We start from the raw sequence: 256,166 nt of genomic DNA, 5'->3' as shown, positions 1-256,166 counted from the left end.
CGCTCATCAGAGATCTTGGGGGCGGAGAGCAGGAGCCCCCCCCTGAACGAACGATTTCAGGAACAGATTGTGCGAAAAGGAACAACCAGACGTGATACCGGTAGATGCTCGCTCTCAGGGCTAGGCGCGTGGTTCATTGGCAAGAGTTCGGATCCGAAGCACACACGGCCCAGGATGCAGGGAGAGCGACCGATGAGGCCTGAAACCACCATTGCGCCAGTTCAGTGCATAGAAGCCCCCTTCGATCTTGAATAAAGATGCCCACATACAAAAGGCCCAATAGGTTCGCAGAACGCTAAACTATGAACGACGAATCCATTTCAGATCAAGCTTGGTATGGAGGGTTGGGTGGACTGGTTCTGTGCTGGCGGAGGAGGCTGGGCCGCGCAGTAGACGACAGGTTCGACCGGGCAGAACAGGCCGTGGCAGGGCTTCAAGGCATGGGTGATGAGTGTCGAGTTCCTCGGTAGGTTCCATCCCAAAGGCCTGTGATACTGTTGGACCAAGTGGCCACCGGTAAACTTTTTAGCACGTGAATGATGACACTACCTACCAGTTTCTCCTCTCCGTTATTTCGACCAGGTCCCCTGCTGACCGTGTGTCCGTGACTGGCCGGTGCTGCTGGCATTTCATTTACGGCGTCAGGGGGTGGAGGAATGGTTGCCGCATGGAATACCGAGAATAATAAGCCTATTACTACCAAACGGCATCACGCCACCTATTCTATGCCACGAGTGAATATAGCGACATCCATCAACAACAATGCGTCTAGCGTTACTTGTAACCCTGGAGGCTCGAGAGATGGGTACAGTATACAATGTATACCCTGGTCTTGTCATTAGCTGTTTGTGTTTGTGCTCCGAAGCAAAGGGCCTACGCCTCGCCTGTTGTTGCAGTTGAAGATGAAAGAGCTGGTTGCTCATCGATAAGATATCCCAATCCGTCGTGCTTGGATTCGGTTCCCACACACTCGGGTGACAAAAAACAGGATACCTTTCTCCAACACCACTACAACACCACAACTACTATTAATTTAATAGCCTGTCATTTTCCCTTCCTCAGCTCTTTTTTCTTGTATTTAATACCTTTAGCCTCAAGAATTTGGTAAGCGCCTTGTAATTGTGCCTTTCTTCTTCTTCTTCTTCTTCTTTTTTTTTTTTTTTTTTTAGCGTATCAAGGGCTAGGTAGCCTGTTACGGTAGTGATAGTAGTTGTAGTAGTAGTGATAAAGGTAGGTAGTGGTAGGTAGTAAAAGGTATCCTGTTTTTTGTCACCCGGGTGCCACAGCCCCCGTTTGGCATTGTCGAGCGGTCCACCTGATCGGGTGGCGTAATCCCCTGACACCCAGTGCCTCCAAGCGTGTGGATGATAAGATGGGGTGTTTGATAATGAGCTTACACGGGGAAGCTCTTGTTGGTGTACACGGCAGAGCTGCGGGTTCCTAGGCTTTTTTTGCCACAAATGACTGGTTCCACATCGGAAGGCTCGCCAACAAAACATCGGACGGATGGCGTGCGGAGTAGAACCAGGTGGAGGCTGGCAAGCCCGTAAGTACCTGCAGACTGAAAAGGGAGAGGCGTACCTACACTAGCTTGGGCGAGTGCCAGTTGGTTTCGCGCCGACCGGACGGAAAGGCGACTGCGAGGCCTGAATCTTCTTGAAAGTCACAAAAACGGTTCGACTAGGTAGGTGACAAGACGGGATGGCTGGCCGCCGGGCTCAGGAACCTAACGCAAAGTGTCCAAGTCTCGCCGTAGATAATGCGCATCGATCCGTCGACGACTGTAGTGAAGTTACTATGCAAGGGAATAAATCTGGCCAATGCAGCAAGCGGACATGCATGGCAAAGCTGACGATTTGAGGAGATTGTTTGATGTAGGCCTATTGACCAGGATACGGTTGGCGCAATGTTACATTCTTACGACCTTGGTTATCCACCACCTTGTAGTTTAGTACGGAGTATACGAGAGTTGCACTTGCTTGGCCAGAGCCGTATGCAGTTGATGGGTACAGCCAGTTCCTCGGAATAATGAGGAGATGGGAGATGGAGAATAAGCCTTAACCACACATACTCTGGAGCTACATATAGTGCCTACATGATTAGTAAGTACCTAAGTACCTGCCTAGTTTACGTACACGTACATAGTATGAAAGAACTAGCACACATCAATGATCCAACGATGGGTCTTCAATATCCCTAGGTACCTAGCGAGTACGCGTACTTGTACGATGTACGTACTCAGACGGGGGCTTCCAGAACCAAATCCCAGTAGGGGTGGTGGTTCAGGTCCCATGCGAGCGGCATCCACTGGAAGGCTGATCCTGGCGAAATGGAGCGGTTGGAAGTTGGGCGAAAGTGAGGAGGGGAAAGGGGGAGTGGACAGGGAACCAAAGCTAGGCGGGGTAAGACACGAGTACCTATCCTGGACGGGCCCAACTTACACTACACGTACACTAGAGGATCAGGCCCGACTGAGGGACAAGGTACGGTGAGATGGTCAGGCTTTGGGGTGAGAGGAGAGCGGCACGGTGAGTGCTGGTTAGCGTGGTTTGTTACCATGAGTCGGCGAGGTAAGGTGCGTTATCACATCTGGGATGTAGAGCTGCCGAGTACCTAGGTACCTAGAGGAGGAAGGGTACAGTACGTACCTATATCACAATAACCATATATGGCCCTCTGCGCTATGTTGTCATTTGTATACCCAAGCCGAGGTAGGTAAGTGTTGTTAGTGTGTTCGTGCAATACCACAAGAAGACCTTACGGATATCCGTAAATCCGTAGGGAGTGGGCAAGTACCGTGGCTTTTGTGTGTGTGTGTGTGTGTGTGTGTGTGTGTGTGTGTGTGTGTGTGTGTGTGCAGGCTTGCAGGCAGACCAAACCTGCAGAGTGATGAGATTGGCAGGCTCAAATTCCCAGTCTAGCATTGGAGGCAAGTAACAGCGGCGGGGTTCTGTCAATCCTTGGCTCCTTAGTGCCAGTGTTAGTCCTTGTAGCTTGTGATATAGGAAGACAAGCACTATCTTAGTCGATTGGGGGGGGGGAAAGAAAACCAGACGGACTACCTAGGGCAGGTGCGAGCCGGCCTGTAATGATAAGGTAAGCGGGTAGTGGAGACTATTGGGCCCACATCTCACGCCTGCAGTCAATCCAAAACTCCTACCTACCTACCTACCTACCTGGGCAGTGGAAACACAACGTGGTAAACTAGGTAGGTAGAGTTCCTCATGCACCGCGCCAGAAGCAACTTCTCACACACGCCGCGACACAGCAACTGAGGTACCTTACCGCGGTACGGCAGATGCCGTCTCTCTGTACCAATGGATCGTCAGCTTTCACCCAGCCCCATGTCACTGTTGCGCATCCTATCCGACGGGCCCCATGCAAGCTTATGGCATGGCACGGCACACTGTTTGTTTAGCCTTCGATATGTTCGTACCTTTGACAACGTTGACACGGCGCTATCGCACGAACTTACGTACGTACAGTACGTGCGCTTATTCGTAGCCATCGCGCACCAGCTCGTGCAGCGACGCCAGGGATGCCATACGACATTCTGGGCACCGGGCCTTGCTCGAGCTCCAATAACCTCAGCGTCCACCTGTCAAGGGACATTCCGCCCAAGGCATGACGGCCGCCTCCCCCGCTTTTCCTCCGCCGGCCTGTCTTCGACCGGCTCTTTCTTCTCCTGGCTGGCACCTCGGCAGACGGGACAACGTCTGCCAAAGGCCATAGTCTTAGGCTAAGGGCGTCTGGGCGGCTAAACTGGACGAGCTAGCCCTTGGTCCCAAGATCTGGCTGTAATGGCATGCCTCCATCGCTGTAGAATACCCTGAGCATCTCTGTCGGAAGACGTTCCATGTCCTACAGTGGCATTAGGAGCCTAAAGGAAGAAGAAGAAGGAGAAGAAGGAGAAGAAGAAAAAGAGCGAGATACAAGGATCGGCACAGACACCTCAGAACGTCCGTCTCTGTTCTGGCCGACACTGTCGTAGTTTACGTAGCTCTCACGCACAGCCAAGGGAGCAGGCTTCCGAGCAGAGTCTCTACTAACATATCCGAACATGTCTAGTGTACAGAAAGGTAGCAAAGGGGCCTCGTGGCTCTCTCCACCTCCCACTCCCCCCGTCGTGGACGCTCATCGTGGACTCCTGGGAGAACCACATTTGTTGGTGAACCCGTCCACACCAGGTCAGGATAACATGGGGCGAAGCCTCAGGTATCGCCTCCGTATCCGTTCTGCCCTCCTGCTCTCAAACTCTGTCGCAGACCTCCAGCCGCAACCCACCCGTTGCCCTACGTAGGGGCGCGAGGACGGGTAAGGTACGGCAAGAGCTTAATTATGGGCACGGGTACACACACCTTGTCCTGCCTCGCGCCTTGCCAATGTTAATCCACCTTGCTAGTTTGCTTCCGACCCTACTTACTACACAGGAGCTCTTTGCAAGGTGGTTGTTATGGAGAATCGCCAGGCTCGCCTTCTCGGGCATGCATCTCACCTGGCCATTGTCGTCGGGGGTGCTTGCTGCGACAGGCAGGATGGTGACCCTTACGAAAGATACCTTGGCTTCCATGAGCCGAGCTCCTCCTGGCTTGAGGTACCCAGCATGAGGGCAATATGGTTATTGATACAGACGACTCTCGACTGAGTGTGAGAAACCTCGGCCAGAGGCAATCTATAATGGATACGCATCCATGATGCGCCATCAAGAACGGAAGTTGGAATTCGATATCAATATCGAATGAGCATGGCCACTTATTATAATGACATGGGACATCAGTGAATGTGTGACATCCCTACCCACCTCTCTCTCTTTAGTTCCTTGACCCAACTGGCGGTGCTGGCCCCTACCGCCATTTCAGCCTATAGTGACATGTATCTTCCCCCTGCTGTCTCTGTAGTAAAGAGGAACGGACAGGTCCAACTTCAGCTGCCGGGGGTGGGGGGTTACCTGTCATGTTCTTCGGCTTGCTATTTCAGACGAGGTACGGAGTACTTTGTACATACCCAAAGGTATTCGCGCAGTGTGGGCCCCAGCGCTGTATTCGTGACACTGCCCTGCCGTGGCATGACGACTAGGCGAGGCGAGGCGCCTTTGCTGCGTCCGTTGCAGTATCTCTCATCTGGCCCGGTACGAGTTACTGGAGCTGGAGCTGGACTGCTCCTCTTTTTCTCACCCTTCGCGGCCAACCTGACACGACGAGGAGGGAGACGAGGAGGATTTCCTCACAGCGGCATTGGTCGCCCGCGCATCTGTCAAACCCCAAACGCCACTGCTCTTTCGCCTCATGAATCCCTTTTTTTTTTATTCTTATTTTACTTTTACTTCCAGCAACAGTCAAGGCAGCTTGCATGCCTCGTGCGCCTACATTGGGCAGACGCACTCAGCTGGTCCACTAAGGCCGTGTCCCGGGAATTAGGTGGGTTCCGACGCCCTTACGGAGTTGTGTTCGCCCTTGCCGTGATGCATGTCGATGGCCTTGGTCATACGCCGAGGATCACTCCCTGGGCAGTCGAACTGCCCTACCGCGACGAAACGACGTCGACAGACTTGCGGCATGCAAATGCGAGAGAAGGAGGATGTGGCTCTGAATTGACCGTTCCGTCTTGCCCTGGCTGTGACATCGCTCGAACCTCGCCCACTCCCGCCCGCCTTCTCCGTCCGAACCAAGAAAAGAAACAGAATGTTCCGTCGTCCGTCTCTTCTTCTTCTTCTTCTTCTTCTTCTTCTTCTTCTTCTTCTTCTGCTCGGATTGCATTGTCTGTGTGTCTGCCAGTTTCCTCATTGTCATCGCTCTGATGAACGTAGTCTACCAGGGCTACACTACCTAACGTACCGGGGATGCAGGCTCTCACCGGATTGGTGTGGGGTATTACCCCCTTCTTTGCTTTGCATAGGGGAGCCATTTCTTTTCTCTTGTCCACGCCATTTCCCTCGTGCCGGATCCAATTTCAGAGCAAGTGTCGAGCCACGGGCCCGGTAAAGGAGAGTAGAATAGTACAGCAGCAGGTATCGTTCGTCGTCGCTGTCGTCGGTCGTAGAACGTTCGCAACCCCTGGCCCGATCCTTCATTCCTCTACCAGATTCGGCCTGCGACAGGGCCTTTTGGCCTCTAGACTAGCCATGCTGCCCTGCGCGCTGGCCTGGCTCTGGCTCTGGCTCCGACGTCTCGTGGATTAGCGTGAGGCAAGGCGAGGCAAAGGGGAGTTTTCACTCCCGGCCTAGGAGGCAAGGCGAGAGATCCTTACGATACTGCATCCAAGGCAAGACATGGAGAAGGGTGTTTGGCGCTGCTGTGTTTCGATGCTGTCCTTCCTTGTATCCCGTTCTGCAATGCCACGCTCTATTCCTTGCCCTTTTCCTCTCCCTCTCCCTCCCACTCCCCTCTCTCTACTATTAGCTCTCTTCACCAAGCCTCTCTCCTCTGCCAAGTCCTGAGCGACATTGCCTGGCCTGTGCTGGTATTGATGCTGCTTTTTTCAAGGCTGACAGACTACAGTACTTGGGTACCGTTCCTGGGGTTGCTCCTGCCGCTGTGTGCCTGCGCTGCCGCTCACGTCTTCGCCGCATTGCGCGACCTCCCACCCTCCACTCCAACCCTTCGCCCACACTCCAGCATCCACCTGGATATTCACACCCGCCCGCCCGCCCACCCCTCCGCTCTCTACACACACGCATAGAGGTGCGCTCACTGCCCTGCCCCTCTGTCTCTTGCGCTCACTCATTGTCCACTACGCTCTCCCAAGTTTCCGTCGCCAATACCCTACGACAATACTACCCTACAACCACGCTTCGACTACCTTCACACAACCCTGTCCTCAACCCTGTACACACATACACACACTTTCTCTCGTCCCCACTCCTCTTCTGTTTCTCCTCTCCTCCACAGCTCCTAGCATACCCTGCCCACCCGGCCCTCTCCTCTCTGTCGACTCCTGGTCGCACCCATCATCGAACATCCGTCTCCTATACCCTACCAGTGCAGTGATGACCCTGCCTGCGCCAATGTACCCAGCCCAGATCTTGTTCCTTACCCCGGTCGTCTCCTTGTCCAGGCATACCCACGTCAACCCTTCACGCCTCACGCCGGGACCTGTCGTCCATTCATAATAAGGCTTGACCTTCTCCCGCATACCCCCCTCACCATCACCCACCAATCCGGACAATTCCTAGCCCAGCTCGCGCTCCCATAGAATTTCGAGACACAACTCCCCTCTGGGTGCTTTCTTTTCCTTCAACCTCCCCTCTACAACTATTTTCAACAAGACACAACTGTTTAGCCGCCGACGATTTCCGGACTGAAAGGCTCACCTAGAGTGAGAGTGAGAGTGAGAAAGACCCGCCGAGTGCGCGGCCAGGCCGAGACGGTCGGCGCCAATCACGCATACCCAGCCTTCAAGCAGCGAGCTTGAATGTAACTGCTGCTTCTTTGTCTCCGCTCTTCGTCAGAGACTACGTCTTCAACCTCACCGCTACCAGACATACCGAACCACCCGCGATCCAGCCAGGCATGTCTAACGATCCGTCCGTGAGGCGCATCTTGCCTCAGAGCTCCCAGATGGGCAGTTTCTCTTTTGCGCCACAGCAGTTCCCTCAGAGGGAAACCCAGAAGAGTGCGCCATCTACCTCCGCCCTTTGCCATCTAGGCTTGTGTCCATGCAGTCTCGTCTAACCAGCGTCATATAGACTATGTTTTCGTGGATGAGCACAATCGTCATAAACGATTGAAGGGTACGCGCGCGCTCCCCCGCCGCTGAGCAGCGCGCAACTGGACATGAACTAACCATATTCCTTCAGTGATGAGAGCTTGTGAAGGATGCAGAAGAAGGAAGATCAAGTGCGATGCGGCCACGACAAACACTTGGCCTTGCTCAGCATGCATCAGGCTCAAGCTTCATTGTGTTCGTCCCAATGGCCAGTACGATGGCACCGACAGTTACGAGCCAGGCAGGGATGAATTCGCCACGACGCCCTCTCAACTGCAAGACAGCTTCCGCCATCAAGCCTCCATGCAGCAACAGTCGATGATGTCCGGCGGGCAGAAATCCAACCCGTCCATGTATGCTGCTCAGGACGCATATTCGGATACCAGCATCTTCCCGCCTGTTCACTACTCTGAGCAGCCGTCACACCAGCATAACTTGCACTATACCACGGTGTCCCCCTCGGTGTCTATGATGGAACAGCCCTACACCGGCCAGAATGTGTTTCCTACGCCGCCTCTTCAGCATAGCGCACATCCAGATTCTCCTCCCGATACATATTCCCAAGACGGCTCCTATCAGCAATCCGATCTGGCTGACCTTCTTGGCTCACTGAAAGTCAATGAGGCGGGGACAGGTATGTCGATCCTTTTGCTGCCCACCCTGACGTTGGTAACTAATGGGCTGCTGTAGCGCCATACCTGAGAAACAAAGCCTCTTTCCTCCATGACGAGGAGCCAGCCGTTGAAGACGCCGAAGATTTCAAGACTGCCTTACCGCCCATCACCTCGGGACCAGGTCTGAAGATTCGTATCCCCCCCGAATTAATGCCAGACGACGAGACTGTCATGCATTATTTCGACCTATTCTTTAGCCATGTGCATCCTTATGTACCCGTTCTTAGCAAGACCGTGTTCTATCACCAATGGAACACCAACCGGGAGTCCATATCACCTCTCATTCTCGAAGCCCTATTTGCCATGGGTGGGAGACTTGCTGACGATCCTGCTCAAGGGCAGCAATGGCTTGCCTTGGCGACGAGTACGGACCCACCGTTCACCCATTCGGACTGTTACTGACATGACGCAGAACACGCTGACTCTTTCATGGACGTACCGAGACTCAGCACCCTTCAGGCGTTGCTGCTCATTCTGAAAGCCAGGGAAGCAGCACCGAAGCGCGGCTACTATTACCGCTCATGGATGACAATCGTACAGTGCGTGCAAATGGGTAAGGATCTCGGCCTGGACGAGCATTACTCGGACCACCAGCTTGGACGGCCGTGTGGCTCTTCCCCAACAGAATGCCAGATGAAGAGTAGGATCTGGCAGGCAATTTTTGTCTGCGAAACCATGATTGGATCACCCCAAGGTCGGTGTTCTTGGTCCCTTGCTATATTGTCTTATCGGACGAGTTACTGAATATCTATTGCAGGACGAACCGATCTTGCTGTCGAGTTAGACTCCATCGACTTCAGTGTTCCGCGTCCCATCCCGGGCGGCGACGATTCCGAGCACCACATCACCCGTAACTTTACCTACTTTGCACGAGTCGTTCGCAATGTCAGCCGCATGAACACTGCTTACGGCCATCTGAAGAAGAAGAAGACGAAGGACTGGGGCGTTGATCCCGAGTTTGTGCAGCTCAACCCGGCCCTAAACGCTTGGTTGAACGACCTCCCCGCAGATCTATCGGTTACCTTTCCTCCGGACGGTTCGCCGCCGTGGCTTTCGTCGCCATACATCGGGAATATGCACTCCTACTACTACCTGACCTTGATTCTGCTTCATCGACCTCAGCTCAACTTCCTCGACCCTAACGGACAGGATGGTCAATGGAAACAGCATATGATGATCTGCTACTCGGCTGCCAAGGCACTCTGTCGGCTGCAGGAGGCAGTTCTGAACTCTTTTGGCCTCCCCGGCCTGCAATGCATGCTCCGTGGGTTCAGTTTCACCGTTTACTGCGGCCTTTGCTGCATTGTTCTGCATTTGGTGAGAGTCACTCCTGCGCTTCCCTATCAATCATTGTTTTAACGTGGTGGTGTTTCAGGTAGCTGTTGTTTCGCCAGATCCCGATCTGAACACTGACGCTCGCGAATTTTTCACACGGCACATGCGAGTCCTTGAGAGGGTTATGACGGCTTGGCCAATGGCGGATCTGCAGAAGCAAGTGGACGCAGTACGCGAAGCATTTTCTGCCGATACCAGAAAACCTTTCGTACTCAAGCCAAGTTTCCCTTACGGCAGCCCTCAGTCGTCCAACCATTCCAGTCCTCCTCGGGGCTACAGGCCTGGTATGGGTCGCACTATGTCTTTGGGTCAACAGCTGGACACTCAGAACCTTCAGCATTCTCAAGTCAGTTATACCAGCCACCCCATTACACCTCCTATTTCTGCCGGGCCTGTGGATACCAAGGGTGACTCGCCTGCTATACAGTCGCTTGTCATGATGGCCAACCAAGGTTCCCAAGCGCCGGGGTTGCAGCAATCGATGTCGCTTTCAGATGCGCCGGCCTGGAATCCCGCACGTATTTTTGAGTAAGTTTGCTGTACCCTGTTGTGGCGAGATGGTCCTCTAACAGAGTCTTCAAGGCAATGGAACACGTCTTTCGGTACGCCCCAGGTCCAACCACAGCCTTCGACGCTCCCTCCCCAGTCCAGTTCGCTTAGTGTTTCTCCGTCTTCAGGTGCACCCGAAGCCCCGTCTCTTCAAGACATTCAGGCTGTCAATGCCACTCTGCCAGTGGTCTCTCAACAAATGGCACAGCAGTATTCAGCTGCGCCAGTGCAGACATTTGTCTCGCCAGCCATGTGGCAAGAGTCCGTAGCTAGTGTCTACGAAGGCGGTCTCAAGCGGGCCTGGGACTACGATGGCAGTGGTCCTATGATGAAGCGGCGATGAGCCGCTCACGAAATTGATATTTGCAAAGTTACCTGACCTCGTCGACAAACACCGAATATCCTTTGCCACAACTTTGGTACAACAGGGCTGTCCTGCAATCGACACGGCACGGGTTCACGACATCGCAGAGTATCTCTGCCACAAAACAAGCAGCAAATCGATTCATACGTACATATCTTGGATTTTCGGTTCTCACGGTCCTTGGCCTCATACACGGTTTATTCTCGCGACGAATACATGTACACGATTACGATGAAAATGAGGGGAAGGGAAACATGGTTGAAGATCCAAGTTGGGCGCCGGCATCACTCATGACATTGAGAAGCATGGCCCCAACCGACAACGGGGACATCAAAGAGGCGTTTTTTTTTATACGGTTCGAGGATGGAAAAGAACAGACGAGGCGGAAGGGGGGGGGGGGGGGTGCTGTCCCTGTATCCGTACTCAGGGCTGTATTACTATATCTGGCATGTTTTCTTTTGATTGGACTGACAGCGCGCATCTCGGCACTGAAAGGAGCCTTATTTGCTTATTGTCCACCATGGAAATCCCAAAGTACATGTAAGAGAAAAGAAAGAGCGAGAGACAAAAGTTGTGTTCTTGGGATTGAACTAGTTAGTACGGACATGATACCACATTTGCGCGCATCCCAGCATTTCACATCATGACACAACGCCATGACTAGCCTCTGGCCAAGAAGGGAGGGAATCTATCGAGCTAGGCAATATCTGGTGTACTCCGGCTTGGCAGGGAAGAGGTGCCAAGGAACTCCCAGAAGCGGTCGCAAAGTCAAGCCAGCCACTAAGGTGACTGGCCGCTGTACCTAATGTTGGACATGCCCCCGGCTTCGTTTAACCGCACGTTCGAGCTGAAGAAACCATATACAGACAGGTGGTCTCAACTTGAATGCGGACTACCCATCTGTCCCGCTTGGGGGGATCACGATGGGGCTTACTTTCATTTTGGGCAACCCCGAGGGAAACGAGCTTACCAACGGGAAGTAGTTATTCCTAAAAAATAAAAATGAACAAAAACAAAAGAAAAAAACAAAGAAAGGGAAAAGTTCATCTGCTACCACTGACTATTCAAAATAAGTATACTTAGCGGCTGGGATCCTTGACCTGTCAATAGCCCGCGCCGAGAGAGACGCCGTAGGGAATTCGGCGATGTAACAGGTGTGGCGGAAAGCCGGAACCGGATGTCGGATGCTTCAAACGGGAGCTGTAACCTCACACTTGGATCAGAAGAAAAAAGGGCGGTGGATATGTGGGGTCGATCTGATTGGGAACCGTTGGTGGTTGGACCTAAGAATGCAACAGGTGTGCTGGAGCCGAAGCATCTATTCTGGCTTGCTGCTGACGCCTACCTGTTTCGATGCCGTTGTGGTTTGCCGACGTTTTGATTGTCCCCGGGGGGGCGGGTGGGGGGTGGGGAAGATTTACGTGCCGTAGCCCTGCATCCGCAAAGGTCTACTTTTCGGCTGACGGACAGGTCGAGAACTGTTGTTGTTCAACGGATCAGAGGGGCCGGACCAGGTAGTTTGGTCGGATCGGCGTTACGCGATGGTAGGTAGGCGTAAAGCGTACCGGTAGTAGCATGGACATCTCTGTCTCATGTTTCGGGGCCGGGGCCAGGTACATAAGGTACCTGGGCAGCCAGCCTTAAGGTGGTGCCTTGTTGGAGATGTTGGAGATGCATGTTGAACAACAACGTCCTCTTCCGAGAAAAGAGGGGGAAGGGGGAGAGGGGTGTGAACGCTGACGTCTCCTCCCCTTTTCATCAGCTCAGCAGCAATGATGAGATCCCGGCGTCTCTACTATGCAAGGGTTGAGATGACACGTTTTTTCCGTGTTGCTAACGGACAATGCATCTAGCTGCAATGCCATGCCGGGCTCCCCTAACGTGTCTCCGACAAAGGGAATTAGCGCGGCATGCAGGTGCTAACCCCCAAGTGCCTCACTCTTTTTTCTTATCCTCCCTCCCCTGTGTCCCACCCATCCCCTACCCCAAGGCCGACGACAGTCCCGAGATCCGGTCTCTTTTCATCCCAATTATTCTCCCCCCCCCCCCCCCCCCGTTCTTCTGATGAAACAACGGCCATCCCCGCCCCTCGTCCGGTGTACCTATTTCTTTTTGGGACATCGCCGTGGCTGAAGATTTGTCGTATGCGTTGTATGCGCTTGTATACGTAGAATTGATTTGTATTGAGACTCGACACCCACGCCTGCGAAACATGGCACGGCCTTCTTTCTGTGCCGCCCCTCTGTTCGGGTCTGGTGGTGTCTGGCCTTTGTCCCTCTGCCGCAGCGTCACAATTTCAATCAGTCATGGGCCTCACGCAGGGCAGGTGTCGTTTCCCTTTCTCCCTTCAATATTTTCCCGTCCTTAGCTCTTGTTTGTTGCGGCAGAGCTCTGGGCACGGTGGACAGATTAAAAAGGTTGGAAGGAGGTTACAAAAGATAGGCCTCTCTTGTATAAGAGGGCTAACACATGAAGATGGGGGACCCCAGTGAACTCTGAGGGACCGTTCGACGCCTGCGCACATCGAGGGCCATGTAATACAGCGTCGTTGCGGCGGCGGCGGCGGCGGCGTCCCGCGGGTGGGGGTAGGGGTGGGTGATCGAGAGGTTATCGGAGGGGACGTCATTTTCAGCGATGAGTGATGTGGCGGACGCAGGTACGTGGCGCACAGGGGTTTTCCAGGGAAGGAGCCGGTTTGTAAAACGAAATATACTTGAGGTAAGGCTTGTGTCAGCGAGCGAGCGAGCGAGCGGCATACAATCTTGCGTAGGCAACAGCACATCGATGGCGGCGGCAATCCGACGACATGATTCAGGCCGATTGTCGCCTCTCGGCTCCACGGTATCCTTATAATGGGCAAGCTGATATACAGTGACACACTAGGTCATGTGTTTTTGTTTTTAATTTAACAAGTGTAAAGTAAATTATAGTTAGGTTCCCTCCTGAGGGGGCGGTCTTCCGTGAAATCTTTGGGCCGTGGCAAAGTAAAAGTACAATGACTAGTACACTAGATTGTCTCTTTGGAAGGAGGTGTGGCGGCGGTCTCTGAAAACATACACGGAGCTGTTGTCTTCACGTCCCCCTCTTTTCTCTGGGCCGGACACTGTAGTTATGTCAAGTACACCCAATATACACAAATCCTACAATCCATCCCTTTTCTATATGAATCATACACATTGCCGCTCTGGCAGGGCACCCCGGCCGGGTCTCGAGCCAGGACAACTTACTTGCGCTTACCCAGCGACTCGCGGACAATGGTCCAGACCCAGCCATCCTTGGCGCCGTACCTAGCGCTCTTGCCGCCGCTCTTAGCGCCACCACCGGAGGCGACATCCTCGCGGATGCCGAACCGGCTCACCGGGCGGTAGTGGTGCCACTTGCGCTTCGCCATGAGAGCCGAGACGTCGCGGACGTGCGTGACGAGGCCGAGGCGCGTCGCAAGGCCCCCGCCAGCCGCCTGCGGCGAGACGGGGCGGAGGTCGGCGGCGGAGACGAGGGTCGTCCTGGGCCGGGTGGCGAGGCCCATGGTGCCGAGCTCAAGCTGGGCCGTGGGCGGAAGGGTGCGGACGTAACGCTCGAGGAGGGCGCGCGACTGCCGCGCGTACGGGGGCAGGCGGAGGTAAATGTAGGTCACGAAGGGGGCCGAGGTGTAGGCGACGAAGAGGAGGGGGATGATGCCGCAGGCGGCCACTGGGTGGTTGTTAGCGATGTCGGAGGAACATCTCGATTGATGGGCCTTGGGGTTCAGGCGGCAAAAACAGACGAGGGTGTTTTGGGTGTGGGTTGTGACAGACAAGAAAGAAAGAAAGAAAAAGGGGGCTGTGAGGAAGAAAGGTGAGGTAGGGGCTGAGGACGCGAATGAAATGTGCACGAGGGGCACACTTACGCCCTGCAGCTTCAGTGAGCGTCTTGTCCTCAGCGCGGATGTAGCTAGGCGCGGCGACGAGGCAAAAAAAGGCACACGAAAAGACGCTCGTGATCTTCCAGAAGGCCAGGAATGCTGTCCGGCCGGTGCCGGCGTGGTAGATGAGGAGTCTCTCGGGCAGCTCTGTCAATGCGTAGGTAGGTATACAATCAGCGTCTGTAACGGCAAGATGCGGAACTCCACCCTCGGCTTCGCTTCGGAGGGAGGGGTTGCTCGAACGAACGGTAAAAATCATGGGGCGATACACATACGGTCACTTCCGGGCCGGGCAGAGCCTCCGGCGCCGGTGGGTTTTGACGCAGTCCGAGGTCCGGGACTCGGGGCGGCAGAGGCGAAGGGCCGTCTCGGACTACATTGCTGTCGGAACTGAAGAGGTTTCTGAAGGAAAACGCCCGGCGTGCATGATCTTAGGGAAGGCAGGGATTGTGCTCTCGACAGAGAGGCGCGTGTAAGAAGCAGCCTGAGGAGGGGCATTGTGATGGATGCCCATGGGGACGAGGGCGAGAGTGAGAGTGAAGAGTGAGTGGTTGTGGACGGGTTGGGTAGGTAGGTAGGGAGAGTGAGAGTTTGGTGAGATGAAATGCCGTGGTGGGTGAGGTCACTGCGCTGCCCTGCTGGGCCCTGCCTATCTTTTTTTCGTCTACGCGACGCGGCACACCTAAATTGCCTACTGAGCTGCCATCCCCTCGCTAAAACATTTTTTGATAAACTGTTTCAACCGTCTTTCATCCCTGAACCAACACTTCGACGAGAAGTTGTCGCCATGAAGCACTCGAAACGACTTGTTTGAACTTCTTGAATTACGGACTGGTCTGGGTGCAATGTTAACTCAAGGCCACTTACATCATAGTCGGCTATTCTACACGCAGGGTTGAACGCTCCAACTAACCAACCACGCATCTCTCTTAGAGCCGATGTCCCTGAACTGCGGCTTGCCGAGTATCTCCTCTGAGTCAAACAATGTTCTTCTGTAGCCACTCCTTCCACTGGTCCGGCGTCCACCCGGAGCTGATCTCGTTGCTCGGGTATCCGTCAAACAGCACCGTTGGGCTGACGTGCACGCCCGTCAACCGCGCGAGCTTGATGAGCACCTTGAAGTCGGCCGTCACGCCGTTGCCGGCGTTTAGTGCGCCGACGCTCAGTGCGCTGTCGCTGCGAGGCTTATCCGACACGAGGAGCAGCTGCAGCACCTTGTCCCCGTCAATGCCCACAGACGCCGCGAGCTTGGCCAGCCTGCGGTAGGTGTCGTTGCGCAGCTCGTTGACGACGTTGGCGTCGAAGTAGTCCTCCTGCACCTTGAAGAGCGCGTCGCTGTACTCCCAGAACTTGTGCGGCGCGACCTTGATGACAGCGATGGCCGACTCGTGGACGAGTGTGCTCGAGGGGTGCCACGACTGGACCTGCTGGCGGAAGATGACCTGAACGTTGGACGCCCAGGCCGGGTTCGCGCGGATGGCGGGGATGACCTCGTGGTAGAAGGTCTTGAACTGCTTCGCCGAGAAGGGGCAGACGTAGTCGAGATAGAGCTCGATGGTGTGGGGTTGCGAGGGGACGCCGTCCGTGAGGGGCTTGGGGGGGGCGAAGGTCAGCTTGTGGGCTGCAAACTTGGGCGGCACGGCCATTGTGGGTGGTGAGGAGTGAAATCGGGATGGGCGGGTGGTGCTTCGTCGGCGGTGTGTTGCTGAAATGGTGGCTCTGTCGGTGAGTATTGGCTTGATGGAGGATGGGGATGTGACGATGGCTGGGCGTCGAAACTGAGGTTTAGTACGATGGGCCAACTACGCTATGTGCAGCAGCCCTGGGTGATGACGAAAAAGCCCCTCCTCTCCCATTGGAGCAGACGGGGCGGGGTAGCTCTAACTATCAACAGAGTTGTGCAATAATACTCCGTAGGTATCAACTTGATGGTAAGGTTTTGCGAAACAATGATGCAAGCGGTCACGAAACTTTGCTGACTGAGAACATGGAGAAGGCCGCTAACATCACGCAACTCTACCAATCTCATGCGCTATTTCTGAGCGAACTGCGTATCCCGTTGGACTAGCATGACAGTATGGTATGCAATCCTACAGCTCCCAGTTTCGACTTGGCACATCTGTCAACAAACCAAACCATACAGCATGCTCCGGGCCTGCCGGGGTCCTTGGTGGCTCCATGCTCCTCCATGTTCGCGGGCCCCACCAAGTGGCCCGGATACTTGACAAGTCCAAACCGCGAGTCGGCTTCACCCGATTCTGCACCCTCCTCATGCCGGAACAACTCAAGAGCCGACCCCTCGTCTTTCTTTGCTGCAATGTGCGCCGGTCTCATTCAACCTCTCGCATCAAACACCACCTCCCCTCCTAAGAAACGGTGTTTTTGGCCACGATGCCCCGCGCAAATTCGCCGAACGTTATGTGTTGCTCAATGTCGACCTCCTCGCCGAGGTTCGGCTGAGTGAAAACAGCCAACGTGTTGCGCGCAACCCGGCCGTCGCTCACTGACGCTCTGACGCCCCTCACGAAGTGCGGAACCGCCTTGAACCTGCCGCCCGTGATGCGCTCGAGGGCCTCCCCCGTCTGGAATGCAATGCAATCCCGCGGGATCTTGACTTGAACTGTCTCTCCCGTTCTCGAGTGGATGTATAGCCCAGCAGCCGGGTCGGGTGACGTTGCTAGCTCGGCGAGCGGTGGCAGGCTTGCAGACTTGTCGTTTGTGATTTCTGGTACCGCGGTTGACGTCTCGTTCTCGTCGATGAACATGGCCGACGTCAAACCAGTGAGACATCCGTGATCAACATGAACGCTGCACCTTTCCACCCCGCGCGCGTTAGCTGGATTTCCAGGAGGCCGCTTAGAGGGATTATGTTACCAGTCATCGTCGGCGGCACCGATTTTAGAGATCGCTTCCTGTGTCTGCGGGTAATAGTGTAACAAGCGCGCCTTCGTCGTGTTGGACGTGCTGACAACGTGCTCCAAATAACCCTTGGTATATGCCTGTATCTCGGATTCGGCGTATCTGTCGCAAGCCCGGGCAACGAGGACCGCAGTGTCGATGATGACGCGGCACAGGCTCTCGAGGCTAGGCTTAAACCCAGGAAGTACGTCTTGCGCAGGCCATACGTTAGGCGACAGGTACTCGGGGAAGTTATCAGTGTTGAACTCGGCGGTTGGCTTGGCACAGTCAAGCGTGGCATCAACGTAGAATGCACAGTTGGCATAGTATGACCCCTTGAACGTGTCAACTTGTCCGTTCTTGAGTGTCTCTTTCCCTAAAGACCAGCCTGTTAGGTATCTGGCCTTTTCATTCTCTAGCTTTTCTGTTCATATGTCAGTAAGAGATCCTGCAGCAGGGTGGAATTTCATCTCCATACTAAGTTCATGTTCGGGCAGATTGCCCAGGTAAGAAGCATATGACAGTGTCTGGTGTCTCAAGTGACTAAACTCGGAAGGTACATCTTTAACTATCAGGATACCTAAAGATTCCGGCCCAAAAGCTTCCTCGAGCGTCCCAAAGGGAATGTTGCCTGCAACATGGTCGTCACATGTAAGTTATTGCTCCGATTCATGGAGCCATGGAACTCTCTTACCCTGCTTGAGGTCGCCCAGTGACACAACGACTGGGTGCGCGATCCGAACCATCATGGCTGTCCTACTGCGTAGTTCAAGTCTGGATTGTTGGGAAAGAACGAAATGAGTGAACAAACAATTAAACCGTGGGCGCATCGACAAGATGTCCGAATACCAATACCACCTGCCAGACACGGTCCTCGAGGTGGGGGAGGGGCACTGTCTAACAATTACGTAATCACACCATCTCAGGCATTCTTTACTCCAGCACTGGAGCTTCCCATCGCCAGTTCACCTCTCGAAGCTGCCATACTCGGCACCGGAGCCCGCCGAAAATCGCACAATATCAACAACCTCCTTCCTCATCGAGACCCAACTTTTAACCGAGACGCAACACACAAGAGAGACTCAAGAATGGTCAAGCCCCTATCGTTCAAGGGCGACAAGAAGCCCAAGAAGAGAAAGCGCACGGAGGCTGAGGCCCAGGAGCGCAATGTACATAGCGGCGAGGTCGTCCGTGCCAACAGTGCCTTAGGCACGGAAGAGAATGCGGACGATGACGATAGCTGGGTGGCTGCCGATGCTGTGCCGGATGTCGTTGGGCCCATCATGTTCGTGCTGCCGACGGACCCCCCTACCGCACTGGCATGCGACGCCGTTGGCAAGGTGTTTACGCTGGGGATCGAGAATATCGTCGACGCGAACCCGGCGACGGCGGAGCCGCATGACGTGCGACAAGTGTGGGTTGCGAACAGGATAACGGGGACGGAACAATATAGGTTCAAGGGCCACCACGGGCAGTAAGTGTGAAGAAGTGGCCGGTCACCATTGAGGCCCGGGTTCTAACGTATAGCAGGTATCTGGGATGCGACAAGAACGGCATCTTGTCCGCGACATCGGCCGCGGTGTCGCCCCTCGAATCGTTCAACATCATTGCGACAGCAGACACCCCTGGCACCTTCCAGATCCAGACGCTGCGCGACACCTTCCTCACCGTCAAGCCACCGAAGCCTAACGTTACGACGTTTGACGTCCGCGGCGATGAGGAGTCCATCACATTCAACACCACGTGGCGTATCAGAATGCAGGCAAGGTTCAAGCCAAGGCTCAAAGCAAGCAAGGAGGAGAAGGCAAAGGAGAAGATCAGTCGCAAGGAACTTGAAGAGGCTGTGGGCCGTAGGCTCGAGGATGATGAAGTGAGAAAACTGAAGAGAGCGAGGAGGGAGGGTGATTATCACGAACAGTTGCTTATGCTGAAAGTAAAGGGGAAACACGACAAATACGGCTAAAAGTGTCGCGCGGCTTCGTCAGTTTGGTTAGGGGAAAGAAGGCAAATGATACCCAGGCGAAAAGAACCACAGATATCAAGAGACCAAAAAGGCATCATTCACTCAAATCCTCTCTTTTTCTTTTTCTTTTGGTTCTTCTTTTGTTTTCTTCCGTTTCATGCTCAATTGGGTCTCCACGCTTTGATGTTGCCGTCTTCTCCAGCAGTAAAAACGACCTGCTCGTCGTCGTAGAAGCAGAACGACCGGACAATCTCTTCGCCGTGGCCGCCAGGCAGTCCAACACTGTTCGCCCTGTCGAAATCCCAACCGCCCTCTGCTGTACGCGACAAGTGCACCAGCTCAAAGATTTGGCGTCTGAATGACAAGATTAGATACAAGTCGAAAGTGAAGTAGCAAAATCTAGCAGGGAGCAACTTACTCTTGCGAGCCAGCACCAACAATGGCGCCACTACCGTCAACCTTGGTCGTCACGTTGGCGATGTACTGACAACCGAGGATCTCCCTCGCGTCGCCAAAGTCGACAACTGCAGCGCCTGAACCGTGGTCTTCGGCGACGCTGTAGACGGCGAGCTTCTCGTCGTGGGTCAGCACATATACCTCGGTGTTACCAAGGAATGAGGAGTGGTGGACGGATCCCTGGTTTAGCGTCTGGATGACAACCTCGTCCTCGTCGGAGATGCGCGTGTCGTAGACGTTGACGAGGCCGTCGGTTGAGCCTGAGAGGAGAATGTGCGGCTCTGAGGGGTGGAAGCGGAGCTCAGTCACGTCGTCACTGTGGACTTCGTCGTATTGCAGCCTCTGCGTCGGACCGGCTCTGATATCCCTGTGGTTGCGTCAGGGACTCTTGCGTTTCTAAGTAGGGAGTCAGGTATGAGGCGATAGCGACGTACCAGAGTAGCACCGACGCCATGTGATTCTGGAACTCTGTGCCAATTGCTATTGTGTTTGTTCTCGAATCACAGTCCAGAGAAAGAATGGGTGATTGGCTGGCTGTATGGCGTGTTAGTGGTGTTCGTTTTACGGCTCACTTAAGTCTGATGCAAAGGACCTACCTGCAAAGTGGGCGACCTGAGGCTTCGATGACTCCCTCATATCCCATACCGAAACCTCTCCATTCTCACCTGCGGTGCACACAATCGAATTCTGCCAGTCAAACGTCTTCAGGCTTGTCAGGTTACCATGACTGGTAGGATACGACTTGATGGGGCCCTGGCCCAGCCTCGCAGGGTTGAAAAGACCCAGTTTTTGATCCGAGGAGATGGCAGCTAGGCCAGCATTGAGCCGTTGGACGTCAAGAACATAGACATCCTGCTGGCTTGAAAAATGATGGCCATCTACACAAGAGAGGTTGTACATCTTAACAGTGGGGGGTCTATGTCTGTTTGTGAGCATGGGCTCTGGAGAAAAAAATCATCGGTGCTTTCAACTCACAAGACGAGGCTCGCGCACAATTAGCTAGATACAAAATGAACTCTGACCAACTCGTTAGGTTGTGAATACCAGCAGGCTATGAATTTCTTAGATCCAGTCCAAAACAAAATTCAGAAAGAGGCAGAACGCAGACAAGCACAGGGTATAATCCAGAGTCAGAATCAAGAGCCCAGTGAAGGAAAGGACGACAGGAGCCCTTTAGATTATGCAATTATACAGTATAGTGCTCTGATATTCGCCATAGTGTGATATCGGCTAGTTTCAACTCAGTAACCAATCATGTCTCAGAGAGTGGACTACCCTGTCCATTCGGAGCTCCCAATTACCACCTACGTGGACCCTCGAGCCAGGACAGCTGTTCTGAAAGCATCGAGCAGCGCAACTGTTGCAACCACCAACCGTCGTTCGCTCACCCAAACGTGTCTTTGTAAAATAACATGTCGCGGACCTTGGCGGTAGACTTTGGTACATAATATCCGTCCAACATGAGGCGTTCTTTTCTCTGGCTCATCCGTAAGTTTCATGAACTTTATCCGGCATTCCTACAAAGCTGGAAAGCTGACATATCCACAAGTGCTGTTGCAGGCGGCTGTTGTCTTCTGTTCCGACGAGCAAAAGATCTTGCATGGCCACGAAAAGACTGATGGAGAGAGCAAAGAAGGACACGCGAAAATACAAACAGATGTTCTCCCTGAACACCACAAACCCCCTCCGAGGCAGCCCGGTATGTACGATTTCTAGATGGTGGGGCGAGGGCGAGTAGGATCGGAAGGGCTGACATCAAGAAGGAGCAGAACTGGTTGACCTCGCCTTCGAAAAGCTGGCCAAGCTTCCACCCCGAACCTACCCGAGACGTGAACGTCGTTACACTCTTGTCTGGACTGTTCTCAGATATGCTCTCAAGTTTGTACCTAGTCTTAAGGCTGCTCCAGTCCCCGGCAGCAACCTAGTACAGGATACCAAGGTCACCGGGCCACTGTTGGAAGCCGTGAAACTTCTGGAACAATCCGCGCTGCAAAACAACACTGATGCGCTCTATCTCTTGGCCGACATGAACTTCTACGGCAACTACACCTACCCGAGAGACCTCAAGGTCGCCTTCGATCACTACCAAACCCTTGCGACGCTCCATGGCAACCGCACGGCGCAGTACATGATCGGCATTTACTATGCGACTGGGATCGGGCATGTCGTTGCACCCGACCAGGCAAAGGCATTGCTTTACTACTCGTTCGCTGCGATACAGGGCGACACCCGCGCCGAGATGGCCGTTGCTTACCGACACCACAGCGGCATTGCGACACCGAAGAATTGTGAGGTGGCAACCAAGTACTACAAGAGGGTGGCAGACAAGGCAATCGAATGGTATCGATCGGGCCCCCCCGGTGGCATGGCATGGGTGGTGGAGTCGTACCGTATTGCTGACGAGCTTGGCGGAGTCTACGGCGAGGGTGCGAGTGCCTCAAGTGCAGGTATGAACGCCATCAAAGTTAGCCCCAACTCAGACGCCAATGCCGCCATCGACGACGTTATCGAGTATCTCGACCTCATGTCGCAAAAGGGCGATGCAAAGGCTTCCTACAATTTAGGACGGATCTATTATGAGGGGCAGCGAGGACTGGACCGGGATTTGGATCTTGCTCGCAAGTACTTCTTCACTGTGGCCAAGAGATACTGGAAAAAAGATGGCCGCATCATGGAAAACCATAAGCAGGGCATTGAGAAGACGGCGAGCAAAGCCGCCGGCTTCATCGGCCGCATGTACCTCAGGGGCGATGGTGTCGACCAGAGCTTCGACCAAGCTAAGAGATGGTTTGAGCGAGGTATCTCGCACGGAGACGCCCAGTCCCAGCATGGTCTTGGTCTTATGATGCTTCATGGGTACGGAATGCCCAAGAACATAGCCATGGCCACCGACCTCTTCAAGACAGCGGCGGAACAGGACTATGCGCCGTCCCAAATCGAGTTGGGCGTTCTCTACTTGGACCAAGGTGGGGCTGAAGATGTTCGAATTGCCAACAACTATTTCGAGCTCGCTGCCAGGTACGGTCAAATCGAGGCACACTACTACCTTGCTGAGATGGTTTACAATGGCGTAGGCCGCGACAAGACGTGCTCCATGGCACTAGGGTACTACAAGAACGTCGCTGAGAAGGCAGAGCCCCTCGTCTCTTCGTGGGCCGAAGCAAACCAGGCCTATTACTACGGCGACGAGGAGCTGGCATTTCTGGAGTATGTCATGGCGGCAGAACAGGGCTACGAGCGCGCGCAGAACAACGTCGCGTTCATTCTTGACCCCGTTCAGTCGAGACTTCCGTTGCCGGACTGGCTACCCATCCCCGAATGGCTCGGTCTCCGACGCACCCGTTCAAGCCTACTGGATAACCAGAGACTTGCTCTAACGTACTGGACTAGGTCATCCAGACAGTCGAATGTTGATTCTCAGGTCAAGATGGGTGACTACTACTTTTACGGCATCGGATCCGAGCCGGATGTGAACAAGGCCGTGCAATGCTACACTGGCGCTTCGGACTACTCGCAAAGCGCTCAGGCTCTCTGGAACCTGGGCTGGATGCACGAGAACGGCATCGGTCTGACCCAAGATTTTCATCTCGCCAAGAGATATTACGATCAAGCCCTTGAGGTCAACGAAGAGGCATACCTCCCCGTCACCCTCAGTCTTTTGAAACTACGTCTCAGAAGCGCCTGGAACACCTTTACCCACGGTCCAATTCATTCCATCCAGGACGACCCTAGTAAGTCCTACTGCATAAGTGCCATGATATCTGTGCCTGATACTAATGTTTAATCCAGAGCCCAAGAAGGACTGGTCCCTTGGCGAGTGGATCGCCAATTTTCTACAGGACGACCAGTCGTACTACGATGACGCGTACTATGAGGACATATTTGATGACACCATTGGCGGCACCGGCCCTGACGGCAACCCGCTCGAGGACGACGGCATCGTCGAAAGCCTTATTATAGTCTTCATCGCCTTGTCGCTCGTGCTTCTGCTTTACTACCGCCAGCAGAGACAACAACAGCACAGGCGTGAGGAAGAGGAGCGGCGCCGTCGCGAGGGCCAGCCTGCGGTCCCCGTGTTGCAGGGGCAGCAGCAAGACCGGGGTCTATTTCCGCAGCCCGGTAACCCGGAGTGGAACAACTGGGTCGCTGGTGGTATCGGACATTGAAAATGTGACTCCTGGATGTACGATTGCACGGATAAAGCGGAAGATTAAGAATCTACATAGCTGCACGAGGGAGAGGACGATAAAGCATAATAAGCGCTGGCGTTTGGGAACCGTACTAAGACTAGGACATGTATTTCTTGAGTGGCTCGTTACAACTCCACAGGTTTCTTGATTGCCTTTGCGGATTGCGTGACAGTCACAACCATTTGCACTGCTACCGGTGCGCGCTTGGCAGTTCTTTCCCTGCATAATCCCTAGATTTGAAGGGTTCCAACATCACCGAGACAAATGAGTTACAGTCAACCTGAACAAGGTCTGGGGGTCGTTTGCCTGGTTCCTTTTTGTCGCAGAAATGCCCCTAAGTCGAATTTGGGTCAAACAAACAACAGCTCTCATCAAACGGCGGCGCATCAAGCACGGACGTTTACATATGGATGAGCTAGCTCCATATTCATTAGTTTCAAATATCGTGCCGCATCGTGTGAAGGATAAAAATAAACTGTTGACATTGTGCATAATTGGCTTGCTATTCTAGTGGTATCATCTTCTGTGTAACCCGCAAAGAAAAGACAGCAAGAAAGGTATTAACGACTATTTGAAAATAGCCCAGATGCGATCAAAAATTCAGCCATTGGGTATGTCCTTAGTATTTCGGAAGAATTAGGGACCGAAAAAGAGGTGACGCTATTTCCTTTTCGTACTAGGTAGTGATGCTCGTCACTCCGATCATTCAGAAAAACACGGAAAACTGCAAATAAGAAAGCGCGGTTTGGGCGTGGGCTGTCAATCTAGCGGCGAACGGGAGAAGTTCGGGCACCCGTTAAAGGAGGGCCTTGGGAGTTCTCCATATTACCCGTCAATTCGGCGACGCGAGCCTTGATGCGGGCTACGCGAGATTCGATCGCTGCACGGCTTGTCAGACTCGTTCAATATTTGCTCAGAGGTTCGTTGGTACTTACTCTCCTCTCCACTCGTCTCGTCGTCGCCATCGGTGGTCTTGCTGTATCCGCCACGGCTCTGCTCCTCGCTCTGGCGCTGCGCCGCACGCTCCGCAGCATTCTTGCGGATCTGCGCCCATCGGTCTATCGCGGGCGGGGATCGAGGACCGTTGTCTGGTGAGGTCGGAGAGGCCTCCACGGTAGGTTGGGGGGACTTTGCATGTCTCGCAATGGGGGGTGGAATAGCATCCTCGGACTCGTCATCAGGGACACAGGCTGGCTGCTCTTGCAAAGGGCCCTGATCGAAGCGTGAGAATTCGTGATGAGCCTCGTTGGCATCCTCGGTATCGACGCGGGATATCGATTCATCAAAGGACGGCTCGTACTGCGGCTCGTGAGCTTGAGTTTCAACGGGAGCTGGCTGAGGAGTTTCCATTGGCGTGGTGTAAGCATCAGCAGGTGTTGGTGTGGGGAGGCTGGACTCGGAAGCAATGGGCTGGGGAACGGGAGAAGGAGCAGGCTTTGGCGGCTCGGGGGTTGCTGTCTCGCGCTGGAGCATACCGTTCACGTCCGCGGCGGCGTTCTCAGGCAATTTCGAGCTTCGGTTCTTGTTGCGGCCAAAGAGCTTACGAAGGCCACCTCCGCCAGTCTTCTCTTTATGAAGCTTCTTCGATTTTTTGTCCTTGGTGGTGTTATCCGGTTCTGGCGTAAACATGTTCTCCCGACCATAGTCGTGCGAGTCCTTGGCCGGAGGCAGTGGGGAACTGCGATCGTTTTCGAAACGGTTGGTCGGATGCAACCCATTCGGAGCTTCCGTTTCCTTCTCCGAGGGTCCTCGAGGGTCGTCGTCCTGTCGGCTGGGCGGCAGCGGAGATGGTGAGCGGAACACCGCCGAAGAGTTCATCGCTAATGGGGACGTCAACGGGGACGGCTGCGGCTGCAAAGAAGGAGATTTTTCCGGTACTTCGGGGCGTAGTTCGGCTTCGTTGGTGTGGCCGTTCGAGTCTTCGTTGTAGCCATTGCTCCCATTCCTCTGCATGGTTGAGACGCCAAGGCCACGACCAGTAGCATTGTTTGCCAAGTAAGCCTCCCGAATAGCGTCCTTGTCATACTTGTTTGCCCATTTCATCGCTGGTGATGCCTGGCGCATAATATCGGGCTGAAGAGTCAAGACACTTGTCGTCTTCTCTCTTGCCGACTCATCATTTCTGCCTCGGCGTGCTTGGAGCATCTGTTGCTGCTGCTCCTGCTGCTGGCGCGCCTGTAACTGCGCGGCAGCGGCCTGGATCCGGGCTTGCTGATCGGGACCAATACTCGACTTGCTGAGGTTGGAATCGGCGTTGGTGTTGCCCTTCTCAAGAGCATGCTTACCCGTTGACTTGCGACGGTTCACGCCCTTATTGCGTCTGGTCCAGCTGAAGAAACCCTTTTTCTCAGCAATATATGCGCCTTCCTGGGGTTCAGGGGCTGCTCCGGCCACCATCTCCTCCATGACCAACCATCGGCCACGCTTGATAGAGGTTTCGACAACGGCACATCGGCCGAAAGCTGACTTTCTTTCCGGAGTCTCTTCCGGGGCAAGACTGCTCATCCAAACCCACCAGAAGCTCTCATCCAGATCAAACCGAGCAATGCTCGCCAATTCTCCGGGCTCCAGACGCTCCGATTCCAGTCTCGGGTTGTGGGACTGGGAGCTTCGTTGGCGCGCAGCCGTCTCGATAGGTGGGAGTACCTGGTCGGGGGGTAACAACATATTAGGGGTGTTAGGGTTGTCATCCACGAACCCAGACGAGAGGAAGTCGGCCCAAGATGGCGTAGTCGGCCTACCCAGTCCCATGTTTCCGGACGCAGGTGTGGTTCTAAGGCCGTGGGGCCTGCGCGCAGCGGCTGCCGCTTCATCGTCATCGTCCTCGTCTTCGAGTGCACTGGTGAACCCAATGTCTTCAAATCGTGACCATGATGCGTCCCGCAAGCCTGTGGAGTGCTTTGCGCTGGACACTTGAGATTGGTTGGCCGACGAAATCGCTTTCAGCACTCGGCGACATTCCTCGGTCAGAGCCTTCACGGGGTCCTCGTACTCGGAAAATTCGCGCAAGGCTCGGTCCTCCTCGCGATACTGGAAGTGATTTGCTCGGCGCAGGAGTGCAAAGGGTGTTGGCGAGACAGTGTCGACGATCATGACTACTCTGTAGGTAGAAGATTGCATCAAAGACGGTTTCTGAGGCGGATACTCTGTTTCCTGCAGCAACTTCTGGAGAGACATCGGAAGCATGGAGATTGCGCCCTGAGTCTGCTTGTGGGGGGCTAACGATCGAAGGTATGCAAAGAAAAGATGGCTCGTGGCGTCGGCAGCACTGCGATAGGTTAGTGATGCCAGGTTGCATGTCCAATACTACTCACGTTGCCCAAGCTTTGTATCCGCCTTCAAAGCCGCTGCCGGTGTCCTTCTGCTCGAACGCCCACCATGCAGCCATCCGAGAGATTTTGCGCCCGCCCATACCGTTCATCTTCCCATGGGCGGCAATTGCAGATATCAGATCGAAAAAATCGAAAATGATACTCGACCGAGCGCCGTTATCAACGCTGAGAGGAATGAAAGTCTTGAAGGAGTCTCTCGCCATATTCGAATCTGGACTGGGTGTAAGTCATGACGGCAAGTTGAATGTGATAGTAAGCTCGCTCGTGTAACATACCTTGCTCGCCAACCTTGAAGAGTTCGTACGCATCCCAGCCTACAACACCGCCTGAAAGTCGACTCCAGCACCATTTGACCACGCCGGCGATTACCTGAGAATTGTGTGTTAGCATGCGCAAGTAGAATTGTCTTCGAGGAGATCACACCATTGGTGCTGTCATGCGCAGCTCCTGCGACAACAACTCGCCATGAAGAGGTTGGCCGCCATCGAAGAAATGTCGAATAAAGGTCCGGACAGCACTAGGGTCTGAGGTAGGCCGGAATGGCAACAGAAGAAAAGGGTGGTCAAGTGCTGCATGGAAGCAGGATGTCAGTCGCAACGAGGATGATAAGTCGCATTGAGAGGTGTAGCGTTAGGAGCCGCTGGTTATTATGCAAACATACCTCTTGCCTTCAACTCTTCGGTGCAACGTCTGATCAAGTCCTGTATCTCTTCAGGTTCAACTGTCTGCCTCGTGTAAGCGTCGTCCCATTTTGGCTTCGTAGAGAGCTGATCGGGAGCATCGAAGTTGGACCCCTTCTTGGACTTTTTGTGCGACCCGTCCTTGCTCTTCAGGCGAGAGAAGAGGCTAGGCATGATGTTGGTGGAGAATCGCCTTTGTCGAGGCGATCAATGGTCGGAGCGGGGAAAGGCGCGAGGTGTTCGAGGAGCCCAGGAGGATAAATGGGCAGCAGCAGTTGTGACTGACTACCTTGACAAGCGAAGGGCAGGTCGCAGTAGTATAATGGATCTGAGACAAGGAGAGCCTAACGTTCGCAGTCGGTTTGGAATTTGCGGGGGGTCGCGAAGAGGGACGCGATGGGCGAAGTGTGGTAGAACGAGAGGCTGCGCGTTTGTCGAGTCCAGTTCAATAATACGTGGTTGGAACGGCCCACCTCGCGAGGAATTTCAGTAGGAAATTGCGGTAGCGGGAAATCAGTAGCTGAGGGTATCGGAAAACAACGACTAGGGGGCTAACGAAACGAGGGAAAGTCTCCAGCAAGGGAAAGAATATGAAGAGGAGTCCGGGAGTCGGAGGGGGAGAAGAATGGAGAAAGGTGGTGATGGTGTTGCTTGTGCTTTGGGCATAACTTTGGTCTTGGGCAAGAACCGGAAAGAGAGGCTGCGTCTAGTCCGGAGGTGCTCCTTCTCTTTGCTTTCAGGGGCGAATGAACGACAGCTGGCTATTAATTGGAGAAGGAGGAAATGGTATTATTTGGGAGGGGGTCCCCTGGAGTGCTTGTCCATGTTTTTTTTTTTTTCCCCTTCTCCCCTGCCTTCTTTTTCTTCTTCTTCCTATGCCTGTGAAACGTATCCTCCACCCCCTGCTGGTCTTTTGGAGGTGGATACAGGTACCTTTTGTGTGACGATCACCGCGGCCGGGTACCTGGGGCAATGGTGATGTGACAACCCAATGGGGAATAGCGGCAATGCAATGCGTTAGGGGCTGGCTGTTGCTCTTCTTCTCGGTCCGTGGGACGCTGTGGAAGCTCGTGAATTGGTCGGAGGCTTTTGGCGGCGTCTGATGGGCCGTAAACTCGCTGGCCCGTTGTTTGAGTCTGGGCTTATCAGCCATGGACGGGATTACGGGTGATGCTAGTGGCGTGGCACTCGAGCAACAGGCAATCGGCACCTCAGCTAGGATCTTGGGAGAGTGGAAGAGGCTGAGGGGCACGACAGGCCCTGAAATAAAATTAAATCGCTGGAACGAGCACCCTTGTCCAGTACCACAGGCCACACTCTCTTACTTGAGGGTCAACGCTGACCAGTCTCGCTGGCTTGCGTTGGGCACAATGTGACGGAGGCCTGTCGACTATGTCGACTAAGTCCTGATTCAGATTTTGGTGTTGTCCGTTGGTTGGCTGAGGACCTATTAAGGGGCGGGCACGCTGCGGTGGGTGCCAATTCGTAGTTCACTTACTAGTGACTGAGATCTCAGGCAAGGATGCTAATATTATCGATTTGGGGGAGCGATGCGGCGTCCAGGCGACTCACAATTTCATGGTCTCATAAAGGCGCTGGTAATGAAGAAAGGAGGAAGGCACCAAGGCGAGATAGGAAGACCAGACGATAACGCACAGCTCCTCGGAATACCTAGACGTCGATGTATTCAAGCTGCTAGGTACCTTGGCAATGCAGGATGTGCAATGCCTGCTACTGCGAGTAAGAAAACCTCAGACGAAGAAGACGGTGCCATCGGTCTATCTTCGGTGTCGGCTTCGTCAAAGGGTTCAAAACATCAGACGGACCAGCTTGTACACTGCACACATCCATGCTGCCTGAGGTGGGAGAGGACCCCCCCTGGGCGTGGCACACATACAGTACCTATGTGGTCATAGATTACCCACCCACTCACTCTCTTGAGTTGTCGATCTCATATCAATGCCCGTCGAGAAATCTCAGCCTTTATTGCTCAAGCACATCCCACCCGGTCAAGTACACTATACCTAGCCGGTCATGCCTTGTCCGGCCCATGAATTACTCGAGACATGATGTATCTGTTGCTCTTGCTTGGTGTGGCCAGATGTGGAAGGGGGCGGCTGATACCAAGGTTGATAGGTAGGTCGGGAGGGGCGTTGATCCGATCTCGAGTGACAAATGGAGCCTATACGGATAATAGCAGTAGTATTTACAGTACAGGGAAGAAGGCGTGGTACACCTTGTTGGCCCGCTCCCCCCGCGTATCGTGTGCTTCGCTTTTCCGGAAGGCAATGGAGCCCCTTCCTGAGCAAAGAGGAATGAAGAGAGAGGACTACTACTACTACTACTACTACTACTACCAAACCAAAACCCACCCCAGCATTGGTTTTGTGACATCGCTCCTCCCCCCGTGCGTCGCTAGATACCTACCTACCTGGCGCTCCAATATGGCGGGGTGAACCCTGCTCCCGTCTCGTTTCGGACCTTCTTCGACCTTGCTTGCTTGCCTGCCTACCCGTCTCGCCTACCTCCAGTCCGCGAGACGCAATTTTAGAGAAAGAGTGAGAGAAAGAAGAGAACATCCCGTTTGCTCTCAGCTGTCCAGCCACTAATTACGTGCATGCACCACGGAAATGAATACACAGTAAGTAGTACCCTCCCCGTCTCTCACCTACCATCCTTGTTTGGGTGTCCGAGAAACGTCTCCGTGAGTCGTGCCACTCGGCACTTCTTCACCATAGGTAGAGACACCAATACGTATATTGAGCAGCACTAGCACCTTGCTTTCGGGTGCCATCGGTCGGGACCCAAATATACCCATCATTCGCCAATCGAATACCCATTGGCTAGCTCGATCTTGCCGTCATTGGGCTGAATCCAGGCCATGTATCCAATCCCCATCGCGCCCCTGTCACGACTCACCTCTTCAACGTTGGTATGTCACTGTAACCGAGCGCATGTGTCTCGCGCCATCCCTCGACTGAGGATCGACAAGGCATGACTATGAACACACGTATCCGGCAAGAGTCGTCTCGAACCTGTTGCTCGCTTGGCGACCTCTCCCTCCCGGCGCCCGTCCGCCCGCCCCACCTCAGTCCCAGCGGTCAATAGGACAGCACGGAACCACTCTGCATCATTCGATTGAACTCCAACCGACAAGAGACACAACAAGAGATTGGGATGAAGAAGAAACTCAAGAACAGAGCGCCGTCGGGAGTACTCGGGGGCCCAACGCCGGCCGCTAATAATCCTGCACCGGATTGGGACGCCAAAAGGAAAGTCGGCCGTCCAGTAGAGCCCATCGATCACAGCCATCTATGTGCTTCCTGGCCACCCGATCTGCGCCTCTCGAGACTCCCAGCACCTTAGGTACTCGCCGGCAATACCGATAATAGGCTGAGGATCAACCTGTGTGAAGTCGGTTTTGTTGCGCATGAGTTGGTCGGTACAAGCACATACTACGTATTCCTCGTTGCGACCCCGCCGAGCCGAGGACCCTGTTCGGACAAGTCATTGGCTGTGACCCGTGCGCTTGATCGACGTGCGCTGGCATCCACCTATTTGTAGGGATGGTGCTGTCAAAGCCTAGTGACGGGCAGCATTCTAATCGCTTGCATTGGCCATAACGTACATATCACTTTTTTTTTTTTTTTCCCTTCTTCCAAAATTTAGCAGTCATGTTAATGATGGCCCTCTCTGCGCGGCCAAATGTTTGCTTGCTTGCTTGGCGAGTACAATCGAGGGGGCTGGCAAGGCCATTCGACGGCATATCAGGCTGATGGTAACACTGCTCCCTTGATCCAATCATCGGCGGGGCGCGGCAACGCTCGAGCCTCCAGCTGCTACGTGAGTATTATATCCTGGCACATACGCATGAATTCACCATGGAATGGCCCAAGGACCTTGCTTGCCTATTTGGCTTTGCCCAACAGGCTCTGAGTGGTTGGAACTAGATGCGAAACTCTCCTCTCGGCCTTCTTTAGGAGGAGATTGGTTACACTACTAATTAAGCAATGTCAGAAACGTCCGCTCAGACTCCGCCCAGCAGTCAGCCCAATCATCGGACGATATCTCAGCGCCCCGGCACTAAAGGGAATGAGGGTGCCGACTGTTGTCAGTTGTGTAGCATCCGCTCAAACGGAATGTGTCAGTTGCTAAAATGAACCATTTCGCGCCTCCGATGACACCAGCAGCACTCACCAAAGCTATGGCAGCCGCTGGCAATGCGCTATCTACCAACATCAAGCTCCGGGCATGGCGCTGAGCTCAGCCCAGCCTTGCTCGGATCTGCCAAGACCCTTGGATTCCAACAGATGACATGAGCTGTGGCACTAGATGGGACACCAAGGTCCTTGTGTAGCACCATGCGGTACACTTCGAGTAGCAGCAGAGCTACCTCTGATTTTGTTACAGCGCACTGTACCGAACAGCCTTGCTATGCCCATGCCGGCCGAGTTTATGGAAGCCTTACCGTCACTTTGTTGTTATAACCCTGGAGCGCTGTGTTACGGCTTACCCGGCCGTCATGATCCGCATCGGCGCTGCAGCCGGAGTCGGAAAGCACAATAAAGTGGATCTGCACGGGGGCTCGAACTAATGAAGTAACACACGGACAGCCTGGGTTCAGTACGGTAGATGGACGCACATTGCCTCTCATGATGGTTTGTTGACTCGATTCAGCATGACGCAGGTCAACTCCGTACAACCTGGCCGCGTAACACCACGTCCAACTAATTATGCCGGCCACGTTCCTTGATTTCCTGCGTTCGACGGCGATGCTGACAGACGCAGCCACCTACAGCTTAGATCCTGCGGCTCTCTTTACGACATGGCAGAGTTGACTTGTTGACGAATATATGAGAGGTTTGTTACGACGAGATCTACCCGCATACGTGAATTGTGGAAAACGCAACGAGCAGCGGCGGGACTTTGAAAGTTGTCGAAGCGGGACGAACGATCTCACTCAGCATTGGGGTCCTGGGACGTCCTGACAGGCGATGTACCCGAACGAAGGAACGTGGAGAGCGACATGACGAAGGATGCGTATGCGTATTTTCCGTCAGTAACACTCGTGTGACGTGTTCGAACAGTGTTTGAAACCAAGCCGACGAGTTCAAAATGAGAGCATCGATGATGGTGCATGTCGCAACAGTGTTTACCGTCGCCTTGTTGTCACGGTGGTAGGGTCATCCACGGCATATGTGGAGCAGCGTGCTCGGGATCCAGCTTCTCCTCATCATCGGAGGTTCAACGTGACCAAATAGAGTCTCTGGACGAAAGATAACATGACCAGAGAAATACGCTGAAGGCCCGAAAGACATAGCATCTGCTCACAGAAAGTGTGCCCTTGCTTCGGACTACAGTGGCCGAGAATCGCATCTGGAATCGCCGTTCAAGGAACAGCATCCGGCCTCTGGGTTCGACCTGACCCCCGAACGCCCTCTCCTGCAGTGTAATGTAGAAGAGGGGTTATTAGGTTAAGCGTATCATTGTCACCTCCGTGTACTCGGGCAGGTAGAAACTGATACCGGAATAATGCGGTTTGCCGTAGTGTTCAGAAGCACCCAAGGTATTACGCCTACCGATTATCATGCACTACGGCTGGCAGCCAAATATTGCATGAACCACTGGACCACAAGCATCACTACTACTTCTGAGGCTGAGAGAGCAGAACGAGGCTGGAGTAAGACAGAAAAGGACCAAGAGCCGTGGCTGGGGGGTGGGAACGTGACAGACGCCGGTCGCTGGGGACGTAAGCTTCGATGAGGACCCCAAGGGACTTTGTACGACTGAGAGCGATGAAGGCAAGTATGTGAAGAGAGTAGGAAGGCCGACAAGAGGGGAAATGACAGGGGAAGGAGAGAAGATGACTTCAGACGGAGAGAGAGACAGAGAGAGAGGAGACGGAGCAGTGATTTCTCTCGACTGGCATACAAGTAATCACAATATGACTTGTCTGGACGGGGTCGGGTACCTTTTGATGGCTCCCATCGGTGGACATCAGCCTAGCCGGTTAAAGATGAATGGTCTTGTTACGTACCATTTATCAACATGCGAGATCAACCAATGTAGTCAATTGCATAGTCAACCCAGCATGCGTACAAGCATGTTCTCGCATATACCAGCATCAGGCTGCATCATCTAGTGTTTACAGGTCATCACATCATCCAAGCCAATTCTAGCAGGTGATCAGAATCAAGTGGCGGTCTTCCCATGTCATTCCAAGCAAATATACCAGACCAAACTCCGGGCCGGTTTCCTTCCCTCTCATGTATTCATTAAGCCTTGTCGTCTTTGGGCGAATCTCCTTCGGCAGAGCCCTTGGGCGAGGTCTTGGACTCCTTCTCCTCCGTCTCAGCCTTTTCGACCTCGCCGTCCTTGTCAATCTCGACCTTCTTGGTCGCGCTCAGGTCCCAGTCGATCTCAGCGCCAGCGCCATACCGGGTTACCAGCCACTCGTTAGCCTTTTTGAAGTGACCGCAGTCGAAGAAGCCCCTGGATGCGCTGAGCGGGCTGGGGTGCACACTCTTGAGGACCAAGTGCTTCTTGGTGTCCACCTTGAATACGCGCTTGCCGGCGGGGGTGCCCCAGGCCATGAAGACAACGCCGCGGGTTCTTTGAGAGGCGACGAGGTCGATGACCTTTTGGGTAAAGCGTTCCCAGCCGCGGTTCGCATGCGAGTTGGCCTCGTGGGCGCGCACCGTCAGGCACGTGTTGAGGAGGAGGACGCCGCGGTCTGCCCAGGGGGTCAGGAGGCCGCCCTTATTGGGAGGCGGGGAGAAGGTGGGGTAGTCTTTCTTAAGGGCGATATACATGTTCTTCAGCGAGGGCGGCGCCGGAGTCGGGGGGCGAACGGAGAAGGCGAGGCCGTGGGCCTGGTTGTGATTGTGGTAGGGGTCTTGGCCGAGGATGACGACCTTGACGGTGTTGAACGGGCAATGGCGGGACCTGCGCTCTTGGTTAGGGCTGGTTGTGCCAAAGCCATGGGCCACTGAAGGATCAGGAAATATACCAAGAGTACACGTCCTCCTTTGGAGGAAACCACTTCTTCCCAGCATCTGATTCCCGGTTCAGGAAGCGCTTGAGATCAAGGAACTCCTTGCTGGTGACCTCGTCCTTGAGAAGTGCCAGCCAGCTCTCGTGCAGAGTGTCTATCTCGAGCTGCAGCAACTCCTTCTGCTCGGCCGTTAGGCCGGCAATCCATTTGGCCTTATCAAATTTGGCGGCGGGCGACGTCTCCAGAGCGCCCGCACCACTCGCCTTGGCCGCCGGCTTCGGGGCCCCGAAAAATGACATGATACTGCCATCTTGCTTGGGCTTCTTGTTGTCCGCGGCAGACAGCGTACCGGCCTTGCGTTTGAGCGTCGACATTTTTACGTGTGTAGAGGAGTAGGGGCACGAGGTCTGCCCGGAGAGGGATCAGAGGGAGTTGATGACGTAGAATAACAGCCTTCGACCTAGCCGAAGGCGGACGGAGTGGGCTGCGAAATTGGCGAGGCGTAAACGCAAAGGCTCGATTATATCATGGACTTGGGGAAGAATCGGTACAATAGGTCATCAATGGAAACTATCAGTCTAGTTCAATGAGAAGCAAAACGGAACAAAAGTGAAGAGGAGAGAGGGAGAGATGTGATGTGGATATGGGTGTGAATGTGGGGGAAAGGAAGTTGGATTCCTCGAAGCATGTAATCGAGATTTCTCAGCCTTGGTTTAAAGGGTGAAATGCCGGCCTGCGGACCGTCGCGTGGTGACGCGCTACCGGCGAAAGAAAAAAGTAATTAACGCGTCCTGGCGGGTTTAAGTGGTTGGTAGCCTGTAGGGGACGGAAAGCGGTCTAGGAGCTGCAGCCCTGCAGCGGCCCCGGCGACTTGGTGAGAAGTGGATTGCCCCCTGAGATCCCGCCATTTGTCCCCCACTGTTAGGACGAAACGAGATGGTGACTTCAAACCCTCTAGGCGCGCTTCCTCGTTCATACATAATTGGTCACTGCGTCTTGTCAGCGCACATCTTCCGGGTCGTCTTGCATCTTGGTTCGTCTCCAGAGTTCAGAAATCGAAATGTCAAGGAAGTCACTGTGGGGGGTGGGGGGGTGGTATCATTACACTTTAACTACATAGGTATACACTTTTTTGGTTTCGCCATGTCTAACCCAAACCACTACATTGTGCCTTTTGACGTGCTAACTCCAGGCCCTGGTCTCTTCCCACTCGTTAATAACAGCCCGCTCAACGCCCAGTAATGCTTGGAATAAAAAAAGACTCGCGATGCTTCGGTATTAGTCTCTATCTCCTCTGGCCTTCTCGTTCACGCTCCTGAACGTCCGCTTCCCGACCTCGTAGCTGCTGATCATGATGGCGCAGGCTGGAGCAACTTTCAGAGTCCGGGGGATCCATCCTTTCCACAGGCCCCCGATTCCTTCGGTCGTAAATATGTGCCAAAGCAAGCGCACCATAGAGCCTTGCTCAGCTGCAGCCGCCTTGGTAGCGTTAGCTCCGGCCGCCTGACGCGGTGAGTCACGGTAGACCTGCGTCCTGGTTTTGCCCACGTCGAACGGCATCGTCACTATCGATGCGAAACCGCCGGATACGGCACCGGCAATGAAGCTGTCCGTCAATGTTTCCGCGTGATTCTCTCGACTCTGAGATCGGCGCCGCACCTGTTGCCGCGAGCCTCTAGTTTCTAGAGTCCGACCGCGGCGGGTCTCTCGCATATCTGTCAGCTTGCCGCGGATCGTCTCGTATCCCCACCAGTACAGGCCCGAGAAGGGCACATCCCTCCATAAAGTCAAGGTCAGCCCCCTCCACAACGAAGTGTAGCCACTGCTGTTGACCATCTCCTGTATGCCTCGGAATGTGTTCGCAAGATGACCGGTTGTTGAATTGCCGGTCGATGCTTGCATCCTCGTGCGGAACAGTTCGATCGGACTAACGGCGGCTGCGGCCAGGACCCGAGCTCCAGCGCCAGCAACCAGTGGGGCAGTATCTTCGTTGAGCTTCTGGGCGATGGGACTCTTGCTGTTGTATCGCAGCCAGTCGTAGCCAGTGAAGTAGATGATGTTTCCAGGGATTGTCATCAGCAAAGTCGGGGAAAGACCTCTCCATAAGCTAGTGAACCCCTCATTCCGCGCAATCTTCCTCAGCCCGTCCATGGTCGAGCTGATTGTCTTGCGTTCAACCTCTGCGACGGCGCAATCGGTGGCCGCGCCGGCCGCGACGCCCTCTGCAGCTCTCGGCATTGCGATGCATAGTTCAGAGCTATTGTTCATGAAGAACACTTCTCGACAGCACGCGGTAACTCCGAGGTTCGGCGTGTTGAAAGTTTTCAGATTGTTGGTCGTCATAGCAAGTCGCGAGAAATCTACCGTAGGCGGCGTGACGTTCTGGGATTGCCATCGGATTCGGACAACATCGAGCGGTGTCACTGGGCGAGCGTGTTAGCAATGGCAGACGGGCCGAGGCGCAGAAGACGGTCTCACCTAAAAGCGATGTTAAAAGACTGCCCGACATGGCCGAGATCATTTTCTGCGACGCCGTAATATCATCGTCGCTTCCTCCGCCGCCATCATTCCGGGGCGGGGCTATGCGCGCCATCGGAAAAGAGTCATCGGGATCGAATATGTCGTGGTCCTGGCCAACGGTGGCCTGGTGAATTGCGTTCATTGCGGACCAGCTTGCATGGTCGGAGAGGTCGGAGCTAGGAAAAGATGTTGCAGTCATCTGCTGTTTAGTGCAACGAGGGAAGTTGCGGATGACGGTTGGTAGGTGAGGGGAAAAGCAAGCTTTCACGTGCCTTTTGTTCCTGCTCGGAAGAGGGAGGCGAGAGAGAGAGAGAGAGTGTGTGTGTGTGTGTGTGTATGCGTGTGTGAAGTTGACCTTACCCAGTTCGCCAAAGTCGGCTCGTCATGACTGCGAAATCGGGTGCGCGCTCCGACATCTGGTCCTCCCCCAAAATTTTGCCGGAGATAATGAAATGACTGGGTGGCGCGCGCCAGGGCGCCTCGCTGGCCGAGCCGAGCTCAGAACCGTTTGGGTGATGTCACGGACCGAGCGCCCGTCCCAATTGGTTGGTCCTGGTGTGGCCCCCCCAAATGTCACCGATAAACGCCGGTGGGGACCTTGCCGAGTGACTACACCTCGGCGTGCTCTGCTTACAACGCAAGGTCGATGATGAGTGGTCGGTTTCGACTACATCTCATCTCGCAGATTCACTTTTACAAGCGAGCATCAAGAACTCCGAAATCACCACTCGAAACTAGCACTCTGGTAAATCTCGAGGTTCTCTCTCACCCATGTCGCTCTCACGGCATTGACGGCCCTCTACAGCTCAGTATTCCCTGAGCATCGTGTCCGTCTCGCAACTATGGCAGACCAGCCGCCGCCGCTCGATTCCGAGCTGGAGTCGTTTCGGCAACAATGGCGCTCGGAACTCAAGACGAAAAAGACAGTCCTAGAACCCCAGACTTCACAAACCAAAAAGAAGGCCCCGTCATTCTCCAAATCATCCGTCCTGGTGGAGAGCTCAAGGGCCGTGGTGCCCAAGAAACCCCAAGTAGAAGAAGATGAGGAATATGCCCGCTCCCTGGTATTTGATGAGCCGGTACCTTCACACTCACCTTCCGCGTCTGCTCTGGAGGAACACGCACCCAGTCAGGCTGAGGAGCTAGTATCGGCCTTGGATCACTTTGAGGCAGCTGTGGAGAAGGAGGCGATCGGAAGCTTGGGCGATAGTCTGAAGCTGTACCGCAAAGCTTTCAGGGTCAGTATTCCTCTTTTCCATCTTCGATGGGACATGAAGCTAACCCCGGATTGAAGATGGACAGCCGGGTGGATTTGGCATACAGAAAGAAGCACTTTCCTCCAGCCGCCACAAAACCGGCTCTGCCGTCGGCGTCAAGCGCACCAATTGTAGCGGGGAAGCTGCCAGAGACGCAGCAGCAGACGATGAGCGAGCTTATCGCCAGCTTTTCCGGGCTTTCCGTGGCCGCAGCGCCTCCGCCGGTGGAGGGAGATCCGGCGCCTCCCTGCCCAATCGCAGGAATGCCCCAAGAGATTCTGGTCCACATCTTCAAAAGCGTGGCCGTCCTCGACGTCGGGGACTTTGTGCGCCTTTCTTTGGTGTGCAAACGGTTTGCCTACATTGTCGCCACCGAACAGCAGATCTGGCGGCGCATCTGTCTTGGCCCGGAGTTTGGTTTCGCTGGAATGCATTACCACTGGCAAAGGGGCGTCTTCTGGGAGCCTCTGGAGCAAGAGGAAGACACGGGAGACCTGGAGTACGTCAGCATGGATGAGCTTGCACAGCGCCGTAGGGAAGAGAGTGAGGCCACGACGTTGGCGCTGCTGCCGGAGATCTATTCGTCTTCATGGCAGAGCATGTTCAGGCACCGGCCGAGGATCCGGTTCAACGGCTGCTACATCAGCACCGTCAACTACATCCGCCCCGGCCAGGCAGACGCGAACCAGATCACCTGGAACACCCCTGTGCATATCGTCACGTACTACCGGTACCTACGCTTCTTCCGCGACGGCACCGTCATCAGCCTTCTCACCACCGACGAGCCCGCCAGCGTCGTGCACTACATGACCCGCGATCTGCTCAAGCAGCACCGCGGCGGCGGCGCGGCCCACCTGCCGTCCCTCGTCATGCAGTACGGCCTCCGCGGGCGGTGGCGGATGTCCTCTGCGCTGGACCACCCGGACGTGCCCCTTGGTGAGACCGAGAACGATCTATTTATCGAGACGGAGGGGGTCGGGGCAAAGTACACGTACAGGATGCATTTAGAGGTGCGGAGCGCCGGGAGCAAGGGCGCACGGAACACCAAGCTCATGTGGAAGAGTTTCTATAGCTACAACAAGGTGACGGACGACCTGGGCGAGTTCGGGCTGAAGAACAGCAAGTCCTTCTTTTTCAGCAGAGTTAAGAGTTACGGCATTGGGGAGTGAGTCCTCGCTCGCGCAGTAGACGAATGAAGCTCCAAGTTAAAGCTGGGCTGTTCATTTTCCGCAACTTGTGGAAATACCATTCCTGCTACAACGTATATCCGCAGCATCTTACAAATTATCCTCTTCGCAACACCCTCCCACCCTCACGATGGTCTCGCACTGTGTTCCGGATCTTGGCCTACCCATCGCTCCCCAGCGCCACCGGCAACGGCACCTTCAGCTCGGTCGTAATTCCGCTCCCATCGCCTGACGAGCTCCACGGTTCGCACGACCGCCTTCATCGAGTCCTCCGTCTCCGTCCTCTAGATCGCCTCAGCTCTGGCCTTCGCCCCGGCGTGGCCCGTACACCCGGACACGTGGGGCCGGATCGACGCCATCTTGTGGAACGCCTGGGTGCGGAACTAGCCCGCCTCCATGATGAGAACCTTGAGACCGGGGGTGAGGGCCTCGACATGTATCGATGGGTCTTGACGGCGTTCTTGGGGTTGCCTGTTCGAGCGAGTCGCTGCTTCGCCGGGATTTGGCGAGGGCGCTCTGGGGCTCGGGAGGCTCGCCTTCCAGCGCGAACTTGCTCATGCAGGACGGCTCTCTCCCTGAACAGGCCCTACGCGTTGTTCATCTCGATTCGAACCTCGGTCTCAGGCGCCGCGACGTCGAGCTACATGATACAAACCCGGGTGTCCCGCAAGCGCACCATTCTTACATCAGCACGCCCGGTTCGTGGCGATGACGTTGTCTTCCTTAACTGTCAGCTTCCTCGTCAGCCCTTTGGAATCTTTGATCCTACCGTATGTCACCCACATGAGCCAGTCAGCGTCTGCAAATTCATCGATCGAGCTTCATATCATAGACTTACACGTCGCGCCGACGACTGCTGGGCGGGAGGGACATCGGACTGAACTTACCATACTGCGGGAGATCTGGATAAACGTAGGTTTTGGGTTTCAGTCTAGTTATTAGTTCAGGAGGGGATTTGTTGTACACATTGTCTGCAAGATCGCCTTGCTTCCTTTTTGCATGTTGGGGAAAGCTGGCAAGTGTTACTCGCTTAAAATGATGTGTACCCGTGAATCTTCCTTGGGAGGATGAACGGGACGACGCAGAGCGCACGAAGTAGCTGGTCTTTCATGTAAACCCGGCTAGACGTTTTTTTTTGCTGTTGCCTTTGATTCTTATTGATCATACATTACGGCCCATGAGTGGACGTGGAAGGTAAATGTGACTTGTGAAATGTGTCAGACAGAATGCTAAATCGCTACATTGATGGCAAAACGCCCCGACACCTCGCAGAATGCTGGTGTTGTTGTTCCCTTGCTTTCCCGCTTTGCGGGTCCCTTATCCCAAGTGATGTGAATAGATAGATATAAAAAGTACACCATGTGTTTACGATGTCTTGACAAAGCAAGAAAATATCATGTTAAGCAAATAGCGATGATGGATGCGCCTAAATGCAATGATGAATGCTCAGAAGTGGCCCGGGGCATCAATGCTAGACCTCTCTGTAGAAGAAGAGTGCTGTGAAGATCACAACATGGCACTCACAGGTTGGTGTGGCGTCGTGAAACTGTTCAGATGTGACAGCAGGAATATGACTGACAGGGCGGTTAAGATCAGACCTGCCCGTCTCACCGTGGCGTCACCCTCTTTCCGTCCAGGAACTTGGGGCTTCTGCTGTCGTAGTAAATATTGGGAACCTCCTGCTGTCGTCGCGCCTCATATATCAGACGCTCTTCTTCGTCGAGAGAGAAGGCTTTCTTCAACCAGCCAAAGGCGCTGCGCTTCTTTTTGAGTCGTTTCTCTCCACTGGCCGTCATTTTCGAGTCGTATGTCATTGTGGTGACTGTGCTCAGCATACTTGCGCCCCCAAGACGAGACGGCGCATTTCTCTGGTGTGCGGAATGGTACCCAGGGTGACTTTCGTATGGCGACCTAGGCTGCGCACCCGCAGTGAGTGGCCTCTGTTGTAGCGGAGAGTGAGGACTTGCTTGTACAGGGCGGTAGTATTGATGCTCGGACCGCGGAGAAGGTAGCACAGGTGGCAATACCGGGGGAGAAAGCTCATTGGTCGTGGGATAACGCGGCCGTTGTTCAACATCCGATCCATAAGCCGAATCCGGGGCCTGGTACTCTTGAGAAGATTCTTGCCTAGTATGGGGAAGATCTCTCGCTGGCGGCGGAATCAGGATGGACTCGGGTGGAGTCGTCTTCAACGAGACACGTTGCCGAAGCGAGGTCCTCTTTGACAGCATGAGCGCTTCTGGCTGGGGCTGGTTTTTGTCTGATTCTGCCGTGGTAGGTGACGGGATAGGCTCCGGGGGTTGCGGGGTATACGTTCGTGGCTGGAGGATGTAAAGCGAGGCATCATCCAGGGTCACCTCCACCTCTACATCACTCATAGGCTCCGACACAGGTCCATCGGGCGCTTCCAATGTCAACCTTGGTGTGGTCGGGTGTGCACTCCCACTGGTGCTGCGCATAGTATTGCTTGTGCGCGTGCTACCATGTGAGTGCGTGGTTCCGTGGGAATGCGATGACTTTTGTGAGTTTGAAGTGCTCTGGGAGCGTGTGGTATGAAATGAGTGCGTCGTCTTGTTCGAGTATGACGTTTGATGTGATTCAAATGACTGCTGGCTTGGAGAAGCGGCCGGTGATGGTCTCTGCAGCGGCATATCAAAGTCAAAAGACGTGGCGCATGAGCTGACGCTGTATGCGCGTAGGGTTGACCGCCTCACAGCCCTGGAGGAAGGGGGCGAGGACGGCGGAGAGTTGAGCGCGGCTTCTTCAGTTCGAGCACCTTGTAAAGGTAAGGTGAAGGGGGGAATACTGGCCTGCAATCTTGTCAGCATCGCGCAAGCGATGACACGCGAGGCTTTGACTCACCCAGGTTCTCCGACTTACTTCGCCGGCCTTATTACTCATTTCTGCCACCATTATCCCAAGCTTGGTGACCAGAGAGTTCAGCTCCTTGCCACGAGTCTGCAACTCCACGAACGCGTTGTACCAGCCCTCGGTGTTGCCCTTCATGGCAGTGTAAATGTCAACAACGTCTGAGCGATCTTGACGCCAAGTGCCCGCATTTTGGTGACCCAGGTAAATGGCGAACTCCTTGGTTGCGGCCAAGCCCTGCTGCACATCGTTGTCGTACTGTTGGAGCTGGACGTTGGTGCGGGCCACGATGTGCTCAATCTTCTCGTTTCCTTGAACGATCTCGAGTCGAAATTTACGATCTTCCAGCATTTTTTCAAAGGCGTTTATGTTCTCCATGGGCAGACGGAGATATTCGATCCTCTCCTTGAGATCCTTGGTCGCCTGATCAAAGTCTTCCATGACCACTTCAAGAAACTCGTCCACCTCGTCGATATGTCCCTGCAAGATGCTAACAACCTGAGCCGCGCTATTGGCCATGCCATTCAGCAGCAAGTACACACCGAAGGATATCTGAGCCATAAGTTTTTGTAGCTCATGCTCTCGCTGGCCAGGCCGATATCGCCAACGCATATCGGGCAGATCGTCATCGCGCTCCTGACTGATGAGCTCCTCGCGACGGCCCTTTGCGTCGGCAAATTTGAGCTTTGGCTTGTCGGATGGGTTACCATCAGCGACCTCGAGAAACGACTCGGCAAAGGCTGCTTGCATTGACGGAATGGGATGGCGAGGGACTTTGGGACCGCCCGGTGTTGGGGATTCGGGGTTGGTTCGGCGTATGCTGCGTTCTGGGATCCGGGGCCCGGTTGCCGTGGTGGGCGTCCGCTGAGCATCCTCATCGCTCTCATAGATGGGTGAAGGATGGCTGTCTGACGGAGGTAAGAGAACAACGGGGAGACCTAGGCTCAAGTCGAGGCTATTGCTGGCCCCGAAGGACATGCGCGGAAAGCCGGTCGATGTAGCCATGGCGTACAGGAACTGCGTAGCGGGAGCTATCGACGAGCGGCAGAAAGCATTGGTGTGCGACGACTGTCACAGCCGCTCGACGAAGCGGGCGTATCGGAGGATAATCGGTATCGTAGGATGTGGCAGGGCGAGGAGCCAAGCTGGTGGCGCGCAATGTAGGACGCTGTGCGACGCGGGCGCTTAGGGAGAACCGGTTGTCGGTCGGAGACGAGGAATAGAGGTCGAGGTTGGGCAAAGAGGCAGCCGCGCGAGAGTTAGAAAAGAAGGCTGATGTTCAGCAGTCGCACATAGACATGACAGGCAGGATAGCCCCTGGTTGGTGAGGGGGCTGAGAAGGAGAGGAGCGAGTAAGAATAGATCCGGGGTCGAGTCGTCGTAGTGGTAGAAGAAGGGTGGGTGAGAGCGAACAAGGAGGTAAGGCTAGAGCAGGCAAGGTATAGAGTATAGTGCGAGGTGGGATGTATTAGTATTACGGCCTAGGTTGGTTGAGACTAGGAAGCGAAAAGATGAAGAATTGCAAGGGTCAAGCGATGGACGAGGGGGGGGGGGGGAGCGGAGGCTTAGTTTTGGGTGACACTTGCGGGGAGGGCAGAAGAGAGCATTCCAGACGAGGCTCGACCGGCCCCAACGGCAAAGACGCGTCGACGACAGCAATGAGAGAAGGGGGGGGGGGGGGGGGGGGGGAGAAAAAAGAAGAAAAAAAGGGAGGGAAAAAAGGGCGAGGTGAGCGAGAGAGATGTACAGTGAGGTCGGAGTTCTTGGGGATGTTTGGAAAATGAAAAGGGCTTCCAGTTGAGGTTGAAGAAAAAGCGCAAAGGAAATAATAGAGCAAAGAAAGAAGCTGCTCTCTGGCTGGAATATGGATAGAGAGGAGGGATGCCCTGGACAGCAACGCCAAACCCTAGGTTGAATGAGAGAGTGGGTGAATGGCTCGAATGCTGGGGAGTAAGGTACACTAAGGCAAGACCGACCAGGGCAGGTAGTGGTGGTGGTGGGAAAGGAAAAAGGAAAAGAGCAATGTACATATCTTTTGACGCTACTGTACGGATACCGAGGAGTGTATCCGTCATGGGGAGACTGCCTAAAGTGGTGGTGCAAGGTACGGAGCGAGGCCAGTTCAGGTACGGATACATGAGCTCAGGTATCCCTACCCGAGATGGACACGATCTCAGGAGGGCAGATCAGATACCACATACCTAAGCTACTACGGATACTTATGTATGGACACTAGCTAGGTATACAGTAGGTGCACTCTAAACCTGTGAGACAAGGTACCGTAGTTACCACAATTCCCGGTACCCGTCTGTAAGGTTATCTATCCATCTAGAGCCCTCCATTCTGGCTTGGCGTCAACCTGTCGCTTATGGCCATCACCAGGGCTTCGACATGCGACGAGAGAGAGAGAGAAAGAGAAAGAGAAAGAGGACATCAAGTGCTGCTGTGTACCTATGAATATCGACCTACCGGTAGTGCTGTTGGTTGGCACTGGCACGTACATTTCCTGATGTTTGTGCGTGGGAGATACCTGCCTACCTCAGGTACTTGCTGTCACATGTATCTGTACTTGACTGTTTCAACCACCGCTGTAACGGCGGGGGGCCAGCTAAGAAAGAGACGAACGGGGGGACGATCGCTTCGCCGTGCTCCCTTTCCCCTCCTCCCGGGAACACGTCCTTGCGTGTCCCATCCGCGCGCGGCCTTTGTTGGTTGTCTTTGTCATATTGTTTCTTTGTGCAACTTCCCATTACTGTCCCTTGGGTTTATTTCCCTTCTTTTCGCTTCTCCTCTGGTCGCCCATAGCTCGCTCATCTGGACAACCAGCCCAGCGCACACGGGATTCGCCATCTTGGGTAGCCATTCCAATCAGCTAATCTCCCTCTCCTGGCAATCGCATCACTCGTCTACCTACACTACCTCCTTCTAAGGCAGTAGTGTACTAGTAGGCGCCTCCATTTAACCCCCCGGCGAGCCGAGGAGGGTGGAACCTAGCAACGCCCGCCCACCGCCTCCTTGGAGAGAGACTAGAGACTTCAACATGCACCACCACCATCGAGTATTCCCCTTCACCCCATGTCGCCAGTCCCCTTTTCGCACTTAGTCTTCTTTTGGCTCCAACCCAAACAAACCCCTGAACAGAACGAGTCCCATACCACCACTTGGCCGCAGGGTCCCTCGGCCCAGAACCCCAGACCAACTTTGATGAGTCTCACCTCGCTCATTCTCAGTTGCCCATGCAGTGGCTTTGGACTTCGGCATCCATGACATACGGTGGCAGGACTTCCTGAACCTGGAACTACATGTCACGTCGCAGCAGCGTTGCATTTTGCATTCTGACGGGGTTTGGTATACCCCCGCTTAGGCGCAGACTCAGGTTCAGGGATCGCGGATGCTGTCACGATGCGCGCAGCGCAACGAAGCACGCCAAAAACCACCAACTTCCGCGGTGTGATCGCCTTATTGTGGCCGACCTACTCCGTATACCGGCCCCGTTCGTCGTCTGCCCCCCATCCCGGATGTTGGGCTGCCAAGCTTACAACGATAAGGATAAGGCGATGGTACTCCGTACAGACAGAGTAAAGTACAACGACATGCTTCCGGCTCTACTAGGCACTGACTCCTGTCACCAAATACTAAACACTATACGGCGGTGTCTGCAGATGCTGTGGCTGCCACTCTCCCGTCCAGTGAAGGAAAAAGGAAGAGGGAAAAGGAAGTAAACCAAATGAATGCTCGTCCACTTCTCGTTCTATCCCTTGCCTTACATCTGCTGCCGGTCTAGGCACTCGCATGTCTGGGACACCATCGCCGCGCTGCTGCCATTGTTGCCGCCTGCGCCGATGAGATTCCTGTGGAAGGCATGTCTAGCTTTCTACAGACGTGGAGGGAAAGGTATCCGTCTAGTGTATCTGTACCAAGGTACCTAGGTAGGTAGGTATTGCACCGACACAAACACATACACACACACTAGCACAGTTTACCTAGGTACGCACATTGTATTTGGCAGGCCGGCAACCAGCGCGAACCCGTAACACATGGCCATCGAGTTGCGATTCATGCGTGCCATGTTCACTGTGAGAAACTGACCTGCCGCCATTGACCCAGTTGTCACGCGCTGCATTTCGTAAGCCACCAAGCACTGCAACATTTGCACCTGGAGACGCAGCCCACAGCACCCGTCCAAAAAAAGAAGAAAAAAATGAAAAGAAAAAAAAAAGACTATTTGCTTGGTGCAGGGACGAGGCCCAATGGGGATTGAACCCCTGCGGATGGCAGCCAGTCTGGGACTCGGTCTCGTTGCGCCCCTCCTCATTCGTCCTCCTTTCGTAAGCTGATGTGCATGCATGCTTTGGGGGCAGAGGTTATTGTCGTCGTCGTCACCCGTCCTCTACCCCATTCCAGTAAGCATCATCCGGCCAATTAATACTTCGACCCCATGTGACCGGATCAAAAGGCAACAGGGGCACTTGATCGGGCCTTAAGGTGCGAGAGCCCGCCCCTCTCTCCCTGTCTCTTGATCTACCTTCTATGTAGATATCACATATAGTACCTAGGTACTCTGTACGCAAATCGACTTTAACGCCGTCGTGCTCCGCTCGACCTGCCATTGGGTGTCCATGTGGAATGGCATGTGACTCCTCTCTGCAACCTTGCTCTTGAAGAGGCGCCTTTTCTTTTTCTTCTTTTGACGGTTGAAAAAGATAAGATAAAATAAAAATAGGGTCTGAGGAACCTGGCGTCGTATTTGCGCGAGGAATCAGACAAGCTGATATTGTCCCCCCCCTGTCAACCCGAGAGTACCGTGCACACTGGTCTATGCAGAGTCCAGCAGACAGTGGATTCAGGTGATAACACAACTATCTTAGAGGCAAAAGGGATGGTCTTGGCCCATCCCGACCCGGAGCGCAGCGTAGGAAGTAGGGTGGGTTAGACCATTCCAACCCTCCCCGGCGGAGCCGTTTTGGAATTAAAAAAATCTAAGAAAACTGGACTTGAACTGGATTTGAACCTACAGCCTTTAGGATATAAGGTTTATTGCTGTTATCGCTGGTATCGTGCACGGTACTCTCGGGTTGACAGGGGGGGGGACACTACCGTATCCTCTCATCAAACACGAAGTCCGCACAGGCCACAGGCTGCTGGAAAGGGGTAAGCGGGCTGGCAGAAACAGGGATCTAGATGTGGCAAATGCAGGAATTCATTTACGTCAGCAGCAGGTAGGTGGCAAGGGTTAGGGTTATATGGGTGGGTGTGTGTGTAGGTAGGTTGACCGCCTGTTATAATGGGACTAGCGTATGGCCTGTGCGGACTTCGTGTTTGATGAGAGGATACGGTATCAGCTTGTCTGTAGACTCTATTTGCGCTGGCTGCCTTTTGCCCAGCCCAGTCCAGTCCAGCCTACCTACGGTGTAGGTAGCTCCACAGGCAAGCAAAACACGCAGATAGAAGCAAACCACTGTCCAGCGAGGTTCACATTTGACCTCTGTGCGGTGAGGGCCATTAGTACAACCAAGAAAGCGTTGTAATTGGCTCTGCTTCTTATCACCAGATTGCCCCTCCGAATCGTCCTACATCATCCGCCCAGGACTGCACTGCACGCGTCGCCGAGCGGCAACTACATTGGCAATTCCTCAACTGCTACATTATCCAAGGTGCATCTTTTATTACAACGGCATCTACACTACTGCACACATATGTATGCCCCGCCAGTGGGAGTGGCAGCTGCCGACGTGCCTAGTCTCCAACCTCACGGCCTCTGGTGAAGCGGCGAGGCTACGCCTCCTGACTCTCAAACCGCCGACCAATTCGCTTCGCGACGCTCACCGTCTCTTTGTCGCTGCTTGACACGAGATCGCATCGACGGCTCGCTTCTCCCGCCTCATTTGCAATTGTGGACACAGGCTCACTGTCCCGATCGATCGGTCTCATCTCCCGTTCAGAGCCCGCTTGCTCCCTTTGGCCGATCCCCTGGGGGGACCTTATGTATTGATGAAATGGCACATTTGGCGTCCACACCGACCAGTTTGGGCTCACGGCCCCCCGTCCCCCCCAAGCTTCATCGGCCGCCGTTTAGGATTGGTCACGACATCCCTGACGTGTGGCTGTACCGGGGGGGAAAAAGATGAGAAGAGACGAGGAATCAGAGACAGAGACGAGATGAACGGACGAGCCCCGTTGAGTTCGTTCGAAAACCCCTAGCGCTAAACATAAACCTCGTCTGTGCTGGCAGCCGTTCCAACTACGAAAGATGAAAATTTTACCTAGGTAGCGCTCCAGAACTCCATCCAACAAAGAGAAGCTTCACTCTCCGAGGAGCTGGGGCTGTCAATCTCAGCCTTGATAAGTTGTTGTCCTCCCCCCCGTCCAGGCCTATCACAAGCGAAGAGCGGTGGCTGCTGTGCGGCCCATTGTGGCTCATAGAAACCAATGAATGGCCCAAACCGAGTCAGGTCAAGGCTTCTTCTTAATTGATGACTGATGCTGCCTGCTTCTGGCAATAGCCAATATTAGGTCGACGGAATATTGGTCCATTCGATGATTACCAGCCCACATCTCAAAAAAGACGAGTAAGTACTACGTATACACTAGTTTAATACGACATAGGAAGATGGGCGATGGGGGCCCTTTTCCAAGACGACGAGCATGACGACGCGAGATGGACCACATTCTGCAGGGCCTGGGTGGGACTTGCACGATGCTGCTTCCGTGTTGCCGTGGCCAAGGTGTTACTCACTTGTCAATAATATGGCTACACTGTGGCTCCTCCGGTCTCCATCCAGGATTGATTGCTTCTTTGCTGGGTTCCCCCACCAAGGGTCGGCGAGTGGTGACCACATTGGTGTCGCAAGCGCGGAAATGACGGGCACCCACGATTGAGCCGTTTTTACACAACAAGCGCGGGCTGCAAGGCAATTGAATTGGTTCCCTTGTGGAAGGCACTCTTGGCCCTGGACAAGTTCTTGATCGACGGCCGGATCATCTGGTGGATTCATCTACAATCTGCTTATATCCAGTTGCGAAGAAACCCTCTCTGCCTCGCCTGCTCCTGCATGAATGAGCTTCACCCCGCAACACGCGCGTCTCTAGGTACCGAGGGAATGGCAAAGGCGTGACGAGTTGCATGAGAGGCCAGAGGGATTTCAAGCCATTCCAAGCCACAATGGCTTGGATATGCCTCAGCCTTGGTATCTCACACTTCTTTCCAGCGTAGGTAGCTGGCGAACGGGTGGCTAGCTGCATACCCACTCCCCTCCTTGACCAAGTTGGCGCTGGCTGTTGGTACTGGATGAGAGACGCGACTAATCTTTCAAGCCAAAATTAGCCACACCTAGCGTTCATCATGGCTCATCCTCCTCCATCCTACAGGCGCCAGCCATGCATGCAGCGCGGTAGCACAGTCAAGAGCCCATGTGTATCCGTACACATCCAGAATGGCGAGTAGACGCGATCCTGCAAAGATGAGGAGGAGTACCTGTAGACAAGTTCGTGACCCTCGGCGTCCCTCACCTTGCCCCTCCCCCCTTTTCTTCTTTTTCTTCTTTTGTTCTTTCCATTCATTTTTATTTTTTAGTCAGTATCGTCCTGCCCCGTACCTCCCCGCCCCGCATCATCTCCGGCTAACTGCAGCAACGGTCAAGACTCTCTTTAAGGAACACGTCCCTGGACCCAGAAAAACAAGAGGCCACTTCACTTTCTCCAGAGGCCGCTGAATCCCTCACCGTGTCGTCGCAATCCGTGCCCACCCAATCAATCATCTCGGATTACTTACTTACGCATTGAGCGTTACAGCATTTACCGTTGACCCCAGCTCCGTCTCTGCTGGACCCCCCACGTGTGCAGCTTCAAGGCCATATATGCATTCACAAGCCACATTCGGCAGGTGGTAACACATATCGCAGCGACCACAGCCCAGCACCATCATTCTCAGGATCGGAACCAGGCCACCCCAGCAGCGACGTGATTGCGCTTGTCGGGCCAGCCGCGCTCACCCCTGCAACCCAACGACCCATGCCGTAAGCCAAGCCACCGCCCCTTTCAAATCCCTCCCTCTCAGGTTCGTTGTTCGTTCTCGAAATTGCCCGCAGTTCTGGCTCAACTCCAAAATTCCATCATCACAAAGAACAAGAAAATTCAAGGTACCAAAGGCTTTTTTGTCGCGGGACCCCACGAGGCAGACCACGATGCTCGCTGCCTTCCGTCTCGGGACGGGCCTATGGGATCCATCTCATCGTTTCGAAACCTCCTGGCTCTTGTCTCCCTATCAGCTGGGCGCTTGTCGCGCGCTCATTGTAAGTCTTTGCTCCCTTCCAGATTTGTCCAACTCGGGCACTATTCCAGCATGTGTCGAAGTGTCGCCACTTAGTTGTCTCGGTTGTTCGTTCCCCATGGTTGCACCAATCGCGCGTTTGCGCAATTTCATCCACCCGCGCATCTCGGTGAATCATGATCTAACAATACCGCCTGCAACAGAGTCTCTACATCTTTGTCGTCCGCTTCTTCGTCATCGGTTGGACGTGTTCTCGCCCCGAGTATGGCGGCTGCAAGGCCGTCGGCCAGAGCTTCTCCTACTTCACCGTCCTGACCTACTGGGGCCTGGGGTTCTACTTCCTCATCTCGGCCATCCACACTCTCACCTACGCCCGCTCTGGCAGCCCGCTGCTCGAACGCTTCCCGCGTCCTCTGCAGGCACTGCACGCCTTCTACTACACCACTGTCACCACCTACCCGTTTATCGTCACCGTCGTGTACTGGGCCATCATCTACCAGGCGCCGTGGTACGCCGACGAGTTCAGCGCCTGGAGTAACATCTCCCAGCACGGCCTCAACTCGGCCTTCGCCCTGTTCGAGATCGTAATCCCGCGCACCGCCGCCGCCCAGCTTGAGTGGCCGCACCTGCTCTGGCTCGTCATTGTCCTGGCGCTCTACCTCGCCCTCGCCTACGTGACGTACTACACCCAGGGCTTCTACACGTACAGCTTTCTCGACATCCAGAATCATGGCAGCGGCACTGTGGTCGTCTACATCGTGGGCATCGCCATCGCCGGCATCGTCTTATACCTCCTCGTTAAAGGCCTCATCTGGCTGAGGATGTGGGTGACGGAGAAGAAGCTGGGCATGGACGGTAAGTTTGCCAAGCAGCACTTTATCAGCCACGATACCGAGCTGGGTACCATCAACTCCAAGAACTGAGGTGAATGGGAAATTGGGATGCTTTTTGAACAAGGAGAATCTAAACCACCAACCTGCACGATGCATATATATATATATATATATATATATTGTGAAAGCGTATGACGACTGCGGAGGGTTGCTGGTTGACGGTGAAGGACTAGGAGCGGGCACCGCGCCCTTAATTATACCCCCAGGGACTTGTTGTGTCCCATGCGATGATCCTCTCACGACTGAAAAGGCGACCCAGAGGAGAGAGGTACATCAAGTAGTGGCAGCACAGTACATCACCTGTCTAAGACGGTTGCACAAGTAGTGCAAATATATATATATATATACATATATATGTATATATTTATGTATTTAAACAAACGATTCGCTATAATGCTCCCTTTTGGACTTCCACGTTGAGAAAGTCTAACACTTCAACGAGATGCCTCTTCGCATCTCGGACTCTCTGATCTCGAACATGATCTGCACGCCCATGTACAGTGACGCACAGGCAACCATGAAGAACGTTACGCCTGGACAGCGGGTTAGGTGTACGCGCGAAGCTTGTTGGGGGGAGGGGGGAACACTTACCTGACCAGTCATGCAAGATGCCGTAGAGGATGCTTTGCAAGCCGTCCAGCCCCACGGCGAACCCGACGAGGTTGGCGATCATCATCATGAGCACGTTGGCGACGGCCCCAAGGCCGCAGAGCCGCCGGTATGTGTCTGGCCGGCCCTCCCACTTCCTCGCCGGAAACAGGAGCTGCGCAAGGACCTCGGGAAGGAGGAAGAGTACGATGAGCCAGCCCCAGATGAGCAGGCGCAGGCGGATATCGTGCCAGAGGGCGACAAAAGTGAAGACGAGCAGGTACGTGGCGATGGAACGGACGGTGGTAGCCCAGGAGCGGAAATTGGCGCCGCCAAGAGGGATGTAAATGTAGCGGATGAGCCATCGGTTGTAGGAGCGGTGCCAGGCCTTCCAGAAGGACTTTGGGGACCAGTTGTTGGAGACGCAGCGGAGCATGTTCTCAGGGGGGTCGACGCCGTCGAGGAGGGCCCAGAGGCGGAAGAGGCGCCAAGGAAGGAGGAGCTTGAGCCAGATGATGTGGAGGTTGAAGTAGGAAAGGAGGGAGAGCTGGGCGGGCGTATAGGTGGACCAATTCGGGCCCGCGTGGGAGATGGCGCAGACGTACTCGTAGTGGAGGATGACCTCCATGGCGAAGAGAACGATGAGGAAGCGGACGGCGTAGCGGATCGTGCGACGAGTCTCGATGGTGGCGGGCGGGTAGCGGAGTTGTGAGATGAAGTCATTGTAGGTCATGATGGGCCCAACGAGGTAGAGAGGCGCGTAGATTGCGTAGGCAAGGTAGTTGCGGAAGGAGTAGTCTTGGGGCGCGGCCGAGGTGGCAAGGCGGTCGCGCTCGGAGAGATTGGCGGGGTCGAGTTGCTTCTTCTTGGGGACGTCAGCGCTGGCGAAGAGGGATAAACAAGTGGGAGTTAATATGTTAGCCTCACCTCTAGATGACTCTCACTCCGCTGGTCGAGACTGAAGTAGTAGTCGAGGTTGAAGCTGATGAGCCGTAGGACGGTGATGTTGAAGAGGATCTCCCAGCGGCCCATCAGCCCGCCGTGGTGGTCCATCCAGCTTCCCCAGCGCACGAGGAACGGGTCCTCGTCGAGGAGGCTCTTCCCCGAAGGCGGCGGGGTGATGTGGCGCGCAATGGCGGCGAACTTGTACCCCTGGCACAGCTCATTGGCAAAGAGCATGCAGATGTTGAAGACCCAGGTCGCGGCGGGGATGTGGCGGCGCGGCAGCCTTTTGGCGATCTGGTAGTTGATGTAGAGGATGGCGAGGACCTTGAGGGCGGAGAAGCCGTGCAGGGCGACGAGGAAGACTAGGGCGAAACGACAGTCGAAGGAGGCGCGCTGCTCGAGGCGGGCAGCGCCCTGCTCGGCGACGGACTTTTTATGTAGGTCGGCGGGGACAGGAAAGACTGCGTTCCAGAGCTTGCGCAGGAGAGGGTGGAAGGTCAAGAGGATGGCCATGAATGGAAGGTTCTTACGGAAGGTGTGGTATTGTGGGTCGGATATATCCTAGAAGATCCCACGTGTGAGTTCGGGTATGGCATCGTTAGGGGTGCGGGAGGGGGTTCCCGTCACGAGGTACGGCTTACGATCTTGCGACCCGGGATCCAACCTTCGGAGAGGAAGCGCTCGTACTTGTGATAGCGGGGGTCAGAGGCTGTAAAAGAGCAATTGGGCGTCAGCAAAGACTCCTCGGGACTTGATCTGGAAAGGGAGTCTCAACGTACGTCTTGAGACCTCGTAGGCGATCCAGAACATGTACGGCACGATGCCACCGATGAAGATCACGTAGAACCAGTACTCGGGGGTGTTCCATTTCGACGGCTGCGCGTGGACCCGGACCTTAGCCGGCGACTCCTTGCTCGGCACGGGGTCGGCGCGAGCCTCGACGACGGTCTTGTAGGGAACGGAGGAGGCGTTGGTGAAACGCGTGTCGAGGTTGTCGAGGTCATAGACGCTCCTCAGGAACCTGAGGAGGGCGGCCATGGCTGCGGCGCGAGCTCTTCGGGGGAGGAGAGGGAGCTGCTGGTGCGCGCGGAAAGGGGGGCTGTAAGGAGGAAAGAAGCTAACGATTGGGTGCTCTTAGATCATTGTCGACGAAGTGTTTGGAAATAAAGAAGCCCAAACAAAGCTAGTCGTGAGGAACGTAGTCGGTGGATAGATGGATGGGAAAAGGGGACCGCCGTTGTGGGAGATTGGAAAACGAGGTTGCAGTGTGGTCTCGTGTTCACCCAGATGGACTTTGCATTTCTGTCCCCAAGTGTCCCGACGGGGGGGCGTTATTTTTGTAGCGCAAAACTCCCTGCTAAGCCTAAGCTTTGGGCAAGGGTCGGCGGGGCCCACATTGTTAACAGCTCAATTGCTAGTTTAGCTGCACTGCCCGCAAGGCCGGGGCATCGGGGCATTCTTTTCTCCTTTGGCCAACGGAGTCAGCACCCAGTCGGCCGGGAGGATCGACGGAACCCCCCCCCCCCCCCCCCCCCCGACGGAGGGTCAGGGTCCATGCCTCGGTACCAACTGCTACAGAAATGCTCTGGCCAATTGCAGATAACAAAAGCACGTTTAGTGAATGCAAGGTACCGTTGCTCCGTTCAACCCAGACAGTGTCTTTTTGGTGTTTTCTTTTTCTTTTCCCCATTTGAAGGAGGTACAAATTGGATATCTTGAGAGAGGTAAAGTACCTAGTATGCATGTCTTCTCATCATTAGTAGAATAGATAATCCCTATACCCCCTATCTATTTACATTTCGCATTCGGCTCCGAGGTGAGGCCGATAGCTGCCACTACCAACGTCAAACAGAGACATTGATAGCACGAGACTTTCCCCTCGATGTTACTTACTATCCTTTCAATATCTTGCTTGTGGCGTCTAAACACAATTCTGGCACGCTCGGGTGTTCATGAAGACGAAGACGGGCATCTCGTCCCTATGTCCGGGGTCCTGTTTTCTTCGGCTTGGCAAGAATTCCGTCGTTGGAGTGGCCTGTCGCCACGCGATGAGGGGATTTGAACGGGACCATCCACCTCTGCGTACTCTGGCTCTCGAGAAGTAGCATTGCCAACGTCTGTGTCGCGCAACACGTCGGTAATGGTCTTCACAGACGCTTCTAACCGATCGAATGGCGCCTCCAGACTCAGTTTGATGGAACACTGACATACTGGCCCAGCACAGGTGCTCTCCAGACTAAGAACTTTTACAAAGCGCTGACGGTTGCCTACTATATGTTTGCTCGAGCCACCTCGATCCTTGATGGAATTGAAAGTTGCTACATCCTGCGTCTCGTAAATCAAATGGGAAAATATGGTGTTGGAACAACGAGCAGCTCAGGCAAGATCTTACCTTTTTGTCCCCGTGCGGCTGAATATATTCGGCCCTATTGCTCATTCACTAGGGCAAGGCACGATGGCAAGAGAAATGTAACTAAAGAGGAGCCAATGAAAGGCACGCTGACGTCCATTCCAGACACTCGGGGGCTCGCCGATGCGAAGCAAGAAGGTTCCGGTACTTATCATGAATTCGTGAAATTTGTACATGCCTACTACACAGAAGATACACCTCATTCATCTACCCGTCAATCGGACATCTATACTCCCTTGCGTGCGCCTCCACTCGGCTCTTTCCCTCAACGTCCGGTCGGACCTGGTAGGCATCCAAACAGCTCTGATGGTAAATATGTCTGCAGGCCAGCACGACTAAGGGCCCCAGCGGTTGCTCTAGCGGCTTCGCCTTCCCGTCATCCGCATCACTCGTGACTTCGTCCGTACCGTCTTCGGCTGGACGCTCTGATGTCACAGGTGCCGCTTTACCTTTGCCCTTTGAGTCCCCCGCGGTCTGGGACGTATCGCTCGAGCTTCCAGCCTTGCCCATGTCCCCTGCGGCCATTTGCGATTTTCTCTCCGCCCTCATCTCTTCATCCCGCGCTTGCTTCTCCTCCCAAGCCTCGAAAACATTGCCCGAAACACCCGGGCCCCAGATGCGGCGACTGCAAGCTTCGCATGTCGAGCCTCTAGGTCGCCAACCACGTTGTCGCAGTTCCACTGCCTGCTTGACGTTGACGAACAAACTTCGCTCGAGCAATCGGTTGGATAGCCGAAGTATTGATTCCTCATAGGCATATGCCGAGAAGATTGAAGCTAGGACAGAACGCAGGTCTGCTAAATTTGGCGAAGAGGCCGCGGCTCGGGTGAGGAAGGATCGCAGGATACGCAAGAAAGACAAATTGCTTCCGGCATTGGTAAGCAGTCGGCCGCTCGCCTGAGCTCCGGTAGGGCTCGAGGTCGTTGTTAGAAGCGCAGTAAAGGTGTGCTGTACCAGAGACCGCAAAAGTGCCAAGAGCTTTTCCTTGTCCAGACTGCCCGGTGCGTCGTGGGTCTCGTCTGTCCCATTGTCATTCTCGGTACTATCCAAGGTCTCAATAGTCGCAGAAAGTTGTCGAGTAGTCTGCACGGCTGCATCGATCAGGCTGAGCCAGAGTTCTTCGTCTGGTGATAGCGTTTGCGTGGTGGACTTTGATTTTCTTTGAACACCATTCATTTTCCTCGATGACTTGGTTTGGCCTTGGCAAAGCCAGATACCCACATGGACGTACTTTTGAAGTGCCCGTAGAGTCTCCTCCGCTCCTGACTGCATTCCATCGGTATCTTCCTTTTGAGCACCCGTTAGGATGCCTTGCAGGGCTGACTCAAGAGTACCAATGTGCTTCACAAGTCTGTCCATAGCATCCTTGACCTGGCCCTCGCGAGCCATCAATACAACTGCAGCATCGATGACACCAGTCTCTTCCATGGCCGGAAGCAGGACATCGAGCCTGAGATTGACAGACTGAACCAACCCGATGTAGTCGGAAACATGAGACGGATCGTATTTGCACATGAGCTGTACGTAGCGTTCGATGAGGACCCGATCTGGGTTCGTCGGAGACTCGCCGTCTTGATTTTCGGGCTCGAGCAATGTTCTGAGGTAAAAGAACTGTAGCCCCGGAGCGTCTTCGACAGAGTCGAGAACATGCTGATGGATGTCAACCGACTGAGCTGACAGAGCTTTCGCGGCTTGGAGAGGACCCGTTTCGAGCAGGGCCCTGGCGTTGTTCTTGATTGCGTCTAGGACTTCTTGAACCTGGCGACGGTCCAGACCACTCTGTGGCCGTAGACAATCCCCGATGCATTCAAAGACGGCGTCCCGGTCAGCGGGGTCTTCGAAATAAGTCTGGACAAGCTTGCCATACTGTCTGTCAACCTTGTATTGCCTCTTTAGAGTCCGGTAGAACCCGGCCTTCTTGAACATGGGGATTAACGCGTTGACGTCGGGAGGCTGGTATATCGACAGGAGGTATTCGGCGCTGAGCTGTGCGTCTTCGGATAGATCTGCTCCAGGATAGTTGCATAATCCCGTTAGGACCTTTGTAAGAATTGACCCGGGGAACAATAAGTATTGAGGAAACTTGGGAAGGTTGCGGGCGATGAACATATCGAGATAGATAATGTCCTCTGCGGCGAAGTCTGAGGGGTTCATGATCTCCAGGAGGATAGAGACTATATATTGGCGATCAACAGTGCGACCAAAGATTTGCTCTTCGGGAACATCGCCCCTGATGCCGCCGTTGACTTGCTTCTCAGGCGAGTCGTTGAGGAACGAATCTTCAAAGGCCTCGTTGACGGCGCTCAAGAAGCTCGGGGCGTCGAACTTCAAAATCAGTCTCAGATACGGGAAGGACGGTTCGGTATGCTGGTCTGGTCGTGTAAGGAACCGCCGATCGCTGCCCTTTGGCCAGATGACGCTATTTCCTGAAAACAGAAACCAGTATATCTCAGCTTTAGCTTTCGAGGCAATTGCATCATCCATAACTTCACCAGTGGGGTATACTCTGCCAGTCAACGTGTAGGAGAGGTAAGGGAACATCTTCAAGGCGTTCACGCCATATATCTCGTCGTCCACATTCCCGGAAGACATGTAGTCACCATTGCCCATGAGAGGTACCAGCAAGGTTAGCAGGTCGATCAGTGGCGTAATATAGTCGTCCAGCGCTTGGTTCCAGACGTAAATCAGCGCATCGTAAAGGCCATACTGCTTGCACAATAAGGTAATCTGGTCCAAGTCCAAAGTCATAGTGTCCATATGAACAATCATCTCCTCGAGACGGCTCTCCCATCCCTTGTTGACATAGTGTGTTACCGTGGCTTTGATAATGGCTGGGGGTACGACGGTGATTTGTTTCTCGAGGATGTAAGGCTCCATAGTTTCGAAGAAGATACCCTCCACACCGGCGTCTTCATACCACTCGTACATCTCTTCAAAGAGAAAGTCGATATCGCCAACGCTATGAGAAGCAGTAAAGCAGGCCTCAGCCAGCTCCCGCAGATGGCTGTCGTCAGCAGAAGATCTGTCTTTCTGCCGCTGCGTGAAAGCGTACTTGAGGGATGCTCTCATGATTTCCATAAGCTTGTCGCGCACCATCGAATGCCGCAATCCGGTGTCTTCAGGTAAACCAATGGTAAGCTTATCGGCATCACCCGTGTAGTACGATGTACCGAGCTGTATGGCTCCGATGTAATCACCATTCTCCATGAGAGCAATGATTCGATCAGCCCAATTTGACAATGACCCGATAGAGACATCGTTGAACCCGAGAAGGAATATTTTGCCTTTATAGGTCTTGAAGCTCATATAAAACGCATCAGCCACGACGCCATGCATGGATGTATCGTCCTCATCCAACTGCTCCACCAGATTATGCAGCTGTTTCGAGAAGAGATCGGCGTGGTAGATGAACTTGTTGATCAGATCGAAACTCTCCGTCATGCGCATGGTTTGATCCTCCAGCACGACCAAGCGTTGTGTGATGGTCAGCACGGCGAGGACCGAACGACTGAGCCACTGGACCGCAACGATGGCCTCTTCGCACTTCCATCTACTCCGTGCCTTGAACTTCAGCGTCGGAGGTTTGTCCTTGTTCTCGGCCGGTATCTCGTCAACGTCGAGAACAGTCAAAACGTCGGACCAACAGTAAACCAGTTTGGCTTTGGAGATGTCGCTTCCTGTGGCTGAATCTGAGACCTTAAGCTTGACCGCGGGGAACCATGCTAAACAGCCGGTCATCGCGCTGTGGTGAGCAACATCCTTCGGTCTGGCCGACTTATGCTGGGTCTGGGCTATGGGTGTCGTAGATACGATGACCAAAAGGTAAGGGGTGAGCATCGCCGTAAGCCCCATGGTGTCAGTTGCGCGTTCAGTGTTGCCCAGAGGCAAAGAGCCGAATGCCAGAACTGTACTGGGTTTAAGAGTCTTGTTTGTAGGAGGTGCAGCATTCGGATACCTTCCAAGGATCCTGGTTGTTTTCACGGTGCGGCCAAGGGATCCCGTTCCTCGCGTAGCCAGGTGTGAGAACGCCATACCGCGGTCGTCCGAAGAGACGAGCGCCGTGTGTCTTGTCCCGAGAAATCCGAGATGAGTAACAGCAACGTTGGGAAGGTGGCCGTCCATGGTCCGATTCAGGACTTGCGCTTGATCCAGATGCGGTATGTGCAAGAACGGTCTTGATGCGCGGTTCGTCTCCCAGGTGAAGATGCTTCCGTTTGCATGACCACCAGCGATCGTGGTGTGATCTGCCGAAATCGCTATCGCCGTAATGGCGCCGCATTCAACCGCTTTGGTACCGGGCCCGATAATAGTTTTCAAGACCTGGCTATAATCAAACATTAATATTATGCCCTTGCTAGTCCCAAGGACAATTGAAGCAGAGACAGCAATGCAGGTGGGTGTTCCAAAGTTGCGCTTGCCAGCCTCTGAGAAGGCCTGGCCGTTGAGCTTTCTTAATCTCGTCCATCGTACGACTTCCCACGGCGGGGTGGGTGTATCGGTGTCATCACGGTCCAACAGACCCGAGCTGAGGGATGCAGAACGGCTGTGGCCGGTGAGAAAGGCAGGGGAAGAGGATCGTGGGCTGTGGATAAAGCCGGAGGAGATGCGAGACTGGAAGCGGCGGTCGAAGGGTCGGAATGAGGGGCTTGGGCTGCTAAGGCCTGGTCGGGAGGCCACGGATGGGAGGACACTACTGCTCGGAGAAGAGATTACGGAGCCCTGGGTCCTAGGTTAGCTAATGTCTCTTTATATGTTGAGGGCTTTACTTGCCTGGATAGACGGGGAATCATCAGGAATTGACATCAGGGAATCGATCGGACTCCCCGCCCGCTTCGGGGCTGCATCCACCGAGCCCTCCTCAGAAACATCGTCAGCTTGTTCGCGCAAAATGTCGCGATATCGGTTGGGAACGGCGCCCTTCTCAATTGCTGGTGGCGTGCTGCTGGATATCTGGGTCTCTTCATCCAAGAGGCCGGCAATGCCGTCTTCCTCCTTCTCAGCCTTTACAGTCTCTTCGTCACCGAAAGCTGGTTTGCCCACGGAGGACCTGTCGTCTTGATCTGCCATGGTGTCTCCGGGTCCATCGTCTCTCTTTGTCGATGGTGGGGTCATCAATGGCGGTTCCTAAGGCACATGGCTTGCGGTCGCAGTCGGGTTGGACGGAGTGTTCGTTTTGGGTTCAGAAGCTTTAATGGATGCTTTTGGCAGGGAGAGTGTGTAGGAATAGATTTCTTTAGTACGAAGCACAAGTTGGAAACAGGGAACTTTGTGCGGATGCGAAGGTCTCTTGGTGATACGCGCTTCTAGAGCTCCTATCAGATGAGTGTGAGCTGCAACATTAACAGGTATTCAGTTGCAATCTACAAGAGCGTACGCATTACGCAGCTTAACACACAGCCCACACCAACTGGGCGCACCTTGCAGTTCCAGGTTCCAGGTTCCAACAAGCCAAAGCTCAGGCACGGACCGGTGTTTTTCCGACGAGCCTGTCTGATTGTCACATACATGCAAGCACTAATTACTCGACCGGGCCTCTAAAACTTACATCACAGGCTTGCGCTCCAGTGTCTTGTATCCGCAGCTACACCCCACACATATACATGCGCATCGCGCCAACCCCAGGTCGTACAATCACAATCCTTGTGATCCCTAATAAACGCACTGTCACTTTGACAATTCAAACCCGAAAGCCTTCATCATGTCTTCAATTGGTCCTCAACTGCCACCGCATCTCGTAAAGAGAAAGCGCACCCCAGATGACGAAGGCGAAGACTCACCACCGACAAAACAATCGCGCAACACCGACGAGATTGACCTAGAAAATGACTCCGATGACGACAGCTTTGGTCCGAGTGCCCATGGAAGAGCAGCAGAAGCCACAGCAGCCTCGAAGCCCTCCCCGTCATCAAAACCTTCCATCGGCCCAACTCTCCCCCCCTCCAACCCAACAAATATCAACGAAATTCCTCTCGACGACTCCGATTCTGAAGGTGATTATAGCCCCTCTGCTCCCTGCGTTACATCAACAGCAGAAGCTCCGAAACACAAGCCCTCAATAGGACCAACTCCACCACCCAAACAAATGATAGGCCCAGCGATGCCACCTCCAGACCACCACCGTGGCGCCGATGAGAACGGCAACAGCTCCTCGGATTCCGATGACGACTACGGCCCTGCCCTCCCGTCTTCCACAACATCCGTCCAACGAGCCCAGGCTGCAGCGGACGCAGTAGCGGCGGCCCAAGCCTCTGCAAGTTCCGTGGCGCCTCAACGCGACGATTGGATGCTCGCACCCCCCACGCAGTCAGGCTACCACGAACGCGATCCGACAAAGCTCAAGAACCGTAAGTTCGCAAGCGGCAAGTCTTCCGCCGCCGCGGGCGGCGCGGGCGGCATCAGCAGCATATGGACCGAGACGCCGGAGCAGAAACGCAAGCGTCTCGAGGACGCTGTGCTCGGCCGCGGAGATGCGACCGCCGCGGCAGGCCCTCAGCAGCCGCGCCGTACAAAGGAAGAGGAGGAGCGTGATAGGCGCATCAGCGAAAACATCGCAACAGCACGTGGTCGCAGCATGTACGAAGAACATCAGCAAAGCAAGAAAGGAGGTGTGAAGCAGGGTAAGGACGAAGAGGAGGAAGACGACCCAAGCAAGAGGGCCTTTGATCGGGAGAAGGACATGTCCCTGGGAGGCAAGATCGGAACAGCACAGAGGAGGGAGCTGCTCAATCGAGCCAAAGACTTTGGTGGTCGTTTTCAGAAGGGTTCGTACCTTTGATACCCATCTACATGATGACGAAAAATTCATGTCTGCGTTAGTATCCACCGCAGGCGTGGCCAATATCCTAGTATTTTCTCGTAATAGGCCGGTGTTCGCCGTGGACGTCGTGGAAAGCACGTCATAGCCCTGAGATGCACAGTGATTTGTGTTTTTTTGTCAATTGTCATTATTCCGTGACGAGTGATGCCTATATCGCCGCAACTCCGCCGCAACTCCGCCGCTCCCCTTGTAATTCGAGAGAAACCAAACCAAGCCACCACCTAGTGCAGTCACGCAACTTCTTCTCTGCCGTATCGCAACAGAATCTCCTACCGTCCTCTTTTATTCCATATGGCCTCATCCTCCCGACGGGTGTATGTATGTGGGGGTATGAGAAGTGGCATCGTGTAGCATATATAATGCAGTAAAAATCGCAGGCCTTTGCTTAAGATCTGCATATCCGTCTCTGGGGTATGGATGATGTACACAGGCGACACAGCAGTAAAAAAGAAAATTTAAGATCGAAATCACCTTTGCGGATGGTATTTATCAACGCGGTCACCGTGTCTCAGTAGTAGTAACGGCAGGTGCTGTTTGCGTACCGGCCTCAAGCTGAGATGGCGTGACATGAGCGCCAGTAGCTGTTGGGCTACCGGGCTGCTGGTTGTCACCACGTCGAAGAGGGTTGCGGAATGCAGGCAATCTGATGTTGGCTAGGAGCCCGCGAGACTCTTGGTTCTCCGCAACAGGCGATGAGGCTTGCTGGGCAGGCTGGGGAGAGGATGCGGGCGTATTCTGCTGACGGGTACGGCGGCGACGGTCGGAACGGCCGCTGGCCGCCCGATTGCCTCTGCGGCGTCCAAAAACAATGTTATTGCCGGTCAAATTGTACCAGGCAGTTGGAGGAGCATTGGGCATGTTGGCGCGAGATGCCGAACGGCCCATCTCGCCGGTGGCGCTCGGGTCACCTTCGCCAGGGGTTGGGCGAGGCTTTGGGGTGTAGTAGTCCGCCTTGCAGAGAGGACAACAGGCTCTGCGGCTGGTAAGCCATGGATCGACGCAGACGGCATGGAAGGCGTGACCACAAGTAAGTCCGCGGATATCATCGTCATCCTCCAAGGTGTCAATGCAGATAGCGCAAGTATCGCCACTGGTTGCCATCAGTTCAGGGGGGACAGCGGCGTTGATATGCTCATCGTCTTCCTCGTCATCATCATCGCTATGGACACGCTGAAGATGAGTCGCAGAAGTAGGGGTGGTTTGTGGAGCATCAGCATGGCCAGCTGTGGTTGAAGTATTGTCGTCCTTCTTCGTAGCATCTTCGGAAGTCTTTTCGGAGGCAACGGGCTTGTTGCCGGTCCCAGTGGTAGGGCGATCATCTGTAGACTCGCGTTCCTTAGAAGGCAGCTCGGGAACGATACCGTCGGCAGATCGAACGCTATTTGCACGGCTCGGCGGAGCAGACACGCCCCCAGCAGTAGGCAGACCTTCTCTCGCACGTTCGCCAACCCATGTCTTGTACTTGGTCATGGGGAACTTGTCGTTGACCTCGTCCATTGTCATCAACTTCTTCTCACGGCGACGTCGATGCGGGCGAGGCATATTCTCGAGGTTTATGGGCTCTCCATCTTCGTTAAGACGCATGGCACGATTGCGTGCATTGTAGCGGAAGCAGTATTTGACTCCAACGATGATCCTGACGCAGATGTTAGATGCTTGATAATACACAGGCAGGATTGGGCAAATTGCTGACCATAGGTTGGTGAAGACGACTCCGAAACCCAGGGCAACGAAAAAGAGCAACGGGGAACTCGAGTTACTGCCGCCACCGCCTCCGCCTCCTCCGCCTCCATTCCCTCCTCCATTACCTGAGTTGCCGGTCGGGCTTGGGTTGTCGGTGGCCGTCTCGGTCGGAGATAGGTCGCCGAGAGTCGATGTAGGTGCCGCAGTTGGAAGGGATGAGGCTGACTCCGAAACTTGACGCACCACAAAGCGGGAAACCTCAACCAGAACCTGATCAATAACGGCCATTTTGACGGCAGGCTCGCGATGGTCCAGAAAATCCAGTCTGAGTCCGAGCGATCGGAGACAGGCAAGGGAGGGAAAAAGCCGAACACCAACGGTGGGTGATGCCGAAGAATTGACTCACGGTCGAGAGAAAGTCGAGGTCATGGAGAAATGAGTTGAGTGTCGTAGTGAAGGAAAGTCTGCCACGAGTTGAAACCAGGAAGCCGAAAACAGCGGTTCTGGACGGAAATGGTTGACCTGAACCCCCGGTCGCATGCGGTATGGAATGGAAACAGGGTCGCTAGTAAAAAATGAAAGATCCCTCTCCAAGGAGATTTTGGTTGATTCTGGATTTGTCGTGAACCCGGTTCAACTCTTAGCCTGAATGGCGTCGTCAGTAGAAGGGGTTGAAACAGGAAACCACGACACGATGTCGTGATGGGGGTTGGTGGAAGGGTTGACGAAAGCAGGCAAGAGATTGCGGAGTGAGCGAAAGTGCAGGTGGAGTGGGATAAGTATGATGGATCAGGACGTGGAACTCTGATGGACAGCAACACAGCCCAGTCAATAGAAAAGTGGGTACGAAACATGGCGGGCGGGTAAGTGCGAAGGACACTGAGCAGGAAGGGCAGGAAGGGCAGGAAGGGCAGGAAGGGCAGGAAGGGCAGGAAGGGCAGGAAGGGCCTAGTCATCGGCCCCAGCCCCCGGACACCCAAACCAGCAAAGTGCAGAATGGAAGGAACAGCCAGTAACCAGAGAAGCAGAGCCAGCGACAGCAGGCGCAGCCACTAGGTGCAAAGTACTGCAGACTACCTCTACCTACTCAGACTAAGCACCTAGATAGGTAGGCAGGTACCTAGATACTGAGTAGTGTACGTACATACACATACCGGTACACTTTACGTGCAACCACCAGACGCAGCACCACATCGCAAGCTGGGAAGGAAAGACGGGGAAGGACGATGGAACGGAGCGATAGGCTGCAAGATGCAGTGGGATTGGACAGGATCAACAAGTCAAGGTTGGATGCAAGGAGGTGGAGGGATGGAGGAGTGGGGACTTGTGCCCGGGGTACGGGTGAAGATGATGAGGGTGGGTGAGGATGAGGGTGAGAGGGTATCAGAGGCGCTGGCTGAACTCGCACTGTGCCACTGCGATGCCTCTGGCAATTAACATTGAGGATTTCCTGTCTGCACAGATACGGAGGGTAGGATGACGTGCCGGTGCTAGCGCCTCACTCAAGCCAAAAAAAGTACGCCGAGAAAGGGGCAGGGTGGCAGGGTGACATGGAGACGCGACACAAAGGCGTGTGCACTCCCGCTTTCTTCCATCCGTGAGCTGGGAAATGTGAGGCCAGACAGGCGCCTTAATACCTACCTAGTACTTAGGTACTGTACTAGCACACCTTCTGTTCCATACCAAATACAGTGCTTGGGCATCCGAGTGTCCAAGGCATCACATACATGTTAGAGCGTAGCATCTGTCCAATGCCTAGGTGTAGGTGACCAACATGGACACCTCTTGGAGTCTGAGTGAGCAGTCAAGGGGCATGGACCCAAGCCCTTTCTGTCACCTTACTTGGCTTGCCAGTCCCAGACTTGTCTTTTTTGAGCAAAATGGCAGCGGACTAGGGGGCAATGTGAGTGGCGAGACTGAACACTCAGTCAAGTCACTGTCTCCTTTGGGACTAGTGGCACATCTCGTTTTAAGTGTTCACAGTAGTGAGGTTGCTTGGTTGCTTTCACTGGGCTAGGGGGGGATGCAATGGTGGTGGTGCGAGATCTTAGTTTGGAAACCAAGAGCCAAAATAAAGAAAGGAAGAAAGGCGGGAGAAGAAAGAAGAAAGCGGGAAGAAATGAAACAGCCAGTACACAGATTATGGAAAGACTTGAAATTTTATCAAAACATCGTTTGATACATCCTGTTGTTTTCGAGGTGCGCAAACAAGAAATACATACAGTGTGTATGTAGCAAGTATTTAGCGCATGTATATGTATATCCGTACATGTCTACAGGTATGTGTAGCACGGGTCAGTCCCAAGCGCTTGCATGGCTAGGCCAGAGATTGACTGCAATGTGGTCTGTGGCCTCCCCACGGTGCGTTCCATCTCAGCTTTCTCTCGATGACATCCACACTCGGTAGTGTCTACAGTCTACATTTACGTGCCCCTTGTTGGACAATCTAGATTTCTGATATATCTCGGCCAGCATATCCATTCTTTGTCGTCATCGTCGTCGTCGTCGTCATTCGTCGGGAGACGAATACACTGTATCATCAACCACAAACCCTATCCTGGAGAAAATCGTCTCAGGTCAAGGGGCACAACTGATGCTGATCTGATACCCATGCTACCTACAGAAGTATCTTAGTATACGGAGTACTGCTACAATGACAAGCTGACAAGTGCCACCTGGAGGGACGGTACGAATACCCGCGTGGCCTCCATCCAAGGAAGGTCAGCGCCCGCACAACCCGTGTCAGCAACCCTGGGGCCAATACTGGTCGGACCTGCCGCATGCTTCGCGGGGTCCTTCCCTTGCCAATATGGTGAATGGCTAAGGCTTCGTATCCCCGTTTCCACTCCCTTGGGCCAGAACTGAATTATCGACAGTATCTTACAGCATGGGTGGCCCTACATTCGCCCATCTGCAACAACATTTCAAAATCGAATCTTCTTTGTTTATCCTTTTGTTCTCTCCTTCCCGACCATCGGCCGCCACCGCCGCTGCCAGCCGTTAGCCACCCCCGGTACCACAATCCGATGCGTTGGTGATCACCCAAGGGAAGCATAAAAAGGGTAGGTTTGCGGTGCTAGGCAGAAGACGGCATGGCCGCGGCACCACACACTTGCAGGAGTCCAGCAAAGGAAGAAGCAAGCACCGAGCCGCGGCCTGACACCTGAAGCAAGTCCGGCGTGGGTGGGGCAAACCGGCTTGGTTGCGTCGCGTTTCTCGCCGACTGCTTGCCCGAGTTCAACTCCTCACTCAGTCTCGACCCTAAATATTCTGAAAGCCATACGATAAGACAAGTTCGACCACCTTTGTGCGACCGACATTCTGTTCTTGGATAGCAACGGGCTCAGGGCCATGAACAACAGTGGTCGCTTGCTCAACAAGCACTGCTTCCAGCAACCCGAATTTCCACGCATCCATGGCATTCTACAGGGGTTGTAAATCACGAAGCTGTCGAATTACCCGCCCCTTGCTTATTCTTGTGGTGGCACAACGGCATTTTGTTTTGACTCTTCAATTGTGGTTACCATGAGCAGACTGCCAATTTTGACTGAGGGTTGGTTTCCTCACTATACATTATGTAGTAAGACATTGGCTTGACTTCATGGCACCAGTTCATCATGAGCACATCGAACAAGCCTTGAGTTGTGGATCTTTGAGAGGCCCGAAGCAACGGATTGCGCCTTGCAGGCTAGAGAACCCGGGCACGCCATCAACATCTTACCTCTATCACTAGTTGATATCGCACCAATGAAATCACGCCAGGCTGTTCTGGCTGAGAATATATATATATATATATATATATATATAAGGAGAAGCAAAGAGCAACCTTCTCGGCGCTTTTAAATCGGCATGCTCCTCACTCAACCCATCAGCAACTAAACGGCGGCCTGTGTTCCCGCTTTAACGAAAACGAAGCGTAGCATCCACGTACCCGCTCCATACGAAAGAAGGAATGTGTTGCTTGGTTGACTTGAACGAGATATCTCGGTCCCTGTTACGCCTCATTTTGACATGTCTCAAAGTCTCAGACATGGTCAATAATAGGTCCAGCAACTCAGCGGTGTGCTGGACTTCGACGGGGCGGTCAGTCTGAAGTTGAAATCGCCACAAATCACACGTTTCTCGTGACGATGAACAGCGTGTAGGCAGTAGCTGCAGCCACTCAAAGTTCGGATGTGTCTCCGAAACGCTAGGGCCGATGGGCAGTTGATTTCACCTCATCTTTGTGATGTTTCAGCGTCACAGACAAAGACGACGCTTTTTGCCACAATGACTTACTCGGCAGCGCTGATCCAAGCGTTTTGCAACACCAATCATCTTTGTCTGCTCGAATTGACTCCTTGGCCAACGTTAGCGTTCTGGAAAAAGGGCGCAATCCGCGGCTCTCTTGGAACTGTTACCTAGTGCCGTGCCATGCCACACAGCCCAAGCGTTGCCTCGCTGTCGGCGTGCCCCATCACCCCAGGTCCAGACTTCAGACACGAAAAGCGTAATGCCACTGCGTAAAGCGACATAACACGGCACATGCATGTCTCGAATGATGCCAGGCTACGATTACTTTGCAAGTTACTGGCGAGTAGCTGCTTCTCGTAGACACTTCAGTGTCGAGTCCTGTCTCAAAAAACCATCGAGCCCCTGGAAACGCTCAGACGTCCTCGCAAAGCTTAGCCTTCTTGGGCATCACGGCTGTGCCTGGGGTGCCATCTACCCACGTAACAATTTAGCAACCACCAGCGCGTCTACATATCACCGCGCACATCGTCAACAGCGATTGGCTGGCTGACATGGTTCATATAATTATTTCCTCGTCCAATGGAGTGAACGTTGAAGATGCTCTAAAAGTATGGTGTTATCGAAATGTACGAAGCCTATGTCCTTTGTGACTGACGGGACTTGTGGAGATGAGCCGCTTGATCCGGGGCTAACAGAGCGACAGTGTGAGAGGATAGTCTTTTGACGGTGCGTACAGGGATTCCATAGCCGATGCCCAGGGATGCTGACGCTGACCTACTAAGTAAGGACCACTTATCCCCACCGTTGATGACGGCGACAAGAACGACTTGGCACCCGGTTGCTTGGTCATCACGCTACTCGATACCTCTGAAGCATGGTCGACAATAACGGACTCTATACTACATATACGCCTCTATGAAATCCTTTACCTTGTCTTTATCGTGAACCAGCCGGACGGAACGGCCCTCTAGAACAAAATCGACATAGCAGTCAGTCTCTCTCAAGGGAAGAAAATCCCCCGGAGGCTGGGGTAATTCCGAGGTTCCCTGGATACAACCAGGCTCGTACCATCATCGTCTATACCGCGCCAAACGTTGTCAACCCGTAGACCCCGAAGCCTCTAGACGGAGCATTCGATGTCCCTCGCCATTATCCAGACACTAGGCATGTTTGTTGGATTGATACAGCGTGCAGCAATCATACCATGACTATCCATACGGAAGTCGCGGAAGCGGGCAACGAGGACGGCGACTTCCCAGGGCCCCACTGTTATGCCGTCAACCACCTGACCAGTTCGCCATCCCGACCTCCTTAGGGAGGGTTTCCCAATAACGAAGTGCACGAGCTGTCTTGCAACCGCACCGTGATGTCAGACCACGAGTCTGGCAGATGCCAAATAATTATCTTTCTCACATCAGAATGGCAATGTCATCATGGCTTGTTTTGCTTGTCTTTGCCCGGGTTAAGAGTGGCGCAGGGCTGTGCCGACGAAGCGAAGACTACCGATTCCAAATTCGCTAGTCACACACATCGTACAGTACATCGTCAACCGCAAGCCTTGGCTGCTAGCCATTGCCGAACACCGGCATTCGGATGATCTGGGGTCGATTTGCCTCCTACCGCTAGTGTGGACTCCTCTATGACGCCGCGAAGATCAACTTGGAGGGCGGCCAGTGTTCTGTCACACCCTGTCAGCACCGGTCATGTGTCGGCTGGGCTGGGCCGGGCTGGGCGGGGGAACCAACCGCGTCCGAAACAAAAAGGCAGGCCCCAAAATGTCGTCCTTGGAGCCAGTTTTGCGGATCGTGGCCCAAGACAACGTTGACGCGTTCCACCAAGCCAGTGCCCATTGGGCTGCTAGCAAGAGTGGCTGAGATCATTGTATGGAACCCGACATGGCTCTCCAATTTGCAAACCTTGCCTTGCGCCGTCGATCCTTGACGCTGTGCCATCTAGGGGACGTCCGACCTAGGCCTTATTCAGCTACCCCTTATAAGTCGAGCTGCTACGATAACGGCAGCGCGATGCAACGGCAGCAAGGTAACAAGAAACGCCAGCGAAGGTCCGAGTGCTCAAAGCCGGTCTTTCAGACGCTGGGTCCTGCGTCGCCCGTAGGGGCTATCAATGCTGCCATGAGGCTTCGGTTTTCTTTGGTTTTTTTTTTTTTTTGTTCTTTTAGCAGGGGGTTCATTCTGTTCTTACGACGGACACAAGAGCGGAGAGGGACGAAATCCTTCAACGAGCGCAAATCAGAAGGCCCGCAAAAATTAAGCCCCCACAGGCTAAGGTTGCGACAAGCGAGCAACCCCGACTACCGTGACGCGGCCTGCATTCGGACCTTGGGCATCTCCTCACTTCGGCCCCAGGCCCGGCAGCTTGCAGCAGAACCCGCGGGGTTCTCTGCATCTTTTCCGTTCGAGGGGAAGATGCACTCGCTAGAGTGCCAGGGCGACAGGTATTTGAAAAACTTCCACAAATACATGCAAAACAAGGAGAGGGGGCTCCCTGGGATTAGAGACGAACTCAACGCCGTTTTGGCTAACCTTTTCTTCCGCTCGCCGCCCGCGTCGTCAAAGGCTTACGCAAACGTGTATGGGGCTGGTCTATTGTTTTAACCGCGACGACCAAGCTTTTTCTGCCAAACTGGAGAGGCTTAACATGACATTTTCGCCATCCGTCCCTATCTGTTCTTGGGCGCCCTTACTGCAATGGCCTTACTCATGACATGCCCGAGTCGAGTGCCGTGCTTGGTCCGGGCTCAGGACGCCGAGTTTTTGTGTGGCCAGCACTCCATATTCGACGACCCCGCCCCCGGCTCGGATAAACGACGAACGGAAGACGGGCCTTCCGAAATTCTATCCGTTCCGAGGTTTGCCCACAGTGCCGCCTGCCTACCCGGCTATACTTTTCGCAGCATGGCCAAGGAGTCCCATGCTGCCTGGGGAGGCAAGGAGTCTGCCGCATCGTGGACCCCGGCCGGTCCATCTCCAAGTGAACAAAAAACCCAGTGTCTCCCCCAAGGGGCGTGGCAAAGGATGGCGAAACCTACTGTCGAGAGAGCAAGCTTGCGGGTCGCGCTGTGTGTGATCCTCAGCGAGGCGGTTGAGAGCGTACTGTATTCCATAGCGGCTCACGTAAAGTTTGCAGATGACGCGGGACAAGACCTGGACGCTGGGTCTTATGGGCCGGTGCGGGCTGTAGTGCGAAGGACCCGTAACATCGGGCGAGTGTGGGTAGCCGTATGCTGGCGTTGGACCACACCTGTCTCCTCTTGATATATCACTGAATCAGACACGTGAAGGCAACGGCAAGCTTGCGGTTTTTAGTATCTGGTCCTCCGGTCTGGTGTCTTGGTCTCTATGGACTGATGCCGACATATGACCGCTGCTAAATACCAGACGAGAGCTCGTCCGGCTTGATTGTTCTTTCGGAGACGCTACTACCTATTCGCTCCATTTCTTGGTGGTGTGCTTGGATGAGCTTCGGCAACTACACTAGAACATTTGCCTACACATTCGGACGTTCGTATTGACGTTGCGTGAGGCTAGTTCAATGTATCGCCTGCAATTTCTCTCAAAATAAGTCAATCTCTTCTCGAGTGGACAACTATTCCAATAGCCATGATCTGATTCTGGAGACGCTATTCAAAGTTCACATTGGTCACACGTCAAGATCATGCCGGGTTCTAGCGTCGTTCAGACGCGAACGTCTCTGGCAATCGACCATACCCTGGGTACGAAACTGGACGGCGTCATGGCGGGGCTTGCTCCAACGACTCTCGGGGATTGCCGTTCCTCTACTTGTTTTTGGTCAAAACGCCGTCAAACGACTATAGCCATGAGGTTCGGATCAGGCTCTGTGGTTGACTCGACATTATCTGAGCTGCTGCCTCACATTGACTGTCTGTCTTGCACATGTCGTGGCAACAACCGGACGGCCTGCCGGGTACGACACGCGTGAATGCATCTCGCTGACGTTCCTGCTCACCCCACCTCCGGACCAGCTGCAGAGGAGAATGAGCTAAGTGTTCAGAGTCTCCACACATTCTACACATTCTGTCGTGTTCCGACAATTCGGCTTAAGCGTCGACCGCTGAATCAATCCACATCCATATGCTTTTTTTTTTTTTTTTGCTTGCCCCCGCGTTACAGCGAATCCCCAGCCTGTTTTCAGTGTCTTCTCCAACCGCAACTTCCTAGCGTCCTGAACCACCACCTTATTCCCATTCGCTTCCCGAGAACAGCATAGCCCCCCGGCGCCTACGGAAATATACCACTTCCCTAACCCCGTTCACACGCGACCTACACGAATTACCACCGCACACGCAGGCATGCCTCCCACGAAGCTTCCGGAGTCGGGCAACCCGCTGTAAGTCTGACCACAGCCATCCTGCACTGTTCCGCTGGCCCGCGTGGCACGGAGTAGAGTTTCTGGACGCAGCCCTTGGTCTACATCGAGCTTCGCCCCCTCCCCTCCCCCCCTTTTCGGGAGCGGCTCTCTCTGACCTCACCGAACCGTCCTGCCCTCTCATCGGCACCAAAGGGCATGGGTTTGACGGACCGCCGGCAGTAGCTGAGGTCACGCGTTCACACCACCCACCCTCCTGTCTACAAGCCGGTGGGTGTGAAATACGGCATATCCATGATCCCGAGCTGTGACCTCCCCAACCCATGAACATTTGAGCTTCCAGGGCTAATACCATCGTGTCAACAGGGTCTTTTTTGATATCACCCTTGGCGGTAAGTGCATACCTTTCCTTGGCAGGGCACCGCCTCTATTCATCCACCTGTTTTTCTCGGGTGCTGCGGGACATCATCGAGAAGGGCGTCCCAGAAAGAGAGGGTCACTCGTCTCGCCCTCGGATGAGCCAAGAGAGAAAGTCTTGGAACCTCTGAAGTCAGTGGCAGGCGCTGCCCATGTGCGCACATGCTGAGAGCGCCCCTTTTCGTACCATGGTTCCAGTCGGCCAGCTCGTCATGGAGCACGCGAGCTGAGGCAATGGTCAAAGATGCTGTCCCATGGGCATCGTCATTAATGGCGGTGGGATTTTGTGGCTCTGCAATTCGATTTTGCGGCTCTGGTTTCTTCGGCTTCTTGGCTCGTCATTCCGCCCTCCGTCCTTGAGCTCTCAATCCTTCCGCTCGCCAAACATCCAGGCCCACCCGTGCCGCTCGCGTATAGTTTCTGACGCCTTACCGAAATCATAGGTGAGCCCCTGGGCCGCGTCACCTTCGAGCTCTTCAAGGATGTCGTGCCCAAGACGGCCGAGAACTTTCGCCAGTTCTGCACCGGCGAGTCCAAGGACGCCCGCGGCCGCCCGCAGGGCTACAAGGGCTCCAAGTTCCACCGTATTGTAAGTTCCGCTACCCGGCGCACATGGCCCCCCATCCCTTAGTTGCGCTGTCCATCGTGTGAAGGGCCGTGACGGGGAACAGAGGAGGGGCGTTACAAGGCTGACCGCGATGCTCCGCAGATCCAAGGCTTCATGTGCCAGGGAGGCGACTTCCTCAACGGCGATGGCACCGGCTCCGTCTGCATCTACGGATCCTCCAAGTTCGAGGACGAGAACTTTAACTTGAAGCACGACCAGCCTGGCCTACTCTCCATGGCCGTACGTTCACCTCTTTAGTCCACCCCCTTTCTACCAGGCGTGTCACCGGCTAGGTAACGATGCTTTACTGACAAGGCCCTCTATTTGCGCTTGTAGAACGCCGGTCCGAACACCAACGGCTCGCAGTTCTTCATCACCACCGTCCCGACGCCCTTTCTGGACAACAAGCATGTCGTCTTTGGCAAGGTCGTCGATGGCATGGATATCGTCAAGATGATGGAGTCCACCAAGACTGGGTACCGCGGCAAGGACCAGCCGAACCAGGACGTTGTCATCGCGCAGTGCGGCGAGATGTAAGGGGCAGCCCGCCTGCTTGCCTGCGGATGTACGGTGTGTGAGGGGCCGGTGAGAACGAGCCGAGGCCGGGATACGGCAGGCTCAATAATGCGCGCGGCTACCCCGAACGTCTCTTCGGGGTCTTGCGCCACGGAAGGGGGGTTGAGTTCACGCTGGACGACCAGAGATGAATCTTCGAGACGATGGTGATACTGCCCGTCCCGTTGAGAATCTCGTGGCAGCGCTATAGGCGTAGTCATGCGGAGTGTCGAGGTTAGTCTAGCTTCACCAGCGACGGCGGACAATCAGAGGCGCATCGTTCCTTGAGAAAAATCGGCTGGACTTCTTCGCGGTGAAATGTAAACCACGATGCGTTTGCGGGATGTCCCTACGTTTTCAAGTAACGAATTCTCAAGCTGCCATCTCATCGTCTTATCTTTTTGTTTTGTTTTACTTTTTTACATCCCCTTCCCCAATATCGAACCCTCTTGCAACAGCGCGTCATCAAAGGAAATCCCCTCATCATACTCGATGCGGAAAAGCATTGAGCCCAACCTACAATCTCCCGGTTGATTGGAGGGTCACATACGCGAACCGTTCATCTACTTGGCACGTCGGGATCAATCTGATCGGAAGTATTTCCAAAGAGCAAGAGGGCCATTCTTCCACCACAAGACGACGGTGTTTTAGGCCTGTTGTAGCCTCCGTCAGTGAAATGCTTGCAGTGGATGGCCTGCCCAAGCGGTTACAATTAAACAATAACAATAGAAAAAATCAACAACTCCTTTTCCTGACATTGTGATGAACCCCAGGTATGCCATTTCTTTGGGCGACTTCACATTGCCTGCTCAAACGATTTGTACAGCGTTGGGTGGTCACTTGCTTCCGGCAAAGTCAACCTGCCTTGCGGCTAGCTCATAAAGCCTCATAAGATATAACTTTGGCGCAGTGGTGTGTGAACTCCGAGATTCACATCTAGCTTGGTCATCGTGTTGACCGAGACATTCAAAGGACTCTTCATATGTAAACGGGACCAAAGCTGAGTGAGTCAATCAGGAAGCACACAAATGAAAGAGCCACGCAAAAACGTCACACAAGGAATCATATCAGGTCATACTGGCTAGCCACACACATTTTATCACATGAAACACATCCTTCACGACAAGATTGCAAAATAAGTGAGTGAACTGGCTTCCATATCACTATCAACCCCTAAGTGATTGTTATAGCCTCAGCGTTCTATGACCATTTAACGCGTTGCCTCATCATCCTTTCCCTGCTTTCCAATCATTCATCTCGTATGCCTAAAGTGCAAAGTCAATCTGCACAACCCATAGGGAGACACAAGGCTGAATAGCTGAGATAAGTAGAGTGGTGTGAGGGACATGGGGGATATGCTTCCCGAACCATGTCTATGAAGGCATCTCCTGTACACATTCCATTGTGGGAGATCTGAAAACTCGATGATGAACCTTTCCGAAACCAAATGAAAAGGAGAAAAAAAAACCTCAAATGAGGCAATTTCAGAAGAAGAAAAAAGTTGGTATCATCCTTATCCTCCAACGCCGCCGGAAATGCCATTCCGTTTATATGCCGAGTTGTCAAGAGAAGAAGGGGGAATCCTGCCCAGTGTCCACAAGGGCCAATGCTTGTAATCCCAAATCAAGCCGTAATACTCCTGTTCATGAACCATTGTCCAATTCCGTAGCTGTGAATACCGGAAAGTTGAGGAGAACGTAATGCCTGTAACCGTGTGTACCAAGTGGCCAAAAGACCGAAGAAGCCCAAACTCCAAAAGAGTGGTAGAGAATGATGGGTATTGCTGAAGTGAAAGAATGAAAATGTTTCGTGAATCATCATGTGAACGGTTGAGTGTCGGAGTTGTTGAGACAAGCCGCGTCCCTGACAGTGCTTGCGTGATCCAACCCCGAAAGCTCAGTCGCTCTGGCCAAACTTCCAAGAGTCTCTACCACGAACGTGACGACCCTTAAGGAAAGGGGTGACATCAGCTTGAGCAGCACCCTCACTGCCAGCATGTTTCTTGGCAGGAGCGGGGGTTGACTGCGCATAAGCAGTGACAGTGACCATCGAGTAGAGAGTGACAGGCGGGGCCGTGACAGTGACAGTGACGACACTAACTTTGCTAGTGCCACCGGTGACTCCAGTCGGGGCAGCGGGAGCTGCAGTGGTAGTTGGAGCACTGCTCTGAGTACCATTGCTAGGGTTCGAGCTGATCGGGGCACCCTGGCCGTCGACGCGGACCTGGAACTGGTTGGCCAGCTGGTCCTTGACCGCGTTGTTGTTGTAGTCAGGCTTCTGAAGGAGATGGAACCCAGCAAGCTTGCCTTTGGCCTTGCTGGACTTGGAAGTGGACTTGGAGGCTGACTTTACGCCACCGACTAGCTTCTCACCCTTGACCTTGACGGAGGAGCAGCTAGTGTAGAGCTCGGCGACGGTGACATCCTTAGAGGTGGCGGCGCGCTTATCCTTGGTGAAGCTGGCGGGGAAGTCGGCGAACTGGCCATTCTTGGAGGCAGCGTGGGCAGACGGGGTGAGGGTAGGCCAAGACCAAACCCAGTAGAGGGTGTAGTCGGAGTTCTGGGCCAAGTCCTCTGGCAGCTGAACAGCCGACTGGCACCAGACATCGCGACCCATGGGCTGAGCGGCCTCATGGGGGAACTTGCTTTGGCGCTCCTGTGAGATGGACTTGCCGTTGATTTGATAGCACTGGCCGTCGTCGAAGTTGCGAGTGGCCAAGAGGCGGCCGCGGCCGTCGCCACCCTTGCCATCAGCGGTCCACTGACGATGAACGTCGAAGAGAGTGTCATCAGCCTTGGGCTGAGTGGTGCCATAGATGAAGACAGTGCCACGGTTCAGAGGCTTGTTCTCCGGGGTGTTGGGGAGAGTGACGTGGCCGTTCTCCTGGTAGCGAAGGGAGACAAAGTCGCCAGGAGCAGCGGTGAGGGCGGGGAAGCCTTCAACCTGTTTGCCAACGGGCTGCTTGCACATGGCGAAGCCATCACCCGGGATACGGTTGGTAAACGTAGCGTCGTTGAAGGCAGAGCTCATGCGACCAGTCCATCCAGCCGGGAAGCCAGCAGGACCAACGAGGGTACCGTTGGCGGCAACTCGGTTGAGCTGCTCGACCCAGGTGTGAGACTCAGCAACGTGAGGAGCACCCAAGATGGTCGCGACGGCGACAGCCAAGAGGTTGCGGCGAACCATGGTGATTTTGGTGAAAGTTATGGGAAGAGTGTGGGAATTTGTGTGAAGGATGATGCTTTTGAGAGTGAAGATGTTGATACTCGCAGAGTAAAAGGATATGTAAAGAGCTTGATGGACTCGCGATGTGGTTGCAAAGCAAACGTCGTGAGAGTGTGGTGGTGGGTACGGAGAGAAGAAAGAAAAGAGGAAATCTCAAAAAGTGAGAAAGAGTTTTCTGCTAGATGAAAAAAAAAAGACGTTAGGGACTGCGCTGGTGAACCAGAAGGAGGGAAGGAAGGAAGGAAGGAAGGTAAACAAACCAGGTGGGCAGCTAGCTGCTGAGCAGGAAGGAACGTGTCGATTTTTGTTTTTGATCTAAGTCTTCCAGAAGAATCGAAGAGGCAATGACGTAGTTATTGAGTTGTGAATAGAGGAGGCTGGCTGAGAAAAGGTCGTCTACCTTAAGTAGATGGGCGTTTGATGAGGCGGGCGAATATTCGTCAACTGGGCAGGTGTGTTGCAAGACCAAATTGTTTGTTTGCACACACACGCACACACACATGCACACACAGAATTGTGTTTTTTTAAAGGGTGATTAATACGACCGGCGCAGTCAGATACCAGCTGAGTCAAGAATAAAAAGATTAAGAGATGAGTGAGCCCTTGTGCTGCTACATAAGGCGGGTTGATCTTGTCCAGACTGTAACGTGATGCCTAAGGGTGAGGGTAAGGTTGAAAGGCGAAAGAGGCAAGAGCGAGCGGTCGATGGATGTCGTTCAGAAGAGGGGACAAGGAACAAATAAAGGAGGATGCCTGCCTGCCTCAATTGCGCACAATGGAAGTCAGGAGACTAGGTAGGCGGTCGAGTTGAATAGGCCTCTGAGGCAAAAGAGAAACAATGAAATTGTTTCTTCCTCTTGTCGAATTAGCGAGGCCGAAGGGAGAGAGACGTTTGGTCGATGAGGGAGATGGGGTGAGTTCAGGAACACAAAACCATTTTGGGAAGCGGGGCCGCGTTGGGTTTAATATCACGACAGTCTATCCAGGAACCAGGACCGTATGGCTCGCATCTGCCGCCTTGCCCTGGATATCCCTACAGATCTAGACTCAGACCGTCTCTGCTTCTATTTGCTCACAGCCTAACCCGTTGACCAGTGTCGGGATCGACCGACGCGAATGGACCCCCGGACTGACAAGTTAAGACCCATGCGACACATCTTGGTGTTGCGATCCAAAACGACAGCGGTGGGAAGTGAGGTGCGCTCTCGGACAGGGGAATGCTGGGAAACTGGCCAAAGAGCATACAATACCGCCCGAGTGCCGGTGGGCCGGCCATGGGGTCGGACGGGGCATACTATGGGACGAAGAAGAGGGTACGTTTCTGATGGGAGGTCTCGGGCGCCAGTCAAGCACGATGCACGAAAGGCCCCGTGGTTGATGTTTGACAAGGAACGGCAGCGGTTGAAGTGGACGTCTTGGCAAGGTCGAGGTGGTGGCGCCTTGAAGGTCGGGCAGACGTCGTGAGCACTGGACGGGAGATGGCCTAGGCTACGGGATATCGAATCGTCCTAACGTCGCATCCGGCGCGCAGGTGGGGTACGCAACGGGGGCCAGATGTACCAATTGGTCCGACCCTCGTGGGATTGCACCGATCTTGGTACACCAGGTGCTGCTCTGTCCTGGCGCGTGTGGCTCGGTGTGGGCAACGAATGCCGAAACCCGTATCCGTACTCTGCACAACCTCTCTCTGCTGGCTAAAACGGGTGAGTGGGAGACTTTAGCCCCCATGCTTCAAAGCAAAATACCGGTAGGTATCTTGAACAAGGGGGACCCACGCCCCTCTCCAAGAGTACCTAGACAGGCCTCGATGCACCTCATCCAGTCAACCATGTCCATGCGGCCCCTGCTCGAAATACGCGAGCTCCAGACGCAAGGGTCTTGCACCACTTTGACTGGCAGCGAGCGCGCTCTGCACGTTGACGGCGCCTGCCAAAATTGGCACCTCTCACCCCATCCAAGACTGCCTGCCTTCCATTTCTGCTCGTTCCACCACCGATGCGCCAACGCCACTCCCTTCGACTACCTTCGTCGTCACCTTGCTTCGTACACGTACCTCGCCTCATCTATTCGTACGAAACGTGGCTGTCAGGCCGGCCCGGCCTCGTTTACTTACCGTTTTGCTTTGCCGCGCCGCCTAGAAACAAGGGTCTGCCAGTCTACTCGATTGGCCACCGTTGGCGCAGACAACCGCCTGGCGGGGCCTGCGTAATTGGGCTGCACCAGGGATAACGATGCTGTCCGGGTGACTACCATGCTGACCAGTGCTCCATCGCAGACCTCTCTCATTCCAAATCGGAAACCCGAATGCTTCGCCGACGCACCTCCCCCAGCCAAGAACCCCCATGTGTCTTGCCGCGGACGGAGTCACGGATAGACTAGGTGTTGATTTACCTAAATTGGAACACCGACCTACATAGTACATTGTACTTCAAATCCTGCACCAGGGATCTTCATGAGCTACGGTGACGGCCACCGGCATGAAGATCTTGATCAACACCGGCGAACCCAAACGGACCACTGTCTACTCCGACAGGCAAGTCAAATGTCCGCAGCCCACCAAGGATATCCGCCTGCCTACGGTAAAAGCTTGTCATTGTACATAGTACATAGTATGTCTGGACGGCGTCTAGAAGAGTGGAATGCAACCCAACGCGAAACACAGGCCCACGCCACCTACCTTGCACCATGCATGTCACCTACGCCTCTGAGCGCAATGCACTGAATATGTCAGTTACCAGGCAATATCCCAGCAAGTCTACAATGGCATTCTGCCCGCTGGTCAGAACACACAAATCCTATTTGTCTCATCGTCTGTGCGCCTCCCAGTCGTCCTCGCTTTTCTTTTCCCCTTCCCCTGCTCCGCTGTGAAAGTCAGTCGCGGCACGACATCTCTGGGAGGGGCTCCATACCAAATCACGGCTGAGGCTCAAGCCAGATGGCGCTTGCTCTACCGCCGCAAGGATTGCGACATTTAATTGACCGCCAGTGCAACTTCGACTCTGCGATTGGCTGGGTCGCGGATCAAGCACGCGGCTGTTCGGTCCTTTCATCCATCTTTGCCACCACTCCCGCCATCACTTATGTGTACGCACCTCGGTCAACGCTGTTCAGACATGCATCGTTTCATCTGCAGCTGCCGTTCACATTGTTCAGACCACCCTCGCAACCTTCGTCCGTCCTAACCTAGGATAAGAGGAAACCCTGCGAACATCATCCGCTTGCCCACTGATCGCCCTTACCTGAGCACTCACACTGCATAGCGGAGAAGAAGGGGAAAAAAAACCATTCACGTGCTCTCCTGTGGTCTCGTTGCCTCATGCTGTTCCGCGTCTCGTTATTTTATTCTGAATGAAACATGCAACTCAACGTCGCAGTTGCCGGCAATACCAGCACCGTTATGTCCGGGCGCTATGGCGATAATGGAAGAAGAGTCCACCACATTCGCCTATATAGGCCGGACAGCCGCCGCGATACCCACAACAATGCGAAGCGAAGAAACACAGAACCACTTTTTGGGCAATCGTGGTGGTGTGTATACAACGTATCACAAAACACTGGTCTTGGCATACAGGGGGTCATCTGATGTTTAAACTTCCATCACCTCAAACGCTGATGAGAAAAAAAAGTTGCTCTCACCCGGGGAACCCCCGAGCGTGGGGACATGAAAAGGCATTCCATCCATTCGCCTTCTGCCGCCTCTATTCTGAGCGTTTCATCTCATCCCTCAACCAAGCCCTCTGGACCATCCCAACCCATCCCGCAGGCGCGGATGATGACGGGAGAAACATCCCGTCTTGTCGGACCAATGTAGCCGTGATGTGGAAACCGAGGCAAGATTTGTCTTCTGTTTTCTTTAGCCTAAGCTCCACAAGCACACCCTATACTAACTCCACAAAACAGAATTATGGTATCAAAGGGTGTCGTTTCTTTCCAGTAGTATATCAAATCACGGTTTTCCCCCACCTCCATACAATATACCCCCTCCCTCCCCTCCAACTTTTTCTTATAAAAGGGGTTTTTTTAGTGTTTTTTTTTTAAAGCGTTTCACTCATGAATCGGCCGTCAGTCATCCCACCCACCCACCCACCTTTACCTTACTCGCATGCCCGCCGCATACAAGTATCATACAAAGCTCTGGAATAATGAGAGACACGTTTCTAGAGGCAGGTCATACTGTCTTCCATCTTGTAGCCACTTTGTGAACGTTTCATTCCCAGCTTCGGTGTCCGTGACCGCTTTCATCCATCACAGCTGCTGGTGCTCGGTGATGCACCAGCTTCTGGATTGCTGTAGCAGGATAGTTCTCCCGGTTCTCCATGTCGAGACTGTTGGAGCGCGCCCTCTTCCTCCCGGATATGGGCTTGAGCGGGGTGATTTGGTCCAGCGAGGGTAGCCCGCGCTGCTGGTCAATAGGCGACCATCCGGACCTACCGTCCGTGCCGGCAACGGCAGCAACTGCCGAGACGGCTTGGGCCCATGGCTGATGGTTCCACGTCTGATGATGGTCCTTACTCTCTGTCCAGAGGTTGGCGTTTGCTGCGGCGCTGCGCTGGTTCTCGTTCTGCCATTGCTGCGTTTTTGTGTCCGAAGCCTCGTTCCAGCCGTTCCAGTGATTGAGACTGTGGAAAGACGACGTCGCGGTGTCCCAATCGGAGATCCCTTCGACCTCACCTTCGTCGTACACACCGACGCCGACGCCGTTTGACACTTGAATGCCTCCCGTCGCCGACAGGAAAGGGTCAGCGGAAGCGGAACCCATATCGGTGACCAGAGTGCTCTGGCTATCCATGGAGCTGGTGCAGGCTGCGGCGAGGAAGTCAAGTTGATGATGATGGTGATGCGACCCGCTTGCCAGCTCATGGCTGCCATCGTAGCTGCTCGCATACGACGAGTGGATTGATGCCGTTGGAGGAGGCGTCGCCAGCCCGTGTGAGAAGTTGTCCATCAATCCAAGTGTCCCAGTGGATGCTAGGCTAGGCAGCTGACCAGACATGGAGACGGGGTCCCAGGCCGAGGTCAGGTTATCGTTCATGACGGCGGCGAGTTGATGAGAGTATGGAGGTGTTGGGGCCATAAGTATATCACGGCCAGGGGCAGCCGCGGGGTTGATGCATACGTTCTGCTGATGGGCAGAAGAAACCGGATCCAGAGCCGTGAGGAACCGCCAGGTCGTGCCGGGCGGGTTGAAAACCCGCTTAGACCGACCACCGCGTCGGGACGCAGTGCTCTGATCCTCGTCTTCCTCGTCAGCAGGCTTTCTGCCCTTTGGAGGCACCGGCTTCTCGAAGATGGGGTTCCACTTGTCGTCGAACGCGTGGATTGTGCGGAACTTCCATAGGATGATGCCACGGCGCGTCCACGCGCGGCGATCCGAGCTGTCAGGCGGACTAGACCACAGCTCCTGGAACATGCCGACCTGCTGGATCAACTCGGCTGTGGTTCTCTCGGCTTCGAGCGCGGCGTCTTCGGCAGCCTTGGCCCTATCCTCGTCATCCTCGATCTTGGCTTTGTTCTCCGCGGGCTCAAGATAGCCTGCGCATGTACTGAGGATGCTGGCCCACTCGGCCGCCGGGAAAGGAACGCGGACGTCCTGCCTAGGACGGCTGCGGCAGTCACACTCAAACTTGTTCTCTTGGCATCCGGGTCGGTGGGTGTACTGAACTCCCACCTCGCTCCTCTGCTCGACGATCAGGGGGTCGGTGTCGGCACGGCGGAGCTCTTCTGGGCGTGCCAGCTTCGTGACGCACTTCCAGCGATGGTTCTGCAGTGCTGGCAAAGATATGCTCAGCTCGACGAAGCCGTTGAGCTCCGAACCGGCGGGAAAGTTGCTACGAGGATGGATTTCTAGTGTAACAGTCATCTCCAGGATGTCGAGCCATTTGTTATCGCGGATGGCAAACTCAAGCGACTCGTATAGAGGCGGGAACTTGGCCTCCCATTCTTGTGCCAGTTCGGTGACGGCGGCGGATTCTTTCTGGGACAGTTCCTTGTTATACTCATGCAACAGGATGCTACCATTAAGGCCTCTGGAAGCTCCATCCTCCTTGTGAATGTTCTTCTCCAAGTGGGGATAGTAGCTCTTGTCAAGAGGTTTGCCGTGGTGGTCGTAAATCTCGCCGTCCTCGTCCATTCTCACGTTGTTGGAGGCAACGAAGATCCAGGCTGTCTTGGGTCTCATGACCACCAGGGAGTCCATGGCCAGAATCTGCGCAAAGTATTTATAATTGGGACGGACATCCGGAAGACGACCTTCAGCAAGGGCGATCAGAACTGGGTTGTCCTTGAACGAGGCAACCTCCATGTTGTCCTTGAGACGGGCCTCGCTTTTGTCGGGGTCCTTTACAAAGAAGAAGTGGTCTGGGATGATGTTAGCTATCGATGTCTGTATATAACTCATGTCTGACTTACAGCACCGGTGCTTTTCAAACATTTTCTTGACGACTTGAATGTGACTTGATACCTGCTTCCTCTTCCGCTCCTCTGCTTTCTGTCCAGGTTGCAGGCTGCAGCAGTACGCGATCCAAAGGTACTCGCTGATGAGCATGTTACGTCCAAATTGCTTGCCCTGCATGCTGTACTTTTTCCTCCCCATGTGAGGGATAATGAGCAGGGCTAGACATCGCATCAGCAAGGGTGGTACCGTGTTACTCAAGGTGGAAAATCTTACAATCGAGAAAGGCATCTTCCAATACCCGAGGCCAGATCTGTTTCTCGTTTGGGTCCTTCTGATCTTGCTTGTCACGGTAGGGTCGGAACTCGGGAGCATAGTAGATAGGGTTGATATCAGGCCGTGCCCGTCTGGCCATGTGGAGGGCATCTGGCCTTCGCATGCTACCGCTGGTCCTGTAATCAGCACCGGCCTGAGACGGCACAATGGGTGGTGTAGGTATGCCAGTCAAGCTAGGAGAGAATAAGCCAAGGGGGCTATTGCGGCATGATGATACGAGGCTGCCCAGATGAGAGCCGGCCGGCTGGGCGTTACCATTCGACTCCTTCAGGGGCTGTCTCCCCGTCGGCGTGCATCGTCTGCTGTCGTAGCTGTAGACGGGCGAGGGCGAGTAGCGTTGAGACGGGAGCATTGGACGCGGGTGCTCCATTTGTGCGTTTCTTGGGTATACAGTGTTGATCTTGTGTTGCTGGGGATTCCTCTGAAGGGTGATGGTATGGGATTTGGTTGATGCGTAGAACTTTTTCCGTTCTTGTTCTTCTTTCTTTTCCAACGGTAGACAGTTCGACTGGATTGTAAACGGATTCCTTGACAAGCACGGAAACCTTGATTGAAAGAATGGAAGGAAAGTTAGGAGGCAAAAAGGATAAGTGAAAGGAATGACTGTTCAGGAATTCCGTGACGGGGCAGGCAAGGGTTTTGTTGCTAAGTGAGGCGACTGCAAATGCTCGATCTACCGCGTGATATGCTCCGGGGTTATGAGTTCCTCGTGGCAAATTTCCTCTCGAGAAGGACTGGAATGGGGGGTAATGATGGTAAAGTTAGCGTTGGGATGGTATTTTCTGATTAGGAAAAGGACAAAGATGAAAGGAGCGTGTATCTGATTTCCACAGCTTTGGAAACTGCTTTGAAAGTGCCTCTCTATTTTGATCTACTGGTGCTGCTGGGCAAAAGGATAAAAAGTAAAGATGGTGGGAGAGGAAGAGAAGAACTTGGAGAGCTTGAAAGGAATGAGACTGGCATGGGACGTACGTCAATATAAGTTCCTGAAGTCAGGTACACCCGCTCCAAGGTCTGGTAGAGAGGAGGCGAGGGAACGAACGACATCGATGGGCAGGCTTATCCACAAAGCCCGTAGCTTTCCGAGCGAGAGGAAGAGAGCGATGGGGTGACCTGACAGAGTGGGTGCATGGTGAGCTTGTGAGAGGCTATCCGTTTGGTTCGGCACCCCGGGTTCCAGACGGATGGCAACACATACGCCCCCTTCCTAGCCCTCTACTTCATCATACGTCTCGTCCATTCCCCGGGTACGAATGTCAACATCTCCCAGCCCTGTCCTCCTTGGAACAGTTAGACACAGAGCATGTGCTTCCGTAGGGTTCCGTCCGAGGCTCTGGACTGCGAGACGCCTGCGAACCATACCCCTCTGAGCGGGGTGGATGGCAGGTGTCACTTTGCGCCAAAGCTGTTGGAGTGGAAAATAGGGTCCTGGGTGAGCAAAGGGATGGCGGGGCCGATGGCAAGAGACATTCAGAAAGAGGTAACTCTAGGACTAGAAAGGCACGTAAAGAATTATAGACACAGAAAGCTCTGGCAAGCTAAGTCGGATGGGGGATCCGAGAGTGGCTAGCCAGGGTGCCAAGGGAAAGACCAGCAAGCAAGAGAGAGAGGGTAAAAAGTGGTGAGAAGCTTTGAAGTAGGGACGGTGCTGGGTGGGCGTGCTTCTGGGCCGGTAGGGAGGAGGGTCGTCATAATGGCAGATCTAGCGATGGTGCAAGGCTCAAATCTGACTGAAATGACTTGGCAGCTTAGAAGGAATGCACCCTCGAGGCAGGCGTTGGCCAATACCGAAGGCCCAAGATGGGCTGGATGGGCTTTCCCCTTCGCCCTACAACTACTAAGTAGTCTAACTATACACGAACGTCTGTTAGTCTGACAAGGGACATCCCCACATGGCGAATATCGTTGGAACTATACAAGCTGGAGGGGTGAACGAATCGAGGGCGCCGAAATGCAAGGGGTTGGTCCAAGGAACGTTTGCTGCCAATTCGGGTAAGCTGCGATTTCTGGGTCCAGCAAGTACCACCAAACCCACCACGCCTCATTCAGAAATGTCCAACTGCTATCATATCCACTGGAAGACAGACGAGGCTGGGACGAGAATGAAAATGGACAAACTTCAACTGTTGATGGGGCTTTGAAGGTTTCTCAACACGGTGCTGGCTTAAGACCTCTCTTTACCACAAAGTTTCCAGATGAAAAGTACCGAGCGGGGAAGAGAGAAGAGATGGAAAGCAGACACATAATAGAAGAAAGGGAATAGTACACAAGGACCTTGGCATGCTGCCCAAATTAGAAAGAGACAGAGTACCGAGGAAAAAATATGTGCATTCCTGCTTTGCGGGTCAAGGAGGCGACGAGGGACACATAGTTAGGTAGACAGAGTTCGTCCAGCTAGACCGGGCAGGCAGAAAGAGAAGGGCAGATGACAGGCAGAAGCTCTCCAGCCTCTATACTTTCCCGTCTCTTCGCCCTCGGTGTCTATTATGACCCGGCCAATGTTGAAGCGCGGTTGCGAGGCTGTTGCCATACGATGACTCGGTGCATTGGGCAGAGCTAAATAGCACAGGCTGTAGTGAGCTGCACTCGCCCTCCGCAACCCCACCGACCGTTTAACACAAAAACCTCCTGGCTTCCGTCCTCGCCGCCGCGGGTAATGTGTGCCACGGAGGAAAGGCGCCCTCAATAGCGGGACGGTTTATTTTTTAGACGAGGGGCGCTGGAAGGGGGGGGGGGGATTGATCGGAAGGGTGACAAGGGGTGGACAGTGATCCGAATCGCGGGGCAAGGGATGAGCGAGACAGACTTACATACAGAATTACAGCTGGATGGATAGCCACTAGAACCAGAAGCTAAAGAAAGTGACATCCCCTACAGAGGGCAAAGAGGAGAGTGAAAGGGGGAACAGGCAGGGCACATGCTTGTCGACTGGTATCAATGTCATGTCACTTGCAGGAAATACTCGAGAATGACGTGGCGGTGGTGTAGTTGTCTGTAGGAAAGCTCGGTATAGCATCACAGTGTGATTCCAGAGACACATATTGGATTTGCTTCTATTTTCTCCTTTTGAGTTGTTGATGTTTCTCAACCCCTCCTTTCACATATCCATTTCGTCGACGTTGTCGCCTCCGATGTTGACTCTCTTCCTGTTCTGGCCCATGAGCTGCGAGATGGCGACCTTGTTGACTTGCCCACCGATCTTTCGCTGCATCTTGGCAATCTCCTCCTCTGCATCGACGGCCTCGGCTTCTGCGTAGTCGAGGACCAGCCTGCGGCCCAGCAAGTGGGTGTCTCGCAACGCGTTGAGCGCGTTTTCGGCCTCTCGGGGCGTGACAAACTCGGCAAAAGCAAAACCCCTTGTCGAATTGCCGAATTTCTTGGGCAGGCGCACCGCCCTGAGCTGGCCGTAAGTACCGAAGAGGGTGCGTATGTCCTTCTTGGTTGCTTCGAAGGGCAAGTTTTTGATGATGATTTTGGTCCGTTGCCCAGCTGCCTTGCGGGCCTTGTCCTCCCGCCGGCGTTCCTCTGCAGCATCCTGACCCTTGTGCGAACCCTTGACGGCAAGAGTATGACCCTCGAGGACGAATCCATCCATAGTCTTGAGCGCCGCCTGTGCTTGCTCCTTGGTCTTGAAGATAACGAAGCCGAATCCCATACTCAGCACTTGCCCCGGCTTCTTGGGGTCCATCTTGGTCTTCACTCTCGCGGACACAAAGCCGTCCAACGGTTTGAACGTCTCTGCCAGCTTCTCCGTGGTTGTGGAGAAGTTGAGGTTCCTGACAAACAACGACGTAGTTTCAACGTCAGCCTCACCCTGCTCATCCCGCCCCAAGAGTTCCGTAACACTGAGTTTTTGGACACCGGTGGGTCGATCCTCCTTGCCCTGCGTCATGTCTATCGAGGCGTCATTCTTGAAAAGATCCTTGGGACCCTTCTCGAGAAACAGCACAGTGTCTTTGATGCGCCTGTATGCGAGCTTGGCGAACGCCGCCTTTGCATGCGCTGGCTGCGCAAACTCCACAATGGCAATGGTACCGCTAGGCGGCATCAACACCCTCAGGACGGTGCCGTGCTCCTCAAACATGGTTCTCAGCTCTTCCATTGTGGTTCCGAACGGGAAATTCTTGACTAGGATGGTTGTGTCGCCCCGCTTTTGCGACTTGAAGGCATCGAGATCTACGCCGTTCGACACAAAGTATGCTTTAGTCTCCTGGATGATCGACGTCTCGGCGATGGCCTGCTTAACACCGGCATCTGCCGACGTGTGATCCAAAAGCTCCGATTTGGACACACCCAGACGACTTGCCACCGAGGCGTTGACTGCGTCCTGGCTCATGTACAAAGAATTCCAGTTGAACGTGCTAGAGGCAGCCTGCGCCTTCTTGCGGATCAGGTTCTGCTTTTTCAAGGGCAACTTTGAGATTGCAAACTCGTCCAGCCCGGCATCACGCTTGCCCTCAGCAGGCAAGACGTGCAAAAGTCGCCCTTGAAAAGTCTGACCATCCGTTGACTGGAATGCGGCAACAGCTGACTCGCCACTCATGAACTGTACCATGGCAAAGCCCTTGCTTGCGCCTGCAGCAGTGACTGGTAAATGTACCTAACAGGAGATTAGCAATCTGAGTCCAGTCCTTTGGTTCATGTGTGCAGCTGAGAACGCAAATCATTTTTTCAGAAAGTCGAAGCATCTACTAAAATACCGATCCAAGGTTCGCATCAACCATCATTTGATGTAAGCTGTCCCTATCTGGATTCATCACATGATTGAATGGCAATTGAGTGGTACAGAACAGGATGAAAAGCTTGTTACTTACCTCTTGAAGTTCTCCGTACTGTCCAAAGTGCGTCTGCAGGTCCTCCTCGTTAGTACTAAAGGGCAGGTTCCTAACAAACAGTCTAGCGTTTCGCTTGATGGTGGCGAGGGTGTCGTTATCCTCGACCTTGCCAGAAAGGGCCGAGTCATCCTCAGCAGCAGCCCCACTCTTGGCATCGCCGCTCGTGGGCAGCTCAGCAGCCTTTGCGAGCTGCTTTTGCTGTTCCGCGGGTGCACATCCGAGTGGCTCTCTCTCAGTTTGTTGGGCTGGAGGTTGGAGTACCTCGTCGTCATCCACTAGATCCAATAACCGGTTCGTCCTTGAACGAAGCCAATCATCGTCTGTCGTGACCAGAGGGACGGAAGCCTGTTTTTGAGGCGCGTCGTCCGTAGACTCAGGAACAGGAGCAGCGTCAGGCATCACCTCATCCTTCTCTGGCGTAGGCATCGAACGTTGCTCTCCCTTTGGCACCTCCCTCATCTGCCGTTTCTCAGGCCGAGCAGGGATAACCTCATACTCATCGTCACTCTCGCCATCTTGGAGCAACTTCTTCTGCTCCTTGGCTGCGACAGGGTCCAAGACATCTGGCATATCATTTGCAGCGTTCTTACTAGGGCCCATGACTTGCAAGAATTCGCGTAGCTTGGGGTCAGACTCATCCAAATCCTCGCGTTTCCGCTTCTTCTTTACATCCTTGTCTTCGTCGCCGGGTGGCGGAAAGGCAGCCGAGTGTGACAGAGTGGCCAAAGGCACATTACCGGTGGCCCCTTTGGAGTGTTGGAGGGCGGGATCTGCAATCTGGAAGAGGGGAATAAGCATATGGGGTTCAAGTTGTTTAAAAGAGTCTAAACATACTGGCCTAGCGAGTTCCACATTGATCCTCGACATGCGGATATAGGATCTGTTGAAGTACTTAACCGCCTTGGCAGCAACCTCTGGTGTCTTGTATCCAACGTAACCAATTCTTCTCTGGGGGATGACCTTGACATCCGTAACTTCACGACCTCCCGCTGAAAAGTGTTGCCGGAAATCGGCCTCCGTGATCTTGGGTGGAAGTCCTCTGACAAAAATACGAGAGGTCTCCATTGTAGTAGTAGAGGCGGCAGTGGTAGCAGCCATTGCGAAAGGGGGTATCTCTGAACAAAACACAAAAAAGTTTGCAATAGTAAGAATGGAAGATTATGAGCTTGGGTGCTCGAAGTGGTTGTGGCGGCTATAAATGCAGGGCCATAGTGTCGTGTGGAAGAGACAGAGAGGAGGGATCTTGAAGGATTTGTTGCCATTCAAGAAAGAAACTGCACTTTACATTGAATTTTTTTTCCCTTCTTCCCCCTTCCGCCCCATCGTTATCGCTATCAACATGTGACCAGCCCCGCCTTTCATGTCAACGTTGTTTGTTAGTGTAGCATGCCACCTCGGAAGGAGCTATGGCCCGTGCGGTCTGGCAACCCAACTACGACTCAACTGGAATGGAACCTTTTCCTGTCGCGAGCACTTGTCAGGCTTTCTCAAAACACGCGACACACATCCCGAAGAACCTCGTCAAGTAAGCCGTTTATTTTGTTTGGAGCCTTCTAAGGTAAGTATGCGCATTCTAGTCCTGGCCCTCTTGAACTCAGCTAATCGGCTCAGCATAGCCTCTCTCCACATAAGTGAGTTTACCTTGGCGATCGAAGGCTTAGCAGCAGACGAGACGGAGGAAATGGGGCTTGCCCGAGTTCTGCTGTACAAACGAAACTGACACCTGTCCCGGTGCTGATAAGATCGCGCAAACAGCAGGCATATCTGCAACATCACATATCATCGCAATGGCCGACGCCAAGAGCACCTCGCCTGCCCCCAGGGAGAAGTTGGAAGGTCTGTTATGACAGCAGAGCAATCTGCTATCCTGATATACAACAAGTGCTAACGCAATTGTGGATGTAGCCCAAGTCAAGAGCGCCGACATGGTGAGGATCGCCCATAATTGAGTACTGTGATCCCTGGATGCTTACCGACAGTCTTCAGACCGACGACATGCAGCAGGAGTCAATTGAAGTCGGTATGTAACGTCATCGTTTGGGAAGCCCCTCCGCTAGACCCCGCCATATACTGACGACCCTTCTACAGCCCAGGAGGCCATGGCAAAGTTCACCATCGAGAAGGTGCGCAATTTCGGCATGTTCTGCGTCTATTGAGAACGTCTTATACTGACACTGGCTGTGACCAGGATATTGCCCAGCATATCAAGCGGACCGTTAGTCCAGCCTGGCCTTGTCCACCTTTTCGATTACGATCAACTGCTGACTTATCGCGGACATAGTTTGATGAACGTAAGGGCCCTACATGGCACTGCATTGTCGGTCGCAACTTTGGCAGCTTTGTAACCCATGGTACGTTTGTCGAGAGTTTACATTTTGGTCCACCTGGACGGGTACCCTTATCCTTAGTCGAAGCTGGAAGCTGACCTCGTCGATACAGAAACTAAGCACTTCATCTACTTCTATCTCGGTCACTGCGCGATCCTCCTCTTCAAGACCCAATAGGCAGCGAATGCCCAGAGTGGCGAAGAAAAAGCCGATAGAACAGCTACCAACCGACGACCACTGTCTAACTACTTGCGACCCTTCTGCCCAAAACGGAATGTCACAAATATGGTATACAGAGCAGAAGCATACGGGGAGTTGGGGGAACCACCATCGAATGGCCTGGTATGGAATATTGGGGGACATGAACTTGTGCACAAAAGGCGCGTGGGATTTCTTACCGTTGAGGGACGGAGAGGTGGACGAAAATGCTGGCTGCAAAAGAGAAGTCGAAACGAACGCTTCGTTCAGTCCTTAGACCTACTCTGCACCTTTGTTGGGCGGCGTTTTGGCCCTATTAGTGATCAACTCGATCCAGTTCTTATTGCACAGCTTGGCTCCTGTTAGAAGAGTGTCTAAGTTGCCCCTGGCCAACCCTTTCTCTACGATCCACCGTCAAATCAACCCAGCTCCGAGCAGGAGAGCACGCATCGCAGTGGGAACACCAGAAGAGCTACCTTTGACTTGGAGGATTCTGTCGATAATGCCGTACGCACAACAGAGTGGCCTGTACTGGAATAGGCTTTGCTTTCCACCATGGTACGGTAGGTACGGCAGCTTCCTTAATAGGACTACGCTCAAGTCGAATCGCTCACAGAATGGTCCACAGAAAAGCCCAGCCATAAAGTCTGTGTATGTTTGGATGAACAGACAACAACTGCATGTCCCTTTACACGAGCTCGACCACGAGAGGCATTCGGAGTCGGTGCCTATTCCACCGTGTTCCCAACATCACATGCCAATCATGCCGAGAAACGACATCCTCGATCGCCCTCAGCTCCCGAAAAGAAGAAGTTCGCACGCAGCCAGCATCCTGTCCATGGTGAGGGAACCGCAGTCGACATGCCGTTTCAGACGGGTTCCTCTAACGGCACTGGCCAAGCTCATACCTTCCACCTCAGATCAGCCGCCAGTCGCCCCCAGGACCGAAGGCCATGCTAGATAGGGACGACGGCAGCAAATAAGAAATTACGCATCACGATTTTTTGGTGTTTGTATTGCTATCTTCGCATATGCAGGCTCTGGGGTGTTTCGGACGGGTCGCATCAAGAAACGTCTGTCGGTAAGGACGAAGATAACTTGTTATTGCTATTGCTATCGTCCAACCTCACTGTCCAGCGCAGGCGAAACGGGGCCCATGCCACTTGGTCTCAAGTTTTCTCGGACCCCTTGTTTAATAGCAGATATAGGGATTGGCGGTCTCCATTTCACTTTAAGTGATCCAGCACGCTGGGTAACGGCAAAAGGGGATCCCCCCGTCCGACCGGCGGATAAATCATCTATATATGGCGGCGGCGGTGGCAGCACAACGGCAGCAGCTCTCTTCTGAAGCACAGCGCAGCGCAGTAGAAGGAGGATCGACCGTTCCCGTGCCCACTCCCATCCCCATCCGCTTGGTTTCAACCACGAACAGGCCTCTAGAGCAAACCCCAAGAGAGGTCGACCCTGACAGTCCCTAGAGGACGCACACGGAGTTTTGAAAGCCAGCAAAGAAAAGAGAAGGGGGGGGGGAAGCAAAAAAGGCAACAAAAAAAAACAGGGGGGATACATCCGGCAGCACCGGTCGTTGTGCCGCCTGGAAAGCCGAGCTGTCGTGCACGAGGCAGTGTCCTTCTAAACCACCTGCCGCATCTCCGTCTCGTTCCGCGATCTCCACATTACCCGAATTGGGCAGTTTGGGGTAACACTGGAAGTGGCTTTGAAGGCTGCCAGGCACATACATAGGTAGCATGATTACCGGTAAGAAAGCAGCCCAGCCGTTCAGGTTCCTGTCAGGTACCTCCCTTGCCATCAGGGTACGTACCCAAGGATAAGCCCTTCCCACCTGGCGCCAGAAGCGGGCTGACGGTCCCCTGGGCGCGCGCGCGCGCGCGAGAGAGAACCAAAAAGGGCGAAGAGGAAGACGTGCGCTAAAGCCCAAAGTGGTATCCCACGCACTACGCAGGTTTCTTGCTGAAAGGCGAAGAGGAGGAGAGGGGGTGCCAGCTCAGCCCGCCCGCTCTGCTTGGCGGCCGATGGCTGGCTGCTCCCGGATCGACACGAGTGTGGGATGGGCAGCAGATTCAACGGGGATCGTTGAAGGGCGGTGGAGAGCGGCGGGTAATTGCCCTGAGCTGATCTGCGAGGAAGAGTTGACGAGCTTGCTTTCCTCGCATGTGCGTCACGAAAATCAAATCATTTTTCTGTTGACCGTCTGCAGCTCAAGCTCAGTCCGGCGATGCAACGAGGCCGAAAGGAACGCACGACTCAGCTCCTCCCACCCGGGAAAAGTTCCCGGCGGGAGATTCTACACTAGTACGGAGGATGAGTCCCAGCACTCCCCCCAAGCTAGACATATGGTTGGGGGGAGACTCCTCTACGACCTACCACAAGTTTCGTTTGACGGCTACACTATGCCATTCCGCAATCCCATCGCAAAGCGTGGAGACTTGTATGGGCAAGGATGATTTGAGGTCGGAGGTCATGGTGGATGCGACTTGGTTCGGCCGTCGTCGTCGTTGCTTCCCCTCTCCAGAAGCCTCAACGAACTTGAGCGTCTGTGGTAGAATCGAGGTACATATACATCCATGCACGCACCAAGTATGACGGAGCATCGCTGCTGGAGGCGGGGCGGGGTAAGCCCAATGGTGGCGCCGGGGTTCCAACTCAATTCATCAACTCGGATGTTCTTGCTGCAGATGAGCTGCGCAGATTGATCCGAATCATACATCTTTACGGCTGTTTTCGAGTCACATGGTTGGCGGGAACGGAGCATCACCGACACCAGCGGCCGGACACCATTCCAGGGTCCTGGTGTAGGGGATGGATGACCTGGACGATCAGGGCCCGGATCGAGTGTCGGGACGGAGGGTTATGCTAATGAAAGGATACAACCTGGATGGGCTCCCGTTCCCCTCCTGGATGACCTATGTTCCACCATATACTTGCTCGGGCAGCGACATTCGAGGCTTCTTGTCTGTGAGTTGGAGAGGGTGATTCCTCGCATCTTCGACCCGGGTTGACTGCTTCGGAGCAGAAGCAGCCCGGTTCGTTTTATAAGTCGGCTTATCCGCCCATCTTCCCACGAAAGAGCCCGAGACTGGCCGGTCTTGCCCGAACCCCCCCGGTGTATCTGGACTAGGTAGTTTGAAGGTTCCTCTTATGCATTAGTCTCCCTCCCAGCCCGCACCCATCGGCATCGGTTCCTCGCTGTGTATAGCCTCTCAGTGTAGGTCAGCACTCATCTGATGGTGTAACCTATTTGGCGAAAAAGGTGTGACCCAGATGTCTCACGCTTCCTTGCTCTGGTTGGCTTGGCCCCAAATTATGTAGTCGAATAACCGAGTCGAGTTGACGGGAAGCATCCGATGGCCTAGAGCAGTACCATCCTTCCCAGCCTGGGCCAATTGCACAAAAAAAGGTCCTGATTGTTCGTGTGTAGTGGCAGTCGGCACTTGGAGGCTGGGGTCATTTGAGGAGGTACTAGTAATGAGTTGAGGAATGAGGCACCTGCCAAGTGTATTATGCATCTCTCGCCCCCATTTCTACACAGTGCGTGTGTGGTACAATTATTCCACATGATGTACTCCCACCAAGCGGATGGCAAAGGACAGGGATGCTAAACAGGTAGGTGGAGCAAGTCGGATGCAAGCTGTACGTACGGAGTACCATAGTTACCATAGTACAAAAACTACCTGCCCCAACATCTGCTTCGTAGCAATGTCTCTTACATCTCTTATTCAACCACCTTGGGAGTTAACATAGGCACCTCTAATGTGTGTTGCAAGTGTGTACGTTTCTGTCAATCGCTTTCCGGGCCAATCTGCTTTCTTGGGAGTTTCCAATGGCACGCTGTTAGGCAACCTTTGGTAATTCGAGTCCTCTGAGGAATCGATGGCGATCTGATTACACTTGCTTCGAGAAAGCCTAGCGGCGACCGGGCAGTAAGTTGCACCGGATGGCAGAGGTGTTAAGCAAGGTTCACGTTACAATTTCTCAAGGCACATACGAATGCCAAAAATGAAGGCTGCCGGCTTCTGTTGCTTTTCGCCAGGTCAGTTCAACATCGGACAACTCGGAAAACCGATGGCATCTGTACGCGCTGCGATTGATCTGCTATTGAGCGGCTTAGGGGAGCTGAGGCGACCAGTATCGTGCGATTCCGTGAAAGATATTGTACATAGTTGCCCTTTCCAGTCGTACACTAGCTTAAGTAAGTAGTGTCTGATCCTCAGCTCGTCGCGAGGAGAACACATTGACCTTTCGCAGGTCAAGTAGAGATCATATTACCAGGCTAATAGGCGCTTGCCCGAATTATTCTTGTGTTGCCGCTGGTAGCGGGTTTCTATTCTTGCTCAGCAAGGGGGACCGCGGGGTGGGGTGTACATGGGCGAGAATGTCGCCGAGGAGCCTGGTACTGGCCGGCGGGCTAGACGTGTTTCTGGTTTCCCATCGCAGGATATGTATGACTGGGTGTTCAAGTTGATTGTGTTCCCTACAATGAGGCTGGCGGCATCAACGGAGCGTTGGCGCCATATGAATGAAGATGTCTAGCAGTAAACACTCCTGGTGCCATGTTCGCCCTGGACGCTCGTCATGCCATTAAGCTTACCCGTGATTGTTGCTAACGTGTGTGAAGGCGGTTCTTGTCAAGATTTGTTAGTGAGCCAGCGCAAGACAGATGATCCATGTTTTTCAGCACAGAGAATACCATCGATGGAGAGACCAACCCAAAAGTCATGCCCCAAAATCCGGCCGCACAGTCAGGAACGAGGGGCTCAGTGATTGATTGGCTGACTGGGAAGTCAGGGGAGGGCGGGAACGCCGGGCCAGGCTGGTTTGGTGCGATAGGCTTAGGTGAGACGCAAGGGATCGTCGATTTGTTCGTCGTTCTGTCTTACACCTTCCAGTGCAGAAGACAGGCGGATGGCACTAACGCAAAGTCCAGTTGAAGCCATGCGGTACGTGCTGGCGATTGCCCAGAGCGCTGGGTGCTTGCGGCTCGCAATACGGTGGTATTGGTGTGTGCGAGAGCTGCCGAGTGCCTGTGTAAGTCGAGAGGTACATAATTGATTACCTGGCGGTTGCCGAGGACTGTGCTCATGGGTAGGTAGCACTTAGGTAGGATTACTTTCTATTTGTTGATGGCGCCAAGACACTGCATGAGGTACCTGGCATGAAGTGAGTTACCAGTCAAGTGCCTACCCACCCGTCAAGTTCGTCACGCAAGAGCGTCGTGGCAGGTGCTCTGGCCTTGCGTTCTTCCCCGTTCAATGAAGCAGCAGCAATTGAGAGCCTGCATCACCCGCTTCCGCCTTGTTGGTCTCGGCCGAGTCCAAATGGGAAGTCCACTCTGTTGCCCCTTCTTCTTCTTCTTTTTCTTCAAGGTAGAGACAGGAGGCAAGGTAGGCGCCAACTACCTTGCTGCCTATGTCGCTAGGGAAAACGGCAAAGAAAGAAAGGGCGTGTTTCAGGCAAGGTTGAGACACCAAGGTGCACCGACCGAGACGTGACAACCACAAAAGCACAGTCTGTATGGCAGGCAAGCAAGCAAGCAGCCAGCTGCCATCTGCCTTTTCTCCTAAGTTAGACTGCGAACCAAATGGAAACTACAGCTAGCCTGCATGTGTGCTACATACCTACCTACCTACCTACGGTACCTGGGTAGGTAGGTAAGTGGACGACCAACCCGTGACCGAGGATGGGCTCGTTGCGACTAGTTGTAAACATCACGTTGCCTCAATTACGCCTTGCCTTGCACCGGAGCTGACAGCAAGCAACACGACCAATGACGGTAGACGGAGGGCGATCCCGGAAGTGACTGCACGACGATCAAGGTATTCGTCATCAAGTCAGGGCGCCGTGGGCTCTGAGTCTTGTGTGACGTTCGGCGGGTGGAGCTTGCGATACTCAACACTCTTGGTACTGGGTATGCCGTGTCAAACCCTCCAGAACGATGAATCAACAAGTCGGTATGGGCAAAACCAGCCGATCCATGAATTCGAAGCATGATCCGGTATCCCGCACCCCCATTCATCCCACAAACCATCAAAGTCTCTTTTTAGGCTTCGGGGAACGCTATCACAGAGAGGGAATGGGCCCGAAAATGGGCCCAATTTCCTCTGTTAACCCCCAAGAAAGAAACCGAGTGGGTCACCGAGAGTTGGCAGCGTCCAGTTTCCGTTGGCCAGTCATTTATTGCAAGGAGCTGTGTCACTGTGTGAAGCAACAGGGGGGGGCGAACGACTCGCCATGGAAAACGTCAAGACAATTACAGGCGGGTCGTTCTGCGGGTAGCCCGAGTATTTGCGTGGCAGGGAGTGGTTCATGCCGGAGAGATTTCTAGGTTTTGTTATTGTTCGATCTCTGCGAGAGGTTGTCTGTGATCATTTAGCGTCGCCGTCGATTGGAGTGGTGCTTTCTTTTTCGTCATTCCGGGGAATCAGACCAGCTGCTCTCAAGACTTTGGAGGCGTCATCGAGAAAAGAGCTGACTGGACCACGCGCTTGCCTGACCATGAGCGTGGGCTTCCCTACCTCCACAGGTACATCGTAGTAGCCAGATGTGCAGGGATACTCAAGGTACAACAACGTCAGGCGTCACAACAGCTGCCCTTCAGGTACTTGTTCCGGACTGGCTGGTGCACAACTACGAGTACCTGCCTATGTAGGTAGGTGCGAAGTATCTGCTCCGTACCTACTCGTAGTTAGATACCTAGGTAGGCGCGAATACCTACCTCACTGGGTCGGTACCTTGGCTAAGCAAAGTACGTACCGCCGTCTCGGGGCTAGCCAGGTATCGGGCATGTATCTCTGGCGCAGACTATAGCCTGTCCTGGGTCTGAAGGATACCCAGGCTCTACGACAGTTTGAGGGTGGGTGCACTGAGCTTGTAGTGGCTAGTGGCCACCCTGCCGGGCTTCGACAAGAAGGCAAAAGTCGCCTGTGTTTGTGATTGATAATTAATTGCTGACCCGGTATCCGGGGAAGAATCTAACGTTGCCGTAGAGGAGGTGAGCAGGCATCATGTTGCCGCTTGGTGTCTTGCGAATGCTTTCCACTCGAGGGAAGTCGAAACGAACAAAGAGGATCGACGAGTCAGAACGGGGAACGCAACCCAGACGTGGGTATTCGGGAGGCTTCTGTGCATCTTTCTTTGCTTCGCTGGCATTGCAAGGCGAGGCGGGCTGACGACTGTACCGCCGGTGGCTGCTGTTACACCACTCATATTGGCGCCGGCTGACCTCACCTTGCCTGATGCTCCTTGGCTTGCCCTTTTGCGACCAGAACGTGGCCAGTGACCGTAACAACGTTGTGCGCAGCAACTGGTGCGTGCCTGACGAGGGAACCCTCCTAACATTCCAACACCGCCGCCATGCCACCGCCCACGCCGTGCCCGCGTTCGGCTGAACTGGCACGCCAGCAATACATGTACGTACTGCAACTGTCGTGTCGCTGGTCGCCGCAGTCATCGATATATGACTGGTTTCGTTACGGCCCAGGAAAGGGAACATGAAGTCTGGTGAATTAGACGGTTGGCCTGTTGCTATGAGCTTCGAGTTGGCCCCGGCCAAGCCTCCTAGGAAGATCGAAATGCAAGGTGTTGTGCCTATTGTCGATGTGCAGCCAGCGGTTGAACGAGGGAGGGGAACGACCACGCGGAAGCAGTCTACCTATGTCGTCAAGGTCGCCTCGTCCTTCGAACGGAGTCACGGACGGGCGGATGGTGGTACCTGACCTTCTCATGCTGCAGCTGGTGCGGATCTCAGGCGGGTCCATATGGAGACGGTCTCGCTTGTGCTGTCACTTGATTCACCGGCCAGGTGCCCCAGCGTCAGCAGGTGAATGGATTGCTTCCCGCCTCGGGGCGACGACTCCGTGTTTGTGGTACCGGTCACTGGCATAACTCGAATGATTCCCAAAGATGAGCGAGAGGCCTGTAGACGACACGTTTGATAGGCTGCGCCCCTGTTTCGCAGAGTCAGCTTGGCTGGCTGAAGGGAGGCCAGGAAAGAAGCAATACGATCTGGCATAAAGACGTTGGCGTCGAAAAAGAAATGAATCAAATCATAATCAAAAACCAGCAAAGAGAAAAGACGGCAAACCCAAAGGTGGGTGCATGGGGGAAACACCCGAGGGTTGAAACGAGACAAACATGAAGCGAATGTTGCTGCCTTTCATTCTGGGTGTTGCAGCTCCGCCCGCCTGCCGCCTTTCACTTACCCGCCAACCGCCAACCGTTCTGCAACAAAGATTGCTCTTGCAGCGCTCTTTACGGTCAGTCCAGCGGCGCCCAAGTGGACGGGTGACGATGTGCCGGGGGCGCGGGAGAATCGAACTTTTGGTTGCAGCCACGAGGTCATGTACCGCTGCAGTATCGGGCACATCTTGGAGAGAGAAAGTGGGTCTGTCTGGGCTTGGGCATCGCCGAAATAATAGTATACAAGCACGCCGACGGCAAGGTACCAGGACGAGACACAACCCCATCTCCCACCTGAGTACCTACGGATACCTATTGCGCTGCACGAAGTACTGTAGCACCGAAGTGGATCGGATTCGTCCCTACGATTACAAGTGTGATGCTGCCGACCGAGGGAGGAATGCAGCCAACGGGCGGGTTGGATCAAGCATGTGCGCCATCCCAATTATCTCTAGCAATGGAGTGCCGAAATTACTTGTACAAGACTTAGTGGCCTCCTCCGTCGCATTCTTCCTCTAATCATGTATTGCACGTTCGCGGGTGCAAGCATATCCGTGTCCCAGCTAAACGGATGGAAATGCCTTGCAGACAGATGCAGCAGCGGAAGGACCATGGTCGGACCGACGATTGAAGGTAGTGAACATGTAACCATGTTACAGTTGAGACGGAGGGGCGAGGGCCACGTTCGGGTGGCAGATCCGCTAGCTGCGGTCGACCTGGGACTAGGACCTACCTAGGCAGACAGAGTTGGACAACGCGGTTTTGTCCTCGAGGGTGCCCCCCCCCCCTCTCCTCCCCATCCAGTTCCCATTAAGGTTCGCGGCCGTGTGTCAAGTTTGGACGGATAGCCCGTCAGTCAAACAATTGGAAGCAATGAAGCAGCCAGGCTTTCTCTCCACCCCATGGTACCTAGACGGCGAGTGCAGAGCGCCTTAGTAATTACTCGATGGGATTGTTGCCCTTTGCCCATCCAATAGGGGTGGAATATTGCATGATGTTTCTATCCCCACACGGTAGAAACATGAATCAAAGATGCTGATCCAGAAGGATATGGGCAGCTCATGGAAACGGCGAGACAAAGCCTAATAGAGTCTGAGGGTTTGTCACATGCTGCCCGCTCCCGGATCCCGTTGAGCGAGCAACTGGTCAGCAAGTGCGATTTGTCTCCCTCTTCTCTGGCGGTTTATCATGACAAAAAGAAAGCGATGAAGTCTCAGGAGACGAGTCACAAGGGCCCAACGAGTGGGAACAGGAACCTTTGTGGGACTCAAGAAGGAGGAAAGGATATATAAAAACAAAAAAACGGGTGGATGCGAATACTACCTACCTTTACCCTGCTTGGGACGGCGAGGTATTGCTTTCGCTTTGTTTTCGGCTGCGGTGCAGCCAAATCGGCGTGTTCGTCTCACTAGTAAGTGGGTATTTGCTGCTTGGGGCGTGTCTAATAGTTTATTCTTCATTTATTACGCTTTCTTCATGGGCTTTTTGCTGTCAAGCGTCATGCTGTCAATTGGACCTGCACCGCGTAACCGGCAGACGAGGATTATGGATTGATGCTATGGAACGAAGTGAGGGACCGGCGATTGCCTGTCATCGGATGCAATCCCCGGTTGCCCCCTCCCTCTCTCCCCCGGCCGAGTTGTTGTTGCTGTCGTACCCTTTGCCAATGGCACGATAGCCATTCCCGTGGGTTGGTTCTGGCCCATTTATTGCCCACGCTATCGAGAACCCCGGGTGGTGCCTCTTTGGCGGTGTTGTGTTGTCTCGCTGCCACCGTTCAATGTCTTTGCCCTTGTTCATGTGGCGCCGCGGCTGCGCGACGGGGCTGGCTCTGGCCGATGAATCAGAACAGCCCCTCTCTACTCAGCAGCCAGAAGAGCCCCAGGAACATCTTGTCCAGCCAGCCAGTCCGTCGGTCCGTCCGTCTCACCCTCTGTCTCTGAGGGACGAGGGGACCGGCCGGTTTTCCTCTCTGGGCTGGCCAGTGCTGAACGCGGTCGTTCCTCGAGCGGCACGCAGACAGAGGGGAGGCCAGAACCCGTCCAGAATCGAGGGTCTTCCTCACTCTCAGTCCTTGCTCTTCTTTCGACTCCCTTGGGACTTGGGGTCCCTCTGTTCTTCCTCTTGAGGCAGGCCGACTAGGACTAGGTGCTTTAGTTAGACGTTCCCTTCTCGTGGATCCCGACACCACACCGACCACCCCTGTCGTACCCACCAGAAAGGTCAGAGGTATCAGAGGTACCAGCACGCCGACCAGCGTCCCCTCCCTCGCCCCCGACGGATTCTTCATCCCAGCCAGTAATGGCCGCCGGTTGCCCAAGAGATCGAACTCAGGGCGGGTCCCCTGCTTCCTCTTTTGCTCAGTCACTCAGTGTGCCTACTCTCTCCCCTCCCTCATGGGTACTGGGAAACTCAGTTGATGAACTCAGCAAAGTATATGACATGTACCCGTTATTGGCCAGCCGTGACACCCTGTCTCGCATGGGGGCTGGGTACACGGCCTCTACCTACATCTCAGCAGGCCCTTGGCCACTGTCGCAAGAAACTCAGCGTGCTCCAGCGGTCTTTAAGGGGCCCTCCCAGCGGGCAACCAGCCGGCCCCACTACCCTCTCGAAGTATCCAGAAAGGTACTAGCACTAATTCGAGCTGGTGGGTGGTGCCCTGCTACGTCTGGAGGCGGCCCTGCTGCGGTCCAGCCGCCTGCTCTGGGGGGGCTCACTCAGTCCTCTCTCGCTCGCTCTCTGCGTTCCACGGCCCACCCTCTTCGGCCGGGGACATGGGCTGACTGGCCGTGCTTCCATCTCCGCTACTCTTCCTCCTGTTCCTGAACTCGACTTCTTTCCCTCACCTTCACCTCCTCCTCACCCTCTCTGCCTCCAAGGCAACTTTCTCACTTGTCCTTGTTATCGTGGTGAACCTCTTATTTGGCACAACCCTTGGGACGAGAAGGAGGCAGAAAAAAAAAAAGAAAGAAAGGGGCAGCTCGCAACCTCAATCACACCGTCGCCCCCTTCCCATTCACTGCCTGCGAGGCCGGAAAAAGCCCCCCATTCGACTCGCCATTACAATGTGACGTCCTGCCTACCTGCGCCCCATAATCCGCCTGCAAGAACAATACACGCAACTTGGAAGTCTGCAACAACTCAACCACCCAGCCCGATAACCTTTTCCTTCGTTTCTCGACTGTTTAATCCGACCTCATACTAGCCTCTCGTCTTCTTGCTGCTAAATCTTTCAAGCCGAGCTTGAGCATGCAAAGTGCGACCAGCCTCCGACACAGCCGATTCCCGTGATCCGAGAGGGAAAGAGAGATACACGATGCCTTCGCTCAAAGTCCCCGAAACCGGCCTCATTCTTGAGAGCTCGGCTGCCTCGGGCAATCCTGTACCGCCCCAGGCCTTTACCATCAATCTATCCGACCATGTCCTGGAGGACATGATCAGGTGTGTGCAAAGTGGCGAGGACCTCCAACTGTCCTTGGGGAGTAGCCCGGTAAGCAGTTCTCAGCACCTTTTCCTGCCGACATTCCGAACCCCTTGATACAATCCCATTGTCTATGTTGAGGGGAAGAGCTGCTGGTACCTAAAGTTGCTTTTGCATGCATGACGAACAACGCACCGCTACCGGTCGGACGCAGGCTGCAACCTCGAGACACTCCCAAACGAAACCCGTCAACCGACGCGAGTCCTGTTTGTGCCAGCGTGCTAACGGTTTTGCCTTCCAAGACATTGCTCTACGGATCTAGCTCCCATATCCTTTCTCCGGTCCCCGAACCATACTCCCACGACCTCTTCCTCACGAAACCTTTCGAGTCGACTAAACGAGCCACGCGATTACCACAAACCTCCTCATTATGGAAGAAGCTGCCCAGCTCCGAGGCCCCCAAGAAGGCCGAACAAGCCAAGGCAAAGGGCGCCCCTTCGACCTCGTCGTCTGGCATGGACTCGGATATAGAGAATCTGCAAAATTCCATCGCCGCGGCGACGGCGTCGAAGAAGCAGTATGTGGACGGTGACTGGGCAAAGCTAGTCATGGCACAACTAACAAGGGCAATAGGTCGCGGGTCATGAATAGGTTACCACCATCAAACAACAAGAAGGCCACAGGGAAGACGGCTAAGTCGTTGCTGTCGAGCATGACATCCTACGCCAACGGCGGCGGCAAGTCTTCTCCTTCGGGCTCACCGGCTCTGGTAGCCGTCAGCTCACCGTCGACAAACCCAGTCTTTTCGTCCTCGCAACAGGTTGTCGAGAAGTCCAAGGAGCAGAGGTCGATGATCGTCCATGAGCTGGCGGTACAGGACCGGCCATACGACTACCTAGAAGGCCTCTGGGAGGGTAAAGAGGAAGACTTCAAGCCCGCCCTGGAGAAGGTTGCCCAATTCGAGCCGGACACGCAAATGTGGGCGTTGAGAAAGCACTACTGGAGAGAGTTGGATGTGTGGAAGTACGACTATGATACCCAAGATACCCGGCAAAAGGCGATCGATAACGCGATCCGACAGTTTGACAAGATGCGGTTGGCAACCACGGAGCCCGATTGGCAGAAGCTCCTGCCGAGGGAAGAGCGAGGAAAGGGCAAGATCCTCAGCAAGTTGCAGGCGAACATTGCCAAAGCTTCTTCCGCAGCACCCCCACCCAAGATCAAGGTCAGCGACGCAACCAGCGACAACGGAGACGAAGACGTCCTCAAGATGAAGGGTGGCGAAACAATGTTACGGTCATCGTCGAATCCGCTACCAGCGAAACCGAAGAAGGCCGCTGACTCCCAGGCCAAGCGCCTCTTGTCGACGAACAAGAAAACTTCGACGCCCAGGGCCGCACCAATCAAAAGTAAAGAGAAGGCGCCTGCCGCGGGCAAGAACGGCCGTGTTCTCTCTGCAGAATTCGTCACCAATTCAGACTCGGACTCCGAGTCCTCGGAGGACAAGCCGATGGCAAGCATCGTGGCCTCCAAGCCTAGGCCGGTACCTGCCGCCGCACCTGCCCTCAAGAAGAAGCCCGAGGCGCCTGCGCCAAAGCCAAAGATAGCAGTGCCAAAGCCAAAACCCAGAGCGGTGGAGAAGCCAGCGGACCGATCGGTTGAGAGATCGATCGAGCGGCCCAAGGAGAAATCACCTCAGCCTCCTCGGGAGGCTGTCAAGGCGATCAAGTCGCAGCCGCCTAAGCGACAGCGAGAAGACGAGGCAGACGACAGCAGCTCCAGCTCTGGTGTCCCCCTGGCCAAGCGAGCGAAGCCCAAGGCGCCGATCAAGGCACCCGTTAGCCTGAAGCAGCGCCCCGCAGATGTCTCGCACAACTCGTCCCGCAATTCATCTGGCGTCTCTTACAAGAGCAAAAACACTTCGCCAGCCAAGTCTTCGCCGTTGGCTTCGTCACCGCCAACGAACGCATCAGACCTGGACCACTCGGCGCCACCCAAGAAGCGCAAGTTGGTGGAATCTTCCGACTCCAACGAGAGCGCCCGGACCAAGCCAGTTCCCAAGCGTCAACGCGGACTCAGCCCTGAACTGGTCAGCAAAGCCGCGCGTTTCAAGGCGTTCTACCAAAAGTATGAGACTCTGCACTGGGAGATTGCCGACATGCGCGACCCGCCCCAGCAGAAGATGAACGACCTCCTTGAGATGCGCGAGCGACTGAAGAGCATGAAGACAGAGATCTACAGGGAATGTCCACCTGCAATCGCGGTCGCTTAGAATGTGATCAAGGATGGACATCTCAGACTGCTCGATAAGGCCAATGGATCGGCGATCAAAACGGCTAAGGGCAAGGCGAATTAAAAAAAAAAAAAAGATTTGACGATTTGAAAGGGGCGGTTTTCTTTCACAAGCGAATAATTATCGGGGATATCTCGCCGTAATCCTGGATAGGACGGCCGCACGAAAGCATCAGCAACAGCGAAATGATTTTCTCTCTTTGTTTATTTTCCTCGTACTGGGATCGCATTTGCATCAACAGGGCTCGGACGGTCATCAGCGACCAGCATATAGGATTGCATGGACTCTGGGGACCACAACTGGAACACCGTGGATACGGGTCAGGATTTTGTTCCTCTGGATATAGTGTTCCCCCTTTTCCTTTCTTTTCTTTTACCTCTTCAATTTTTTTTGATACCAGGCAGTAGCCGACCACAGACGCATGCAGAGAATGCAAATGAAAACCATATCAAAGACTGCGAGCTGCTTTTAGGCCCCTGCCTTGTTTTATGCAATGGGCGTCCTCGGGATTCTGCCGTAGGAGTAAGCAAGGCATCTTGTTCATGCAAAGTAGTAACTTCATATCCCTCTCGCTCCAGGTGTTGCATCTTGCAGATGAGAGTCCCTGGTTTATTCCTTTGGAAAACAATAGAAAAACAAAGAGTAAAAGTCGACCGTGCGCCTCCTGAAACCCGTTGCATAGGTATTGCAGTTATGCAGCCGGCTTGTTCAGGCTACATTGATTGTATGACATGGAGGGAGATGGAAGGGGGAGGGGGGGGGTTGAATCTGAAGCCATTCCGTAATTTCCCTCAGGTATCTTCCTCCTGTTTTGTTTACTTTTCAAGGAGGTGCCCACTTTGCCGTCGCAGCGTCCCCTTTTTACCTTTTTACTCCCACCCATTCGCTGCTCCGCACGAGATTGGGGCTCAGATTGTCAACGCTCTTTTTGTTTTTTGTTTTTATGGAGCGGTTTCCACCAGCGCTACCCCCCGCAGTGTTATTAATAATGCATCGTAATATCGGGCGGGCCAGGGGGAGGAGCTGGGAGCTGTGTTGGTCAGCGCAGGATTGGCCAGTGACTGGCCCCAGTCTTTTCCCACCTACATTGAGAGGGGGGAGTGGGGGGGATGTACAATAAGCATCCAAACAACGATATAGACTTGGTAATCGGCTTCGGCTGCCCGATGTCTTTTTTTTCTGTTTTGTTTTTTTTGTCATAAACTAGTATACTGTTTGTAAGATTTTGACTTTGGAAGCACGCATATAGTAGAAAGTATGCCGGCGTGGTGTTGAGGCTCGGGAAAGGGAGGTCGGTCCTTGAGGCCGCGCCGAGGCAGCCACGATGAACAACATGGGTCTATTTGCCGTATTTTCCTCTGCCTTCCCTCTAACCCCCTCGCGCAATCCGCCTGCTCGGCGAAAGTCGTTGACCAGGAGCAACAGTGGAATGACTTTTTCGGGCAACCTGTCACGTAAGTTTGCATGCTGCGTGGATGGGCTGAGGCGAGTTGTGAGTCTGCTTCCGCGTTTGCGTTTGCGCTGCCAGCCATAAACTTATCTCAAACTTTTGTCAAGCATCTCTGCCACCCGTCGCCGAAAGAGTGGGCGGAAAGTAACTTTAACCCCCCCTAAAGTTTGCTGTTGAATTTCAAGGTACAAAGGCAACCCGATTGCTGCCGTTTCCAGAAATATCATAAAACAAGCCCAAAATAGAAGGGCGCGAGGGGCGAACCCTTCGTCCGCTCTCCTGCCTTCCCCCTGGGTTGAAAGCCACTAATCGGGACGGAGAGATGGGGAAGGAGGGGGGCAACGACGCCAAGACCCACTCGGTTCCCGGCCCGCCACCGTTGATTAGCCTTTTCCGGGGGTCGGGTCGTTGTGGTGTGGAGGTGGTGGTGAGGGTGGCGGCGGCCTCGGTATCGGTGGCCGGGGAGCTAGGCCGGATGCTACCTTGCACTGATCAGACCAACACGGGTGGGATACATCAAAATTTAAAACTGCCATGTCGAAAGACAATCACTCAATACCCTCTTTGAGACAACCGCATGGCTTTGTGAGCCTAGGGAAACTGGGTACCTTCTCGCCTTACTTTGCGGCGATGGCTATAGTAAGACTGAGAAAGCCAGCTTGAGCCGCAGAAGCTAGCATTGACTGAGGAAGGCGGCATTTGGAGCATGCTCCCACATGCTCCGGCTTCGATCACGCAATGCCGGCTGCCGGTTCTCAACCTCAAAAGATAACTAAGAGCAAGCAATATGCGCAAATGTTTTCAGGGTGAAAGCATCTCTGTTTGTCTGATGGTACACTGAAGAAAGCGGGTTTGTCTTCTTGATATCCCAACGGAAGTCGGATTCTGGTCTTCCTTGTTAGCAGCCTTCCCGGAAAGCGGGGAGTTGGTAACGGTCAGATCAGGGGAAACAAGGCAGTCAACAACACCAGAATGACCAGTTTATGCGTATGTGCCGAGGCTACAAATGACACCCAAGTGAATACTTAGCATCTCCCACTTGCAAGGGATCCTCATCATCAACCACACTGGCGTAGGACACATTCGAGACAACGAGCGCGCATCGTCCTCACCCAAAAACAACGCTGACAAGACCGGAAAAGATGCCGTACTACGAATACAACCACGCACACTACAACCGACCACCTCAACCGTACAACCCGCGGCTTTCGTCGCTTTCGCCTTACCGCATCGAGGATCTCTACGCGGCGTTACCCGGCGACATCGTTTGGTCCACCGTGTGCCCGCTTCGCACTGACCGCGACATCCCGCCGTCCATGGACCCCGGTTCGAGCGACCGCGAAGTCCCGCCACCGACAGAAAACCGCAAGCGTCGCGAGAAGAAGGGCGTCAGCCAGACACAAAACGAGAGGAGAGGCGGCGGTGAGGGAAGCCGCGACGTGGCCGACCGTGGCAAGCAGATCGACAAGACCCTCGCAATCACACGCCCGTCTCCTCTCAGCGCCAACCCCGAGGTTTCAATCCGGCTTCGAGAGCGGCGACTCATCGAGGTCAGACTCTTGCTGAGCCAGCTCCATGCGCAACTTGAGACGGCGTACAATGTCTACAAGACAATCGACGACAAATTCAGAACACAGTGCTACGCCGTCAAAAGCTTCGCCAGCGCAGACACGCTGGATAAAATTTGGAGTGACATGATACAGTCAGGGATGAAGCAAGAGGAGGCACAGGCTGAGAGATCGGCCGACTTTGACTCCGTCATGGCACAGATCGGCCTCTGCTTGCGACACCTCCAATCAGCCGAGAAGGACAGGCTTCCCTCGGTCCATGGCCTTCACGAGAGGAACGCCATCATCGAGCGTCAATTCAAGAACGTCACCAAGGCTGTCGAGGAAATTGTAGAGCTTGGTGAGAGAGCCCACATGGATCATCTGGCGTGTGGGGATTTGATCTGGCACTTGAACAGGGCCTGGACAGCTGCAAATCCCGAATCGGTGATGTGGAAAAGCCTTTTGGGCAAACTGCCCGCAGCGGAGAAGACGTATGTTGCTCCCGATGACAACAGCAACTAGAAAAATGCCGTAGCGACCAGACAGAGCACAGTGGTCGACAGAGTCATCGTACGAGGTGATCATATGGGGCAGTCGGGGATATGGTTGTGAGAGGACAGATTGGCAGTGCACTGGATACGCTGATGGCCGACGACGCGGGAATTGTGTTGTTGCAGGCGAAGCACCGGGTGAAACGGCTGTCTAAGTGAAAAGGTATTGTAATTATTCGTTAGTAGTATCCTTGATCCACAAGAGCAATCGCGCAAGAGACATTGCTTACATGATGGAAAAAGGTGGTGAAGCACCGTCCTCAACAGAATGATCGGAATTGAATTGTCAAGCCCCTGACCAGCCGAGGCCAGCCAGGGTCCAGACGCTGCGTATCGCACTCAAGTGCTCTGCACAATCTTTTCGCAACGGCTCTCCCATAGGGACACCGAGTCCTATAATCTCATCTTCTCCTGCATCCCCCGGAAGGAATTCAGGATATGCATGAGGTCGGCCCGGGCCCTGCTTTTCTGATGCCAATTGCAGACGTGAAGTCACGTCAGGCCCTCGCGGGCAGACCCGTCAATCCCGCACAAGGCAGGCGACATTGGGTGAGTGGTGTGAAGAAGTTACTCCGAATTTCTCATATGCCAGTGATGAGAGATTCTTGCTTGCGCGCGAATCTCTCCGTTTGCAGCATAGAAACGCAGCGTTGAAGAGGACGGTGCTTGAAGAAGAAAAAAAGAAGGTGGGAGTCAGAACCTGCGTGGAAATTGGAGCTTTATATACGATTTTTCTGTGACGTGGGGTCGCAGGGGCCGATGGCAGCCTTGCAAATGAGGCTAGCCAATGAGGGAGCTGGGCTCGTCGGTACCTCGGGAGGGGGGAAAGACCCTCCAAAGCAGACACCCCACCTGCCCGATCCGGACGGTTTGTAGAATTTTGGTAGCTTGGCGATAAGGGCCCCTTATCCGAATGGCCGCTGTCGTCGCGGCGTGTTTTGGCGATGGGGTCCTTATGCAAGTCCTGACCGCCGCTGAAAATTTCCCGGCCGTTTTAAAACAGCACGTTTCCCTTTCTGGCTTGCGAACAGCGCGCGCCTCTTTGTTCGGCGTTGCTTTCTTTTCCCTTCTTTTCGTCATTTTTCGGGGAAATCCACGAATACAAAACAAAAATAGACAACTGCACATAGACATTTATTAGTCACCAACAATGTTACTCGAGCCAAAAGACTTCCCGCAGATGTGGCAGAAACCGTCAAGTGATGACATACTCGACACACTGAAGCAACTGGAACTCAGCCCCCCGATCTGGAGTCACAACCGCAGAAGATCAGACATTATCCATGAGCAGGAGGCAACGGCCTATTTCCGACGCGAAGTATCACTGTACCTATCGTCCATCATCAAGAGCGGTCTCTCCTGGATCAAAAATGACGATGAGAAGGAGGAGATCTGGTCGGAAGCCAGCCGCAGAATGGCCGAGCGTTGTGGAAGAACAGGTATGTGAGAAATAGAACTACCGCTCCTCAGACTCGGGCGCCCGGCCTCTTACGCAGAGTGTAGCCATGGGCGAAATTACTCGGCGATGGCCCTTCCGGGAAGATGCTCTCACACCGACGTTCGAACTCATCATCCGTGAGCCACCCCTGACCGGTGACTCGCTCGGCCTCAAGACATGGGCCTCCTCGTACGTCTTGGCCCAAAGCCTGCCGTCTATCGGCTCGACTGCCCTCTTCCGTCTCTTCGACGAGTCACTTGGCCAGCCACGGCCGTCCGTATTGGAGTTGGGCTCCGGCACGGGCCTGCTCGGACTCGCGGCGGCGGCGCTCTGGAAGGCCCACGTTGTCTTAAGTGACTTGCCAGATATTATGTCGAATTTACGGCACAATATTGAAACCAACCGGGCTACCGTGGAGAAGCTCGGGGGGTCACTGGACGCGGGAGCCCTCACCTGGGGTGGCTCGGGTGCAGACGAAGTTGACTCAGACTTATTTGACAAGAAGAACCAGTTCAAGGTTTGCGTGACTGGACCGCATAACCGTTCACAACTTGCTTACATCTTCTACAGGTCGTCCTCGCCGCTGATTCTCTCTACGATGACTGTCACCCAGGCCTCTTAGCCGGTGCTTTTTCCGAACAGCTGTCGACTGAAGACGACGCGCGTGCAATTGTAATGGTCCCTTTGCGAGACGAAACGACGAAACAGCTATTGAAATCATTCAGAGATGCCATGGGAAGCCAAGAGATGCCTCTGACCTGCGTCGAGGAGGGAACTCTCGATGGTCAAGACGATTGGGGCGGGCCTGAAGAGGTCATCAATGTGACATGCTGGTGGGGCATATTTGCGCGCAAGCACGAAGCATAGCAACTAGCAAGCATACCTATGTAGGTTGCGGATGCTTGTTCGTAAAATGAGAAACTCGGGATGCCTTTAGACAGTAGATGGAAGGAAAGACAGCATGGCTGGCAAACACGCCTATCTATAATCCTAGATTAGAGCATGGCTCACCGCCGTAGTAAACGGGCAGATGGCCGAATTGGTAGATAACCTCCTCATCTTTCGTCTGTACTCCCGTGTCTTGAGCCTTCCTTTATGGAGAGGCAGCAGCTGTTTCCTTCCATCGCATGGATATGTACCGACCTTCCTGAATCGCATCCGCTGCAACTGCCTACTGTCAAAACTACGCTGTGAATTACTTCCCCTCACATCTCATTTTTCTCTGCCTTCATATAACTTCGATATCTGCTGGCAAGCCAATCACTTCCTTTCTTCCCACTTCTATACCAATCACTGCCACGAACCTTGCCTCAGCAACCACAGACTCCTCAAATCCAACAACTTGACCAACTCAGCCCATTTCAAGCAATCACAACAAAGCATTCACAAAAATGGTTGGCCAAATATCTTACACCGAGGAGCAGATATTCTTCGTCCTGGAGCAGGTTCTCGCCGACAAGAAACGCGATATCATTCTTTACGAGTACCAGAAGAAATTCGGCAAATCTCTTTCTGCGTCGCAGCTTCGATACATTAAGACTAAATATGGCCGTGACCCTGAGTTCGGGTAAGTGCGATCTTCTCTTATTAAAATTTATTCCCGTTCATTGTTTTCTTTCACTCTGTCGTGTTATGGAGCAAAGGAGAACTTGTAAATGAATAATAACCATTCGGCAGTACGGCGCTTATCAACCGCAAGCTCCCTGAGAACAGCGGAAACAGGAAAATGGCCAAGTCATCGCCAAAGGGACTAGTTGGTTCTCAGCCTCCATCTGCTTTATCATATCAGCTGGAATCGCAAAGTCAAACTATTCAGCATGTCCAACCCGGAAAAGAGCCCCCCCATTCATCTCTCCCCCACATGCCTCAGCTAAACTGGGAGCATCCAAGGTCTCCGCCAGGGGAGCATCAAAAGTTGCAATATCCGATAGATAATACGAGCAAGCCTTCCGAAAACCTCAACATATCACTGATACGGCCATCATGGGGGGGACGTACTCAGCTGCGGTTGCAGTCGCAGCTGCAGCGTGAGAAGTTCCCGCAATACCAGTCACATGTCAGCGGCCCAGAGCCGACTGGAACGTACTGGTTTGACCAGTATGCCCCGACGGTATACAAGACCCCTTACGGCTACCAGCCTGTTCTGCACTTCTACAACAAACTTCTGTATCCCTCTACAACCCAGAAGAGACAGCTCGAGGAGCCTGGTGAAATGCTTCCAAGTTCTGCAGCAAGACAGATGCTTCCCATTGATGGATTCAATGATACATCGTTCTCCCCTGATACTGCTCCTGAGTCCATGGAGGAACCTAAGGCGAAACGGGCAAGACTGGAGTTGACAAATAACAATTTCGCTCAGGTCACTACGGCTAAACCGGCCCAAATGTCGATGGACAACCTCAAACATCAGGGCATGGAACAGGGTACCACAAACTTCTGCGATATTGTCCCTTCTGAAGAACCTGCCGCTCACGTTGACTCAGACAAGGCTGACGAGGCCTTCTACACCGATGATAACAAGAACGAGCATTTCCCATGCAGCCAGTTTATCGAAGGTGTTGGCCACAAGACCCAGCCCGAGGACATCTTGCCGCTGCCTTTATCTTTTCAGATGCCCCAGACTTGGGACAAAAACGCTGGCATGAACAGCACCTCGGCCCAAGGACCAACTTCCGTTCCAACTTCCTTGTCTACAGCAACACAGTCAACAATGGTGTCCGCAGACACAAGTCTCATGTTTTCAGATGCAGCATGGAGCCAGATCTTCAACAAGGTGGAATCCGGCCCCCAAAGCAATTGCCAAGCCAGCAGCTCATTTCACTCTCCGCTGCTCTTGGAGGCACACAACCTTATTCTGGACCAGGCCGTTCAACATTCTTTGGAGGCATTCGTTGGAGATGCTATCGTCGAGACGGATACCAGTGGTTATGTATGTGACGGCGAGAATCTGGGGCAGTCTGGCTCCGAAGTAATGGCGGTCCCGGAACAGTCCGGGTTCGGTGATGGTCTCGGTTTCCTTGACGGCCTCGACGACTTTGACAACGACATTGACTGGAGTGTTGATCCCCTTCTTGGAAACGATCTAACTCCTGGTGTTTACCTAGCACAAGAGGTTGATGACCAGACTCAATCGGGCCACTCTGAGTAAGGCCACAGTTTGCATTTTCTTCCTCAACTTCACACACTCTTACTCCATAGGGCTACTTTGTGCCAATCAAGCTAGATCAGTAAAGACAACAAACCAGAGCATTCGCCAAAGTACACCCAGAACACACAGTTCACAAATTTGAAATTTCAAAATACTCATACAAAGGAAGAAGGCCGGCCAGCGGGGATGGAAACTTGCACATGGAAAGATAGTTGATTGGCTGTCCTTGCGACGCGGGCTATAATATATAATTTCCCTTTCCAGATAGGGCCACAAAACCTCCATTGGGACACGTGTCAAGAATGAGTGAGTCCTCCAAGCCATCCCTCCCCACCCTCCATGTAGAGAACATGAAAGAAACGATAAGGTGATTTTCTAACCTTCCAAATTCCAAGCTCTCAGCGCCCCCAAAGTCCGTCCACGGTGGGTATCTAGTACGATGAAAATGAAGAGACAGGCACTTGCCCCTAGTGTTGCCATGTGTTTGCGTGATGCGTGTGGTGTGCGTTTAAGCCATGCAGAAATCCTCTCCAAGCCAGATTTCGTCAAGAAAAAGGTAGAAGCATGGAACTTTTTTTAAGAAAATAAAAAAGAACAATGCCTGTCCTTTCCTCCTTCTTTATAGATCATAATCAAAATGATGACTCCATTTTCATTTGACAATATCTGGGAGTCGATAGAAGCAGGGGAAAGGAAATAAGGTGGATTGGCGATGCTCAAATGGCGATCGTGGTCGACTTCCTCGACTCACCTTCCTCCGGTGGGAAGCCGAACACCAGCTTATAGAGGTCGCGCAAGAAGCCATACTGGGTAGCCCTCTGGCTCATATAGTGGACGCTCTTGGCCATATCGTGCGCCGAGATGCGTTTCCCACGGGCTGGAAGCAGCGATGATCCCCGGAACGACGAGTCAGCCTGGACGAGGTTCTTGTAGTGCTGCAGGAGGGTCGAGTGTGCCGGCAGAGACCCGAATGACCCCGTGGGCATGTGTTTGACGAAGGCCTGCAGGGCTGCTTTCTCAGCCTTGCTGTCGAGGGCCGGGTCTCGGGCAAAACCGACGTTCATGGCCGCTTTGATGATCAAGGCCTTGATGCGGCCGCTATTGCTGTCTTCTCCAGCCGTTGTGGTCGTCGCCGTACTCGAGGTCTTGTTGCTACTCTGCGAATAGCTTGAAAGCTGTGAAGCGGAGCTCGACCATCGACCACGTCCGCTGTCCGACGTTGTGCCTAGAACGAGAATGTTTGGGGCCCGAGGCGAGGAGCTCTCGGGCGAAATGGGCGTGTCTTCGAACTCTGTAACGGGAGTTTCCGGGACCGGTGGAGGTTTTCGGGGTCGTTCTTCCGACAGACCCTTGTGGCTTTCTCTCTTAGAATAGGAAGAGCGGTTTGAGGCTCTACTCTCGCCACGAGAGGGTTGATCGTACTGTTGTTGGTGACCAAAGAAGCTGGTCTGGCTCGGTCGTGGGGTGTTTCGGTCTGGTCGAACCTGAGTCCACCCATCTCTGAATAAATCACAAAGTTCCCAGCAGGCCTGAACAGCCGAGCCCAGAAGCTCCTCATCGGGCGCTCTGCCATCGCGCTTGTTCTGCCTTAGGCTAAATAGCATTTCCGCGAGAGACCAACATGCCTTCAATAAAGAGTCGGTTTCATCGGCCAGCTCGCTTCGCTGCTTCATCAGCCGATGACAAAGAGTGATGTAGAAATCCAAAGTTCGCTCGCGGAAGGGCTCTGGTAGATTCTGAACATCCTGAGCGCTGTATAGACTGGTATGTGGTCAGCCCCGGGCTCCTATGATTATATTTCAGGGCCAAACGTACTGGTTGTTGAGTTCGAAACTAACCCGCAAGACAGAGTCGGCAACTTCATCTTTCTTTTGCCGGACATCGAAGAGTGACTGGCAGAAGTCGCGACATAGGTCGAGGTTCTCTCGCACGTGGTGATCGTAAATGTCCTCGTCTCTGTTGTCGTACAAACGCTGGCACAGCTTCCAGCATGCCATCCATGCCTTTTCGTGTGCGTCAGGTGTCCCCGAGCTGTTGAACATTCTTGTACGATGAATTGAGCTCAGGTTGGCCAGAGTGTTGCAAAGAGTCCAACATTCCTGGAGGGCGGTTCGTAAAGCTCTAATCTCTGAATCTTCTCGGAGCAGAGCGGGGGTGGTGAAGGGGTCGTCGTCGTCGTCGTCGTAGTTTTCGGCATCAGTCTCTACCTCTCTACCTTCGTCGATTTCTGTTTTGCGTTAGTCTGTTCAGTAAAACAGAGATCACTGAACGCACTTTCAAGGCTACTTGTGCTGCTAGACCTGAGCCGGGAAGACTCATTGAGCATGTCTTGCAGGTCTTGGGCGCGGGGTGTTGCGCTGTCTAGGCTATATCTAACAGGTCTGATGTCGGTTGAGAGGGGAGGAGGAGTAGGCAGCCCAGGTGACCTAGACTGTTCCATTTCAGTGAGCAACTTGCGCTAAGCGACGACACCGATAGGCGTACCTTGATTGCATTCTCGGTCACGGATGGAAGGCTCATTGTATCGGTTTTGGGTGACGACCGTTCGCTGGTCTGTTCTGGCTTCACCGTCGGCTCCGTTGAAGCCTGCTTTATAATCAATCACTGCCTACAGTCATCTCGGTCTCTGGGTACTTACCCAACTGTGGAAGCTTTCTGGCGCATGTATGACCGAGACAGCCTCGTCGCTATTACTCTGCCGCACATGGTCGGGAATATTGGTAGAGAGCATCGTGAGCTGTACCGCGTTAGCTACGCTGACCGCGTTTCGCAAGCTGAAAAGCGGTTGTACCTGGGGATGTGGCGTTGGGTTGGTATGCATAATACGAGCTTGTTGAACTTCGTCCGCTTCCTCGTCGTCGATCTCCGTGGTTTCCGTACCAGTCGACGTCACAGGCGAAGGACCGACAATATCGCTTGGACTCATGAGGTTTAAGTTGGTTGACGGGACCCTTTGAATGGAAGATGGTCGGAGGGAGTTGCGGTTGGAGTGGTCTGAAGCGTTCGATGACCTGCAATGGTTCGTAAGTTCAGGGACAATTGTACATAATCTGCATGGTGGCTTACATGTTGGCAAAATGAGACTGGAACGGTCCGTTGTCGGGAGACGAGATCGAAATGTCGTTGTGATGGGAATAGCTAGATATTTGGCTTCCGAGAGACGACCGAAGGGGGCCCTCGAGTGCCATGATCAGCCCAAGAGACTGCTCGCGAATACTAGCAACGACGGCTTGACTACAACACAAGAAGCTCCCAAGGCTGTCCAGCAGACTCGCAGTTGGTGCCTGTCAGTTTGGAGAATACCTCGGGAACCGTACGCAGCGCGCTTGTTTGCCGACTCAGCCGACTCCCAGGCCACACTGGTTGGGTTGGGGGGCCTTGATCCTGGTGGCCGTCGAGGCGAAGTAACGAAGCTGTGCTGGAAGGTCTCGTCAATAGCGGCCTGAAGATCACCAAACTTCCAGACAAGCAGCAGCCGGCTTGAAGGTGAACGATCTCAAGAGCGAGAGGGTGGGGAGGGCAGTTTAAGAGGAGCTGTGCCTCGTCAATGCTACCTCAATGCTGCGTAGAGCGACGAATGGTGCGGGAACCGGGGGGGGTCCAGGCCGACCCGGGTTACTCGTGCTCGTGCCTCGCTCAGGCGAAGTATCAACAGGGCCAGGCTTGGATGCGCTGCGTCGCGGCGGGTCTGCGCTTGCTGGCCAAGTAGCAGGGGTGCAAAAACAGCGGTTCGGGTGAGTGAAGGGTCGATTTATGGGGTAGATACGTTGGCTCGACCTGCGGGCAACGCGAGCGGTACCGCCTAGGTGGGAGAGGCAGGAAGAGAAAAAGAGTGAAAGTGGGTGAGCGATACGGCGCAAAGACGGCAGAGAACGAAATCAGGCTGAGCAACGCGTGTCGGCGATTATGCTGCAATGTAGCCGTAGGAGGGGCGGTTGAGAAGAGCTGCGGCTAAGATTCGACGAAACAGGTGACTAGCACGGCTCCACCGCTGGCTTCGTCGTCTGTTCGGTCTCGAGGGGGAGAAATAATATCTGACAGAAGGACGGAGAACAGGCAGATGGTGCTAGTACGTGGGCGTTAACATCCACGTACAGGCAGGCACAGGCGGCACAGCGTGGACAGGTTGGTTGTACAGGCAAACAAAAAGAAGTCTGACCCTTTGGTTAACGAACAGAATGCGTCGTACTTGCAGAGTAGGAGGCAGAAGCCGTCGTCATATGCTCTTCGAGTCGGTCAACGAGCAAGACAAAGTCTGACTGGATTTGAGTCGTGACGGGGAGACAAGCCAGAGCTGCCAAAAAGTTTTGGGTGTTGTTTGAATGGCTGATGGAATATGGCCCCGCCCTATGAACAGGCACCTCACATGGTAGGGTATCAGAAGGCGGCCAACAGAGAAGATCGTTGTGGAGTTCGCTGGCCGTTCTGCTAGGGAAGTAAGAGATCCGACAGGACGAACGGGGAAACGCTAGCAGAAGGAGTGGTTGAAATCGACAAGGCCGAGGCGTTGAGACTACCTGGAGGACGAGAAGTAGACAGTGGTGGGGGAGAGGTAGAGAGGGAGCTCCACGAGGCAGGATCCGATCCGTCATCTGGTTCGACTTTGACTGCGCGCTCTTCCTCTCTCGGTCGGACGCAACCACCAGCTTGCCCTTGGCCCTCACTCCGCGAACCTCACCCGGCTTAGGCAAGCAAGCACCGGCAAGCATGTCGAGTGCGCCGATGGGCCAGTAAGAGCTGCAGCTGCGCGTCTTCCTTCTCCCATGGTCTTCGCAGCGCACCTTCTGACGGGTTGGACCAGTCAGAGGTGAGCACAAGGTGGTGTCGGTGGACGAAGAGAGCGTCGTCAAGCTGTGAGCTGCATAAAGCAGACAGGCGTCGGCGCTTAGCAGAGGTGGATCCCACTTCATTCAGCGAACCACAAGCATCCCTGCACAGGGCAAGTAGCCAGGGGGGCCCGCTTTCCATGGAGGGGTCGACCTTAAGTTCGGAGGAGGGGAGGGTCGCAAGATGCAAGGAAAGCCCGGCCAGAAAAATGGCACAGGGCAGGGAGGGGGAGCGGATGGCAGGACTTTGTTTCTCTGGTACCTTCGATCGAGTGGAGGAATGAGGTAGCGTAGGGCAGGACGTGCCTTGGCTTTCTCGAGAAGATCACTAGTAGTAGGTAGGCAGGTGGCCGCCCGGTTCAAGCTTTCATTGCTGAACGCCTGCGGCATTGACCCTAGGTGACAGACAACCAACCAGCTCGGTTGTGATAAACTGTCGAATGGGAGGAAATCGAGAGGCCGAATGAATGTGACGGTCTGCGACGCAGTTCCGGTATGCAATCCGACTCCCGCTTCAGCCGAGTTCTCAACTTGCACTAGAATAGGTCTCTATCTGCCTCACCTCACCAGTATATCGAAGGAAATGCGGCCTGCAGGGGCCAAGTGTGTCTAGGCTGAGCCGGTGTGCCGGGCTCAGTGGCATCAACCGCCGTCTGCATCCTCGGATTATCTGAATGGGGACTTCGGTCTTCCTTTGGGTTGCGTGCCGTGTGGCTGCTCGCGCACCAAGGAGGGATGGGCGGATATCTCTCGCAACCCTCTTCCAACCGCGTCCCAGCTCGTCTGCCCTGCAACAAAGTATGCCCAGAACATTCAAGGCGTGTTCAGGGCCAATCCGAGGATGCCGTGTCATTCAAGACGAAGGAACGTATTCACGCTACCTAAAGCAGCTTCTGTCTGGACTTTGTTGTGTATGCCCATGTGTGCGTACTTGGGGGCCGCAACGCGCAGGTATGGTTGTGAACGGCGCTGCCCGTCTGTCGTCGTGGCCATGTCTCCCGCCAGTCCCGGCCGGGGAATGTTGACCGCCTTGGTCAGACTGTGGATGAATTGGCTTGGCTTGGCTTTGCCTGGTACAAAGCGGGGATGGGCTGTTGGAAGCAGAAGTGAAAGAGAAACAGACGCACCACACCACACGACCGTTCACCTTCTACCGCGCCGACTGCGGTAAGGTCTAAGTGACTTGTGCCCTCATTTGCCGGCTCCAGCGTGACAGAACCGAGCGTGGCCTCGACCTCGACACTTGACATGGGTTCGGAGATGGTGGCCCGAGTCGGTTGTCAAATAAACAAAAGCCATGCTCTCTTTCCCCTTGTCAATGAGCCGCCGTGCGGTTGATGTTGCAGGCTCCATGAAATTCTGCCTAGTCAGGCCGAGAAGCGCCAGGCCAAGCGGTACCCGTCCTTTGGGTAAGACATCTTAGGCAGGCAGGGTGAGGAGGCTGGTAACGTGCTCGTCTGCCATTCCCCAAGTTATTGCCGTGCATGCAGTCAAAATGGAGGCCGATTTTTTGGTATTTTACTCCGGAAAAGAAAGAGGCTGGCGTGTAAAATAGGTACAAAACAATGAGAAAGGAGGAACGGAAGCGTGCTTACACGTGGGGAGTTGGCCCGCCTGTCGAGGACACCTTACAACACGCGCCTAGATGTCCCATTGATCTCTCGTTTCCCACTTCAATTCAACGTGGTAAATTATTTCTATAATTCAAGCAGGCGGCTGCTAGCACTGCGAAGGGAAAACACCACTCAAACATGTCCTCAGGCGAGGCCGGATGTTGGTATCCGTTTAACCTGAAGCGGCCCTATTCCTCCATTCATCAACCATCACTGAGACGCTACCCTTAGGTCTAACAGGCCACTCGTGCTCGTGAACGGCATCAATTCCTACTGGCACAGTGGGTACGTACCCTTCACCGTTGGTTGTGCTCAAGCCGCTGTTGGTTCAACTCAAAGTCAAGACGACAGCTTCGCCCCTCAGGTATGTTTGCACATCCAACCATCATCGCTGCCATCTCACAACCCTACCTCCGGAATTATCCCGGTCACAGCAGCTTATACCAGAGGATATCAGCGTTCCAACATATCATCTACCTTCTTGGATTTAAGCCACGGAGATATAGGCTAGTTGGAACACCCGTCTAATCTTAGAAAAACACAAGAGAAACAAAAAAGGAAACACCCATCTACCCCATAGCATCGATATCCCGTAGCCGTTTCCCTCATCTGGGAACAACTCGCTCCGTGAGCTAGTCTGCACATGCCTCATGAGTTGTCTGCTTGAACTGCCCACCAGCGCTGGTGGTTGTAGGTTCACTGGCATCCTCGTCCATCTCGTGAAGAATCATGTCCCAGCCATAATTTTAGCGCGGTTATGAGCCTGGATCTTATGTAGGTGTCCTCCACTCATCACAGCGCTAATAGAACTTCTGGGAACAAGCCACCTCTATCATGGGGTGTCAGCTCTAGGGAACCAAGACCCAGGAATCCGTGCCCGGACATTAGTTGCTGATCGCCGATGGGGGGCCGGTCTGTTCTTCCACCACCCCTCCACCTTGAGAAGTATCAGATACGATATCGAAACTCCAGACATTATCCCCGCTTTCTTATGACGCCAAAGGAATGTGACCACAGACAAGCAGCAGCAGACCTTCGTTTGCCGTCGACCAGGGTTCTCCGACCCGTCCGTCAATATACGACATTGCGATTATGTATTAAACACTGCCTCCGCTTGTCGAAAGGCATCCCTGCAGCCACGACTGCATCACGCATGCAGGCTAAGGCGCATAGGCGCCAACAAGCGTTTCCATGAAATACACGATTCGGGGTTCCGGATCAGGTATCGCCTGCCCTCGTGCAACCGATATGGAGCCGTGATTTTCTGCATATCGAACGCTGACCACCATTCACTAGTGCACTTGCGCGCCAATTTAGGTCCTATCGCGGAAAGCCCGTTTAAACTGATGCGTTTGAATCAACACGGCGGCTTTGATGCATAGGGACTGTGGAACTTGATCCACCAAAGTTTACCTGTCTTCGAGTGGCTTGTTTACAGCTTTGCGTCGATCCAACAGACGTATCCCCGGACTCCGAACGCCATACAGCACACCAGGGTGCGTTGGGGGGACCCCTGCGTCCATTCGGCAAATCATCAATGCCCACGGAATGAAGCCCGGCGGATATCTTCCTATTCCAGACATCATGTTGGTGCACCTCGCGGCAAGAGCACCGCTGCACCATTCCCAGACCCTCGGGTGCGGAAGCTGTCCGTTGGACTACGACGTGCATATCAATTTGCACCGCTCATTCAACAACTCACATGTGCTACAACCTGTGAGAACCTGAATCAGTATAGATATGGGTCACTGTAATGTAGCAAAGTATACCGTACATGCTGGCCGACGAAAATGTTGGGCAGCAATGGTTCGAGCCATATTAGGCTTTCAAGAAAAGCCGAGCTGCCCTCTGTCGCTCAGTCGCCAAAGTTCGCCGCAATCGCGCAAAGTCATCGTCTCTTGGCCTTCAGAGTGAACATGGGCGATGCTGAGTGGATGAGGTTCTTCGGCCCGAGGGATATATTGTATGTGTCACTCGGCATTCCTCTGCCACCTGTTACATGACTGGCTCAACAAGACGTATTAGCAGTCAGCGATGCAAGCTGGGCCGGCTAGCAGGAAGCTGCGTTGTGTGGACCGGTTATCTCTTTGCCTTGATCGTCATATCAGATCTTGCCCTGCATTCCGGAATACAGGCGGTCCGACTAACACACTATAGCCACCGCTTTGAAATGTACCGCTGCTGCATATTCCAATATTTGTCTCTTGGATTGTCTCATATGCTCACATCACTATCGTAGTATCGTAAAGCAAACAATTAGTAAGAAAGCCGTAGCTGCCTAGCGAACAATACTAGCAAGACGGCCTGGAGCTTTTTTGTCACAGTCTTGGCAATACATGCATTCTAATAAGTCGCGGCGACCGGCTTTGGCAACAACCGTCCTTCAATGCCCTTGGTCGACCTCCCAGAAATCTCTATCATGCCGGAATCTGCCAGGCCAATGACTAGAATGGCCGTCGCCCCGTTGCGATACTCTGCAACGCCTCAACTGCAGCCGTCGCAGTCGAGCGCGGGATCAAAGAACGCGAGAAATCTGTGGTAGCGATCTCAAGGGCGCGGGGTAATGTCGTTGGTCTTCCATGGCATGAGTAACCGACCGTCTTTTCTTGACACTGGGCACTCTGCCCTGGTGCTGTTCCCTAACGCCTTGCAATGCTCTTAATTCCAGAACTCCATTCGTATCATCCTCTCATGGGTGAGTTTACGGGTTCAGGGACATCTTCTTCTCGTTGCGACCATCGGGAGTGTATCTATAGTTGTAAGCCTTTCAATGCGCCAAATAACGAGGATTCGACAGCATGCGTACTTCAGGAGCTTCTCGATAAGGTCGACGTGGGTCATGACCATGCGACGACAGCAATAACGCTTGAGGCCCAACTGATCCATCGCGTCGCTATCGCAATACACGTTAGTATGCTAGGGCCAAGGATGGTAAAATGAGCGTAGGCGACTTACCCATCAGTAATGCCGTCGTCGATGAGCTTCAAGTAGCGCTCCCACAGGTCGCCCGTGACCTAGAGAAAAAGTTAGTGGCCAGGTTGGGCAAAGACAAGCGCTCTGCAGGCTGACCTTTCCACACGAGAAACAGCGAACGGGAATAATCATTTTGACGGATTCTCTCGACGTGAAGACTTTTTGCAGACCGAGAAAGCTCGGGGTAGGTTTGTGATGTTGACCGCGCCTTTATTGTTGCTACCGTCGTCGCTTGCAAATCGTCGCCGCCGTCAAAGAACCTTTGGACCCTTCTGCTATTCGGGGGCGGGAAGGTGCGATGCGAAAAGAAAATTCGTCGGCCCGTGAATGTTCCGTCCCTTATCTTATCACCGCGGATTGTGGGGGAGCTCCGCCAATTGCATGGCCCAGCAATGGAGCGGGACCAAAATTTCTCTGGGCTATCGAACTTTTTTTTCCAGGAAAAGGCGAAGGGTCCTATGTGTGCGAACAGAGCAGGAATTCCAAGCCAGACTGCCGAACGAACATCTAAGGCCGCAAACTTTCCCTTCCCTGCCTTTCCGCCCGGAAACATACGAAGAGATCGGATTCGTTTACTCGCCAGGTTCAACACAAAAATACAATGGCCGGTCCGTCGACCCCGATAAGTCGGGAGGATGCGAAGAAGAGGAAAAGAGAACTGAACGAGAGGGACGGGCAAGCGAAACGCTTGCGCCAGAGGGGGAAACAGAGCCCCGGGAAACCCCTTAAAAACGGGCAGACAGACGCAGGCGACCTTCGCGACAATGCTTTAAACGTACTGTCGCAGCTCCAGAAGAACCTTACGGACGACCAAATCGAAAGCGAGCTTGTCAAGCTTGGAAACACCGAGGCCCAAGAAGCAGGATGGCAGGTTTCTATGCCGATGGGAGGCCGTATGGCTGATATTGACCCCATATTCGTGGAGAACGAGAAGTAGGTGCACCCGATGATGGTATCATCGCCCGCTTGTCTAACATTAGACCAGGTACCTGATCCTCACTTACAACACATCCTTGCAAATCTACTCTGTGGCCGAGTCCCTCCTGATCCGAAGAATTGCCTTGCCAGTGGTCCAAAACACATACTCCGAGAAGGCTTCAGCTCCCACGATTGTGGCCACGCGGCAATCCCAAGTCAAGCCTGATTTTCTCTGGGTGGCGTGCTCCGATGGCCGTGTCTGGCGCGTCAATTGGAAGAAGGGAACCACGGTCTATGATGAGTTCCGGACGCAGTCACAAACGGCGCTTGACATGTCCGTGGTGGCGATCGAGGGAGCCAAAAATAAGACCGAGGTCATCTACGTCTCTGAGGGGAAAAAGCAATCGAGAAGCGAAATCGTGGCGTACTTTGGTCCCGACTTCACGAAGCCCACCTCCGAGATCCTCTTCACGTCGAAGCAGGTTGATCAAGGGATCCATCTACTCCGCTCGAGTGCTGACGGCAAGACCATTATCGGAGCTACGAGAGAGGGTCTGGTTGTGGGGACCGTGGCCCCCGAGGTCTCCAAGACTGACGTGGGCCTTGAGTGCGAGTTCTTCACCTTCGATACGGCTGATATTGTCTGCTCCCTCGATATCCGAGTCACGAACGACAGGGACGGTTTGGTCCTTGACCTCATTGCAGGCGGCGCCCGGGGTGCCATATATTTCTACAACGACATCCTCAGAAAACTGCAGAATATCAACGCGCCGAAGTCAAAGAAGGACAGTCTGCAGGGCCGCAAATACCACTGGCACAGGAGGGCTGTGCATAGCTTGAAGTGGTCGAGGGACGGTGAGTATTACCCGGTCGAGTTGGCATGACGATCGGAAACTAATCTATTTCTTAGGCCACTACATGATTTCTGGTGGTTCAGAAAACGTTCTTGTGCTCTGGCAGATGGACACCGGAAAGATGGATCATCTCCCCCATCTGTCGGGAAGCATCGAGAACATCGTTGTGTCGCCCACAGGTGCATCGTATGCCCTTCACTTAGATGACAATTCTGCCATGGTTCTCTCTACCTCGGAGATGAAGCCATCAACGTACATCTCCGGTATCCAATCGGCTGCGCGGTTTACATCAACGCCCAAAGACTTGCTCGTCAAGCGTGTTTGGTCAGTGTCTGACGAAGTGCGGCATCCTGTCCCTGCTGCTCTGAACCCTGCAAAGCCATCGAGGCTTTACGTTTGCACTGGTACGGGTCAGCAGGCGATGTTGGCAGGTGAACTCCAGTCGGCCCCCCTGCTGCAGTCGTTCGATATAGAGTCATTCCGCAGCATCTCGAAGCAGGCTCTAGCAAGAACTCAGCCAACAGATGTCAATATCACATCAAAGGGAAATCCTATCTCAGAACCCCGCATCACCCACGTCGCGTTTTCCCAAGACGGCCACTGGCTGGCCACAGTCGACGACTGGCAACCGCCCAAGCGTGACCTCGAGAAGGTCGCTCCAGAAGCGCGTGAGCAGTTTGTGAGAGAAAGGCGCGAGATTTATCTCAAGTTCTGGTCTGCTACGGCCGGCGAGGAGAACTTTGCTCTATCTTCCAGGATTAACAGCCCACACGTCACCAGCCGGCCGGAGACTGTTCTTGCGCTTGCGGCAGATCACGCAACAAACAGGTTTGCTACTCTCGGAGACGACGGCATGGCGCGGATATGGCAGTCGAGGACAAGACAGCAGGATGGACTCACCTCTAAGGACAGTACTGGTGAGGCCCTGCATTCATGGTCGTGCTCTTTGGCTGTAGGTCTCGGTAGCAATGTGGGTGCCGATGCGCTTGCCCTTGCGGGAGAGACGACGAGCGAGCGCAGCGGCAGTCTGTGTTTTTCTGAGGACGGCTCGACACTTTTCGTCGCATTTGGCAGCTCGAACGATGGCGCCGTCTATGTCATTGACACCAAGTCTGGCGAAATCAGGTTAACCCTGGAGAACCTATGGAAGGGGCACATTCGCCGCTTGCAGGTCCTCTCTCCTTACATTATCACCCTTTCTGACGACCTGAGAGTGTACGATGTAGTGGCTGACGAGCTGCAATACGGCATTCAGCTGCCAAGCGGTCGCAACGCCGCAGCAGTGAAGGAGTTTAGCCATTTGGCAATCGACCGCAAGTCGAGAACTTTTGCCGTCGTTGTGCCCGGCGGTCAAGCATCCCAGCTTGCCGTGTTCAAGCCTGAGGAGCCTGAGTTGCTCTGCGTGAGGCGCATTCCCCACCGCATCACCAGTCTCGTTTCCACTGGAAGCTCGTCCGGATTCGTGGCTGTCGATGATGCCGCGCAGCTCTGGACCATCGCCGAGGCTACGGACCCCGCATCCGTGGTGCTATCGAGGCCATTGGAGGACATGCAGCTAGATGGCGAGCCTGTCTCGTCGGACGCGATTCTTGACGAGACTATCGAGGACGAGGATATGGCCAGCGACAATGAGCAAGAAGAGCACGTTGCCAACGGGGACGAGATGGATCTGGACGATGACGATGCCCAGCCGGCCGTCATCAATAGGCAGAAGCTGGCAGAGTTGTTTGACGCAGCACCGGCGTTCGCCATGCCCTCTGTCGAGGACATGTTCTACAAGGTTACGGGGTTGTTGGCGACAAAGCCTTTGGGGTCATGAAACGGCTACAACACACAAAAGTTGTCAATCTATGTGCATTATACCCGATAATAGAAGAAGAATGTAAAAGCATTTTGAATTGCATCACGTTTTGTAGGACTGATGGGGATCCTGATCCGGCGTGCGTCAGAAAGGGGGGTTCCCCGCGGCGCCGAAGTGCGGGGCAGACTGATCGCCGAGCCCCGCCGCCCAAGCACGTCATTCCCGAGGCCTGTCACTTCATTGGGAGCTCAAGTATCGGCTTACTTAACAGCGGTGTGTTTATATCACGAACCTGTTGCTACTATTCTAGATCATATCACAGAACGGCCTGCGCGAGACATTAGTGAAGAATAGGAAGAATTCCTACGCTCCTCGAGTTGTCTTATTCCCCAGCGTGGCCGTCGAGTTTCTGTAGCCACTAGTGAGACAATTACTGTGAGACACCATGTCTTTCACATCGATTCCGATTCTTGACTTCGCCTTGGCGCAGGACCCCAAGACAAAACCCCAGTTCCTCGACGACCTCCGCCAAGCACTCATGGAAGTCGGCTTCTTGTATCTCAAGAATGTCGGCATCCCCGATGATCTGTTCCAGAGAGTCATCATGCAAGGCAAGGCCTTCTTTGACATCCCGACTGAGGAAAAGTACCGTAAGCTCCTTATTCGGGGATGAACCCGAGTTGAATTGAACAGATAGGACTAAATACTATTCGCAGACTGAAGATTGAGATGAAGAACGCCAAGTCTTTCTTGGGATACTCTCAACTCTCGGCCGAGATCACGGCAGGCAAGATAGACCACCGGGAACAGATCGATCTCTCTACGGAGCATCCAATACCGGGGCCCAACGATCCGCTCTGTATGATACTGTTCCTTAAATGTGATTCAATGTGAGCTTTTAATAACCAATTATTTAAAAACATTACAGATTACAACCTTCTGGCTCCGAATCAGTGGCCCTCGGAAGCCGTTATCCCCGGCTTCCGTGCCACCTTTACTGAGTACATGGACCGCATGGGCGAGGTTTCCATCGCCTTCACCTCCCTAATCGCTGAGGCCATCAAGCTCCCGCCTTCCGCCTTCTCCAAATACTTTGACACCAACCAGCAACACAAGCTCAAGGTCATAAAGTACCCAGATCTGCACGAGCTCGGCATCACCGACCCGGCCGCCCAGGGCCAGGGCGTTGGCCCGCACAAGGACAGCATGCTGAGCAGCTACCTACTGCAGGCAAGCCACCACCGCGGGCTACAGGTGCAGAACGTGCGCGGCGAATGGATCGACGCGCCGCCGGTCGAGGGGACGCTGGTAGTAGCCATCGGACAGGGCTTGGAGGCGCTCACGCAGGGCGTGTGTGTGTCGACGACGCACCGCGTGCTGAGCCCGCCCGCCGGTCAGGGGGCGCGGTTTTCGATCCCATTCTTCCAGGGGGTGAAGGGGGATGCTCAGTTTGAGGACCTGGAGACCGTGGGCGTCGGGCAGGTGCCGGAGGAAATCAAGGAGCAGAGGAGGGCGGTGCTGGAGAAGAACGGCGGAGCGAGGCTGGACGACGTCGAGTTTACATTCCGGAAGGGCGGGGTCGCGAAGACGCTTGGCGAGGCGACGTTAAGGAATCGGGTCAAGAGTCACCCAGATGTCGGGGAGCGGTGGTATCCGGACATTTTGGCTGCAATCAGGGAGGAACAGGCGAGGGCCACCGCAGCGGCAACAGAAGGGAGCGAGAAAAGGGTTCCTGCGGCGTCTTCGGCTGCGGTGCCAGCTCATTGAGAGGCGGGTGTCTACCCCTTGTGTAGCTAGACAGCACAGCTTCACCTGAAGACTTTCGAAGGCGAGCTAGCATCCAGCCGCCAAGTCCTCCGCGTTCCTGGAAACGGAGACTATAGCGCACAAAGCGGCCTAGTTGACGTGTGGAGGCCATGGTACGAACGATCGATATGAAGTGGCTCAAGGCAAGGGCTCTGCAATCGATCAACAAGTGTCACGTACAAACTCATAAGGAATGTGTACTTGTAGGCTCGTTCTGTATTCCAGTATAAAAGAGAGCAATATTCCAATGTTACGCCTTTCGCTGAATGCCCCGACTCGACTAGACCGACTACGCCTCCCCCCGGGTCCGCGTGCCGCTGATTTTTACCACAACTCCTCGCCACACCGTTCACAAAAACTCCACCGTATCTCAAAGGGTAAATTTTCTCCCCATTATGCGGCAGCGAAAGCGGGAAAGCAGTCGGGGAGTCCCTTGCTGTGCTTGTTCTCGGCATGCTCGGTCAGACTAGACGAGGATTGTATCGTCAGTATTGGACTGGATGGTCTCAAAAGGGGCGATACAACTTACGCGGGAGCCTTGGTGGTCTTGAGGAAGGTGGCCTTGCAGATCTGGCACTGGATGTCCTTGGCCGCGGCGTTCTGTGTACGGAGTGATTAGCGACGGCCGTTCAGAATGCGATGCAGTCTGAACGAGAAGTCAATGACTTACCACCTTGAGCTGGGAGCCCTTGGGCTTCGCGTCCTTGGCGTTGCGATCACGCTTCTGCTGAGCCTTTGCGCCCTGTAATCCGAGTTGTCAGCATTGGCCGGCCCCTCAATTTGGTTTCCACCAGACCCTGATCGGCAGTGGGGTGAAGCAAGTGCAGAGTGTGTTTGACATACGTTGCCCATCTTGAATGTCTTATTGAGTAGGAACGAAGTGCGTATGTGGTGCGTGAAAACGGTTGTTGAAGAGGTTGTTGATATGCGCAAGAGTCGGAAGTGTTCGTGAGATTTAGGAAAGAGGGAAAATAGAAACGGTCTAAAGCGGGCGCAGACTGACAACTTTTTTCCCCTCCCCTCGGATGACCCCGTAGGCGCTCCTGCATGGATCTGCATTCCAGACTGTCTTGGGCACGGGCCCCCCGGGCTTCTAGTGGCTGCCTCCACTGAGGGGCTGGGATGTTTCTTTACCAACACCGACGTGACAACCGAAACCTAAGCCCGGAGGCCGGATTTTACTGGTTTCCGGGCTCAGTTCGCTCCAAGAGCCCGCCGTTTCATCCTGTCCTATCCTTTCCTTTCACGTGTCTGGCGTTCGTCCGGCCTCGTTCCGCTTCGCGGACCCATATCTCGCAATAGAGGGTGCAGCTTCCACACGTTTAGGGATTCGATGCTTGGCTCTTTGCATGTAGCTTTCTGCACGTCAATCAACCCAAGCTACCTATTGTCTGTTGGGGGTCATGCCCACGTGGAATGTAACGTTCCGTCGCTCGAGTCACTCTGTTTTCTAGATCCAGTCCTTGTTGATTCGAGTCTCAGAGACGCGTCTGAGCTAGAACGCGTTGCAGCATCATCATCGAGGCGCACGCTTGCCTGTACAAGAGCTAGTTCGTCTTCCAAACGCTCTTCAGCCAACGTTAGCCACCACAAGTGCCTGTCAAAGCTTCCTTCCATTGTAATTCTCAACTTGCAAGGAAGCAATTTCAAGCACACAACCAGTCGCCGCCCAGAGCATTTGTCCTTCAACGACACGCAGCAGCATGGCTAGTGCTAGGTCCGCCTCTCCAGACAACATGTCCTACGAAGAGTTTCAACAGCTGCTTGCCAATTATGATTCTCTTATCGATTCCATCTCAACCTCCAAAGGTGGTAAGTAGGCCCTTGGTCGCGGCCTCCCCGCGTCTCCAAGAGGCCCCTCGGCAAAGTACCTGACAATCCCCGTGTAGCCAAGGCGGGCCAGAAGACCCTGCAAGAACTCGATCAGTTTCGTTTCGTCGACGCCCCGGCCCTCTTTTCGCAGGATGAACCGAAACGAGCCATGAATCATGACGATGTTGAATGTCTCGTCGACTGGAAGCTGTGAGTGCATACACTTCCCTCTATACCGTCGTCCCCATTGTTATGACACGCGGGGCTTCGGTCCAGGCTACCGTTGCAGCATTGCGTTGAAAGTGCTTGATTTCAAGGCCACATACTGTTCATTCCTTTCGTGACTGGAACGACATCAATTGCTTAAACTTTATTGTTACAGTCGTCACGGGAAATTTCGCCCGACGCTCATGAAACTCGTGTCATCGAACGACTCCTCCGCTGTCCAGGACACCGTTAAGAAAGCCATCGACAACTACCGAGACATGGCTGACCTTTCAGCTGCGCTGAATGTCTTAACCACAATGAAGGGCATTGGCCCTGCCACAGCCTCGCTTATCCTCGCAGTTCACTATCCTGAAAAAGTCCTTTTCTTCTCAGACGAGGCATATTACTGGCTGTGCAATAAGGGTCAAAAGGCTTCACTCAAGTACAACATGAAAGAGTATGAGCATCTCAACTCTCAGGCTGGGAAGCTTCTGAAAAGACTCGGTGTCGGGGCAATGGAGGTCGAGAAAGTGGCCTATGTGCTCCTCAAACAAGAGGGCTCTATTCCGAAGCCTACTCCGGACTTGGCCTCAACTTCCGTTAAGACTACGTCGAAGCCCAATCAGTCAGCGTCAGTAAAGAAGAGGAAGAGTGTCGAAGACTCTATGGAAGATAAGGTTCCAGTCAGACGATCGAAGCGCGGCAAGGCGGCACCATGAGCTTATTCGGTCAGATGTTCGGACGGTAGAAATTAGGCCCGTCCAAAACACGGTGGGTGGGCCATACCGACCGGGACAAGATAGTCCAATCCAGATCGACGGGCCTGTCGGAATGAACCCGGTTTGAATGCATCTACAACCCCAAGGATTGATGGTATCATCGCGTACCAAATCCATGGCTACAACGGACTCGGGCCTCGAAGGTTTTTTGTTATTTTCTTATTTTATTTTTTATGATTACTCACTTCCGCTTCCCGAAATTTCCCCCACTGGTCTTGGAGCGAAGACAGGATCAGACGAGGGCCCGTTGCGGCACAGCGGCCCGTCTGTGGCGTCGTCAGCGAGAAGTAGTGACCTCCACCACTGAGCCGCGGCGACCCGACCTTTTCCCGGGCCATTTGGACCCCGGGACCCAGTCGGCGGCGGGCCCCGATGCCATCACTTCGGGAACATTTGCACGAAGAACACGCGACACCAAGGGTACTGCGAGTACGACGTTGTACTCTGAAATCATCTTCTGCGCATCATGGACGACGATGTGTTTGGAGATCAATATGACAAGGGCGGGGATGATCCCTTGCTTCCGCCACCCCCATCAATGCCCGACGACCTGTTCTCTCAGCTTCTCTCACCTTTTGACACCCCCAGTCTGCTTTGGTCTCAGTCCTTCCCAATTGCTCTGGACAACCATCCAAGAGGCTTTATGCGTGCCGACGAAATCTTTACAGAGAACGGTGGGCCAATCCCACTCCCGCCGAGGTTCGCTCAGATCAAACGGAGTCTCGTCGCTGGCAAGGAGTATGCAATACTGCAGTCGTGGGAGCGCCTGCTGGTCGCCCTCCGCGCCGAGATCGCCGTCATCGGCGTCATCAAGTCTGACATCATTCCCACCATTGACTTCTCCGAGCTGCAGGACCACTCCCGGGTCTCCGAATTCGCCGCCAAGCTCCGGCGTCGAGGTGGTGCCGTCATCCGCAATGTCGTATCGGCTGCTGAAGCCCATGCTTGGCGGGAGGAGACGGAGACTTACCTCTCCGAGAATCCGCATACCAAGGGCTGGCCGACACGCGACCCTCACCTCTTTGGCATATACTGGTCTCCGGCACAAATCAAGGGTCGTGCCCATCCCAATGTCCTTGCCGCCCAGCGGTTCTTGATGGGCCTGTGGCGGTCCCGGGATCCAAACGCCCCCGTGGTGGTTGATAACCCCGTCGCATACGCTGACCGTCTAAGGATACGTACCCCGGGAGACGAGGCATGGCATCTAAACGCCCACGTCGATGGCGGCAGCGTGGAACGTTGGGAAAGCGACGGCTATGGGAACGCTGGAACGTATCAGCGGATCTGGGACGGACGCTGGGAGGACTATGACCCTTGGGACAGCAGCACCCGACTCAAGGTCACCTCGGACCTTTACAACGGAGCAGGCTCATGCAGCATGTTCCGCATGTTTCAGGGCTGGCTGTCCATGTCCGACATCGATCCAGCCGACGGCACCCTTCTGCTCTGCCCCATGCTCCAGCTCGCCACGGCCTATTTCCTGCTACGCCCCTTCTTCTCACCTCATAATTCCTCGCCGACCGCTCCAAACTTTCTTGCAAGTGAAAACTGGACATTGGACTTTGCTCAGACAAGTATCATCCAGGGCGCCGTTCCGTCGTACACGCAAGAACTTAACTCAGTGCTTCACCCGCACTTGCAGCTCGACAAGTCTCTTGTGCGTATTCCAACTGTTCGACCAGGTGACTATGTTGTCTGGCACCCGGACATGGTGTACGGCGTCGACAGAGTGCCTCTATCGGCGGCCGCCGCGACGATCATGTATATCCCGGCCTGCCCCCTGACGCAGACTAACGCGCTTTACCTTGCCCGCCAACGGAAGGCGTTCCTCCTCGGCCAGCCGAGCCCGGACTTTGGGGGCGGTAAAGGGGAGACGACGCATATGGGTCGGCCAGGCGTGCAGGAGGTCAGCGATGCCGGCGGGGAGGACGGACTCAGGGCCATGGGCTTGTTGCCGTGGGGGGATAAGGAGGGGAGGAATCCGACCGAGAGGGCGCTTGTAGGACTGGCGAATGCGATCTTGTTCCCTGAGAATTATGACATGGTCTGATGGGGACGAAAGGTGCAAGGATGCAAGGCGTTTAGGTTGGTACTTGTGTGTGTGTGCTTTTGGGGACGCCCAGTGTTCTCTGGGTCTGGTTGGACTGGGGAAAAGAAGAAGAAAAAAAACAGGGTATGGCAAAATCGACAAAAGGTCTTGGCTGGGCTAGTACTTTACTTACAGTTACTTATGCCGTGCTTGGGACGTTTCTCTTATATTCCGATAGCCATCCCGAACGAAGGGTGAGGTCTGTCGTGTAGTTTTGGTCTCTAGTTGTACTCCTGTCATGGCGTCGGATAGCATAGCATGGATGTATCAGCTCAAGTTAGCAACCACTCCCAAGGTATTGCACAAGGAGGAATGGCCACTGGTTTACTGAAAACTTTTCCTGGCAACGACTTACATTCGCATGGTTTCCAATGAACTTCAGCGGGAACGTCTGAATCGAAGGTATTGGGTGGAAAACAGGAGCTCATATTGATAATCGATTAACTCCACTAGTATAATCCGAGCCGTTTTCCGTCCTACGTATTGGGTGGGGTCTACTTCAGCATCAACTGTTACTGCCACGTTCGTTTGTTCAATCAGTTAAACAATACCATGGACAAGAGTGGTTTATGTGTGTTATCGCCAGACCACCTGAGAACCCCTCTGGTATTCCGTCCTCACGAGCCGTACGCGGGTTGAAAAGGTATCTCCAAAAACGACCTCTTTATAAAGACCGAGGCGGTAAACTTGGGAAAATCATAGATCTCCGACTAGAGGCGGAGGGGTTGGTCCGACAATGGAAAAGTCATTATATTAGCAGAGAAAAAGTTTGTTGAAACCACATCAGGAATCCCTCAGACCATCTTCAAAGCGTGATATTGAGCAAGAGAAGCAACAAAGAGGAAGCCAAAATGAGTGGTTGATAGTCCTGATGACAACGCAGCCACTGCCATTTAAAAGGGTTGTTATAGCCTTAAACACCGGAAGGCCCTAGCGGTCAAACGAGGAATTCAATGTTGAGGGAGAAGAAGTCTTCCAGAGATATGCGAGAAAGGACCGAGTTCTCTCTCTTCCTGTTTCAGTCATTGACACTGAGAGCCTTTCTTCATCAAAACGAAGTGTTCTTCTGCATTCTGCAGCTGGGAGCGAATTGCGAGGTTGGTGTTCTGACCCTTTTAAGTAAAAAATACCCACCGAACTTCCTTCATATTTCTACTGCCAATCTTGCTCAACTTACCGCCGTTATTATTTGTTGGACACGGTGAATATATATGTCCAAATGTAGTTCTCCGGCAATCCGTCTATGCAGGAAACTTCGTTATTGTATACCCCCCTGGGTCGAGATGTGGAAAGCCACTCAGAGATCATGAAGTTGAAACCATCGAATCGACGCTCGATACACTTCTCAAGCCACCCGCCAACTTACATCCACAACACGATGTGGAAGAGATGAAGCCCCGCCCCATGAGCCATGGCGATATTGCTCGAGTAGGGCTCCGATTCCAATGTGGAACACCTTCATTCTTAGGACTGTTGTGCTTCAATCTATCACCGAGAGGGCGTTGAGAATTGTCATTCGGATGCTGGTCCATAGAGGCGCAGACCTTCTGGCACGTAGTGGTAAGGGGCGAAGCATCATCGGCGGTAGTTTGAAGGTGCCAAGGTGCCCACAGCATGACAGTGAACAATTAGCACGCTGCAGCTAAAATCACACGTTGAGGCGAGGTCGGAGTGAGCATGAGGGACCGTGACAGTGGCGGAACATGGCGATGTCCCGGAACCGTTCAAGGCGATTGATTAATGAATGTTGAACGATGTTGAACAGTTTATTTATTATATTATTTTAGTGTCGGTATAGACGGAAAGAACAAGTGGCTTGGCTAAATCGGCAGTGTCAAATTGCCTGCTTCAGCCATGATGACATATTGTTGATATATATCCATATCTCCTTATTTATTATATTCATCCATCTATATGTGATCTGGCCCTAGGTGTGTGTCTGTTTTGCTTACACGTTTTCTATTATTTGCCTACTACTACTAGGTAAGAATCAGAGACAATATCATTATTCCTCCTATTACTTGCTTATTCTGATAGTTTATTGCCATATAACACGAATCACACCTTCCTTAAGTTAGATATGAATTAAGGACAAAAATAATGCAAAATTTCCGAAACCGAGAATCGAACTCGGGGCTATGCCTAACCTCTCAATTAGTGAGAGGGCATCATGTTGGCCACTACACCATATCGGATGCTGATATGCAACTTGAACGATAAGTGGCCCAAGAACCAACACCTGGATCATCGGATGCTCCACCAGTTCTAGCGCAGACGAATCCGTCCACAACCGGGCACCCCCCCGAACATCAGGGGTGACATCCGACTGAACCCCTTCCGGACGTGACCCATACGGAGCGAGTCATGGCACCGGCTTCGCTCCGATGCATCCGTGCTAGTCCCTAATTCCCCGGTGAGTGGGCCTTTCTGCCGTTGGTTGATCACTGTAATGGTCTTGCCTGCCGCTACGGATGGACCTGACACCGGCCGGTCTCGCAGGTAGGCAAGGCACTCGAGTCGCTGGATGGACAACAATTATCCACTGCCTTGGCACCACTACAGCGCTTCAATTGGGTCCTCGGAGATGCAAGTGTAGTACCACTTGTGCGTGTGGGTATGGATGACGTAGAATGGATCTTACATGTTGTGTGGTTCATCGGGAATTGGAGATAGAGGGTGGGCTTGTGAATAGGGTTGAGTGGTGGAGGACTCCAGATGTAGATGGTACATCCGGCATCCAACGCCGGTTGGTACACAGTACTTTGGTCTTCGCCATTGCCTGTTTCGGCTCCTTGCTTCTTCAGGCCCTTGTCTGATCATGACCTGAACTTGGGAAAGCTGCCCCCCAATCTTTGCGATACCGATATCCAGCCGAGGCACGTATCCAGATGCACTCGCTGATGCAACGTACGAGGTCGCAAGGACGGCGAGATCGTTTGGAAAGCTCTGATAATCATCTACCCAGTCCAGTTCTCCGTCATAGTTCGTCGGACTCGCCAGGATTAATTGGCAAGAGTATGACGCAAAACAATCATTATGTTTGGAACACAATGTCAATCAAACTGATGGGCAATATATCCGGTGATGGCCCGTCCACGTGTATGGCCAGGCCCTGTCCATCGACAACTGCAACACTCCCCTGGTTTTGGCAGGAAATTGCCAGAACTGAATCATGGCCCTCCCCCTGGAATATGGTTTGTCTTAGTGGCAAGGGGTCTTGTGAAATGCCTGGTACATCTCGGAACGCGTACCCTTAAACAGTCACCGTTTCTGAAAAAGAGTTGACACTCATAACGGTGGTCAAAAGCTGGACGAACCAAAAGAGTATGTGAATCGCATGATGCCAACTTCCTTGATTGTCCCTGAACTAGTACCGGTAGCGCATACCTTTGCGTCATACCATCTTTACAGGTTAGATTTCCCCTTCTTATCTTACTTTTGCGTTATTTGGGTTAGTCAGTGAAACCCAAACTGCGGCAGGAGTCGCATCATTCAAATCAGGAAGGGCTGTAAATACTGCTTGTGGGGTTTGTGTAACCCATCAAGTTGAAATGCAATTGTTGACGATATGTAAAGGACCCCGCCGGCAGAAACGAAGGAGCTTGTTGCGGAGCCCCGCCTTGCGCACACATATCTAAACTTGTGGCACTTGACGGCCAATGGTGAATCCCCAGCGTAGCAGCAGTAGTTCTCGCGCGCGAAGCGTGTGGGAAAAGGTATTACTTCCCGATACTTACCAAAGCCCCCAGAGCAAAGAAAGATGCGTGGGAAAGCCGATGTGATGACATATGGGCGGGGTTAAGGCGGGGTTAAGGCGGGGATCACATCGGACAAAAGTAGGTCAGTTAGCCTCGGGGATTGCGATTCATTCGAACTGCAACGAAGAGAGAAGGTCATTCATTCACTGACATAGACGCAGTGATGTAGCTGTCGTATCTGTCGAAGCCCAAGCCCCGACTCATGGCTTTGCTATTCACGCGGCTGAGCATCGTCTCGTCAACAAGCAACGGGACGAGAGACGCTATAGAGAACCCCAGAAAGGCTATAGGCACGAGAATCAGGTACCGCCAGCTCGTCACTAGACGGAGAACGGTCAAGAACCCAAGTGACCAGATCAAGTGGCGCTGAGCTCTTGTCTTTGACCTTCGCCAACGTCTCCAGGTGTCGAGAATCCATTGGAACCTACCGTCGGAGCCCCATCGATGCTTCTTCCTCCGTGTATGGAGTATAGTCATCGCCTTTTCGCAGCCAGACACCGGCGGCTCCCTGCTCAAGAGCATAGGTCAATTTCTCGTACAAGGTATACGCAGACGTCTGTCTATTCAACGTCTCGGCGGAAGAGATTGTCGTCATGCTATCAGATACCAGTCTGGGTCAGGACCATGGGCTGCATGCAAATGTGCGATATGATGCCCTCGGGCGAGTCGCTTGAGCGTGGCTCGAGGGTTGGTGACGTTTTGGGGATGTCTCTCGGCCGCATCCCTATGTCGAATGATGTCTTGGTGCACCAGCCTATGTTTTTTTGGGTGAATTTCCGCGTTGTGGGGAGGTTGTGAGGTCAGAGTTCAAGCTGGCGACAGACAGCCATTCCGGACGAGGAGGATCTGAATGGGCGTGAGGATAGGATTGCATCTGCCCTTGAGTTGGTAGTGTGCCCGGCCAAGATACGACGTGAGACGCGCCACGCTCCCTCAGTGTACCTGGAGACGGCGTGTTTTCAAGGTCTCCTTCAGTCAAAGTCGTTGGGATCTGCTCTTCTGCTCTGAACACAACAACATTGAATCCACCTACAAAAGCACCGAGTATAGCACGAGATTGTACGACTCGGTATGACCTCACACGAGTGACATGATTGATGTCGGATACCAACAGTCTGGAATCAGATACGTGAGGCTGAGCAAAAAACATCGGGTTGCCGCCGTACGCAACCAACCAATCACACCGTTCGTCGCTCAACAGCGGGGTGTCAATGCAGGTGCTGGCGGTGGTCCGTGCTGAGCATCGGCGATACCGTAACGAGACTCGTGATACGTGGGCTGGAATTAGGGTGCCAAATGACGCGGTGGTAGTCTAGCCAATGGCGCGCAAGGGGCCGGCACCATGCTCAAGTAACCCGAACGCACCTTACCCTGCCCGGGGACCTGGGCTGGCTTCGCTGGTCTTCCTGTTCCGGTTGGCATGCCTTGCCTTGCCTCGCTTTGCTTGACCCTGAAGCGGAGCCAGTAATAACCACCGCCTTCCAAGCCCCGACAACACTGCCGGACAGAGCTGTGACCTGTGCTCTCCCTCCAAGGTGGACGGGCTCTCATTTTGCGGCTGGGCTTAGGCTCCGATTCTCCAGCATTCTGCAACCACCTACCTATCCGGACAGACGACCACCACAAACACCAACCGCCGCCAAACGCCGGGTCGTCCTAACTACAACCAACCTCGTCTTGTACCCAACTCCTCTCACGACTCACGCCCGACGCCCGCCCCGCCCCAAACACGGATCTCAAGACAACCTTGCCCGGGCAATTGGCCTGCCAATCCCCCCCTCTGCCCTCGCTATCCAACTTCCTCTCCCTCGCAACGGCGGCCGCAATCGCCTCTCTAAAACCAACCCCCGGGCATTCATCCACGTCCTCGCGAGAGGGGGGCAATGACCATCACCCCGCCGAACCATGGCTGATTCGGCCAGGTCCTCGGACAAGATCCCCCGGCCCCCCCTCAAGTCCAAGGCCGTCCGCTCTAACAAGATATCCGGTCCCTTGCCCGGCGATCCGCCGCGCCCCTCACCACCTCCGCCTGTCGCCGGCCTGCCCGACGATCTCGAAGACTTCAGCGACCGTGACATCGACCACCGTCGTGTCCCCTCCGCCCCCGGCGGCACCCTCCCCCGTTCTCACACATCCGGCCATCTCCCATCCAAGAGTCAGGACCGTTGCCGCAAACCCTCCGAGCTGTCCATTCGCCAACGCTCCCAATCGGCCTCGCAAACACAAGCAGCACAGGTACACCCACCTTCCCGTACTGCTCTCACGACTTCCAGCACTCCCAAGCCACCGCCGCCTTCCTTCCGACCCAACAACACTGCCAGCGATGCCACAACCCTGAATAGCAACGATGGTTCTGAGTCCACCGGCGGCCACGGTTCCGACCGTGATGGCCGCCTCCCGATTGCCATGCGCTCCACGTCCGCAATAGCCGGCAAGCACTCACTCCCTTTCTCATCGTCCTCGATACGACAGCCCTCCGTTACGACCTCTTCATCCCGACCTGCCCCAAAGGGCCAGTATACCCCCTTCCCGCCTCTTCAGGACCCCAAGACAGCGCCAGATGTACCCCCGGCTCCTTCATCAGGCATGTACTGGTCCCGCGCGCCCGTCTCGGGTGCTCCTCACACGTCGCTCCGTGCTCATACGACAACGCTGGTTGGCTCCAATATATTTGTGTTCGGAGGGTGCGACTCGCGTGCTTGTTTCAACGAGCTCTATGTCTTTGACGCCGATTCCTTTCACTGGTCTGTACCCCATGTCACGGGCGAGATCCCTGTTCCGCTGCGCGCAATGACATGCACCGCCGTGGGCAAGAAACTCGTGATATTTGGTGGCGGCGATGGGCCTGCCTACTACAATGACATATACGTTCTCGACACGACCAACTTCCGCTGGCACCGACCCAAGATCACAGGCGAACGTTCCCCCTCGAAACGCCGGGCCCATACGGCCTGCCTGTATAAGAACGGAATCTACATCTTTGGAGGTGGCGATGGTGTGCGTGCTCTGAATGATGTCTGGAGGCTTGACGTCAGCGACATGAACAAGATGTCGTGGAAGCTCGTCTCCGGACCAGAGCGGATCCCGCCTCCCGGGGTCCGGGAAACCCGCCCGAAACCCCGCGGATATCACACCGCCAATATGGTAGGCAGCAAGCTCATTATCTTTGGCGGCTCCGATGGCGGCGAGTGCTTCAACGACGTGTGGGTCTACGACGTCGACGCCCACATCTGGAAGGCAGTCTCCATCCCGCAAACCTTCCGCCGCCTGTCCCACACAGCCACCCTCGTGGGCTCTTATCTATTCGTCATTGGCGGCCACGATGGCAATGAATACTCTAATGATGTGCTTCTGCTGAACCTCGTCACCATGACCTGGGATCGCCGGCGTGTCTACGGCCTGCCGCCTAGTGGCCGGGGTTATCACGGCACCGTGTTGTATGACAGCCGTCTATTTGTCATCGGTGGCTTCGACGGCAGCGAGGTGTTTAGCGATGTTTGGATGTTGGAGTTGGCCGTGCATGCATATTATTCCCAAATTAGCCACTTCACCATCGAGGTTTGAGGCCTGTCACTCCGTTATTGTTGCGTTTCTTGTTATCTTGTGTTACCTCTTCCCCCCCTTCTTTTTCCTTTCTTTGTTATTGTGAAAGTGTTCTCAAAATTCGCTCAACTTGTATCGTTAGACCTCAACAAACCCCTCACCATCTTCTCAGCTACAGTACTTATGCTTGATGACGGAACGGCTTCATAAAACCCCGGTGGGCGACAGGCAGGCGGGCAGGCAGGCATGTATTTTCCCTGTTAAATAAAGTCACAATTTGAAACCGCCAGCTGTCACTGTTGATCATGTGTGACGTGACGGACTCGTAACCTCCCAAGATCTCGCGGAGCCAGCGTAGGATTGTCGTGTCTACTGAGCCGGATCGGCTGCCTCGACTGACTCGCGTATCGATACTGTCCCCCGCGTGCTTGGATAGATTGAGATTGTGTGTACGTCACTAGTCAAGGGTGTGAGGGGGTTAGCGCCTCGGTGATCGTCTTGGGGTCGATTACGTGCAGTTGGAGACTTGGAGATTGGAGACTTGGAGCAAACTGCGAGCCTTCCCTCGGAAGGCCACGGAGAGAGAGATAGAAGGGGGGAGGGTTGGTGTGCGCGTCCGTGGAGGACTGTGTGGGGGGGGGGGGAGTGACATATTCCGACTCTTGTGAGCCAAGCATATGGCGTGTGCGTGTCACACACTCTCTAATTTGTAAATGGGAACAACGGCAGATGCGGGCCGTACATAGGAACGAGTCAATTCTGCAGTGACAAGGACAGCTACTGGGAAATGGTAGTTGTCGTCTGTGTGTGTGTGTGTGTGTGTGTGTGTGTGTGTGTGTGTGTGTGTGTGTGTGTGTGTGACCCAAACAAGCCGAGTTGCCGAAGCAGAATCGTTTCCTCGCACTGAAATAGACAGGGGACATATCTCTCTTGCCAGACACTACCTGTGTGAGCAGGATGCTTTGTGATTAATGGAGAATTTGTATTCAATGGATCGTCCAGACGTTCATAATCGCCTGATAAATTAGGCCATGGTATGCTCATCAGTCCGTCTAAGAAAGCAATTTTCGCTCGCTTGCCTCGGCATTCATATCATTGAACAGTTGTGGCTGGGTGGTCTTGACGCCCACCCTCTCTCACCCCAAGCCAAATAAATAAATAACGCCAGTAATGCATCCAGCCAGCCAACCGCAAGCCGTTCTCCTCTAACTCTCAGGAGAAGAAATGCGCTTTTTTGAGAAGCCTCTAATTAGTTGTAGGACATAAGAGATGACGTAGAGAGGTAAATAGCCTGGAAAATGTTACAGAAAATCACCCCCCCCCCCCCTTTGGGAAGTAAGGTGGGTGAAGGCGCTCGAGGGTGGCAAGGTATAGGTAGGTAGGGTAGGTGAACACGTTTACTTGTGTTCGGCAGCCTTGCGAGCGGCGATGCGGCGCTCCTCGGCAGCAACCATGTCTGTGGATATCGAGTCAGTTACAGCTTTCCAGATAAGGAGCAGGCCGGATGCATTCCGGAGGCGGGGTAGCTTACCCTTCCACAGGTCCTGGCCCTCGTAGTCCTCCTTGTGAATCTTCTTCTGGATGAGGTGCTTGTGCTCCGGGTCCTCGGGATCGATGATCATAACCGTCTCCCAGCGGCCGGCGCCCTGCTTAGCGTCCTTCATCTCCAAGGCGGCGGTGACGACTAGCATGGCGACGGCGAGGGCCTGGGCGTAGACACGAGCCTGGACGAGCTTCTGAGGGCCGGTGAGGTACTTGTCGCGGCCGACGATGGAGAGGGCGACACCCATGGAGGCGAGCCAGGAGCCGAAGACGATGGAGTAGCGGTTCTCGCGGCCCCACTCCTTGAGTTTCTGCATTGTTGGCTCGTTGGCCTTAGCCTCGGCGACGGCGCGCGCGGTCGCGTCTTTGTAGCCGTACATCGGGTCCTTCTCCTTGCCGAAGCGGATCGATTCGCGGTCGGCATGGACGATGGCGCCAAAGGTCGCGGAGGAGGTGACGAGGAAGGAGCGGAAGGGCAGGGTGAGCTGGCGGAACGCCGGGTAGCGCTTGGATGCGAAGAGGACGCCTCCGAGGCCGACACCGAAGCCGACAGTGCCGCCGATGAGGCCGGCCTTGACGACGACGCTGTAGTGCTCGGCCTCCTCTTCTTTGCTGAGGACCTTCATGGTTGGGATTTGTGGCGTGGAATTCAGGCGTATGGTATCAGAGGGTATGCAGAGTAGTGGCCCCGCCTTTTTGGGAGAAGTAAAAAGGATGAGAAAAAGAACAGATGTGACACGAAGCTGCAACAGAGTCGGGTTAGGTGCGCAGCCTTGTAGTTTTGGTGTCGTTGGGAGCGGCCGTGAGGTAAATGATGTCGTACGATGTGCTCAGTGACGAGTGACGAGTGACGAGTGACGAGTGACGAATGGATGACGGTTGGGGGGGTCCTTAGCTAAATGTATAAGATAGCTTGCCGTTGGTGCTCGTGTGTGCAGCGATCAGAGAGGCCTAGTGGTCTGGTGCTAGATAGCTATCTCGGGAATCTGAATTGCTAATTGAATGGCACGTTCGGGCTGGAACCGACTGCTAATGGGCCTTATATCCGGATTAAAATGGATGGAATGGGGGTCGCCGAAGGTGATGACTGAGAACGGCGATTGAAAACCTGGAGGAATTCGGCATGGGCGAAAAAGTCAGTCGTATCGGGGACCCAGAATCATGCCATGAGGTCGTCGTCGCTAATGTACGGCATGATGTAATCGACACACGCTGCCCGGTCTTGGCCGGCCGCGCTCAGCGCCTTACGGCCACAGCTCAGCGGTCTTCCAGCGGTCTTTCAGCGGCCTTTGAGCGGCTTTCACAAGACTCAGGCTTATGGCGGAAATTTCTCGGCGTTTGACTGAGAAGCTGGAAATTCGCTGAGTCAGCCGTGCAAAGACCCGGGCTAGGTCGGCTCCGACTGGTTCAGCATGTCGCCTCCAGCTAAAGAGCTACCTACCAATGTCGTTCGCTGGTCTGACCACTTTGGCTCAGTTCCTATTTTCGCCGTTTGCCCTCAGCCCCAGTCGGGGAGGTGAGTCGTAGTCTCTTCAAACACCGAAAACCCGTGCTCCCCGAAGCCTTCAAACAGCCCTGAGAATACGGACCGGATAAGTAATCATTCACATGGGGACAGACCTCCTAGATTGCCGACTTATGCACAGAGTGCTTAATGACCGAAGCATTCCCGCGCCTACGGCAGTCTCCCCAAGTTGGTGAATGGCCAACAGGTCTGAGCAGCCAAGGGGAAGCTTCGTTGTTGGCGAGCGAACGGCTCCTCTTCACCGGCGGTGGCCGCAAGCCGCATTTCGCAGCGCCCTTCGTTATCCGCGCATCGTCACAACACAACCATCTAGAGGTCTATTCGTTGCGTGTGGCCAGGAACGACGGAAGTGGCCTGATGCTCTAGTCTGGGCCGTCTCTGGTCTTCTGGCACCACTCTCTTGTCCTGCGATCCTCTGCACTCCGATTTGCGCGCCAGAGGATCACCGTGAAGTGTGCTGTCTGCTGTTAAAGATGTTGCAACAAGTTCGAGATATTGACTTGCTATTTGTTGCTGCGCCTGGCGTGAGCGAACCTCGTTCCCTTGCGGGCGGCCGCGTGAATAGTCACATGGGATTCGGATTCGACATTGTCTGGCGGGGACTGCGGCAACTGCAGAAAATTTCCGGCATCGTCTTGGCATGGGTCAATGTTGCCTGCACCAGCCGTGTGCGGCATATTGCAACGAAGGGGCCAGATCTACCCCGCTGTTTCGGCATCATCTCCGTGAAGAAAACGATGAGAACGACGCTTGGGGATGTCTGTGATTGGGCTGTGCTTTGTAAGGCCGATTTGATGTAGACGTGGAACATTCCAACTTGGCGATGGTTAAATAAACACCCGAAGGCGGCGGCGAAGAACGGAAGTCATCTCCTTACTGCGTCCTGCCCTTCCCCCCGAGGAACACGAAGTCACCTAACCCCAAACCCTTCAACGTGTCTACTACCATAGACCATCTTTTTGAATTTCGAGTCCCTTTGCGTTTCAGAACTTCTAGATGCTCAGGGTCCAAGTCATGCAGTCCACCGACCATCACAATCCACAGAGCCTCCACCCGATCCAGGGTCCTCACTATTATGCGCTGCATACAGATATGCATTTGTGGCCTGGGATCCTCACCGCTGGTTGGATGATGGGGGGCCTGCGTAGTACCGAGGCTGCGTGCATAATGCCATTCGATATCGTGGACAAGGCCCAGGTTCTTTATGAAGAAGATTAATGAAGGGGGCGACTCCGTTGCACCTTGTTCTTCAGCCCGAACGGTCTTCTGGAAGCCTTCCACAATCCTTGCTAGGACCAACCTGGGTCCTCTAATAGTACGCGCACCCGTCCTGCCATGTTTCGCCTCAGCCCGCCTCCAGAGGACCGAGTTCCGTCAACCGCCGCCTGCTAGTGTTCGCACCTGCAGACAACCAGAGTCTCCATTAGTAGACCTCCCGAGGCTGTTTCCTCTTGGAATAGGTACACCTTCCTTCGTAGGCCTTGTTGTTTCGTGCGCCTCCCTAGAGGCCGTCAGAACTCAAGACTGACCCCTCAACAAGCAGCCCTCTTGATATGCACGTTCATTCGTCCGAACAGCTGGCCCTCGGTCCCACACTAGGGCTCTCTATGTATGTATGATTCATGCCTTATGCACCATCAAGTGGTGGTGCGCAGACTTGTCGGGGGCAATGCCCCACGTTATTGGGTCGACATCAGGAAAGCCCAGTGCACTCCGAGGCGCGATCCTGGGTCAACCCAGTCCGAAGCTCTCCCATGGGCAGGCGCCGAGTCATTTGCATGGACCCGGCCCGATATTGACGACACAGTATCACGTTGTATTACGTACCAACCTAGTCACTCTGGGTTTGGTGCCAATAGGTCGTCTTGACGAATCCCGAATTGGGCAAGTGCATGTTCCGCCGTGCGCATTCGCCGACGACAGCTGAGGATGTCCGATGAAGATCGTTGAGTCCAAAGGCAATCCCAACCTATGTGTACACATAATCGACCCGTGACTCCTATGAAGTAATTGCCATAAAGACTTGGCGTCTAATTAGTGGGCTGTGGGGTTTCGTACTTGCAATAAACGGAGAGCTTTTCCATCGTGACAGACCGTTCACTCGTATCCGGGCTATGGTTCCTATGGGCGATGGGCAACCTGGCGCCTAGCGAAGATACAGCTAGAGGGTGGGGGTTCAAGGCCCACGAGGCTCAATAGCAGTGACGTACGGCGCCGGGCTTCAATGCAACAATGTCTTACCCAGAGAGGAGAAACGGATGCCACGTCGTGTGCGGATATCCACAGGTGGGCTCGTGACAGTGATGGATAGTTTACCATCCAGTATCGAGATTGCGGCATCTCAGGCGGAAACCCGCTGAGGTTTCTGGCCGTACTTACAATCTTTGAACGGCGGGCAAACGCCGATACTGTCGTCGCCGTCATTGTCGCCGTCTCCGCGATCTCGGCCGAGCGGTGAAACACAAGAAGGGGATGGGATATGACATGGCAGGGCGAGATAAGCGATAAAGCACGGCCTGGAAGCGTAGTGAATGGGTTGGAGAGCGAAGTGCAAATCCAAGATGGAACAAATTTCCGATTTCAAGAGCCGGTTCTAGCAGAGGCCATTCCTATCCCCATCGGCTTACGCACGCCAATAGGGCGGAAGTAATTTGAACGGAGCCATTGGGGAAGTTGTGTGAAGGGCATTGGCCAACTGCACATTATGAACCAGCATCGTGTGATTGGAACGTTCTGTTTCCGCGGTTGAAGAACAACGCAGTGCTGCGCATCACTTCTAATCTGTGTATGGCCTCAAGATCCTGTAAATCGTCAAGTCTGCAGATGAAGTGAGGATGCCTCGGTCATATCCAAACAACGAGCTTACGTTCTATGGGATGGGCCGGGGAGTCCGCGTATCCAGAGAAAACTACCGCGTGCACTCTGTACTGTAGATCATATCAAACTACCTATGTAAGACTCTCTACCGTGGTAGGTACGAATAAGGTGCCCGTGAGATGTGTTACACACCGCCTTTCTTTTCGAGCGCGACGTGGTATTGTGCGGTTCATCACTGGCTCGTCGTATACTAGCTAGAAATATTGCCGAAATTGGGATTCCGTCTTTCGGCGCTAATTAAGAAATGATCGTAGGCGGCGTATCCATGTGGCTACGGCTTCTGCGTGTCCAGGCCAAACGCTAGGATCGCGTCCCTGAACAGCAAAGTGTCAAGCGCCTGGCGCAGCACACCCATGCGACGCGGAGCGGGAGCGAACGCTGGGTAACGTAGCGGGGTTGCACGGCGAGCGTTAGGCTTGTTTTAGCTGTCGCCTCTGGCAAGGATACCCGAGTGAGGCATGGAGCTGGCGTCCCGGTGCTGGGCTTGGCTACGTCTTTGGGGGTGCTGTTGTTGAAACTGTCATTCGCCGGGTCCAGGATGGGCCGGCATCGGTACTGGGGGTATTCGCTGCATCATGCTCCTGGGTAGCGGTAGAATGCCAGTTTGATTTGGTCGGCGGCCTGTGAGTTAAACCTATTTCAGAATACATTATGTCAGCGCCAGCAAAAACAGTATTCCGGCTTAACTGACCAATGAGAAGGTCAGGATTCAGAAAGTTACATAAAGTTAAAAACTCTTTAGATTTAAGTAATTCAAAGTCAAGGCAAAATAGAGGCAACAGCTACAATTAATTTAAAAATCTGTTATATCACGTGACCTATTTAATTAAAGGGTAAAACCCTTATTGCGATAGTAAAGTCGTATGCGTTGCTGTTGCTCTTTAAAGGTTGGATATGAGGGCTTAATCTTGGGCATCGTGGGCGTCTGTTGGCGATGGTGGATTTGCGGCAAAAAGGGCGTTTTTTGCATGGGTTATGGACGTGGGCAGTGGCGGTGGTGGCAGTGCCTTCCTAAATAGGCTTAACTCACCGGCCGCCGACCAAATCGCACTGGCATTCTACCGCTGCCCCATGCTCCTAGCGTTCCGCTGCCTCCACCATGAGTGAGCTAAGGTTGAGGGTAAATCGAGACAAATGCCAGCCAAGACCCCGAAGCCAAACATTAGGACCATACCCATACCGCCTTGCCGCTGGCAGAGGGAATGAAGAGGCCCTGGTTCTGCCACAATATTTTTTTTGGTCCAGGTGTTTCACTAGACTCTCAGGAGAACCCGCCCGGCACGCTTTTCATCCCCTCAGCTGTCATCATCTGCGACCAGGCCAGCCGGTCTGACCCGGAAATTTTCTCCCCTGGGCGGTGATGAGAGATCGGAGCTGACCTGACTTCATCGAGAAAGCGGTGGCTGGCGCCTCTCCGAACCGCCTTTGTGTATTTTCTGTCTCGAGACATGTCGTAGGCTCAGCCGCTTCAAGGTACCCAGGTTATCCATGTTCCATTTGGCGTGTCATGCCAATATCTGGAATGTGTCTTCGTTGCTCTCGACGGCGGTTAAACGACGACGAAGATGGGCTGGCTGCCGACGTATGCTAGGGACTTAGATATGGTGTATGGGGTGGCCAAACAGGCTTGCTCCCAATGACACTAGTGGACGTGGATGTTTGGCTATGAGTCAAGCATGGAAGCTTGCAAGTGCTTGTGCAGCAGGCTTGCCCAGTCGCCTCGTGCGTGGTACAGCCATCCGTCGGTACCGTAGGATCCACTGCTGCGGAAAAACCCTGGGTTGTTCGTAGTTCGCTGACGTTGATTGTCTCTCCGATGTTATTAAGCTTGGATTAGGTGCAGCTTACCGCAGAGGATGACATTATGCGTCTTCGCTCATCGCTCACCTATACGATGCGTGAGCAAGTCCGGAGAGGATTGGCGAAACGTGCTCCAAGACGCGCCTATTGCTCAGGGCCTCGTCGATGATCGGATGGGTGGTCGATATGATCGGGTTGCGCGTGATGACGTCTCGTTCGGCAACGCATGTCGGCGATCAGTCGCAAGACAGTCGAGCCAGTCCACCAACAACCAGCCTCCCAGATAATGAGGCCAGTCCGCATACGAATGGTCAGCCATCAGCCTGCCTTTCAGTACGCAGGGCCCAGTGCACCGGGTTGCTCGAAGTGGGCGGGCTTGCGTTTCCTTGTTTGGCAACCTGGATCGTGCCTGTTACGAATAAGCCGTCTTGGAGATGATAAATGATGAAATAATCCCACGGTTCCAAGTGCGTAGCCGTCGCTAGGTATTAGGTAGGCTACGACCTGGTGTGAGGTGTGATTGGGCATGGTATGTATGGTCGACGGAGTTAGGACCCATTTATCGCAGCAGCCATGCCCATGCCGCGAATCCAGAAAGGTCTCCAACACACTGGGTCGACCACGTAAAGGTTTGGGTCCCACTCCGTCCCCTGTGCTTTGAGACGGCGGTTTCTTACACGGGAGGTCGAGACTCCTTCTTCGCTGTGTCCTGCACATGCTCTGGAGAATTGAGATTGGTAATTGTGGGTGGTGAGAGTACCTGAAAGTAGACAGTGGATACAATGGTGTTTCGATCATGGGGCGTGTAAGTCTTTGCGCAAAGACGGGCTGCTCTAACAGACTGGCGACGTTGACGGATCTTCGCCTGGACCATCGTGTCATGAAAGACAGCCAAGAAACCGTTTTCCTTTTCGGGGCCGGTCCGGGATAGGTAGTATAGTGTAGTGCCAGTACTTGTTGGCGGGTGCTGGTGGGTGCTGGTGGTGGCCGTGTTGTAAGCAGATTCAGGAACAATTCGACGATATAGAATGAGCACGGTGCTGCTACCTGCGGTCCGATGCTCGTCGTTGATGCCAGGGGAGAATCATCTCAAGACCAATGAGGCATAGCGCGAAGTGCATTCACTGTCGGACATCATCGAAGAAGGACGGTTGGCCGGTAGAAAGAACCGTCGGCTAGCCAAAGGGGAGGGGATCGAGGAAGTAGAGCAAGCCAAACAGCATGGATGTTGGTACCGTTAAGATGTTAGGACGGATATCCATTTGCCAATACGCAACGTACCGCATTCGGCCTGGGTTGATTGATGCAAATGGGACGTCGATGTGCTCACGTGCAGGTAGGCCCTCGTCTTGATTAGGTAGGTTGTTGCTTTTTTCTTTTTTGGTCTCCCTGGTTTTGCCTCATCTAGGTATTGTCAGTCTATCTGCCCCCGGGCGCCAGCTTGCCGACACACACTGAAGTCATTGCTTTTTTTAATTTTTACTTACCTATCCTTCTCTCTCTCGTCTGCCGCACCGTGCGACGTCCCTTCCTGCTTGCCTGGAGAGTAACAAGAGGAGGTCCCCTTGGCCCGCTCTGGCCGGGTATGGCCTTGCTTTGCCTTGCCTTGCTTTGGGATCTTCATTCGCCGCCATCGTCTGTGCCCCGCGACGCACTTGCCTGCCCGGTCTCGACTCCAGTGTCTTGTCTCCCTCCTTGGTTCCTTCCGTTGCCGCCTCCATCGTTAATGTGGAGCAGGAGCCCGTTCCACGCTACGTACCTCGCCGTTCTTTCTGCTCTGCACTACCCACAAAGTTACTGGCTAGGCATCACCCTGACTGCCTTACATGCACACCTCTGTAGCCTGTAGGCATGTACGATGTAGGTACCTGTCGTAGTGTAGGTATCCGTACCTTCGTCCTGCCTCCGGGACCAAGCAACCAATCAGCCAAGTCCATGGGTAAACGGCTTTTTTCCCAGTCTCTCTTCTCTTTTTGCCCCAGGCTGAGTTGGACTCAACAGCGTACCTGCTACATCAGACAAGATCAGACGCCTCTTCACCTTAGCCGTCCTCCACCTTGTGTCGTCGAGGAGTCACACTTGCAGTTAAGGTGTGCGTCTGTGTGGTGCCATTCGCCCGTCTTCCTCCAGCCCCTGCCCTCTCTCTCTTCAAGTTCCTTTCTGCCTTGTCTTTGGGACGAGGAGAGAAAGAGGGGGCACTGAATGCTGCTGGGCCACTGTTACCTACAGCAAACTCGTGCTCCAATCTGGAGACATCAAAAGCCAACCATGTTGAATCGACGTACCTGACACTCTCTCTAAGGCCGAAGGGGAGACTCCAACGGTACGGACGATACGGACCGTTAGTTCCCATTGCCATTCCCACGGTTCATGTTGCTGCTACGCATGCCTAGCTACCTACCCTACCTACCTAGGTAAGTAGACAAGAGGTAATGGCAACGAATGCTTAGGTAGGTAGGTAGCAATCGCAGTCGATCGTAGACCAAAGCAACCAGTGACCTCGATTCATCATACCCCAGTCGTCAAGACACCCCAAACCCAAACCCCTAAACATCGGCCGAGCTTTCTTCGAGAGGCCGTCTCTGTGTGCTCTGGTTCTTGTTCTGCCTTATCCTATGGATACCCTCCCACCACCTTGACTCCGACACCAGGGCAACCCGGATTTGTTCCTGAGTCGAGTCGACGCATGCATGCACATCTCCATCCAGATCTACCGTCCATCTTCTCATTCATAACCCCTTCCCCCCTCCCAGCCGGCTCCTCGACGTCTGCTCTGACCTCGACCTTTGACAGAAACCGCTGTTACAGATCACATTTGCATACCACTCACGCCCATCGCTTCCAATCCTCAGCTGCTTCGACAAACAGGCTTGTCGTGTCGAGTTGTCAGGCTTACCTTACCGCATTCACAGCTGTGCTTGCACTAGAGCCAGCGCTGAGTATACGGCACCCACTGGAACAACCTTGCCCAGACTATAAGACGACTGCGTATAATCATAATAAATAACATCGGCACCACCCAATCAACCGCCCATCGTTATATAGCTCCTCTCGAATCATTTCGACTGACCAGGCGTCTGTCCTCTGCCTTTCGATAACCTGGAATCAGATCGCCACAAACCCTTTCGGCTTCACCACCCGAGGGCCTTCAGCGGCCCTAGATAGAGTTTCGGTCGCAGAGTCAGAGGATAGGCATCATCAAACCGTCATCAACAGTGCTACCTACACCAATTCTCGGCCAGCGCTGGATCGGGCTTGCTTCTTAAAGGCCAACTACTTGCGTACTCCGGCAAAAACGATCAAGTCGGCTTCGTTTGCCCCCCCCTGATTGGACTCGTCTCTGGCCTTCGACGCGACTCTACAAGTCATTACCAATACCACGCGCCGTCGCCGGAAACACCATCCTCGGTCGGCCCCCAACCCACCTTTATTCGCCTCCCTGGTCGACCACGGTGAACCGGCTACTCAATCAGGTACAGGGCGGCTTGGCCTCAGGGTACCTCGACCACCACCATCCTTCACTTTCAGCTGCCATCATCCATCCATATATTTCCACAGCGAGTCGCTTCTGCCGAAAGTCCCCCCCCCCCCCCCCCCCCCCTCTCATCTCCCGAGCTTTTCTCCAGTGAGAAAACACATCCACACAACAGCGTGTAAAAGGAGAGATCAGATCAATACAACAAGACAGAAAAAACAAAAGGCAACCGCACAAACAAATCTTACAGAATCCCACCCCTCGTTTTTTTTTTTACCCTTTGCTTTCTCTCTCCGACCTGGCCCTCTTGACATCTTGCTAGTTGAGACGCGGACTCGATCTCCTTTTTCGGGGCTCATCCGACGGCTGCAGCAAGTGGCCCGATTTAATAAGTACCCACAGAAAGGGTCGAGAAACGTTCTGGGAGCCACGGCCCCCCTACCTAACCCAATACAACGGCTACTTCCAGCCGTCATGAGGAGCGCTTTTCGCTGGTTCAACCCAACAAGTACCGAGGACCCAAGGGACCCGTCGCCCCGGTCCACCGCCGCCGCCGCCCACAACAGCGAGGACAGGCGCACGCCCAGCAGAAGTGACTACGCCAGCGCCGATAATATTAGTTATCGTGCGTCGACCTCCTCCTTCACCACCACCACCGCCGCCGCCGCCGCTCCTACATCTTCTACTCTTGACAACGCTGCCTTTGCGACTCCTTCACCCGGCTCCTCCAATTCTGTCTCTCTCACCCCCAACTCTCCCTCCCCTCAGCCACTCACGCCCACCGATCCTTTGGACGTGCGTGATTCCCGCGCAGGCCTCTGGACCTCCAAGCCAATCACCATTGCCACACCCACAAGCACGAGGGACCCTTCATCCACCTCCCCTCCAGTGCCCCCCGCCAAATCTAGCTTCGACAGAAATCCGTTCGCCTTGCCCGACGACGTTTTCGACTTTCTTCCTCCCCCTCCGACAAAGAGTATTGATATGACCACTGGCCCAGCCATGGATTCGGCCATGGGTCGGAGTCGTCAGGACTCCTTTGTCAGCGCTGGTCCCAAGCCAATTTCTATGGCGAATCCTAACCGCGATCATGTCAACCGCCAACGACGAGAGTCCCTGGCAGGCAGCCTGATGGGCGGCGCAAGCTGGGGAGGAATGTCTTTCGGCAGTTTTATTCGCGATGAGTATGTCCCCCATACCCGGCGTCAGTTCATCGTCTGCGTCTCCCGCATTCCTCGGTGGCGACCTGCCACATGTTGCCCAACTCACTAAAACGCTGCCCTTGCGCGCAAGAAATCGTACTGACCGCTCTCACTAGCATTGCCATGGCCGGCACATCACCGTTTGCCCACCAAGCCTCGCCATCTTTCCATTCTGGTTCCTACTTGCCTAAACTCGAGGCTAGCTTCATGAAGGACTTTACCTGCTGCGGTCTCAACCTGCCCAACCTCCACGATCTTCTGCAGCACTATGAAGAATCGCATACTCAGCCCAGCCCAAACACAGCGCGCAACGCACCCTTCTCCTCTCAATTCGCCGCGATACCTACCCAGCCATCTTCCAGAGCCAGCAGCGCAAGGCCCCAGACTCAGCAACAAAACACAACTTCCATGTCGCAGCTCGGCCAGCAAAGTCGCCCAGGCTCTAATCTTGGCGGGGGCATAGGAGGTCTTGGGATGCAGCTTGGTCAGCAGAACATGTCTGGTCAACAGCACGCACAGATGTCGCATCTTGACGAAATGGATGCAGTTGGTGACATGGAGATGGACGACGCTTTGGGAACAATGGAGATGGACGATAGCCAGAGAACCATGTCTCAGACTCGACAAATGTTTGGTCAACAGCAAAGACCCCAGTTGCACGTCAACGCCTCGGGTCTCACTCAAGGTCTTCGGACATCTCAGCCGCCTACTCCTGCAGCCGCAAGCTTTGGTCTGCAGCACAACCCCACGGTATCCTCTGTCAATACGCCCACGCTTACTACTCAACAAACAACGCCACAGCAGCAGAGGCCGAACAACGGGTTTCTCCAAAACTCACAGATGCCTTCTATGGACGACATGGACGAAGACCTGCCGGGAATGCCTATGGGTGGCAACATGGAACTCAACGGTTCCAACTTTGGGGACGTAAGCTTCGGCAACTCCAACGGCAACTCCGAATTCTGCATCAATGACCCCGGCAAGCATCTTTTCAGCCCTGGCGGTGCTTTAACCAACCAGCAACGAGCTATCCAAGCGCACCTCATTGGAATGGGATTCGACCCTAGCCAGCCTAATAGCGCCGCCAACAAGGCTCTCATCCAGAAGTTTGGGGCAATGATGATTCCAGAGGAGCATAAGCCTTTCAAGTGTCCTGTCATTGGCTGTGAAAAGGCGTACAAGAACCAGAACGGTCTCAAGTAAGTTTCTCTTGACTCGGTCGATTTAATGTAGTTTGTGGCTGAACATGACTCGAAACAGGTACCACAAGACGCACGGTCACCAGACACAACAGTTGCACGAAAACGGCGATGGAACTTTCTCAATCGTCAACCCTGAAACCAGCACACCGTATCCCGGCACGCTGGGAATGGAGAAAGAGAAGCCGTTCTCATGCGACGTGTGTGGCAAGCGCTACAAGAACCTTAACGGTCTCAAATACGTGAGTTCAATTCCTACCTCAAAACTATCGAGCTGTCAAGTCTAACCCGAAGAACAGCACAAAGGACACTCGGCACCTTGTAACCCCGACTTCAAGTTCCTGGCTGCGGGGCTCAATAACCTCGCCAGCCTGCCGGGCCTCATGGAGAACTCGATGTCCAATCTACCCGGTATCGGCGAAGACCAGATGATGTAACGGAGCATTTCGACCTTGGGGATTCTCTCGCACTCACCGGTCCCGACACTCGGTTGGTACATTCGAAAGATTATCGTGGTCACCCAAATCTCTCCTGCAACCTGGCCCCGGTCGTGGAGTCGCGACTATATATTCTGGCCACAGGTGGCTTGCGGCATACGGCGTGGCGTTTCGTTGCTTTCATGGACAGCTCCTTGGTCGACCGAGCCTGCTCTTCTCCGTTTTTATACCCTCATAGACTTACCAGTATCGCTTTGCGACGCTTGGCACGCGGCACATCCCCTTTTAGATTAATACGCGCCTCTGCGGTAGCGAACGAGCGTAGATGGCTACGAGGCCATGATAGGAGGTCAGCGTTGTTTGGTTTTCTTTCTGATTGAGTTTCGTCGATAATTCGACTGCCTCGCGTTGGGGCGTCTTTTTCCTTGCCATCGGGAACGGCAGGCGACGAATGTGTTGCAGGCACGTTTACAGTATGTGTATGCACAGGATGCTATCACGGAGATACATGAAAAGGCCAAAAGAAGGGCCATGGGGACATGATTGATGGATGGATCTGGTCAGGAAGGTGGCTTTCTATGAGTTTGGACAAGGAAGGAAGAAAGAAAGAAAAAGAAAAAAGAAAAACACAGACAAGGATGGCTATTTTGTATCGCGGCCATCAAGTAGTTCCTTGCCTTGTTGTTTTCGTTGTCTTTTTGGAGATGATTGTCTCCCATCAAGGTTTTGGGGTTGCGCGTTGATGACGCATGATTCGTCTCCAGGCGTCGAAGTCGGACATCGGATGGGAAAAGTTCGAGTTTTTGTTTTCATTGCGCTTTAAAATCTCCCATACTATAGAATGAACGTGTGAATCGAATCGAAGACACTTCCGAGGTGAAGAAGAGAAAGAGAAAAAAAAAAGCAAATCTCTTCTCTGCTACTAAACTTTAGGGATATCGCTGTCTACAATAAAGACTACAATACAAGGCCACAACTCCATCATCCAAGTAAAAACAAAAACCGCACCTGTAGTAAAACAAGCAACACCAGACCATGCATTAAGCCATCTCGTCGTTGTTCGCCATCGTAAAAGTGAGGGTGGATAGACCGTGCCAGCACGTCTAGCAGCTTAGTTGGTCTTGAGTACCTTACCACCAGTTCGTCCCCTGCTGCATGTCCCCCTTTTGAAGCAAGCAAAGTGTTTTGCGGGACCAAGCGCAATTTGCAACATTTACCATTTGGCATCTATTTGCCATAAGACCTCAGCTCATCTCCATGCCATCTTCGTCATCGGCCTCGCTGTCAAGCAACTGTGTGTGGTTGCTGCCGATACTCTCTTTCCGACTTACGATGGAACAGCCGTCACCAAAACGTGAGCCTGCCAGCCCGCCAACATACTCCAGTTCGTCGCCACCCACAACGCGGCCTTCCATATCAATTTCTTGAGACAGCTCAACCAGCGCTGATCGTGGCAGTCGCAGGAACCCCTGTGTGCGGACGATGCGACCCCAGTGCGTGAGGCAGAACTGCGCTGCACGTTTGCGGAGCCATTCCTCATTTGCAAGCCCAGCACAGTGCCAGATGATACAGGCATGATCGACATCTAGCTCCTTGGAAAGTCGATTCACGCAGAGCAGCCGGAGATGGGGAATGCCGTAAATGTTTGACATAACCAGTAGGCCTGCCACGTCCGACAAGTCCGTAGTGGCGCCACTCTCATTGACTGATGTTCCATGGATGCTGTCTGTGTATAGGTAATACAGGAACGCCTTAACCACTGTATATGGTTCAGGGATGTGCATCTTCTTGGTATGGAACTCTGCCATCTGGGAGTTGTAAAGTCGGGCAAAATGCGGCCAGCGAGCTTGAAGGATAAGTTTATGAACGTGAATCGGTTGAGACGTAGGGGCGTCAGGTGCTAACCAGTTCTGGTCAGCAGAGGCCTCAGCAGCTCGGCTCATCATATCATCGTCTTCGTAATCGCCCTCAAGGGCTGTGATGACAAAGTCAGTACCACTGCCACTCTCAGGAGGCTGATCGAATAATTTAGCCAAATCAGCACCAAGGCCCTTGGAAGGCTGGTCAACCACTCGCGTCGTTGGCCTCGACTCTATGCGTGGCTCAGAGGAGAGGTTGTTCCCGAGGAAGCCAAATCGGCGCAGATCAATCTCCATGATATCACTGTGAGAAGTCTTGTCAGAAAGACATGTACGACCAGGTCCTGCTGAAACAACTCACCTGAGGTATTCCTCAAACCCGTTAGGGCCCAAATCCGATGCAGCCGGGTCGGTTGGACAGCCCAGAAGCCAAGCCTTCGTGCCATCCTCGTTCATTGTGCAGTAGTGCCAACGATAGCCCGACTTGAATATATCACGGCCCTCAGCGAGCTTTTGCCATCGAAGAGTCGCCAGATCCAAGGCTGATAAAGAGCACTCCTTGGAAGTAATCGTTGCCGCTGGGGTGACGAAGTCAAGGAGGGTACCCGAAGAGTACACATGAAAATGGATACCAGACCCTTGTGAGGGTATGTTGGGCCCGGACACGAACTTGAGGGACGAAATGGTTCCGGGAGCCATGGGAGCCAAAGCCTTGAGTTGAAATGATGGCGGGTTTACCTGCTGTGTCCGGGAGTTGGCGGCATACCCAGACGTACCAACGACTGGCGGCGGATGTGCCAGTGAGTAGGGCTGTCGCGGCGAGCCAACAGCTCGACTAATACCCGCCTGACGATCGTAAATACCAACTTGAGGTGTGGATTCGAAAGCTGGACTCCCTTTGAGGTCAAGCCACCAGAGATCACCGATCTTGTCCATATCCTCGGAAAGCCCGCCGAAGACCCATACTCTGTCACCCCATATATAGGCCGAGTGGTCAAATCGACCTACGAAACGCCAGGATCGTGACCAGGTAAAGGTCTTCAGGTCGAGGTAGCAAATGTCGTCGAGAACATGAGTATCGTGACCGGTGATGCCGCCAACAATGAAAAGCTTGTCTTCGTGCAGAACTGCCGCGTGTCGTGCCCGACCTTTCGGCACAGGACCTGTAACTTGGGGCTGTGTCCAATGCGCTGTCTTCAGGTTGAATATAATCAAATCGGATAGGTAGGTTCGATGCTCATTTTCGCCGCCAAAGACGAGTAACTTGTCGCCTTGATAAAGGGTAGCCGTGTGGCCTAGACTCCGTGTTAGATATGACGAAAGCCACTGCGCGTCATCCCACAGAGAGCTTACCCATGCGTACGCCGGGAATATCGCCGTAGTTATCCACTAGACTCCACTGATGGCTGACCAAGTCCAGTTTGAGAACGTGGTTGTACACTTCATCGGTGTACTGATCAAAACCTCCGAAGGCATAGATGTGGTTGTTGCCGCAGTACGTGACCGAGGCGTTGACCAAACATGCCGGTCGCTGCCCCAAGGTCCTTGTCACCCTGGGACGATACCCATCTAAGGTACCCCTGTTCTTAATAGGCGAGTTGGGCATGATGTAGGTATTGTTGCTCGACGTGGCCGATCCTGGTGTTTGGTCCATCGGCGACGGAGTCGGCTGCGACAGCGCAGTCGAGGCTTGATTCGGCGTCGTCAAGGCTTGTGAGGCGGGTCCGCCGAAAAGAGACTGAGACAGCGCTCCGGGTGTTGCTGGTGACGGTTGGGGCTGGGCCATGATGGGCAACGTTGCTAACAAGTCATCTCAATCGCCGAAGTCGCTGAAAAGATGATGTCTCTGTGTTGTAGGCTGCCTGAGCAGGAGTGTAGTGTGAGCAGCAACGAAGGGGCGCGAAACGAGAGGGTGATAAAGGATAGGATTGCTCCGCAGGATGCAGTTTCGATAGCGTACGGCGATGGTTGCCGTCGCACGCTGGAATAGTGGAGGTCCTAATGTTCCTGCATTGACAATCCGAGGCTCCGTCTCCTGTCGTGGCAACTGCAGACGGTGTGAAGAGGGGCTCCTCTGTTGATTGGCTTGCCTGGCTAGCGGCAGAGCCTGAGCAGACGACCACGTGATTGGCAGCAATGCCAGCGCCCCTTGCCAGAGTACACCCGGCTCCTTGTCGAATTCGCAGAGCTGGTCCAAGCGTCGTTGCCCGGCCGCAACGTAGGTGGGGCGCAAAGTAAATAAAAGATGTGAGAGTTCCCGACCAGCTTGAAGCTCTCCTCTCTCCATATCCAACCTCAATCACTTCCACTATTCACCCTCACACCCATCTCAGACTCCCTTCTTCTACGCCCTCAAGCTGGGTCAAACCTCTCAAACAGCCTTCCCGCAAGAACAACCAGAGTCTATTAGATCTCATTGCTGTCCTCAGCCATTTGGTCGCCTCCGACTTGCAGCCTTTCTTGTTAAGGCACTACTTCGACTTTCGAGCAACACACAACGACAGAATACTAACAACAACCACAATATCCAGGAACCTTTAGCTAGAGTCTCTTGGAGCTCGTTCGATTTTCGGAGCTCTCAATACCTCTTCCTTCGGCGCATCTGTTGCATCCGTCGGAGATTAACCACTCGCTTTATCACGATACCACATACATACGCTATTCAAAATGGCCACTGCATCAGTATCAACACCCATCAAGTCCCACAAGGGTCTCTTCTCTTCCCGTACCGCCGGCGGACGGATGCCTCTGACCCCTTCCCCCCGTCAGCATTCGACCACCTCTGTATCAGTGAACCTGAACTCCTCTCCCTTCACCCCTGAAAAGCAGTCGGGCAACGATGCCTACCGTGCATCTGGCAAGTCGACCTATAGTGGCAACCTGACCGCACACCTGGCAAGATCCACCACAACCAAGTCATCCCACCGCGACTCGCCCAAGTCCAACATTGCCCGAGGTGTCTCGACTCCCCGCAGAGCTCTTGAGCTTGGTGTCTCCGACTTCACACTGACCAGCTCTGGGGTCTCCAAGACTCCTTCTAGCGCCAAGTCTAAGAAGAGCTCCTTGAGACAAAAGACAGCCAAGACTACCGTCAACTATAGCGGTGACCGGTTCATCCCCAACCGTAGCGCTAGCTCCGCCATCTCCAACGCAGGTAGCAGCAAACTTGATCGTCCCGACAAGCGGTCCAAGGCTAGTTCTAGCGAGTCTTCAAACGTTCTTTCGTCTGCTACCGACGACGCTATCGCTGCCCTTGAGGGCCTCAACATTGAAGACGAGGAGCCCGCTACCTATTCCCGTCCTTCTCCCAACACGGTCGCCTACCAAGATTCTCTTGCGAGTGCCTGCGGCGTTAGTCTCAACACCCGAATCCTTCAGTTCAAGCCTGCACCTCCTGAGTCTTCCAAGCCTATCGACCTTCGTCAACAGTACAACCGTCCCTTAAAGCCTGCCAGCGCTACCTCTGCCCAGTTCCGCCGTCGCGTTGCTACCGCGCCGGAGCGTGTTCTCGACGCTCCTGGTTTGATTGACGACTATTACCTCAACCTTCTCGACTGGAGCTCTGGCAACCAGGTCGCCATCGGTCTTGAGCGCAACGTCTACGTGTGGTCCGCCGACGAGGGAAGCGTCAGCTGCCTTCTCGAGACCAGTCCTGACACGTATGTCAGCAGTGTTAAATGGTCTGGTGACGGCGCGTACGTCGGTGTCGGGCTTGGCACCGGTGAAGTCCAGATCTGGGATGTTGCTGAGGCTCAAAAGGTTCGCAGCATGTTTGGCCACGACACCCGCGTTGGTGTCATGGGTTGGAACAAGCACCTCCTATCGACCGGTGCACGCAGCGGACTTGTCTTCAATCACGATGTCCGCGTCGCGGAGCACAAGGTGGCAGAGCTGGTCTCGCACACCTCTGAGGTTTGTGGCCTCGAATGGCGATCTGATGGCGCTCAGCTTGCTACTGGAGGCAACGACAACCTCGTCTCCATCTGGGATGCCCGGTCCCTTTCTGTCCCCAAGTTCACCAAGACCAACCACAAGGCCGCTGTCAAGGCCCTTGCCTGGTGCCCATGGAACATGAACCTCCTGGCTACGGGTGGTGGCTCGTATGACCGCCACATCCACTTCTGGAACTCTACTTCGGGTGCTCGCGTCAACAGTATCGATACCGGCTCGCAGGTCACTAGCCTCCGCTGGAGCCCTCACTACCGCGAGATTGTCAGCTCTAGCGGGTTTCCCGACAACTCGCTCAGCATCTGGAGCTACCCGACCTTGGTTCGCAACGTTGAGATTCCTGCGCATGAAAGCAGAGTCTTGCACAGCTGCCTCAGCCCCGATGGACAGATGCTTGCTACCGCAGGTAAGTCAGAAACATGTAGTTCACTGTACTCCGACTATGACATTTGCTAATTCCGCCCACCAGCCGCTGATGAGAGTTTGAAGTTCTGGAAGGTCTTCGAGAAGAAGGCGGGAACTAGCGCCGGTCTCGGCAGCAGCACCTCGTCGGCCAAGGCGGACATGGTCAAGCAGATGACGATTCGGTAAATGTCTTACCGACCAAGCCTGGCGAATGTCGGTCCAACGACGTCATCAAATGTAGGTATATCTCCTCTGGCATTTGTCGGTCATGGGTTCCTGGCGGTTGGGGTCATCTTCAGCGAGGAGTTTGGGTTTTGTTGCATCCGACTCTGCGTGGCATGAAAGGGCTTCTCCACGACGGGAAATGAAATTGCTTGGTCATGAGTAACGGCAGACGATACGATACCATTCATTACTGGCCCAGTAGGGGACAGATTGATTTGTACTGCTTTTGAAGAAATGCACCTTGATTACGTGCTTCTTGATCAGAGGGGGTAAGCAGTAGTTAAGTGACAGATTGCCACCCTCAAATAAATAAAACTGGTTTTGAACACTTTGAAGGCTTATGCCGACATGTGTCACAGAGTCGAGACATCTGCCCCGTACAATTGCGGTCCTCCCTCACCCCGCATTTCGGACATACACTACCGTATCCTCTGAGCAAATTGGCCAACCGCTAATTCTCGGGCTAACGGTAAAGGGGAAAGTGGCCGCTCATAGCGCTAAACCTATCATAGAAAGCGGTCAGCATACCCACCTATCCACCCACCTGCCCACTTGCCCATTATTTACTGTTCTTACGCCTTAACTTCCTGCTGACGTAAATGACTAACCCCTGCTTTTGCCTTTCTAGATCCCTGTTTCTGCCAGCACGCTAGCCCTTATCTGGTGGCCGCGATACTCTTTGCCGTTAGCCTGAGAATTAGCGGTTGGCCAATTTGCCCAGAGGATACGGTAGTGTACAACCCACTCGTCTTCTTATCTTATCATATGAATGGGGCCTAGATGATCATTAAATACCGATACGTACCCACTTGCCTCAGTACCTATCTGAGTTTAGCCTTCCCGCAGCAGGTAGGCAGCTTACTAATGGGCAAACGAACGCCTGCTTCGATCCTCAAATCGAAATCCACAACAAAGACAACCTTGTCCCATACACACCAACGGTCGCAAAATCAGGGTACCAGCGAGCCCCTTTCACCAACTGGAGTCGACGAGAACTACGAAGTAGACTTCCAGAGTTCAATCTAAGCCTTGCAGTCGTCGATTTTTAAGCGCGCACGCCATTCTGGGCAGCAAGTAGTGGTGGATTAGGCAGGCGAACGTCAAACGGGCAATCCTCTCTGACTCGGCAAGCAACCTACAGCGTGACGACGGAAAACTCGCCACAGTCGATCGATTATCCCGCGGAAGGAACGTTGCGTGGAGCGGAAAGTGCGTCCAGGTGCTTCATCCATTGGGTTTCTCGCCCCCAGAAGCCTAGCTTTTGCTGAACTCCCCGACAAATACGCACGCGATAACTGTCAACCAATCTTCACCATGTCGAACAACGCGGTCGGTGCGGTCTATGAACAGATCATCGCCGAGGTCATAAACTCCTCGCGCGTTGATTTCGAAGAGGGCGGAGTTGATGAGAGCGTTCTCGATGAACTTAAGAAAGGCTGGCAGGAAAAGCTGTCCCAGCTCGAGGTGGCGAGTTTCCCTTGGGATCCCCCGAAGGATGCACCTGCTCCTACTGCACCACCGCCAACGACTGCTGCGCCCCCACCAGCCGCTCCATACTCTCAGGCTCAGCTGAGTCCTCAGATTCCAGGACCCGGCCTTCCTCTGCCTGGTGCCCCTCCTGCAAACCAAGTTAGAAATGTGCCAGTCAAGGAGGAGCCGTACATCAAACCAGAGCCCGGCATGCAGAATGTGCCTATGCCTTCGGCTCAGCAGGAGGGTGCCGGCATTGCTGCTTACCGCGCAGCTCAACATATCCAGGGCCAATTCGGCGAGAAAGGAGCCGGCTCTATCAATGCCATTCAAGCCTCGGCGACCAACAGACCTGCCGGCCAGCCGGCTCTTCCTCAGATGCCTGGCCAGCCTGCCCAACAGCAGCAGCAGTACCGGCCTGGCGTGCCTCAACAAGGCCAGCAGCTGCAGCAGCAACGCCCCCCTAGTAACGGTCAACCCGGCGTGAATCCTTCGCAAACCGATGGGGCTAGTGACGACATCGACTTTGAAGGTGTACTACTTCACCGCGATGCTAATGGCAACGAACGCGAGCTCGGGCGCATCGACATTGACCGCATGATACACGCACAGATTGCAGCGAACGCCAAGAGCATGGAGGGTGGTGGATTGATGCTACCACTCAAGGAAGCCACGAGACACAAGTCTGCTGCCGCCGCCACGCGCTCCAAGGGTAAGGAGCATGGTATAGCTTCATACGATGGCTACGACGATGATGAAGTTGATGAAGACGCGATCAACTCGGATCTTGACGACCCCGACGAAGACAAGGACGAAGATGAAGTTGACGATGAGGGTTTGGGCCACATCATGCTCTGTATGTATGACAAGGTCCAGCGCGTCAAGAACAAGTGGAAGTGCGTCTTGAAGGATGGCGTTCTTACCGTCAACGGCAAGGAGTATGTCTTTCATAAGGCCACTGGGGAGTACGAGTGGTAAAGCACTCTTTACAGCCCACTTAACCAACTCGGGCTTTGAAGGCATGAGAAACTACTGGGCTTCCCACTCATTGAGCATGCGACGTCGAGTTCAGGGGTTTTCTTTCAGGAGATTGCAACTTTCTAGGCCACTGGTTTTCGCCTACTCGGTACCTCATCAATATCGTTTCAGAACGGCTCTGTCTACCCTCACCCCTCGACACAGTGTTTTTGTTTGGCCGCGAGAAACCAACTTGGATCACGCGACTAGGTTTCTTTTTCTTTTTTTGGGGGGGGCCTTCTCGACCAGCACCCGAGTGTATATCCGTATCGCTCGCAGCAATTTGGTGTTTGCCTTGACAAACAAAGGAGACTTGCATTCAAAAAAAAAAGATCCAAGAGGCGAGCTGGGCTGGCGCTAATCAGAAGCAAGAGCTTGGAGAGAGAGAAGGAGAGAGTACGTCAGAAAGCATTACCTGCTGAGAAGGGGACGAAAGAAAGAGGTTCATTGAAGCCATGCTGTTCGTCGACATAAGTGAAGGGCGCAGGTGACAATTTCACGGCAGGCGGATCAGAACAAGGTTTCCTTTGAGAGCATCAGGAAGGTCATGGATGGAATGCCGACCTCCTTTATCATTTCACGACACTTAACAAACCCCCCAAAAGTGTACAACAGTAAAACATGCGGTTTCCTTACCCTTAGAATAAAACCTGCTGCCGTAACACCCCCTCTACCTGCTCTCCATCCTTGCGTTGACGTGAACTGGTCGCGAGATGGCCGATAGTATTCCAAGAAAGCAAGTTCCCGTTGCGGGAATGGCTTCCTTTCAATGAGGTAAGATTTACTCCCTCTGCCCTGGGGTTCTTAGCATATGGTAGCGCCCTCCCTCAACCCAGTTGGAACCGTCACCCATTGTCCAAAGGGCCATGTCGCCTACGAGATCATGCCACAAAGCTGCTCGTGACTCGATGTCTCGGTCTCACTGTTTCAAACTCTAACATGCCTCTTGGGTTGCCTTGCCTATCCTACGATCGGCCGGCTGTCGTCTACTGGACAAGCGTCCGTCCTTCCCCCTTCCTGCGGAGACCGCACAGATGCCCAACCCAGACAGAGTCTTGAAAGGGGATGGATCATGGGAAAGACGTGCAAGAGAAACCTTACTGGAGCCGTTTCCTCTCAACGTCCCCCCTTCCCCTCGGGCCCGGTCAAAGAAGATTCCAAAACAAACAAAAAGCAGACCAACATAAAATGATGCGTTTTTGTCTTTCGATTTGACTCCCTGTGCCGGCATTTATCCCATGTGTACGGGGGACCGGCGGTCAGACACACAAACGGGCCGGCGACAGATCAAAAGACAAAAAGGGTCAAAACAGGTAAAGCTGAGATGGCTGGCCCGTCAAAACACACCAACATGTAGGCTTCATGGCTGCCACATCCCTTTTGCTCTGTAGCCACGGCCATTTCGTTCAAAGCGGCATCCCTCGGCCTTCCCCATGTGACGTTCGGCACTGTCTTCCAGAAGGCACCCGGGGAGACTGTGTCGGGGGATACACTTCCCGCCCTCCGTTACCACGGCTTCAATAGAAGACGAGCCTAAGCAGCTCGTGCTAGTAGTGTATCATCCTACCCGGGCTTAAATGACAAGGCCAGATCGGCATTCCGCGAAGGGGCGTCTCAGCGTCTGCATTCTCGTCAACTGTGAACCAAGATGCCACTGGGACATCCACGTACAAGACCTAGGTCCAGCGGCTGGGTCGCCCATGAGCCTTTGCAGACAATACATCCCATTCCGGGTCTGATCCCGTGTCTCCTAATGCTCTGTCAAAAATGTCGACTAGCCGTTGGCGTGCGTGGAGAATGGTCTATCACGCCCACACTCGCGCGGCCTGTCAACCATAGACCGCCGGTCCATTCCCCAATTCTGCCCGCAGTGAGATCGCCTCTCGCCTCGTCTGGCATCTTGATTGACTGGCGAAGGGCACTCCATGACTTAGAACTGCTGTATCGTTGAGCCACGCCCATTCGGCTGGACGCAGAGCTCGACGCAGACATCCACCCCCACCCCCCTAATGGGCGATCGAGTTGTGGTTTGACCATTTTTGCCCAAGAGAGAGGCACAGGTGTCTTGACCGGGAACTGAGGTGCCGGGGGAGGGGTGCCAACGAGCTCCTCGGTCATGAGTACCGAGTAATCACCGGAGGGAGGGGCCATCCGTACGACGGCGAGCTCCTCTCCAGACTTGTCCACGGGGCCGAGAGGGCCCAGAACACGCTGGTGAGAAGGGAACCCATCGACAGGAACGAATCAAGGGCGTCGTCCACTTTGGACAACCCCCAGCCCTGCCCACCGTCGCGTGCTCACAACGCTTGCTGGCCGCCAGTCTCCCATGGCTAACCCCACAGCGGGTATTCGTGCAGAAACGCCGGCGACGTAAGGCTTCTACAGGGCTGCCATCCCGCCAGCAGGGCTCCGTTTAATTTGCATGCTCGCTTGGGTCGAGGAGAGCGGTCTGTTCCATCGTCTAGAAATGCCCATAAGAGAGACTTGGTTTGTGGGTTCTGATCGTCATCTTTCTCGTTGCGGGCCCACCGGTGGCTGTCCTGCGACCCCAGCCTCCCTGGGCCCAAACGGGTAAACGAATTAAAAACTAAAATTAAAAAGTGTGCGATAGGCATCGATCGAATGGCACGCTGGAATCGACCCTGGTGAACAAGGAATGGCGCTGGCTGTTTTGATCTCATACAAAGCACCTTGGTATGTCTCGTTAACGGGGAAGGGTCTCGATGCATGCGTGGCAGCCCGCGACAGTTGGACGATGTTCCTACTGGTCGTGAATGGGGCGAGACGCTCGGAAGCTGTGTGACGAGTCGGTCATTTCAGTTGTTTCTCAACTTTCCAAGGCAGGGGACCTGGTGTTCAATGACGGCGCTTAGCATAATGTTGAATCTGTTACCTGTTGCCTAAACATGCAATCTCTCTGAGCGGCGCAACAAGAGCGAGACGCCCATCAAGCGGCACCACCGCCCATTATTGGCTAGTCTTCGAGCAATAGCCAGGGAATAACCCGACCCCCATGATCCCGAAGGTAAGGGGAGATCTGCGTATTATGTATTATGCATACCCTTGAGCTTGATGCAAGGTCTGGTCCGATCCATTTGCAATTTGCCCTTACTTTCGATAATTCCGGCCGCGCCAAGAGGACTGGCTGAAGCAGGGTGGACGGCATTCACGCGACGTTTGAATCGCATCACGGTTGGATGATGATTTCAAAATGCTGTAACCCGCGTCGTGCTATGCCCGAACTGAGCATGCACGTCGTCGGGAACACATAGGGTCTGCTTCCAGGCAGCTTACTCTGCAGCCGTCACGATCCACGGCCGTCTGGACCTTGGTACGAGAGTTTTTGAGAACATCCGGCCAGCATATGAAAACCGATGGGATTTTTAACGCACACTTCAATCGCCCATCTGGCTCTGGCATTTGGGAGAACAACTGGGTCTTTCTTTCTGGTCGCGAGTCAATACCAAAGTTTTATTTGGAAGTACTCTGATTACCAACTACCGTTGGATGTGACCTGCATGCCATCCAAGCCGAGAGGGTAGCAGCCACTTGAACAAACCAGATTTCGAGGTGTGGGATCTCCGTCTGTCAATGAGGAGCAGGTAGTGCTGACCCGAGAACTCGGAACCGCTATTGCAGGATTCCGTCCAGAATTCTCCTCTTGTTGGTTAGCTTCATTCGGAGATTTTGCTGTTGTGTGTACTCCTCATGTCGGACGTGGATTGCTTAAAAGGGAGGAGTCTAATTGGTGTAATCATCTATACGCGCTCGAGGATTTGCACCTTATCTCCAGTTCGTGGTCTGGTTGTATGTGGCCTGGCCCTGCTGCATCTTCCATGATTGTATAACACTTTGTTTTCTTCTTCTTTTCTAATCGTCTACGTAATGATTGATCATCAAGCCGCATTAATAAGTTGTTCAGAGCCATTGCGTCGCTGATATGTGGTGGGCTATGCACTGTATATTGTGTCAACGAGGCAAGGGTAGTTATGCCAGCGCCTACAGCGCTGTAGGCAACTTCTATGCCGTAAGCATTGTGATCGACGAGCAGGACCCAACGGCGGCATATAAACGGCAACTCGATTGCAGCAGCCCGCCGTAGCCGCAGTGATGACACGAATCGAATGAGAGTACAGTACATGTAGGCGCTGATACAACGTCGCTGGAGCTGTCCACGACGTCCCGGTAAGCGCCAACAAGGTGGCCAAGGTGGGCGCCATCTTGATAAAAAAAAGACAAAAAAACGAACCGGAAACCCCGGACGGGATTGGTGAGGAAGTCCACTTTTGCTTCCAGAACGCTTCCCGCGGGCCAAGGATATGTCCTATTGGACCGGGACAACCCCCGGCTCAAACAAAGCGCTGCTAGAACCTCGAGATGACCCATTGCACAGCCCAGTGGATTTAAGGGCTGTTCAGAACCTCGAAACGAGGCTCAAGGCTGCATCATGTCGGCGTATTTGACGCCTTCTGTGAATCGATCTGCCCCTTCCGAAGGGAGTGAGTGGTACACCCGGGCTATTCTATTTGGCCTGCTCGGTGGAGCCCATCAAGGCCCCCCGAGTTTGTGCTCCAAACTAGCGCCTGTCGTGCAAGACACCATAGTACTATAGTACTATATAGTAAGTACCCTAGTACAGTAGGAAGTTCATCATTCATCAGAGCGACGGACAAGCGACCACCCAAAGGTACGAATGGACGGAAATTTGCCAACGAGCAACCCCTTGCCCTTGACGGGGACGGAACGCCCTGGGCCGTCGAGAACCTGTGCGTCAACATCGATGCCTGCGTGGCTAGCAGACGATGAACAGGCGATAGTCACTCAGCAGTAGCGTGGACAGGTTCCCAAGGAGGTTTCGCGTTCCAGACATGTTGGCAAAAGTAGACCCAGGCGATAGCAACTCCAATCAATCGTAGATGCTGTAGTAGGCTATCTATCTCTCTTGGTTGTAAGTGACAATGCAAAACTCTCACATCACCAGCGTCAGGCTGTCTGTCATGTCTCTCCTCTCCGCCACGAGCACTCTGCAGGTTGCCCGAGGTTGAACAATCGGCCGCTAGCGCTTGGGTGGCGCACACATTCCTCTCCAGACGATCCGGGCTGGCGTTGGCCATTGCAAAAGTCCCTCCTCGCACCGGTCATGTTCGATTAAGGTTTGGCGCCGTCGGTGGCGTCCGATGTCTCGAAAAGATCACTAGCCTGGAGTCGAGACCTGCAGGTTGCCAATCAGCAGCTGCTCTGCCCAGGTGTCGGTTCCTGCCTTGCTGCGTCCCCGAGTCTTGCAAGAGGGTTTGAGAGAGTGCATGAGGATTCGTCAACCTGGCAAATTGGGACACGGCAAGACAGGAGACTACTGACTGGAATCCTTGGTGCGTATTGTCCGCGGAGGCTGGGGTTCGTTCGGATTCAGAGACTGCGTGCACAAGAGGGCCCACATGGCTCTGCTCATCTCTGCCTACCTTACGGAGGTGCGTGTCAAAAGTTCATGCCCAATATGCCAAGACCACCCCATGTCAATTAACAAGGGTAATTACAGGGGTAGCCACCTAAATAAATTTGCTACTAATATTTTAATGATGCCTGTCTAGAACTTCTGATCAATATCTGCTAGCATAATGCCCCTCCTTATATTTATTGCTACTATTAAGAGTAATAATAGCCTTAATATAGGCTAGTAGCCTCTTTATCTAGGCCTAGATTTACTCTTAAGGTAATGCCTACTAGCACTATTACTATACTTTTTTAGCTGCTGCTTAGTTAACTAGGGCACTTTTCCTTATTATAAATTACTTTATCTAAGGCTAGTAAAGCTTAATAGGGTTAAAGTTAAGGCTATTACTACACTAGTAGAGCTTTTTAATATTATAAGTTAAATATATCTAGTAGATAAAGTAGTAATTATAAGAAGGTGCTTTATCCTCTTAAACAAGAGTGCTAAGTAGGCACTTATTATAAATAAATAAGAAAAGCTTTAGTAAAAGAATTTCCTTTTAGTAATAATACTAGTTAATTTTTTTTTTACTCTTGTAGACTAACTTACTAGTATAAGTATTTTAGTAAAAAGTTAGTTTATAGCTAGGGAGCTACTAAAGCTAAAGCTAGCTAATCCTTTTCTTTAACTCCTATTTAAGACACTTAACTAGCTCTAGCTTAGTATTTAACTTTATAATCTCTTTATTAGTAGCCTTTTATATTACTACTAACTTAAGTAATTAGTAGTAAAAAAGGCCTTTTTTATTATATATAAAGTAGCCCTAGAATATAAACTTAGAGTATTTTTTCTATTAAGTATAGATATATAACTTTATATAGGCTTTATATACTTATTACTATAGATAATAGCTACTATAGTAATAGCCTAAGACTACTAAGGTCTTATTAAACTAAATAACCTTCTTCTAATCCTTAAGTAACTAGTAGTAATAAGCTAGACACTAAGAAAGCCTCTTTTGCTTTATCTAAGCTATTAAGCTAGGCTTCCTTGTTAGTTTAGTTTTTCTAAAGCTAGCTTACTAAAGAATATAGTAGACTATTATTACTAAAAGATCTATGTCTAGCTTACTTTAGAGCTTACTAGTAATATTAGTATATATCTTTTCTTTACTATATTAATTATAGTAAACCTTCTAGATAATAAGCTTAGCTACTATAAGTGTAGCTTTCTTTAGCTAGCTAGCTTAAGGGGCATTATTAATATATTTAGGTTATAAAAAGAAGATAGAAGTAGTTAGATTAAAGCCTTGCTTTTTTACTTAGTTAAGAATATTATTAACTATATACTTAGATAACCCTAGGGCTTAAGTAACTTTATTAGCTAATTTACCTCTAATATAGCTCTAGAGGGTAAGAATAATTGCCTATAAAGAAGGGTTAACGTGTACTATAAGTTATAATAGTTAAAGGGGCAAAAAGGTAGTGTTATTGTTGTTGTTATTATTATAGGCTACTTTGCTTTAGCCCCTGTAAAGAAGAAATTACAGTGGATTAATCCTGCCTTTCTGATTGGCTAGATATATATTAAGTGGGTCCACTAGCTGGATTTGGTCCTAGCATATTGGGCATGAACTTTTGACACGCACCTCCGTACACTAGGCAGCTACCTAGTGTAGGTAGGTTGCGACTCAGGTGACTAGGTACCGTAGTCGGGTGGTGGCTGGGGACGGGGTGGGTAGCGTAGCGGCCAAATGCAGTACCAGAGTGTCGGGTCCTTAGTGTCAGGGGTCAAGGGTTGAGCACCGCTGCCAGCTCATCTAACCCCGATGTCAACCTCAGACAACATTACGGACCCTGGGACGTTTTTGTATGCAGCGCCGAACGGAAGCGGGAAAGCCGTGGAACTTATGGCCAGCAACGGCCAATTATCCGGTCGAAACCCCATCCATCGTATCGGTCATCGATGCCATATTGGAAGGAACTTTGGATATAACTTTCATCACAGAGGTTTCGTTCGATGAGGGCTCCGTCTTCCAATGCTTGCAAGGGGACTTGATCTGGCCCCTTGACGCCCTTTTGAGGCTGGCTGGCAGCCTGCAGGACAAAGGATTTGGTTGGACTGAAAAGAGACAAGGGCAAAAAGACGACCATGGCCACGCTAGGTATAGCCGCTTAGTCGTCAACCGTCTCGTGGAATTAATACCGCTCGCGCCGATCGGTCCCAGCAGGCTGGGACCAACCATGGCTTCCGACGATGCGTACGTACCCCTCGCAACAGTGAGTGGGCCACCGAGATTTTCTCAAGGGCAGCCTGGCATTGAATTAGTGGACTGGAGCCCATCGCTTCGGACTCCATGATAAGCATGACCCAAACTCATTCCAATTCCTTGTCTGTATAAGTACTGAGATCTGTGTTTCAGGGGGTAGAGGGGAGGGGGTACACATGTGCTGGACCTCAAATGCCGCCGGAGCCTGCTGACGAGGCACCCCCCATGCTGCAGAAGTGAGCTGGCTGCATGACGCGGTGCGACCAGACTCTTGGGAACGGACCTTGCAATCACCGGGCTCGGGATATCCCCCCCTCATCCAGGCAGCCAGCCACGGGGATCCGAGAGCTGGCTGCGAGCTGTGGTAGAATAATGTGTGTGCCACGTGAGTATCAAATGCCCGCGAAGGAGCAGCGTGCTGGCCCCGGCCCCAACGAGGATCTCGTGGATCCAGTTTCCATGTACTCTGTACTCCGTAGGCACGGGACCGGGCCTCCAGGTACGAATTGTGATGCATGTATCCATCCGTATACTTGAGAAATCGCTTCTAGGACACGGGTGGCTTGCGTTATTTCGGATCTTGGCGGTCCTGTGTCTCGATGAAAATAGGATTGCAAGCTGGCCGCCCTACGCGGGACCAGTCCAGTATTGGACTTGGACGAGCTCAGAGCTATTGCGCTCGAAGCGCTGGCAGCCATTGAGTCCGGTTCGCCCGTAACTGCGGTGTACCTATCATCAACGAGTTTCGAGGCACCAGAGCCGGGAATGTCGGTTGCGTGTTTTGAGAGCTCTACGAGTATTGTCGAGAATGCGGAACTTTGCAGTAGTCCAAAAGATGTCTGGAGCATGTCAAAAGCCGAGCCGGCTTTTTGGAGCAGGAAGGCAGCCAACCGGTTTCCTGTCCTGGTGCGCGGTCATGGCGGCTAAACTCGTCGTAGGATTCGTGAAAATTCCAAGAAACCCGAGTTGCCAGTCGCGGCGGGGAGGGAGGGGGTGGGGAATCCGAGAAGCTGGGTGTTCCGACGTCACCCCTGCAGAAAAGAAAAGTACACTACTCCCACAACAGGGCGGTGGGAGTTGATGTGAACTGAACTTGGTGGGCTTGCGTACTGCGCAAAGAGTAGGTACCTCATCCAACGATTCGCCGTCGTTGCGTCGCAGACGCTTCACCCTAACGGGCCAGCTGCGATTCGGTGCTGTGGCCGACGAGCGTTAGGCAGTGAGCCTGGTGGAGGCGGATTAAACATGGCTGTTTGGCACGCCTTTGCACCTCTGTGGGATGGTTACCAGACGAGAAAGGAACTGTGACGACTCCTCATTTACGATGTACGGTGACGGTGAACAAGGAGCTAGGGTGTGTATCAAGGTAGGTTGGGAGCGCTGCGGCGGGGGAGGAGGGGCGGTGTGCGTCAGGTTTTGCTCTGGCCCATGTGTGATTGCATACTTATCTGGGTAGGGAAGGTACCTACCATCTTGATATGTTTTCTGCGCTAATACATCCGGCAACATGGGCCGTCTCATGATCGTCGTCTCGCCCGGCAACTTGCTTTTGCTAGCGGAGAAGTCGCTGTCGCTGTTTGTGAGAAATAGAGTAGAGTACCGGTACACGGGTCCAAAAGGATTGGTTATTCAAGTGCGCGTGTTGGATCTGACGGAACCGAGGAGTCGGTGAGCTCAGTTGGTATCGGTGGATGGACTCGATGGGTTGTTGTTTGTTTCCTTGGCTGTCAACGTTGCATCCAATAGGTAGAGTAGGACCACTAGTCGACGGGGGGAGGGATACCGGAGGCGACTCCGGGCTGACGGTCTGAAAGGTCCCTATGGATTGCTTCATCTGTCTTTATGTCTCGACATCGTCCGAGAACCAGCACGCGCTGATGTGACGCAGAGACATTGGACAGACGAAGGTGCATCTATTCAAGGGGCGGAACTTGAGCCAGAGGTGAGGCGGGCGGGTTCCGAACAGTGAAATGCCCGAGATTGATTGATGGGCATCACTTGTTCGTGTTCCTGTCTGGCAGTCTTGTGTGTTTGGCGAGCGGGGGAGTTCTCCTAGCGCAAAGTGTAAAAAAGGAAGAATAAAAAAAAACCAGTTGCGTCTGCCGATGGATGTCGGCCGAAGGTGTCCGATATGACGAGAAACCGCATGAAATGTCCGCATGACGGCAGGAGCATCCTTCGACGGGTTCCAGGGGTGCAGTTGCCGTTGTTCCTTGTGGCCGTGTTTCTTTTTGACAGTACACGTATTTGTACGTGGCAGGCAGGGATGACATCGGACGGTACCGGGAGTAGAGAAGCACCGAGGGCCGGTCCTGAGACGCCGCCGTACCCTACGTACCTCTAAAGGAGATAGATACTAGAGGGTGAAATGAGATGCCTTAGCCCAAGTGGCATGACAAATGACAAGCTGGCGGAACTGATTTTTGAAGGCGTGCGGGTTCGCCGACGTATCCTACTTTACTTTGGTGCCTAGTTTAGCAGCACAAATACAAATTGGGTGCCCTTCGCTGGTCTGCTTGGCTTGCAATGGGTCGTTGGTGCTTACTTGATCCCCACTCGACCCATGCCGCGACGGTCAACTTCTCAAAGGGTGAGTCCATCTTGTTTCACCGAATCAGGGTTGAGCGGAGAGGCGCGCACGATTGGAATGGGGCCGCGGGAGGGGATACAAGGGGCTAAGGTAGTCGAAGAGGAACATCTGAGTCTCTTTGGTCAAGATGGCTTGCAGGGGACGGGGCCGATGCCGGGACCGGGGTCGGGGTGAGGCGGGAACAGGGCCGTACTGCTCTCCAGAGTCAGGTCTTCTACGTAGTAACGTAGTAGTTGTTTGATTAAAACCACACCTTGGATCTCTAGCAAGGGATAGCCAACAGACCGTGACGGGCACTATGTACCTTGCTTTGTAGTATATTGTAGAAAGTTTACTGGGGAGCGTCCGGATGCAACTGATGCCGGTACGGCTCAGACGCCTCTTGTCGATATAGCTTACTAACCCACCACGGCCTTGTCTGGTGGTGACTGTTTGTCAACGAGTGCTCATTACCGCTTTCCAGCCGCTCTGCAACTGCCGCAGTCCGATAACACATGGGTGGCTCAGAGAATCAAGGCTATTACACGTACACCCACAATGAGATGGCCCAACTTTGGGCGTCCGTACGCGTTGTTGATGAATAAATAGGTTTACGTACAAAGAAGACGTCGGGCGGAGGGCTTACTGCCCTGTTCATATCTCAGTCCCTAGGAACATAACATGGCATGGGAGGTAGGAATTTGAAATGGGCTGGCGGGTACCCTCCCCTGATTCTCCACCAAATCTATCCTTCTGGTACCTTACCTACCTAGGTACGGATAGTCGAAGTACTTATAGTACACTAGCGCCGTTGCCATACTAGTGTACTAGAGTGTGAGAGGGACGGACCCTGGACATGCAACGAAATGAGTGAACCAGAGTGAGGAACATGGTGTTCGCAGTGGGTTACCGATACTACTTGCTCCCTTTGTACTTTGTAGAGACCAAAAGAGAAGACACACACACAACCCCCCCTTTCGTACCTAATACCCTTTTCTCACCCGTTTTCTTGCCGACCGGGCAGTCGAGAGCGGGTTTCAGATCGACATGTGCGGCCCGATCAGCAGTGGTGCCTACCTAGTGCAGCCTACTAAGAAGATACGAGGCTATTGGATTCGACGAATACCTAGCTAGGTACGTACCTAGGTAGGTGGGACATGGCGGGAGTTGCCTTTGGGACGATGACCACCGCAGGTTGCGTGGGGCGGCGGCGAGGTTGAAGACGAACAAGCGGCTGCTTCAGTGGCGCCGGATGTCGTACGCTAGAGCGATGCAGGCATGGCAAGTCAAGTCCTCCCAGGGTCAAGCCAAGCCAAGCTGTTTGCTCACATAAACTCAGTCGGTTTCTCGTGGTTTTTCAGATGGTGTATGGTACGTACCAGAGATGGCTCGGAAATAGGCACACACTTACCTCCCACCTCTTTAATAGGTAGATAGGTACATAGGTACCTACGTAGATGCATCCAAGTTTAAGCATTAGACTGGGGTGGGTTCCTGTTTCCGAACTTGGGGCAGGGCAGTAATTAGACGCCATGTATAAAGAAGGGAACAATGTGAAGGAACGGCATGGTAGGATGAGGTGAGAAATAGGAGGCAGGCAGGCAGGCACGGCCGAGAGAAGGCAGAAGGGGAAGCGGAAGGAGGGGAGGAAGGAGGACAAGGAGAATGAGAAGGAGAAGGAAATGACGATGGTGAACAAACCCGGACCTGCCTTCATCCTGGCAGTGGCAGGCTGGTTGATGGAACGTGGGAATTTGACGCAAAGTAAGTAGGTAGGTACACTCACTGCCTACCTGCTCTGCTCTGTACAAGTACGGTAAAGCGTGCCCGCCAATCCATGGTCGCCAAAATAGAACCACGGAGCCCCAGTAGACGGGTTCCAGTTCCCTTCCCTTATGCATGCCCTACCCGCCATTCTTCCCGTCTTTTTTGACTGGAGCTTCCCGTCCTCGGGTTTGCCTTGCTCTGCCCGTACATTCGTCCTTATGCTGCGTTGCGTTGCCTTAGCTCAGCCCGCGTACTTGGTCCGGGTAATTTGGGAAAGTATAGGACATCCGCGCTATCCTGCGAGCTGCTGCTACTGAGTGTGTGGGTGGATGAATACCCACCCGCTCCTGTCTTATCCTGTCCTGTCTTGTTCCAAACCTCACCTCACCTCAATCGCACGACATCATCTCAATCGACTTTTCCCACCTCGCCGGGTCCCCAGCTAACCTAGGTACATCACGAGCCACCTGTTCGTTCCTCGGTACCGATCTTGTCCCTTGTCTTGTTGGCCGACCGGTCTCTCTTGTGCCTTGCCGTCCTCCTCGATCCTCGATACCTTCACCAGACATCCATTCGGACGGACTGCCCAGCCCAGGGTTAAGATTGCAGTCAAGGTAAGAGGACATCAGGCCCTCATCTGCATTTGCAGATGCCTCTCCCCAAGTGTCATCATCCATGATGACCGGGGTCAGGAGAAAGCCTAGGGTCGGCAAGGCGAAATAGAGACGACGGGAATAGAACGACGACTCGATGAGAGACGCACACAATCACAAGCACCCGCCAAGGCAAAACTCTGGAAGCCCGCCAGGAATGGATCTTGAAGGTAGGAAACAGCACAGTGTAATCAAATCTCCAAGTTACAGCCCATCATCTCAAAGCCCCGTTCATCATATCGACGCGCCCTCCAGTCTCCAGGGGTGGGGGGGGGGTCCGGGAACCTTTGCCCCAATTCTCACAGCACCGATGGCAATGGCGGCCATAGTGCAAGGGACAGGGGGTGGGGGGGACTGGAGAATGGAGCGCAAAACAAAGAAAAAGAAGCCCACTAACTTTACTTACTTAACAGCGGAGGATCCCCTCGAGCCACGGAACGCCCGCCAAAGAGTGTTCAACGTCTGCACAAGAAGAGCAACGTTTTAACAAGACCTGCTCGTCGACTTTCGAGTATCAACCCGCCCATTGCTGTCATTCCATCCTCGTCTCCCACCAACGACGTCACCCTTTCTTTGGTCTACATCTATCGTAACTTCACGCCGCCGCCGTTTCTCTACCGGCCGAGAGGACACGACTCGACTCGATCCGACCCGCCTCTTACACGTACGACCTCTGCTGTGCTGTTCCCCAAGACCTACAGATCAAACCACACTACTTGGGGTGACCTTGCATACGGGTACAACAATAACCACTACTCCTCCCACCTCTCTGTCGCAAGTACACGAGATCGAGGGGGGATATCTCTCTCGCTTCCTTTCCCTCTAGACACCATCTTAAAGTAGCAACAGCAGCACCATCACTAACCGCTTCCCCACTATTGCCACCACCACTACCGTATGCAGTAGACTGACGATTGCTCTCTCACTGAGCCCGTTCGCCTACTACATCTTCACCGATTTTGCGTCTTACCTGGAACGTTCACTGGCAAAGCTTTGTCTTGCAGTGTTCCCTCCCCCCTTTCAACGTCGCAGAGTACGCCTCTCTGCTCTCTCCCACACACACCACACACACACATACACACACACGACTACACAACTCACTCAATCGCCTTAGCCTCCGCCCCTCAAGACAGGTACCAAGGTCGGGAGGTCCTTGTCTCTGCAGGCCCTGCCCTTTGCGCGTTCGTGCTCTCTCGGCGATTGGTATTTGCCCCTTGTTTTTCGCTCCATATCCATCAGATCGCTGCTCCTTCCGCTCCCGCCCGTCGCCGAAACGAACCCGACCCAACCTGCCCAACAGAGACTTCAACCTCGTCAATCACATACATCACCTTGCAGCACCCAGCGCCAGCGGCTACTTTGAACCTCGACCTCTGTCGCGACCTTAACTCGACCCGAAACTTGACCGCTGTCTGGTCGACATCTTTCTCTCTCTTTCTCCCCTGCCCTTCTTTTGTTTGTTTGTTTATTCATCTATTCCTTATGCCTCGGCCTGGCTAGTCAACGTGACTTCTCACCGTTGCCGCATATCCTGCCTCATCCTGCCTGGCTGTATTCCCCGTTCGTTTCCTCGTTCTCGGCCCTGAACCCATCTACACCAACGCCAAGACATCGAACCCAAACCGTTCTTCTGAAACTTCAACCCCAACCCATCCAACCCGACCCGACCAACGGCTTCTCGCCTCCTGCGACGCCGCCCGTTCTCTCGCAACCTATCGCCTCCACCCAGTAAGCACGCAACGACAAGAAAGCCGCCGATTACCGCAGCGCGGTCCTCGTCTGTACGACCTCTCCAACTCATTGTGTGACCCCAGTCGACTCTTTTGGCCATCCAGCCGAGCCACGACGAGGCTCCCCGCTCGCTCTTACCATGTACGTCAATTGCAGCGCATTTCCTTTTGCCGCCTGACCCCTTGGCTCTCACTTCAACCTCATTCTGCTTCGTCTCTCTCTCTCTCTCTCATTCTCTCTCTCTCATTCTCTCTCTCTCTCTCATTCTCTCTCTCTCTCTCATTCTCTCTCTCTCTCTCTCATTCTCTCATTCTCTCTATTTCACTTCCACCCTAGCATTGGCCATCTTGTTCCGTTCCCCTATATCTTGTCCTGCCTTGTTTGATGCACAATCCGTTCCTCCTCTGTTCTGGCTCTTCGCGGTTGGTGCCTGTGGCAGTGTTGAGAATGGCCAAGGCCCAGCAAAGGTGATGTAGGAAAGATGAGCCTGTCCCACAGATGAACACATACATACACACAAGTACACGCACGCATGTACTGTGTACAATTTTGCTGCCTTTCTAGCTACAGGCTCAATTGCAACTGTGTGCATGCAGGTACATGTACTGGTACGCTATCGAGGCCCATCATTCGGCCCTTGTCTCTGCCCTAAGTTAATGCACCTCAACCCTTGTCATTCTCATCCTCATGCCGGCCTTGAAGGCAAAAGGCGTCCTGCAGTCACATAACCGTTCACCAGCTTGTTGGTTGGGCCATGAGTTGTTGTGTTGTGCTGACAACCTTGTATTGCACTGAAGGGGTGCCCTAGGGGGGCCCAAAGCAGAAAGATGCGTTCAAGTCAATGTATGCGCGCGCTCGCGCACGTCGGCTGGTGCAAGTGCAAGTGCAAGTGCAGAGGATGTCATATGTATTGATGTGGCACTCGTGTTGGCCATCACTGCTGCTGCTGCGTGTGGGAGAAGAAGAGGGAGAGGGAGAGAAAGAAGCGGTGTCAGTGTACCAATCCTCGGAATACAAGAAGCTGTCGAGTTACCCAGATCCCTTGACGCAGGAACAGGCTTTAGTTTCGTCACAGTCCCCCCCCCCCCCTCTTTTTCCCACTGATGTCCGTTACATCTCGCTGCAGCTGGCTCATTTCTTCGTTTCCGGCACCCTCTCCCTCTCGCAAAGAAGGGCTCGCTCTTGCGTGGGTCCCCTTCTCCATAAAAGTCAGTTGTACTGGGCGGCCTTATTCCCTGGATGCCATCAGCGAGTGCTTCTATCGACTTGCAGCCGCCTGCACCGCTGCCATCACTTCGTTTCGTTTCCCGGTCCAGACTGCACACCCACGCACACACTCTTAAATTGCCCGCTTCTCAATCCTGCCACATCTAGTTCCCTTTCCATGTTTCATGAATCACCAGCATCATTTCATAGCTTGATCTGTTGATCGCTTGTCAACGCATGTTTCGTCAAAGCTGACTTGCCAAAGTTCATCGAAAGGAAGACTGCCACAGAGGCAAGGCGGTTCTACTGACTTACGACTCCTGCTCCCGGCTCTTGACAGTCTCCATCAAGCGCTTCCTGGCTGATGTTCCGGTTCCGTCTCTCACCGGGGAATCATCTGTTCAGCCATCTCGCTCTCTCGTCTTGAACAGCGACCTCCATCAAAGCCCACCCGTCTCACAATCCGCATATTGTCTGTATGGTAACAATGTCTCAAAACAGGTATGTCTTTCTCATGATTATGACCATACCATGGCTTCGACATAGTTGTGTTCGCTGAGACCAATCGCTAACGTGCCCTCTCCAGCGGGACCCCGGATACCTCGTCGCATTACTCTGATCACGGCCGCGTTTATGAAGGGTTTCGGCGAGGAAGATATCTGCTTCCAATCGATGAGGCAAGTTGCTCTTAGAGTCTACTTGTGAGAGATGGAAGCCCTCCCCTTCCCCGACTAACAATCTCTAGGCCGAACAAGACAGACTGGATATATTCCACAAGCTCATCTTCCTGGCAAGAAAAAGCAAGTTACATGACGCGCTACTGCCCGATAGGGCCCAAGTTCTTGACCTTGGGACGGGCACTGGCATTTGGGCGATCGACGTCGCCGAGTAAGAAAGCCTATCCTGCTCCTCCTGCGCCAGATTTTAGCACTGTCGTTTGCTAATACCCTCGCCATAGTTCGCTTTACAAGGGCCCGGACAACCAGGGCCGCGTATTAGGGCTCGACCTTGCTTACATTCAGCCCCAGGTGTATGTTATCGTGTATTCCCCCGCGGGTTTGGCAACATAGGCTGACTTTTCCCTAGAATTCCCACATGTGTTTCGTTCGTGCGCGCCGATGTTGAGGCGCCGTGGCCAGCACCAGAGCAGACCTTCGACATGGTCCATATACAGATGCTACTCGGGGCCATACGAGACTGGCCAGACCTCTACCGAAAATCTTTCAGACATATCAGGCCCGGTGGCTCGATTGAGCATGTGGAAATCGAGTGGATGTTCCGTAGCGACGATAACACCTTACCACCGGACTCGCCCCTCGTTCTTTGGGGTAACACCTTGCGACGTGCGATGCAGACGTACAGGCAACCAATTGACATTTTGGATACTAGAGCCGAACTTCACGCCGCGGGTTTCACCAACATCACCGAGAACATAGTCAAACTACCGATCAACCCGTGGAGCGCCGACAAATTCGAGCAGGAGATTGGCCGGTGGTTTAACCTCGGCCTCACTCATGGGTTTGAGGCAATGACACTCGCACCCTTTGTCCAAATAGAAGGTTGGCCAAGGCATCAGGTGGACAGGCTGGTGGAAGACCTTAAGATGGATATCTGTCGGCTGCACGTCCATGCCTACTGTAGAATGTGAGTTTCCGTATGCAGATTGCCGCCGAGGTATCTGCAAGCTCTTCTTCTGAGCGCGGTATTCTAATTGACGAGTCTAGGTTTGTCTGGACGGCTAGGAAGCCCGGCCAATGATCTGGAAGGGGGCAACCCAACCTGCCGAGGGGGTTCCCCATTACACAAGACGGGGTTTGCCGACGTTGGTGATTCTCATGCCGTTATCCTCCCGTTTGCAAGCCGGTGTGGGCCCGAAATGAGACGAGGCGAGCCTGCAAAGTCGGACATCTCTCGCAAAGAGACGCCTATCAATTGGACCGCTATAGCGATTATGTTTTCTATTTTACACCATCCAACTTTCCATCACCTCGGGTTCACTGCCAACTGCCTAATAACTTCGGTTACCGCGTTGTCAGCGAGCCAACCTGCAACTTGCGATTCCCTTTGCGGCGCTTCTTCACCCAACGGCATCATTTCCACCCTGCAGCCCTTCGGAAATGCGGTTTGCGCCGTCGCTGTCTAGCCTCGGTCTTCCTCGGGGTGGGTGGAATTGTGGACGATCATGTTGGTCATACCGAATTACGCTCGCGGATACCTGCCTGAGATCTCGTCGGAGTCTGGTCTGGTCCCACACGTCACCACATATCCCTCGATCCGTCCAGGGCCGCCGGCTGCCCACATCACGTTGGCTAGATGCATGCACACACGGTGGGAGACGCAACGAGTCTCGCAACCAACCTGCAGCTTTTCCTACGCGATGTCAATCCACCTTGCTCGAGTAGATCTGTCGCTAAAGCCACTCTACCTGGCTTATAATCACGCGTCGTACAGAATATACAACAAAGTCAGCCAAGCCTCCCCTAGAAGCCGCCTTTAGTGCCTCTACATGGGCTAGATGCAAGCAAGCAAGCACAGACCCTCGCACACATTAACAATATAACCCAATTCGGCGCGTTAACCCACTGTGGTATATGGTTATACCAACATCATTCGTCTTATACAGGCCCTTTGCCTTCCTAAGAAAGCACCTGACACACTGATTTGGCCCATGTAAAGTACTGGCCAAGATCGGTTTGGCTTCTTGTTTCCTATGTCTTTTGTTACAATGCACTGGTGGGGAGGAAACGGCCCGGTCCAACTAAAAATATAGCGACGCGCACTTGACAGCATGTAGTTGAGAGTTTCCGTACTTGTTATTTCCCTTTTTTTCTCCACGGCGTCGAGCGCGGGCCTGAACTTGAGGCGTTGGCTATCGGTGTGCATGCGCATGGGAAAACGGGATGGTGTGGATAGAGAATGCCGACGAGAGACACGTCAGCCGGCGGATCGAGTCACGACTGCGTTAAGGATGGGGAAGGGCTGGTGTCTGCGGCCGTTGTTTGTTTTCTTTTGAACCTGTTACAAATTGGCTATGTAAATAAAATAAAACCGGACTGTGATGGATAATGATGCCAAATTGCGGCCGCGCATGAGGCCGCTTGAGACCTTGACTGACGGCCCGGCCTGGGTCACGGCCGGGTTCGGTGTTCTCATACTTTGACGAGTCGTGTTCTGTGACTGAGCTACGAGTACGGTCTATGGCGCAGGGCGAAGAAGAAGACTGACGGCAAGCCTCGCCACATCTCTTTCCGAGTTCGCAAGTAAACCAATCCTAAATGGGATTGTAATCGAGTTGCGGCCTCGAGCCTTGTGGAACAGTTGGTTCTCCTTCTCTTCCCCCCTCTGCCCTGCCCTGCCATCTCCATCTCCATCTCCATATTCTGCAGGTCACATTTCGCCCGCATTGCTCATCCGCACCAGTCAGCCACACCTGGTTGGATGATTGGACTGTTGGCCAGCCCTTTTCGCCCCTTCCACTGAAAACGTGTCAGTCGTGGGCTACCTGGCAACGTTACAATCCCTTCGTCAAAGACCCCTACCGGGTTGGGCAACTACACTACTGCATGGGCTTTGGCCGGGCAATGAGATGCTCAGAGATGCCTAGCCGACCGGCATACATATGCGGAAATGGGAGAAACGCAAAGACGGCATTGTCGGTCGAGCATGCCGCTAAGGAACAACACATCATGTACGTGCTTCATGCTGTTGGCTCATGCTCCCGCAGGTTCGCAACTGAGAACGGCGTGTATTTGCGCATCTCCGGGTCCGCGACGAACCGTCCTGTTTGCACGTTTGACGTTCTTTGAGGTTTTTCCTAATGCCATCCTTGCCGACCCGCATCTTCTTTCCTTCTCGTCCCCGCCCCTGCCCTTCTCCCTCTCAATGTTTTGCCTGTGGCGTGTCGCTCAGCCCGAGTGAGGTTGGAATAGGGCAGGATTCGCCCACGCCGTGGAGTCGGCTGGCCGCACCAGCCTCCTCGAAGTGCGACGTGCATGCCGCGGAGAGAAGCCAGACGCCTCCGGACCCTGCAGTCGCCGTTGGTGGATTTGCCGACCTTTCTTTGCCCAAACACTCGCTTCAGAATTCCGCCCTGCGCCCTTCTCGCCCCCTCCTCCCCCCTTCCTCCTCTTCCTCTTGTCTCTCCCCACACCCACACGCGATGCAATACATGTGCATGCGCTCTCACGTATTAGCAAAGGCCACCCCCACATGTCCTACTTATCTCTCCCTTTTCCACTATGAATGTGCCTGTACACGATCGAGCGCCTGGATCCGGGAATACGGATCCCTGGTATGAGTGGCTCGCGTGAAAATGGGCATGTCAACCCCTCTCTCCGTCTTGCCGTCGGCCATTACCCTATCCTGTGGCCGTTTGGGGTGACAGCCAATGTGTAGGCTACGGTGGAAGGGGGGAGTAGGACCATACGCGAGCATAAGAGTAGCCTCCTATCCCCCCCTTTCCCTTTCTTTTGAATCAGGGCTTTTCTTTTCCTTTTTTTCCTCTCCCTCTCCCTTCTGTCTTCCACAACCGCTCGTATCTTGCCGTGAATTAGCCCTAACAGAACCAAGCTTGGCCCAGGGCTTCCAGGGCCGGGGCCGCTTGTCGGGTGGGAGCTGTTATGCGGGAACAGCTGGCTCTGCAGGTTGGTGGGCACGAAGTTGGACGGCTGCGCCCGTTGGTAGGGTCGGCAGGATCACGGCCCGCAGCGATCCACCTCCTTTACCTGGAACCAGGTTGGCAGTACTGGGGAAACAGGTTGAAAATGGCGACGTTGGAAGAGGCTCGGTGACAGGAGACTGAGGGCGCGGAGGGGGGAGCTGAGCTGGCAGGCAATCGAGGAGGCGGAGACGAGCATTGGATATTCGTTGTTAATCTTGTCTCTGATGGGGGGCCAAGGCGTAAATCGATGTCCTCGTATCTCGGGGAAGGGGGTTCCGGTGTGCTGTTGCTTCTTCTGTCTTGGATGCGTTTGCTGTCTATCACTTATTCTACTTCTCTGTTGTTGACGTGGTGAGGGATATGCGGGTTAAGGGCGCCGATCTCGATCTTTGCCGGGCCAAGAGCACACTGCCTTGCTTTGGCATTTTTCTCTACTCTTCATCAAGACTAGATTGTGCTTCTCCACATGCATCAGCGCTGTTACGTGAGTACGGAAACTCGGAATCACCAGAAGCCCCGTTTTGAGACTACATGCTTCATCTCGATTGCCCTGGGCTGCGTTCTCTGTGCTGGATAGTAGTCTTGTGAGCTCGGATCTGGACTTAAAAGTGTGTATACCCTGCATGTCCGATGCATAGGTACGGGATGGGGAGTTCTTACTATTAAAATCACCTATATACTTCCCCTGCATATGAATATCATGGATGATATTCTTGGCAAAGCATGTCTCTCAAGCTTTCGTCGCCTTCAGCTGATGTATCAATATATTGTATTGTGAGCCACCACTGTCCTTATTGGCTGCCCGCCTAGGCTGACCACCACCATGGAAAACCATTGCCCTCATTTGACCACTTTGTTTGCTTTCATGGGACAACCCGAGGGATTGATACCGTACCGTGGGGAGGTAGTGGCGGTGGATTTGCGAAAGTCCCCAAACTCTTGTATTCAGTTTAGGGGATAGGACCCTCCGGCCTTCGTCCCCGGACGAATATTATCCATATCGTCCAGTCCTTGGAGGTAGATCCATGCCCCTGCTTGCGGTACTCGGTCGTGTTCTGTACAGATGCGGTTAGGAGAGGCATGATAGCAATCGTTCGCAGCCCCCCTGGTTGTCACGGGAAGCATTGTTCGACATCGATACCTTGAAATATGTGTATTTCACAGGATGTACTACGCTGCAGGGCAACTTTGGGTTTCCCGGCTTCCTTTTCCTGGGCCCGTAGACGGACAGGTCCCCGGGGAGGTCCGTTGAATGGGGCTGATGCCCAAGTTACGAAGCCGGCGCGACAATAGCTCTGCAGCACCAGAAAATTCGCATCATAATACAAGGGCTCGGACCTTGTTCTCTGCCTGGTGGTGAAGTCAGTTGCTGCCTTGCTCCAAGCGTCGTGGTTGCGGTGGTGTGTAAGCTGAGCTAAAGAGGTGTTTGGTTTGGGGGGGTTCCGAAAGACCGGATCATACTATACGAAAACAGGGGGAAGATGCGCAACCGGGCTCAAGAGACCGGGTTGGTAGTTGTTATCGAGGTGCGGGGATTGTATTGATACGAGCAGATGCTGCCTGATGGGTTGTGGATTGAAGCGATTCAGACGTCGGCCAAAGTTGATGCATACGGTCATCCTCTTTGTGGACCATGGGTTGATGAAGACAACGAGGCACAACTCAAGAGCTATAAAACGATCTCGAAAGCGTGGCATGGGAGGCCAATTCCTGACGAAGGGTGCGTTCCACCTATGGATGCTCGCTGGCTTGTGTTGCAAAGGATAGTCTGAATTTCCAGCCACAAAGTATCAATAAAGGAAGCGTCAAATGGGGTTCGCCTCACTTGAGTATCATATCTGCTGCTCTCATGGGAAATATGGAACTCAAGGTGATGTGCGTCTGCGCGGAGGTCTAAACATAATTCAAAATACATACGCATACACGCTATCATACAGCTATTCGGCAATCCAAACCTACGAGCAACCAATCAGTATCTGGACACTGCATAGACAAAGGGGATCGACAAGCACCGAAACATTTCGACATAACATGGAAACGCTCATCCCGTGCCAATTGCTATTCATCATGATCAGGCTGACACAGAAGCTCCCGTTCATGCACGTCCTTTCCATCGGCTCATGGGTCTAGCATGTAGGCTGTAGCCTCCGATGATGGCATGTTGTAACTCATACTGAAAACGGGAATGAGACGCCCGGTTGCAAGCCGGCGGCCGCAAATCAGACCTTGTCAACAATTCTCAAAGGGTCCAAACATTCAGCATTGGCGACACACTCATGTCGAAACTACACCATCGCGTTCTTATTGCAGGCTATAGTACGAAGAGGAAGGGCATATGTTGGTAGATTGTGAGCCTGCGTAAGAATATTGTTTGAAATGGCATGCCATGACGTTGAAATACCCCTCAGAGGAAAGGAACACATGAGAGATGAAGTGAAAAGACAGAAGGGGGCCGAGTTTCTCAGAGATGTTGTCTTTGGCACCATCATGTTAGGCCTTACGGCTTGTCCTGTTGCCATCTCCAGATGTTCCCCCAGAGGCCATTCTTATTCTGGTTTCCCGTCAAGGTCCAAGCCATGGCTTGTTTTGAGCGCATCCTTTTTCTGAACAGCCAATGTGTCATGACGGGTTCTGAGCCAGATAAGAGTTAGGAATCACCTTGAGGTCCGTCGCGGGAACCGGCTGCTCGCCTCGGGGTCGCTGTGACCTGGTACTCGAGTTCCATATTCTTGCCGCAGCTAGGCAGCTTCCTGAAAGTCTTGCAGAGTTGCGCATGCGCGAGGGAGAAGGGCCGCTCCAATCTTGACGCTATACCAAGGGATGGCGTTTGAGATACGAGAGGGACAAAACGATTGGTTCAAATGGTTTCCTGTTATTTACCCGCAGGAGGCAGGTTTCGCAGCGTGCGTGGGCTGCGTTTGACGTGTGATGTACAGAGTCTACATAAGGAAATAATAAGGTGCCTGTCAAGGAAGCGACCCAACGACCGAATCCGAGGCCGTCAAACCGTTCTCTTTCTGCGTTTCCCAGACAACCAGCTCCGTAGCGGTCGAACAGATCTCGACCGGGAGCTGTGCGACTGGATACATGAACCTCTACCAAGGGCATCGAGCATTCACGTCATGGTTCCAAAAAAACACCCCCCTCCACCGATTTCTATATCCCGATACCACCAATTGCGCTCTTTCCCTTTAGATGCAGTTAGAATTAATGAGGAAGCAACCAGCCCCCATCACGTTTTCCCTTCGAATCGACACGAGATGGGGAAGCTCGGAGTCGGCTCGTTTAGTGGTGGGCGGCGTGGGTCTCGCCGTGGTAGCCGACAATCTTGAAGCGACCGATCATCTCTCCGACGGTGAAGAAACCGAGGCACTCAGCGGCGACGACGGCACCGAAGGCCACGGAGGCGGTGTTGATGCGCGAGGCGATGTCGGCGGGCTTGGCGGCAGCGGCGGAGTTGGCGGTCGATGACACGGATTTCAGGAGGGTGTTGGGGTTCTTCAGGATATCCAGGGCGCGCTGGAAGTAGGACTGAAAGGTGCTGACGGGGCTGTACCGGCCGTTAGAAGCTAAAAGGCCGATTCCAATACCAGGCCCACTTACGGAGGAGCCATCTTCTGGCCGTGGAAGACGATCTTGGACAGCTCAAGGCCGACGCGGGAGTAATAGACAACCCAAGGAACTTGCTCTGCAGTCGCATATCCGTCAGCAATTGACCAAGCAAAGTTGAGTAAGAAGGCGCTCTCGATCACGCCAGTCCTCAAAGGACCGTTTGTCCCGGGTGACACGTACTCTCGATGAAGTTGATGACCTTGCCAGTGCGGCCGCCGACCTTGCCGAGGGCGCCGACGGCACTGGAGAGGGCGGGACCGGCGGCGCTGGCGGCGCGGCTCAGGCCCTGGGCGGCCTTGGCCGAGTACTCACTGGCCTTGTTGGCGGCATCCTTGGCGGACTCAGTGGCCTTCTTGGTGGTGGTAGACTCGAAACGGAGGGCGAGGCGCGAAGGGAGAGTGCGAGCGGTGGTCCGCATCAGCGGGCGGGCGAGAGCGGAAGACATTTTGAGGACCGTTTGGGGACGTCGAGGTCGGAGAGAAGGGGATTAAAACGGGGTATCTAGAAGTCGAATCGGAAAAGGTCGATGTGGGCGGCTCCAGGGTCGAAGAGGGAGCTTCGTTGGCGGCCAATTGATGGGAAGGGGGTGGTGATGGGGGTATGTTTTTGCGTGAGGTGAAAAAAAGAGCTCTCCTGCCAGAGTCTGCCTCCGACCTCTCGGAAGATTTCGCTTGTGCTGTTGTTGCGAGCCGGACGAGTGGTCCGTGCGTGCGATTTCCAGCCTGGGTGCTCGGTGCTGGGTGCTTGGTGCTGGCCAAGGCAAAGAGATGAAAAACCCAATCGTCAGGCACTCACTCACTTAGGTAGGTTGTTCAGGTACAAGGGACAGCGTATCGTATCGCGCTGGCAGGGACGGGAGGTGGACGGGTTATGCCGCTTGAGGATCTGGCCAATCAAATGCGGGGGGTCTCTCCTCCAACGTGAGTGGGGCCGGGGGGCAGGTATTCTCTTCACTACCTAGGTACTCAGTGCAGCAGCTCTTGCCGCCGTGAGAGAAGCCGCCTGTGGCTTGTCTGGTGAACTAAACCCGACGGGCGGGCAGCAAGATATGTACTGGGGTAGGTAGGTAGGTAGGTAAGTAGAAAGAGGTCTACGTCTCAACTGCCTCCTTCCATTCCGGGCCTGCCTCTGGCAGTCAGTTATATTAGTTGGCCGATTTCCGTTGCATCACACCTCATTGTCACGTCCTTCAAGCACTTTGTATCATCGACGTTGCTAGTCCAATCCCGCATCTATCCTTACTCACACCAGATCCCAAACACCACCTTCCTTAGGTACGTAACACAACATCGCTCGCACAAAACACAGATCGCAAACATGCAATGTCGCAATGCAATGCCATTAAGAACCTTTTCTAAATTATATCGGGAGAGAAAAAGGAAGAACAAGAGAGAAAATAAAGCCATCCGTGGCACCAGATCGCCAACACCGCCAGAGTATGCCCAAAACACCAACCATGTCGCCCCCCCACACAGCCTAGTCCAGGCTTTGGATCATAACCTTGATGGCACCCGACTTGGGATCTCTGGCTGCCTCAAAGGCGCCGAGGGCATCCTCAAGCGTGAACTTGTGCGTCACCAGCTTGCTGAGGTCGACGACGCCGCTCTCCACCAGTCGGATGGCTCTGGGCCATGTGTTGCAGTAACGGTACTGCAGCTGGATGTCGACCTCGCGAACGCTGGCCCGCATGAAGGGGAAGTTGATCTCGTTGCGGCCAACGCCGATGATGAAGACCTTGCCGCCAAACTTGCTGGCCCAGACGGCCGACGCGATACTGCTCTCGACGCCGGTGCACTCCATGGCCACAGCGGGCTCGATGCCTCCGAAGGATTCGACGATACGCTTCGCCTCCTCCTCGGCTGTTCCACGGCCCACCTTGTGGGTTATGGCCGTGGGCACCAGCTCCTTGGCGAATGCCAGACGTCCGTCATCAATATCCGTGATAACCAACGGGCAGGCACCGGCCGCCTTGGCGCAGAGGAGAGTGATGAGACCGATGGGGCCCGCACCGCAGACCAGGACCGGGTCACCAAGCCGCACGCCGGCACGCTGCATGCCGGCGAGGGCGACACTTAGGGGTTCTAACATCGCACCGTTCTCGTATGACATGTTGCCAATCTTGTGGCACCAGACCGCAGGATGGTTGACGTATCGGCGCAGAAGACCCGGAACAGGCGGGGTGGACAGGAACTGGACCTGCTCGCAGCCGTTGTAGCGGCCGGTCAAGCAGGGCTCGCAGGCGTTGCAGATGACGTTGGGCTCGACCGCGACGCGGTCGCCGACCTTGAGGTGGGTGACGCTGGGGTGAACGGCGAGAATCTCACCCGCCGATTCGTGGCCGAGGATGTGATCACCGTCGACTATCATGGGGCCGATGCATCCGTGCTTCCAGAAGTGAACGTCAGACCTGTACGGCCTTTGTCAGTCTCGTCCTCTCCAAAAGCTCACGTCGCCCGTCGTCAGGATTCTTACCCGCAGATGCCAGTGCTTCGGATCGCCACTGTGACCTCGCCATGCTTCAATCCCTCTCCGGCCTGGACAGCTTCCAACTTGGGCTCGGTCTCGTTGATCCACAGGTCGTGTGCTGGGTTGGTAAAGACACCAATATTGGCCTTGGACGGCTTAACGGAGCCGACAGCTGCGGACATTGTGAGATACGACTCTGGGGTTTGTTCTGTTTGTTTACGCGTATGTGATGCAGCAGGGCTGGAGGGGGGGGGAGAGAGAGATGCGGCGGGGTATGAAACGCGGATGCAAGGCCTACGAGACGACTGACGGCTACAGACGACGGAGGTTGAAGGGCGGCAGAATGGGACAAGAAGAGAGGCGAAGGAGACGGAGCAGAAGAGAGTAGGACTGGAGGGCGAACCAGACGGCTGAACGGTCTTTCGGCTGGATATATACCACGGAGGCCTTGTGGGCTTCTTGTTGTGTTTTATTTTATTCCGGGCCAACAAGCAACCAGGAGCTTCTTCGGCCCCTCGATGCCGAGCTCCAGCCCCTCATCAACCTCGTCGAGAACGGCCCCTCGAGGCGAACTGTTCCCCCCAGTTCCCCACGCCGCAACGTCACGCAGGGTCGAAGCTTGTTGGCAGGGTGTGGGGCGCTGCCCGCAAGGTGGGAATTGTTCGGTCGCTGTAAGACCGATTTTTCCTCTTTGCGACTTCCCGCTCCAATCACAACGACGGTCCGTACCCGACATGGACCCTTCCCCTGCGACACGCTTGCCAAACGAAGCGACTTCTCTTGCCCGCTGGACTCGCAACTCGCAATTCAGGCGCGTCGGTAGCGGAGGGACCGCCTGGAGACTCATTCCGCAGGGCGGGGATTTGGTTTCGGGGGGTTTTTTTTTTTTTTTTTTTTCATTTTCATTTTTTCATGTGTTCACGTGGTATCTGGACCGGAGCTTTGATGGGGTTTGAAGATTTTCTGCCCTTTTCCCATTGTCTGTCTCATTGTATTGTCACCAGCTGGGGACCATGTCGCTCAACGAATTAGGTACGAAGGTCCCCCGAAACAAGATGTACATGGGCTTTCTACACGCACTCTGCTAGTCTTGAAACACTCTGGCGGTCGGCCCCGAACTGCTCCCTGTTTCCCCTGGACCCGGAGCGGTATGGGCCATTGATCGCATGCGGCAGAGCCCGTGGTTGTTGACTCTGGCACCTCGGGCCTACCTACACCTCCCATTTCGATATGCGCCTGCATGGAAGGGCTCTCCGGGTAGCTGTCTGATTTCCCCATATGTGCACGTAGAACCGAATTACCTGCCCTTGCGAGAATTTTTCTGCGCTGGCAGGGCGAGGTGATGCAGTATTCCTGTAGATGGACCATTGCTCGTCCGTGATCGGCCAATAGCCGCGCCGACGCATGCTCCTTCCCGATAGATGGACGGATGGGTAAACTTTACTGACACGTACATCCGGCGCAAGCGCTGCGTTCTGCACTGCACTGCGGGATTTCTTATCAGATGACTCTTCTTGGTGGTAGTTAGTTGCATGTGTGCTTTGCGTTTCTCATCCTCTCGACTACACCAGCCATACCCATTCCGCCCAATCGCTTGAGAAGAAAAACAGAATCCCCGCAATCCGGGAGTAGTTCTGACTTATACCCGCAGCCAAGGCTAGGTTACCCGAGGAGAAAATCCCGGGCCGTCCTCGCCTTTGTCATGCGCCCAGACTTGACCTTTGGCCCGCCGGGCGACGAGTGGCACTACGAGCGACCATCGCGAACCTATGATCTCACCAGGGGCCAGTCACCGACTTGGACGGTCCGCACGAGCCAAGGGCCCGAGGAGACGTCCATCTCGGTGGCTGCCCACAGCACGGCTCTCGTCATTGTCGACATGCAGAACTACTTCCTGCACCCGAAGTGTCGAGACCACCCCACTGGTCTGGCCGCGGTGGAGAGAATCGAGAAGGTCATTGAGAAATGCCGCAAATTAGATGTCCAGGTACGGTTTGTCATTTCCGCCAGTCGGACGTTCGGGCCTCTACGGCAGACGTCACGTCCCCGTCCTACCCTACGGGAGGCGGCGTTGAGGTAGCTAAGCTCACCCTTGCACGCGCGAAACACAGGTAATCTGGCTAAATTGGGGCCTGACCGACGATGACCTCGCGGCAATACCTGCTAGCGTCCAACACGGCTTCTCTCGGTCGCTCATCCTCGGGGAGTCGGACGACAAGGTGGTTCGCCTCGGCCTCGGCGGGGACCTCGGCGACGGCCAGGGGCGGTGCCTTGTCGCCGGGGAGTGGAACGCCGACATCTACGAGCCGCTGAAGCGGAGCGCCCGCCCGGAGGACGTGCGCTGCAACAAGAACCGCATATCAGGCATGTGGAGCCGGGAACAGCCGCTGCGGAGGTACCTGGAGAGGTCCGGGGCCGCCGCCGAGGGGGGCAAGCGCACGCTGCTCTTCGCCGGCGTCAACACGGACCAGTGCGTCCTGAGCACGCTGACGGATGCCTACAACGCCGGGTGGGACTGCGTCATGATCGAGGACTGCTGCGCGACCAAGTCGCCCGGGGCCCAGGAGGTATGTCTGTATAATGTCGCCGTAAGTCGCTCCCCCCCTCTTTCCCAACGTTCTCCGTGCCCGAATCACGTTCTTATGCGGATCTCGCGTGTCTCGTGCTGGAAAAGCCACGGGCGATCGGGCGCTCACTAACCGCCGCAGGGCTCGTACGGGTTTGTCATCTCTAGCGAGACCTTTCTCGCAGGGAGGGTCTCGTAAGAGGTCTTGTGAGAGGGGTTCACGAAAGTCCCTTTCATTCAACACGGTATCAGCCCAACCCGCGTCGTACTTCTGCAGAGTGGTCTGCCGGTGACTTAACCCGATACGCCAGTGGCTGCCCCCCCCTAGTGTGAGCGTAATCCCTGACGGTGGATGGGAGGCGCAGACCGGACTGCTAGAAGAGGCCGGGAAGACGCTCTTGTCGCGATACGAGACAGCGGGCCAATAGACGAACGCGTGGGTTTGGGGGGTGGTTACGAATTATCTTTCCGGGAGGCGCTCCAGTCAGCACGATTTTGACGCACGTTTCTTCCAAATAATAAACAATTTGACTATTCGTTTCTGGCTGACAGCATGTCTCGTAATACCCAGTCTACGGCCCCTCCATGTGGCTCGTTATTTATACGTGTTCATTCGTGATATCGCTTGATCCACATGACCGTCTCTGGCGACGCCGCTGAGCGTGAGGCCTGGCCCGGCGTTCAACGCCTTCACGCCTCGCCGGGCTCACCAACGACGACCCGATCCCCAATCCCCGTGCGAGTTAACGTGGCCATCTCATGCACAACCAGTCCCGCGTCTCTCGATTCTTTGGTCCCGCCAGTGGGCCGGGGGGATGGCCGACGCCCACTCCCGGGGATCCCATTCGTCGACCAAGGATTAAGATAGCGGGATGTGCAGCATGGGCTGACTGTGTACGCCCGACCGCTTCTTTTGCGTAAAATCCGCAACCAATCCCGAAAGGGCAATCCGAGTGCATGTGTTTGCAATTCGACCATGGACAGGAGCCTCTCCCACCTCCCTCACAAACTGCATGGAGAGTCGTCGATGGTTGTGTCCGTAACGCCGCTGTCGATGATGCAACCTGTTAGAACGCCGATATATACATATGCCGTGGCGTGTGTGTGTGTGTGTATGTGTGTGTCAGAAAGAGAAAGGGCGAAGGTATGCGACGTGGTGAGAAGAGGCGCAGTGACCGATGCTTTGACCTTGTCGTTGCTGTGGTGGTATTCGTTTTGTCTGCGATTTGCTCGCGCAACGCTACCATTGAAGCATTTTCAGGGTCCCCGCGTTCGGCTCGTTCAACCGCTCCTGACGACGACATCGCCTTTGCATATGCCGTAGGAGCAGCAGATTTCGGGGTTGGCCTTGCCGTTCAGGATATCATCACGCTTCGCCTGTAACATAAGAGTTAGAAAGTAAGAAAAGAAAAAAGAAAAGAAAAAGCGTCTTGATTTTGTCTATGGGAGCGCATCAGCGGGGCCGGGGACGCACATCGGGACAAGGGAGCGGGCGGCCCTGGACGAAAACGCTGAGAGAAGCGGCAGCAAGAGCCAAGGACAACAATGTGGGAAGCTGCATCTTTGCTTCGTGCGTGGTCAAAAGGGTCGGGGAGAAAAGAGATGCGAGTATAGAAGGGTGCTCTCGGGTGGTTCGTACACGGGTAGTGATGGTGTAGGGCGAGTGTCTTGATGTTGTGTTGATAGACAGCAAGAATCGAGGATGGTATAGACAGACCACTTGAGGAAAACAAGCCCGAAGCGAGGGAAAAGAGCGCAGATATAACAGGAACGAGAACCAAGAGAATTCTTGAAGAAGATGCAGACCAGGCGACTGAAGGAATGCAAGCGACCAGAGGCTGGTTGGCAAGGCGGGGGGAATGCTCTTTAATACGAGCAAACAAACAGAGACGTATACGAACGCCGCTCTGACAGGAAACTGCGGGAGCAATGAGTGACGGTGTTAGTCCCCCCTCCCTCCCCCCCACACCCGGCACACCTTGCAGCACCTTCTGCTTCGAAGCTTTCTTAGGTATCCGTAGGCAACACCCATCTTTCTTTCACGCGTGGCAGGGTGATGGACGGCGGGGGGCAAGAATGAGGGCCGTTTGGGGGCCAGGGGTCCTCATGGACGGATGCTCTGGGAAGCAATGATGGACCAAAGGGGTGAATGAATGAGGCCCAGAATTGTGGGCTGGCAGGGGAAAAGGTTCTCTCCATCACATCTCAAATCCGCGCAAGATCTGCACGGTATCACTGAGACACAGCAGCTCGTCATTTCCCCCAACGTATCCGTACACATGGTGCTATCAGGAATCGTTGCCGGTGGCTTCACACCCGCCGGAGATGCCGTGTATTTCCCATGCCACGGTGGGATACTTGACGCGGAAGGATTCAGCCGGGTGGTTATAAATCGGTCAGCCTCTGTCAGGAACAAGATATAGCGAGGGCGTAAGATGGGGTGAGACCAAGGAAAGGGATACAAGCGCTACTGACAATTTGTCGCGAACTCTTTCCGGCAGGGACCGAGAATGCTTCGGAATGCCTAGTACAGCCGGGGGGGACCTTCGGCGGGACCAAGACAGAAGCGGCTTGGCACTGTTTATATATGTTGTGGTGGGGAGCTGAGTCGTACGAAGAGTCTGAGCAAGAATGAAGCGCGGCACAATGGAAACTGTGACGGAGAGGAGACAACGCAAGTCGGATGATGGCGGACACAGATAGCGTGCGTGAAAGGGATGTTTTTCTAATGAATGGACCAATGGCTGTCTTTGTTACAATCGAAAAGCAAACAGTCAAGTATTGACCATGTTTTGCTCTTGTCTTGCTCCCTTGTCTCTCGACCATCAGACTCGACGGTGAGGTTCATGGCCCGAGGGCCTCGCCTCGTTTAGGTTCCACCATGGCCCTTGGAGTCGATGTTTGTCTCCCTTGTGTTCAATACATCGACAAGGCCGTTCCAATCGCGCAACGGTCGCAACACGGCGGGTGCTCACCCACTGGAACCCCGCCGTTTGGATGTCCGCTCGAGACCGTGCAACGACCTGAGGGCGAACGGCGATAGTCTAACAGTCACACGTGTAACTAGGTAGGTGTGTGATGGGAGAAGTGCACTTCAAGCGGCCAAAACTCGGTTGCAGATGCACATTTGTTTAAACGAGGGATGGAAGGGGGTGTCAAGATGGGTGCTATTGAACGGGTGGCTGATGTGTTGCTTCTCCTGCGTCAACGGGGGTTCGGGACGAAGACGAGCTTGTAAAACAACCCGCAGCGAACGGCATGTCTAGACTCGACTTGACTTTCGCCCGTAACTCTCTGTACTCACTTGCGCATCAACCCGAGGTCGCAAGAAGACGTGACGGCAGTCGCGTAGTGCCAGCGATCAACGACGATGCTGTGTCCCGTCCGCCCCACTAAAACATAGCAATCCCAGGCCGTGGTAGAATAGAAGGGATTTGGGGTGGCCCGAATCATCATGTTTGCAAACAGTGCCGGTCGAGTGTTGCGACGATTGGCTGTGTCACTTGGTTGTTCGGCTGCTCGGGCAAGGTCTGATAAGGGAGCGAGTTACCTAGGTAGTTAGACGAGAAACAGCTGCATTTCCTTTTCAAGAGAGCGGCAACGAGGAGCCGTAATCCTGAAACGCATTTGTCTGGCGGGGGCAGATTTGCTTCGTTTGTTTGCAACGCGCGGTGAGTGGCACACAGCATCGCCTTGGCCACATGGAAGTTGTTAATAGTATGCAATCCAGCCACACAAAGTTTTTTTGGAAGCAACTTGCCGCCAACGAGGGAAAGCGTGATGGGGCAGGAATGCAATGCTGACCTTTGCGTGGCGTGGCGTGGCGTGGCGTGGCATGGCGTGGGGGGAACGTGTTGAGGGCCAGGCGAGGAAATCCCGATCCACCGGCCGACATGCACCGCCACGTCGGCCGGTGGCTGATGGCCTAATTGCTAAGCTTTGTGGGCATGAACCCTGCCTGCCCTCTTGATTTTGCTGTGGCCCCCCGTTCCTCACCTCGGCGATAACCCTCTCCCCCCAGGCTGACACTTTGGCAGCATCAACGTCTTTTACCCTACGGAGAACACTCAGTAAGGGCTTGAAAGAAACACCCCTCAGCCACCAATCTCTCTTCGTTGCATGCATTCGGCTACGCGGCAAATAGAACCGGCCCTATGGCGGAGACCCTGCGTCTTGCCAACCAATGGGAGCTCTAAAAAAATCTACTTCCTGTCGATGAGGTGGAGGTGAGATAACGGATGACCTATCGGCAATACTCGAGGGTGTGGCTCGGAATCTTGACTGCTGATATGCTAGTAGCAGGAATGGAACTTTGCACCCATATGGACAAACGTCCTCTTTTTCATTATATCCATCCACCAAAGGTCGGGAAGGTCAGAGTGACTCGAGACAAGTTCACATCGCAGCACATTCCGACACGTCCTCAGTGACGTCCGCGATTGTCGCTCGACTGCCTCCATCTTGACCGACGAGTAGTTACCCAGAGACCCTCTTCCTCCAGGACTGATGGTTGGGCAGACCAATTCGGCACACCCAACTCTTCTTCTAACCAACGTAGTGGCTCACTTGCCGAGCTCCAGTTCCCCTTGCCCAACCTATCCTAGATGACTGTCAAGTACCGGCCTACTTCCGAACCACATCGGGCCCCCCCATAAGGAACGCCTTTGTGGGCCATCAAACGTCTTCTATGCTGCGATTCTTATCTCTGCTCGCTCCGTTACGCCCCACTAGTTTCGCGTCAGAAGACTAGGTTCTGCTCCGCGTAAAAAAAAAAAAAAAAAAAAAAAAAAAAAAAAAAAAAAAGGGCCCGCGGCTAGACGGTATCTCGAGTCCAGAAATATGGCGAAGAAGCCTCGGTCCGCTGCCTGTCGCGCCCTGATAAGGGCACCTCCACTTTCCGCAACGAATATTACTGTTGGGTTCGCCACCGTATGCCTGGCATGGGACGCGGATCTTCCATCCTCTCACAGTCGCCGGTGCTTTGAGCATCTGCTTGTCTCTGTCGAGCATCTGCCGTCAAACATCCCGCCCGTCCAGATAGACCTCCTCCTGCCCGACTTGTCGAGTAGAGCTATGTGCTATCGGTGAACCCTGATTCCAACCTGATAACCAATCCAGCGGAAAGTGCCGTCCGTAAACCGGAAGATGGCTGTATTCGAGACCAAGAGCAGTGTCTCTTCGAGCGGCGGGGAGAAGAAGCCGGCCAGCGACGTCGAGCAAGGATTCGTGACCAATGACGGCGCCATCCACAAGGCGGACTTCGCAGCCAGCACCAGCACATATGCCAAACTCCAAAGGCTGGCGGGCAAGTTGGGTGTAGAACAGAGGGGCATCGAAAGAGTCCCTGAAGACGAGCGAATCAACGATACCATCGCCAACATCGGAACGTTGGTAAGTCCAGCCGATATCCGCACTCAGTCCCGGGAACCGTCCTGACTCTTTTACAGTGGTGTTCGGCCAACATGGTTGTATCGTCCTTTGCTATCGGCGTGCTGGCTATTCCCGTCTTCAATCTCGGCTTCGCTGACACGGCTTTGACCATCATTTTTATCAACTTCTTGGGAATCATGCCCGTCTGTTTCTTTTCGACCTTTGGTCCCGTGTTCGGACTGCGACAGATGGTCCTCTCCCGTTACTGGTTTGGTTTCTACGCAGTCAAGCTGAGTACGTATGCCAAGAGAACTACACGAGGGGCAGCACACTAACTTCTTGGGCCTAGTCGCAATATTCAATATCCTGGCATGCCTGGGCTGGTCGGCCGTCAATTGTATCGTCGGCGCTCAGCTGTTTAACGCCGTCAACAACGACATGCCTGGTTGGGCCGGCATCCTCGTCATCGCCATTTCGACGCTCATCATCTGCACCTTCGGCTACCGTCTGGTCCACACCTACGAGCGGTTCTCCTGGATTCCCTGCGCCATCATCTTCCTCATCGTCCTTGGGGTGTTCGCCCACTCGGGAAAGTTCAACAGCATGCTCCCCATGAGTTCAGGGCCCGCCGAAGCAGGCTCAGTTCTCTCATTCGCCGCCAGCGTCTACGGCTTCGCGACCGGCTGGACTTCCTATGCCGCTGACTATACGTGTTACTACCCGGCGTCCACATCTCGGATGAAGGTCTTCCTTGTCACCTTCTGCGGCCTCTTCTTCACGCTCTGCTTCACCGAGCTTCTGGGCGCTGCCGTCATGACCGCGAGTGTCTCCGACCCCGCCTACTCCGACGCCTACGCGGCCTCCGGGATCGGCGGCCTGTTAGCTACCGTGCTCGTTCCCCGCCTAGGTGGCTTCGGCCAGTTTTGCCTCGTCATCCTCGCCCTGTCCATCATCGCCAACAACTGCCCCAACATCTATTCCGTCTCCCTCTCATTGCAGGTGCTTTCCAAGCAAACGGAGAGGGTACCGCGCTTCGTATGGGTCTTTTTCGGTACCGGCATCTACATCGCCATCAGCATCCCGGGCTATAACCGCTTCGAGGCCTGGCTCGAGAACTTCATGCTCGTCATCGCCTACTGGCTCGCTATCTATGCGGGCATCAGCGTCACCGACCATGTGGTCTTCCGCCGCGGCATCGCCGGGTACGACATCAAGGACTATGGTACGCCGTCGCGTCTGCCGCCGGGGTTGGCGGCCGTGGCGGCCTTCTTGGTGGGCGTCATGGGGGCCATCCTCGGCATGTCACAGATATGGTTCACTGGCCCTATTGGCAAGCTTGCCGGTGGCAGCCTTGGCGGTGACATTGGCTTTGAGCTGGCTTTCGCCTTTGCGTCGATTTCGTATATAGGACTGCGTACACTTGAGAAGCGCTTGTTCAAGAGGTAGCTCAATAGGTCGACGTGGGATCTTGTATGATAGGCACACTTGAGTGAGTTGTATGTATTGAGGTTACGGGTGTCTATGGGCGTCTGGGGTATTCGGCATCGAATGTATACTAGCTATGTGAACTTTGAGCCGTTCTGTCGGCTTGAGTGAGCACTTTCGGATATTGTCTGGGTTATGTTTGACAGCCATCGAGCGGCTGTCAAAGTCAAAAATTGAATTATGTAAACCCGCAAACAAAAACCCCAAAAAGCCCCCATGTGCAAATCCAGTTTATTTGAAAAAGGGGGGGGGCGCAGGTTCCCCAGCTCTTGTCGTTTGTCTTTATGTTATAGTGCTTTGCGCAGCCAGATTTTTGAATTGTTGTTCTGGTCTGTAATTTGGATCCTACCAATGCGCGCTAGTCATACAAATTGCACGTTTTCGGAACCGGGCTTTGCTCTGTTCTCTGATACAGACGCAGAGTCACTGACAGCTAAGCACCCGACCTTTTCACCACGTTGTTGAGAAACCGTACAAGTTTTCGGGTTCGCATGTTCAGAAGCCTAGATAAAAAACATGGATACAGCGTCCTGCGAATCGATCCCTTGCAAACTATTCCACATCAGTTTATTTTCGCACCCATGTCAAAGATACCCCCTAGCCCCAGTGTCTATTTATTCCAAAGAACGTGTAACCGAACCTCAGAGAACTTGGCAGGAAAGGCGCTGTGGGAAGTAGAAAACTTGGGGTAAAGGGACATCTGCTCAAAGACTGGAAACAGTCATCCACTTTGCCTGAAAAATATTGATGTAGACATGCTTGCTGGAAGTCCTTTTTTCGTTTGCCCGTATGCACATGGCATGGTTCCTTTTTACTCTCAGCTGCGCAGCTTTGGGGCCCAAAAGATGTAAGCAATCAAGAAATAGACCTGAACTCTGAAGGTGTCGTACTGCGATTGGAATAGAAATAATGCTGTTGCCTTAATGTATAGAATGTCGTTTTATGAGGGTCAAAATGAAACATGGTATGGTGCTTGTCTGAATCTTGTTGGCCTATTAAACAGGCATGTTTTGCTTTGTAGGTGTGCGGAATGTCACCTGTACCTTTCTAGTTGTTAGGAACAGCTTTCCATGTATTGCATGCGATGTGGACCTCGGCACAAAGTAAAGTCGCAAGGTCATCTTTTACAGCCTTGGCGTTTTCAGTGTCTCTAAACCCAAGATCATGAGGATGGATTTAACTGTAATGCAGCGTATGTCAGAGAAGAATGTTACGAGCACACAGAGAAAGAAAAGAAAACATAGCAACTCCTATCTCGTGAACAGCAATGGCCCTTTTGGAAAGTATCATTGCATGTGAGTCACCTCGCTCTCCCTTTTGATACGTGATCAGGACTGAAAGGAGACTCTTTGACCTCATATGCACTAAACCTCGCCAAAGCCTTGCATGTTGCCAGTGAAAAAAAAAAAAAATTGTTCTATGCTCTTTTGGAGTAGTGATATTAATCATTACCAACTGGGGAGAGGGATTTGCAAGATGTGGATACCTGTGCATTAATAGGCCTCGTTTTTATGCCAGTCTGACAAGAGAATTCTACCGACTTGCGGAATGTTGCAACGTCTAGAGCTAGAAAGCCTGAAGACATGGTTCTAGGAATCCTCGATAGTCAAAAACATGCTTGTATTATATAAGGCAGATAGGCTTAACGATAAAACCATAGCTTTAATTTACTTCAGACTTTAGACTAACAAAGATACGAAACCCTAAACTGTCGACAGGTTTCACAGCTTAACCACAATTAGACCACTTCCAAATAACTGCAGCTCAGGTTGGAACCAGCACCATACAAACACAGCCAAATCGGTTAACCGTCTTTGGAAGACATAGCTAGATGGCGCAGTTGCATGCAAGTACGTATATTCAAAGCTAAGGTGTTTGACCACGTGAATGAGACACTATGTCATGCGTCCCATCCGCAGCAGGAACGATGTATGCTTTGTACTCCTGAATGCGCCAATCAAATGTACACCCCCCAGCTAAGCAGCAATGTGACACGCACAATCGAGCCCTGCGATAAGACTAGTAAAGCCTACCAACTGGATGCTGTTTGTGAAATGCAAAAAACAAGCCTAAACTACCTCCTCAACGATAACCTTCTGCGTCCATCATTTTAAACATGGCATTTTTGAGGCATTGGCTGAAGGATCCATGCCCAGCAATCCTTCCAGGAAGTGTGTGTAGTTGATACCTTTAGGACTCCTCGTCTGACGACGATCTAAACCGAGCCGGTAATTTCTTCTTTCTGGAGGAACGACTGAGAGAAGAAATAGGCCCCTCGTCGTCATCATCGTCAGAGTCCGTGCCGGTACCCTGCATCTTATAGCTGGACTCACTGTCGTTGTTCTCCAGGGAAATCAAAAAAGGTTTCTGCATACGCTTTTGTCTGGATGCCGAGGTGGGTATCAGATGCTCCTCATCCGATTCCATTGCACCGTCTGTGTCAATAGTTAGACGACGGGTCGTACGTCCAGTCCGCGATGGTCCTCGAGCTGTGATCACGTCTTCTCCAGCCTTTTTCCGGCCTCTGGACCGTGTCGGGGTCGCGTCCACCTCGGGCTCGTTTTTGTCAATGTCCATTGGATCTTCCATCGACTGGCTGAAGCTGGCTGCAATTATCTTCCGCCCACGGGCAGATCTGGGACGATTATCTAAGTCGACGGAGATCGTATTGCCATCGGCTTCTGAATGTCGAAAGGCGTTTGAATGAGCACGAATCTCATTTCCGACGTGCTCAACCTGTGGTTCATTTGTTGCAACGGGGCTAGCTGGGCGAGGATTCTTGGGCGGACGCCCACGACGTTTCTTCTGTGGCGGTATTACGTTTGCTGGCTTCGCAAGCTTCACGCCATTCTTCGCGGTCGGCTGGGGCCCGCTAGGAAGTTGAGAACCGAACAAACGTCCTTGTGCACGCTTATCATGAGCTGCCGTCTTCATCGAGTCCTCTAGTTCCGAGTCTGATGGCATAATGGAGCCCATCGACCTCACGCGGCGGATCCCACCTCGTCGACGAGACGTCGACCCACGCTTTTCCACGCCCCGCGTCTCACCGTTCTCTTCAGATTCCAAAGAAGGGTGGAACTCTTCGTCCTCATCGTCGCTTTTTGCGGTTCGCTTTCGCTTTCGATTCGAACTGGGCATCGCGTCGAAATCCGCTAAAGCCTCGTAGTCATCTACCACCACCGTTGGCGCCTCTTTACGAGCTCCCGTGTTGACGCTTTTGGCAATTTTTGCCTTGGTGAGCCTCTGCGTGGCTGGCTTCTCGGTGCCGGTCGTTGCCCGGCGGCGGTGGCCTCGTCCACGCTTGACTGGTCCCGCACCCTCTTCCGCGGCATCTTCTCCGTCGCCGGCCTTCTCTTTGATCATTTTCTCCGTTAGGTTAGGGAAATTCTCGCCATAATTGAAGAAGAGTTCTTCGCCAGCCTTGATATTACGCGTGGCAGTAAATCGTATGCGAAATTCGCCATTGACGTAGAGAATGCCAGGCTGAACATTGGCGTTCTCTACAGCGTGGTTGATGTAGCGACTGAGATTGCCATAAATAGCAGCGTCGACCCAGATGCCTTCGTAATCCAGGAGGCTGAATACGTATGATGTGCTCTTCTCTATGGAGAAAGCTTCGCCGCGCCTGGCCTCTCTCCTGACACCCTCGTCCGCAACGATGAGCTCGCCCGTGTATTCAATGACGAACTCGTCCTGGGCAATGTCTTCCACTGTGAAGAGACCATAACCGCAGCCTTCCAGTTGACTCTTGCCGAGGATAACAGTTTTGCTTACGCCCCGTTGGATGGCGGTGTTCTGACAGCCTGTCTGAAATAGGGCATCATCGTGCCGATTCGCAGGGTCTGCTCGTTCTACGGCACCACATGTACCACATAGGTCAGGGTCGCATTCGCGGTTTAATTGTACGCAAATGCAAGGCCGGCCTTCCTTTTGCTTCTGCAAGCATGTCTTGCCGCTAGCGTGACAGGCGCAGCCGGTGAACTTGTACGCGCAACAATCCTCCGTACAGCGGCAGAAGCGCTCACAGAGTATGTCGTTTAGGACACAAGGGCACCCATTGTCGGCCGTGCAGGGGCCTTCGTGATGGCACGGATCGTTAGATGGGCGCACCTTGGTGTCGTGGGAATTGGTGTGGTCCTGCCAGTCGCCAATGAGTATCTTCTTCTTGCGATCGTACCAAGGAAGATTTTTGGCTCTTGGTTGGTCAATCGTGGTGATGGGCGGAAGCTTGATGTCGAGAGATTGCAAATGACGATGCACATCCCAACATTCTCTATCCAAGATCTCCGCGGTGGCACATTGTGCCTTGACCCGGACTTTGTTGTGGTCCAAGATGGAGTAGAGACTGCGGAGCAGAAATGTTTCGTCTTCGGTCCATGGCCTTGACTGGGCATCATCAGAACTGCCGATGTCGAGAATCCGATAGCACTTTCGCTTGCACGGCAGTGGAGGTGGTGCATGCTCAATCGGATCATTAGAGGACAGGACTCGGTTGGCCGAGAACATCCGCCCATACATTCCGATGCAGTCCATGGAAAAGTTGCGCTTGTGATTTTCCAGACTGTAGTCTCCATGCTCGCACGAGTTGCTGTAGCAGATGAGGCATCCCATTACTGTATGCGTTTCAATCCAGTGCTCGAGAGAATCCACCCTATCACCGTCGTCCTGGCCGACCTTGGCCGTCTTCTTCGTTTCGACGATTTCATCAACGGACTTGTCGAGCTTCAAGACATCTGATAGCAAAATGCCCATATTCTGAGGACCGCTGTGATAGAACACCTGGTCAAAAGCATCAGTGAATACCCTTGCCGCTTTCAGGGCTCGTGGTGTTGCAGCCATGTTGCCGTCGCTGTGCAGGTTTACAAGGCTCGACTTCTGCTGCGGCGTGATAGCGTCGTCGAGGTTCGAGTTAGCCATATGGCGAATTAATGTGGTTCGGTTGCAGTTGTCAATGGCAAGCTTTCTGAGCCACGAGTCCAGGAACAGCGATAAGGTGGCAGTCCTTTCCTTCTTGATGGTTCGGGTGACTCGTTGGTCGCGACTTCCTAGGGTTTTGAAACCGCAACTTTCGTCCATCCTCTCTAGCTCCCCTAACCAGGTGTTGTACTTCCGCTCTTCCTCGGGTGCAAGGTCCCGAATGACAGGCACGAATTTGAGCAAGGAGTTGGGAGAAAGGAAGTTTTTGACAATTTCCGTGTGATGAAAGCGATACTTGGGCACGGCAGGCTTGTTAGACTTGATACAAGTAGGCACGTAGTGCGCAGTTTTGGCTTGGTCAGACTTCCTCCCACGGAAATGTTGCTGTATAAAGGTCAGTATTGAGAGCCAAAGACAGTGGAAATTAAACTAGGTTGACCACACTGACCTTGGTTCTGATAGACATGGTTGTCCCCTCGCTTTCTTCAACCGGGTCAAGCTTGACGTTGGCAAAGAAATCGACGCCGGTCTTGACACGTGTTTCAATGGGCTTTGTGGATTTGAGGGCGTAAAGAGCGAGCTGCGAATGAGCCTTGCCGATATCGGCAGAGAAACCCTTCAGCAAAGTGACAACCTGCCTGACATCAGGAACCTCCTTCTTTGGGGTCTGCCTCTTGGAGATGGCGCTATTCTTGGGAGACTGGTGGCTTGGTGGGCGCGTAGAAGACGGCGGCGTCACCTGCTGAGGGCTCTTCAAAAAGCCGTCAGGCCGCGCCGGTCGAGGCATCTCGGCATCCAAACCGTCGTCGAGGTCAACAGACGAGACCGAGGGCTGGACTGATACAGGCGGGGGCGAAGGGTCCAGAATCGAGGCTGCATTGCTGGAAACAACGGTTGAGCCTCCACTGGGGTCCGAAAGATAATGTGCGGAGCCTAATGAGAATGCCGGATGAGGTTGACTAGCCTCAGCCTTGGCTACAACGAGTGACGCGCGGTCGGCATCCGGATCGTGACAACTCTGTGGACGCAAGAGCGGGCTTGAGTTAATGGTCAAGTCGATGACATCAATCGTCTTTCCCGACAGTCTATGAGAGCGAGAATGAGGCTCGGGTTGAGCGTCGTCAGGAGTGACCCGGTCGCTGACGGGGCGGAAAATAGCGTAGTCGTTGTAGGGACCTCTTTGAGGAGGAGTGTCCCGATCGGTCCCGGCGCGGAATGGAGACATGTCGAGTAAAAGGAAGCGAGCGGGAGGCGCGAAGGAAGTAGCAACAGTAGCGGTCTCCTCCCGAGCCGCTGGTGGTTGCAACGTCCCCCTCACTTGCAAGCGCAGACACAGACGTAGACACGGTCGCTCACCATGTCCTCGTCCCCGTGGTCAGCGTCAGTGAGGCCTGTAAACATTGGCTAGGAAACTACCATGCCAGGCTGCGGTGGGCGTACGACGATAGCGCGTAAAATTTCTATGGGCCTAGAGATGACTGGGGATGATTACAGGTGTAGGTAATCACTAAAGCCGTCCCTCTGGGATGAGGTTGATGATGAGAGAGAAGATGAGATATTGTGAGACGCGTTGGTGAACTGGGAGACTAAGCGCGTTCAGGGAAGGAAAGAGCTGGAGGGAGAGATTGCGAGGCGCTAGACCCAAAAAAAGAGCGGGGGCAAGGATTGTACCTCGAGCCACCCGATACAAAAAACCCGTGCAGACAGACATCTGGACCCTATTGTCGCGAGATGAAACTCATCAAAAGGTGCTCTTAAACAGACCAGTCTTTGCTATTCTTTCTTTGTAAGGTCAGGTGATGCATTGTACTGGAAATACTTACTCAATCCCATCCCCATTATCGGGCAGTCTTGTTTGTTATCAACCTCTTGCCTCCAGTCCTCTGCCTGGACGTCCGAGTTTGGTAGGTGCGCTTGAAACCTCATGAGATGAATTCTTCAATGGGTGTCATGGAAACCGTGAACAGCAACTCCGAATTTTTGATATCATTGTCCTTCTTACAATTCGACGTCTCCAAGCGCTAGTTATGTGCAGAGACGTCGCACACGTCTCAGCTGAGCATTAAGCCAACAATTATTTTCCCCTTCCTTTCTGGAGGAACATGGCTCTATCAGCCCTTCAACTTTGCAATCAACCAGAAATTCTGGAGCTTCCTTGTAATCGCTGATAACCGAGCACTCGACCAGATCTTCTCACCCTAGCCCGCAAAGTTCATAACCGAAAAATTCATTCAAACTGAATGGGGACACCGAACTCAGGTCGTGTTCGAAACTGGATGCTGAAATGCGAATGGGGTCGCCCATGACCACGGAGTCTGTGTAGTGGGTGCGCTAGGCTGTTCAGTCACTTGAAAACGATGACAGTCTCGAAGTAGAGTTGAGACAAATCTATTCATGACCACAGCGTGCGGTGAGCAAATCTTAGTTTTCGCAATGCTCAATGCAATTCAAGCACAAGCAAGCGTTTCAGCTAGCAAATAAAAAAGATGGCGGCTGAGTCGTGTCATGATTCGCTATTATGGCCTTGGACTAGAGTCGGCTCCTCGTCGTAGTAACTGACCGGATAGTCTCAATCCGACAAGCCCGTCGCACAGGCACATGTGGTTGGGGTCGAGAGGCCAGGCCAACGGCATAAGCCCGCGCTAAGGAAGTATTTGGAAGTTGGAGGAGAGATCTATGAAATCATCGCTCATTTCTTTGGCCCAGCACAATCAACTTCGCTTCCCAATGCCCGTGCAAGACGACGACGAAGAACTGGAAGGCAAGCGCACTAGCCTCGGAGCTCCAGACGGAAGAGCGACCAGTTTGACCGATGCCCCGGAGACGCCGGATGGCCAGCCCATCGAGCAAAGCACCCGCCCTACGACTACCCGTCCTCAAAGTCTGCCATCGCATTGAACCAGTCTTGGTGACAACCTGGGCATCGGGTATTGAGAAGCGGACATGGAAATCGTAGGGGCCGTCTCTGCACCGAGATTTGTTAGGCGCAAACGGCGGTCCAAAAACGTGAAAGGATGAGTGAGATGGACCGACACTCTTGCGAGAGCTATGTAGTTGAGGGTCCCCGTCGGGGCCGGCAGCCTGCGTCGAAAGCTTGCTGTGTTTCTCATCCCATATTGGTCCCAAACAACTCCTCGGTTCCCCAGCCGTTTGTTTCATGAGCCCACATTGGGCAAAGGGTTCGAAAAGACGGCGCCATCCCGGATGGCGATCATCATAGCTGTGCGAGGGGATTCGGGTGGACGTGAGAGCCTTTGCCCTTCACCCCAGATGTGTGCGGTGCGGCGCGGCGGTGCTCTCCATCTTCCCGCGCCGTCGACCACGAACTGGCCAAGCAAGGTTCGTCAGGCCGACAGACCGTATCGAGTTAAGGCTGGCCCAGGAAAGGGCGGGAGTGAGTGACAACGGTCAAAGCTTTGGTGCTGTAGCTTCTGACGACGGAACCAGCCATGAGCAGCACAACAAATACTTTGGGTGTGGAGCAACGTCCTTGTACCTTTCCGTGTACCATGTTTTGCGGCAGGCATCAAGTTAGCTAGGTACCTAGGTGACGCTGCGAACAACGCCAAAAAGACGAGCTAACAGCACTGATGACGTCGTCAGCGCGAAAGAGGCACACGAGAGGGAGGGGGACACACAGCAGGCCAACCGTCACCTCCCACCCTTGCGCTGCTTCGTCCCGTCCTTCCAGCCCACCTCCCGCTCGTCAAAGTCCCCGTCACCTCCGCAACATCCACCAGCCTAGACGCCGACGCCGACGCAGACCACACCTAATTGGACCCTTTTTCATGTCCTACATATAAACACCCGGCTTCGCATGGTCCCAAGGTTTGTCTTCCGACCCTCACTTGAACTTCTCACACCCATACTCCTTGTCACAACCCGCGATACCTTACCTCCAAGCGCGTTACCGTATCGACGCTCGCATCTTCTCGATACCGTGCCATACTACAGTCGCCGCTTCACTACGCCGTAAACGCCAATAACATGCATCGCACATACTCCATGCGCCAGACGCGGGCGCCTACCGCCTCCCAACTTCAGGTATGCGCCACGGAAACATAGACAGTGGTTCTCCGCTGAGACTGTCTGGCATGAATGATGCTGACTTTGTTTCTAGAACCCTCCCCCGCCTACTTCTTCAACCAAATCTGGCCGCCTGTTTCGTGGTGGTTTTGGTATGTCGCCCTATTTGTATTCCTTGCGCCGCCATCTTCCCTATTCTACGTCGCACAGCTTGAACAAGTGGTTTCCATTGACTGATATGTTTGCATAGGCCATGCCCTCCGCCACAAGTCTGCAGGCGCTTTCGGGCCAGACCTCGCCAAGAAGCTGTCACAGCTGGTAAAGATGGAGAAGAATGTCATGCGCAGTCTCGAACAAGTAGCCAGAGAGCGTATGGAGGTCGCTGTGAGTTGCCCATGCTTGCTGCCAGTTTCGTAAACATATTCTGATTTTTTCTCACAGCAACAACTTTCAATCTGGGGCGAAGCTTGTGACGAGGATGTTTCCGATGTCACCGACAAGCTTGGCGTTTTGCTTTACGAGATCGGCGAACTTGAAGACCAATACGTCGACCGATATGATCAGTACCGTGTGACGATCAAGAGTATCCGCAACATTGAGGCTTCGGTGCAGCCAAGCCGAGACCGTGAGCCAGACTCCGTCCGTGACTATACACTGCCCTTTGCTAACTTTGTTGTCCGTAGGTAAACAGAAGATCACCGACCAGATTGCCCAGCTTAAGTACAAGGAACCCAATTCCCCTAAAATTGTTGTTCTCGAACAGGAACTGGTTCGCGCTGAAGCCGAGTCACTGGTTGCGGAAGCCCAGCTGTCCAACATCACGCGTGAAAAGATCAAGGCTGCGTACACCTACCAATTCGATGCTTTGAGAGAACACTGTGAGAAGGTCGCCATCATTGCCGGGTACGGAAAGCATCTTCTCGAGCTCATTGATGACACGCCCGTCACTCCTGGCGAAACCCGTGCAGCCTATGATGGTTACGAGGCCAGCAAAGCCATCATCCAGGACTGCGAAGATGCTCTTACCAACTGGGTCACATCTCAGGCCGCCGTCTCATCTAAGCTGTCGACCCGTGCACGCACTTTGTCAACGCGCCGTAGGAACAACATTAGGACGCGTGCTGAGGGAGGTCACGACCTCTCTGGGCAGGATGTGCCGTTGAATGACGACTCCTCGTGGACCCGAGCACACAACAAGGAGACGGAATACACGGATGAGGAAGAGGAAGAAGATGACATCCACCACTCCGCAACCGGTACGGACGATGGATTGAACGGTGAAACCAGAGGCCGTCAACACGAGAACATCGTGGCATAAGAATGGGATACATCAAACCTGGGTTTGTGTTTCCCGCATTCATTTGCCCTTGCACGACTTTGAGCACATGGCTCGTGATGGTAGTAATGTTCGTACGTTAACAATGGTAAGGGTAGCTCGGTTCTGGTGCTTGGGGAGAGGCGCCTTGGTGATTTGGTCGAAGAAGGCTCGCAATGATTAAGGCAGGTAGGGGGGTTGTCACGGGTAAAACAGTTCTCTGCGTAGTTTTTAATGTTCAGTTGTTACACCATCCGAAGGGTTGTACCTTGCAACCATGTCCTTGGGCTTCTGATCTCTTGCCCAGTGTTGTAAGACCTGCGGGCCTCCACACATTAGCCCTAAAGCTAATGCCATCTGCCAGTTAGGCAACGATATCTGAATATGGATTCTGGCCCTTGATTTGGCTTATGAATTCCTCAACCTCGATCTTGACTATGTACTGTCCAGGGACGACCACCAGACCCAAGTATCGGGATGTCATGTCCATCGAGACGGTGCCTGTTCCCTCAGCCGCCTTCTGGGCTGCTTCGGCCCGCCGCTGCGCCGACGGCTGGCGGTACTCGTAGGTATGTGCTAAGACAACATTTCGGTCCTGTCGAGAGTTGAGATGTCAGTCAGCAAGGCGTTCTTGAAAGAGAGGACGGCGGAGGGATACCCACTGGATCTGTGCACTTGAACTGGCCCAGAAACATGCGGCCGTCAGTGGCAAAGATGCGCAGATTCTTGTTGAGAAGCGAGGTCAAGAAGTTTCTTCCCTCGTCTTTGTCCATGGCGACCCCTTGACAGCGATGATGGGCATCGCTCTGCTACTGTCGTTGAGTGGTTTGTAGGAAGAGCGCACTGTTGCGCTTCGCTAACAGTGGTTGTCGGCGGCAAAGGCTTGTGCCCCATCGCTCTCGCACGTTCCCCAGCCGATAAGCGATAAGGCACGATAACGACGCCTCTGGTGGAGACAGGCGCGTCATTAACCAGAGCTCTTTGTAAATGGCCTGCAGGCAGCCACAGCTGCCTGCGTTCTTCACAATAGTCATCACGTCCTCGGGGGTTTAAGGACTGCATCCTTGAGATATGCTCGTTTGGAAGTAATCCGGGAGATCGTGCCTACTATTTACAATGAGATTACCTACTTGTTAGATGAGAAGAACGCTTCTCGCAGCAACCATCATCCCATCGAGCAAACCCCTCTGTGAATACCAATCCAACAGCGCCATCCCCTCACAGCAATGGGTGTGAACGGTCTCTGGACAGTTGTGCAGCCTTGCGCGCGCCCGACGAACCTCGCAACCCTCAACCGAAAGCGCCTCGCTGTCGATGCCTCCATCTGGATATACCAGTTTCTCAAGGCGGTTCGTGACAAGGAGGGCAATGCGCTGCGGAACTCTCACGTCGTCGGCTTCTTTCGTCGCATCTGCAAGCTCCTTTGGTTTGGCATCAAGCCCGTCTTCGTATTCGATGGTGGCGCTCCGGCCCTCAAGCGCCAGACGATCCAGGGTCGTAAGCAGCGCCGCGAAGGCCGCAGAGAGGATGCAGTTCGCACTGCCGGGAAGCTGTTGGCTGTACAGATGCAGCGCATCGCAGAAGAGGAAGAGGAGAGAAGGAAACGCGATGCGGACAGGGGCATTCAAAGAGAACGAGAGGAGCCTCAGGAGGAGATACCCGATGCGGACAACATCGTCTACGTTGATGAAGTCGGCATGTCTCGGCAGGAGCGACAGCAAACGAGGAAGTTCTTCAAACAAGACGCGTACCATCTGCCCGAACTTGACGGGGACATTGCCTCAATGGCCAAAGCAGACGATCCCAGGGTCATGAGCATCGAAGAGCTGGAGGAATATGCGCGGCAATTTCACAACGGAGAGGATATCAATCTTTACGATTTTAGCAAGATCGACTTCGACGGCGAGTTCTTCCAAAGCCTGCCCGCGGTGGACAGGTACAACATCTTAAATGCAGCCAGATTGAGGAGTCGTCTCAGAATGGGGTTGAGCAAAGAACAGCTGGACGACATGTTCCCGGACCGTATGGCATTCTCGAGGTTTCAAATCGAAAGAGTCCGTGAGCGAAACAATCTGACCCAGCGCCTCATGAAAGAAGCCGGCATGACTGGCCTCGATCTCACTTTGACGGGCGGCGGAAGGATCGCCGGTGAGAGAGACAGAGAGTACATACTTGTAAAGAATGACGGAGCAGAGGGCGGCTGGGCGCTGGGTGTCGTGAGCAAAGAGAAGGACTTGGGCGAGGCCCATAAGCCCATCGATGTCGATGCTCTAGACTTCCAGTTCCAGCAAAAGGACAAGGCCGAGGAGTCCGACGAGGACGACTTCGAGGACGTTCCCGTAGAGGGATTAAACCGATTGCCCAAGATTTCATCCAGGGAAGTCGCTCTCCGGAGACAACAGCTGTACGGAAGCCAAGAAGGGGGCGAGGGCGAGGGCGAGGTCGACAACTTATTTGAGGAGGAAGAAGAAGAACAAAGCCTCTTCGTAGGCGGCGATGTTCCCAAAATACAAGATCGAAGGAAGGACAGCGGCGATGAGGCAACTCACCCTGACGAGGAGGACGATATTAATCGTGCTATTGCCATGTCCTTACAAAATCAGCACGGCAAGGATGTAGAGAATTCCGAAGAGGATGAACAGTTTGAAGACGTGGAAATGGAAGCTCCAACCTGGAAGCAGAAAGCTGTCGAGGGACCCAGGCCAATTGCTGCAACAAGCGGCCGCATGGTGGCTCACATCGTCAATAACAGGTCTACTGCAGCCGTCCCGAAGAGACGCGTTAACAGTGTCAGTAGTAGTGACGATGAAATGGACTTGCAAGCAGTCTTAAAGGCGTCCCGGCAGAAGAAGAGAGCTCTGCCGAAGCCGGCGGTGCCCAACATCAAGAATCCTTTCGACGGTCCATTGCCGTTCCCTAAGCTCGCCTGGGGGTCCTCTCTCTTCTCAGTGAAGGCTCAATCGAAGAAGCCCGAAGGCACGTTGACAACAAAGCAGCCAACACCAAATGCACAGAAGTCAGCGTTAAACAACGGTGACGCCGAGTTTGGTGGTGGTTTTATGGCGGAGGATTCTGTGGAGGAACCAGTCGCCGCCGCCGCCGATGACGACGACAACGACGAAGGTGGTTTCGAGAAAGGGCCGCAAGAAGAACGACCCAAGCCATTGCCCCCTTGGATGGTGGACAACACGGATATCCGTGAATCGATTAAGCAACAACGACAGGTGGAAAGCGAGATCAATACGGAAGACAGGGAGGCAGCAATAGAAGAGGAGCGTCGGCTCGAGCGCCAGAGGCAAGACCAACTCATTGAAATCCATTCGTCCGATGACGAAGGCAGCGACATTGAAATACTCGAGATACCCCCGTCACCGAAGCAGGTTTCCACTCAGGAGGAAACTGCCTTTGCTGATGGAGCCATATCGAACGACGTTATCCCGAGCGCCCAGATTGGGTCACTCGAGAAGAACGAATCAGCAGCTGCGTCTTTGGAGAAGTCAGACGCCACTTCTCGGAAACCGCCACCATCGCCAGAACCCGACTTCGGAGAAGGGTGGCCAGACAACGCTGATGAAGATATGGGAGCTACCATTACGCAAGTGCCCGACTCCCCGGAACCAGAAATGGAAGATATCACAGTCGATGCCGAGCAACAAAAGCCCGAATCTCCAGACCCGGCGATGCAGGACGCTTCTATCGATGCAGAACAACCAAAGCTTGCTCAAGAAGAACATGAGCTCACCTTCGAAGAACTCATGGGCGGGCCCCAATCGGACGATCCCAACACGGTGGGTGACCCCGTGCAGGATGTCGAGGCTGCCGTCTTCGCTGAGAGTGACGACGAGTTTAGCGACCCGGAGGACGAGGAGCTGTTCGCAAACCTGGCCCAGGAAGCAGAGGAACACGCCCGTTTCGCCAGCGAGTTGAACAACAAGTCGGAGCACGAGAACAAAGAGGCATATGAGAGGGAACTGAAGGCGCTCCGCACGCAACAGAAAAAGGACCGCCGAGACGCCGATGAGGTCACACAGGTCATGGTCACCGAGTGCCAGGCCCTGCTCCGTCTCTTTGGCATCCCCTACATCACAGCGCCAATGGAAGCTGAAGCGCAGTGTGCGGAGCTCGTGCAACTGGGCCTGGTGGACGGCATTGTCACCGACGACTCCGATTGTTTCCTATTTGGCGGCACGCGCATCTACAAAAACATGTTCAACAGCAACAAATTTGTCGAGTGCTATCTCAGCTCGGACCTCGAGAAGGAGCTCTCCTTGTCGCGCGAGCAACTCATTGCCATTGCTCAGCTCCTGGGGTCGGATTATACCGAGGGCCTACCCGGCGTCGGTCCCGTCACGGCCGTGGAGATTCTCTCAGAGTTCCCTGGTAAGGACGGCCTCAACGGGTTCAAGGAGTGGTGGCAGGACGTGCAGATGAACAATCGCCCCAAGGAGGCCGACGCGGGCTCCCCTTTCCGCCGTAAGTTCCGCAAGTCACAAGCCACGAAGCTTTTTCTTCCGTCGGGGTTCCCGAACCCTGCCGTCACGGATGCATACATCCGCCCGGAGGTCGACAGCAGCCCTGAGCACTTCCAGTGGGGCGTGCCGGACCTCGAGGGTCTGCGGCAGTTTCTCATGGCTACCATCGGGTGGAGCAAGGAGCGCACCGACGAGGTACTGGTCCCCGTCATCCGGGATATGAACAAGCGCGACATGGAGGGCACGCAGACGAACATCACGAGGTACTTTGAGGGCACTGTAGGTGTTGGCGCGAGAGACGCCTTTGCGCCGAGGCAGAAGGGCGCGACGAGCAAGAGGATGGCGGACGCCGTCAGTAGGCTAAGGGCCAATACCAATGGCGAGCAAACGGCTGTTGCGGGTCAGGAGGATGTGTCAGCATCAGCCAAGGTTACGAGGAAAAGAAAGACCAGGGCGAGGACTGCGGCAGTGGAGGAGGAGGAGGAGGAGGATGAATTTGTTGATGACGCCGAGGAGGGGCGACCAGAACAGGGCACCCAAACGAGAGCCCATCGGGGGAAGAAGGCCAAGGCATCTAAGTAGATGCGAAATGAATGATACCATGACATGGAAACCTTTGCCTATGCTGCGTTTCCCTTCACATATGGCGGGTTTTTGACTGCTAGAGCCTGCTTGTGGGTTTTTCGTCGGTGCCATCGACGGGGTTGTATCCCATAGCCTATACTACCTGCTGGCCAATAGTAACGAGGTGAGTTCGTAAACAGCAACTTATCTCCCCTGACTGGTTCCTGAGCTCACAGCCCTATTGCGATCCTGATGTGGCGATTACTTGGGGTCAGGACCACCCCCCGGGCGGGAGGACAGAAAAGAAGAGAAGAAAAAAAACGCATGAATCCACAAAGACAAATTCTAGAACGGGATGAGTCACATGCGGCCGGCGGCACTTGTCCGAGATCTGGTCGAGGGGAGGGCGAGCGGATTCCTACATGCAGGTCCGGACACAAGACGGTTGTCGCTCTTCGAGGCTTGATCCTGCAGGCTGCAGCAGGGTCGTTGAATTAAGTGGCGGGCTAGGGCTGAACCAGATGTGTACAAGCGTTCGCCAATCCGCTTTTCCAGAGTGATTCTCGGGTAGCTACAGTGGGGTGCCATAAGTCTCCTGACAGCCTATAGTGCACTACGCAAAATTCACTAAACTCAGCACTTTTATACCATAGTATCTTGAAGTTATTAAGATAAGTAATATATTTTCTATGGATATTTTGAATTATAACTTCAACTTGTCTGAGGAGTATAATCTATATAGTTAAAGAATGCCTATTTTAGTGAGCGACTGTAGGCTGTCAGGAGACTTATGGCACCCCACTGTACCGTACGACATTGTTCCATTGCCAGGCGGGCACGTGTAATAGCCAAGAAAAAATTGGTTCTTGACGCCAATCGGACGGGAGGGAAGGGAAAATCTTTGGGGGGTCCCACGTGGCGGGTCCCCCTGTATGTGTGTGTGTTCAAGAGAGAGTGAGACTTTGGGGGAGGCGAAAGCTCGGGGGGTTTTTTTTTGGGGGGGGGGGGGGGTTTTCTTCACTTATGGTTAGAGTTTTACAGTTTTACACCGCAGAAATGCCGTACGAGGCCGCCGTGGGCGGAGAGAGACAAGACTCGGATGGGTGGACCACCGGTTCAATCAAAATCAAGAGACTAACATGACAATATCAGTACTTTGATAGTAATCATCGCGGGCGAGAGGGTATGTGACCTCGGCCGGGATCGAAGGATTGACTCATGAATGGCTAAGCGTAGGATTGGACAGTGTGCCGGCATATCCAAATGTGATGCGCTCTGACCCGCTTCGCCGACTGTGACCGACGGCTGCAGACCACCTAATCAAACGGTGGATAGCAACAGTGTGCGATGCCGTCGAATGAGTATTCGCCACAGCTAGGACAGATGGAATGCACCACGGCAGATGCAGACGTAGGTCCAGGGCAGCCAATCGGGGCACTAGGTTAAGCGGTTCTTCTAATGCAGGAACAGCGAACGCAAGATGTCGTGGACGGATGGCAATGATTGCGAAACCTTTCATTTCATCTCGGGCAGCTTCGACTTGCTTATTCTTGTTGAGTGATGGGTGGCCTTGTCTTCTTCCGATACGCTCGTGGTTTGGGGCGTTCAGCTGTTACTTCTGCCCTGCCACAGCATATTACACCGCGTCCTATGGCTGGGTCTGCGAATCAACGACGTCAGCGTGGACGGTGGTCGTCGAAAGAACCAATACCAGATCGCTGCTATGTGGCACAACGACTGGCAAAGAGGGGGTCGGCGGTATGGGAACTTTGGGGGGGGGGGGGTTCGGTTTTTTTCTAATCTCCTCGGAAAATTTCCTCATTGTACCGCAGGTTATCGTGCCAGGCTTTCTTGCTTGCTTTTGTGCCGCCCGCCAAGACCGGGTTGCGAATCAGTTGGCCATGGGGCCATTCCTCATAGAGAGGAAAAAGAACAAACTGCCTAACAGAGCTAGGACTCCCGCACTGCGGGTTTCTCCAAATGAGAGGAGTGATCGCCGGCATTTTCTGCAGGCTGTTGGGCGGGCTCCAGAATGGGGGGGTGGAGGCAAAGTAGTGTCAAGGTTGAAAGACAGAGGGCCATCCCGTTCTTCCGCGGTGTGGAAGCATGGGCTGGGACAGCACGCGATGTTGGGATGTTGCCTATCGAGCGGTGTGATGCGTGATTAACCATCGGATGAAATGGGCCGTCCGTTCGTGTTGGATGAGCGTGGTGATTGGGACGGCGAGAGGGTTCGAGATGTCATCCAGGCTTTAAGGACGAACCACGGTGAGCGACTTGTTCGGGGTCTCCACCTGAGCCAGGAAGGATACACCGTGTGGGGGGGGGACCGTAAGGTAAGCTTGATTCTATCACGGGCCAGTCGACCAGCAATGCCGATACTATCACTGCCACTCCCAAATACAAATACCCGAAGCAGAGGCAATGGCAGGGCTCTTTGCGGGTGTTGTAATCCTTGGATAGCCTAAAAACGGATTGGCAGGACAAGGTGCCCGACTGTTGATTGCAGTTAACTGACAATAGGTAGCTAATATAGACCTACTCCGTTGCTGTAGATTTACCTAGTTAAGGTTCTTTGTGTAGCTAAGGGATGGACGTGATGAATAGCAGGGAGGATTTCTTGGGGAACCAAACCAAGTCCCAGCCACAATCATGCATGAGGATTGCGGAAGCCATCATCTGGTCAGTGAGTGCTACTCAGTCAGCACTGGCCACTCAATGGCGGACGAATCTAAGCGCGTAGTTTCTTCATCGTGGTCCGCTGATCTGCTATCTCGACCGGGCTGGCTCTGTCACGTTCTGGCCAGACTAGGTTCGTGCCTTCGTGCCGTTATCGTGTTGGGATATGAGCGCCAGTCGGCGCCGTGGTTGCCCTTGAATGACAATTTGGCTAAAGATTGGAGCCCAGAACGCCGAGAAAGCCCAGCTCTGCGTGCCAGGTGATGGTTGGTTGTCTCTGCCAAGGCCTCAATAAGCAGAGCGAAACGGGCTATCTTGGCACTTGGCGTTTACGGTGGGAGCACGCTGTATAGAGTAGAGTGTCCGTAGTGAGGTGAGAGAGCCGGCTTTTCGGTCGGCAAGAAGGAGGAGAGGAAGGTCGAGATGTAGGTACACTCGCGGCTGTTGAGCCCAAGGCCGGCCAAGGAATGGTGACCCCCCTGTGAGTAGGTAGCTCTAGCTGCAAGGTACAGCCCCCCCCTAGCACGGCCAAACCAGTGTTTCATGGAGCCTACGACTGGATTGGTCGGCTGGCTCAGTTGGATTTCCTCGATTCGTCCAATTATCCAACGGCTTTTTGCGCTCTTCTTTCCACATAGAGAGGAGCCCACTCACACAATTCACTTCCACACACACACGATGGCAAAGAAGGAAGGAGGCAAGGCGGCGTGTGAATATCAATGGCCATACATCAAAGAGTCTGCTGTATTGTATTCACCTTGAAATCCCAGGGAAGGAGTGACTGGACCCCCCTGCTGGCTCCTGCCCGTTCCTGCCCGTTCCTGCCCGTCCCTGCCAGGGCCCAAAGTCCACCATGTTGGATCCCAGGTACCCTCTGGCTGAAGTTCACCTCACCAATATGCACTTCTTTCTATCTCCCCCGTCTAGTGTATTTTGGTTGATTTATTAGCGTATACCTCCCGCACCTTCCCCTACCCTCCCTTCTACTTCCCCTTCCGTTCTCCCACTCCCCAAGAGCAAGTGTTGATACACAACTCCGTCCTGCCGGATTCTGAATAGCATCGTCACTCCTTACACGAGACTCGCCATCTCCAGTCGTTCATTATTCACACACTCGACACTTAGTCTCCCTCCAACACACCACACCACGTTGATTCAGAGACGCCACACCATTGAACAGGGTTCAAGACAGTATCTTAACATTCTGGCCATTCCCAGTCACACCTCGCAAGCCGAGTCAAAGAACAATCTGGACCATATCTCTACCTCGTTCAACCATTCCAGCATCCTTTCTACCAGCCACGCACGACTCTCTTCAAGGCGGGTCAAATACTTGAGGAAACTCACGCAGATCTCTCAGCAATATCGATACTTTATCTTTCATTCCAAGCAAGTTCTGTGCAACCCACACTAGAACAACATGAAGTCTTCCACTGTCGTCATGCTGGCTTCAGCCACTGTTTGCCAGGCCCTTCAACAGTGCTCCGGCGTTGCTAAGAACGAGGGCGGTAACTGGTGGTGTGGTGCTGTCGACCAGATCCTGTACTCTAACGTCGGCCACCCAGGCACTTACAAGGCTGTGAGCAACATGGCCGATGATGGATCCTGCGCCTTTGAGGATGTCCCCTTCTCTGGTCCCCTGGCCCCTTTCAACGAGGAAGTGAGTTTCCATTGTTCTTCATTTGAACTCAAATGCAAGTTGTTCCGAGCCTGTCACACGCGTACTAACATGAGCATAGCTTGTCCCCGTCTTTCGTGGTCCTATGAACCTCAAGCAGGTTGCCATCTACAACCTGTCTCCCAAGGCCAAGCGGTCTCCTGCTGTTTCTCACAGCCATGCCCGCCGTCACGGCCACCATGGCCACCAGCACTTGCACAAGAAGCATGCTGAGCATGAGCACAACGAGGAGAAGCGTGGCGACGTCTGGGTCACCGCGACCATTGACGGCATCGTCCAGTCTTGGATCAACACCTACCATGGCCCTACCCCTGAGGCTGCCCCTCCTGCCATCGCTCCCATCGCTCCCATCGCCCCGCCTGTTGCGGCCCCAAGCCCTACCCCCGCTCCGTCTAAGCCTGCTGTTGCTGCTGCGGCTATCCCTAAGCCTGCCAGCAACTCCAGGGTTGCCGGCTCTAGCTCGAGCACCGCCACTGGCGATTACACTCGCGTTGGCTACTACAACGCTGACAAGGCTGTTGCTGATGGCATCGTCTTTCTCGGCAACTATGGTGGCCAGGGCTCCGGCAAGTTCGACAAGTAAGTACCAAGCTCAAATTCTCGGGCGAATTCTGACTGGAAACAGCGTCTTTGGCAACTCTCTGTCGTACCTGAACTCGGATGCTACCGGTGGTGCCGCCTCCCCTCAGGTCCTGGACCCGGTCACCCTCAAGTCCAACCAAGAGTTCCTTATTGCCAGTGACAGGTCTTGCGACGACGGAGGCTGCGGCTACTCACGTCCTGGTTCCGTTGCTTACCGTAAGCCATATCCTTGATAAACACCTATACATTTACTGAACTAACATTCTGTAGACGGCTTCAAGGGTGAGGACTCTGTTTGGCTCTTCGAGCTCAACATGCCCCTTGACGGTACATCGGGTTTCAACGCAGACATGTCCGCGTTCTGGTTCCTCAACGCTCGCATCCCTCGCACTGCCCAGTACAACAAGTGCTCCTGCTGGCCTGACTGCGGTGAGCTCGACATCCTTGAGGTCCTTGCCCCTGGCGACACCAAGTGCAAGTCCACCTTCCACTCCAACGTTCCCGGAGGTTCCTCCGACTACTTTGACCGTCCTACTGGCAAGCCCATCAAGGTAGCCGTCGTCCTCGATGGTGGCTCAGGCCAAGTCTCTGTCAAGATTCTCAGCGACGACGTCGACTTCTCCACTGGCCTCTCTCGCTCACAAGTTGACAGCTGGCTGTCAGCCGATTCTTTCTCGGCCGCCAGCACCGGTGGAAAAACCAACAGGGTCAGCTTATTTGCTCTTTCTTCCTAAGCATTTCGCAAAAGGACGATTTTGGGATTTGGGATGCACCATGATTGCACATCTGTGATGGGAAGGCATTCGCAAATTCTCCATTTACCATTTTCTTGGCCGAGTCAAGCGAGCTTCTGGCATTGTATCCACGGCATTTGGTGACGCGATCACGACTTTTTCGATTCGTTTTTCTCTTTTGATACACGAGGATGCCAGTCACGCCTCGCCCCGGGTAGTTCGGGGTCTTGCAAAATGAACATGTCTCTCAGGCGTCGAAGACAGAAGATACCCGGCCCCAGAAAAGTGCGCCTTTTTGATGATGATTTTTTTTTATACAGGGGTCCAGAGGTGGACGGAGTTTTCTTCTCTTAAGTAGAGAGAAGCAGTCAATTGATGCGAAATTTCTGAAAAATCTGGTCGCAGTACTGTGCAATGTCTGAATCACGTGATGGATCGACCAGAATTCTATTCCCATTTTCGTAACTCGCTTGAGTGAAGACAACATAAGTAGTATGATTGGGTGTGACTTGCGACGTCACACAAGCCCTTTGGCGTCTTTCCAGCTTGTCCTAACCGCGAGAGCTGGGTGGGTCATAACCGGTCATGATAATACTAAGGTTCTGCAGATTCACCAAAGGTTCTTAATGACTGGGCAGAGTGAAGAAATTTCGTCGAATTCGAGAGAACTGTCCAGGTAGCCTCGGAATCATCGTCAAAGATGTTGCCTTGACATGCCTTGCCAATGACCTATCTAAATGGTGGTGGTCTTAGTAAACGTGGCGCTCGCGCCTGCGGCCATGGACGGAAATCCGAGCTGCCATTCGTCCGCACCCTTACAAATGCTTTTCAGTTATGCTCAGGTAAGACAGAGTGAGCACCCCCCCCTCCTCCTCGAGGATTCCGCGCGGTAGGTCCACTTAAGTCCGACCCGCGAGAGTCTTGATATGAGGTAGATTCACATTGAAGCGGTGTCTGCTTCTGTGAACATTCCCAATCGCGTTAGTACGACATCCGGGACAGATTTGACGTCTCGCGCTTTCGCGTTCACTCTGGAGATTGGAAAGCCCGTGGACTCTTTGTGGGGTCGGAAGCCGGGGTTATAGTAGGCTTGCTAAGCTTGCATCTTGGCGGGGAAGGGCCCATGACAAAGAAAGGAGCATACGTGATAGGTAGCTTCTCCACTCCACTTCCAAAGCTCGTGGATCTTCCTTACGAGTGAGGCATGTAATCGGTTTGTACGTGTAGACGAACATGACGCCATATTGTAGCTGTATATGTAAAGATTCTCTATAGTCTGGACTGATGGAATGAGCAGCTGTATTGACTGAATGGCAGAACATCTCCTGTGAAGTACCTAGATCTAGGCGCTTGAAGAGGACACGACGTACTCTAGATACCTAGGTAGGTAGGTAAGTAGGTAATAGGGACGGACAATGACTACCTATGTAGATGTACATACAGCTATACATGTATGTCCAAAGTACAAATTCAATTGAAGCAATTGCGCGCGGGGGGGGGGGGGGGGGGGGGCAGCCAAGCTTACGAGCACGACAGCGTGAGACTGAGCTGCAAGCTGGGAGGGGTTTTGGCGCAGTGGCGCACCCCAATCTGGTAATGCATATCGAGGTGCGTCGGTACGTCCTGGAGGGGTGAGGGAGAAGACCAGCCTCATGGACACTCTCGATGTATAAAGGCGCGATGGCCGCTGTCTCACCTCGATGCTGAACTTTGAACCTCATTAAACAAGCAACATTTCACTGTTACTTACATCGACCGTATACATATTCAGCACTCGATTGAGACAAGCTGTTCAAGGTATGTGGGCCCATATCTATCCCAATCACATGGTGTATCTTTACCAAGGCTGTATCTAATGTAGCAGCGCAGTGCAAGTTCGGCTTGAATACCAAAAAGCACAATCATCGACCTTCAAAATGTCCAAGAAGCTCATCACTGTGTTCGGTGCCACCGGTGCCCAGGGTGGCAGCGTCGTTTCCATTTTCCTTAGCGACCCCAAGCTCAGCAAGGACTGGCAAGTCCGCGGCGTCACTCGTGATGCCAGCAAGGACTCGTCCAAGGCTCTAGCAGCCAAGGGCGTCGAGATTGTCGCTGTAAGTCAAGTTCACGGATGCTCCAGGAGCTGGCGAGATCCCCGTGCTAAGAATCTTCGCTCGAAAGGCCGATCTCGGTGACAAGTCTTCGCTCGCCGCGGCAGTAAAGGGCGCCTCAGCCGTATTCGCCGTGACCAACTACTGGGACAAGCTTGATAAGGAGCTCGAGGTCCAACAGGGTAAGAACATTGCCGACGCTGCTCTGGTGCGTAGATTGGTCGCTGTTCCTGCGGAGAACGCAAACTGACTTGTAGTAGGAGGCTGGCGTCGACCACTTCATCTTTAGCTCGCTTCTCGACATCACCAAGTGTAAGTCACTCCCCTCTTCCCTGAGAAAGCCATGTTCACGATGCGAGACAAGCGACTGACATGTCACAAAAACAGTGTCTAACGGCGTTCTCCCCGACGTCTATCACTTTGACAGCAAGGCCGCCGTCGAGGAGTACATCCGCACAACCTCCCTCCCATCAACCTTCTTCCTTCCCGGTTTCTACATGTCCAACCTCCCCGGCGGCATGCTCCGCCAGACGCCTCCGGACAACGCCTGGGCCCTCACCCTCCCTATCCCGGCCAGCTCGCCGATTCCGTTCTTCGACGCAGCCGCTGACACGGGCAAGTTCGTTAAGGGTATCGTACTGAACCGCGAAAAGGTGCTCGGCAAGCGGGTTCTGGCGGCAACAGCGTACACGACGGCTGGCGAGGCTGTTGACGTATTCAAGAAGGTGTACCCAGAGGTGGGCAAGACGGCGCGGTACAACGAGGCCTCGCACGATGCCTTCCGTGGCGCGCTCAAGAGCCAGGGCATGCCCGACTTTGTTGCGGAGGAGATGCTGCAGAACATGAGGCTGCTCAATGAGTTTGGGTACTACGGCGGCGAGAAATTGGACGAGTCGCATGCGATTGTGGAGGACAAGCTGACGACTTTGGAGGAGCATATGAAGAACTCCAAGGTCTTCGCCGGGCTACAGTGAGTTACTTGGGCGGGTGGCTAGTTTCTGAGGGCAGTGGCTGATAAAATGCGTCGAGCTTGAAGAACTGATGTTCCATTGCTCGTTGAACTCTTGAAGCCCATTGTTGATTCAATACCTAAGCCGCTGACTCGCGAACCTGAGCTTCTGTGATCCCTGAAGTCATTGAAATTGCCGCAGGCCTGCAGCTTGACAGCCACGACACGTTGGCAAATGCGAAAATGCGATTGAGATAAACGTAGGAGGAGGCCAGAAATGTCACTTATAGTTGACAACGAGGGTGTTTCCACGCCAGAATATAATAAAAGGCAATCTCCCACGGTTGTAAGCCGGTGCGTAAAGATACCGAGGCCCAAAAAATGGCAGTGCAGTGGTGGGCCAGGAGAAAACGAACCGAGGCAAAGCAATTCTAGAGGGGACCCGCCTCGACCCCGACCGCATGTTTTCTTTAGTGTACGTAAGTTCTACCACACAAACGCTAAGCACGAGCCCCCAGGTCACTTGCCCGCCACCCAAGCCTGCATTGTGACTACATGTACAGACAGTATAGGTAGTCACCGACTCCTCCCCAAAGCGCGAGCCCAATCTGCCTTTGCAATCCCGGCGACTCGTCTCTTCCCTAGACTCGAATTCCACCCCCTCTTCTTCTTCTTCTTCTTCTTCTTCGACGCATCATTCAGCGCCGTTGTCTTATCGTCCGATATCGCGACTGATCGAACTCGATTGCTTGCTTTCACTCTGGGAGCCTGGCTCGGTTGAAGCCATCCTTCGTCGCTTTTCCGGAGCCTGGCGTGCACACCGACCGAAAACACGCGGCCGAGGGAATTCGCCACCACCTTTACCGATAGGTGGGATTGCGAGATAACGCCGAACCGACTCAGTATCCAAGGAAACTTCTTCCTCACGGGAAAAGTAAATATGGCTTCCCCTCCAAAACCCTGGGAAAGGGCCGGTGCTACAACAACAGCTGCCTCAAGTGCGTTGAACACCAAACGAATGTCCATGACGCCGCAAACAGAGATTTGCTAACAACAACTCCAGCAGCGGCCCCGACTACCGCCTCATTTGCGACCCCGACACCGGCAACCTCCCTTGCCTCCTCCGGTAGTACCCCGCCCGCGGTCCCCGAACGACCGGCTTCCCTCAACGCTGCCGTCAACCAGAACGCCGCTGCCTACAGTAGCGGTATCGGTGCGACGAACGGCCCTTACGGAACCTACGGTGGCGCCTACTCCTCACCCTACAGCAGTCCGTACTCTAGGATGGGCTCCTACGGCGGATACGGCGGAGGCATGTATGGCGGCTACGGCGGCATGGGCGGCGGCATGTACGGCGGGGGTATGTACGGTGGTATGGGAGGCTATGGAGGTATGGGGATGGGTGGAATGCCCAACGACCCGAATAGTTTGACGAACCGATTCAACAACAGCACCCAAGCGACGTTCCAGATGCTCGAGGGTATCGTCGGTGCCTTCGGAGGCTTTGCTCAGATGTTGGAAAGTACATACATGGCCACACACTCGAGCTTCTTCGGTATATCTCCCGTCCTTCAACCGGTATGTGACGTGGGCTAACATCACTTCAGCTATGGTATCGGTAGCCGAGCAGTTCAGCAACCTGAGGGATACTCTGGGCTCGATCCTCGGCATCTTTACGTTGATGCGCTGGATCCGCACACTCATCGCCAAGATCACCGGCCGTCCACCCCCGGCCGACGCGACAGCGCTCACACCGGCAGCCTTTGCCAAGTTCGAGGGCCGTCAGCCCATCGGTCCCGACGGCGCTCCTCTGGGACCTCCTAAGGCCTCCCGTAAGCCGCTCTTCTTCTTCCTTCTTGCCGCGTTCGGTCTTCCGTACCTCATGCGCAAAATGATCAACACCATGGCTGCCTCGGCAGAGGAAGAGGAAAGGCGTCGCATGGCAATGGCTGGCGAGCAACAACCTCTAGACCCCTCCAAGCTCGACTACTGCCGTCTTCTCTACGACTACACCCCTCAGCCCGGCAATGCCGTAAAGGACGTTGACATGGCCGTGCGCAAGGGTGACCTCGTCGCGGTCCTTTCCAAGAGCGATCCTATGGGCAATCCTAGCGAGTGGTGGAGGTGTCGCGCCCGTGACGGCCGTCAGGGCTATCTCCCATCGACGTACCTCGAGGTCATCAAGCGACCTGGCCAGCCTCTGGCCGCTATCAAGGCTGCCCCTAGCGACAGCAGTCGAACCAACTCGCTGACCAGTGCCGTTCCGGAGAAGGCACCGGAAGTCAACTCGAAGATTGGCGATGTGTCACCAGAGAGCTTCCAGAAGAGCGTATTTTATAACTAAACAAGAAACGAACCTGCGGTCAGCGGGGCAACCTCGATGGCAGAACGATACGGTGGTGCTATAGGTTTTCTTTGTAAGATTTGTACGATCCGGCACTCTTTTTGGGGGTTTCTTTTCCATCTCGACATGTTTTGAGGAGGTCCTCTGTTTCTTTTTGGACTCAAAAGCTGGGCGTTTAGGTTTACGAATAAGTCGTGGCATGAGAAGCGGTTATGTGGCCGCTTGGTTGCTTTGGTTTCAATTTGCCACGAATACCCAAAGTGAAGCCACGAAGGCAGGTCGCACGTATTAGGTCAAGAGAGTTAGCTGTTTATTGATGACGATCCTTATCACCCGGCAAGTCCTGAGCAAGATTTTGCGATGCGTGATGGGCGAGAGGCGTGCGGCAAGAAGCGGGCACTCGATGGCGACGAGTGTGCTGTTGCGACTTGACTGTGGCTTAGAGCAGAGCCTGGACTGATTCACATGAATATCCGCAATCCGCATCCTAATCTTTCTGCATTGGGTCATTCCCGCGATTGACGTCAGATGGATGGCGGGCCAGTGGTGAATTTCGGGCTTGTCTGGGGTCTCAGGAAGAGCCAGGCGCGTGGCAGTCCTTCCTACATCTGGTGCCAGCCGTGAAACCCAGCCGCATCCGAATACCTACCTTTTAGGACGCGAAGCCACAGTAAGCTGAAGCCCGAAGCCGCAGCACCCTGCCCTCCCCATTGAAGCCGCACGAGCCACCGATGACGTTGTTGACTTACGTCCCATTTTCACCAGCTGTGCTGCTCCCAGCCAGCCCTGGTCCTCTCGCCAAGGTCCCTCTCGAGCTACGTAACCCTGCCTCCGCAGAGAAAGAGAGGGTACCTCGCTGTGCGTACCTGCCACCTCTGCCAGAAGGAATTACCTTACCCCATCGTCACCTCTTACGCACATCCTACATAAGGCCAGCTCCGCCCGGCTTTGTCTACACCACTTCCATACACCACAGCAAACCCCCCCGAAAAACACAGCTCCCACCAAGCTATTCCGACACTCACCGCAAAGAAACAAGTCAGTTTGGGCTTCCGAGTGTATCCACCATCACTACTGCTTCTCTCCCTGCCTTCAAAGGAGAGCACACGACCCACCTAGCTTTTTGACAGGCCGTTCCGGGAGCCAAAGCTTTCCCCTCACCGTTCAAGATGACTCTCTACTACACTCTCGTACGTCTCTCGCCCGCGCTCCATTCTTATCTTTCCTTCCAGACGAGTTTGGAGAGGGAAGCATGTTCTCATGGACGACAGTCGATACTGACTCTTCTTCCCGCGTTAGGTGTTTGTTCTGCTCATGGCAGAGATGGGGCTGTTCATGCTCCTGATCGTGCCTCTTCCCTTCACTGTCAAGCGCAAGCTGTTTACGTAAGTTTCAACCTTTTCTTCGGCTCCTGGCCCTGCCTCCTCCCCGGTGATTCGACCGCTAACGTTGATTTCATACTCGCAGCTTCATCTCTGAAAGTCCAGTCGTTGCAAAAGTCCAGTATTGGATGAAGATCACATTCGTCTTCATCCTTATCCTCTTCATCGATAGTGTCAACCGTGTCTACCGCGTCCAGGTCGAGCTCGCGCTTGCTACTGAGAAGCAGAACAGCGGGTACGTTTCTTTCACTCGCGTGACGCTCCCATGAATCCCTCCCGCAACAACAGATCCTCGAGGACGATCAAAGCATACGATACTAACGATGGTTGTCTCTGTAGCGGCGCCGCTGTTATGGGCCACGAACGCCTCGAGGTGCAGGCCCGCAAGTTCTACTCCCAGCGCAACATGTACCTCTGCGGCTTCACCCTCTTCCTCTCGCTGATCCTGAACCGTACCTACGTCATGATCCTCGAGGTGATGCGTCTTGAGGATAAGGTGCGTAGCTACGAGGGCACCAAGGGCAACACCAAGGAGAGCGAGAAGCTTGCCGTCGCCGGCGAGCCCGGTGAGATTGCCAAGCTCCGCAAGGAGCTCGAACAGAAGAACCGCGATATCGAGACGCTCAAGAAACAGAGCGCCGGCCTGCACAAGAGCTACGATGAGCTTTCGGACCAGTACGCCAAGACACAGCCCCAAGGCAACAAGAAGGCGCAGTAAAGGAAAGGAAAAGAAGATACGTGTCGAACGTCTCGACTTTTGTTTTAATCCTAGCACAGCAAACCGCCGCGCGTGGAGGTACGGTGAAAAAAGGAGAAAGTGAGCTTATAGAACATGCTCCGGATCAAGGATCCGTCTAAAATGAGATGCATGCGTGGGAAGCCTGGACGGCGTTGAGTTATAGCTATAATCAAGGTCTCGCTTTTTGACGCAAATTACTGCCTATGACCCACATCATTCCTCACGTTTGATCACGCCAAAGTAATGCTGTCTACAAACAGACTTACAGGAAAGTTCCGCACGGCGAGAAAAGACCTTCCGGCGTCTCGACATTTACACCTCCGACTCCCAACAGAGCGAGCCTTGCTCCTACGCACATTCCCAAAAGTCCACGCACTGCTAGGAGGCATGGCCGGCCGGGAGATGTACCGTACCCGGGGTCCGGGGCGTAATGCGGATTTTATCTCCGTCGTAGCGCGCGCCTTGTCGGGCTCGTGGGTACGACACCGTCTATTGACGGCTCTTCCAACTTGGTATTGTTCGTAAGCGAGAGCGGCACAAGCAGCAAGCATGCGACTAGACCCTAACCTGCGCAGTACTCCTGTGATTGATCGATGTATGTATGGGACGTGGGGAATGAGGGCATCATGCACGGCCACCAGGTTGTTCACCTTGCCATCGGACGGCACGGGAGGGAGCTAGCAATTCAGCATCCCAAACGCCGTACCAAGAGCGGTTGCCCTTTTCCCCTAACATCGTGGCGCATGCATGCCTTTTGTGCAGCAGCTTCCGGCTTGTCTGCATTTGAATGATATTCTACATACGGGCTTGAGCTCCCTCTGTCGCCTCAAAAGGACCAGATAGGTGGCATCCATACGCGGCATCCCGCGTAAAAGAGCAAAGAAGAAAAAAGAAGGGAGAGAAAACAAAAAGCAGCCCAAGATGTCAAATGTCCATTTCCGTCTCCATGGCCTCCAGTCTGGGGCAGTGATCATATTTCTTCTTGTTGATCGTCGGAAACATGCATCTCCCATAGCCGAGAAGCAATGTACGAGGCCTTTCCGTTGACGAAAACACTGAGTCGACGTATCACCTAGCCCTCGGCCTCGTACGAGTGGGACTTATGCTTGGGCTGGAAGGTGAAGTTGGGGTGGGCCGGGCCCAGATACATCTCACTAGCAAGAGTTAGCAAACTTCTTCCCCCTTGTTCAAAAGCAGTCGGCGAGGGTTCGCATACCTGATCTTGATCCAGTCGCGGTAGTTCTTGCTGGCAAGCAGGGTCTCGAGGTCGTTGCGGCCGTGATACGCCGGGGGCCGGTCGTTGAGGTTGGGCGGGAGGTACTCGAGCAGGCCGATGGGCACGTAGCGGTGCGCAAAGCTGAGCCACTCTAGCAAAAAACGACGCGTGAAGCCGAGGCCGAGCTCATCGGTGCCCCAGGCTTCCATGCCGAAGCGGCAGAACTTCTCAACGTAGGCGAGGCGCTCCGTCGCCGACTTGTCGAGGTATTGGCCCTTCTCGATCTCCTCGAAAAGCCAGGGCTTGACGAGAGCGCCGCGGCCGATCATGACGGTGTCGACTTTTGCTTTCTCAATGTGCTCGTAGTACTCGACGTGCGAGTAACAGTCGCCGTTTCCGAGGAAGAACATGCGGCCGTCCTTTGCATTGGGGAGGGTGGACTCATCGGCCTCACGCGCCGTGTCGGTGATCTTGTCCTTCTCCTCGTTGTACGACTTGATCATGGCGGCACACTCGGCGATGTAGCCCCAGTCGGCCTTCTTCGTATACCGCTGCTCCCTGCTACGGCCGTGGAGGGTGATGGCGGCGCAGCCGGGGGCGCCGAGACGGTCGCGGTTCTCGCGGGAGCCGAAGGCAAGCTTGCCAAGGATGGTGGTCGCCGTAGGGCGGTTCTGCCGGACGCCCGTGCGGAGCTTGACCGTGATGGGGATCTCGCCTGAGACAGTGTTCATGCCGCGGACCATGCGCTCAAGCTTGCCGTGGGCTTCGAGCAGCGCGGAGCCGCCTCCGGCCTTGTAGACCATGTCGATGGGGCAGCCGCAGTTGAGGTCGATAAGACGCAGGTGCGGGACGTAGCGGTTGAGGAGGTCAGCCGCCTTGACGCAGTGCCAGGCCTGGCTGCCCGAGATCTGCGCACCGAACTTGAGGTCGCGGGAGTTGTCGTAGCCCTGGACGATATTGCTGCTGGTCTGATCGACTTTGGGTGGGCTGATCTCGCTCTCGTGGGCCTTCATCAGCGCCCAGTCATTTTTTACGCCCTGCACCAGGGGCATACCTAGCGCCATCTCCGAGTAGGTGAGCTGGGCGCCGAGGCTGACGCAGAGTCGGCGGAAGGGCAGGTTGCCCTGGGTGGTCAGCGGCGCGAGGGCTGGCGTCTCCTTGCCAAAGTAAAGCTTACGCTTCTCGGACGGCTTCAAGGGCGGGTCGACGAATTGCGCGCGCAGGTCCTCCTGATTGCTAATGACATGATCCTTACGGCGCTGGTGGAACTCGTCGCCCAGTCTCGCTTCCTTGTTCATCCAGGTGATGTACTTGTCCGTTTCAGTGAAGTCGACACGCTTGCGGCTGAGATCGATCTTGAGCTGGTTCTCCGTGTTATTGTAGACACCCGGCCTGAGATCCTCGCGTCCGGCGTCAGTGGGGGCCTCGCCGCTCGTCTTCGCCTCCTTGGGCTCCTCAATGAGAACCAGCTCCTTGCGGCCGTCCTCGTGATCGATCTCCTTCATGTGGCTCTTGACGAGACGGCACTTCCAGCCGGAGGGACAGACACCCAGTTGCTCGAAGACGGGGCACTTGCCGTCGAACGTTTCGAGGTCTTCGCGACGACCCTCCTTAAGGTACTTGCGCAGGTCATGAAGCATGTTGCACCTGTCACCGAACTTGCAATCGCGAGGAGAGAACTCGGGAGTGTAGGCACGACTGTTGCAGAGGCGGAGGGCATCGTCAAAGTGGCCAAAGCTGCGCTCCTTGTTCTGGCCCTTCTCACGCTTCTTCTTGTCGCGCTTGTCACGGCTATCCCGGGAATCTCTGCCGTCGCCTTGATCGCGACCCTCTGCCGCATCGTCATCAATGACCTCTTCTTTCTCCTTCGCCTGGCCTTCCCTATAAACGAGGAACCTACAAGTGCTGTCAGTAAAGTAGACCTCTTCAAAGGTCTTGGTATGTATCTTACTCGGCCTTGATAGGAGCCTGGCCACGCCTCACATCTCTGTCGTCCTTTTTAGGCTCTGCGGTCGCGTCACTCGTCTGTACAGCGGCAGAGCCACCGTTGGCCGGTTTCTTCTCGTCGGCCGCAGGGGCCTCGCTCATCTGGACGTCGACCTTCTCACCGGCGTTGCCATTGGCAGGAACAGACTCCACGTGCTTGTAAGCCTCATCAACTACGGCACGCTGTTCCTCCGCGGCGGACACTTCGGACGGCTGCGCAGAATCGTCCACCTTAAGGCGCTTCGCTGCGCGTTGCTCAGACTCATCGATATGAGGGGCCTGGTTCTCCATCTTGCTCGGATCTGCCCTGTACCTGACAGAGATGTGAGCGTGGGTGGTCTCACTGGTGAATGGGATACCGGGGAGGTAGAATAAATAACCAGCTGCAAGGTGATTGGGAAAGAAAAGTGTGGGTGGGTTTAAGGAGAGAAAAGGCCGAGCCAACTGGTGAAAGGATACGAGAGGGAGAGGGAAGAGAGGAAAATCTCACTTTACGCTGCGGGGCAATTTTGGCGTGGGAAGGAGGCATGCACCCGAGGAAGAATCAACAATCTCAGTTCGATGATTTGAACTGAATCTCCCGGGTTGGTTTGCTGCTTCCCCCACAGCAATTAAAAGATATCGAAATGATTCAAGTCTAATCACACCGAGTCTCTGTCAAGTCGTGGTGGAAAGGGGGAAAAAAAAGAGTTGATGTCACAGGCTCAGCTGAGGCGGAAAGTGGGGCTGCCTCATGGAGGGGCAACTGCCTCGCCTCAACTCGCCCGCGCAAAAGTAGATAGGCGTGTTTACACGCGCGGCGGGTGGGTAGGCAGGCAGGCGGTGCGAAACCAATGCGACGGCCCTTCGTGATTGCACCGGCTGTTCATATGCGCAAAGACTCTCTCGTAGGGACGGGTATTCCCATTGTCACCGAGTTGGAAGGCAAATTTGCAAAATAAATAAATAAACCAAGTCCCAGTACCATTACATGACTATCTCTCTGTGTAAAAGATGATAAACCCCGCTAGCCGATGCTTTCATCGATACACGTTCGTAAACGAACTAGATGTACGCAGTATCGCTAGCTCCTTGTTGTGTCTGCCCAAGACAGGCTGGTATCAAGAGCCGACCCCTTCATCGCCAGCCAGACTCGATAACAACCCAAGTCTTACCCTGGCACTTCCTTGAATAAACTCGCTTGTTTCCCAGCTGTCTCCAGCTCTTGTCCAAGCCCGTGTCTAGACCTGAAACGTTAACGAACGGCACCTGCTGGAGTTTGACCCTGCCAAGTATCCCAACCTGGCCATCGCTCGACTCGGCTATTACGCCTTTTGCAGGCATCTTCCGTCCGCAATCACCGGACTCGAGTTGACGCTCATGTCCTTCGGGGAGTTCCACCTGCCGAGGGTATTCGTCATGACGCCTAAGCCGCATCGGTCGCCTTGAAGAGCTCTGGTCTGAAAATGTTCTGCCCGGTTGCCCGACTAGTTGTAATTCGTAGTAATGATCCATCAGTGAATGGAGATTTGTCTGCTGCTGTCCCTCGTCTCCCCAGCACGGCCACCTCATCAAACGCTTCGCGGCTCGACGTGTGCAGGCTGTCATGTTTGTCAGTCTGCTTTCTTTTCCGCGTCACGCATCTCGAATCGACTCACCGGACTGTTGAGCATGCTCTGCCTCTTGTTCCTGCCTTTCTTGATGTGGCTCTTCAGCGCGCTCGAGTCTAGCGGCTTAAGCAGCTCGAAGCTGCAGAGCAGCTCGTTGGAGACGGACATGACGGCGCCCCAATTGTCGAACTCGCCGCAGTACTGTCGTATCTTGTTAGCAAATTTCACGGCGCACCGACAGACCGAGACTTACGTTGGGGGCACTGAATACTGTCACAAGAACCCTATCATTGAAGAATTCGTACCCGTCCTCAACCACCATGTGTGCGCGACAAATCAAGTCGAAATCGTGCGTCGCAAGGAAATCCAGTATCACTCTCTTGCCGAAGCAGTAGCTCACGCCTCTTTCGTTGGCTTCCCAGTCTTGTTCCATATCGGCCGGATCGGACCACAAGAGGTCGTTGAGCAAGCCGTAGTCGGGGACGTCGGTGGGACGAGCAATGTTGCGAATATCGTCCATGTGACCCAGAGCGGGGGATAGACCGCCGTGGACGCAAAATATCTTCCCTGCAACAATGGCGGCGATGGGCAGCGTGTTGAAGCAGTCAATGAACGTCTTCCAGATTTTGACGTTGCAGCGGCGCTTGCACTCGTCATAGAATCCGTAGACCCTGGTGACGTTGGCACACTCATGGTTTCCTCTCAGCAAGAAAAAGTTCTCGGGAAACTTGAGCTTGTAGCAGAGCAGGAGGAGGATGGTCTCAAGCGACTGCTTGCCGCGGTCAACGTAGTCGCCCAGGCAGAGGTAGTTGGACGAGGGCGGGAAGCCGCACATTTCGAACATGCGAAGGATGTCCGTGTATTGGCCATGGACGTCACCGACAATCTTGACCGGAGCATCGAGTTCCAGGAGGGCGGGCTGCGAGAGAAAGACCTCGCGGGCTCGTTGGCAGATGGCCACAATCTCGGCGTTCTTCAGGCATACGCTCTTGGTAACCTTGCCGGCGTAGCCCGCATCGAGAAGCCGCTTGATGAAGTCGTCGAGGTCGATGTCCTTGATTTCGCTCATGGTAACGCCGCCCTCCTGCTTGTCGCCAGAGTTTGTCGAGGCCGTCTTCGCAACGGGAGTAGCAGTGCCGTCACCGCCCTTTGTGGCCAGAATTGACTTGCCTGGCTGCTGCATGTGGGTGTTCAAGCTGCCTCCAGCACACGGTGGCTGGTCGGAGACGTGGTCGACCTCGCCCGAGGCCTGGGCGGCGCTCACATCATGAACTCCATTCTTGATGGTGCTCGACTGCGTGGGAGATGGCGGCGGCTGAGAGTCGTCGAGCGGGGATTCGACATCGCCCGAGGGCGAGATGGGCGACGTGATGGAATCGTTGCGACCTCGGGGTGTACCGGACTTTGCGCTCTTGCCTGACTTGACAGAAGCAGCGTCGGACTTTTCGTCCGTGGGGGAGGTGACGATGGAGTTCCTCGGGCTGTCTGTCCTGCTGGAACCGGGGATCTTGGATCGAAGGGCTTTGAACGAGCGCGACGAGTCCTTGGTGTCGGATCTGCCAAAGGAAGGGTATGACTTGAGAGTCTCGGCAGTTCCGTCAACGCCGGCGCCCTTGCTAGATGCATGGCCGCCGTCTTTGGATGGCTGGTTTCCCATGGTGTGTGTATCTCGTGTGGATGCAAAGGAAAACGAACGGTGGCGGGTGTTTGTTCCGCCGGTCGGGTTGTACGCGTGGGCTGGCCTCGTCTTTCGTCTGACGTGTGGGCTAGCCTAGACGTCTCGCCGCAGCAGCCTGGGTCTGGCAGGGGCTCGAAATGGTAATATGCGGTGCTGCGTTGCAGTGCAGGCCCTAGGGAGGATGGAAGAGGCGGTCGAGAATGGACAGGAAGCGGATGCGGGAGGGAGAGCGGTGTCCGCTTGAGTTGTCCGTTTTGGGCGTGTGAAGGCGATTGCCTTTGATCGGTGGCTAGAGGGGAGTCGGAGTCGTTCAGTGAGCAAAGAAAGCGGGCGAGTGACGTATACGTGGCTCGCAGGCGGCGGGTGCGCTGGGGCTGGGCGAGAAGGAGAGAAAACGGGGGAGGTTAGTCGTCGGCGGGCACGGATGGAATGAAGTTACTGAAGCGTTCGTTCGAAGCGGCGCACTGCATAGGAGGGAAAGAAAAAATTACGGTCAGCTTCGGTCGGATTGCGAAGGCGGAAGATAAGGCGAAAGGTCCGAATTGCCGTTACGGTCAGAAGGGTGAGGGGGGACGAATGAATGCAGGACGGCGGCAGGGTGCTAAGGCGACACGCATGGGACAAGCCCGGCGGATATTAGGTTTGGGCTCCGTACCTCGATAGATGATGGACTCAGAGACGCCCGTGACTTACGGCCCTTTCGGTGAAAGGAAAGACACAAGTTCGTTCAATTGATGGAATGTGGGGGGGGGGGGGGGGGCAGGACGGATGTAGACAGCAAGCGATGCAGCAGGCAAAGAATAGCCAGTCAGTAGGAGAGATGGCGAGACTTTTTGAGTGTCTTTTGTTGTTGGCCAAGGTTGGCCAAGGCGTTCAGAGGTGGCACACGGCGGCGTATGGGGCGATGGTAGTTGATGTGTTTGTGAGGAGGAAGAGAGGAAGTGAGAGTGTTAATGTGTGTGTGTGTGTGTGTATGAGTGAGAGAGAGAAGGGGGGGGAGAGAAAGAGGAGAAGCACGAGAGGCAAGGTAGTGGTGGTGGTGGTGGTGGTGGTGGTGAGAAAGTTTAGTCGATCGGATTCTGCAAAGAGGAAGTCGAGTCCCGTCCTGGTACGGAGTACTCTGGATTTAACACAACCAAAGCCAATCCCCAGTGGCGGCGCCCGGCTGCCCCAAGGTCTTGGTTTGGCGGCCGGGTGCTGGGTTGCTTTCGCCAAGGACCCCAAGATGGAGTTAGAGCAGCTCTTGGGAGGGGAGAAGAGGGGGTGAATGGTCTCGAGGAGCAGGTAGCAAGCAGATGCTGTCTCGCTATTTTCCTTGTCACCGTCTTTCTTCCCTGTCGAAATGGCGCCTGAAACTCGTCGGGTTTACTGGCCCAGTGGGCTGGGCTGACCCAACCAAGGATGTTTTTTCCCTTGGTAGGCCACTCTCCTTCTATTGTCTGTGCTGCGCTGCTTCTCTCCCGGGGGGTTGCTCTGGATCGTTAAAGGAGCCTCGCCTCGCCCTGTCCCTCGCGTTGCAATAAGTTGGGCAGGGTGGATGAGTGGATGGGTTGACGGATTATATTGGGTTGGGCAGAGATCAAGCACCAACAACTGCCGCTTGGGTGCTTATCTCCGGCCACCCTCGCTGAGCGAGAGGTCGATACGGTAGAGAGAGAGAGGAGCCTGATATCCTTCTTGATAAAGTGATAAGCAGCCGATGCAAAAGAGCAAGCAAACGGCGCTTGGATGGATGGCTGGTGCTCGGCCCCTGTGTCGATGTTGGACGAAGAGAATTCCGGCGCAAGGCGGGAATACAAGATTGAGACGAGCACAAGAGATGGGCGCGGGTGCAGCAGCTTGGCGGGATGTAAATCCGTTTGGTCGTCAGTCAGGAACGAAGTCTGAAAGATGGGATGGGATGGCCCTCAAGATTGCACCAGCTCAGTATCGTGACCCGACAAAGGGGAAACTACCCAAGGCAACAGAGTCAATGCTCGCCATCATCGAGTGCTCGAGGTTACAAAGACGATGCAGTCACGCCATGTGCTGTGTCGACGTCGCATATGATATGTGCACACACTATCTCCTACCCAGGGAGGCTCCTCCTTTCTGTCACATCGTATCCTAATCCACTGCCTGCTCGCCGCTTCGCTTGGTCCGTGCCAAGTGAAGCTCAAATGTCCAGTATTGGACCCTTCCATATGCTATTGTATAATGTTGAAAGCTCTCCGCATGCACCTCGACGGTGACTGATGCAATGCATGGTAAAATGACAGACCGGGTGCCAATCGGGTCGCGGGCTGGGTGTGAGACGACTCCGCCCCGTCGATAGACCCCGGCCTCATCCCTCCTCCTCCTCCTCCTTCTCCGCCGCCGCACCGCTGCACCGCTTGCAGCCAGATGTTGCATCCCGTGGAGAGACGCACCTACGGTAGTGTAGGTAGTCGTGGGTAGGTACCATTTTACCGTTTGTTTGCGCAGAGGCACATGTTCCTCTCGCCGTCTGTCCTCCCCTCATCCTTTCCTCCACATTCCCGCCTGTACTGGATCAGGAATAAATGAGCTCGAGGCTCCTGCCCTGTGACGATACTCTGGCATCTACTGCGTAGTAGCTGTCGACCGTCTTTTCGTAGCGCAAGGGTGTTTGCTACTAACGCGAACCGTCGGTGTCTGAGATGCAAGCGCACACGACCGTTCCGTCAACGCGTGGTCAACTGCTGGTGGCGGCATCACAAACACCCGCGGGGCTTCCTAGGTACTTCCCGGTCGTCGTATGCACCTCAAGTTTGGGTGTGGGAGCCGGGCGGGGAGGGGAGGAATGGGGACGGAGGGGAAGTGTGGGAAGAGGTGGAAGCACAAGGCCACGCCTTGGGCCACGGTGGAAAGTCCTGAGGGGGATGAATAGTCGAGAATGATCCCCCCCCCCCCCCCCCCCCCCCCCGCCGATGCTGGCACGCTTCCTTCGCACCCTAACGGTTCCGAAAGCATTCCACTGCCATCATCCATCATCCATCCTCGCAGAGCTGTCGCCGAGCGCCGCGGAACCGGTGACAATTGGGTCTGACTTCCCCGCTGACATCGTCCAAGCGATCCGCAAGCCCGCATACATGCCTGGTGGATGGGCGCTGCCAATCGCCACTTGGACCCGTCGTTGTGTCCTTACGCATCCATTGCCTTCTCCGTCCTTCAAGTCTCCAAACTCCCATCTCCATCCAACTCCGGTCCAATGGTGCGAGAGTGCATTAACCACCCTACACGGCCACGGTCACAGTCACAAGGAGTCTTGGCAGCGCCGACTGCTTCTGCACCGGCATGACTCCAGTAACAAGCATCGCTTGCCAACTCAGATATCTGGATCCTGACACCAATAGCTGCACGTTCCAATCCCGCTTACATTCCTTCGCTGCGCTGTTCCCGCATCGGCACGAGCACGTGCTGCAGCTGCCTGCTGCGCAACAGTTGAGGGCCTCAATATGTATATACAGGGTTAAATAAAATTCAAAAATTCAAAAAGGGGGAGAGAGAGAGAGAGAGAGAGAGAGAGAGAGAGAGAGAGAGGGAGAGAAAATACTCCAATGGCGGAGGCTTGCTTAGAAAGTTGCCAAGATCACGAAGCTAAAGTGCCAGGAATGTGCTCTGTATGACATGTCGGACCGCTGTGCAGAATGTCGATGTAGCTGCAAGTTTGTGGCAATATGCGTATCGCAAATATGATGCCGTCCAGGGCGCAGCTTGCCACGAACAGCCGTTTTGCAATGTTGCCGCCGAGTACAGGTAATACCGCTGCTTCGGAGACATTGATCGAGCCCCACCGCGGAACGAACTCGGACCAGCTCTGCCGTGGAAGCGGAAGCCGTTCAACAAAGGTTGGGTGGCCATCATGCCCACGGGGGGACGCTATTGCAGGCCTCCTCTGCCCCGTCATCGACGGAATCAAGGAGACAAAAAAAAAAAAAAAAAAAAAAAAAAAAGAGAACAGATGCTACTTATTGTCGCTGAAACAGGCCTCGACTAGATTTGACCTTTTTTGATCAGTCGAGGCTCTTGCAATCGCGGCATAAAATGAGTGGGACGGAACAACCTGAGGTTTGATGGCGTGGCTTTTCCCGGCATCTGGGGGGGCTGTTCGTTCCTCGACGTGCAGTGTTGCAGCCAAGACCGGCATCTCGTGAAATGACGGCCCGTCCGAGTTCCACCAGATAAAGGAAGAAACAAAACGCCGAGAGGTTCAGTAAGAAAGGGGACCCGCAGCATATGGAATGTAAATAGCGCGGGCGCAGACTAGCCTTGTCATGCGAGGCTTTGAAGAGTCTCCCATGAGAACTTTTCACAAGCAGTCGGAGTCGGATATTGTGACCAAACCAACCGCATCCCGAAGCTCTGAGGGTCCAGTCGTCTCTCCACGCGCGCGCCCACAAGCCAAAATCGAGCTGGGGTCACAGTGTCGTAATGGGGTTGCACGGCCGAGCCGTCATGTGCGGGAGCTATCAACATGGCGTCAAGCTCGGAACATGGAGGGGAGGTTGCCAAGTCATTGGACCCTTGTTAGATAAAGGTTTGCTGGATTGTCAACATTGAGGAGGGGGTGAAGGGTCTCCTTCGACGTCCAAGACCCTTTCTGAAAGAAACGGCGGAGTTAACTGCCGCTGCCTCAGCATAGCGATGGCCAGATAAGCTGCTAGGTTGTTTCTCCCGAAATGCTCCGCCGAGGAACAGGCAGAACGGGAACTAGCGGACCAGGCCCCGGCAGTCATAGGTTTTTCAGCTTGACGATGGTGGCGGTGATGACTTCGTCAACGCGTCGAACAGGCACGTCGACCAATGGCATCATGTTCGAGATTGCAGGTCCATCTTCGGCGCCGACGACCGGAGAGAGTGGTGGTATCCCGGCGGCGGTGCTAGGTTCGGCGAGTGCGAAAAAAACGAATGGCTTCTAATTTTAGAGATGAATGCGTGAGTTCCGCCTCGTTGGCTTTCTGGCTAGTGAGAATTGGGCAAAGTGTTGTACAGCATGTACTCCGTATAGTGTACAGACAGATGCGGTTTGCCTTTTAGAGTGGCGGGGAGCGGGCCCTCAGTGGGGGGGATCTGGCGAGCCCCGAAAAAAAGGTAGTTAACCAAACATTACACCTACCTCCGCCACCATACCACGTCGCGCACCCGATAACTGGGTGCCACCTCTCACCTTACCTGGCTCTGACCGATTAGCGACAGTATTCGACAGACATGGGAACTGAGGTGAGGACATGGTCTGGGAGCGTGGGCTTTGGATTAATCCGGGCTTAAGAGTGCTGCTGCGCTTGAGAATCGTGTGTGTTCCGTTGCTCTCTATTTCTCACGCGGTCTGTTATGCTCATACCTCTCTCTCTCCCGCGCTGATGGCCGACGAGGATGATGCTCAGTCGGTGTGGGAGAGAAACACAAGAGCTGAGCCCCCGCAGGATGACGAACCCCGGGCCGCTTTTCAACTGACTGCGTAGCCGTAAGGGGCCCGACTTGGAGCTTGGACGTGTCAGACTGCGAGACTGGCACCGATCAAGGCAGATCTTGCAGGATGGGACCCTACGAGCCAGGTTTGGTGGGTGTTGTTTTGAGGTTCACTCTGTTGTCGACTCAGCAACAGGCCACCGATCGTCTGCTCATGGATAGTGATTGACAGCGAATCTTGCTGATGGTCGCAGTGGAGAGCCACTCGTTCCCGAATGGGGGGTTTTTTTTTTCTTCCCCTGGAGATCGGCATTGGTATCTCTCTCTCTCTCTTACACACATGTACCTGTACACAGTGTGACAGCTATCATGACAGTTACTATGTGTGTGCCGGTTCCGTCTGATGTTCGCGAAATCCTGGAAGTCCGACAGACACAAGTCGTCCAAGGGCGAATGAGAGGCCTAGGGAGCAGGCCGCGTACGACGACGTGATGAAGAAGAAGAGGAAGCAGCAGCAGCAGCAGCAGCAGGCTAGAGGGTGTATTCTGGGCCCGGCTTGCATCCTAATCAATCTGCGGCGGCTTATCTGATGAGATGACAGGATCGGGTTGTTCTTTCGTCCCGCAGGCCACAGCAGTCCAGACATGACGGCTTCAAACTGCACAATGAGCGAAGTGCCGCATCTGGACGATGACTCGAACAGTCGCAATCCCGGACTCTAAGCTAGACGGGCAAGGTTTGACTGCTGTGTCAGAAGGTACCCGTGCGCGGGTAGCACAGCCAGACTGTACCTCCCGCTGGCGTCGTCAGTCCTGCACCACAAGAGACTAGAGGTACCTTCACTTGCCTGTGTAGTAGTAGGTGAAGGTGAGTGGGCAGGTACTGTATGTGTCCCCCATCTTCTCCCTCCTCTTTGGGAATTTCCAAGCTGTCACCAGCCGCCGTCATCGTTAGAGTTTATACTGAAGAGAGGCTACATCAAGAGCAGAAGTGAATGCTGATTCGGGGCCGCGTCCGATACAGTGTTTCCGCACGGTAGGTGAGAAGGCATCACAAACGCTCTTTCTCTTTGCGCGTGGTTCGCTCCGCTCTTCAGGCTCCCTCGGCCTTTCGACCCCGTTGCTCGGTCGAGGGATCATGGGTGCTCCCAGAAGGGCCGGGGCTGAGTCGTGGCCGCTAGCTGCGTGGAGGCAGGTCGGGTCGCAGCCCGTCAGCAACGTAATGTAATGTCGACTTCGGCGGCGCCCAGCCAGCCAATAGTCAAGAAGAGATGTGCTTGGCAAAGGCAGTATCCGTAGAAGCAGGGTGGTGAGAAGGTACCCGGATCATGGAACCTGTTTACCGTAGGCTGAGCTCACTCCGTGTCTCTCACTCTCTCACTCACACTTAGTCACCCACCTGCGTATTCCGGTAGTGTATTTGGTGTACGGAGTACAGCCAACGGCGCAAAGCTGCGCATCCACCCGTCCCATCTCCACCCAAAAGAAGAAGAAGAAAAAAAAAAGGACGGTTGGTTGCTTTGCTGCGCTCACATGTAGGTACTCGGTACTGCGCCACGGCCACGTCCCTGCCCCTGTCGTGTTTCCTGTCCCAATCCTAACCTGCTCTTGCCCTGCGCCTTCTTGCACGTACCGGTACTGTCGTCGTGCCTTACAGCCGAAGTAGGTACGTAATGGCTCCTTACATCCTCCTCGTTCTCGTCTGTTTTATAAACATCAGCACTCGTCCGTCCATCCTGTGTCAGCCTCCTGCCTTGTGCCTCTTACACTTATCACTCGCATCCGTTTACCTCCCTAACAAATCCAATACTATTAAGGGCTCTTTATCACCGCCCTTTCCTCCCTCGCTATCTACCTATCTCTCCCCTCTTTTGCTCCATCTGCCGGCCCTCGTCTGCTTCCTAGACACATTCGTTGTTGAAGAAGGTCGACCCACTTACCCGAATCAGCCTATCTCTTAAATAAGCATCACAACCTCTCGCGTCTTAGCAGGAATATTCCATCGAGGCAAAAATGGGTGTCGGCCGGGTTATCTGCGTGGCTCTGCCATTCATCCTCACCGTCGGCTCTCTCATCTTCCTCATGATCGCCGCCCTCGGTGGCGTCTCCAACAAGGACCTGTACATGTTCCGTGTCAACCTCACAGACTTGGAAGTCAGCCCGGCCTCGGTATCTAGTATAGTATCGAGAGACGCCAGCGCTGTCAGCTTCGGTACCCACCACAACCGCGCTCTGCTTACCGCCGACGCCGACGATGCCGTTTCCAAGGCTGCCGCCGACGGTACGCAGACGAGCAACATCACCGCCGCCGACCTCGGCCTGAACAACCTCTACGACATCACTCTTTGGGGCTACTGCACCACCGGCACCGATGGCGGCAAGACCTGCACCAAACCCAAGTTCGACTGGGCTTCCGACTACCTCAACACTTCTACCCTCGAGGCCATCGGTACCGCTGCTGGCCGTAAGATTGAGCTGCCCAAGGAGGTGAAGACTGCTCTTTCCGCCTTTAAGACTGCCACCAAGTGGACTCAGGTCGCCTATATCATCGCATTCATCGCTCTGGGTCTCGAGATCGTCTTTGGCATCTTCGCCAACTGCACCCGCGCCATGTCCTGCATCACCTTCCTTGTCGCCTCGGTCGCTTCACTCGCTGTCTGCGCTTCCGCCGCCCTGTCCACCGCCATGTCCGTAATCGTTGTCGGCGCCGTTGAGGGCACCGCCAGGTTCTACGGCGTCTCTGCCGGCTTCAACAACAGCTACCTCGCCCTCGTCTGGGTCTCTGCCGCCATGGCACTCGGCGCCGGCTTCTTCTGGATGTTTACCATCTGCTGCTGTGCCCCCAACCACACCAAGAAATCCAAGCGCAACAGCGACGGCGAGAAGCTCCTGCCCCAGACCGCCAGCTATCAGCCCATCCACGAGGACAACGGTTACTACAAACAGCAGCAAGCCGCTCAGTACGGTGCTCCCCGCTACGCCAACGGCGCCCGTGGTGACATGGCCTACGAGCCCTACTCTCATCGGTCTTAAATCTTAGGACCTGGTAATATGGCGACTCGACAGACGAAGCTGCTCTTATGGGCACGGCAACTTTCTTTTTATCAATACACATTACTCATTACGGCATTTTTGGCGTTGGGGTAACGGCTCACTCATGAGAACGAACGACACGCACAGAGATGGATATGAACATTTATTTTGGCAATGGAGGTGATCGTCAGTGGGGGGTGACGATTGCTACGGACTTGCTGGTGGATTCGGATTTCTGGAGATTGGAGATACCCATCCAGGCCTGACTGTTTATAGACCTCAGACGTGCTTAATGCAATCAAAAAACATAACTAGTTTCACCAACAAATCTCTTTGCCAGTCACAAAAACTGAGCGTTTCATGTGACAGCCTTGTCATGAGTCGGATGAATCTGACATGCGTTTAAGTGCTGGACAGGATTACCTTACACGACAACGTATGTCCTTCCGGTTATTAGCACTGTCGAGGGATTGCCTCGAAATTTTTCACAAAGTCACTTGAGGGGGAGGGGGGGGAGAGAGAGAAGGAAAAACCCCACTAGGCGGCAGAAGGAGGCGGATGATTCGATCCACCACATAATACACCACCTCCAACTGCATACATACTTTTGCCAACGGAGGATGCCCTTTTCTGCCACAGTTCAGCTCAGCTCAGCCGCAAACTAGCATCATGATCCTGGGTCTCTAGGCAACCACTTCACACGGAAACGCACTCTCCTACCGTTGACGCCGTCCGAGGCCAGGGTAGTGAGACTCTAAAAGTCGGATATTACCTGACTTGGGCAGGCCTGATTTGCCGGCTGCCCGCTCTTCCTCATGAACCAAACAGACTCCGCAGTTAGTAATTGAGGCTATTCCTAAACCACAAACACACACGGCGTTTTGCTATTCTCTTTTTTTTTTTTTTTTTTTTTTTTTACCCCGTTTTCCCCCGTTTCCCTACGAATGAGGTCAAGAAATGAGCTAGGTGACTGATCAGCGAACACAGCCATCCGTAGCCCGGCCCCTACGACGGGACCACTACTTCACCCCGGTCACCGGTCTCAGCTTCTTCAACGCTAGGGACCGTGAGACGTATCTCCTCGCCGGTGAAGACTCGGAGCTCAAGATCTATGACGTCGAGGGTCGACTGCGTGGTCAGCTCAAGATCTTCCGTGCCCAGTCCATCCATGGCATTCACGTCCGCGCCGGTGAAGAGGACGGCCAGCAAAGGCGGCAAGTGCTCCTCTGGGGAAACCAAGCGGTGACTGTGATACCCGCCAGCGTTGTCGAGGATCTCATCCTTGCCGATGGAAAGGCTGATGAGCCTTCGGTGCCGCTGGAAGTCGTGGAGGCCAGAGCGCCGGACTGGATCTACGACGGCGCCATCTCGCCCGAGGATCCGGGCCGTGGCGTGCTAGTCACGGCGCACAATGAGGTCCTCGAGTTTTCCATAAGAGACGATGACAGAACTCTTGAGTTCGGTTGCATCATCTCGCCCTCGCGGCCGATCCTGTACTCGGCCAGCCTCACGTGGATATCAAAGACCTCCGTCCTAGTGGCCGGGGGCACCGTCTTTGGTGAGATTGTCGTCTGGAAGTGCCACTTCTCTGGCGATGCGGCGGAGGCCGAAAAGAAGCCGTGGAGCGAGGTCTTTTTCGTATTCACTGGCCATGAGGGCTCCATCTTTGGCGTGGACATTTCCCCCGAGATCGATATCGGCGAGGGGGGCAAGGCGAGGCTTTTGGCCAGTTGCAGCGACGACAGGACGATACGAGTCTGGGACATCACCGAGAGGCCCGAGGCCCGGCGGCTGCAGTACGGCGCCTTCAGCGAAGTTCGAGAGACGGGGTTTGGAGGTGCTGCCGCGGATCTCGCTGCGACGCAGGTGGCGTCAAACGCGCCCCTGGCCATGGTCATGGGCCACATCTCGCGCATCTGGCACGTCAGGTTTCCGCAGACACTGGACGAGCTAGCCAGCCACTCCGCCACGACGATATACTCCTTTGGCGAGGACTCGACGTTGCAAACCTGGTCCCTAGAGATCGACGTCGGGCAATGGCGGCGGAAGTCCCTTGCCCCTGCGGCCGCGGATGACGTCCAGGTCGCCGCTACGATCACGCACAAGGAGACGTACGCCCGCCACGACGGCAAGCACATCTGGGCCACGGCGCTCACGCAGGCGGCCGGCGGCGAGGTGGTGGTCGCCACAGGCGGCGCCGATAGCAAGATCAACCTTCTCTCGGACCGCTCGCGCGCGGTTCGTGGTGGGGTGTCCCAGGTGAGGGACTTGCCGAGCGAGCTGCGCACTTTGGTGATGCGGGACGTGATCGGCAAGCTGCCGGCACGGGACCCCGACTTTGCGACCCCGTCTGAGGTGAAGGAGGCGTTACACAGGTTCACGTTCATTTCGAGGGAAGAACTGCTCGCCACGAACAACACCGGCCGTCTCCTGATCGGCACGTTCGGGGCGGAGCTGACGTGGTCTGAAGTTGGGACCGATGCGGATACATTGCAGGCGCTGAGGACCTGCACCAGCGTCAAGAGTCCTGCGCCAGGTACGGCGCTGCTGGGCACGGCGAGCAAGAAGGTTTTCCTCTACAGAGACTCGGCCCTCCGGCAGATCGGCACGGTGCCAGGTAAGATTGCCGACATCTTCTGCTTGGGCGGCGCTTCGGGGACGACGCCGAAGCTGGATTTCCTCGTTACCATGCTGGGAGGCGAGGAGGCCACGCAGATCCTGACGCTGGACCTGGAGACCTACACGGTCACTTCCATGGTCTCGGTTCCCGAGCTGGATAGCAGGTTCGTTGTCACAGCCGCCTGCCAGATGAACGACCTCCTAATCCTCGGCTCTCGCCATGGGTACATGTCCGTCTTCCGCCGCACCGACGGCCAACTCGACACGCTCGCGGCGCCAGACAGACGCACCAACGACGCCATAACCTCCATCAACCCCCTCCCCGTCCCGTCCCCTTCTTCTACAGCACCTCACATCATCACAACAAGCCGCGACGGAAACTACCGCATCTACGAACTCCCCCCTCCGCCTTCCCGTCCCCACTATGTCTCCGTCAAGAGACCGCCCCCGCCGCGGTCCCGAACATCGAAGATGCCTGGGTCGCTGGGACGGACCTCGTCCTCTGCGGCTTCCGCAGCAAGCACTTCATCGTCTGGAACGAGACGCGCCACGAGGAGCTTCTCCGTGTCAACTGCGGCGGCGCGCACCGCGCTTTCGCCTACATCCCGCAAGACGGCAACGGTGACGTCGGGCTGCGCTTCGTCTACAACAAGGCCGCCACGTTGGGCGTCTACGTCCAGCCGCCCGCGTCGGCCGCCGTCGCTCACCACCGCACACTCAAGCGTGGCTCGCACGGTCGCGAAGTCCGCGCCGTTGCGTACTCCGGGCGTCGGTACATCGCGTCGGGTGCCGAGGACACGGCCATTCGCATCTGGGAGTACGCCGCTGTCCCGGAGTCGAATCCCTTGAGACGGGAACTGCGCTGCGTCAAGGTAGTCAAGCTGCACACTGCGGGGCTACAGTCCCTTAAGTGGCTCGGCGAGGAGCTGCTCTTTAGCTGCAGCGGCAACGAGGAGTTCATGGTCTGGCGGGCGAGCGACCTCGGCAGTGTGGCCGGTCTGGGCCTGATGCGTGAGGCTGTGTTCGCGGACCGGAGCGCAGACGGGGACCTCAGGATCACGAGCTTCGACGTTGAAAGGCTGGAGGACGGGGCCGCCGCCATCACGATGGCGTTCTCCAACTCGTTTGTCAAGACGTATAGGTACACGCCCGACACTGGCTTCGAGCTGATGTTCCAGGGGCAGTATACCGGGGCGTGTCTGACGCAGGTGCGGCACCTCCAGGTCCGGGAAGGGGCGTTCGACGTCGTCACCGCTGCGACGGACGGGTGCATCGCCGTCTGGCGGTCAGCGGGTGCCGAGTACGTTCTCCAGAACACGGTGCGGGTCCACCAGAGCAGCATCAAGGCGCTCGACATACACGCTCCGTCTGCGGGGCGGGCCGTGGTCCTCACCGGAGGCGATGACAATGCTCTGGGCATCACGACGCTCGGCTTGTCGGCAGACGGCGGCGGCTTTGCGCCCGTGGCCAGGGCGGGCGTCAGGAAGGCCCACGCGGCGGCCATCAACGGGCTTACAGTTCTAGGGGCCAAAGGGGCCGACGGTGAGGTGGTATTCGCGACGGCGAGTAACGATCAGAGGGTCAAGGCGTGGAGGCTAAGGTGGCGCGAAGGCGTAGAAGAGGTCACGCTCGTGGCTGACGAGTACAGCGGCGTTGCGGATGCCGGTGACATCGAGGTCATCGGGGATGGGAAGCTCGTCGTCGGCGGCGTTGGGTTGGAGGTTTGGGATTGGTCCAGGATGAGTGGCTACTATAAAGGGGGCTTGTGACGGTCATGCGATGGAGAAAATCGAAACTTGGAATACAAGGTGGTGGTTCGAGAGGGGGCCGTTTTGTTTGGGCCGTTCTTGCTCATGGAATTGAAGCCCCTATCACTTACTTGGGCTCAGATATCTACACCGAATATAATGTTCCCGGTCCCAGAGAACCTGATCCTTACTGCTTCCCTGACCTTAGGCTGTCCCGAAAGAAGGCACTCCCTCTCCCTGTCCGAGTCCTGGGTCATAGTTGTCAACAAGACTCTGATCAAAAGTAGAGTGCACTGCTGTTTCCTGTTCTGGTGGCGATATGCAATAGAAGTGCCCAACACTTGTATGGCTGGTTAAAACATTATGCATATATTTCCCTAGAAGCAACTATGGGCCTCGGTCGGCAAGTATGTAAACCCTTGTGCGTTGGATGAATGAAATCATGTAGCCCTTTCCGGAACGAAGATGCACAAAGGAGCACTCGTTGCTGGGTATTTTCCCGATGCGGACAATAAAGATGAACCACGCTATGCAGCTTGAAGGCCACCGGCCTTCCTTCCTCCAGTCTTTCACGTCCCCCTTGTGATGTTGGGCCCCGTACCGATTCCTGTCAGCGTCCTGACGAACCAGTGCGCCCAGCTCTCCGTCTCGAGCGTCCTTTTGAGCTCCTCGGCGCGCTTCTCCACGTCTTCGACCTGCCTTTCGAAAAGCCGGACTCCGTCTTCGACGTCGTCCACCTTGCTCACAAGCCCGTTGATCTCGTACTCGAGCCGCGCCACAAGCACTTCAACCTCCTTAATCGCCTCAGTGATGTGCGCCCGCTCCTCGGCGATGAGCTCCGTCGAGCTCTGCTTGACTCGGTGGTACGCCTCGCTGAGCTGGTAGTAGACAGTCTGCAGGCCTTCCTGCTCACGGCTGTAGTGCTCGTCCAGAGAGTCCACAGCCTTGATCTTGGACTCGACCCACGGGTTGACCTCGCGCGTGATGGTCGCGATAGAGTCGTACAGACTGCGGGCAAACTCAGCCAGACTAGCCTGCTGTTGCAAGGCATCGGCTGTGGAAAAATGCTTGTCGTCGTATAGCTCAGTGATTTCCTCCCATCGCAAGACCGCCTCTTCTGCATCTCCGAAGGACAGCCGCCGGGGCCAGCGAGCCTCGTTCATAGGGTGCTTGTACGAAAGCCTTGAGACGGCGATGCTGTGTCGACGCTGAAGAAAGCTCAAAGCAGTGTTGCCTGTCCTTTCTGCTTCGAAGGGGCCGTGTAGATCAGCTTCGTCAACCACAGACCCAGCAACCGACGTCTGAACCCGATCAAGCCCTTCTTTCACCGACTCGTTGGGAGGCGTTGTAAATCCGCCCTCCATATGCGCCGAGCTGGGTTCCAATGCATCGCGGGTTGGCTTGGACACTACCGGCATATTTTCGAGTTCTTGTGACGACTCCCGCAGCTCCTGCGCGACCTCTGCCTCCTTCTTAAAGGCAGTGAGGTATTCCTCCGGCTTGTTCTTCCACGTGAAGGCCCTACCAGCCATGACCGGGGATAGAGTCGCAGAAGACTGTACCAAGTTTGAGATACCGGGCGCGCTGTTACTGTATCCATTCTCGCCAAAGTCGTCTCTACTAGGACGGCTCGCATGGCCTCTCAGGCCGGTACCTACGACGTCCTTGATGCGGCCGAGGCCAGATTTGGCGTCACTGACTCTGCCGGCGACGGATTTGAAGACTGTTTTCCTAAGTGCATCCTTCTCTACCGGGTTATCGACCACACTCACGGCTGAAGCAGGCGCCGGGGTCGAATAAACACCAGGCGATTCCTCCTTCTGTCGCTGAAGTTCCTCTTCCAGCGGTAACGATTGTGTTCGTTTGCCTGACGGTGGAGGAACCTCATCTTTCCCGAATAGTGGCTGTGCTACGTCCGTTGGCTTCTCCTGGAGCTCTGGCGCGGCCCTTCTGGGCTTCCCGTACCAGAGCCACTTTGCGCGCTCACCGTACGCCAGGGCAATGAACTTATCAATGTCGATGGTCTCGATGTCAGCTATGCCGGCCTTGTCCTTTCCGCCGACCATGCCGATGACAAGCTCGCCCCTTTTACCGCCAATTTCGGCCACGGTGGACTTGACAGCCTTTTGCACGCCCCATCCTTCGCCAGCAGCTGCTTTGGCCGTAACGGCATGGAGTTTGAGAATCGTCTGGCGATCCAGTCGCCTTGTCCGCTCAAGCTTGTATGCTTTCTGGAAGTAGCCGATTCCCCTTTTCGTGCTCTCGATGTCGAAAACATCTTTTGAAACCGGTGCACCGTAGTAATGCAGCCGGTTGCGGGCACCCATCAGCAATCCCAGCAACGCTGCCACAGTCGTCGGCCCCAAGATACCATCTGTAGGTTCGACGTTGTAGCATTCGGCCCCAATTTCTGTCCACCAGTTCCCGATAGACTCTTCCGTCTTGTCGCATAACAGGCCATCGATGTACTCCATGTCTAGTTTTCCAAACATGAATAGGGATACTTGGCATAGTTTGACTAGTTCCACCGCGGACTGCGAAAAGGGAACCTTTTCGCTTGTCTTGAACAGCTGATAAAATTTGGCCTGAGTCGCGGGAGTAGGGTCCGAAAGATTCATGCCAGATCGCCCAGAGCATCCTAACCGCTTGAGGTTCTCATTGACGATAAAGGCCTGGCGATGGGTGCGGATATCGCCCTCAGGGACGGGTATGACTGTCAGAGCTGACGGAAAGCTGCTGAGGTTCGTAACCATCACATCGCCCAACGGTGTCTCCTTCGGCCGTGCATGGTACTGATGGATGGCCTTGAAGTAGAATCGCAGGCGGTCGGACCAGATGCTCTCATCTGCTGGGACGGCCAGCACCCCGACGACGACCGAGTGTTTCGGGTCACCCGTATATGTAACGATAACTAGCGTCGGCGACTTTCGTGAACACGCCCATTGTTCGACCAAGTATAGCTCGTACCCTTGCAAAACCCCCCTCCGCTCGAGGACAGTGACTGACGGATCGCTTTCTAGGTATCTGTTTGAAGGAAACGTGGTCAGCGTAATGAACCGTATGGGTGCAATACCCAAAGCACTTGCCTGAAGGCCACTGGGTCGGCAAAAACCCATTTCCTCTTCATGGCCGACGATGGAGACGGCACCGCGGGCTCTGTAGAGGCCTCCTTTTGCGGCTCGGGCGGTAAGGGGGTGTCCAGAGGAGACGGCCGGTTGCCCCCACGCTGGGACGCAACTCTCGCCAGAGTCAGCTCCTCCTCGCGGTGCATGCGCGGGTCGTTGGTCGGAAAGGGGAAACGGAATGCCATCTCCATTTGCGGAAGCGCGCGGTGTGGGCGGTGGGCGGTGACACGTTTGAGAGCGCCTACAACAACGCAGCGACTATCTGCAGGAAGACGAAGGCATAGTCGTCGGACTGGCCTGCCTGCGGTGGGTTGTTGTTTCCTAGGGCCCGGTCGCTATTCAATGTGCTGAAGTCGAAGTAAATCAAAGAAATTGGCGTTGTCCTGTCCTACATGTGACTCGCACGGGTATCGCTGGGGTTAAGCCGCTGTCGTTGTCTCTCGATGGGTTTCCCGTCTCGTCCTCTCTCGCTGTCCCTGGGTGGCCGGGCATGTGACGCAATGTCCCTTCGTTGTCGTGGCTTAGTTGATTGGGCCGGCAGCTGTACCGCCATCTCGCTGGAAGGGGTAGCACAAAGGCAAGCGGTGGCCCCCCATCTCCGCAATGGCCTCGATCTGCCCCAAGCAGGCACTAAAACCTGCTCTGTCCCCCCTGTTCCTCCAAGGCCCCCTCGTCCCTAAACGCTCACCGTTTCCCGGGCCGCTGTTTCGCCGGCAGTTCGGTTAGTTGCCTGACTGACAGCGTGCCACCTGAGCGGTCTGCGGTCGGCCACATCTGGTGTTTTGTCAGTGGCCCCGCAGCCGAGGAAGCTTTCCGCTACCGCACTATCAGTGGCTATCGGTAATCGTCTAGACGTGTGCCGACTCCAACCATAACCTTCAACTGCCTACCTACCTACCAAGCGCAGCAGGGACCAGTGAACCTACGCGAACTCACACATCCCGATAGTGAACTTTGCCTTTTTTTTTTCTTTTCCTTTTCTTTCTTTGTTTGCCTCGTTGACGATTCGGATTTTCCAGTACGACTTGTAGCAATGTTCTGCCCGTCATAGTCTCCCGATATTCGAGCTACACGCAACAGCAGCAGCATACATTAACTAAACTTGTTAGACATACCAACAACCCGCACCACCAACTCCGCCACCACCATGGCGGAACACAACCCCATGATGACGCTCCAGGCTGAGCTCTCTCGTTTCCGTAAGGCGACACTCAACTCTGCCGTCAGTGACGCCGACAAGCTCCTCGACTTGCTCGTGCAGGCAAGAGAGCAGATTGCAAATGGTATGTCACTCGCCCCGCCGTCATTTCCTGGTGGTCGTGTGCTCATCCGTGGGGTTAAGCGTCCGATCCGCACCGCGCGAGCTTGACCATGACCAAGCTTCAAAACCCAGTCAACGCAGGCTTCGAGGCAATCAACAGTGACTTGAAGGAGGTCTCTAAAGCACAAAAGGCCTTTGGCAAGGCCCTCGACAAGGTGAGCGCCTGTCGAGCACCAAAGACACGGATGAAACCCCCCTCGTCCGACTAACACCAGCTCCCCCCTCTAGTCCTTCCCTCAGCGACCCCTATCGACGGATTACGACGCGATGGCTCCATATTCCTCCCTCATCAACCGCGCTGTCGCCATGCACATGCTCCGGGAGGGCCAGTTCAGTGTGGCCTCGACCTTCCTCCGAGAAGCCCACGAGCGACCTCCCCCTGCGTCCCCGAACCACCCAGCCCTTGATACCGACATACACTCGCTGCAGTCCCAAGAGCTCCAAGACAAGTTCGCAAACATGTACGAGATCCTGCACGAGCTCAAGAACAGGAACCTCGTCCCCGCCATCGAATGGGCGCGGGCCAACAGCGAGGAGCTTGAGGGCCGCGGCTCCAACCTCGAGTTTGAGCTCAGCAAGCTCCAATTCGTCTGGCTCTTCAAGGGCCCTGAAGTCAACGGCCTCCCCGACGACGCCCGCAACGGCCGCACAGGGGCCCTCGGCTACGCGCAGGCTAGCTTCGGTCGCTTCCAGGCCCGCCACCTCAAGGAGATCCAGCAGCTGTCGTGCGCCATGGTGTACGCGTCCAACATCAGCCAGTCACCCTACGCAAATGTCTTCGACACCTCGGCCGCATTCGACGACGTCGCCCTCTCCTTCACTCGCGAGTTCTGCTCCTTGCTTGGTCTGTCCGCCGAGTCTCCCCTCTACGTCGCCGTGACGGCGGGTGCCATCGCCTTGCCGCAGCTCATCAAGTACACCACCTACATGAAGGCCAAGCGCACCGAGTGGACAACGGAGAACGAGCTGGCCTTTGAGACGCCTCTGCCCCGCAGCATGATCTACCACCCCATCTTCGTCTGCCCTGTGAGTAAGGAGCAGACGACGGAGCAGAACCCACCTATGATGCTGCCGTGTGGTCACGTCATCTGCAAGGAGTCGCTGCAGCGCCTGACCAAGGGATCCCGCTTCAAGTGTCCGTACTGCCCCAACGAAGGCCACATCAAGGACGCTCGGGAGATCAAGCTGTAGGACGAGTTCGGATTCTTCGAGCTGGAGCAGGAGGATGATCGGAGCCATCAAAGACACCTTCTGGAACAAATAGGCTCTTATTTTACGATAGGCTGTCGGGAATAGGCAACGCGATGCAGGCATGGCCCTCGGGCATGTGGGTGGGGTAGGGCACGAAGGCGTTTTCACGGGCAACGAACGGTATAACAGTCTGGGAGTCATTTTTTCTTCTTTGCTTTTCTCGCGGTCTCTTCTGTATTGTTTCTGGGAAAGGCACGACAGGAATCCTCTTCTCTTTGTCTCTTTGGAGGGTCTCGGTTTGGGTCGCAGGTATGGGACAGCGAATCTGGTTATTGTTCAGAATAGCGAAGAGTGAAAGGGGAAATGCAAGTACAACTCTGCCACGACGATCCCTCAAACCAACGTAAGCTGTTCCTGGGTGACTCACGCCCGGTTGAGTTGAACTAGTAGGCCGTAGTCTTTAGCAAAGATACCAAAGTCAAAATCAAGGTCGGGGGCACAACCCGGACGGAGCGTAAAGACACGGACGAGCATCCAGAACGGGGAGGAACGTGTGGGCCGAGACATACAGCCAAGTGTCACATTCACGTAAGATTACCATTTTCAGCCTACCCAGGTTTGAAGACGTCAAGGTGGAAGAAAGTGTTTTGATCATGAACACGTTCAAGGACACAATTTTCATCGAAGGTTTTGAATTACCTTAATGCTGAGTGACACTGGGTTACACCAAGGAAACTTCTGAAGCAAATCGCTGATTTCGACGGCATGTAATGCGTACAAAGGCTTATTAGCCCCCTTTCGCTGCTCCCCAAGTCCATCGTGTCGTCCTGACCAACGGCCTGGTCGCCAGCGCGACTTTACATAAAACATGTCCATAACTCCACCGCTGGGCCAGTCTTCATCCCCCGCGGCAGGTGGAGAGAGCAGGCATCATCAACGCCATATAGTGTGTTTCACACATGAAAAGGAAGAAAAGAAAAGAAAAGAAAAACAGAGTCGATGGGGAATCTCAAGCAGTCCAACACGCGCCCGGCCCTGCGTGTTTGCCGTGTCCGTCCACAATCCCATTAGGGGGTTTGGATGAGAAAGGTGGCATTGTGTCGTAAATCATGTCTTTGTACAATCGAGCGGTATCTCTTTTGATCGTGCGTTTGCCTCGTCGGGTCAAGCCAGCTCCACCCCTTTTCCTTAATCGATCGTCATCCTGCTTGCAATCTGCGGTTTGACATCTTGCAGGTTGATAGAATTCAAGTCCGGATTCTTCTCGAGGTCCCGGGACGGCTTTCGGAGGTGGTTCTTCAGACCAGCTCCGAAGTTGCGCATGCATATAATGCAGTTGGCGATGGTGCAAATGATGAGGAGGATGGTGATGACAGCAAAGGCAGTGAGCGATTTGCGCACCGCCTTGTACTGTTGTTCTGTTTGTGGCTGGTAAATGCGGACGAGCTTATATATGAAGTAGGTCAGGCCGCCGAGATAGAGAACGATAACCGTACTCATGCCGACTTTGTTTTCAATTCTGGTGAACCAGGCTGCCAAAAGCAAAATGGCGATAGTGATGGGGACCGCGGCTATCGTCAGTCCGAATTCGGCGTCGGTATTTGGGGTAACAATGACCAAGAACTGAACGGTGAACCCAAGGAAAAAGAAGAAATCAAACTTCAGAAGTGCGATATAAATCTGGATTCGGTCAGTATACAAACGGATGGTAGGGTTCACAGATAATCATGACCCGTACCTGATAGTGTAGGAAACGCTTCTTCATCCTGTAGTCGGCTCCTATCGTCTTGAGAATGTCCCAGGCAAAGACTTGATACAGTTTCCAGGCAGTGAAGCCCATGGCAATGGAACCAAAGGCTAGGATGCAGGGGATGGCCACCAGGTACGGCTTGACATCTGCCCACATGTCATCTTGCGGGTTCTTGAGGGACTGGTTGACCTTCAACTGGTCCAAGGCCTCTTCGATCTGTTCGACTTGAATGGCAGTGTAGACCATCAATGCGAGGTTGGCGATGCACACGCCAATGACTTGAATTGTGTTCTTGGCCCGCAAGGCATCCCAGACGACAACCAGTTCGTACAAGAAGCCGAAGATGAAAAGGGTCAGGAACGTCGGGATCGTCCGCCTTGGTGAGTCGACGTTGGCTTCGTTCGTTTGCACAGTAGAGTCCTGATCAGTCAACCCGGTCTGGAATTTCCAAAAGACGTAGCTGCGAGATAATTAGCATTGAGCAGCACGACATGCGCGACAGTTCCGGTCGACGATAACTTACCACTCGAATGCCAGGCAAATTATGGCCTGGACGAGAGTGATGAGGAAGAAGATCCTCGGCCATTTGACGCCCATGAAGCCAAAGCCGAGCGGGCCACTGGCACCGCTGCTAGGACGCGAGCCGTTCATGGTGGATGGAGCGAGACCTTCGCGAAAAGCGTAGCCCTGGTTGTTTGATGCCGGGGGCGGGTTGTATTGCTGTTGATATTGTTGTTGGTATTCTTGAGCGTACTGTCGTGCAGCAGGTTCTTGATCAAAGGCTGCAAAGTTTGGGTCGCCGCCGAGCAAAGAACGGCGGGAGTCTAGCCTCGTAGCCAGGTCGACGGTGTTAGCGACTCCCCGAGAGGAGTCGAGATGGGACGATGCGTAATGGTGGTGGGAAGGTGTCGTGGAGGTAAGGTGGCTGGGTGGTATGGTTGTGTGCGTCGAATTGGAGTTACTTTGAGTGTACGACGGCACGGCGGATAGGCGTCAACTATCGGGGAAACAACGGTCGGGAGGGACAGGACTCGTTCTCTTTTGGGGGATCCGGTTCTGGTCAAGGGATGAAAAGGCAAGTGGAGATTGCGAGGGAGTGCCCGGTCGGTGGGAGATTCGAAAATAAGCCAGGCGCGCAGGTTAATGAGAATATTATTATGCGAAAGAAAGATAGGGAAAGGGGAGGAAGATGGCAAGATAGAGACGTCGGGTTTCCTTAACGACAGTAGGTTTTCTTTGGGGAGTGTATGAGAGTGTTCGAGGTTGCAGCAAGGGGGGAAGCTGTTCAG

The 256,166-nt window shown here is 54.1% G+C and overlaps 83 protein-coding genes and 1 non-coding gene across 84 annotated transcripts; 44 read left to right on the top strand and 40 right to left on the bottom strand.

Moving 5' to 3' along the window:
* Nucleotides 1-2,621: 2,621 nt before the first annotated feature.
* Nucleotides 2,622-5,067, bottom strand: LY79DRAFT_577723 (uncharacterized protein; the record flags this gene model as incomplete). Its single annotated transcript, XM_060559901.1, is given in 10 exon segments — nucleotides 2,622-2,648; nucleotides 2,762-2,801; nucleotides 3,177-3,309; nucleotides 3,437-3,458; nucleotides 3,476-3,598; nucleotides 3,934-4,045; nucleotides 4,424-4,435; nucleotides 4,559-4,672; nucleotides 4,802-4,860; nucleotides 5,005-5,067. 10 exon segments carry the CDS (start codon nucleotides 5,065-5,067, stop codon nucleotides 2,622-2,624), a joined length of 705 nt encoding a protein of 234 aa, XP_060416742.1.
* Nucleotides 5,068-7,508: 2,441 nt separating this feature from the next.
* On the top strand, nucleotides 7,509-10,605 carry LY79DRAFT_588371 (uncharacterized protein; the record flags this gene model as incomplete). Its single annotated transcript, XM_060560910.1, has 8 exons — nucleotides 7,509-7,611; nucleotides 7,685-7,729; nucleotides 7,796-8,338; nucleotides 8,395-8,742; nucleotides 8,791-9,072; nucleotides 9,136-9,695; nucleotides 9,754-10,241; nucleotides 10,296-10,605. 8 exons carry the CDS (start codon nucleotides 7,509-7,511, stop codon nucleotides 10,603-10,605), a joined length of 2,679 nt encoding a protein of 892 aa, XP_060416741.1.
* A 2,904-nt stretch (nucleotides 10,606-13,509) lies between these two features.
* LY79DRAFT_545953 (uncharacterized protein) lies at nucleotides 13,510-15,133 on the bottom strand. The gene is made up of 3 exons (XM_060557205.1): nucleotides 14,803-15,133; nucleotides 14,513-14,674; nucleotides 13,510-14,316 (listed from the first exon to the last, which is right to left on the bottom strand). The coding sequence occupies exons 1-3, from the start codon at nucleotides 15,023-15,025 to the stop codon at nucleotides 13,850-13,852; spliced, it is 852 nt and encodes a 283-aa protein (XP_060416740.1). The 5' UTR covers nucleotides 15,026-15,133; the 3' UTR covers nucleotides 13,510-13,849.
* A 41-nt stretch (nucleotides 15,134-15,174) lies between these two features.
* On the bottom strand, nucleotides 15,175-16,503 carry LY79DRAFT_545951 (uncharacterized protein). Its single transcript, XM_060557204.1, has one exon. The coding sequence runs from the start codon at nucleotides 16,171-16,173 to the stop codon at nucleotides 15,505-15,507; it is 669 nt and encodes a 222-aa protein (XP_060416739.1). The 5' UTR covers nucleotides 16,174-16,503; the 3' UTR covers nucleotides 15,175-15,504.
* Nucleotide 16,504: 1 nt separating this feature from the next.
* LY79DRAFT_545949 (uncharacterized protein) lies at nucleotides 16,505-18,257 on the bottom strand (the record flags this gene model as incomplete). Its single annotated transcript, XM_060557203.1, has 4 exons — nucleotides 16,505-17,341; nucleotides 17,402-17,849; nucleotides 17,904-18,056; nucleotides 18,120-18,257. Coding segments are annotated over 4 exons (1,187 nt in total), but the record flags the coding sequence as incomplete, so codon positions are not given.
* Nucleotides 18,258-18,262: 5 nt separating this feature from the next.
* Nucleotides 18,263-19,388, top strand: LY79DRAFT_667730 (FRG1-like family-domain-containing protein; the record flags this gene model as incomplete). Its single annotated transcript, XM_060563426.1, has 3 exons — nucleotides 18,263-18,304; nucleotides 18,352-18,899; nucleotides 18,956-19,388. The coding sequence occupies 3 exons, from the start codon at nucleotides 18,263-18,265 to the stop codon at nucleotides 19,386-19,388; spliced, it is 1,023 nt and encodes a 340-aa protein (XP_060416737.1).
* A 161-nt stretch (nucleotides 19,389-19,549) lies between these two features.
* LY79DRAFT_588368 (WD domain-containing protein) lies at nucleotides 19,550-20,744 on the bottom strand (the record flags this gene model as incomplete). The annotated part of the gene is made up of 4 exons (XM_060560909.1): nucleotides 19,550-19,742; nucleotides 19,807-20,211; nucleotides 20,279-20,378; nucleotides 20,441-20,744. The coding sequence occupies 4 exons, from the start codon at nucleotides 20,742-20,744 to the stop codon at nucleotides 19,550-19,552; spliced, it is 1,002 nt and encodes a 333-aa protein (XP_060416736.1).
* A 410-nt stretch (nucleotides 20,745-21,154) lies between these two features.
* On the top strand, nucleotides 21,155-24,500 carry LY79DRAFT_627508 (uncharacterized protein). The gene is made up of 4 exons (XM_060562126.1): nucleotides 21,155-21,332; nucleotides 21,394-21,543; nucleotides 21,608-23,575; nucleotides 23,634-24,500. Exons 1-4 carry the CDS (start codon nucleotides 21,305-21,307, stop codon nucleotides 24,008-24,010), a joined length of 2,523 nt encoding a protein of 840 aa, XP_060416735.1. The 5' UTR covers nucleotides 21,155-21,304; the 3' UTR covers nucleotides 24,011-24,500.
* Nucleotides 24,501-24,798: 298 nt separating this feature from the next.
* On the bottom strand, nucleotides 24,799-28,220 carry LY79DRAFT_510472 (uncharacterized protein; the record flags this gene model as incomplete). Its single annotated transcript, XM_060554169.1, has 6 exons — nucleotides 24,799-24,914; nucleotides 24,970-27,302; nucleotides 27,349-27,577; nucleotides 27,642-27,735; nucleotides 27,790-27,935; nucleotides 28,028-28,220. 6 exons carry the CDS (start codon nucleotides 28,218-28,220, stop codon nucleotides 24,799-24,801), a joined length of 3,111 nt encoding a protein of 1,036 aa, XP_060416734.1.
* Nucleotides 28,221-29,994: 1,774 nt separating this feature from the next.
* LY79DRAFT_90852 (uncharacterized protein) lies at nucleotides 29,995-30,583 on the top strand. The gene has a single exon (XM_060565206.1). It carries the CDS (start codon nucleotides 30,113-30,115, stop codon nucleotides 30,500-30,502), a length of 390 nt encoding a protein of 129 aa, XP_060416733.1. The 5' UTR covers nucleotides 29,995-30,112; the 3' UTR covers nucleotides 30,503-30,583.
* A 1,701-nt stretch (nucleotides 30,584-32,284) lies between these two features.
* On the bottom strand, nucleotides 32,285-33,185 carry LY79DRAFT_577714 (uncharacterized protein; the record flags this gene model as incomplete). The annotated part of the gene is made up of 3 exons (XM_060559900.1): nucleotides 32,285-32,374; nucleotides 32,560-32,749; nucleotides 33,007-33,185. 3 exons carry the CDS (start codon nucleotides 33,183-33,185, stop codon nucleotides 32,285-32,287), a joined length of 459 nt encoding a protein of 152 aa, XP_060416732.1.
* A 1,136-nt stretch (nucleotides 33,186-34,321) lies between these two features.
* On the bottom strand, nucleotides 34,322-35,414 carry LY79DRAFT_577713 (uracil-DNA glycosylase; the record flags this gene model as incomplete). Its single annotated transcript, XM_060559899.1, has 2 exons — nucleotides 34,322-35,009; nucleotides 35,056-35,414. 2 exons carry the CDS (start codon nucleotides 35,412-35,414, stop codon nucleotides 34,322-34,324), a joined length of 1,047 nt encoding a protein of 348 aa, XP_060416731.1.
* Nucleotides 35,415-36,318: 904 nt separating this feature from the next.
* Nucleotides 36,319-37,633, bottom strand: LY79DRAFT_510539 (mitochondrial carrier domain-containing protein; the record flags this gene model as incomplete). Its single annotated transcript, XM_060554174.1, has 2 exons — nucleotides 36,319-37,463; nucleotides 37,519-37,633. 2 exons carry the CDS (start codon nucleotides 37,631-37,633, stop codon nucleotides 36,319-36,321), a joined length of 1,260 nt encoding a protein of 419 aa, XP_060416730.1.
* Nucleotides 37,634-38,402: 769 nt separating this feature from the next.
* Nucleotides 38,403-39,985, top strand: LY79DRAFT_588363 (F-box domain-containing protein; the record flags this gene model as incomplete). Its single annotated transcript, XM_060560908.1, has 2 exons — nucleotides 38,403-38,798; nucleotides 38,855-39,985. 2 exons carry the CDS (start codon nucleotides 38,403-38,405, stop codon nucleotides 39,983-39,985), a joined length of 1,527 nt encoding a protein of 508 aa, XP_060416729.1.
* On the top strand, nucleotides 39,883-41,247 carry LY79DRAFT_90760 (uncharacterized protein). Its single transcript, XM_060565204.1, has one exon. The coding sequence runs from the start codon at nucleotides 40,009-40,011 to the stop codon at nucleotides 40,882-40,884; it is 876 nt and encodes a 291-aa protein (XP_060416728.1). The 5' UTR covers nucleotides 39,883-40,008; the 3' UTR covers nucleotides 40,885-41,247.
* A 363-nt stretch (nucleotides 41,248-41,610) lies between these two features.
* LY79DRAFT_588362 (uncharacterized protein) lies at nucleotides 41,611-43,876 on the bottom strand (the record flags this gene model as incomplete). The annotated part of the gene is made up of 2 exons (XM_060560907.1): nucleotides 41,611-42,813; nucleotides 42,884-43,876. 2 exons carry the CDS (start codon nucleotides 43,874-43,876, stop codon nucleotides 41,611-41,613), a joined length of 2,196 nt encoding a protein of 731 aa, XP_060416727.1.
* Nucleotides 43,877-50,788: 6,912 nt separating this feature from the next.
* LY79DRAFT_90717 (uncharacterized protein) lies at nucleotides 50,789-52,242 on the top strand. Its single transcript, XM_060565203.1, has 2 exons — nucleotides 50,789-51,162; nucleotides 51,344-52,242. The coding sequence occupies exons 1-2, from the start codon at nucleotides 51,055-51,057 to the stop codon at nucleotides 52,061-52,063; spliced, it is 828 nt and encodes a 275-aa protein (XP_060416726.1). The 5' UTR covers nucleotides 50,789-51,054; the 3' UTR covers nucleotides 52,064-52,242.
* LY79DRAFT_648050 (MBOAT family protein) lies at nucleotides 52,132-54,604 on the bottom strand (the record flags this gene model as incomplete). The annotated part of the gene is made up of 5 exons (XM_060562501.1): nucleotides 52,132-52,566; nucleotides 52,625-53,486; nucleotides 53,549-54,127; nucleotides 54,208-54,275; nucleotides 54,346-54,604. 5 exons carry the CDS (start codon nucleotides 54,602-54,604, stop codon nucleotides 52,460-52,462), a joined length of 1,875 nt encoding a protein of 624 aa, XP_060416725.1. The 3' UTR covers nucleotides 52,132-52,459.
* Nucleotides 54,605-56,117: 1,513 nt separating this feature from the next.
* On the bottom strand, nucleotides 56,118-61,434 carry LY79DRAFT_545926 (vacuolar assembly/sorting protein VPS8). The gene is made up of 2 exons (XM_060557202.1): nucleotides 60,747-61,434; nucleotides 56,118-60,695 (listed from the first exon to the last, which is right to left on the bottom strand). Exons 1-2 carry the CDS (start codon nucleotides 61,086-61,088, stop codon nucleotides 56,184-56,186), a joined length of 4,854 nt encoding a protein of 1,617 aa, XP_060416724.1. The 5' UTR covers nucleotides 61,089-61,434; the 3' UTR covers nucleotides 56,118-56,183.
* A 26-nt stretch (nucleotides 61,435-61,460) lies between these two features.
* On the top strand, nucleotides 61,461-62,889 carry LY79DRAFT_545925 (uncharacterized protein). Its single transcript, XM_060557201.1, has one exon. The coding sequence runs from the start codon at nucleotides 61,675-61,677 to the stop codon at nucleotides 62,749-62,751; it is 1,077 nt and encodes a 358-aa protein (XP_060416723.1). The 5' UTR covers nucleotides 61,461-61,674; the 3' UTR covers nucleotides 62,752-62,889.
* Nucleotides 62,890-63,303: 414 nt separating this feature from the next.
* Nucleotides 63,304-64,764, bottom strand: LY79DRAFT_482483 (uncharacterized protein; the record flags this gene model as incomplete). The annotated part of the gene is made up of 2 exons (XM_060553275.1): nucleotides 63,304-64,429; nucleotides 64,487-64,764. Coding segments are annotated over 2 exons (1,404 nt in total), but the record flags the coding sequence as incomplete, so codon positions are not given.
* On the bottom strand, nucleotides 64,594-65,514 carry LY79DRAFT_90592 (uncharacterized protein). Its single transcript, XM_060565202.1, has 2 exons — nucleotides 64,883-65,514; nucleotides 64,594-64,734 (listed from the first exon to the last, which is right to left on the bottom strand). Exon 1 carries the CDS (start codon nucleotides 65,430-65,432, stop codon nucleotides 64,902-64,904), a length of 531 nt encoding a protein of 176 aa, XP_060416721.1. The 5' UTR covers nucleotides 65,433-65,514; the 3' UTR covers nucleotides 64,594-64,734; nucleotides 64,883-64,901.
* A 7,525-nt stretch (nucleotides 65,515-73,039) lies between these two features.
* On the top strand, nucleotides 73,040-74,617 carry LY79DRAFT_667717 (cyclophilin type peptidyl-prolyl cis-trans isomerase/CLD; the record flags this gene model as incomplete). The annotated part of the gene is made up of 5 exons (XM_060563425.1): nucleotides 73,040-73,077; nucleotides 73,423-73,448; nucleotides 73,917-74,062; nucleotides 74,183-74,320; nucleotides 74,417-74,617. The coding sequence occupies 5 exons, from the start codon at nucleotides 73,040-73,042 to the stop codon at nucleotides 74,615-74,617; spliced, it is 549 nt and encodes a 182-aa protein (XP_060416720.1).
* A 1,914-nt stretch (nucleotides 74,618-76,531) lies between these two features.
* Nucleotides 76,532-77,821, bottom strand: LY79DRAFT_588356 (uncharacterized protein; the record flags this gene model as incomplete). The annotated part of the gene is made up of 1 exon (XM_060560906.1): nucleotides 76,532-77,821. The coding sequence occupies one exon, from the start codon at nucleotides 77,819-77,821 to the stop codon at nucleotides 76,532-76,534; it is 1,290 nt and encodes a 429-aa protein (XP_060416719.1).
* A 3,423-nt stretch (nucleotides 77,822-81,244) lies between these two features.
* Nucleotides 81,245-81,982, top strand: LY79DRAFT_90146 (uncharacterized protein). The gene has a single exon (XM_060565201.1). It carries the CDS (start codon nucleotides 81,443-81,445, stop codon nucleotides 81,896-81,898), a length of 456 nt encoding a protein of 151 aa, XP_060416718.1. The 5' UTR covers nucleotides 81,245-81,442; the 3' UTR covers nucleotides 81,899-81,982.
* Nucleotides 81,983-82,067: 85 nt separating this feature from the next.
* On the bottom strand, nucleotides 82,068-84,957 carry LY79DRAFT_588355 (uncharacterized protein; the record flags this gene model as incomplete). Its single annotated transcript, XM_060560905.1, has 3 exons — nucleotides 82,068-84,217; nucleotides 84,269-84,472; nucleotides 84,528-84,957. 3 exons carry the CDS (start codon nucleotides 84,955-84,957, stop codon nucleotides 82,068-82,070), a joined length of 2,784 nt encoding a protein of 927 aa, XP_060416717.1.
* A 2,727-nt stretch (nucleotides 84,958-87,684) lies between these two features.
* Nucleotides 87,685-90,487, bottom strand: LY79DRAFT_588354 (RNA recognition domain-containing protein; the record flags this gene model as incomplete). Its single annotated transcript, XM_060560904.1, has 3 exons — nucleotides 87,685-89,187; nucleotides 89,402-90,199; nucleotides 90,257-90,487. The coding sequence occupies 3 exons, from the start codon at nucleotides 90,485-90,487 to the stop codon at nucleotides 87,685-87,687; spliced, it is 2,532 nt and encodes an 843-aa protein (XP_060416716.1).
* Nucleotides 90,488-91,209: 722 nt separating this feature from the next.
* On the top strand, nucleotides 91,210-91,926 carry LY79DRAFT_667713 (dynein light chain; the record flags this gene model as incomplete). Its single annotated transcript, XM_060563424.1, has 7 exons — nucleotides 91,210-91,258; nucleotides 91,328-91,350; nucleotides 91,409-91,442; nucleotides 91,511-91,545; nucleotides 91,611-91,637; nucleotides 91,704-91,773; nucleotides 91,862-91,926. 7 exons carry the CDS (start codon nucleotides 91,210-91,212, stop codon nucleotides 91,924-91,926), a joined length of 303 nt encoding a protein of 100 aa, XP_060416715.1.
* Nucleotides 91,927-92,363: 437 nt separating this feature from the next.
* On the top strand, nucleotides 92,364-92,986 carry LY79DRAFT_90121 (uncharacterized protein). The gene is made up of 2 exons (XM_060565200.1): nucleotides 92,364-92,505; nucleotides 92,564-92,986. The coding sequence occupies exons 1-2, from the start codon at nucleotides 92,503-92,505 to the stop codon at nucleotides 92,909-92,911; spliced, it is 351 nt and encodes a 116-aa protein (XP_060416714.1). The 5' UTR covers nucleotides 92,364-92,502; the 3' UTR covers nucleotides 92,912-92,986.
* LY79DRAFT_89550 (uncharacterized protein) lies at nucleotides 92,985-93,748 on the bottom strand. The gene has a single exon (XM_060565198.1). The coding sequence runs from the start codon at nucleotides 93,514-93,516 to the stop codon at nucleotides 93,061-93,063; it is 456 nt and encodes a 151-aa protein (XP_060416713.1). The 5' UTR covers nucleotides 93,517-93,748; the 3' UTR covers nucleotides 92,985-93,060.
* An 809-nt stretch (nucleotides 93,749-94,557) lies between these two features.
* Nucleotides 94,558-94,954, top strand: LY79DRAFT_545879 (uncharacterized protein). Its single transcript, XM_060557200.1, has one exon. The coding sequence runs from the start codon at nucleotides 94,768-94,770 to the stop codon at nucleotides 94,939-94,941; it is 174 nt and encodes a 57-aa protein (XP_060416712.1). The 5' UTR covers nucleotides 94,558-94,767; the 3' UTR covers nucleotides 94,942-94,954.
* A 5,142-nt stretch (nucleotides 94,955-100,096) lies between these two features.
* Nucleotides 100,097-100,641, bottom strand: LY79DRAFT_545871 (uncharacterized protein). The gene has a single exon (XM_060557199.1). The coding sequence runs from the start codon at nucleotides 100,328-100,330 to the stop codon at nucleotides 100,163-100,165; it is 168 nt and encodes a 55-aa protein (XP_060416711.1). The 5' UTR covers nucleotides 100,331-100,641; the 3' UTR covers nucleotides 100,097-100,162.
* A 2,576-nt stretch (nucleotides 100,642-103,217) lies between these two features.
* LY79DRAFT_89468 (uncharacterized protein) lies at nucleotides 103,218-105,989 on the top strand. The gene is made up of 3 exons (XM_060565196.1): nucleotides 103,218-103,636; nucleotides 103,870-104,144; nucleotides 104,201-105,989. Exons 1-3 carry the CDS (start codon nucleotides 103,463-103,465, stop codon nucleotides 105,837-105,839), a joined length of 2,088 nt encoding a protein of 695 aa, XP_060416710.1. The 5' UTR covers nucleotides 103,218-103,462; the 3' UTR covers nucleotides 105,840-105,989.
* Nucleotides 105,990-106,958, top strand: LY79DRAFT_89452 (uncharacterized protein). The gene has a single exon (XM_060565195.1). The coding sequence runs from the start codon at nucleotides 106,140-106,142 to the stop codon at nucleotides 106,857-106,859; it is 720 nt and encodes a 239-aa protein (XP_060416709.1). The 5' UTR covers nucleotides 105,990-106,139; the 3' UTR covers nucleotides 106,860-106,958.
* A 1,232-nt stretch (nucleotides 106,959-108,190) lies between these two features.
* Nucleotides 108,191-109,616, top strand: LY79DRAFT_89489 (uncharacterized protein). Its single transcript, XM_060565197.1, has 2 exons — nucleotides 108,191-108,297; nucleotides 108,357-109,616. The coding sequence occupies exon 2, from the start codon at nucleotides 108,453-108,455 to the stop codon at nucleotides 109,380-109,382; it is 930 nt and encodes a 309-aa protein (XP_060416708.1). The 5' UTR covers nucleotides 108,191-108,297; nucleotides 108,357-108,452; the 3' UTR covers nucleotides 109,383-109,616.
* Nucleotides 109,617-110,379: 763 nt separating this feature from the next.
* Nucleotides 110,380-111,956, top strand: LY79DRAFT_545862 (putative methyltransferase-domain-containing protein). The gene is made up of 3 exons (XM_060557198.1): nucleotides 110,380-110,850; nucleotides 110,915-111,366; nucleotides 111,420-111,956. The coding sequence occupies exons 1-3, from the start codon at nucleotides 110,562-110,564 to the stop codon at nucleotides 111,714-111,716; spliced, it is 1,038 nt and encodes a 345-aa protein (XP_060416707.1). The 5' UTR covers nucleotides 110,380-110,561; the 3' UTR covers nucleotides 111,717-111,956.
* Nucleotides 111,957-112,240: 284 nt separating this feature from the next.
* LY79DRAFT_680500 (uncharacterized protein) lies at nucleotides 112,241-114,187 on the top strand (the record flags this gene model as incomplete). The annotated part of the gene is made up of 2 exons (XM_060564540.1): nucleotides 112,241-112,416; nucleotides 112,791-114,187. The coding sequence occupies 2 exons, from the start codon at nucleotides 112,241-112,243 to the stop codon at nucleotides 113,995-113,997; spliced, it is 1,383 nt and encodes a 460-aa protein (XP_060416706.1). The 3' UTR covers nucleotides 113,998-114,187.
* Nucleotides 114,188-114,713: 526 nt separating this feature from the next.
* On the bottom strand, nucleotides 114,714-117,185 carry LY79DRAFT_667707 (uncharacterized protein; the record flags this gene model as incomplete). Its single annotated transcript, XM_060563423.1, has 7 exons — nucleotides 114,714-115,758; nucleotides 115,813-116,224; nucleotides 116,272-116,428; nucleotides 116,482-116,583; nucleotides 116,636-116,734; nucleotides 116,789-117,008; nucleotides 117,064-117,185. 7 exons carry the CDS (start codon nucleotides 117,183-117,185, stop codon nucleotides 114,714-114,716), a joined length of 2,157 nt encoding a protein of 718 aa, XP_060416705.1.
* Nucleotides 117,186-119,035: 1,850 nt separating this feature from the next.
* On the top strand, nucleotides 119,036-119,976 carry LY79DRAFT_545858 (uncharacterized protein). Its single transcript, XM_060557197.1, has 2 exons — nucleotides 119,036-119,316; nucleotides 119,369-119,976. The coding sequence occupies exon 2, from the start codon at nucleotides 119,498-119,500 to the stop codon at nucleotides 119,846-119,848; it is 351 nt and encodes a 116-aa protein (XP_060416704.1). The 5' UTR covers nucleotides 119,036-119,316; nucleotides 119,369-119,497; the 3' UTR covers nucleotides 119,849-119,976.
* Nucleotides 119,977-123,137: 3,161 nt separating this feature from the next.
* LY79DRAFT_667706 (RNA polymerase N/8 kDa subunit) lies at nucleotides 123,138-123,541 on the bottom strand (the record flags this gene model as incomplete). The annotated part of the gene is made up of 4 exons (XM_060563422.1): nucleotides 123,138-123,186; nucleotides 123,243-123,329; nucleotides 123,392-123,450; nucleotides 123,506-123,541. 4 exons carry the CDS (start codon nucleotides 123,539-123,541, stop codon nucleotides 123,138-123,140), a joined length of 231 nt encoding a protein of 76 aa, XP_060416703.1.
* A 239-nt stretch (nucleotides 123,542-123,780) lies between these two features.
* Nucleotides 123,781-127,185, top strand: LY79DRAFT_602383 (WD domain-containing protein). Its single transcript, XM_060561855.1, has 3 exons — nucleotides 123,781-124,342; nucleotides 124,395-125,182; nucleotides 125,238-127,185. The coding sequence occupies exons 1-3, from the start codon at nucleotides 124,011-124,013 to the stop codon at nucleotides 126,998-127,000; spliced, it is 2,883 nt and encodes a 960-aa protein (XP_060416702.1). The 5' UTR covers nucleotides 123,781-124,010; the 3' UTR covers nucleotides 127,001-127,185.
* A 242-nt stretch (nucleotides 127,186-127,427) lies between these two features.
* On the top strand, nucleotides 127,428-128,749 carry LY79DRAFT_588347 (2OG-Fe(II) oxygenase superfamily protein; the record flags this gene model as incomplete). Its single annotated transcript, XM_060560903.1, has 3 exons — nucleotides 127,428-127,627; nucleotides 127,699-127,841; nucleotides 127,911-128,749. The coding sequence occupies 3 exons, from the start codon at nucleotides 127,428-127,430 to the stop codon at nucleotides 128,747-128,749; spliced, it is 1,182 nt and encodes a 393-aa protein (XP_060416701.1).
* Nucleotides 128,750-129,181: 432 nt separating this feature from the next.
* LY79DRAFT_667703 (At2g23090 like protein) lies at nucleotides 129,182-129,640 on the bottom strand (the record flags this gene model as incomplete). Its single annotated transcript, XM_060563421.1, has 4 exons — nucleotides 129,182-129,254; nucleotides 129,318-129,388; nucleotides 129,459-129,530; nucleotides 129,632-129,640. 4 exons carry the CDS (start codon nucleotides 129,638-129,640, stop codon nucleotides 129,182-129,184), a joined length of 225 nt encoding a protein of 74 aa, XP_060416700.1.
* An 884-nt stretch (nucleotides 129,641-130,524) lies between these two features.
* Nucleotides 130,525-131,526, top strand: LY79DRAFT_667702 (uncharacterized protein; the record flags this gene model as incomplete). The annotated part of the gene is made up of 3 exons (XM_060563420.1): nucleotides 130,525-130,600; nucleotides 130,678-130,810; nucleotides 130,983-131,526. 3 exons carry the CDS (start codon nucleotides 130,525-130,527, stop codon nucleotides 131,524-131,526), a joined length of 753 nt encoding a protein of 250 aa, XP_060416699.1.
* Nucleotides 131,527-132,124: 598 nt separating this feature from the next.
* Nucleotides 132,125-133,636, top strand: LY79DRAFT_588346 (uncharacterized protein; the record flags this gene model as incomplete). Its single annotated transcript, XM_060560902.1, has 1 exon — nucleotides 132,125-133,636. The coding sequence occupies one exon, from the start codon at nucleotides 132,125-132,127 to the stop codon at nucleotides 133,634-133,636; it is 1,512 nt and encodes a 503-aa protein (XP_060416698.1).
* A 2,148-nt stretch (nucleotides 133,637-135,784) lies between these two features.
* Nucleotides 135,785-135,870, bottom strand: LY79DRAFT_t70. The gene has a single exon. It is a non-coding gene; the product is annotated as a tRNA-Glu (tRNA).
* Nucleotides 135,871-139,161: 3,291 nt separating this feature from the next.
* Nucleotides 139,162-141,327, top strand: LY79DRAFT_89088 (kelch domain-containing protein). Its single transcript, XM_060565192.1, has one exon. The coding sequence runs from the start codon at nucleotides 139,339-139,341 to the stop codon at nucleotides 140,995-140,997; it is 1,659 nt and encodes a 552-aa protein (XP_060416697.1). The 5' UTR covers nucleotides 139,162-139,338; the 3' UTR covers nucleotides 140,998-141,327.
* A 1-nt stretch (nucleotide 141,328) lies between these two features.
* LY79DRAFT_89098 (uncharacterized protein) lies at nucleotides 141,329-142,136 on the bottom strand. The gene has a single exon (XM_060565193.1). The coding sequence runs from the start codon at nucleotides 141,897-141,899 to the stop codon at nucleotides 141,438-141,440; it is 462 nt and encodes a 153-aa protein (XP_060416696.1). The 5' UTR covers nucleotides 141,900-142,136; the 3' UTR covers nucleotides 141,329-141,437.
* Nucleotides 142,137-142,373: 237 nt separating this feature from the next.
* Nucleotides 142,374-143,144, bottom strand: LY79DRAFT_577686 (uncharacterized protein; the record flags this gene model as incomplete). The annotated part of the gene is made up of 2 exons (XM_060559898.1): nucleotides 142,374-142,432; nucleotides 142,508-143,144. 2 exons carry the CDS (start codon nucleotides 143,142-143,144, stop codon nucleotides 142,374-142,376), a joined length of 696 nt encoding a protein of 231 aa, XP_060416695.1.
* An 834-nt stretch (nucleotides 143,145-143,978) lies between these two features.
* LY79DRAFT_89123 (uncharacterized protein) lies at nucleotides 143,979-145,045 on the top strand. The gene has a single exon (XM_060565194.1). The coding sequence runs from the start codon at nucleotides 144,220-144,222 to the stop codon at nucleotides 144,841-144,843; it is 624 nt and encodes a 207-aa protein (XP_060416694.1). The 5' UTR covers nucleotides 143,979-144,219; the 3' UTR covers nucleotides 144,844-145,045.
* Nucleotides 145,046-149,393: 4,348 nt separating this feature from the next.
* LY79DRAFT_577684 (uncharacterized protein) lies at nucleotides 149,394-150,657 on the bottom strand (the record flags this gene model as incomplete). Its single annotated transcript, XM_060559897.1, has 5 exons — nucleotides 149,394-149,697; nucleotides 150,208-150,338; nucleotides 150,480-150,497; nucleotides 150,547-150,588; nucleotides 150,613-150,657. The coding sequence occupies 5 exons, from the start codon at nucleotides 150,655-150,657 to the stop codon at nucleotides 149,394-149,396; spliced, it is 540 nt and encodes a 179-aa protein (XP_060416693.1).
* A 2,012-nt stretch (nucleotides 150,658-152,669) lies between these two features.
* Nucleotides 152,670-155,033, top strand: LY79DRAFT_510361 (uncharacterized protein; the record flags this gene model as incomplete). The annotated part of the gene is made up of 4 exons (XM_060554154.1): nucleotides 152,670-153,379; nucleotides 153,514-154,596; nucleotides 154,658-154,838; nucleotides 154,896-155,033. 4 exons carry the CDS (start codon nucleotides 152,670-152,672, stop codon nucleotides 155,031-155,033), a joined length of 2,112 nt encoding a protein of 703 aa, XP_060416692.1.
* A 1,244-nt stretch (nucleotides 155,034-156,277) lies between these two features.
* On the bottom strand, nucleotides 156,278-158,678 carry LY79DRAFT_510614 (kelch domain-containing protein; the record flags this gene model as incomplete). Its single annotated transcript, XM_060554181.1, has 3 exons — nucleotides 156,278-157,196; nucleotides 157,254-158,187; nucleotides 158,246-158,678. 3 exons carry the CDS (start codon nucleotides 158,676-158,678, stop codon nucleotides 156,278-156,280), a joined length of 2,286 nt encoding a protein of 761 aa, XP_060416691.1.
* Nucleotides 158,679-159,184: 506 nt separating this feature from the next.
* Nucleotides 159,185-161,798, top strand: LY79DRAFT_627444 (WD domain-containing protein). The gene is made up of 2 exons (XM_060562125.1): nucleotides 159,185-161,246; nucleotides 161,310-161,798. Exons 1-2 carry the CDS (start codon nucleotides 159,560-159,562, stop codon nucleotides 161,429-161,431), a joined length of 1,809 nt encoding a protein of 602 aa, XP_060416690.1. The 5' UTR covers nucleotides 159,185-159,559; the 3' UTR covers nucleotides 161,432-161,798.
* Nucleotides 161,799-162,640: 842 nt separating this feature from the next.
* Nucleotides 162,641-164,075, top strand: LY79DRAFT_88965 (transcription factor IIA, alpha/beta subunit). Its single transcript, XM_060565191.1, has one exon. It carries the CDS (start codon nucleotides 162,785-162,787, stop codon nucleotides 163,916-163,918), a length of 1,134 nt encoding a protein of 377 aa, XP_060416689.1. The 5' UTR covers nucleotides 162,641-162,784; the 3' UTR covers nucleotides 163,919-164,075.
* A 3,693-nt stretch (nucleotides 164,076-167,768) lies between these two features.
* Nucleotides 167,769-168,181, bottom strand: LY79DRAFT_545806 (uncharacterized protein). The gene has a single exon (XM_060557196.1). The coding sequence runs from the start codon at nucleotides 168,175-168,177 to the stop codon at nucleotides 167,908-167,910; it is 270 nt and encodes an 89-aa protein (XP_060416688.1). The 5' UTR covers nucleotides 168,178-168,181; the 3' UTR covers nucleotides 167,769-167,907.
* A 3,717-nt stretch (nucleotides 168,182-171,898) lies between these two features.
* On the bottom strand, nucleotides 171,899-172,825 carry LY79DRAFT_88922 (uncharacterized protein). The gene is made up of 2 exons (XM_060565190.1): nucleotides 172,549-172,825; nucleotides 171,899-172,496 (listed from the first exon to the last, which is right to left on the bottom strand). Exons 1-2 carry the CDS (start codon nucleotides 172,573-172,575, stop codon nucleotides 172,050-172,052), a joined length of 474 nt encoding a protein of 157 aa, XP_060416687.1. The 5' UTR covers nucleotides 172,576-172,825; the 3' UTR covers nucleotides 171,899-172,049.
* A 480-nt stretch (nucleotides 172,826-173,305) lies between these two features.
* On the bottom strand, nucleotides 173,306-173,935 carry LY79DRAFT_88918 (uncharacterized protein). The gene has a single exon (XM_060565189.1). It carries the CDS (start codon nucleotides 173,816-173,818, stop codon nucleotides 173,498-173,500), a length of 321 nt encoding a protein of 106 aa, XP_060416686.1. The 5' UTR covers nucleotides 173,819-173,935; the 3' UTR covers nucleotides 173,306-173,497.
* Nucleotides 173,936-174,146: 211 nt separating this feature from the next.
* Nucleotides 174,147-174,541, top strand: LY79DRAFT_545799 (uncharacterized protein). Its single transcript, XM_060557195.1, has one exon. The coding sequence runs from the start codon at nucleotides 174,221-174,223 to the stop codon at nucleotides 174,419-174,421; it is 201 nt and encodes a 66-aa protein (XP_060416685.1). The 5' UTR covers nucleotides 174,147-174,220; the 3' UTR covers nucleotides 174,422-174,541.
* Nucleotides 174,542-175,216: 675 nt separating this feature from the next.
* LY79DRAFT_545797 (uncharacterized protein) lies at nucleotides 175,217-176,072 on the bottom strand. The gene is made up of 2 exons (XM_060557194.1): nucleotides 175,606-176,072; nucleotides 175,217-175,543 (listed from the first exon to the last, which is right to left on the bottom strand). The coding sequence occupies exons 1-2, from the start codon at nucleotides 175,941-175,943 to the stop codon at nucleotides 175,513-175,515; spliced, it is 369 nt and encodes a 122-aa protein (XP_060416684.1). The 5' UTR covers nucleotides 175,944-176,072; the 3' UTR covers nucleotides 175,217-175,512.
* Nucleotides 176,073-179,094: 3,022 nt separating this feature from the next.
* LY79DRAFT_88806 (uncharacterized protein) lies at nucleotides 179,095-180,275 on the top strand. The gene is made up of 2 exons (XM_060565188.1): nucleotides 179,095-180,084; nucleotides 180,170-180,275. Exon 1 carries the CDS (start codon nucleotides 179,219-179,221, stop codon nucleotides 179,804-179,806), a length of 588 nt encoding a protein of 195 aa, XP_060416683.1. The 5' UTR covers nucleotides 179,095-179,218; the 3' UTR covers nucleotides 179,807-180,084; nucleotides 180,170-180,275.
* On the top strand, nucleotides 180,071-181,231 carry LY79DRAFT_588341 (methyltransferase domain-containing protein; the record flags this gene model as incomplete). Its single annotated transcript, XM_060560901.1, has 5 exons — nucleotides 180,071-180,084; nucleotides 180,170-180,260; nucleotides 180,329-180,471; nucleotides 180,542-180,613; nucleotides 180,670-181,231. The coding sequence occupies 5 exons, from the start codon at nucleotides 180,071-180,073 to the stop codon at nucleotides 181,229-181,231; spliced, it is 882 nt and encodes a 293-aa protein (XP_060416682.1).
* A 1,963-nt stretch (nucleotides 181,232-183,194) lies between these two features.
* Nucleotides 183,195-184,041, top strand: LY79DRAFT_88763 (uncharacterized protein). Its single transcript, XM_060565187.1, has one exon. The coding sequence runs from the start codon at nucleotides 183,401-183,403 to the stop codon at nucleotides 183,878-183,880; it is 480 nt and encodes a 159-aa protein (XP_060416681.1). The 5' UTR covers nucleotides 183,195-183,400; the 3' UTR covers nucleotides 183,881-184,041.
* Nucleotides 184,042-187,097: 3,056 nt separating this feature from the next.
* On the bottom strand, nucleotides 187,098-188,675 carry LY79DRAFT_545775 (ATP synthase subunit G). The gene is made up of 3 exons (XM_060557193.1): nucleotides 188,036-188,675; nucleotides 187,847-187,931; nucleotides 187,098-187,793 (listed from the first exon to the last, which is right to left on the bottom strand). Exons 1-3 carry the CDS (start codon nucleotides 188,298-188,300, stop codon nucleotides 187,529-187,531), a joined length of 615 nt encoding a protein of 204 aa, XP_060416680.1. The 5' UTR covers nucleotides 188,301-188,675; the 3' UTR covers nucleotides 187,098-187,528.
* Nucleotides 188,676-189,331: 656 nt separating this feature from the next.
* Nucleotides 189,332-190,503, bottom strand: LY79DRAFT_667691 (alcohol dehydrogenase GroES-like domain-containing protein; the record flags this gene model as incomplete). The annotated part of the gene is made up of 2 exons (XM_060563419.1): nucleotides 189,332-190,262; nucleotides 190,328-190,503. The coding sequence occupies 2 exons, from the start codon at nucleotides 190,501-190,503 to the stop codon at nucleotides 189,332-189,334; spliced, it is 1,107 nt and encodes a 368-aa protein (XP_060416679.1).
* A 1,520-nt stretch (nucleotides 190,504-192,023) lies between these two features.
* LY79DRAFT_602354 (isochorismatase) lies at nucleotides 192,024-193,393 on the top strand (the record flags this gene model as incomplete). The annotated part of the gene is made up of 3 exons (XM_060561854.1): nucleotides 192,024-192,308; nucleotides 192,433-192,909; nucleotides 193,030-193,393. The coding sequence occupies 3 exons, from the start codon at nucleotides 192,024-192,026 to the stop codon at nucleotides 193,084-193,086; spliced, it is 819 nt and encodes a 272-aa protein (XP_060416678.1). The 3' UTR covers nucleotides 193,087-193,393.
* Nucleotides 193,394-194,168: 775 nt separating this feature from the next.
* Nucleotides 194,169-194,448, bottom strand: LY79DRAFT_667689 (uncharacterized protein; the record flags this gene model as incomplete). Its single annotated transcript, XM_060563418.1, has 2 exons — nucleotides 194,169-194,264; nucleotides 194,362-194,448. 2 exons carry the CDS (start codon nucleotides 194,446-194,448, stop codon nucleotides 194,169-194,171), a joined length of 183 nt encoding a protein of 60 aa, XP_060416677.1.
* Nucleotides 194,449-198,032: 3,584 nt separating this feature from the next.
* Nucleotides 198,033-199,703, top strand: LY79DRAFT_577673 (NCS1 nucleoside transporter; the record flags this gene model as incomplete). The annotated part of the gene is made up of 3 exons (XM_060559896.1): nucleotides 198,033-198,278; nucleotides 198,335-198,551; nucleotides 198,607-199,703. 3 exons carry the CDS (start codon nucleotides 198,033-198,035, stop codon nucleotides 199,701-199,703), a joined length of 1,560 nt encoding a protein of 519 aa, XP_060416676.1.
* A 2,229-nt stretch (nucleotides 199,704-201,932) lies between these two features.
* On the bottom strand, nucleotides 201,933-205,884 carry LY79DRAFT_577672 (SET domain-containing protein; the record flags this gene model as incomplete). Its single annotated transcript, XM_060559895.1, has 2 exons — nucleotides 201,933-205,043; nucleotides 205,108-205,884. 2 exons carry the CDS (start codon nucleotides 205,882-205,884, stop codon nucleotides 201,933-201,935), a joined length of 3,888 nt encoding a protein of 1,295 aa, XP_060416675.1.
* A 2,670-nt stretch (nucleotides 205,885-208,554) lies between these two features.
* Nucleotides 208,555-210,090, top strand: LY79DRAFT_88371 (sphingolipid long chain base-responsive protein LSP1). Its single transcript, XM_060565186.1, has 5 exons — nucleotides 208,555-208,703; nucleotides 208,780-208,837; nucleotides 208,936-209,069; nucleotides 209,127-209,310; nucleotides 209,369-210,090. The coding sequence occupies exons 1-5, from the start codon at nucleotides 208,647-208,649 to the stop codon at nucleotides 210,001-210,003; spliced, it is 1,068 nt and encodes a 355-aa protein (XP_060416674.1). The 5' UTR covers nucleotides 208,555-208,646; the 3' UTR covers nucleotides 210,004-210,090.
* Nucleotides 210,091-210,364: 274 nt separating this feature from the next.
* LY79DRAFT_667685 (LSM domain-containing protein) lies at nucleotides 210,365-210,773 on the bottom strand (the record flags this gene model as incomplete). The annotated part of the gene is made up of 2 exons (XM_060563417.1): nucleotides 210,365-210,595; nucleotides 210,663-210,773. 2 exons carry the CDS (start codon nucleotides 210,771-210,773, stop codon nucleotides 210,365-210,367), a joined length of 342 nt encoding a protein of 113 aa, XP_060416673.1.
* A 453-nt stretch (nucleotides 210,774-211,226) lies between these two features.
* LY79DRAFT_510433 (DNA excision repair protein) lies at nucleotides 211,227-215,054 on the top strand (the record flags this gene model as incomplete). Its single annotated transcript, XM_060554163.1, has 1 exon — nucleotides 211,227-215,054. The coding sequence occupies one exon, from the start codon at nucleotides 211,227-211,229 to the stop codon at nucleotides 215,052-215,054; it is 3,828 nt and encodes a 1,275-aa protein (XP_060416672.1).
* Nucleotides 215,055-219,135: 4,081 nt separating this feature from the next.
* LY79DRAFT_510382 (putative TOS1-like glycosyl hydrolase-domain-containing protein) lies at nucleotides 219,136-220,709 on the top strand (the record flags this gene model as incomplete). The annotated part of the gene is made up of 4 exons (XM_060554156.1): nucleotides 219,136-219,375; nucleotides 219,455-219,972; nucleotides 220,019-220,191; nucleotides 220,246-220,709. The coding sequence occupies 4 exons, from the start codon at nucleotides 219,136-219,138 to the stop codon at nucleotides 220,707-220,709; spliced, it is 1,395 nt and encodes a 464-aa protein (XP_060416671.1).
* Nucleotides 220,710-222,258: 1,549 nt separating this feature from the next.
* Nucleotides 222,259-224,264, top strand: LY79DRAFT_545749 (NmrA-like family protein). The gene is made up of 4 exons (XM_060557192.1): nucleotides 222,259-222,802; nucleotides 222,870-223,007; nucleotides 223,060-223,111; nucleotides 223,187-224,264. The coding sequence occupies exons 1-4, from the start codon at nucleotides 222,626-222,628 to the stop codon at nucleotides 223,771-223,773; spliced, it is 954 nt and encodes a 317-aa protein (XP_060416670.1). The 5' UTR covers nucleotides 222,259-222,625; the 3' UTR covers nucleotides 223,774-224,264.
* A 26-nt stretch (nucleotides 224,265-224,290) lies between these two features.
* Nucleotides 224,291-226,569, top strand: LY79DRAFT_627418 (Peroxin 13, N-terminal region-domain-containing protein). Its single transcript, XM_060562124.1, has 3 exons — nucleotides 224,291-224,746; nucleotides 224,812-225,303; nucleotides 225,356-226,569. The coding sequence occupies exons 1-3, from the start codon at nucleotides 224,689-224,691 to the stop codon at nucleotides 226,090-226,092; spliced, it is 1,287 nt and encodes a 428-aa protein (XP_060416669.1). The 5' UTR covers nucleotides 224,291-224,688; the 3' UTR covers nucleotides 226,093-226,569.
* A 258-nt stretch (nucleotides 226,570-226,827) lies between these two features.
* On the top strand, nucleotides 226,828-228,404 carry LY79DRAFT_545736 (B-cell receptor-associated protein 31-like-domain-containing protein). Its single transcript, XM_060557191.1, has 4 exons — nucleotides 226,828-227,282; nucleotides 227,392-227,477; nucleotides 227,560-227,709; nucleotides 227,814-228,404. Exons 1-4 carry the CDS (start codon nucleotides 227,262-227,264, stop codon nucleotides 228,190-228,192), a joined length of 636 nt encoding a protein of 211 aa, XP_060416668.1. The 5' UTR covers nucleotides 226,828-227,261; the 3' UTR covers nucleotides 228,193-228,404.
* Nucleotides 228,405-229,285: 881 nt separating this feature from the next.
* On the bottom strand, nucleotides 229,286-231,706 carry LY79DRAFT_510429 (dihydrouridine synthase; the record flags this gene model as incomplete). Its single annotated transcript, XM_060554162.1, has 3 exons — nucleotides 229,286-229,367; nucleotides 229,430-231,325; nucleotides 231,381-231,706. 3 exons carry the CDS (start codon nucleotides 231,704-231,706, stop codon nucleotides 229,286-229,288), a joined length of 2,304 nt encoding a protein of 767 aa, XP_060416667.1.
* A 1,259-nt stretch (nucleotides 231,707-232,965) lies between these two features.
* On the bottom strand, nucleotides 232,966-234,661 carry LY79DRAFT_667678 (calcineurin-like phosphoesterase; the record flags this gene model as incomplete). Its single annotated transcript, XM_060563416.1, has 3 exons — nucleotides 232,966-232,995; nucleotides 233,053-233,205; nucleotides 233,258-234,661. The coding sequence occupies 3 exons, from the start codon at nucleotides 234,659-234,661 to the stop codon at nucleotides 232,966-232,968; spliced, it is 1,587 nt and encodes a 528-aa protein (XP_060416666.1).
* Nucleotides 234,662-237,594: 2,933 nt separating this feature from the next.
* LY79DRAFT_545726 (uncharacterized protein) lies at nucleotides 237,595-238,270 on the top strand. The gene has a single exon (XM_060557190.1). It carries the CDS (start codon nucleotides 237,610-237,612, stop codon nucleotides 238,024-238,026), a length of 417 nt encoding a protein of 138 aa, XP_060416665.1. The 5' UTR covers nucleotides 237,595-237,609; the 3' UTR covers nucleotides 238,027-238,270.
* Nucleotides 238,271-242,103: 3,833 nt separating this feature from the next.
* LY79DRAFT_577663 (SUR7 protein) lies at nucleotides 242,104-243,123 on the top strand (the record flags this gene model as incomplete). The annotated part of the gene is made up of 1 exon (XM_060559894.1): nucleotides 242,104-243,123. The coding sequence occupies one exon, from the start codon at nucleotides 242,104-242,106 to the stop codon at nucleotides 243,121-243,123; it is 1,020 nt and encodes a 339-aa protein (XP_060416664.1).
* Nucleotides 243,124-243,938: 815 nt separating this feature from the next.
* On the top strand, nucleotides 243,939-247,511 carry LY79DRAFT_667676 (WD domain-containing protein; the record flags this gene model as incomplete). The annotated part of the gene is made up of 3 exons (XM_060563415.1): nucleotides 243,939-243,959; nucleotides 244,111-246,197; nucleotides 246,260-247,511. The coding sequence occupies 3 exons, from the start codon at nucleotides 243,939-243,941 to the stop codon at nucleotides 247,509-247,511; spliced, it is 3,360 nt and encodes a 1,119-aa protein (XP_060416663.1).
* Nucleotides 247,512-247,852: 341 nt separating this feature from the next.
* LY79DRAFT_88070 (uncharacterized protein) lies at nucleotides 247,853-250,892 on the bottom strand. The gene is made up of 2 exons (XM_060565185.1): nucleotides 250,577-250,892; nucleotides 247,853-250,514 (listed from the first exon to the last, which is right to left on the bottom strand). Exons 1-2 carry the CDS (start codon nucleotides 250,804-250,806, stop codon nucleotides 248,060-248,062), a joined length of 2,685 nt encoding a protein of 894 aa, XP_060416662.1. The 5' UTR covers nucleotides 250,807-250,892; the 3' UTR covers nucleotides 247,853-248,059.
* An 870-nt stretch (nucleotides 250,893-251,762) lies between these two features.
* LY79DRAFT_510305 (CTLH/CRA C-terminal to lish motif domain-containing protein) lies at nucleotides 251,763-253,127 on the top strand (the record flags this gene model as incomplete). Its single annotated transcript, XM_060554149.1, has 3 exons — nucleotides 251,763-251,898; nucleotides 251,958-252,091; nucleotides 252,165-253,127. The coding sequence occupies 3 exons, from the start codon at nucleotides 251,763-251,765 to the stop codon at nucleotides 253,125-253,127; spliced, it is 1,233 nt and encodes a 410-aa protein (XP_060416661.1).
* Nucleotides 253,128-254,315: 1,188 nt separating this feature from the next.
* On the bottom strand, nucleotides 254,316-255,528 carry LY79DRAFT_510499 (uncharacterized protein; the record flags this gene model as incomplete). Its single annotated transcript, XM_060554171.1, has 3 exons — nucleotides 254,316-254,807; nucleotides 254,866-255,337; nucleotides 255,401-255,528. 3 exons carry the CDS (start codon nucleotides 255,526-255,528, stop codon nucleotides 254,316-254,318), a joined length of 1,092 nt encoding a protein of 363 aa, XP_060416660.1.
* Between the last annotated feature and the right edge of the window lie 638 nt (nucleotides 255,529-256,166).

This window comes from Colletotrichum navitas (genome assembly GCF_030913465.1).
Source record: "Colletotrichum navitas strain CBS 125086 chromosome Unknown LY79scaffold_14, whole genome shotgun sequence".
In the NCBI taxonomy this organism is placed as follows: Eukaryota; Fungi; Ascomycota; class Sordariomycetes; order Glomerellales; family Glomerellaceae; genus Colletotrichum; species Colletotrichum navitas.
The sequence above is the reverse complement of the archived record's forward strand: the minus strand, read 5'-3'. Positions and strand labels throughout refer to the sequence as shown.

Excerpts from the sequence above, each read along its gene's own strand:
- LY79DRAFT_545953 (XM_060557205.1), bottom strand. The coding sequence starts at position 15,025 with ATGCCCCTCCTCAGGCTGCTTCTTACACGCGCCTCTCTGTCGAGAGCA. Across the intron at positions 14,675-14,802 it reads TGCCCGGCCCGGAAGTGACC|AGCTGCCCGAGAGACTCCTC; the intron begins GTATGTGTATCG and ends ACGCATTGACAG. Across the intron at positions 14,317-14,512 it reads GCTCACTGAAGCTGCAGGGC|TGGCCGCCTGCGGCATCATC; the intron begins GTAAGTGTGCCC and ends ACAACCACCCAG.
- LY79DRAFT_88806 (XM_060565188.1), top strand. The coding sequence starts at position 179,219 with ATGTATGCGCGCGCTCGCGCACGTCGGCTGGTGCAAGTGCAAGTGCAA.
- LY79DRAFT_545726 (XM_060557190.1), top strand. The coding sequence starts at position 237,610 with ATGCTGGCACGCTTCCTTCGCACCCTAACGGTTCCGAAAGCATTCCAC.
- LY79DRAFT_545797 (XM_060557194.1), bottom strand. The coding sequence starts at position 175,943 with ATGAAGGCAGGTCCGGGTTTGTTCACCATCGTCATTTCCTTCTCCTTC. Across the intron at positions 175,544-175,605 it reads CTATTTCCGAGCCATCTCTG|CTTGGCTTGGCTTGACCCTG; the intron begins GTACGTACCATA and ends GTGAGCAAACAG.
- LY79DRAFT_88763 (XM_060565187.1), top strand. The coding sequence starts at position 183,401 with ATGCCATCCTTGCCGACCCGCATCTTCTTTCCTTCTCGTCCCCGCCCC.
- LY79DRAFT_88070 (XM_060565185.1), bottom strand. The coding sequence starts at position 250,806 with ATGGAGATGGCATTCCGTTTCCCCTTTCCGACCAACGACCCGCGCATG. Across the intron at positions 250,515-250,576 it reads GCCGACCCAGTGGCCTTCAG|ATACCTAGAAAGCGATCCGT; the intron begins GCAAGTGCTTTG and ends TCCTTCAAACAG.
- LY79DRAFT_89550 (XM_060565198.1), bottom strand. The coding sequence starts at position 93,516 with ATGTATCCCCCCTGTTTTTTTTTGTTGCCTTTTTTGCTTCCCCCCCCC.
- LY79DRAFT_545926 (XM_060557202.1), bottom strand. The coding sequence starts at position 61,088 with ATGACCCCACCATCGACAAAGAGAGACGATGGACCCGGAGACACCATG. Across the intron at positions 60,696-60,746 it reads ATGATTCCCCGTCTATCCAG|GGCTCCGTAATCTCTTCTCC; the intron begins GCAAGTAAAGCC and ends CCTAGGACCCAG.
- LY79DRAFT_89088 (XM_060565192.1), top strand. The coding sequence starts at position 139,339 with ATGGCTGATTCGGCCAGGTCCTCGGACAAGATCCCCCGGCCCCCCCTC.
- LY79DRAFT_627418 (XM_060562124.1), top strand. The coding sequence starts at position 224,689 with ATGGCTTCCCCTCCAAAACCCTGGGAAAGGGCCGGTGCTACAACAACA. Across the intron at positions 224,747-224,811 it reads TACAACAACAGCTGCCTCAA|CAGCGGCCCCGACTACCGCC; the intron begins GTGCGTTGAACA and ends CAACAACTCCAG. Across the intron at positions 225,304-225,355 it reads CACACACTCGAGCTTCTTCG|CTATGGTATCGGTAGCCGAG; the intron begins GTATATCTCCCG and ends ACATCACTTCAG.
- LY79DRAFT_90146 (XM_060565201.1), top strand. The coding sequence starts at position 81,443 with ATGTTTAAACTTCCATCACCTCAAACGCTGATGAGAAAAAAAAGTTGC.
- LY79DRAFT_89123 (XM_060565194.1), top strand. The coding sequence starts at position 144,220 with ATGGCCAACAGGTCTGAGCAGCCAAGGGGAAGCTTCGTTGTTGGCGAG.
- LY79DRAFT_89452 (XM_060565195.1), top strand. The coding sequence starts at position 106,140 with ATGGACTCTGGGGACCACAACTGGAACACCGTGGATACGGGTCAGGAT.
- LY79DRAFT_89489 (XM_060565197.1), top strand. The coding sequence starts at position 108,453 with ATGCCGTACTACGAATACAACCACGCACACTACAACCGACCACCTCAA.
- LY79DRAFT_602383 (XM_060561855.1), top strand. The coding sequence starts at position 124,011 with ATGGCCGGTCCGTCGACCCCGATAAGTCGGGAGGATGCGAAGAAGAGG. Across the intron at positions 124,343-124,394 it reads ATATTCGTGGAGAACGAGAA|GTACCTGATCCTCACTTACA; the intron begins GTAGGTGCACCC and ends ACATTAGACCAG. Across the intron at positions 125,183-125,237 it reads CTTGAAGTGGTCGAGGGACG|GCCACTACATGATTTCTGGT; the intron begins GTGAGTATTACC and ends TCTATTTCTTAG.
- LY79DRAFT_545925 (XM_060557201.1), top strand. The coding sequence starts at position 61,675 with ATGTCTTCAATTGGTCCTCAACTGCCACCGCATCTCGTAAAGAGAAAG.
- LY79DRAFT_90592 (XM_060565202.1), bottom strand. The coding sequence starts at position 65,432 with ATGACTAGGCCCTTCCTGCCCTTCCTGCCCTTCCTGCCCTTCCTGCCC.
- LY79DRAFT_627444 (XM_060562125.1), top strand. The coding sequence starts at position 159,560 with ATGGCCACTGCATCAGTATCAACACCCATCAAGTCCCACAAGGGTCTC. Across the intron at positions 161,247-161,309 it reads ACAGATGCTTGCTACCGCAG|CCGCTGATGAGAGTTTGAAG; the intron begins GTAAGTCAGAAA and ends TCCGCCCACCAG.
- LY79DRAFT_90852 (XM_060565206.1), top strand. The coding sequence starts at position 30,113 with ATGATGTATCTGTTGCTCTTGCTTGGTGTGGCCAGATGTGGAAGGGGG.
- LY79DRAFT_89098 (XM_060565193.1), bottom strand. The coding sequence starts at position 141,899 with ATGTCCCCTGTCTATTTCAGTGCGAGGAAACGATTCTGCTTCGGCAAC.
- LY79DRAFT_88371 (XM_060565186.1), top strand. The coding sequence starts at position 208,647 with ATGCATCGCACATACTCCATGCGCCAGACGCGGGCGCCTACCGCCTCC. Across the intron at positions 209,070-209,126 it reads GAGAGCGTATGGAGGTCGCT|CAACAACTTTCAATCTGGGG; the intron begins GTGAGTTGCCCA and ends TTTTTCTCACAG. Across the intron at positions 209,311-209,368 it reads GGTGCAGCCAAGCCGAGACC|GTAAACAGAAGATCACCGAC; the intron begins GTGAGCCAGACT and ends TGTTGTCCGTAG.
- LY79DRAFT_88965 (XM_060565191.1), top strand. The coding sequence starts at position 162,785 with ATGTCGAACAACGCGGTCGGTGCGGTCTATGAACAGATCATCGCCGAG.
- LY79DRAFT_545749 (XM_060557192.1), top strand. The coding sequence starts at position 222,626 with ATGTCCAAGAAGCTCATCACTGTGTTCGGTGCCACCGGTGCCCAGGGT. Across the intron at positions 222,803-222,869 it reads AGGGCGTCGAGATTGTCGCT|GCCGATCTCGGTGACAAGTC; the intron begins GTAAGTCAAGTT and ends TTCGCTCGAAAG. Across the intron at positions 223,008-223,059 it reads ACATTGCCGACGCTGCTCTG|GAGGCTGGCGTCGACCACTT; the intron begins GTGCGTAGATTG and ends GACTTGTAGTAG.
- LY79DRAFT_545871 (XM_060557199.1), bottom strand. The coding sequence starts at position 100,330 with ATGTGCCCGATACTGCAGCGGTACATGACCTCGTGGCTGCAACCAAAA.
- LY79DRAFT_545799 (XM_060557195.1), top strand. The coding sequence starts at position 174,221 with ATGCCGCGACGGTCAACTTCTCAAAGGGTGAGTCCATCTTGTTTCACC.
- LY79DRAFT_545951 (XM_060557204.1), bottom strand. The coding sequence starts at position 16,173 with ATGGCCGTGCCGCCCAAGTTTGCAGCCCACAAGCTGACCTTCGCCCCC.
- LY79DRAFT_545879 (XM_060557200.1), top strand. The coding sequence starts at position 94,768 with ATGGATGACCTGGACGATCAGGGCCCGGATCGAGTGTCGGGACGGAGG.
- LY79DRAFT_545775 (XM_060557193.1), bottom strand. The coding sequence starts at position 188,300 with ATGTCTTCCGCTCTCGCCCGCCCGCTGATGCGGACCACCGCTCGCACT. Across the intron at positions 187,932-188,035 it reads GGTCATCAACTTCATCGAGA|AGCAAGTTCCTTGGGTTGTC; the intron begins GTACGTGTCACC and ends ATGCGACTGCAG. Across the intron at positions 187,794-187,846 it reads GGCCAGAAGATGGCTCCTCC|CCCCGTCAGCACCTTTCAGT; the intron begins GTAAGTGGGCCT and ends CGGCCGGTACAG.
- LY79DRAFT_627508 (XM_060562126.1), top strand. The coding sequence starts at position 21,305 with ATGAGGCGTTCTTTTCTCTGGCTCATCC. Across the intron at positions 21,544-21,607 it reads ACCCCCTCCGAGGCAGCCCG|GAGCAGAACTGGTTGACCTC; the intron begins GTATGTACGATT and ends GACATCAAGAAG. Across the intron at positions 23,576-23,633 it reads TTCCATCCAGGACGACCCTA|AGCCCAAGAAGGACTGGTCC; the intron begins GTAAGTCCTACT and ends TGTTTAATCCAG.
- LY79DRAFT_545736 (XM_060557191.1), top strand. The coding sequence starts at position 227,262 with ATGACTCTCTACTACACTCTC. Across the intron at positions 227,478-227,559 it reads GTCAAGCGCAAGCTGTTTAC|CTTCATCTCTGAAAGTCCAG; the intron begins GTAAGTTTCAAC and ends TCATACTCGCAG. Across the intron at positions 227,710-227,813 it reads ACTGAGAAGCAGAACAGCGG|CGGCGCCGCTGTTATGGGCC; the intron begins GTACGTTTCTTT and ends TTGTCTCTGTAG.
- LY79DRAFT_88922 (XM_060565190.1), bottom strand. The coding sequence starts at position 172,575 with ATGACCGCGCACCAGGACAGGAAACCG. Across the intron at positions 172,497-172,548 it reads CGCACCAGGACAGGAAACCG|ACATCTTTTGGACTACTGCA; the intron begins GTTGGCTGCCTT and ends GACATGCTCCAG.
- LY79DRAFT_545806 (XM_060557196.1), bottom strand. The coding sequence starts at position 168,177 with ATGGCGCCCACCTTGGCCACCTTGTTGGCGCTTACCGGGACGTCGTGG.
- LY79DRAFT_545862 (XM_060557198.1), top strand. The coding sequence starts at position 110,562 with ATGTTACTCGAGCCAAAAGACTTCCCGCAGATGTGGCAGAAACCGTCA. Across the intron at positions 110,851-110,914 it reads CGAGCGTTGTGGAAGAACAG|CCATGGGCGAAATTACTCGG; the intron begins GTATGTGAGAAA and ends CGCAGAGTGTAG. Across the intron at positions 111,367-111,419 it reads ACAAGAAGAACCAGTTCAAG|GTCGTCCTCGCCGCTGATTC; the intron begins GTTTGCGTGACT and ends CATCTTCTACAG.
- LY79DRAFT_90717 (XM_060565203.1), top strand. The coding sequence starts at position 51,055 with ATGCTCGCTGCCTTCCGTCTCGGGACGGGCCTATGGGATCCATCTCAT. Across the intron at positions 51,163-51,343 it reads GCGCTTGTCGCGCGCTCATT|AGTCTCTACATCTTTGTCGT; the intron begins GTAAGTCTTTGC and ends CGCCTGCAACAG.
- LY79DRAFT_545858 (XM_060557197.1), top strand. The coding sequence starts at position 119,498 with ATGGGGACTTCGGTCTTCCTTTGGGTTGCGTGCCGTGTGGCTGCTCGC.
- LY79DRAFT_88918 (XM_060565189.1), bottom strand. The coding sequence starts at position 173,818 with ATGCGGACATTTCATGCGGTTTCTCGTCATATCGGACACCTTCGGCCG.
- LY79DRAFT_90760 (XM_060565204.1), top strand. The coding sequence starts at position 40,009 with ATGAAGCTCCAAGTTAAAGCTGGGCTGTTCATTTTCCGCAACTTGTGG.
- LY79DRAFT_89468 (XM_060565196.1), top strand. The coding sequence starts at position 103,463 with ATGCCTTCGCTCAAAGTCCCCGAAACCGGCCTCATTCTTGAGAGCTCG. Across the intron at positions 103,637-103,869 it reads TGTCCTTGGGGAGTAGCCCG|ACATTGCTCTACGGATCTAG; the intron begins GTAAGCAGTTCT and ends TTGCCTTCCAAG. Across the intron at positions 104,145-104,200 it reads GCGACGGCGTCGAAGAAGCA|GTCGCGGGTCATGAATAGGT; the intron begins GTATGTGGACGG and ends CAAGGGCAATAG.